Genomic DNA, 253,297 nt, shown 5'->3' with positions numbered 1-253,297 from the left:
ACGGCTTTGATCATGTAACATCCCCACTTGGAAGACCAGAGTGAGTCCCAGGGGTCTCCTATGTCAGATCTCAGTTTCTAACCATGAGCATCAAGGCCCTCCCCGATGGCCCCCCATCTTGCCCGCCCTGTCTCACCGGCCTTCTATCCAAAATCTTCCAGTGCAAAACTTCCGGTCAGATTATGCAGAGCTTTACAGCCTCTCCCTCCCCTACCCCACCACTTCGTCATTCCACAAGTATTTATTGAGCATCTACAAGGTTCCAGGCACTGAACTACGGGCTGCAAATACAAAAACGAACCAAAGAAATCATCCTGCCCTTAAAGACTTTACAGTCAAGTGAGAACAGAAACAAGGAAATTTTCTGGCTCCAGTTTGTCACTAAAACAACATAGTTCACATCTAAATCTGAGCACAGTTATGTAAAATAAATTAATAAGCAGATCGTGCACAGATAAAAGACTGAAATGAAATGTACCAAAATAGTTATGGGATAACTGTTTCCTTCCTTCTTTCCTTTTTTTTGTTTTTGTCCTGGGGGGGAGGGGAATGGAGTCTGGCTCTATCACCCAGGCTGGAGTACAATGGGTGATCTTGACTCACTGCAACCTCCGCCTCCCGGGCTCAAGTGATTCTCCTGCCTCAGCCTCTGAGTAGCTGGGATTACAGGCGCCCACCACCACGCCTGGCTAATTTTTGTATTTTTTTTTCAGTAGAGACAGGATTTTGCCATGTTGGCCAGGCTGGTCTCGAATTTCTGACCTCGGGTGATCCGCCAGCCTCGGCCTCCCAAAGTGCTGGGATTACAGGCACTAACCACCATGTCCGGCCTGCTTCTTTACTTCTTTTAGGTAATTTCTAAAAATTTTGACCAGGTATTAATTTTTATGATTAAAAGCAAACTGTTCTGTGTCATTTCTTATTTTTTCTGATTAAAAAAAAATGTTATTTTTTAAAGAAAAATTTGAAACTACAAAATATATTAATAAGAAAATAATAAATTCACAATCCCAATATAGTGCATAAAATATCAGCATTTTATTTGATTAGTACCTAAGCATTATCGTATCTTTTTATAAAATTGGACTCATGTTATATACAATATGTCATAACATTTCTACTTAACGTATTATAAATAATTTTCCATGGCATTGAAGTGTTCTACAGCATCATTTTTCATATTTTCATAATATTAAACACGAAGGAGCTATAATTGGTTTAATCAATTCTTGTACATACATCATTGTGCATATCCCTAAAGTGGAAGAAAATTGTGGAAATTGAAAATAGGCTTTTGACTCATTAGGACCTGGATGCAAATCCTGTCTGTACCACTTGCTGGATGTAACTTTAACCACATTTACTAAATTTTTCTAGATCTCATGTTCCTCACACATAGATAAGGTGACAGTAATATCTTCCTTATGGAGTTATTGTGAGAGCAAAATTATATACATAAATTGTTTTGGTCATGCCTGGCACATAGCAATTGATAGCCTTGATTATTTTCTTAGAATACATTTCTAGAAGGAGAACTTTCGGGCGAAAGTGTTTAACCATTTTGAAATTTCTTGAGGTATACTGCACTATAGAAAGAGTGTATAAATTTCACTGAAAAGAGGGAGTCAGGAAGAAGTTTTTTAAAAAATTAAACTTGTTTTGAGCCTTGTGTACCCAATGCAATAATGGGCTCATTCAGTAAAACAGACGTGAAACAGTACCTTCTCTAATCTACAATTGTTATAACCTGGCTGTTCACCAGCCTTCTCTCTACCGGCTTTAGTGCCCCCTGCTTCTAAAAGTGTCTTAGTCAGTTGAGTCTTCCCAGATTCTCTACAGCTTACTCCAGGAAGACTCTCCTTAAGACCCTTCTCTACTGAAGACTTTGGGTGCTGCTTCACTTTGCACTGTTCGAGGTTTCTGCAATCTCTGTAACATGCTCATGCTAACTCCTTCATCAGACTGCAAACTCCTGAAGTCCAAGAACCAAGGCTATGTTATAAAAATGAAATTGCTTTTGATTCTTTGGCTAACCAATTGCTGTTTGGGTGGAATGAATTGTCCCCATATCAGAACTGTTCAGGAAGATCTAAGACCTGGAAAAGTCACACATACAGAATCTACTTTATAAGTGAGAAAATCTGGACTCTGGGAGCGGACATGCCCTTTCCAAGAGCACACATCAAGCAATGGAGCCTTGTTCCTGCCTCTCCACCTTCCTGCTATCACCTCCAGCTGCCTCCCACCAGTTTTCATGTTTTATTGCTCAATCTAAGCCCTGTGTTATCCGCTACACTATCTCAATTTGAAAAATCTTGCCCTTGACTCTTGCTTTCGTGCAGCCTACTGCCCTACTGTCAGTCCAGACCATTTCTGCATTTGGACATCACACTCCCACCCACCACTCTTCCTTGAACTGGGGGAGGTAACAGAATCTGCGCCCACCCCGGCATTCCTGCACATCCTGAACATGAAAGCAGTTGTGAAACAGCGGAATCCTCCCCGATTTATTTCTTTTTACCTTACATCCCTTCCACTTTGATGTCAGTAGAATATTTGAAAGAAAAGAATCTAACGTGACCTACTACCCTGGAATGCCAAGAAAAACAGTTACCAGGGCGATGGAGCTCAGGGAGCAGCTGGTGGACACGAATGAATGGGGCAAAAATGGTTTGTTTTCTGAACTCGTTCCACCTCAGGGTTGACCAGCATGTCTTTTGCTGGAGACCGCCCAGAGCTCCCCACTTACTGAACCTCAGTGACCCACAATCCACTCCTAAAAGGGAGAGCCTCCTTTCTTTCTCTCAGTTCCCTCAGGCTCTTAGCAGGACTCAGTGAGAGCCCCAGAAATTTCCCAGAAGTAAAGTGGATTTAAAAACACTTAAAATTATAAGGATGGGTGGTGGAGTCAGGTAGGAAGAAATGAGTAGAGTTGGAAGGAGGATCTGCCCTCTTCCTATGCCACCCACAGAGTGATGCTAAATTGCCTTAGGAGGGTAGTGAAGGTCACATGGAGCTCAGTTCTATCCTGCCCAGACCCCCAGAGCCTGTGACGACCAACATCTCCCCAGTTGTAGTGATTGTCACAACTGGGTCCTTTTGTACAGCAGGATGGTACATCAATATGGGGGGTGAAGATAAATGTGGGCTTTGGAAAGTGCATCAGAATTTGACCCTTATTATGGCCAAGAAGGCCAATCTTAATGTGGCCCTTCCTCCCCTCCCTCTCTTCCTCTTGCAGCAGGCAGTGGTCACTGATACTTTCTGGTCTACAAGCTACTTTCTGCCACAGGACATTTACACTTGCTGTTACCCCTGTCTATATGGCATACTGAACTTAGCACCACAAGTATGTACCAACCAACCTGCATAAAATATGATGGACCTGTTACTGGTATTACCTGTCCTGCCTGTGGGCATTACTACACACACACACACACACACACACACACACACACACGCACCCCTCACATCTCTGAGTGGATTTGTTATATCTTAGCATTACTAGCCCCTTATCTTCATTCAAGTCTCTGATTGGCTGACTCCTTGGCTGACTCCTCCTCAGAAAAATCTTTCCTGGCTACTCTCTAAAATAGCAATCTCCCTCCCCCAGTCTATGCATCCTCTCTCTCCTTACCTTGAATCGTTTTCTTTATCATATAATCTGCCTAAAGTAGAATTACTTACTTATAAGTTTGTTTTCTCTTCTATTCCTTCCCCAGATTCTAAACTCCATGAGAGCAGAAAATTATTTTACTCATTGATGAATCCCAAAGCCCAGAACAAAACCTGACGTATAGTAGGCACTGAACATGATACGCATTTATAACCAGTCACTAAAAGAACTTCCAGGAGTGCTTTTGACTCATAAGGAAGAATTTTATGTAAACTGGGAGAGGTTTAATAGCTGGATCTGTCTTTCCTCTTCCCACTGAGTTCTTTGATTTTATTTTAATGGGTCAGAGTTTCAGAGGACTTGGTGCCTGAGTGGTTTCTACAGAGCTAGGGCACCCCCAAAAGCCAGCGCTCCTCCAGTATAAATGATGGAGGTGTTTCCAGAGGAAGTCATCTGAGAGAGGAGCTCTTTGCAAATGACTGCTCAGGGACCCAGGACGTACACTGACAATGTGCCCCACCTCTGCACCCAAGTCAAAAGCATATTTTGAACGGTGATATATCTTTTGTAAGTCAAACCCCAAATTCCGTTGTTTACAGAGGAAGTACAATTGCTGACAAGCATAAGCCATTTAGAAATATGACAGGAGTTACGAGCCCTGAAAGAAAGGACAGTCCTCGAACTGGAAGTTTTGACCATGGAATTTCATTCTCTTCGCTCATTTATGTATGCTGACATGTTTCTTTTCAGCATTTGACTATAAAAAAGGCAAATGACTCAGAAGGGAAAGGAATTTATACAACAGCTAACTGTCCCTTAGTAGCCACTGTGTGCTGTGAAAGATGAGGTTCTAGTCTTGGTGTGGTAATATCTCTTTATGCCACCAGGACAGTAATAAGTCCTTTCATATAACGTGGACATGACTAGTGTTCACCATGATTTCTGATTCTCTTCTCCTTCTGAGCACATATCCCTCAATGTAAGATGTAACCTTGTGAATTGCTTTGGCCAGTGCAATGTGAGTGGAATGACGTTTGTCGATTCTGGTGGAGAATATTTTAGAGCCAGCACGAGTCTCCATGCTGTCTTTTCCTGTCACTATGAACCTGAAGCCTGATATTGAGGTGACAGTGGAGATACTGCAGTTTGGGCCTCAGAGTGTCTACCACCAACAGAGTCCTCCCTTCGAACTCCCCCTTCAACCTGAAGTGAGCCTTGTTTTATGCACTGGGATTTTGGGGTTGTTTGTTATAGCAGAAGCTCAGCCTGTCCTGAGTATAGCATCCCTATAATAAATCAGGTTCTTTTCCCATACATTAAGTCATGTGATGACCACTGCAACCCTGTGAGTTTCATTGCACAGATGACGAAACTGAAGCTCAGATTCAAAACCTGATTCCAAAGCTGATTTAATGGATTCCAAAGCTGATTACCTTCCCACTATACTATGTTGTCTTCTACTCTGAAGAAGATTCAACCTTTATGTTTCTCTGGATCATTTGGGGCCCACGGTCCTTGTTCGGCAACTGTGGCTTATTAGGGTTTGAGTTGTTGTGGTCTACAGCCTCTCCGGCCTTATGATTCAATGAAGTAATTGGAGAAATAAGCAAACACTTATTTTCACCCTAAAAAACAAGTTAGAGAACAGGCACACCATGAACACGTGGAAGGGCAGAGCATGCGCAGCTGCATGAGGTTGGGAGGGCGCGAGAGAGCCTGGGGCTGGGCAGTGCAGTCCATGTCCAGGGAAGCCTGACAGTCAGCAATGGGAATGTGAGGTTGGACTGGGTCCTGGAAGACTTGGGTTCCAGGCCTGCCTCGGCCAGCCTTGGTGACTCACCTTTCTGGGCCCACCTCCCAGCTGTGGAATAAGCATTTTGGATTCCAATCCTGCCTGCACATTAGCATCACCTGGGGAGCTTTAAAAAGACAAATCTCCACCCAGCCTCAGAGATTCTGATTCAGCAGATCCAGGGTAGCACACAGGCCTCTGTAGTTTTAAACAACTTTTAAAAGGACACTGATGCACAGGCAGATTTGGGCGTCACCACACTAGACCGTTCTAGATGCCCTTTCTGTTGTTTTGGTGCCTGACATGCACCCTTACGACACGTCTGTTTTTGCCAAAGGTGTTTTAGCTATCCCTGGAGTCCACCCAGACCTCTGGGGAAACTTGTCTAAGGCCTGTGCCAGAACTCCAGTAGCCACTCAAAGTCAGAGATTCCAGAGGGACCGTGGGATTCCACGGGGCTTCAAATCCACTTCCCAAGCTATGCCATTGTGAGGAAAGTGAGACGAAGTGTCAAGGGGCTGGGAAAATTAGTCAGCAAAAGGCTTTCCTGAGACAGCATCTAAACTTGCACGGAAGACAGCCCTTCTAGACCAGAGCAGTTTCATCACAAAGCAGGTCCTTGGACATTGCTCCCTATCGAATCCCATCCACCAGGAAATGCTTTCCTGGCCTACACAGAACTAACCAGCCTACGGCAAAGCTTCTTCAGATTTTCCTCTCGATAGACCCCTGCCCCAGGACTTCTCTCCCCTTTAAATCCGGCATCCTGACACTGGCAGCATTCGCTGTGGGCTTGGTTGAAGAAGAAATTGCAGCAATGCCAGGGAATCCGCAGGAAGACCTCCAGCTTCCCCACAGCCTCTTGGCAGAACTCAGGGTGGCCTCTCAGCTGGTGTGCTGCAGCCAGGCTGCTGGGTACTTGCCTGGACCTAGTGCCAGGCCCCACAGCAGAGGGCAAGGTGTGTGGCTGCCTTGGTTCACAAGTACATTCCAGTTTCTAGGAATCTCATGGAATCATGCTGCAAATTAGCTGCCCCACAGCCTCTATCCAGCTAACTCCCCTCCTCTGCCAGTTCTAGCTCTACTTTTTTGGTCCATTCTCTCCCTCTGCCATCATTCTACTTCAGGTCCTTTCTTCCTCTTGCTTGACTCTGATGTGATGGCATCCCAGATAATCTTCCCACCTCTACTCTCTCATCCTCCAACTTACAATATGCAGTTCTGCCAAGATGATCTCCCTAAGCCACAGCTCTCATTCTGCCACTACTAAATTGAAAACAAACAAACAAAAAAACAATTCCCAGTTGTCTCCATCATAATTCAGGTTTTCTGGAAAAAGAGTTTGAGCAGGAGAATTGCATGCAGAAAGTTTCCTGAGGAATGCTCTTGGGAGACAGACCTGTAAGGAAGTAGGGAAGACAGGATAGGCCCCAGAAAGAAGCTGGCCCACCGGTGGTGGTACCTGAGGCCTCTGCTGATTCTGTGGGAGGTTCTGGATTTGGGACGGCCCTGCAGAGTAGTCCCAAATTGAGCCAAGTTTCCAGACATCAGCTACTCACTGGTCACCGTCTACCCCACCCCACAAAGGGGGCATATTTTCAGGTAAGACAGCACCCTACAGCCGAAGGCAGTGCCTAGTAGGAACACAGCTTAGAGATATCAGCAGATGATGCTCCCAGCAGCCAGGGCATGGCTCTGTGGACCCTGAGCAGGGCTCTAAGAAGGGGACCCCATTACCCACTTCTGTTTCCTCAGCTTGGCACACATGCCCACCTCCCACTCTGGTATAAAACCCACCCCTCCCTTCTTTTCTCTTTTGTCTTTCTTTTTTATTATGGTACAAACATATACAAGTTTGCCATCACAACCATTTTTACATGGACAGTTCTGTGGCATTAATTTACAATGTCGTACATCTGTCATCGCTCTCCATTTCCAAAACTGTTTCATCACCCTCAACAGAAACTCTGCAATCATTAAGCAGTGACTCCCACTCCCACTTCCGCCAGCCCTGGTAACCTCTAATCTACTTTCCGCCTCTATGAATTTTCCTATTCTAGATATTTCATATATGTGGGATCATGCAACATTTGTCCCTTTGTGACTGACTTCTTTCAGTGTGACTTTCCAGGTTCACCCATGTTGTGGCATGTGTCAGAACTTCACTCCTTTTGATAGCTGAACAATATTCCATTGTATGGATAAACCCTATTTTGTTTATCCATTTATTTGTTAATGGACATGTGGGCTGTTTTCACCTTTGTATCATAGTCAGTAATGGTGCAATAAACATTAGCATTCAAAATATCTGAGGTCCTGCTTTCAATTCTTTGGAATATACACCAAGAAGTAGAATTATCCACTCCTCTCTTGTAAACACCCAGGTTTCTGTTGAGCAAACCATTCACCAGCCCTGGACCAAGACTCATGATTTTCCCTGCCTCCAGAGACCAGTATATTCTGATCTTTCCACCCAGAACCCCCTTCTTCCCTTCTCTGCATCTCAAAATCTGCTCATTATAAAAAAAGAAATAGAAAAGATGAAGTAAAAAACGAAAATGTACTTCAGCACTACCTCTAATTCCACACTGCTCCCAGAAGTAACCACTGTTAGCAGTATGCATCCTTTATAGCTTCTTTCTATAAAGTTATATAAACCTTACAAATCACCTATGTGGGTATTTTTTGCATAAACAGAATCATACTTTATGCGTTGCCCTGAATCTTAGCATAGAATTACACATAGAATAAATGTTTGCTCTGTATAGGTTGATGAGTATCGAGTTTGTTAAACTTCTCAAAAGGCCCACCCACCTAATGCTGAGCATCAGGGCCAGGTCCGAGGTCAGCAGCTGGTTTGCCTGCTTCTTCTGTTACTGGGTGTGTGCTTTGGTGAGCTCCTTGGGTGCAGAGAAGAGGTGTGAACAAAGCGCTATTTGCCAGCCATGTGGAGGAGGTGGAGGTGGCACCTCCCCAGGGCACCAGAGTCCAATATGTATGTAGACACTCTTTCTGTCTCCAGCACCAGTGTTACACCATTTAGTTCTTTTTGGAGATGGAGAAGGGCCTCTTTGCATTCAGAGTCTGTATTGAAGATTTGGGACAGCCCCAGGCCAGATCCCTAACCCTGGTCTGAGAGGTATCTTTTATCCCTCAACAGACATTTTCAGAATAGACTTAAGCACCAGACAGGGTACCAGGCCCTGGCCATGACCACTTCCAGACTAATCCCAGGAATGGAGCAGAGTGGCAAATGCAAGTACAGGAGTCCGCATCCCACTTGCCTCCTGGCTCCACCTGCCTCAGACAGACCCAGGAAAGAAAACAGTGGCTAAGATACCTGCGGCTGCTGCGATGGAGGCGCTCAAGGTGAGTGGAAAACTTTTCTACTCTTAAGTCCGGCCCTGTTTTATGCTGTAGGAAAATTTTCTATTTCCACCTCTGCCTTTTGTTCTCTCTTCTATCATTTGCCACAGCAGTGTTAGTGCCTGAACGATTACAGTCTCTTTCCCTCTCTCTCTCTCTCTCTGTGTGTGTGTGTGTGTGTATCCTCTCCATATGTTCTGTGTTATCACACCCATTGAAAGATGGAAAGACAAAGGCCCTGAAAAATCATTGAGTAGAAAAGGACACTCCAAAAAATGTTTCTTTGTCTCCAGGAAGCCTGTGTCTAAGTCATGGACAATAGCTGGGTGTTTTCCAGCTTTTAAAGCTCTTCGAGGAAATTGGAACATGACTGATCCCATCCTGGACCAAATTTCAAAAGAGAATTTTGCAGACAAATTAGCTTCCTAGTTGTGTCACCTGAATTACTACTAAACCACACTGTCTCCTTCCATTGACCGCATGGCCGCAAATAAGAGATTTTGCCCTCTCGTCATTACTGAAAAATTTTCAACTTTTCTTCCAATTCATTCCTCATATAGGACTTATTTATATTAGACATTTGACAATGGAATTTTTAAAGGAGAAGTACAAACCACTGTTAAAATGTATATGACGTATTTATTGATTTTTGTTCAATTGTTACTTTAACAAGTTTGCAACTTTTTTTTTCCTTTTTTCTTCTGTGAAGTGGCACTCTGAAAGCCAGCTGATAGACTTCTGAGTCAGCGTTGCTGTTTCTAATTATTGAATATCTAGAAGCCGCTCCAGACAACTGCTCAGCATTACATTCCCACCAGCAAAACCTGAGAGACAGAATTCTTGGTTACAAAATGCTGGAGTTAAGGGTTGAAAGACAACTTCCATTATAACCTCCTGTTTTCACTCACTTAAAATTGCCCAAAAATTGTCCTCTTGCTCCAAATCATTTCATGCTCTGTTTCCACCCCAGGGATGAAATTGCTTGGAAAGTTTGAACAAAAGCGGTTTAGCCAGTTTGGATTCAGGCAACTTGGAGAGAATATCCTTTTTCAACTGAAAAACAAAGAATATGTATCTCTGGCTATGGACAATCCCAAAGCAGCTGTCACCTTATAGCATCGGTTCTCTTGTGTGGGTGGTCAGCTTTATCCAAGAAAGGAAGTGTCTGTGGACGCAGTAGAAATCCAGAATCTCAAGGAAGAAACCAGAAGCAATGACGGTAAGGATTTGTACTTTCTGTTCTACGATTTGGTTGCCGATGGGGAAGGGGGGCAGGAGGAGAGGGACTTACATTACATTATCTGCAGAATAAAGACCATCCTCTTTTCCTGGTATTAACTGTTTTGTTTGCAATAGAATGCAGTGGTTAAAAGTATGGGATTTAAGTTAAGGCATTCCTGAGTACGAGTTTGGATTCTGCCCATGACTAGCTATGTGACACTGAATTAGTAATAAAACATCCCTAGGCGTTGATATCCTCTCCACTAAAATGGGGATCGTGATAGTAGCCACTTCATAGAAGTGCACTGAGGATAAAATAAGGTAATGCATATGAAATGCTTGGCCCAGTGTCTGGAGTACCATGTGCAGGCAATGTAGGTTGCCTGGTAGTAGAGCAATGGTAGTAATAGAGAAATACACAGACATGGCTGCATGTTGAATCTGTCAGTTGTGTTGACATCTAGGTTTTTGCCTTTCTGGATCCATTCCCAATTCTGGTGAGCACACCTCAATTTTCATTTTAGGAAACCACTCCTTCCCAGGTTCAGCCCATGTGATTCAGATGTTGCTATCCCTCCCACCATTGTCACGGGTGCTTCTGGGACCTAATTCCAACCAAGTAGAGCTTGTGAATATCTGCTCCAGGATTTCTGCTGGAACATAGGCAAAGAGAAGATCTCTCCTCCTTTGGCTAGGGTCACTGGCCCGCAAGGATGCCAACTTAGATTTCCTGGAAGTCGCTTTTGGTCAAGCTTACCAAGAATGACTCTAACAGAGAGAAATACAGATCCCAGAGATAGCAAGAGTTCTGAAGGTATCATCCAAGTGCCTGGGCCCTCTGTACCTGGAGCTGGTCCTGTCGTAAGACTTTCAGTTTTGTGAGACATTTTATTTAAATCAGATTGAGTTGAATCTGTATTATTTCCATTAGTCCTCTTCAAAAAAGAAGCTCAAGGCTAAAAGCATCCAGCAGTGAGGCAGAACTCTTCATGATATGTTTGGAAAACATGTATTTTTCCTGCCTCTACTTTGCTGGCAGCTTCAGACAAGTCTCTTTGCCCTCTGGTCTCTAGGACCTCTGTAGTTAGATCAAGCAGAAGTAAGAAGTGGCCGCTGAAGTTGCAACATCCTGAGTATCTATGATTTCGAGGAAATAGAGTATAAGGAAATCACAGTCTATACTTAGGTTTTTGGTGACAGAGGAGAAATTAAGAGTTTGTGGCTAACGATCAGAGTCTGTCTCACTTTAGAGACTAGTTGTGACTTTCAGCTTTACTACTTGCTGTGTGACCATGGGCAAGTGACTCGGCCTCTCTGAGACTCCTCTTCAATTGTAATATAGAGATATTAATATTAGCTAGAGAAAGGAACTTTCCCCTCTTCCTAATCTCACATACTCATTTTAGCCCAAGGATGAAGGGCTTCTGCTTTTCTACTGGACATAAAAGTATTTGAAGAAATCCTTTGGCTTCCCTGTCCACCCTATCACTTGCTTCTCCTCATAGGAGATAGATGACTAGTCCGATTGGTGAGATTAAGAAAAGCAGTCATTTTTTCAGCCATGTTTCTGCCTTGGGCAAGGTGGAGGAGTAAAAGCTTGACCTGTTGCCTGGACCTGCATGTGTTGAAGTTCAGCGAGCCACGTGCTTCCAGGACCCATGGGATGAACCCCTGAACAGGGGCACTGTCACTGCAGGAGGTCCCCATTCTTCAGCTTCTCCACCTGGGAAAGCATGGGTAAGTCAGGTTGGCCCTGCACGGTGAACTTGGACATCTGTAATTCAGGAAGGGAAGAGGGTAGAAAGGCCTGTCATGTTCTCCATTCCAGATCGGTCTCTTACAAAGCAAATGCTTTGGTCCCCACATGGCTCTTTGGGTCTCTTGTTAGGTTAATGAGAAAATAATTCTGGGACCTTTGGACGAAGGAGGTTCCTCCAACAAGACTCCAAAATTGCAAACCATAAAGTGAGAAATGGATGGATTTGACCACATCAAAATTAAAGATTCTGCTCGAGTGAACAGATGGTATTAGATTGGGAGAAACTACTTGTAACATTTCTGTTATAAAACAGCAGAAATTTCTCATGGTTCTGAAGACTGGGAAGTCCAAGATCAAAGGACTAGCAAGTCTGGTTTCTGATAAGGGCCCACTTCCTGGCTCATAGATGGCCAACTTCTGATTGTGTCCTCCTGTGGTGGAAGGACCAAGAGATTTCTCTCAAGTCTCTTTTATAAGGGCATTAATCCCATTCTCTGCCCTTGTAATCACCTATCAAAAGCCCCACCTCCCCCATTGCCTCAGGGGTTAAGATTTCAACATTTGAATTGGGGGAGAGGGGCATAAACATTCAGTTCCTTGCAATATATAGTAAGCACTTGCCTCTTCTAGGCCAGGCCTAAATTGTAATTCTTTTAAGATAAGCAGTAGAACAAACACAAGAAATCTGAATGGCTGATAAGCAAAGAGAGGAGCTCAACCTTTCTAGTAATAAGAGAAAGACAAATCAGATAAAGACTTTGTATGAAGCACAATAACAAAATTAGAAATTTGAACTATGCCAAATGCTAAGAAGGGTGTGTGGAAATGAGACCCTTATGCACTGGTGGGAGTATATAATGTATATATATTGGTGCAAAGGTTTGGAAAACAGTAGGAAACTATAGTGAAACTGAGGATGTGGACACTCTACAATTAGGCAAGTCCTACTCCTGGGTTTACACGCCAGAGACACTCCTGTACAGGTAAGCAAGGAGACTTATGCAAGAATGCCTGTCATGGTAAAGAGCTGTCAGCCATCTACATGTTTACTGAAACACTGTGCTGCAATTAAAAGGAACCAGCCAGAGTTACACAGAGCATTGCTGATGGATGGCAAAGCAGAGTAATGAGAGAAATAAAGAAGAATGGATAAAATGAAACTGATACCAAAAGAGTCGTTCATATACAGTTTTAAAACAACAAAATAATACCATATAATTTCCATGGATGTCATGTGTAGAAATAAACCCGTGGAAGGTGGATTTTCAAGGACCTACTAGAAAAAAAAAATAGGAACTTGGAATCTTTGGGGAAGATTTGGATCTGAGATAGCAGATGACAGGAGAAGAATGAAAAAAAGATGTAACTTGGATGGTCTGTTTTGCCATCAACTGAGATAGACAAATTCAATTCTGCTTACCTGGGATTAGAAACCATCTTTATAAATTATATCTTTTTTTTTTTTTTTTTTTTTTTTTTTTTTTGAGACAGGTTCTCACTCTGTCACCCAGACTGGAGTGCAGTGGAGCAATCACGGCTCACTGCAGCCTTGACCTCCCAGGCTCAAGAGATCCTCCCACCTCAACCTCCCAAGTAGCTGGGAATACAGGTGTGCACCACCACACCTGGCTAATTTTGTTTCTTGTATTTTTTTGTAGAGATGGGGTTTTGCTATCTTGCCCAAACTTATAAATCTATCCTTTAACAGAACACTAAACCCATAGCAGGTGTTCAATTCATAATTTAATAATTTTTTAATCTGTGTGTTTTATCCTTCAGATCTTGGGCTTTCTAAGGAATAGGATTTTATCAGAATTCTCTCTGAAACCATTGCCCAGAGCTTAGGGTAAGCCCCTGCTTTCATGTAAGGTAATGGAGTAGAATGTCAATCCATCTCTAAAAGACATTATTGATTCAATGAGGTAGAAAAAACTTTAGAGATTATCTGGTTAGAATCTTTGATTTTACAGAAGAGAAAGCTGAAGGGCTGAGAGGTTTAGAGACATGCCCAGGTCAGACACTCACCTGCTGCATGATCAGACCCTCTAACTCCCTGTCCCCTGCTCCTTCCACCGGGCCACCTGCCATCAGCATTGCTCCTCCTAAGGGCGCTGCAACTTCAGCTTGCTGTGAATGCCCACATCTGGCTCTGCAAATTTGGGAAGGGCTGATCTGGCACTTTTGTACTCTGCATGACAACCAGGAAAAGAACAACAGAAAATTTCCCTAAAACATCTTCCCATTAAAAGCTCACATTTAGCCAGTCTCAAACATCTCAAATTCTACCTCTGGGAAAGAGGTCTGACTGTCACGTTGCTGTGGAAACACTGTTGTTGTACGCAGTGGTCACCCACTTTGAAGAACCAGTCCTGATGTGGCATTAGCCTTCGGCTTTGTATGTGATGCCGGTGAACTGGCATTTACAGATCTATGTTCGCTTTAGCTAGTGGGGTGGCTGACAGGTGAGAAGGAGGTTGTTCTTTCCCAGCCTGAACCCGACTCCTTTTCATGTATTCTCTATGGGATGCTCCAACCTTTCCCCCCTTGAGATTTCTCTTCTAAGCCCATTTCCCCAGAGTCTGAAGTAAACACTCCACTAAGTGAGTATCTGGCTAAGGGTACCCCTTCCTCTGAGTCTATTTGAGGTTCATTTTTCAAACTGCTCTTTTTGTTTTCAATTTTTAAAATCCCTTCCCTCTCAGGCCTCCTGGAAGCCTTCTCGGGGATGTGATGCCCTGAGCAGACAGCAGAGGGCACCCATGCCTAACAATCTTCCCTCACAAAGTGTGCAGCTGGGAGGAGCGGGTTGCAAGCATCCCTCCCAGCTGCACAACGGGAGATGCCGCCCCGGGGAGGCTGGGCCTAGCCAGTTCCTCTGTGGTCTGTGGTCTGTGGTGAGAGATGGCTGTGTGCGCCAGCACTGTCACAGGAGACATTTCCATGGAGTTTTCTATAGAGAAGGGTGAAAGCTGCTCTTCCTGGCTGGGAAAGTTTGGGTCTCCAGTTCTCTTCATAAACTAACAAACCTCTCATTCAGATCTGCCTTCCCTGCCTGCCTTCGGAGAAAAGGGGTTTGTGCTTTCCATTCCACTCCTCACTTAGCCCCTCCCAGTAACGCCTTAATTAATCCTGTAGCTGCCGCCCCAAGCTTTCTCCTAGTGGAAAGGCACTGATTTGTTGCCTGAAGCCTTGAGATCATTTAGCTCCAAGACCCAGTTCTTCCAGAGCCTGAGTCAGTTTTTTTTTTAATTACAGAAGTGGTGGCAAATTTTCATTCACAGAGGGTAGATTTGGTTTTTAAAAATAATCAAATGCCATTCAGCTCCAAATCTCTTGAACAATGTAGGAGATAAAGGTGGGAATATGAATGTGCCAGCCTGGGGCCTGGTGTATGCTGGATTCCGGATTGATGGGCATGTTACATGAACCTGGACCAGGAGAGATGTTGTAGTGGTTGTTATTTAATGTCCTTACTATAGAATCATGAGATCATGTATCTTAGGTGGCCCTAAACCGGCTCTGAAGACAAATGTAAAAGGGAACTATCCAAGGAAAATATCACTGTAGTAAAACTGAAGGAGATGTTAGCTAAATGTTGGTTTGTTTGTCCAAGTTCCACATTTATTAAAAAACACCTTCCCTTAGTATTTTATGTTTGTTCTTCATGTATACCAATCCCTCAACCTACAAATACTTCATGGGCACAGAATATAAAAAGTTCACTGAGGGCCAGGCGTGGTGGCTCACGCCTGTAATCCGAGCACTTTGGGAGACCGAGGCAGGAGTTCAAGGCCAGTCTGACCGACACTGTGAAATCCCATCTTTACTGAAAATACAAAAATTAGCCAGGCATGGTGGCACACACCTGTAATCCCAGCTACTCGGGAGGCTGAGGCAGGAGAATTGCTTGAACCCAGGAGGCGGAGGTAGCAGTGAGCCAAGATTGCATCACTGCACTCCAGCCTGGGCTAAGACGCCATATCAAAAAAAAAAAAAAAAAAAAAAAAAAGTCACGAGAATATAGGCCTAAAGGTCTTGGAGTTGAGTGGCACTGGTTCTGCATCTGCCATGAGAGTAGCTGAGTCCCTCATGCTACCGCCATGTGTGTCCCAAGACAGGTCATTGAATCTCTAGAGTCTCAGTTTCTCATCTTTAACATGAAGACCTCAGCAGCTCCCCTGCCTAGTGAAACCCCATCTTTACTGAAAATACAAAAATTAGCGAGGCGTGGTGGCACACACCTGTAATCCCAGCTACTCCGGAGGCTGAGGCAGGAAAATTGTTTGAACCCAGGAGGTGGAGGTTGTAGTGAGCCGAGATCGTGCCGCTGCACTCCAGCCTGTGTTACACAGTAAGATTCCATCTCAAAAAAAAAAAAAAAAAAAATTCACTGAGGATATAGGCCCAGAGGTCTTGGAGTTGAGTGGCACTGGCTCTGCATCTGCTGTGAGAGTAGTTGAGTTCCTCATGCTACCACCATATGTGTCCTAAGACAAGTCATTGAATCTCTAGAGTCTCAGTTTCTTATCTTTAACATGGAGACCTCAACAGCTCCCCTGCCTTCTTCTCCAAGGCCAGATTACCACCACAGATCTTTGAGTGTGCTTTGTGAACTTCAAAGTGCTGTAGATGTATCATTGCTTAGGACCCCTTGATCCTTGTGCTTTCTGCTTTTCTCCATTGTAAGTTCCCTGAAGGCAAAGAACATGCCTCAAGTTCTTGGGCCATTGCCCACTGTGCCCATGAAGAGTAACTTGGCAGGCAGTGGAGACCTCATACCTTCTCTTAACATCCTATCCAGGACTGGTTTTCTGGCTCAGGGCTCCAGTGGGGAGGCTCCTGGGCTTACTATGGGAACACACCACTTTCAGTGGGCTGCCATGTACTGGGAATGAAACCAGAGGTGCCAATTACACTAACATGTGTTGAATGGCGACTTTGGGCTGGGCACTCCATTCAGAGATGTTGTGTGTATGCAGTTGAATCAGACATGATCTCCTGCTCACAAGGAGTTTACAAGTAAAGTTGATAGCATATACAACCAGTCAATAATGCAGCGTGCAGTGCTGAATGGGTTCCTAATGGAGACACAGAATAATGATAATGTTACAAAGATGGAGAGATCAGGAAGAGCTTCACATAGATGTGGCCTTTGAACTGGTCTTAACGGATGAGTAGGACTTGGGTAGATACGGCTGGTGAAGGAGTCATGCCAGGCAGAGAGGAATGTCTGAACAAAGACATAGACAGCAGGTCATTTGAGAAATAGCTACATCAGCTGGAGGTGTGTGGGATGTACAGAAGGAGAGAGCTGGGAACTTTTTCTTTGGGGCCTAGCCATGGACAGCCTTGATTGCCCTGATAAAAAGCTGGGGCTTATCTCAGAGGCAGAACTAAATCATAACAACTGATATTGGACAGATGGGCTCAGACAAGCCCTCTAGGCTATTCCAGGGCAGAAGTGAAAATGATGTTTCTAAGTCTGAGATACTGGTAACCAAAGAAGGCAATGTCAAGCTGATGCATGTCTGGGGCCTGGGTTTTTACTAGTGCAGCTGGTATTGCAAAGCCTCTACAGTCAATGAAATCAAACAGAAAAACTTTATTATTTTCCAGCCAGACTTCAAACCAGCTCTGCGAAATTCCTACTCCTTGCCTATTAACAGTACTTCAGGCAAAGCCCAGAATATCTCACTTCAGTAGTTACAAAGTCTGGTCTAACCCAAACTTAGTGGTCAATTCTTCTCTCTGCCTCTACCTTCTTCCCCCTCCTTCTTTTTTTTGGGTCTTCCTTCTCTCTCTCTCTCTCTCTCTCTACCAGGGAATTGGGCCCTGGAGGAAAGATGAGAAGACAGAGAAGTGCTCTTAAGTGCGTGGCGCCGTTGATGCCTTCCATGTGGCAAGTACCAACAGGTGGCTCTTCTTAGTGCACATAGTGAGCTTTTGGGAGGCCCCATGGGGAACTCTGTGCTGCGAGGTAACAGGTATGGACAATGAATGCTCTGCTTGACCCCTTAGTTCCTGCCCACGGCAGTTCAACCCACAGCCTCCTACTGCTGTGGGAGTCCCCTTGCCTTGAGAGGCCACTCTCTTGGCTTGGTACCTTCAGGATATTCTAAAGACAACATCTTTTCAGGGAATTCAGTTGGCCCACAGAAAATACCACATCCTGAACAAACAAAGTACAGGGAGGGGGGCGGTGGGATACAGTGTTCTCCCTTTCCTTCCCCACTTACACCCTCACAATGGGCCCCTGTCCTCAGAGGTCTCTATCAAGAAGAGACATCCATCTCGATGCTCAAGGTAGCTCAGGTCCCTCCCAGCTCTCCCTCCCCACCCTCTGTGGCAAGGTGGGGCAGTGGGTTTCTGCTGCTAGCAAGCATCAGCCAGGATGCCAGGTGCCAGCCTCCCCATTGTGTAGGTGCCCACGCCCACTCAATGAGTTGCTCTTTTCTGCCCCCTTCATTTGCCACGGGAATGGGGATCCCTCCCTCTCGCTGTGTACCCTGAAGGGATAGGGTAAAGCCATGACTCTCCAAACATTTACTCCCCAAACATTCCTTATTCTAAGGACGTCTCTCCTTAAATTCCAATCTTCTATGAATATCAGCTCAAGAAGAGGAATAAGTCACAGAACCAGCTCATCTACCTTCATAAGTCCTTAAGACATGAGGGGACCTCATGGCCTCACCTTGGGGCTTTAGCCAAAATACCAAAACAACAGGAAAGTACTATTTGGTATTTTATTCCATTAGTGACACTTTATAGCAGAGTTTCACAATCTCAGTACTTTTGACATTTTGGGCCAGATAATTCTTTGCTGTGGGGCCATCCTGTGCATTATAGATGTTTAGCAGCATCCCCAGCCTCCATCCAGCGGAACTCCCCTTGTCATGACCATCAAAAGTGTCTTCAGATATTGCCAAATGTCCCTAGGGGTGGGGAGGGACACGCTTGTTTCCTGGTGACACTGCTTTTCTTTTTTTTTTTTGAGACCAAGTTTTACTCTTGTCACCCAGGCCGTAGTGCAATGGCGTGATCTCGGCTCACTGCAACCTCTGCCTCCCAGATTCAACTGATTCTCCTGCCTCAGCCTCCCAAGTAGCTGGGATTACAGGCACCTGCCACCATGGTAGAGATTGGGTTTCACCATGTTGGCCAGGTTGGTCTCAAACTCCTGACCTCAGGTGATCCACCCACCTCTGCCTCCCAAAGTGCTGGGATTACTGGCATAAGCCATCGTGCCTGGCCTGAGACTGCTTAATAGACTAAAGGAAGTCATTGAACGTTTTTGAGCAAGAAAGCAGCATAAAATTATAAACAAATATTTGGTTGATTTCACTAAACGATAGGAAAAGAAATGGCCAAGGCCAAGAAATACTGTGCAAATGACATCTTTTTCACAGTCTTTAATAGTGTACAAAGTGCTGTCATTAAATTATCTCACTTGACTTTGACACCAACCATGTGAGGAAGGGCGGGCCCACACTGCACAGGTGAGTTGTCAGCATGGGGGATGGGGGCTAAGGTGTGGAGAGCTCTCAGGTTAGGTAGGGTGTGGAGAAGGAGTTAGGTGTAGGGCGGGGCTCTTCTGTGAAGTCTGAACTTTCTTTCCAGAGCAGGAATCCCGTAGAAGATATTTGGATGAATAATAATAATGGTTTACTAAAATTAATTGAGAGCTCACCACGTGCTGAACATAGCCCTGTGTATGGTTCATAGATTATCTCATCTGCTTCTCTCAACAGTTCCCTGTGGATAGGTACTATTATTTTTCACAGTTTACAAAGTAGAAAACTAAGGTCTAAAAGATTAAATCACTTTCCCAGGGTTACTCAGTGATCAGATGGGATTTTAATTGAGGCCGGCTGGGCCGACTCTGAGCCTGTGTTTGTAACCATGGCCCCTTCCTGCATGCATTTCCTCCAATCTGACTCATAGGCAAGCTCCACAGTCACCAGCGTCCTGCACTCGCTTGGTGCCTGCAGCTCACACCGGCTTTCCTGTTATCAGCACTGTTTATTAGGAAAATGGGGTGGTTCATTTCCATTTGCCTGCTGAAGATGTGACCTAGAATAAAAGTGTTAAACCAAAACTAGAAACTAGAAATTTTTGATCCCTTTTACAGTCTATTGGATGATCCAAGCCAGGCGGTGGGATAGAATGTTCTGGCAACTTCCTTGAAACTCCAAGATTATGTTTTAATTGCAATCTCACTCTTCAGCAGAAAATAAATTAACATTTTTGCCCATCTTCCATGCCAGTCACAGCACTAAGAGCATTAGCTTATGTAATCCTCACAAGAATCCCCTTTTACAGATTCGGTGATTGAGGCTCAGGGAGGTTTAAGTCCATCATGAATGACAAAGTCAGGACTCAGAACCCAAGTATGTCTTACGTATGTGCTCTTACCCTAGGCTTTATGCATCTTTCACATTTTTGTCCTTATAAGGTGGGTATTATCATCTCACCTTTACAAATAAGAGAAGGAAATAAGAGGCAGAGAAGGTAAGTAACTTTCCCTAAATCCGAGACTACTGCTGGCAGAGCCAGGAGTCAGGCTCTGGCTGCCTAAGCCCAGAGTGACAAGTTCTCACCCCAGAGCTGTGAGCTCAGGCTCTATGAGAACTTGGGAAAAACAAGGCTTCATCCCTCTGTTTTAAGTCAGACTACATAGTACAGGGTGTGGAACACCAAAAACATTCGTCAGCCTTGACCGTGCTGTCCCCTCACACAGCTGATTCCACTTGTAGGTGAGGCATGTGGAATGAGGAAAGTGCTTGCTCTTCGGAGATGTGGGGCCCTGGAAACTTATCATGGCTTCTGTGGAGCCAGGCCTTCAGGAAGGTGAACCTCAATCCGGGTGGGGCTGAACATCCACTCAGTTGCTCTTGCTAGGGTATAAGGAGGACCAGCTCAGGAAGGAGGTGGCTTTTGAGGCCCTGAATCTGATAGGACCAGCCCATGCAACGAAGACAGCCCAGCTCCTGCCGAGCTTCTGTTCAGGCTCAGTGGGGCTCCCTAGCAGCAGTTCGGGAGACACTGCACTTGATGGATGTGCAGCACCCTGCTGGGCCCTGACCAGTCTGTGTTTTGCTGCAGGCAAAAGCTAGGGTTGGCTGGAAAAGGGATCAAAGATTGGAATGGAGCTGAAAGCGGTGGCTCATGCCTGTAATCTCAGCACTTTGGGAGGCCAACACAGGTGGAGGACTTGAGGTCAGGAGTTTGAGACCAGCCTGGCCAGACATGGCGAAATCCTGTCTCTACTAGAAACAAAACACTTAGCCAGGCAGGGTGGCACACACCTGTAGTCCCAGCTACTTGGGAGGCTGCAGCAGGAGAATGGCTCAGGCCTGGGAGGTAGAGGTTGCAGTGAGCCAGGATTGCACCCTGCACTCTAGCCTGGGTGACAGAGCAAGAGTCCGTCTCAAACAAACAAACAAACAAACAAACAAAAGAAAAGGAATGGGACTCAAGTGACCCCCGGTGGTGGGGGGCAGTGAATTTTCCTGGAAGGCCCTTGTTACCTTAAGGCGGTTGAATGTGTCTGGTGAATTATGCTGGCAGAGGGAAGAGATCAAGGAGGTGACAATTAAATTTTAACACCCACTGCCAACTATTTTCATCATAGTTCACAGTAAATGCAGATACACAAGTTGAGGGAAAGAACAGCAGAATTAAGATTTACATTCCATTGCTTAATGTCCAATGCTGACAGATCCCTAAATTTTTCTTAGTCATAAAGCAATGTTAGTTTTTTCACAGTTGTACTGAGGGATGTATTTGGACTGGAGAGTTAACCATGGGGGTTTTGAGGGGACAAGTTATTGATGGGGAATGAGACAAATGTCATCCACATTGTCCTTTAGGGGATTCTTTCTAGTTGTGTGGAACCCAATTCAACAACACAGATTACTTTGTGCTTTGTACACCAGGCCCTGGGTCAGGTTCTGGTGGTATGGAAAAGGTGAAGCAGGACTGCCATGTGCAGCTGTTCAGGCTGCACATTTACATTTACAACCCTAGGGGGTACCACGTAATTCATAGCATACATCGATTTGTGTATCTGTTAAGCCCTGTTCCTGCAGATGGCAGGAATGTGAGTTAAAGACAGTGAGCTATATGCGCTGTGTGTGGTGTCAGACACAGTCTGTACCTTCAAGGAGCTCATTGTCCAGCCAACGGTTGGGATTTAAAAACTATGTAAATCTGGACATCCTAGACTAGAAGGTGCGAGAGCTTTTCTCTCTTTCCCCTTTAAGAACAGGCTGCACAGGGTTAGATAATATTGGAAAACAAACTTGGTGTACTCTAGTCTTTTGACTATTGTTGCTAGCTCATAATATAACAGAAAAACCTATTCCTTTGTTACCACCTCCCACCAACTCCCAGAACCTAAGATCTTCCACCAACTCCCAGGACAGAGAACATCTCTCCTTTGGCCTTATACTAAATTGCCTCCATTTAGAATAAGTCTCTTTCTGCGCATTATTCTTAGGAGAAAAACAAAAACAAACAAACAAAAAACAAGTTAATTTTGAAAGACAGCGTCTCTTCCCAGTCTCCCCAGAATGTGCCCCTGGGCAAAGCTTGCTGTGCAGCAAAGCCCAGCTTAGATTCAGGCATTATGCTCTGGGATTTATGGTCTCAGGACCCCAGCCTCTGATATCCCTTCTCCATGTCTGAGTCGACTTCCCTGTAGCACAATAACACACCCCATGCTCCGGCAGTGCCAATTTCACATATATTATTTTATTACTCATTTGTTTGCTTTCCAGGGCAAATGAAAAAATAATTTAAACCAATTGTATGTACAGAGGCTTGGTTAGTTTTCCCAAGAACTTCCAGTAAGTCCCACAGCCCTGTAGACAGCAAAGCGTATTACCTTTAACATCTATACAAAAGTCCACCTATGAAAGTCTCATGTGTAGAAAGGTTTTCTTTATTATAAGCATCACATTTTGGGACAGGAAGGGGGTCAGGGTGGGAGGTGGAGGAAAGTGCAGGGTGGGGGTCCACACACACCTGCCAGGGGATCATCCTGGGTGGGGAGGCTGTGGCTGGTAGGGCTCAGGTGATCTGCAGCGGGGTCTCCAACATCTCCATGAGGAAGGTGTCAATGGGGGTGTCCCCGATGAGCTTGAAGAAGAAGAGGTGTTCCAGACATTTCAAGCCAATGGAGCGCAGAGCTGGGAGGCGCAGCAGCAGCTTGGCAAACCTGCAGGGAAGCCAAGAAGCATCAGGAACGGGGATGGGCATGCACTGCACACCTGCACCTGCTGGCGGGAGGCTGTCCACTTGGTCTTCTCTACCAATCTGTGATAAAAGAGCTGGAAGGGGAGACAAGGGAATCACAGAATCTCTAAGCCTAGAGAGCTTCAGAAACAGGCTAGAGGGCTCGTCAGCCTTAAAGGCAGAAGTTGTAGCACATGACCCTTCAAGAATCTTGAATTCTGTAGCTATGTCCCAGGACTGCCCTCGGCTCCCCTCACTCACGGTGGGGCAGAGGAAGAACTAGATGACTGTGTCCACTCACGTTGCCAGCCATACTGGCTCCTCACCGTCTCTGTGTCCCTCAGGTACCTGCACAGATCTGCTGAGGCACCTAGAGCCGAGCGTGAGGCACTGAATGTGCTCAGTCCATGGCAGCTGTCACCATTAGATGAACATGTTTGAGAACCTTACTCTAGCCATCATGCCATCAATTTGTTTTAGTTTCCAGCCCCCACAAAAAATATTTTTAAGAATGGGGTCTCACCATGTTGCTCAGGCTGGACCTGAGTACCTAGGTTCAAGCAATCCTCTCGCCTCAGCCTCCTAAGTAGGTGAGACTACCGGCACATGCCTTGGGGTCCACAGTCACCAAATTTTTGTTGCCAATTTGTAACCAATTGTTACCAATTTTTTTTTTTTTTTTTTTTTTTTTTTTTTTTTTTTTTTTTTTTTTTTTTGAGACCGAGTTTCATTCTTGTTACCCAGGCTGGAGTGCAACGGCCCAGTCTCAGCTCACTGCAACCTCTGCCTCCCGGGTTCAAGCAATTCTCCTGTCTCAGCCTCCCAAGTAGCTGCGAATACAGGCTTCCACCACGATACCTGGCTAAATGTTTGTATTTTTAGTAGAGACGGGATTTTGCCATGTTAGCCAGGCTGGTCTCGAATTCCTGACCTCAGGTGATCCACGCACCTCAGCCTGCCAAAGTGCTGGGATTACAGGCGTGAGCCACTGTGCCCGGCCAATTGTTACCAATTTTTATGGTCAACTTCTTAGTCTGTGCTTACCCTTAAATTAGGAAAAGAGGAGATAGAAAATCATAGTCTCTGCCCCCGAGGAGTCTATGGTCTGTTTGGGGAGAGGGTACATGCACACATGCATACACACTGACCCACACATTATCATACACACTCGCACATGCTTCACACCCATGTGCCCACACACACATCCTCACCACTCACACACATGCACACTCACACTCTCTTACACTCTCACATTCCCTCACACACATGCACTCACACACACCCTCACACATACACATGCCCACTCATGTACACTTTCACATGACCTCACAACATGTGCATGCACACACACCTTCACACACATTCATGCACACACACCTTCACACACTTTCATGCACACACACCTTCACACACACTCATGCACACGCAGCTTCACACTCATGCACACGCAGCTTCACACACATGCATACGCACCTTCACACACTCTCATGTATACGCACCTTCACACACACTCATGCACATGCACCTTCACACACTCTCACGCACACGCACCTTCACACACTCTCATGTATATACACCTTCACACACACTCATGCAACGCACCTTCACACACACTCATGCACACGCACCTTCACACACTCTCATGTATATACACCTTCACACACTGTCATGCACACGCACCTTCACACACACTCATGCACACGCACCTTCACACACACTCATGCACATGCACCTTCACACACTCTCATGTATATACACCTTCACACACTGTCATGCACACACACCTTCACACACACTCATGCACACGCACCTTCACACACACTCATGCACACGCACCTTCACACACTGTCATGCACACGCACCTTCACACACACCTTCACACACTCATGCACACGCACCTTCACACACTCTCATGTATATACACCTTCACACACACTCATGCACACTCACCTTCACACACTCTCATGCACACGCACCTTCACACACACTCATGCACACACACCTTCACACACTGTCATGCACACGCACCTTCACATACTGTCATGTATATACACCTTCACACACACTCATGCACACTCACCTTCACACACTGTCATGCACACGCACCTTCACACACACTCATGCACACTCACCTTCACACACACTCATGCACACACACTTTCACACACTGTCATGCACACACACCTTCACACACACTCATGCACACGCACCTTCACACACTGTCATGCACACGCACCTTCACACACACTCATGCACACGCACCTTCACACACATTCATGCACACACACCTTCACACACACTCATGCACACGCACCTTCACAGTCATGCACACGCACCTTCACACACACTCATGCACACACACCTTCACACACTGTCATGCACACACAGCTTCACACACTGTCATGCACATGCACCTTCACACACTGTCATGTATATACACCTTCACACACATGCACACTCACCTTCACACACACATGCACACACACATGCACACACACTCATGCACACGCACCTTCACACACTCTCATGCACACGCAGCTTCACACACACTCATGCACACGCAGCTTCACACACTGTCATGTATACACACCTTCACACATACTTCATGTGTTTGCATACACATCCACACACTCATATGCTCTCGCACTATATTCATGCACATTACACACAATACACATACTTACACATGTGCACACACTTAATCTCACATATCTCATGCCTGTGGTCTCACATACGTACACATGCACACTCATACACACACATGTGCATGCATGCACTCACACATACACACATGCAAACACACTCCACACTCACACTCTAACATGCTCTTACAACATGCACACATGCACACACACACACCCTCACTCACTCATACACACCCTCATACACATTTTTCAATAGCTGAAGACATTTGTTGTGAGGTTCACAAAAGGGAGAAAGAACAGTGTGTGAAGGAATTCATCTCCCATCTGCATGTCCTTTCGGGCACCTCTTTCTGTGACATTTTTCACTCTGTGACATTGTGCCCTCTGTGCACAATGCAATGCCAGCTCATTTTTAATGTTATTAATGCTACTAGATATGAAGTCACTCTACTCACAACTTCCAATAAAAAGCTCAAGGACCAAAATCACATTAGTCACTATGGCCCTAAGTCAGAGATTTCTGGTTCCAGATGAATCTTTACTGAGTGTCACAGTATTATTTCATGAAAAAGTTAAAAATGAGAATTTCAATGTTCCTTGAAAATGTGTATATTTCTATACTCATGCCATATGACATTTTAAAGAAATGTAGCAATACAAGGAAAATAAAGTGGCACCATCTAAAAAAGTAGAAATTGCTTCCCTACATGGAAAAATTAAAGATCTATGCCAATGCCACACATTACTTCAAAAGCCTCCAGTGGTAAAGCCCCTGAAAGCATTTGAGTGGCATCACCATTCAGGAAAGAGGTAGTTAGACAATAAGGAGTCTGAACTCCTGGCTGTGCCTCTGCCATTAAGCTTTACGGAAGTAGGCAAAGGAAACAGCTTCTCCGTAAGTGCAAAGTTAGACTGGGATTAACTCTAAAATTTTTTTTTAACTCTAAAAAGACCAAGACTTTACAGCATCCAAAATTCTAAGTATGCCATTGTACCACCCTCTTTGTTGTGTGACCTGGATTTAGGAACTGAGATCAAATCTAATAGACGAATGTCCCAGCATTCCTTGCCCACTGGTTAGCAGCAAGGGGGATTTATGCCTTTGAAGGTGCCTGCTGTGCGTACAAGAGAGTGTGTGTGTGAGTTCTGTGACCTGTCTTTTGAGCTCTGCTTTCTGATCAGAGCGAAAGCAGAACGTGGCCCCTGTGACATGCACTTCTGAGGTATCTCCACAGAGTGGCAGCAGTCTCCCACTGAGAAATTCGCCTCTACCTGGCTGTGCCAGGATCCCCTTCAACCAGGTTCTGTCGACCAGAGGTGACCAGCCCTCAGCACACCCACATGCCTGGCCAGCGACACCCCTGATATACCTGCTGAGCCAACTATGAACACTTGATCGGGGCAGTCACCCTCAGTCCAAGCTGTGCTGGACAAACCCAGGAGACTATGCAGTGGACCCATCCTCTGCTACCTGTCTGCAGTTCCAGGCTCTGCCCTAGTCCTGGCAACAAATGTTGGCCTCTCTCCCCAGTGCGTGGAGGCAGCCTAGCCCCCTACCAGCCGTCTTCCGGCAGAAGAGTCAAGTTCCAAAATTTTCAAAGTGATATGAATTAGAAACAACCCAAATGTCAATCACAGGGCAATGGCTAAATACATTAGGATATGTTCACACTGTAAAATATTACAAAACCATTGAAAATGATAATTTGTAGTTGTCAATAATTGAATACAATTTCTAGAATGGCTAAGGGAAGAAAATAACACACAAAACTGTATAATTTCATATCTAGAAATGCATACAGGATATGCATAATACATAATAGATACATGAAGATACACAGAAGACATAATAGACACATGAGGATACTGGAAAGAAATATACCAAAATATTTGCAATAAGTTCTTATTATCTGCTTTTTCTTTTCTTTCTTTTTTTTTTTTTTTTTTGATGGAGTTTTGCTCTTGTCGTCCAGGCTGGAGTGCAATGGCACGATCTCGGCTCACCACAACTTCCGCCTCACCGGTTCAAGTGATTCTCCTGCCTCAACCTCCCGAGTAGCTGGGATTATAGGCGCATGCCACCACACTCGGCTAATTTTTGTATTATTAGTAGAGACAGGATTGCTACATGTTGGTCAGGCTGGTCTCGAACAACCGACCTCAGGTGATCCACCAGCCTCGGCCTACCAAAGTGCTGGGATTACAGGCATGAGCCACTGCATATTTTTAAAAAATATTTTTCTAATGGTTTTTTTTTTTTAACCAAAGTATGCATTGCTTTTATAATTAGGAAAAAAAGTGAGTTGGAGATTTTTGTTGGTTTTTAAAGAAAAACAGCAAGTCATAGAGCCAATTTCAGGAAAATGATATGTATAACACTCATTATTTCTAATGCCCTGCACAAAATATGTGCTCAAAAAACGGAAGATTTGATAGAAAGCATCCAGCTCAGGGCTTCAGTTAAGATGACTTGCTCAGGGCTCACACCTGACAGAGGCCAAGCTAATGCTGGCAGTCAGGTCCTGACCCCTTGATCAGGGCTCTCTCAATCTCATCTATAGTGAACTGCTAGATTCACCAAAATCCAATCTTTTCTTCTCTTCCTTGGCATACAACAGGTTACATTCTCCAGCCTCCTTTGTGGCCAGCTGGGCCGCGTGACTTGGAATTAGCCAATGAAAATGAAGGAAAAGTTGAGGGCGCTCTAAGACCCAGGTCTGGCCCATAATGGCCTCGCCTCTCTGCTCCTCCACCTCTTCCCGCTTCTATCATCTGGATGCAAAACACAGTATGGCTCTGGGTCATGGTGGAGACACAGGAAAAAAGGAACCTTGGTCCCTGAGTGATGGCATGCAAGACAACCAGCTCTCTGAACTGACTGCCCACCCAGATTTGTGAGCAAGCAATAGACACTTGTGTTAAACTGGTGGCATCTGGTGGGTCTATTCAGCTTAATCTCACTAATAAACTAGGCCCTGCCTATTCATTGCACCAAAGGGCCAAAACCCACCTACTCGAACTCATCCACAGCCTCCAACAAAAAACACAGCTCAGTCTTTTCTGGACAATTGCTAGATGTCAGCTTATGATCCAGGATAAACAGCTAAGTAGATATTAGACTTCACAGAGGAATAGAAATAATTAATGAGCATTGGGAGCATGTAAAATTAATCCCTCAAACAAAATTAATGTCTTTAAGACAGTCTTTTCAGTTTCATTTCCAATTTCTATGAGATTTGAGGATCATGTTTTCTCATTTTAACTGGCATTAGCAGAGAGGGAAAACTCTCTGGCTTAGCTGTACTTTGGAAAAAACTTTTGAGAATATCTTTTAATAACTCAGAAATACCTATACTGCTAGATGGCCTCAGAGATCTGCTAGACCGACATCCACCTTTCCAAATGAGGAGCCAAGACCCAGACCCAGCACCTTCCCAGATGCCACACACATGGCACCCTGGGTACCAGCAGCCGTGCCTTCTGGCTACCAAAGCCTGTACTTCTTCCTACATGGGGGTTTCTATGGGGGCAGACCAGAAAGCAATGCAGTCACACCTCAAACACAGGTTCTGTGAAATCACACGAACTGGGTTCATATCTCACCTCCCCCATGTGCCAGCATTATGGTCTTCAGCAAGTTACTTAACATTTCTGAGGTTCTGTTTTTTGATAGAAATCGGAGATAATAATTCCCACATTTATTCATTTGTTTGCTATTCATCCTCCATTTAAAGATGTGTGCTATGTGTCGGGCACTGCTTTACATGTGGAGGTTAGAGGAGTGAATGGTGAATAAGACAGATAAAGCCGCTAGCACCATGGAATTAACATTTTTGTGGCTTTCAGCTTGTTATGAAGATTAAATAACATTTGAAAACACCTAAACAGTGCCTGCTGCACTTTAGGGGCTCAATAGTTGAAGAATGGGAGTAGTTGCTGCTGTTACTGCCATTCTGCCAGCACTCTCTCACCTGCCTGGCTGTTCCGGATACTTCTGCTTGGTGTAGGCCTCGAGGGTGGCATAAACCTTCTCTCGCAGAGTCTCCACCTCAGAGGGGTTGGACAGGCCCTTGGCATCTAAAAGAGATGACTGAGTTAGCCTTTGATTACACACCCTCCAGCAGGGGCTGTCCCCATTCCCTCTGGCCACCCTCCCTAGAGTTGCTAGAGACACCCTGGATAGGGACAAGTGTGAAATAAACAAAGCTAGTCATTCGTGCCCCCTTGCTCTTCTTTCCGTGTCCAATTTACCCAAAAAACTCTTAGGGCAAAGATTTTAAACTCCATGAATAGGCAAATGTACCCACCACTGACTCTAAGGAGGAGAGCTTTATTTTATCGAGACCATTCTCGAAATATTACCTGCACACATTTACCGAGTGCCTACTATGTGCTAAGCATGGACTGAGTGATAAGATGGGGCACAAAAGCTGAATTGGCACACGTCCTGTATTGATGAACTAACTGCCTAATTCTGGAGATAAAGCCTCTGTATGAATGATTACATAATTCTGAAGGTTCCTCTTTCTTGACCACAGCAGCGTTTGCTGGAGCTGATTGCCTCCCTCTTGAAAGACTATTTTCCCTCGAGCCTCCAGGACACCACCCTTCTGATTCTCTCCTTATCTCACTGCCTGCTCCTTCTCGGGTTCTTTTGCTGGCTCTTCCTTTTCTCCCTGACCTCTAAATGTTGGCATGCCCCAGGGCTCAGTCCCCAGCCGTCTTCTCTGCTCTATCTTCCCAGATGATCTCATCCCAGTGTCAGGGCCTTAGGCAGAGGCTGACAGCTCTCGGATGCACATGGCTTCTCCCATGAAGTCCAGGCTCATATGAGCAGTTGCTTCCTGGGAAGCCACTCTTGGATATCTACTACCCATCTCCTATTTTAATGTCCAAAGACAAGATCTTGATTCCTACCCACCCACTCTCAGAACTTGCTCCTCATGGAGTTTTCCCCATCTCAATGAAGAGAACTTTATTTTTCCCATTGTTCAGGAAAACAAAACTTAAAAAAAAAAAAAAAAAAAAAAAAAAAAAAAAAACCAGAGTCATATTTAACTCTTTTCTTTCTTTCTCATTCTACATTCAATCATCCATCGGCAAATCACAGTGGCTTTACCTAGAAATATATCTAGAATCTGACCGCTTTTTACCACCCCCTTCACTGCCACCCTGGGCCACCATCATCTTTCATCTTTCCCACTTGCCCCAGGCATGTGCCTGCCACACCCATTCAAAACATTTTTCAAGATGGCTCTAGCTGACACTGAGCTCTCCTGGATTCCTGGCTCCGCGGTCTCTGTCTCAGCTGAGCTGGAGGACCAACAACATGGGAGCACTGGAGGCTGACAGTGGAGAGGGCTGAACACACACATCCCCTGGGGTCCAAGGGTGGTTACCTGGGTTAAAGAGCACAATGGCTCGCAGGCACCCCAGCTCCGACTTGTCCATCTGCATGTCTTTCATTTTGGAAACCAGCTCAGTTAGAACTCTGTTAACAGGAAACAAGAGGGTAATGAGAAAACCATGAGTAACAGGCGAAGAGTCAATAAAATGAATTCAACCAAAATGTTTATATGCCCACCCTGTTTCCAGACGATGTACCAGTTACTAGGGGCACAGAAATGTAAAAGATGCAACCCCTCATTGCAAGGAGATTACAGTTTAATTAAAGAAACAGACATAAAAACAAGCAGCAGCACGACGCCTAGGAATATAACTGCCATGAGCAAAGTCCAGGTGGGCTCCAAAGAGGAAGCAATGAATGCAGGGAAACAGAAAGGCATCATGGAAGTCTTGGAAATTAAAAACACAACAGGCAAAGCAAGGTAAGGGGATTGCAGGTCTAGAAAAGCACAGCAGAGGGCAGCATTCAGTGAACTGGTAAAAAGGTCCGGGCACCACGAAGAGGGATGAGTCATTCCACACACCATGTTGGGCTCTACATGAAACAGGTGTGAAAGGGCAGGGAGGTAGTAGAGACAGCTCAGTGGATGTGCACATGACCAAAGAAGACCGTTTACGATGGAGGTGGAAAGGGGCCACGGGGCCCTGGCATTGGACAGAGAGATTAATTTCAACTTCATTCTCCTCTTTACCAGTTCTCCATCCTCTCACTCTCAAGTCATTAACTACTCATTTTATTCAACTCCTTGTCAGATGGCTTAATTTTCCTTTAGTATCATTTAAGGCACAGAACTTCTGTCAGGGTGTACCTGCCTGACCAAGATGGATTTGCTCCTGCTGCAGGCCTCCTTCTGAGATCATCCAGAGCCCAGCATAAACAGTCCATCTTGCCTGGCTTCTTAAGGACAGATCCTGATCCCTTTCCCATCCTTGGCCCCTAGGATAAACAGTTCACCCTCTCCACCCACAACTTACTAGCTGATGTCAAGATCTGATCTCTCCCTGGGAAACCCATTGGGAGAACAGATTCTCCTATCTGCCTGGCCTCTGACTGGCTCCATCTTATTGTGATCTCAACCTTTCTTTTATTCTCTCCCTCATTCCCCAGGTTTATAGTTTCATGTGCCTAGTGGTCTCTGCATGGTCATGTGCAGCTAACTGGGCTGCCCATCCTTCATCCCGGCACTACCCAGAGGTTCATACCCACATGAGAATTCATGTATACACACATGTGTATACAGACACACACATAATACACACAAATACTGGAAACAGAAGAGAGATACCTGTCAAAGATGGAGCCGACCCCAGCACTATGGGCACTGCTCCGGTGGACATGTAAACCCGTGGCCAGAAGGATGCCATCCTGCACGGAAACTGAGCGATGGGAGAAAGAAGCAATCAGCAATTCATTCCACCCTGCAAGGATAAAGAGGAGGTCTTGAGGTAAAACAGACCACATTCTTTCTTTCTTTATAATCACCCAAGGCATGTACTATTATTCCACATAACACAAGCAGAATTGACAATCTAGAGAGGTTAAGAATTAGTTCAAGATGACACAGCTAATTAGTGAAGAAACAAAGGATAAGACTGGGGTCTCCTGACATGGCTCTGCACATCCCCCACTCTCTCTCAGATGCAACTCAGAATGACAGCTTGAGGACAATGATTCTTTTTTTTTTTAATCAGTCAACAAATGTAGATTGAACATTTAGCAGATAATGGTCACTATGTTAGCTTCCGTGGTGGATAAAGCTAATATACCTTGCAGTTTCTGCCCCCAGGACCTGACAACCTAGTTTTGTTTCTTTGGCATTGTCTAGTAACTCCCAACACAGTCTGTAGCTTTCAGCTGACACTCAGTGAGTGTTCATTATCTAACAGGGATGAATGAGTGGACTAGTTCCCAATGCTCAGCCAATCTTCATGAAATTTCCCTGCTGGATCAGTGACAAATAGGAGATATGGCATATGTCAATGGCCTGCAAGTGTCCCAGAAATAGGAGGCAAGAGAAAACACAGCACATTGAGTCTTAAAATAGGAAGATCGTGGAACCCATCTAGTATAAGCTTGAGCAGACATCTTTAGCTTCTTTATCTCACCTATGAAATGGGAATATCTCTATTTGCCAATTGCATTACAATAATGAGGCACTGCTTCAAATTATCCTCAATAAAAATGATTTAATAGTCTTTTAAAAATGTATGCAAATTATAAAGCCATGGTAAAATTTGCATGGAAAGAGAGTTCCACTCCCTCATTAACAATGCTTCATTTGGGAATGAACAGCCCTGCATAGGGTTATTTCATCATCAGCATGGTACATGGCTTGGACATGTTGCAGCTCCATCAGGTTACTTTTTTTAGGATCCCGGGAGCAATTTCAAAACTGTCCCAGGGAAAAAGGCAGCCAATATGCTTTACCTGCCCGAAGCAAAATGACCTGGTCCTCCAAGGTGAGGTCAGAGAAGTGGGGAATACGCTTGGCCCATTCAACGAGGGTGAAAAGCTGCTTGTCAGCAGCATGACATATGTTGGTAACAGGGTCATTTGTCTGAAAGAGGAACAAAGTACTGTAAGGGACAGGTCCCAGGACTCAAATACACCCCTTTCTCCCATTTCCAGTCCTACCCAAGAAATGGAGCACACATGTGTGTCTAAGAGCACATACCGAGTTCTCCATGTTCATGTCACCATAGGATTCTGTCTTTGGTTCAACAGCAAGTTCAGCTTCTAGAATCCTCTCCACAGGCATGTCTTCATGACCACTACTGGCACATTCTGCCTCACTCTCGGCTCGCTCCCGGCTCCTCTGTCTTTCTTCTTGCACAGCTGACATGCAGCAGGACATGCAGAGGTTACCATAATGCCCAGGACAACAGTGGGAAAGTTTGTTACCCACCTAAGCCTCAATTTACTCATCTGTGAAAGGGGATCCTGAATTGGGGATATTGTAATGTTGACAGATGAAACAAGGAAAGCAAAGCTGTTTGCTTATGCCTATGCAGAATGAGGGGTTCTTTAGTGCATATTCTTTCCAATGCATTATGGTGATCACACTAAGAAGTACGCATTTTAAGCTTTAATAAACTCTAATGATATCCTCTCTTTTAATGGGCCACCCTCTCCTTGCTATCCCTGCAGATCCCCACATTCTTGCTCTACCTGCTGCCTCTGAAAAATTGTGAGCATGAAATAGTTAAGTAGCAAGCACATTACTTTAAAAACTCCCTCTGTCAGATCCTATGCATCATCCTTGGCATTCACGTCCCATTAGGTCTGCCCCTAGTGCACCAGCTTGAACACAACATCACCTGATCCGACTTGTCAGGGAAGATTTTCAGGGAGCCAGCTGTGGGTATTTAGTAAGTGAAGGGGTGGAGGGATGTCACCTAGATGACATTTCAGAATCAGTGGCTGATTTTGGAGGTGGGGGAGGGTACATAGGCAAAGGTGTAGGCTGGAACTATCTCAGTCTCTCCAAAGCTTAGGGTTTTCATCAAGGTTCAGGGAAACTCTCAGAACCCTCCATGTCTATACATTAGGATGGAAAGCAGACTGCTGCCCCATCCAATTCTATGCTCTTCATCAGGAGAAAAGTCTCTGTTGGGTTAGTTTCCATCATCTAGAAGGCTGTAGTTTCCATCTTATTCACAGCAGCAATAAACAGAATTCAATATTAGAACACATTTTTTACATCCCAAGAGTCAGGAAAATTACCCTTTAAGCAGATGACTAGCCTGAAACTCCATGACAGCTACTCCACTAGCAGCTCCTATTTCTGTTTCTCTCCCTTCCTCCCCACAGTCCACTTGCAAGAGTGCCTCCTACTCTCTGAGGAGATAACAAGCCCCAGAGGCTGCAGAATGGACTGGAACCGCGATGCTGAACATCTCGTTTGTCATGCAAGCCATATCAGTCTTTCAGGATAGGTCAGAGAAGTGTATGACTGCAAAAATACAACTTATACTCCCAAGCTTAGTGGAGATACGCCACAAAGCTTCAAGACAAGAATGGTACTGTGTGGTTGAGAGAGAGGCAAAAAGGGTAGAAAGAAGAAAAGGAATAAGGGAAAGAGACAACAAAACAGTGAGAAAAAGAGGAAACAGAAGGGAGAGAGAACAGAGAGGAGAAAATAGGGAAAAGAAGAGCAAAAAAAACGTGTGCCTTAGAGTCAAAGAAACCCTTTTCACATATAACTCTACCCCTTCCTTGCTAAATGGCATTGGCCATATGACTGAGCCTGGTAAGCCCCAATTCCCTTATCTGTGAAGCAGGGATTAACTGAGATAGTTAAAGCTGGCACTTAGGTAAGGTTGGTACTCTTCAGTAGTTAACTGAAATAATATCATAGGGATGAACGAAGCAATTATAAAAACTCAATACAAATAGTTATTTCCTCTTTGCCTTTGTGTCTTTTTACCCCCTTGGGCTCATCTCTCCATCTCCCTTTTTGGCCTCTTCCTCTCTCTCCTGTTGTTCTTCCTCTTTCTGTCTCATCCTTACTTTCTGCTCACTCTGTCAGCCTTCATTCACTGGCAATATGTAGAAACTATAATATGTATTTTTTATTATATTTGGATTTACTGGGAAATGTTGAATGCTTCTTGTATTAATTTTTTAAAGGTAGGTTATGAGCTTCTATTTGTCTTGACTTTAAAAGATGAGGGAAAGCAAACTAAGTTAAGTTTCATTCGTGGTCCTCAGTCAGTGTCTTCTACAGATTTGTAACACTCGAGGAAAATAACCTTCAAGCTTCAAAGGAAATATCCTTGGTGTCAGGGCGTTCGATTCTAATTCTAGTTTTGCCATTAACTGAGCAAACCCTTTGCTATTCACTTTTCCTCTTTGCGCCTTAAATCTTCCTGTCATAAATGAGGAGTCACATATTGTTATTGGGGTGTAGCTTCTACATGTCAGACATTCTGAGCTCCTATTACGACACACATCAGGGTACACCCAGGGAACCCTGGATGATCAAAAGTAGAACCAAACTCCTGCCTTAGGAAAGGATTTTAACCATTCATCCAACATGTGTTTATTTGGCACCCATTACAATAGCCAACATTTATGAAGCTCTTTCTCTGTGTCAGGAATTGTGCTCAACATTTTAAATAGATTAAATTTCATTTAATCCTCACAATAACCCTCTGACATATTACGAGCCACAGAGAAACTGGTAACATATCTGAGGGCATGTGGTAGGCCATGGTGGAACCAGCACATACACCCACAATGGCTCCTCCTGGGCCCATCTCTAACCTCTCAGTACTGCCACCAAAGTACTAGGCTAGGTCTAGTAATAAAGACCACACAGGGCTCACAAGGATGCCAATGCTGCCCACGAACAGCCTCAAAGGTAATCCATTCTCCAGTCTTAAAACTACATGTATATGATGATAAATCATGGAAATAGACATTCCAGAATTCCTGAGGTGGCCCACGAATCAGAGGGTCCCAGTCCTATACAGGATCTGCCATGTGCTTGCTGTGTGAGCTTGTGCGGGTCCCTAGGCTCTCTGAACCTCTGATTTGTCCTTTAGGAAATGGACGTGTTACATTAGAGAATAGAAAATGTCCACTCTGGCTTTCACATTATGTATCCTAAAAGGGCAACAGGTCCTGGCCCCTGGTCCCACGCAGGTAAACTCTGTGCCCACCCCAATTCCATCTCTTTATCTGTGTGATTTCCATGGTCTCTCTCTTATCTGCTCCAGGATGTTATTATTCTTGTCCTCAAGAAAGTGTCCAAACGGAACCCCAAATTCTGTAAATCAAGACCAGAAATGATGGCGGTGAAGGACAGGCTATCCAGTAGCCTTTTGAATGTGGCCCCTTATATAGCAAGAGGAGGAACTGATTCACCTCTTTGCCTTCTCTTTCTCAGGGTAAATGGTGCCAATCTCTTTAGAAAGTTCCCTAACAGCTCATTTCCCTCTCCTAATTTTTACTACTCAGCTTTTCACTATTCTTTCTGTTTCTCCACAGTCTTTTAAAAAATGCAGGAGCAAAAACTGGGTCAAATTTTCTATTAAAGTACCCAAACCATACAAGAAGGAGTGCCCAGTCTCTTACAGTTCACATGTCCCTGTTTTCCTTCCTTTTTAAAAAAACAGTTAATCACATTTCCCAACATTTCACCTATTGACCACTCTGTCCCTAACTGAGCTGGAGATATTCAGCCTGCATTTCCAGAAATGGATTAGACTAACTCTAGAGAAATAGAAATGATGGTTTCTCTGACTGAGACCATTCACTTTCTTTTAATTCAATATCATGTGCTTGATGAAAACTTATTTTTCCAAGTCAACTGGAAACTTATCTCAAGTGTTTTAGGAGGAAAAAATGACCCTGCAGCCACTGGGCTCTTGTTAATGGGAGAAATACTTGTAGTCATTAGTTTCATTTTGATAATTATGGTGGGGGAAGCTCCAAGGAGTATCAATTCTATCTTGCTGGAAAAAAAGATGTTCTTCACCAGCAGGTATTTCATATCGTATGTTCCAATCTGTAACATCATTGATCCCACTGCCACAGCAAGTATGACGTAAGCACAGAGTAGGCACTCAGCTAATACTCAATGAATAAATGAATGAGTCATTTTTAGGAGCTCCTGCACTTCTAAAACTTTTGATTTCAGCATTCAGTTTAAACTGTTCATTCAACAATTAAATGGCTACAGTGTATTAATCACTGGTGATAAAGCAGTCGGGGGGGGGGGGGAGGGGGGAGAATCGGACAAAGTCCCCACCTTCATGGATACAGACAGTAAACAAGATAAGTACAAGTGTTAGATAGTGATAAGTGCTGTGTAAAAGAGACAAGGAAGGGTTGGTGGTGGCTGGTGCAATTTTAGATGGTATAGCCAGGCAAGGCTTTACCAAGAAAGTGAGAATTCAGTAAAGATCCGAAGGATGAGAAGCGAGCCATGCAGATACCTGGAAAAAAAAAAATCACTCTAGACAGACAGCAAGTGCAAAGGCCCTGAGGTAGGCACATCCCTGGAATATTTGAGGACCACCAAAGAGACCAGGATGGCTGAGGCTGGGAGACAACATCCCATGTTGTCTCCAGACCATGTACAATCTTAAGTCATGACAAAGATTTTTGCCTTTTTTTCTGGGTGAGAAGGAAAGACACTGGAGGATTTTGGTGAAGGAATACCTGGACCCAATCTATTTCTTCAAAGCCTCGCTCTAGTTACTGTGCTAAGAAGAGACTGTAGAAGGACAAAGATGGAAAGAGGGAGATGTCTTAGGATGCTATGTAGATCACCGCAAAAGATATGGGTAGCTTGGATTGAGGGTTTAGTGGTAAAAGTAGTGAGACATGGAAAGATTCTGGACATATTTTGAGGAAGAGACAAGATTTCCTCACCCATTACATGTGGTGTGTGAAAAAAGAGGGGAGTTAATGGTTTTTGTTCTGAGCAACTGGAAAATAAGTGGCCATTTCCTGAAAGGGGAAGACTGTGTGAGGAACAGGCTGGGGTGTGAGGCAGATTATCAGGAGCTGAGATTTGGGTCTCTCACTTTTGAGGTTGCTGTTAGATGTCACGGCGAGGGCTGTCCTCAGTTCCTTCACAACCTGGTAGGGAATGAGACACAGACTAGCGCCGATCTGAGAGTCAGAGACCTGGGGTCAATTCGTTGCCTGCCTTTGGCACCTCAGAAAACTCCGTTCACCTCTCTGAGCCTGTTTTCTCATCTGGTGGATGGTTACAGTTAATTAGGTCACCCTGTAAGGCCACCTCTAGCATTTTGACATGTTAAGATTCCAATAATTTGTTTGCTTGTGGGTGACATTCACTTTTAGCAGGGACACAAAGAGCCCCTCTTCACTGACCCTTTCAGTAAGATGCCCTCTGCTCACAGAAAAGAAGTTCCTCAAGAATGAGGAGCATGCTGGGCCGGACTGGCTGAACTCCTTGTTCTTATTTCCTAAAGAGAGGCAGGACCTTCTTACTCTAAAATCTATTAAGATTCACCACTATCCCCATGTCCCTGCTTGAGCTCGCTAGTTAATTAACTGCCCACTTCAATTTATCTGTGCTACCTAATGGAAACACTTTTCCATCTACTAACGGAACACAAAGCACCTTCTGAGGTTTTTCCTCTGATACTAGAATACCCAGCTAGACCACACGAAAAATTAAAAGATGTGATGTTTTCAACACACAATGGTGGTCTCTCTGAATGGGAAGGCCAGGACTATCAAACCTGTGTAATGCCAGTAATGCCAAAAGATGACGGAATATACCAATATCAAAGAATTGATAGAAGACCCGGGTAAAAAAAAGCTCAGTGAGTGAAATCAAACCTGCCGTTTTCCCTAGAGAGAGACCTAGGATTAAGCGAGAAAAATCACCTCCACCCTGAAGGTCAGTCTGACAATCCATTGGTAGAACAGAGCATAGGGACCCTGAAACCTTGGCTCTGACACTTGCTGCCTGGTTATTGGAAGAAAAAAGGAGATGGTCCAGTTTGGGGATCACCATCTGGGCTCCAGAAGAGGATGGGTAAAGGTGGAGGAGGAAGATGCCTCTTGCCCTCTCTGCTCTGGAGAGACGCATTTCCTAGGACAAGGGCACATTCAATTGCAATACACGAGAAGTCATGGTACCCAAAGTTATCCTAACTGCCAATTCAGACTTCTCTTTAGAGCCCTGTGGGGAAGAAGTTTGAAGGGGAAATTAGGGTGACTTTGGGCACCATGACTTCTCGTGTATTACGGTTGAATATCCCCTTGCCCTAGGAAATACCTCTCTCCAGACACGAGTATTAGAATTGAATGTGTCTCACCTTCCCTCTTCATGCCCATGACAAGGCACTTCTGATAGCGACAGTACTGGCAGCGGTTGCGCTGACGCTTGTCAATGAGGCAGTCTTTATTATCCCGACACGTGTAGATGAGATCCTTCCTTATCGTCCTCTTGAAGAACCCTTTGCAGCCTTCACAACTGTACACCCCATAGTGCTTTCCTGGTTACAAGAAAAGAACATTCCATAGATTGTTCTTGTGTTTATTTGGATCTTTCATTCAAAAGAACCTCTTGGCTCTTCCCCAGAGAAACAGGCACATCACTTGGGCACTGGGACAGAAAGCAAATAATAACTAGCAGAGAATGCAGGTTTAATCACAGGAACTAAACTCAGACAGAGCAAATATACCTTTCCTTGTCTCTTTCCTCTGCATTGCTAATTCCAGATAGAATTATTAGAAAATTCCTAAAGCTAAGGCTTTCTTTACGTTTATTTTATGAAGGCAACTCTTGAGTTTAGTTAAGCAAATGTTCTGCTTCCATTCAAAATATTAGTGTAAATAATAAATAAAAATATATATGCTTGTCACATATTACCTAGCAGGAAAAGAATCCAAACTTAACTAATATTTCCTATAATTGAGACCCAAGTTCTTAGGAAATCCATTTACATTTATTATCCTTTACCATAAACTATGAACAGAATTCTGCGTTATGAATTTTTAAGTGCTATTGCCTGTTGAGGAAATTAATTGCTATTTGATCTTTATTTCATCATGCGACAACCAAGCTATGACATAAAGATCTGATAGAAGCTGATTTTGCAGCCAGGCATGGTGGCTCACGCCTGTAATCCCAGCACTTTGGGAGGCCAAGACGGGCAGATCACTTGAAGTCAGGAGTTTTGAGACCAGCCTGGCTAACATGGTAGAACCTCGTCTCTATCAAAAATATATATATATATACACATATATATATATATGTATACACACACACACACACACACACATATATATATACACAAAAATTAGCCTGGCATGGCGGCGCATGCCTGTGGTCTCAGCTACTCCAGAGGCTAAGGTATGAGAATCACTTCAACCCAGGAGGCAGAGGTTACAGCGAGCCAAGATCATGCCCCTGCACTCCAGCCTGAGTGACAGAGCAAGATCCTGTCTCCAAAAAAAAAAAAAAAAAAAAAAAAAAAAGGTGATTTTGCTTAATCCAGACTAATTTGTTGCATATTTTACTGCCCTTATTACCACACATGTGGTTTTCAATTACCCCAGGCAGGGCCAGCTAATTTCTGTCAGGAGGGCCACCAAGCCCATCCTCACACAGGCATCATGAATCAATCACAATCCTTTTTCTAGGTAAAAGTCTTCTCTATACTATGCACCAGGCATTATGCTTGATTGATTGAAATTACGGAACTTCAAAAATATAAGGAAACAAATCATTCAAAACATATTTATGTCTGATTCTTGAATGTAATATGTGATGTCACTGAGCTGCAGAAGTGACATGACTTTCTAATTGTTTTACTTAGGTTTCCAGCACCTCAGGAGCTTGCAGTTCAGAGGAAGCCACTCTAAGATGAAATGGTGGTTAGAGATAGCCTGCCTGAAGAAAAGCCAATCTGTGCCTCATTAGTTGACCGCACTACAGGCTGGCTTTTCACATTGCTGAACTCACAGCAATGATAAATACGGTATTTTATCTTGGGCCCAGAAAACCCAGTGCTCTCAGCTCTGAAATATTTGTCTTAGAGAAATATGGGACCAATTTTTCAACTGTGTGACATAGTCACTCCCATGGCTTTTCAATATTTAAATGAACCTCATAGACTTTCAACTAGAATAAGCATAGCAGAGTAAACACTCTGTCGGACTGTGGCTGGTGTGCTGTTATGGCAATGGCCATATGGCAATGGCCAAGTCTGCATGATTTGGGAAGTATTTTCTGAGAGCAAGAAAACATCAGTCATTCAGCTAGGTAAGTTCTAGGTGCCTGGAACTTTCAACGGAGTGACATTCTGTAGTGACTTTGGTGACATTAAGAGGATAAGGCAATATTCAGTTAGCCATCATGGACAGCTATAGAAAAGAAAATAACCCCCTCCTCTTATTATTCTTCAAATAATCAAATCAGAGATTCAGATGTGTTCAAAATTGGTGGGAAGAGAAATATGGGGCAGGAAGAATGGAGAGGAAAGAAGCAAGGAAAGAAATAACTGAGAAAAGGAGAAGAGAATCAAAGATAAGTTGGTGAAAACACATTTATTCCTGCCTGTAAAAACATATTGAAAACCTAGAATGTTATAGCAGGAGACATGCTAAAATATTAAAGGGTTTATCTTTCTTGGGGACATTATGGGTATTTTTTTTTACTTTTTCTTTAGTTTTCTAGTTTGTTCAAATCCTCTACATTAGGACATTATTTTTACAATTGCTTATTTGGGAGGGATTTTTCTTAATACTTTTTTTTTTTTTTCAGACGAGGTCTCATTCTGTGGCCCAGGCTGGAGTAGCGTGATCACGGCTCACTGCAGGCTTGACTTCCCAGGCTCAAGCCATCCTCCCACCTCAACCTCCCAAGTAGCTGGGACTACACCAAAGCACTGGGATTATAGGTGTGAGCCACCACACCCGGCAGAAATACTTGATAATCACAACAGCTTCTGTCGCTCAGATACATGTGTAATAGTGTGACTCCAGAGAAGGGTTTCTGACATGCTTCCTGTAAATCTCATCCTCAAAAAATAAAGCCATACTTTAAATTCATCAGAACGGCAACCTATGAACCCAGTGACAGAAATGTACAGGCGGGTCCCCAGTTAGCCCATCCTAAAGGGCCATTTTCCTTTCATTGGGTACAAAGTATCCAGGCAGGCAGTGAGCAACCCCTTTTCTGTGGCAGTTTTCGGAGGCTGTCTGCTTCTGCATGTACCTGAGGATCTGTCTCCACAGATGGCACAGATGTGTTTAACCAGAGATCCGGGGCTGGTGGATGGGTAGTTCATGTTTCCAATCCCGGGAAGCCCTGGTAAGGGCTTGATGTCCTCTGAACTGCTGACGCTGTTGACCACATTTAGCTGCAAGAGAAAAAAATACTGTAAAGCACAGAGCCAGAGTAAACTCAATCCCCAAGGCCTAAGGCAACAAGGGCACACTCAAGAAAAAACAAGTTCTATTTCAAGAAACAGTTTCCAAGTACAGAGTATTTGAAACTGGCTATCTGTGAGATGAACTTAAGGGAGGGGTAAAAGTGCCATAGGGGAACAGAATTATTTCAAGAAGCCAAAACCTAAACCAAAAATCACAACACATCTCCATTAGTCTCTCTGCTTTCATTCATTTTACTCGTATGTTTTATTTGAGCTAGAAATCCACGCCAAATTACACACCCAGGACAATGTCAACTGTGTATTTTTAAATTGTTATCAACTATTGACTGCCTATTCAGCCATGCTGCAAGAGGAGGTATGGCCCTCAGGCTAAAGACTTACACTCTAAGAGAGCCAAGCAAAAGAATGCAAATTCATTCATTAGTCAATCAACAGACATTCCCTGGGCACTCAGCATGCCAGACACTGTGCCAGGCTCTGGAGTACAAAGGCAAAGAAAAATACACACCCAGAAGGAGTTCACAGTAAAATGAAAAAGGACATGTGTAGTGGTCATCTCTGCAAGCACACTGAAGATGCTAACTCAAATACATCCCTTATTTTAAGTGAATATCAGTTCCCCACCACCATCCCTATAGCTCCCAGTGTTCTTGGGAAGATTCCTAAGAAACTGCAGCTAAGTGTCTTATATTCACCAAAGAAAGCAAGTTGAATAAATTTGAGCCAGTCATCCCATCAGTGATAGAAACCCAGAAGGTATATCTCTCAATCCTCAAAAATGTACAATGTCATCAAGGAGTCAGAACATGCACCAAAAAAATAAGAACACTTACAAGCAAGTCCAAACGAAGGTGGCGCAGGATATGCATGTGTGTAAGTGTCCAATAGAGGTAAACGTTTAGGGGTTAGGAACCACTGACTTTCCATAGTTTGTCTGAATTTTGAATCATATTGCCTAACCAGAGTGACAATAATTCTCAAACTGAATCAAAGTATGATTTTCCTCTCTATTCAAGGCCTTTGGGACAGAAAAAAGGTTCAATAAAACAGAAACTCCAATAGAGCCTGAGCTAGGTTCCTTTTAAATTCACTAGCTTTTTCAATTCACTAAGCAAATATTTATTGAGCGCAGGAGGCAAACAGAGGCTCTCAGTTAACGTTATGAGGGATACAAAAAATAAAAGACACAGCCTTTGGTGCTTTGTTTTGAAATCAACATCACTATTAATTTTTTAAACTTAATTTGCACAATAAATGACAACACATAAGTGATAGAAGAATTCTCTCTCTTCTTGCACTGCCCCTTTTTTTATACAAGGCTATGAGAAGACATGTGGAGCTTGTAACCAGCATTTTGCTTTGTTTTCATGTAGTACACTGGTTTTCAATCCTGGGGGCTTTGAAAAAAAAAGTGAAGGTTCTCAATCCTGGGGGCTTTGAAAAAAACATGGACCCCATGTCTTGAGATTCTGATTCCATGAGTCTGAGAGGTAGGGCCTTGTCTCTGGCATTTCTTTCTTTTTCTTTTCTTTTTTTTTTTTTTTTTTTTCCTTTTTTTGAGACAGAGTTTCGCTCTGTTGCCCAGGTTGGAGTGCAGTGGCGCCATCTCGGCTCACTGCAAACTCCACCTCCCTGGTTCAAGCAATTCCTCTGCCTCAGCCTCCCAAGTAGCTGGGATTACAGGTGCGTGCCACCACACCTGGCTAATTTTTCTTGTATTTTTAGTAGAGACAGGGTTTCACCATGTTGGCCAGACTGGTCTCGAACTCCTGACTTCAGGCAATCTGCCCGCCTTGGCCTTCCAAAGTGCTGGGATTACAGGGGAGAGCCACCGCACATGGCCGGCTCTGGCATTTCTTAATTTCACCAGATGACATTAATGTGCATCCAGGGTTAAGAACCACTGCTGTAGCATGACTTCTAGGCAATAACTTTCCTCAAGTGCCTCAAAGAAACAGAGATTAGCACTTGGATCTGACTCATGAAATGGGAGAACTTTAGGTCAGATGAGCCCACAGAGAGAACCCTCTAGCTGACCATGGCTCTGTCCCCAAGTACTCAGATGGACAAGAAAAGTCATGGGAATAAGGAAGATCTATCACCTGAGGCTCAAGGGGACCTCACCTTTCCTTCTCCTCCTACCCCCAACTCCAGCAGGGCCAGTTCCATAACCACCAGCCTGCAGCAACCACAGAGCGTAATGATTGCCATTGCTACCATCTGTGGAAAGCTTGCTCACTGCTGATTAATTATGTTAATACTCACAACAACCCTAAGAGGTCTTCCTATTTACAGATAAGCACATGAGCCTTAAAGTGGGCTTATTCATTTGTTTATTCAGGAACAATATGGAGATCCAAAACGGAGTGAGATGCAGGCACTGCCTCAAGGAACTGGCCATTAATGAGATTAAAAGTCAGTTTGGATCATTTAGGAAGGAAAGATCACACGCTGTTGAGATCAGGGAAGGCTTTATGAAGGAAGTGGCATTTGAGCTGGGATGTGACAGCCTTCAAGAATGGATAGGATTTGGATGGGCTAGTGATGGGCAGAAGGCTTTGAGAGCAGCGGCCTAGAGGGAATCGCAGGTGTTTGTGGAGCAAACATGTCCAGTGGATGGATGGGAGATAATGCTGAGAAGTGGGCTATGACAGAACCTAGAAGCTGAATTGTCTGGCTAGGAGAATGGATTTAGTTTGGGAAGCAATAAGCAGCCACTAGAGGCTTGGAGCAGAGAAATAATTACATGAAACTATCTCAATAATATAGTAAATGAGGTAGAGCATGAGGAAAGATTGAAGGAGACATCCAAGGCTGTTGCACCTGCCCAGATACCAGGTTAGGTACCTTACCGGGTCTGACTGCTTGGAGCCAGAACCCCAGGATCCTGGATCCTAGATCATCATTCCCATTCACCACATTGTCTGCCTTGGGTGACAGGTGATCCTCAATCCTCACCTTCCCTAGCAGCTTCCTTCCCCACCTCCTTGGTCAGGAGCCCCTGAAGGAGCAGACTTGCTTTGGGGCACTTTCTCCCCAGTCTGAGCCAGCAGTCCCTCTCCAACACTCCTCCTCTTCATGAGTGGATAGTGCCAGGAGGGGCAGTGAGCCAGGTGGGTTGATATTTTCTCTGCCCATCTCTCTGGCTGGCTTGGGGTTTGTTTGGGGCTCAGAGCAATGGCAGATGAGATCAAAGGCAGCCATCAGAGCATAAACCCATTAGCTGCCTGGTCCCCAAGTCCCCCAATCCCAGCTGTCTTGTTCCATTAGAAACAGTCTACTGAAATAAGCACTTTAGAGCTGGGATTCACCAGGCAACTCCTATCTGCTCCTGCACGCAAGCCGGCTGCTCCCTGAGAACAGAAAAGAAACATACTTGTCTGCCGGATTGTCTTCCCTTTTGCAGACTCAGCCAGGAACCAATTCATTCTGCATGCTTCTGGAGCCATCCTTGAACACTGAGTCCTGCATTTCTGAGCTCTGTTCAGCCCAAATCCTTCCACCAAAGGTTAGGCTGCAGGCAGGCGCTCCTGTTACAGGGAGCAGAACCCTTATAGTCGCACAGCCTTAATTTAGTTAGGGCCTTCATCATGAGGAGTAATAAGCCTGAACCTCCAACATGGGTTTGGTCTAAACCTGCCACTTCCTAATCAGTTCACTTCATTTAGCAAAGACTCTATTTCCCCATTTCTAGGTAAGTGTGTGTGTCGCTGGGGGGCTTCAAGTCTTTTGTCCCTGGCTCAACCAGATCTGTTTTTATCTTAGGTGTATATTGGGCTTCCAAATATGCTTTCATCCGAAGAAGACTTGATGACTTAATTTTTTTAAATCATCAGATGAGATGAACTTTAAGGTCTATTCCAGCTCTAACATTTGCAATTTTTATTTATTTTCTATAAAAATGCAAACAGACTTAAGAGGATAATAATTCAGTTACCAATGAATACCTAAGCAGAAATTAGCAGTGATAGAGCCCAGGTCAGGCTGCAGAGTTCAGGAAGGGAGAAAAAGACAGTAGTATCGCAAAGATCTGTGAGGCCCGTTCTGGAGTCCAGCCAGCAGACATCATGCTGACAAAGATGTAGTATCAAACACATACACACACACACACACAAACACACTCAGAAAAATGTTTCCTATATCACATTATCTAAAAAGTACATAAATATCTTCCCAATTATATATTGATGTCTTTAGAAATTGCATCACTCCACTTAGATGCTCCCCAGGGCAGGGATTGAATCTCATACACATTTTTGGTATCTCCAATGCCCAGTACTGGGCCTGGTTCAATAAATGCTTGTTGAAATAAACTTCTCTAGAACCTTTCAGAAACACAGGACACCTGAATGACCTAAGTGTATAATACTATCACCTGGGAATAATCCTGATAATACCAACTTACTGCTATAGAGCACTGCACATGTGGAGAAGTGATTTTTAAATCCACATCTTCTTTGACAGGCCTAAAAAGATCCCTGTAGGGTAATCAGGGCAAGTATTTGTCACTCCACGATAAAGAAAAGGAAACTGAAACAGAAACAAGTTAAAGTGGTTTGCAAAAGATTACACAATTTCTGCCTTCATCGTACCAGTTTCGATCTCTTTACTCCTTAAGCTCAAAAATCCAACAACTGCAAAAAGAGAAGCACAAACAACGAAATGACAGAGCACAGAGTAGGACACTGGCCCTGCCTTCTGCTCCCACCCCTAGACAGTTCCTCCTCCCTGCACCTCCGAATCGTACTTACGCGAGACCCAGGTCACAGAACAAACATGCTTCCATCATGAATCCCTCTCAGACCAGTCCTGGGTGAGGAAGGCAGGATGCATAGGAATAATCTACCCAGACAATCCAGAGTCCAGCTCACTGTAGCTAACACCAAGGCCTTTTGTCTAGTGTCATCTCGTTAACTGGGCAAAGCTTTGCTGCAGTGTGGTTCCGGAGTCCAAGCCCAGAACACTGCTCAGGGTCTCAGGCTGCTGAGATTCCCCGGCACTTGGCAAGCTTAATATAGCTCCCCACAGCCAAACTTGGCCTTGGCCTCTGCACACAGCCCAGTTGGCCAGGACCGAAGCTTCCATCTGACCTTTCAACCCCAATCCCTCTGTACAGACATATGGTCCAGGAATAGCGGCCCTGCTACTCACAGGATGAAGATGAATTGACTGGCCAGGTTTGGCTCAATCAAACTTGAGTGTGGTGGCTAAAAGTGGCCTCAGAGGGATGGTGCCTTGCCCAATTCCTACCCACAGGATCTGTCTACCACCTCACCCTATTTTATTTCTTTTTAGATATTATGATTTTTATTTGAAACTATCTTGTTTATTCCTTAGGATTTTGTGTGTCCTGCCTGCTATTTTGTAATTGCCATGAGAGTAAAGACCTTGGCCACCTTATTCCATGCTTATCCCTAAAACCTAGGACAATATCAATTAGTACCTGATGCACAGTAGGTCCGCATAAATAGTTATTGGGATGAATGTCAATGCCCTTTGCAAAACTGTACTTTCATCCCAAAACTTCAATGTACTTTCTGTCTTTAACTACCAGATTTTACTCGCCTTCCTGGACTCTGTTCACAGGAAAGAAAGGGAATAAACAAACTTCATACATTATGAAGCATAGGGTATCAATGGCCCTGCTGATTACAGTGACTGTGGGTGGCATAAATACATGTAAACCCCCACTGCTTCTTCATCCCCACTCCTCCGAGCAGTTTTATACTCTCACTGGGGTCAAGGAATATATATTGAGCAGTTTATAGGTCCTTCTCTTTGCTCCCTTCAGGTCTGCCCCTGCGTCTATGACAGCACACAGGCAGCACCGAAGTGCAATGGATCTGCATAATGTGGCCACCTCTCCCACAAGATTCCCTGGGAGCACTGATTATCCATCTTTTAATCCTTGGCAGCCAACAGGAAGATCTTGGGGTCATTGTGCAAGTCAGCATATATCACAGCATTAGGACAACGCAGGATCATGAACACAGGGTTGCAGGCCAGGGGACAGGTTCTCATTTTGGCTCTGTTTTTGACTGGCTGTGTGAGGCCGGACAAGTCACTTGGGCTCCCCAAGTCTTGCTACTTCATTTGTGGAATAAAGGGTTTGGACAGAATGAGTGATCCTCATTTGAGCAGGAGTGGGGCAGTTAGGATCCCTGTGGGGCTTTTGTTATCTGCACAAGGGCCAAAATATGGGATGAGGGAGAAATGTGCACTCTGAAAAATGTCCTAAAGGTGAGAACCATAAGATTAGAAACTGGGGTGAAGATGACTGGCCAAATTAGACCCAAGAAAGTAGTTTATCTGGCCTGAAGAATGCATTAAAAGTCTTTGAATTTGAACAGCTTTGAGGGAGCAGGGCAGTTCTCCACAGTCCACACCCACCCCATTGACTTACACACCCCTCATTCCCTCACCTGTGTTACCTGGCTGGCCCCAGCTCCTGGAATCCCTACACTAGCTTATCTCTAAGGCAGTTTCCTAATTATCTCATCCATGGAGCAATACATTTTTGAAGTCCTTACTGGCTCTATGCTATAACTCCACAAGAATTTGCTTTCAGACGCCTAGAATATGAGGTGTCTCAGAGGAGACTCCAGGCGTGGTTACTGAAGTTCTCTCTGGAGTAGCAGAAAATGCTGACGTAAAAGGAGCCCTGCCTCCTCTTCAAAACTATATTCGAAGGAGACTTTGGGACTGCGTTAGTCAGTGATCTCCAAAGAAACAGACTGTATAGGAGGCACGTGTGTGTGTGTGTGTGTGTGTGTGTATGTATGTATTTTAAATTTTATCATAAGCAATTGTCCCACATGATTTTGGAGGCTGATAAGTCCCAAGATCCACAGGGTGAGTCAGCAAGCTGGAGACCCAAAAAAGCTCATGGCACACTCCAAAGGCCAGCAGGCTTGAGACCCAGGAAGAGCAAATGCTTCAGTTCAAGTTCAGAGACAGGAAAAAAATGATGTCACAGTTCAAAGGTCATAGGCAGGAAAGTTCTCTCTTACTCAGAGGAGGGTGAGCTTTTTTGTTCTATTCAGATCTCCAACTAATTGGATGATGGCCACTCACATTAGAGAAGGCAAACTCCTTTACTCAGTCTACCTATTTAAATGTTCATCTCATCCAAAAGTACACTCTCAGAAACACCCAGAACAATGTTTAACCAAATATGAGGGCATCCTATGTCACAGTCAAGTTGACACGTAAAGGATCTGCCAGTTCTGCCTCTAGGTGTGCTGGTAGTTGGGGCAGCAGGAACCCTGGCTATTATACAGGGAGAGAAGAAGGTATGGCAGATGGGATTATTGTTCTTAATACTTCACTCCTTTTCATTCTTCATATTCTTTGCATCGTGTCTCTGCAGTACCTCCCAGTAGTATAGACACAGCCTTCTTCCTGACCCATCAATGTTGGAATCTGTCATATTTTGTTTTGTTTGGTTTTGTTCTTTTGAAATGGAGTCTCACTCTGTTGCCCAGGCTGAAATGCAGTGGTGCAGTGGCACGATCTCAGCTCACTGCAACCTCCGCCTCCCAGGTTCAAGTTATTCCCCTGCCTCAGCCTCCCGAGTAGCTGGGATTACAGGCGTCTGCCACCATGCCCGGCTAATTTTTTGTATTTTTAGAAGAGACACGGTTTCACTTTATTAGCCAGGATGGTCTTGACCTCCTGACCTCGTGATCCACCTACCTCGGCCTCTCAAAGTGCTGGAATTACAGGCATGAGCCACCGCCCCTGGCCTGAATCAGTCATTTGGTTTTCTTACGCTGATGGAATATCAGTGGGCATGATTTGAGCAGAAACTTCACTGTGCTTTCTGGGTTGGGTTTGGACTTTCGCACTTCTATGACACACCATGAGAAAAGCATGCCCCAGGTAGCTGCTACTCCTACTGAAACCTGAGTGGGCTATAGCTGAGCCTACTCACTCACCATCTAAAGCAGAGCCATCTGTCCTAGTCTAAGGTAGACATATGAGTGAGAAGATAAGTGTTTGGGAATTTTTTGTTATGCAGCATTATTGCAGCAATAGCCAACCATTACAAGAGGGGAAGGATGATGACCTTAGTGTGGTATTGCTAGAAGGAAGTAAAGACATCTGGTCATCCTATAGGTTCTGCATGGTAGCAACCTACCATGTACCATGCAAATACCTCTTCTCCTCCATCATAGCAGAAGGCACTCAAAATTAAGGTAAAGTTTCCTTCCCGACTTCCCATAGTCTCAGAGACAGCAAGTAACACAGTCTGCCTTGTTCTCAATTTATCCATTGCCATACCTGTCTATTTCTCCTCTCTGTTGTAAGCTCCTGAAAAGCAATGGCAATATCCTGATCATTTCTGCATTGCCTTTAACAAGAGCACATGGCACTTCAGTGACTCAATAAGTGCTCATGATTGAATTGAGAAGAATGAAAGAAGTCCACTCTGCTGATGACACAAACAACTCTGAGAGATGTTGAAATCACAGCCAGGGCTGAACTACTAAAACCACAAGGCAGGCTCTCTTTGGGTCACAGTCTCCTGGACCATGAGGAGTTGTCAGTTCTTCAGGACCACTCAGCCTGAGGACACATGCAATGAAGGCCCTGCCTGAAGGATGTCTGCAGAGACCATCCAACCCCTTCGCCAAGCACACATTATGCACCTGCTGAGTGCTGGTTCTGCTCCAGGAGCAGCCTGGGGAGACCATGTAAGATGGCTGGAAAGGCCTTGGAGAGGAAGAACACCTACCTGAGAGCTGGGTGGGGCAACCAGGTTGATTCCTGGAGGTGCTGCCAGTGCTCCTGAGGGTGGGCCCATGGCAGAGGTGATGACTCGATACGGAGAGCCCAGGGCATTGAGGGGGGTCCCCACTGCACTCAGAGTCCGTGGGGCACTCACTGGGGTGTCCGTGTAGCTGGGGTGGCTGTCCATTGGCTTCCCTGTGGACAAGGCTGCTGACGGGCTCATGGATGTAGAGCCAGTGTGGCCAGGGGAGCCTGTAAAGAGAAGAAGAATATAGGTGGTGGGAGGTTGGGGGGCATCGAAATGGGCCCTGGGGGACAGAGGCTCAGCCCCACCTTTCTTTCCTGTATCTTGCCCCTCCTTTTAGCCACGTCTACACATCTGTGAGCCCTAGGTGCTCTCCCCTACACTACCCTGGTGGTATAAAGACAAGCGAGGGACACAGAGGGGAGAGGGCCTGGCCTAGGACAGAAATAAGCATGGATGTTCTCTGGGGCCCAGCTTGGAATCCACTCTGGGTGATGCTGGATCCACAGCCAGTGCAACAAGGGGCACAGCCCACAAGCTCCTGGCCTGAGTGACTGTGGCCTGGGCCGGCCAGCCAGCCAGGGAAGGTGAGTCTATACCAAACCTCAGATGGGGAGAGCGAGTAGGTTCCCAGGCTGCGCCAGAATTCCCTGCCTAGAACTCATATTGCTCTGAGAATTGGGGCAGGGCTGAGATTCATTCATGTATATGCAACAAACATTTATTAGGGTGCCAGGTGCTAGGGATTCAGAGCTGAAGAGCACACAGTCGTTGACGTCAGGGGTCACATTGCATAATAATGATGGGGAAGGCAGTGGCTGTTGTCACACCCCTAGTTTCCTATATCTATTGAAGCTTTATGTACATGATGTTCTTGTCCTGTCCTTCTCTATAGCACAGGGTTAATTAGCACTCAGGGGAGAAGATTTGGAATGGCTAGGCATGGCCTTATGGCCACAGAGGCCCAGGAAACACAGGAAGGCAAGTGCAGACCAGACTGCTGAGACCATTTCTGCCTCCAAGAATAGAATGCTGCAACCAAAAGTGTCTGTAGAACAGGGTCTGGGTAAGGAGATCATCAGTGCCACTTTCTTCCAATAAACTGAACCCACATTCCCCTGTAGTCAGTAGCAAACTCGAGATGAAACAGGAGAGTGCCCTCCTGTCATCTTGGGAGCCCCGCATGGAACATTCTCTCCAGAAGAGAGGAGTTATAAACTTTAGGATCTGCGGCAGCAAAGCAGAGACTAGAAAACACCACGGGGAAGCCCACCGTGGATCACATCATTAGATCCCTGTGCAGCTAGCATGCAAGAACAGATGCGAGGAAGCCATGTGCACAGTAGCGGCACGCGGCACATCCATGGCACCCACGCTGTCCACATGGACAGAAAGGGAGAGGATTAAGTGCTCAGTAAGCACAGCCTGCTGGAGAAGCTACCCCATTCTCAGATGGCCGCTGTGGGTCAGACACCTTGCCAAGCAGATGTGATAAGGAGTGGAGAAAGTCATATGCCTAACTTTATGTGGCTCACTATTCATTCAACAAATACTTCTTGAGTGCCTACTATGTACAAGGCATTGTCCTAAGCCTTTGGGCAACATCAGTGGGTGCTAAGTGTAGTGTTAGGAGTAGGATGCTGGGAAAAACTGGCTTCCTTCAAGTTCTGGAGGAGAGCAGGAAGTGTCAGAAATATAACTGTGAACCCATTCTTAAACATAAATATCCCACTGGAAAAAATGTCAACTTGCAGTTTCTCTTGGACCTTCTGCTAGCTTAGTTAAGGGCTACTTGTAGAAGGAAGTTACTCCAAGGAAGCTGTGACCCTCGTTCCACCTACGGAGCTTTGGTGTATCAGGGACGATTGCCTCATAAACAGGTAAGTCCCAACACCCCATGTCCTAAGTACCACAATCAAGGAGGAAATACATGCTGCAGGCCCACAGGGGAGGGACAAAGTGGCTAAAACGAATAACTCAGATATTTATTATTTGTCCTCAATAGCATCAAGCAATTTCCATAACGTTATCCTGACAATAAGCATATGAAGATCATTTTAGCCTTTTGCAGATGAGAAAACTTAGGCTCCATCTAACCCCATACCATTCCCCGTTCCAGGGTGACTTACCTCTGCCTCCACTGTCTAGAAGCTCTTATTCAACCTTCAAGGTCTAACTCAAGTGCCACCTCCTCCAGGAAGCTTTTCCTGGTGTTCCTGGTCTGGTTTGCTGCCCTTTTTTGTTTCCTAAAACTGTCTGTCCTTACTCGTATCTTAGCATTTGTTATACTATATCGCCATATTTGTTTATTTCCCTGTCTTTCCCACTAAACAAAAAGGAAAACACCATGTCCAGTTTTGTCTCTCCATCTCTATCAGATTACCTGGCACTGCCCAGGTAGTTAGTTGCAAAGCCTCGATTCAAATTGCCAATCTGAAACGCACGCTGTCCTCTGTGTTTATTGTCAAGGACAGCAAAGATGATTGGAGAGCCATCTGCACCAAGAGTACAAGATGACTCAATTATGAAGTGATCTCAAGCTGAAAGTTCATCTGAAGGAGAGAAAAGAGGGCAGCACTCAAGAACTTAAAGCCAAGAAAACCAAGAGACTCTTTTCAGATGGCCACTCATTGGAAAGAGCAGTTTTAGACTCTTCTGAGGCCCTGGGGGCTGTGACATTTAACAAGCCAATGTATACCTTGAGTCTGTTACTAGGATAAAGTGTGACAGGAGAGTTAGGAGCCAGCCCTGACTCAATGGGTGAGGAGCCATGAACTCCACTGGGAAGACAGCTGTCCTTCCCCCATGACCAAGCTACCTGAAGGAAATTGACTTTCCCTTCTTGCTTAGGCTTGCCAAAAACAGACCAGACCACCCTGCAACTTTCCTTTTTATTCTGCTTTAAACAGATCTGAGAGAGACTGCGCCTTCTATTTCTTTATCCCCAGGGTCAAGAACCAAAGCCTGACATCAGGCCTAGACTGAGGGGACAGGCAAGAGCAAGAGTTTGCTTCACACTCATCAATTCAAGAGTTCCAGGGTGTGGTCCCTCTGCCACCAGTGACAAAGGACATTTTAAGTGGTATGTCAGCAAACTTAAAATAAAATTAATAGTTTTATATTTATGTTTTCTGTTTCCTTTCGTTTATAGGGAGGGACTGAGCTCTCGTTTTTTGTTATAAAATTATCTTCCTAAAGATAGCTATTTAAGCTTTCTTAAAAACAGTAAATTGATTTAAGAAAAACTCTAAGTACAGAGGATATATAAAATATCATGAAAATAGTATGCAAAGGAATGATGTTTAAGAAACATCAACCTGCACAAAAATATACAAATACAGACTTTGAAGAACTCATGAGTTGTTTCAAAAATAAAATGAGATAATGATGTGAAAGTGATTTGAAATTTAAAGTACATTTTTGTTGTTATCATTATTAAAAAGAAGTAAGGCGCCGGGCGCAGTGGCTCAAGCCTGTAATCCCAGCGCTTTGGGAGGCCGAGATGGGCGGATCACGAGGTCAGGAGATCGAGACCATCCTGGCTAACACCGTGAAACCCCGTCTCTACTAAAAATACAAAAAACTAGCCGGGCGAGGTGGCAGGCGCCTGTAGTCCCAGCTACTCGGGAGGCTGAGGCAGGAGAATGGTGTGAACCCGGGAGGCGGAGCTTGCAGTGAGCTGAGATCCGGCCTCTGCACTCCAGCCCGGGCGACAGAAGTGAGACTCCAAAGGCAACTTGACTACTTGGTGCAGTGGTGAGAATGGTACATTACTGAGATACAATGAAATAATGAGTTAAAGTATGGCTATCAATGGCCTTTAAAATGTGATTTATTTCTGTTGAGTCAATGACCCAGAAGAGGTGGGCTATTTTATAACTACATTGTAAAAAATAAAATAGAATTTTAAAAGGCAAATACATCTTAGACAAATGCATTTTAGTTCTTTGCCTCTCACAATGGCCCAGCAGTTCTTAGAAATAAATAGCTTTGCTTTTAGACAAGTTGGAAAACAATAACTTTTATGACAAAAGTGTTTCTCAGTGGAAAATTCATCTATTCTCTCAAATAGACACTGATGCATACCTGTCTGTGATGTCTTTGTCAGCCTCTCTCATTCCTTTTTTTTTTTTTTCCCCACAGCCCCATGGAAACTATAGCTAATACCAATAGGCACCACAAGTTTTCCAGATACCTGATTATGTCTTATTTCTTTTCCCTCCCCACCGAGAGCCTTCTGGTTAAGCTATGAACTAGGCAGAAAACGGACAGGTTTCCCTTCAGCACCAGCTGCAAGTAGGCAGGCTCCTGTTTGAAGGATGAGTGGTGTTTATTGCAAATTGATCCAGGGTAGACGCTGTCTAGCCCTCAGCCTAGGATAAGTCTAGTCCAAATCTGAAGGCAAGGTTTTCCCTAATGCTCCCTTTTGGTCCTTGCAATGATTTAAATGCATGTGTCCTTCCAAACTTTGTGTTGGAATTTAAACCATAAGAGAGTAGTAACAGGTGGGGCCTTTTGGAGGTAAGTAGGCCATGAAGGCTCCACCTTCGCAAATGGGATTAATGCCCTTATAAGACAGGACTTCAGTGAACTGCCTGATGCTTTCATCTCTTCTGCATCAGAGGATGCACCATTTGTCCATTTTTCCATCCCTTCCATCATGTGAGGCACCATCTTTGGAAGCAGAGAGGGGCCCTCACCAGACACGAACCCACTCGCATCTTGATCCTGAACTTCCAAGTCTCCAGAACTGTGAGCAATAAATTCCTATTATTGATAAATTACCTAGTCTGAGGTATCTTGTAGCACAAGATACCAACAGCACAAACGGCCTGATCCAGTCTCTCAGCCCAATTCACTCTGTGACGTGACCCCTGGCCCTGGCATCCCATCAACCTTGCTCCCTGCCTTCCCCTGTGCCTTCTTGATCTTCCAGCCACCTATGCCAGATGCCTGGAAAATGCACCAAGTCTGTAGGCTGCAGAGTTCATTCTCTTTGCTCAGGCAATGATTTTATTTACAAAATAACTTATCTAATGAAAAAGCGCTAGCGGAGTTCCTCAAAAGGTTTTCTTCTCTCCTGGTAACATACCCAGGAATAGCATTGCATCCTCCTGGGTCTCATTTCCCCCAGTAAGGAGCTGGCACTCAGTGACCTGTAAGATCCCTTCCAGCACTAATGTTTCATGAGCATTGGGTGGGACCTGGCTCATTGGCACTGAAAAGAAAGAAGTGCAGGTGTTGGTGGTCTGGAATGGTCTGAGTCTGGACCAGGTGCTGAGGGGTACCCGTCACCATCAACTGGACCATGTTAGGCCTTCAAACCATTTGGCATTCCAATTAAAGGTGCTAAGAATGTCACCAGGAGCCGAAACTGAGAAGGGAATCTGTAGAGTGCATAACTCTACAATGACTCCAAAAGTCCCTGTGTTCATTGATGGCAATATGGTTTCAGGGATGCAGGACTAAGGAGGAGACAAGAGCTCCGAAGTCAAAGAGTTCTAGGTTGAGGTTCTGCCACTTTCCAGCGATGTAAATTTGAGCAAGGAACATGACCTCTATAAACTGCAGTTTCCTCATTCATAAATTGAGACAAATAGGCCTAACTCAGAGGACTGCTGAGAGCTCCTGAGATTATGAAGTCATTAATTTTTTGTTAATTAATATATATAACTAGGTATAAAGTTTATCAACAGAAATTATTTGCATAAGAAAGCAATGTCCCTGATGTTTACCAGAACCCCAAAGCAATGTCCCTGATGTTTACCAGAACCCCAATCTCTAAACAATGAATTGCATTGTGTGTGTGTGTGTGTGTGCGTGTGTGTGTGTGTGTGTGAGAGAGAGAGAGAGAGACTTACTGAGAAAGGGGACACAAAAGCCAGGGTACTTAGAACTACAGAATTCTTACCAAGGTAAGGAAGTTGCTTAGCAACCTCATCCTCAGCCAATAAAAGCAAAATGTCAAGCATGCAGTTTTTCTGACTGGCCAGACAAGGTAGCAAATGGCTTGGTGTTTCCACCCCTTTGCTGCTGTGCCAGGAAGGGTAGAGAGTTTGCTCTCCCATTAGCAACCCTCTTCAGGTTGGAATGGAAACTTGTAATGAATCATTGATAATGGCTAATGCCCACCCATGGGGAAAGGGACAGAGCTAAAGACTTGGCATTTTTCAGAGTCAGGAGTCTCCATATGAAGTCACGGGAGCACCATGGGGCCCTGTCCCACTCTGATCTCTCCCACGGTGGAAGTGTCACACACCAAAGCCTGCCTCTGTTCCTCCAAGGGAGGGATATGGTGTGAAAGCCCAGCAATCACAGGATTCTCAGACACGTGGCTTATTTTTCTTTGTCTGTAGCAAATTTACTCATATATCCTTTCCCGGCTTGACTCTTAACACAGACATGCTGCTGAGCAAGGTCAGCAGGAGATTGCCAGGCACAGGCACTTCAACCAACAACTGACTGTCACCGCCTCTGTTGTGTAACAATAACAATAACTAATATTTACTGAGCAACTGCCACAAGCCAGACATGGTTCTAAACACTTTATACATGTTGAGCATCTCTAATCTAGAAATCCCAAATCCAAAATGTTTCAAAATTCAAAACTTTTTCAGCACTGACATGACTCTCAAAAGAAACTCTCAAAAGAAACGTTCATTGGAGTATTTGGGATTTTTGGATTAGGAGTGCAAAACCAGTAAGTATATAATGTAAAGATCCCAAAATCAAAAAAAGATTCAAAATCTGAAATATTTTGATTCACAAGCATTTCCAATAAGGGATACTCAGCTTGGAGTGGCTAATATTTATTAGGCACCTACTATGTGCCATGCACCCTTCCAAGGGCATGGCATGCATCATCTTGTTTAATATTCTCAAGAGCCCTTGGAAATAAGGTACTATTAGTATCCTCATCCCCATTTTACTGACAGGAAAGTGGAGCCACGAGGAGATTAAGCAAACTGCCAAGACCTCCTAGCTGGCAAAAAGCAGGGCCAGGATCCAAATCCAGGCAGTCTCGTGCCAGGGCTGCTGTGCTGAACTCCTGCACTGTGCTTGCCACTTGCCAGGGTAGAAGAGAGATAGTGGAAGGTAAGCCCAGACAAGCCCCAAATGGGTGGACTATGTGTAAGAACAACTAAGATACTCAATTCTTACCCTATGCTCTTTACAACTTACTTATGGATCATAATGCATTCTTTTCCTTTAGAACACACATAATTGCAGCAAATGAACAAAATGACTAGTAGTGGGGGGCAGGGGACTGGGCCCTCAAAGGTGCTAATAAAACAAGGATTAAAATATTTTCCCAGGTGGACCTCAACTTATTTTAATATGTGGAACCCGATTTTGCATTCTGGAGTAGAGGTTGGCAAACTTTTTCTTTCAAGGGTCCGACAGTGAGCATTTCAGTCTTGCTGGCTGTACCGTCTCTGTGACAACTACTCACAATATCCTTTGTAGTGTGAAAGCAGCCACAGTCAATGTGTAAGCTAACGCACACAGATATGGCTGCATTCCAATAAGCTTGCAGACCTCTAGGGGATCATTCTGGAGAAGTTCTATTACCATTACCGTTTCTGATTGCTCTTCAGTTAGTAGTGATCCCCAACACCTTAGCACCACACTGCTCTTCCTCCAGCTTCCCTGTCACCAAGCTGGACTGACTGTCAAAGCTACACAGAGGGGCCAGCAGATCATCGAGTTCAACCCCTCAGTTACAAGTAAGGACACTGGGGAAAGCAGGTACGGCTTGCCCAGGACCTGTGGCTGTTTGTGGTCTTCAAACTGAGTTCCCTTGAGTCCCCTTGGAGCCACCCGGGGTGGCAGGAAGGGGAGTAGAGGGGCCTGAGCCACAGTGAGTCCTCCTCCTCCCACCCTTTGGTAAAATAGCTCAATGCTACCAACCACAAGGGTTAATCTTCCACAGTGTGAGGGTTAAATAAAATCAAGCCTGGAAAATTATAAACACATAATAAAAGTTAGTTCCCTTTTCTACAGAAAATCTGGAGACTATGGCACTAAATTTAGCTAGAATTTGGTATGTACCTTTTTCTTAGAGGAGATTTGCCTGTTCTTAAAGTGTCAGATGGCACACTATGAGATGCTGACAAAGTAAATAAGACATGGATTCTGCCTCGGAGGGAGCACCATTTTCAGAAAATTATGTTTTCACAAATCATCCCAGGGCAGGCACTCATGAGGTCAGACAGAAAGGGAGCCATGACCTGGGACTTCCAACTCCTATCATTTTCAGGAGACCCTCGCCCCAGGCGGTGACCTCGAGACGTCGTGACCCCCTCCATTTCCTCAAATGCAAATGGAACAACCTGGAGTTCCTTGCCCTCTTTTATCAGCTACTGTAACCAGAAGGGGGCAGAAGTGGGGGACAGCGAGAGTTTCAAGGTTAAAGGTCAATCCCAAACTCCTGTTGGGATTTCAGAATTAACATCCAAACTTGAAAAGTGGAGAGGCCTGTTATCATCTTTAATTCAAAAGGCATTTAAAAAGATGTCAGAGGTATGGGAAACAAAGTGCTTAATGAGTATTTTGAAGTGTTTCTTCTAGGCTGGTTGCCTGGGTTTCATTTCTGTGACTCAACATCTCCTTTGTTCCTCCTTTTCATTTTATTGGTCACTAGTGTCATGGGGAAGCAGCTTCCTGGAGGGTTCAGGGCTCACAGTATCTGTGTTTTCACAGCCCCAGCGATGTGGAGAGCAGAGGTTGGAGAGGAGGGGAAGAACGTCCTAGACTGATGGAGAATGCCAGTCAGTCAGCCAGCCAGCATGCCTGGCTAAGCATCTGCTTGTACATGGGTTGTGTAAGACGCCAAGAGCGTGAAGCCCATTCCCTGCCCTGGCAGAATGTATTAACTAGTGACAAGCTCTGACGCCTTCAAAACATTTGGAGATTAATTATTTCTGCAAATTTTTCTTAGGGCTGAGTTTAAGTGAATGGATTCAAAGAATTCAGAGATTTAGAACCTGAGAACAGATAACGTTCTGAATATTACCCAGTGGTAACATGGGACTAGGAATATAGTTCGCTGTATTTTAAGATGACTGCCATCTTTAGAAGACAATCTATAGAGATTGCCTCTTTCAGATAGAGCAAGCCTATCTGAACAAGAAATCCAGAGAGAGAAACGGACAGAGGTCATGGATTCAAGAACTGGGTGTGCACATAATTGATGTTCAAGGACTTTAGGAACGAGGGGAGAACTGGGGGCACCCTCATTGGCATCTTCTTCAAACACTCATTGACATCTACCTTCATGGACTAACTGGTACATGATGTACCAGTATAAGGAATTGGCTTAAAGGGACAGCCAGCCGGTCCTCGTTAGCAGGATCCCCTGGAGCCTCTCATTTGTTAGGGATGGCATAATATCCATCTGTACCAGCAAGGTCTATAATTTGGTGCTGGCTGGGAAAGGTGGTGTGCAAGCAAAATGTCATTAATTATATGCAGAAATGCTCACAGAAATTCTGCTAGACTAGACTCAAATTCTAGGTCTATAACAATTTGCAGCAAGCCCTCAAAAGGGCCACTTTATCATTCTGAACCTCAGTTTCCTAATCTGTCTAATGGGAATAATTTCTGCCTTACAGACTACACTGTCAGTTTGAAGTTTGAATAAAATAGACGGTGGCCTCCAGGAGGGGCCCCTCTATCTGTAGTGCTGAGATTCACTCAGCTCTGACTGAGTATCCCTAATCCAAGCATCTAAAATCTGAAATGCTTCACAATCCAGAACTTTTTGAATACCAGGATGATGCTCAAAGGAAATGCTCGTTGGAGCATTTTGGATTTCAGATTTCTGGATTATAGATGCTCAATTGGGAAGTATAATGCAAACATTCCAAAATAAAAAGAAATTCCCAAATCCAAAACACTTCTGGTGTTAAGCATTTTGGATGAAGGATACTTAACTTGTATCAACTCATTTCAAACTACAATACCACTTTAAGGTTGGTAGTTTTATTTTCCCCATTATATGGGGATTAAGCACAGGGCTTGGCACAGAATAGGCACTCAACGAATATTTTTTGACTGATAACCCAGTGATTGGTGTGGAAATAGATAGCACATATTTATAAAGAGTTTTGGGAATATAAGACATTATGTAGCAGATGGAATAACCTTGGGTCCAGGAGCCAGAAGACCTGCTGTTTCTGCCTGTGTGCCCTTGGGCAAGTCTCTCAACCTCTCTTCTATAAAATGAGGTGGTTCTTCAAGTTCTAAAAGTCTGGTTTCTAAACAAAAGCAACCAACATGGTCATATTAATTTACAACATAATTAATTGAGACTGGTGACTAAATTGGTCACGGTATAAGCTAGTTTGTGTTTGTTCATTCACAAAATAATAATAAAAAATGTTTGTTGAGCAAATAAGATGGTAGAAATGTTGAGCCTATTTAAGATACATACGTTTTCAAGCAATTTAAAAAGCATGGTAGGAGCACATTAGCGTATTAACGGGGTGTTAATTACAAAAGAATCTTTTAAAGCAGGTTTTCTAAAATCCCCACTGAGTAACCATTAGCTTGTGGTACTTGAAACACAAACTATTCACGTGTGTTACTTAGAAGTAATAAAATTGTAATTTAAAAGTAATCTGCCAACTTGTCACGAATTTAGACTGATTTTTCTCTCAATTGATCCAAATGAGTGAGGTTTTGCTATAATTATATATAATGCTGGTAATAATGAGGCTGATTATCAATCTTTCCCTGCTTTTCACTACCTCCATCATTACAGATTTTAGGGGAGGGAGGCGGGCATGAAGGGAGGTGGGAGGAGTGGGAGGGAGGGGAAGAGGGGGGTGGAGGAGAGGGAGAGAGGCAGGGATGCCACTCTCTCCTTCCCCCTTCCTTCAAGTACTAGAAGCAACCCCAGCTCCCACCCTGAGCAGTTCATCAGCCCTTCTCTGGGGGCTGCTTGAATCTAGAGGAACTGCCCTGTGTGGCTTCGAAAGGCTAGTCAGCTGGTCCGAACTGGGGTTTCGTGAAGCATGCACCAGCGTCAACCCATCCGCTAATGCATACTTTCATTCTCACATTCCCACTGAGAGGCTGAGAGGGCTGAGCCTCCAGGGGCAGAAGGAGGGCCTCTTCTACATGCTCTCCACTCCCCAACATGTTCCGTGATTTTCCCCACTGAGGAAGCCAGGAAGGGCTTTTGTAGCAGAGAAGGTGTCCTTCCCATCAGAAGAAAGTTTCCCTCTGCTCCCCATTCACTGGAAATTTAATGTCTAACATCTTGTTTTCTACATCTGTTAAAATGTAAAGCTTTGACCAGTGAAACAAGTATAAAATACCTTCCCATTCCATCTCAGGGTATTGTGCAGCCTACATGTTTATGTGAAAGTCCCTTTGAAAATGCTCATAATAATTAAAATATAAGAAATGCATATTAGCTAATCCCTGGTGTCTGAGTGGCTCTTTTGTGGAAAGAGGAGGGAGAAGAAGATTAGGCTGGGCTGGGAGCCCTGAGGACGGGAACCCAAACTGGGAGTTGAATTGTGAGGAGCTGGAGTCAAACTGTGGAGTGTTCTAGTGAGAAAGGCCCAGGGTCAAAATCCTGGGAGAGGCCAAGTATTAAATTGGGAAGGGGTGGGAAGGGCTGTGCTGGGTAACTGCTATAAGAATTTACAGAGTAGTACAATATAGTACACGGTAGGGCTGGGATTAAAATCTGGATCTGCTGCTTTTCCTCATATTCGAATGACACTTGTATCATTTATTAACCAAGTTCCCTTTGGCAAGTTATTAATTTCTCTGTCCCCCAGTTTTTGCATCTGTATAATGGGGATAATAAAACTACCAACCTTAAAGTGGTGTTGTAGTTATGAAATGAGTTGATACAGGTTAAGTATCTCTTATCCAAAATGCTTAACACCAGAAGTGTTTTGGATTTAGAATTTTTTTTTTATTTTGGAATGTTTGCATTATACTTAGCAATTGAGCATCTATAATCGAGAAATCTGAAATCCAAAATGCTCCAATGAACATTTCCTTTGAGCATCATCTTGGCATTCAAAAAGTTCTGGATTTTGAAGCATTTCAGATTTTAGATGCTTGGATTAGGGATACTCAACCTGTATTTTCACTTTCTTCTGAGGATCACTGAGCCAGGACTGAGTCAATCTCATGAGAGGCATCGAAGCCCGTGCATTCTAGAAAATTCACTTCATTCCCTGGGCCTTTGTGTCTTCTACTTTTAAAAAGAGGAGAAAACACCAGCTTCCTCTGGGAGCCTCTGGCACACTTGCCATCCAATGCTGGTGGCTAAGTTCTCTGCAGACCTAGAAGCTTCATAATGAGGGGAGGGAAGAGGTGGGGCATTTAGATTACTCTTTGCACAATTTCTTCCCCCAGTTGCTATTCAGCTCTCTATATCTTGGTGAGATTGTAAATGTTTTAGAAAATAGTTTATACTAAATATGTTCCTTCCTAAATCTCATAAACAGTTACTACTTTCCACATAAACCTTAACCACTTACGCCCATGATAGGTTCCAATTAGCCACCCACATATCTGTGGAGGGGAAAAATATGTTCTAGCATACACACACACATGCACACGCACACATACAAGCACATCCAACTCAATCCCTTCTCTATGGCTATTTTCAGGTGAAAAAGCAATTATTCCACATGAATGGCCAGGGTCATTTGGACAGGTCTTTTGTAAATCAGTATGTCCCCAAGAGAAGCCACCAATTAATTCTACAGAGATCACTGTTGCTCTTCAGTGTCTCTTAACCTGCCGTGCAGCTTATTCCTCAATGGCCAGCCCATTGGGTCTGCAACAACCAGTCAGTGCTGAGGCTGCATTTCTGAGGTCGGATTGGGGCACCAGGAGCTCCCTGGGGGTGTGCTGCTGCCCCTGGCTTTGCAGAACAAATGTGTCACTCACAGAAGCTGTGAGAGGCAGCTCAGCAGTGTGAACTCTGGGAGCTAGTCTGCCTGGGTTCAAATCCCTGGCTGTGTCATTTTCTAGCTATGAGACCTTAAGCAAGTTATTTCACTTCTTAATGCCTCTGTTTCTTCATCTCTAAAAGGAGTATGAGAACAATGGTAACAGTACCCACTCCTAGGGTTGTTACGAGGATTACATGAGCCGAGGCTGGTAAAGTGCTTACAATGGTAGCGAGCATTAGTGTTACGGTGTGTTTGTTAAATGAAATGAGAGAAGTCCTCTCTCTCCCTGATCTCCTTCTCACCCTGAGGATTACTGCACAATTGGATGGGGGGATTACAGGCTTTGTTTTGCCATCTTCTAAGAGGCAGCAACTGTCTCATCCCAGAAAAACAAACCTATTACTGAGCAGCTGGCAAACCCTGGACTTGGCAGAGAAGGAGAAGAGAAGGGTCTCTCTTCATCACATGGTAGGGCCCAAAGCTGGGGGATTGGGCACCTTTGTGGAGCCACTGTCACCTAGGTAGCCACCACACTTTGGCCAGTCTGAGGAATCTCTTGTTCACTGATCAGATGATGCTCTGACATCTGGTAAGCGTGGTCCCAGACACAAATCTCCGGTGTTATTTCCAAAAGGTGACTTTCCTTCCTGGAGATTCTTATACAAATCATGGGGACCCTCTGTAATTCCATGTGCTAATATGTAAAAGGGCAGGCGGTTATACACCAAATATTTTAATAAGTGCAGTGCAACTTGCTGCATTGGGGCAGGGGAAGTTAGAGGCCGAAGGTGACGTCCACTCTGATCCTGCAATTTCCCCTATGCCTGCTGGTGAGTCCTCCTCTATCCCTCTCCCTCATCACAGAAAGTTCTCAAACAGACCTCCCTGCAGATGGGGGTGGAGTCCTTTGGCTCAGCATTTAGGCCTCCTCTTAAACTGGTGCATGCCAACAAAATGGAAAACGTCGACAGAACTAAACAAAATAATTGTTCTCCTCCCTCAAGAATGACAAGGAAAAGTAGCGTTAGAGGAGACATGTAGACAACCTACATGACCCTTTCCCCTCAAGTTCCCTATGCTGTACTGAACTATTTCCTTCCATAGCTGAACCACTGTGTTTCCTTCTATCTGAAATCTAATTACACTGAATACCAGAGCCCCCACAATTATGAAAATCTATGCCAGCAAAATGTGAGGGTCTTTGTGGATTTAATTTTATTTTCCCAGATTCCATATTTATTATTTTACAATAATGTCTGATTTTTAACTATGTTGTGTGTTAGTCCCTGAGCAAGATAGAGGGGAAGAAAATATTGTATTCGGTAGCAAATATATGGACAACACTGTAGCAGCTGTTTTTCACATGCTAGCTCATTTAATTTTCACAATACTCTAAGGATGAGACTATAAATCCCATTTTAGAGATAAAGGTGCTAAGGCTCAGAGAGGTTCACTAGCTTGCCTAGGGTCACACAGCTAATAAGTGAAAAAGTGGGAACCAAACTCAGTACAATACCTCTTCCTGCCCCCTCCTCCTCGTGCTCTTTTCACTACATTAAAGCAATAATACAAATTTGAGTAAGGGGGTTTTGTGGAAATGTTCTGCAGCTCAGCCCCATGTAAACTTGGACTAGTCCCTGCCTTCCTTTGAGCCTCATTTTACACATCTATAAAATGGGAACCTAAGATGCTGTCTCAGGTCCTTAGGATGCTAACATTCCAAGATTCCAGCCCCCATGGAATTTTAACTAGATCTTCTTTCTCTGGCTCTTACTTTAGTTCTCTCCCTAAATATTTCTAGCTTCAACTCTTTTATTCACCCAACTGTCTACAAGGGTCTCTTTGGCATTAATGAAGACATAGTCTCACAGACCTTGGGGGGCCCACGAATCTGGCTGAAAATGAGTATGCACCTCTCACAAATGAACTAAGATGTAAAGGAAAAAGCAATTCTCAGCTCTGAATGGGACTGAGGTGGGAATTGAGGAGGCTTTTCACATCTGGAGCCCAAACATAGACTAGAGATCAAATGCCCAGGACACAGCATTAGCCACTGCTCTCACTCTGTCATCAGACTGGCCCAAAGAACTTGAACATCACCTCGGGAGCATTTCCATGGCCCTCACCTCAAGTCCAAGTACAACCTACCCAGGCGTTTGCTATTACACACACCATGCAGTATTATAATGTGTCTGTGTAACAAGCCTGCCCCAGTCCCAAAGGGCAGAGACTGTGTCTCATTCACATTTGTGTTCCCAATGCCCAGCACCATGCCTGCTTCATAAAAACTACCCTGAATGAATGTGCAAACTCCCAGGTCTAATACCTGGTGACAGAGATAGCTTCTACCTTGCAGTGTTTTACCATGCCTCCCAGAGGGTTCTGCCCAGCTGAGTTAGGCAAGCTTTACTCCCAAGGCTTCCGATGAATTGGTCCACGGAGGAAGTCTGGAGAGCAGGAACTTTTCAATTCTCAAGACCTTATAAGAATTTCTGCTTTGTCTTGCCTGCCAGAATCTTCCTTTGGCTCCCAGCAACATAAGCTACATGCCTCCAACTGACAAGCAAGAGGCCAGTTGATCAGCTGTTGCTTCCATTTACTCAGAGCTGGGCGGCTGTACTGTTTCTGTCACTGAATCAAGGGATCCTTGGGACGGATGTGCTAGGGCGTTAAGGCAGCCTGAGGACCTAGTCTCCGGAAGCTTCTGTGAAGTGTGACTGGGCTGCCCTGCCTGGCACGGTGACTTGAATCTTCAGTTTGCCAATTCTCTAAGAGCCCCAACCCCCCATCCCCAGATCTCTACCCCCAGAGTGGAAGTGATTGCAGCAACCCTTGCAATAGAATTGGGGGCAGCAGCAGGGGAGGAGAGAAGAGGCTATTAGCAAATCAAAAGGAAAGAAAACAGGGAAAGGAAAACACAGTAGCAAATTAAAACACTATGTTTTCTTTTTAAAAATCCAATTACAGGGAAATCTGCTTTTGGGTGAAACAATCATGCCCTTGTTGCAAAGTATCCCAGGAACCCTCAAGATAGGCAAAACCTTTTTAATCACATTTTTTTCTCATTACAAGTTGGCTAATAGGAACATCATAGTAATTCCCCGTTAACTCTTCCACTTTTCACACCCACACAAACACACTGGGTTATAACAATGCTCTTGTTCTATCTTTGTCTCAGACACATTCTCAAGCATGTTGGTTTACTCTCTCCTTAGAATATCCCCATATCCTCATTCTGGTATGCAAATGTATCCTCACCTACCGACCATTCTCGCCTCCTCTCCTCTCTCATGCACGCGTGCACACACACGCACAGAAACGCTATATACACACTATATACGCATATAAACATATATGTTCTCCTTTTAATTCAATACTAATCCAGTCATTCGTATTTCCCAATTTCTTCTCAGTCTCTCATACAAGTCCAAGCAGTGAAGCCCAAGGGAGATACTTACCTCCATAGCCTGCGGGAAACTTCATGAAGTGAGAATAATTTCCATACATGTTTACTCTTCAGTTCATGTTCCTCTCCTGTGCGGCTTCTAAATAGTACAGCCTCTCCCGGCTCCCAGGCACAGCCTGGCTTTCTTCAACTTGGGTTAACAAGAGTGGTCATCGCTTCCTAGCAGCCCGGGGAGCACAGGCTGGGCCAGCCCTCTGGGATTAGTCAGGAATCTGCCTCTAGATCGGAGAGTCCACATAGTGCGTTTGAGACGGCTGTGGCGGCAGCAGCTGGTGCCTGTCAGTAATCACGCATAATGCTGCCGCCGCCGCCGCCGCCACCGCTACTCTTGCCACCGCCGTCGCTACTGCTTGAGATCCTGTTGCTAGTTTGATTAACTCAGGGTTGGGCTGCTGCGTGCGACTTTTCCAGCTCCCGGCGCGTCCCCAGAGGTCCCTGCCGGGTGGCACGATCTATTATCTAGGAAGCCAATCGATGTATGACCGCCCGGTGTAGGTCAGGAGAGAAGGGGGGAGACGGCAGGGGATGGAAGACTCTTTAGGTGCCTGTTTCTTGACTTGCATCCACAAAAATCAATGGGGTTTTATTAAAATGTATTTTCTCATTCGAGCTTCTATCTGTCCAATGTACTTGGTATTTGATCTGTGAAAGGAGGAGGGGGTAGGGTTCAATTGAGAACAGGGCCCTTTCAGAAGCCCAAGGTTAGAAAAGCGTGATACTCAATCTCCAGCTACGGAAAACTAAAATAGAGCAGCCCTTAAGTTGAGGTGGGCCTCTCCTGCTTGGGTGGCCTGAAGCATTTATCTGTGCTCTAACAACGGGAGGTTGACAAGTGCAGCTGGAGCCAGAGCTCACTCAGGTGGAAAACTTACAGGTAGGGAGGAGGGGTTGGCTTGATGTGAAGGTCTTTCTCTGCATTTATTTTATATACCATTGTTATCCTGCCACCTGTTCAAAAACACCACGGGGTCCTCACTGACCCAGAGCCTGTCTTGTGTGGAACTGACCGAGATCAAAGAATCTAAGCATCTCCTTGACGTTTGGGTCTGTCATAGAGCTTTCATGACAAGTCACCACTCAGCCTATACTTGAACACCTCCAATAATGGGGAGCTCACCACTTTCTCATTCCATCTCTAGACAGTTTTCACCACAAGAAAGTTTCTTATAGAGATAAAATCTGCTCTTTTTCCCTATAGCTTCTGCCCACAGGTGCTAGACTGCTCCCAGGGGCCACACAAGAGAAGCCTGAAAGACAAAAAATGTCTTTCACAGTAGGATCCTCTGCAAATTCTGAGATTGATCTGCTGTGCCCATAATCCCCCTTTCCCTCAGCATCTCTGGCTCTTTCAGTAATTCTATGTATCAGCAAGTGTTCATGTCTATTACCAACCTATCCCTTTTCTAATAATGTACTTCAATTTACATAGATACCCTCACAGTGAGGAAGGGGGTTGGCCAGACTTGGATGCAATCCTCTGGATAAGGTCCAAACCTTTTCCTCATGGTATATGTGTTGGCAGGGTGATGGGATGCTGTCAACATACTCACTGAAGGTCCGTTTCATGGGCTGAGCTCTGATGGGCTGGAAAAAAGATAAGAGATTTTCTCCTGATGCAGCACAAGACATAGAGAGCCAGAGAGGTAAGTCAAATCAGAGTCCCATAGAAAAAAAATCAAGATTCAAATGCTAGGAGAAGCCAAAACAAAAACATAAAATAAAAGGCCAGAGGTGGGAACAAAGTCACGATGACAAAGGAGGAGGCCAAAATGGGGAATCAGAGCAAAAGCACGTCAGAAAGGAGGAAGAAAGATCCAGGCCATCACTGTAAAGAGCTTTGGAGAGCCCAGAGCTGCCTTGACTGTTGCTGGGATGAGAGTCCAGTGGACATAAGTAATGTAGAATACAGGAGGACCATTTGCTCACTTGCATTAGCTGGGCAGGTCTGCATGTTAATTCATGTAGAACCAACTTCATAAAAATCTCCCCCACCCCTACCTCCTCCAAGTTGTGTTCTCTTATATACATTCTTCATCTCATCCTCTGGCAATTGGTTTTGGGACCTACATGAAATGCTTCCTATATTCCTCTGAAGTTAAAACTTTTTGGCTTCCTTCATCATCCCAAATCTTTTGGGATCCTGCTTCTGTTGTACAAAGTATTTCTTATTCATACCCCTATTCCATGACTTCTGAAAATCTGATGAACTGCTTTTTCATATTTTATTCAACTCATTGATAAAAATGTTGACATGGACATAGCAAAGACAACATCTTATATCACTAAAAAGTCCATTCATTAGTGCCTTACACACTTTGCTCTGCTACTCACTAGTTATATGGCCTTGAAAGGCTATATGTACAGTAAAAGCACCAACTCACAAGCCAACCTTGCTGGGTAAAAATCCCTGTTCCAGTGCTTACAGTCTCATAATACTGGCAAATGACTAAATCTCCCTGAGCTTCAGTTACCTTATAGGGCTACCTTGAGGATTAAATGAGTCAATACATGTTAAGCACTTGAAATATGCCAGATAATCTAAATGCTCGATACATGTAATCTAATTTGATGCAAATGATGGGGAGGAGGAGGAGGTCAAGGAGGAAGAGGATGTAACCCTAAGCCACTCGCTTTGTGGCTCCTATACTTTTTCTCATTTGTAAAATGATGAAGCAGAGCTACCTGGGTTCCAATATCACCGTCAACTTTAAAACTGAATGCAGACTAATCCATCACCCATTCCATAATTGTCCAGTTTCTCCACACTGGTATCTGAAGCAAGTGTCTTGTAATCTACAGTTTTCTATTGTATGCATGTCAGAAAAGGAAATGAGTTACTTAAACTGGTTTTTTGGTGAACCTGTGTTTGCCAGGGTTTTTCCAAGTACTCAAGTATTCAAAAACCATTCTTTAAAAACCAGTCTACAGACTTGTCCAAGGTCATTGTCAAGATGATCTGTTGGTTAATCCACCAACAGATAGACTATTTCTTCACCTTTTTCTAAGTTCAGTACATTGTCTATTTCTTTTCCTTACAGAAGAAAAACCAAATCCTAACCTGGCATGGAAAAGTCTCACTGTTTGTGGGGTGTCTCAGCCTATCATGTGAGCTCTAGGTAGAGGAAAGTGCTTTGGGGCAGTAATCACAAGGCCTGGGATACACACTTTCTGGGAAAAACATCCATGCTGCCAGCCTTACTAAGGTTTCTGGTTTTAGTTTTGATTTTGTGAATGATATGTGACAAGAGTTGGGCACGCGCTCATTTTTACACTGCAAAGTTCTATACAATGGCTTTGTAAAACAAATGCAAAGAATTATTATTTTCCTGATTTTCTTTCTTCCCTTTCTCTGAGAGTTCCTTTGGATCTGGCTGTTTTGCCCACTGTAGGGGTACAGTATGTTCATTCCAACTTCTAGTTTGATATAGTTTGGATGTTTTTCCTATCCAAAACTCATGTTGAAATGTGATCCCTAATGTTGGAGATGGAGCCTAGTGGGAGGTATTAGATCATGGGGTGAATCCCTCATGAATGTCTTAGTGCCATCCTTTTGGTGCTGAGTGAGTTCTTGCTCAGTTAGCTCACAGGAGATCTGGTTGTTTAAGAGTTTGGGACCTCCCCCTCCACTCTCTTGACCCCTCTCTCACCACGTGACACACGGGCTCTCCCTTTGCCTTCCACCATCACTTAAGCAAGTCACTTTGTGGCTCCTGTCCTTTTTCTCATTTGTAAAATGATGGAGCAGAGCTACATGGGTTCCAATATCACCTTCAACTTTAAAACTGAATGCAGACTGATCCATCACCCATTCCATAATCGTCCATTTTCTCCATAGTGGTATCTGAAGCAAGTGTCTTATAATCTACAATTGAAAAGCCTCCTGGGCTTCACCAGGAGCTGAACAGACACTGACCCCATGCTTTTCTTTAACAGCTTGCAGAACTGTGAGCCAATTAAACCTTTTCTCTCTATAAATAACCCAGCCTCAGGTATTTCTTTATGACAACACTAAAAGGACTAACACATAGTTCATTGTTCATGCCCATTTACCTATTCTCATCTCTTAAATTCTTACCTATCATTCAAGTTCCAGCCCAGTTCCCACCATGACCACACTTATCCAAAAAGATGTCTCCCTAAACTAGTCTGACAAAACTTATTGTCCAGTGTGTTCAGGTGACACTTAGTGTGTACGGCCTTGTGGCATCCCCAGTGAAATGGCAAGGAATGGTTATTTATCTTTTGTCTGAATATGTCTTATCTTCATAACATTAACTCTTCAAATATAGTCATAATGTATTATGTGTCTTTGTTTTCTCATCTAAGTGCTAAAACACACAATAGGTGCTCAACAAATATTTTTGTATCAAAAATGCTTTACACAATTAAATATGTCAAAAACAATATACCAAAGAGTACCCCAGTATGCTTTTCTTATGATACCTTCCATATGGCTTAATATCCCATAACAAACCATAAGCTCTGCTATAAGATCAAGAAATATGAATGTGGTTTTTTCTTTTTAACCCACTTTTTTTTCTTGGCACCATTGTGTCTTCCTTAAGACCATTATTGATATAACAACGTTATCCTAAGTGGTTGGTATTTCTAACCTAAGCCCTTCCCAAACAACTCCACTGACTTCGGTCACTATAGTGTCTCCAGCTGTTACTGAATTCTCATTAGGATGTCAAGTGAAAGACCAAATGCTCAATGTCTATAGTAGGAATTAGCTAATTCATTCACAAGAATTCTTGGCCTACTTCTTGTCAAGGCTAATTATCTAGTCCTCTTAAATAATATGTTCTACTTTTACTAAAGCCACTAGTGCCTTTGAGTAAACAAAAAGAGCTTGGATTTTGACTAGTATGTGTGACTGTTTGACACAAATTGGGCCAATAATATCTTATATTCACCCTGGTAATCAAAGTATATAGCTTTACATCTCCTCTTGTTTTTTCTTTTGTCCCATGGTGATATAAAATAGTATTTTGCAGCAAATATAAATGAAAAACCAAACTCATCCGTTTGACAATGACCAATAAACATTAGCTGTAGAATTTAAATGCAAATATCTCCATACTAATATTATGTATTAATATTTTTATATTTTTGTAATACCTTACCTACATAATAGTACATTAAGTTTCAATGTGCTATCCCCAATCCTGGACTTAAATAGGGCAGGCTTTGTTACCCCAGTTTTATAAATGGGCAATTTGAGACTAAGACTATGAAATCAGATAATGAACGACAGTTACTCTAACAAATTGGATTTTGGAGCTAGTCTCACAACTAGGTAGTGAAAGAAATGGGTATAAAAGCCAGGTCCCCAACTCTGCCATCTAGTAAATGTGTCTTTCGTGAAATCACAATCCTTCTCTCATTAATGATGTGTTTCCTATCTATGTTTGTGTTAATGGGGATGGGGTTTCTCCTATACATAGTTTTTTTTTTTTTTTTTTTTTTTTTTTTTTTTTTGTCTTTGCTGTTAATCACTTATTCACTTATCATTCAGTTAGCACTTACTGAGAGCTTATTATCTGACAACCAGTGGGGATATACTAAAGGGAAAGATAGAAATAGTCCCTGACCTCATGGAACTTATGCATCCCAACAGAGGACATGGATATTAAACAAATAGTCACAGACACATATATACCAGCATAAACCATGATAAGCGCTATGAAGGAAAACAACTGGATGAGATGAAAGATTGCAGCAGGGGAATCTCATTTAAATTGGAAGGTCAGAGCAGACTTCTTTGAGAAAATGGTAGTTACACTCAGATCTAAAGGATGAGTATGATCCAATCTGGGGAAGAAAGCAGGAGGATGAGGAGAGGGTGGACCAGAAAGAGAGAACAATTGGTCTAACAGCCCTGAGGAGGGAGTGAAGTCAGTGCGTCCAAGAAGCTGGGGGGTAAGAATGTTCAGATCTCCCATGTTAGATGGTCTGGCCATCTAACATGAGCCATCCAACATGGTTGGGCCATCTAATACGGGAGATCTGAACCATCTAACACGGGAGGTTTAACCATGGTCTGGCCATTAACATGGGGGCTCTGAACATTCTTACCCTCTGCCCCCGCCCCCCCAGTGAGTTCCATTGTTTCGTTGTCTCACTCATGATTCTTTGCTTGACATGCCCGTGTCAATTTTGAGCTCTGTGCTGCCAGAAAACCATCCTTTCTGGCTTTGCCTCACCTTCACTTGCTGGTCAGATCAATGACTCGCCATTTTTCTGATACCCCCAGCAACTCATCATTCTTGTGTCTCTCAATATGTTCCTTCTTGTATGATTATCATGACTGCACCTGAAAAACCCTCTTACTAGATGACTAGCAACTGAGTCTGAGTCATTTTTGTAGCTCTTAAAGCCTTTAACACCAGAACCTAACTCATAGTAGAAACCCAGTAAATGCATGATGAATGAAAGAATAAAAGTTTGTTGATTATGCTGAGATGTCCTCATGTCAACTCCAGGGCACTGGGCATGAGGAAGTCAGTGTTCCCATTCCTAGGTTCCAATAGTTTTTAACAGCCCAATTTTCATTTTCATGAGCTCCTTTTCCTGGAAGCAGACTCCTATGTGGACAGGTTCAGTGCTGGCACTAGTGCGGTACATCAGTCTTGATGACTAAGACTCACTGACGATGGAAATGAGGCACCTAAATCAGAAAGATTGATGATTAGCTTTAAATTAGGACAGTTTCATCTATGATCCAAAACAGGGCCGTTTCCAAAAGGCCTATCCAAAAGCACAAATTAAATCTAAAATGTGTCATACGCGGCTTAGGAACCAACTATAAGTTTGTATCATAGCTAGTTACTGAAGTCACTGGTGAAACCAACTGACCGAATTTGCCTTAAGGAAATGATTCCCAAATTTGTCTGCAAGTTGAAATCATCCAGGAAGTTTAAAAAATTACTCATACCCGTGTTCACCTCCAGAGATTATTCAATTAATGTGGGATTGTGGTCTGGGTTTTGGAACTACCAAAAGAACCCCAGTAATTCCAATGTGCAGATGAGTTTGTGAACCATTGACTTGCAGCAAGAGAACATTCTCATAACAAGCTAAGAAAAACTCATCAGCAGAAAATGAGAAATTGTTTCCCTGGATAATTCCAAGGAACTAATAAGATCCACTTTTCCCATCTGCTAATACACACAATTGGGGCTTATGAACCCAAGAAGCTCTTGCTTAGTGGGAGATATGGTGGCTACGGCCATCTGCTGTGCAGACGTAGAATATACTGACTTGAGATTTCCTAGCACTGTGTCCTTAGCATAGCACGCTCCCACAACACTGCCTCTGCTGTCAAAATCTTGCTCATTAAAGGCCAGTCCCTCTATCAAGTCTTCCCTTACAAGTAGTTAATACTTCCACTGTCCTCTCAAAATCTTTACATCTTCATTACAGCATGAATTTAATTTCCCTTGGTATCAAAACTAATTGTTAAACTGGAATCTTCTTTTGAGTTCAGGGACAATCTTTTATTCATCTTTATATTGTCAAAGAATGTAGCATTTTGCTTTGTACACAGTAAGTGCCTAATAAATGCTTATTGAATTACAACATTGTAATTGTTGTAATGCTGAGATTACAACGATGAACAGGGCAGATGCTATCTCTGCTCTTATGGAGCTATAAGCTATGAGTTAAGAGTAACATAATTACCCTTAACTCCAAACTAGGTAACCCCGGTTACAAAATTTTCAAGGTAGAAGGAACCACTGCATAGATGCCGCCATCTCTCGGTTCCCAGACAAATGATGATCACAAAACCTTTTCTGTCATAAACAACTCAACCACAGCTGCAATGCCCATGGGAGCTCTCAGAATACAGAACAACTGTGACCACACTGAGAGAATAGGGCTGAGACCAGGGGAAAACATCTGGTCCCCTCTAGAGAGGAGACAGCAGTGCAAATATGGGACACTCTAATCTAGACTGGGTCCAGATCCAAGGATTCCCAGCCAAAGAAGTAGATGTCAGCATTAGAGCTCAGTTAAGTCTGTTCAAGTCCCTGAGAGAGAGAGGAGGAAATTTTAAAATACAGCCCAGCCTCTGAGACCAAGTCATTGCCGTTTGGATTTTGTTGAACGGACATGTATTAAGAACCACTGTGTACTGGCTACTGGCTACATGTATTCATGTATTCAGGTGTAGATTTGGAGGCTGCAACCCAATCACACACAGGCAAAGCAGTCTATTTTCAGATGCCACTTACTCGTGGGGAGAGGCTCTAAATATACCATCCAGTGACTGCAGGAGGCCGATCATCATTGCTGGCAGCTGAGCAGGGTGGGGCAGACAGCGACGTCAGGAGCCTCACCATTAACCTCAGCACAACTCAAAGGCCCCCACCACTTGTAGAGCTATATTTACACAAGGGCAAATGTCCATTATTTGACTTGGTTTTCATTTAAGAGCCCCTGAGAATGGGTTTTGTATGGCAGGAAAAGCACTATGTGACCCCCTCCAAAGATTCACTGAGCAAAGCATGTAGATGTCACAAGGTAGGCCTTAGACAAAACCGACCTTGTTCTGTTCTGAGGCATTTACGTCATAAGAAGGTCTTGCAATTATATAAACTAAATAATGAAATTGTCTACATGTATAACACCTGATAATTTATAATATGCTTTTGTAGCCCATTCATAAATGGGTATAAAACATTGTTAAAGCAGAATTCAAGAAGGCTACAATCAGAAATGATATTGGATATTAGGACATGAGAATTTATCTTGCCATAATGATTTCCTCTGTAGCAGGGAAGGCCTTTTGAGTAGGTGTTCAATAGAGACATAGTTTTCTTTCTGCTGAACACCAAACACTGCATAATCCCTTCTGTAACCACCCCTATTTCCAGGCAGCTAATACCAAAAGGCCAGAAGGCATTTAGTTTTGGAAGGAATTGAGAGAAAGCCACACCAACCGCCAGCATTTGGATAACTCTGTCCAGTAGTGAGAATGAATAGACATAGCTGTAGGTAGAGAAATAACTGATTGGGGACAAGGTTGGTAGGGGGTGCAGGTAGAGAAGGACATAGAATGTTTAGCAATATCAGAGTTTGAGAAAGTTCTGTGTTTAGTGTATCATATTAGCCTTTGAAGAGGGACTAGACCCAGTTTGGCTGGTATCAACCATGTAGTATCATCCATGGGAGGCAGAAGAAGATGGGTTCTGAGACATTCCACCTGCAGCAGGGTGGCTCCAAGTCTCCAGGCACCAACTACATCAGACTCACCTGGAAGGTGGCTAAACACACAGACTTCTGGGGCCTGCTCCCACTCTCTGAATCAGAATCTGGGGCTTGAGTATGCCTGGACGTAAGTCCATTCAACAAGCTCCACAAGTGATTCCCACCCGTGAGCGTGCTGTGAGAATCACAGCCTTAGAGAATGGTATCTGCAGAAAGCCAGGTGTGGACTTGGTATGCCACATGACAAGTCAGAGATTATTTGTTGATGCCTTCCGGTTACTCTGAAGAGTCGATATTAATGCCATTTTAGTCCAATTTCCTAAGTCACAGTTATTAGTAGTGGAGTCAAGATTAGAAACAATTCTTTGGCAGAGAGGAAGGCTTTTCTGGCTGCCTGTGACCTCACCCACAAGCAGCTGTTAAGAATGCTACGCTATTTCTGAAATGGCCCAAACATCAGCAACTCATGTGGTGGAATTTTAGACACATCAGCAGGCTGGGACACAGACATTTAGGGGCCAGAGCCCTTCTGACGCCTAATCAAAGTCTCTGTGTGAGGCTGATGTTGCACCCCCTCTCCCCTCCACAGGAGGCCACTTGGTCCTGCTCAGACACCTGTGGGCCAGATCCTTGACCGGCCTCAGCCAGCCAAGACTGAAAGGGTGTGAAATCAGAAACGGAGATGGCAATGGTGATGGAGGAGACTTCTCCTTGACAGCCTGGCAGACGAAGAGAGCTTCCAAAGACATCAGGCCACCAAAAGCAAAAGCAAAAGGGGAGGAAATTCAATAAGTAGTTCTTGAACAGCCATGGCTTCCTGACAGTTTGAGGGACGGGGATGTGCTCTCTCCATACTTCAGTGAGGGATCAGTCCTGCCTGGTAATTAAGAAAAGCAATAGTGAACAGTGCTAAAAATGAATCATCCGTGTCCTGTGAAAGAGTGGACTCTTTTATAGAATAGAGGACTATTTTAAAACTTCGATTTATTGACCGGTTTGTCCGTGGTAAACCAGGAAGATGCAGTGAGGGAGGTGGAGGGGCTGCCACCCTTCCTTCCTACCTCTCCCACCCATCCCATCCTGTGCACTTCTGACAGATTAATCTTCCTAATGCACAGCTCTGATGGGACTCCTAGTACCTTTTTTTTTTTTTTTTTTTTTTTTTTTTTCCTTTTTAAGAAATGGGGTCTTGCTCTATCACCCAGGCTGGAGTGCAGTGGTGTGATGATAGCTCACCACAGCCTTGCACTCCCGGGCTCTTGCAATCCACATACAGTGGCATGTGCCTGTGGCGAACTACTCCACCTCAGCCTCTGGGGTAGCTGAGGTACAAGCACATGCCACTATGCTGGGCTCTTAAGCCAAAGACTTTTAATGGCTTCTCCTTTGCCCACAGAGATATCTACACTGGGTTTCATCTCATTTCTCCATGCCCTTTGGCCCTCACTTGACTGAGCACATTTCAGTGTCTAGAAAAGTGCACATGTACTCTTTCCCATACACGCTTTGCATATTCCTTGTTCCCGGGTTTTGTTCAAACTGCTTTCCTATCCCAGAATAGCATCTTCCCCACTACCCACCCCATTGGATGAATTCCATCTTATCCTTCTCTGGGTATCTTAAATGCTTCTCTCCCTAATCCTTCCTAACTAGGTAGCCGCTGCCTCTTTCTATCTTGCTTTCCATCTCTCTCTCCTCTGTGTATCCCTGTGCATCTCTTTCTCTGTCTCTCTGTCTCTCCCTGCTCTTGAGCTCTCATCCCCACCCCCCAGCCTCCAGCACCATGTACCTCTATTTCCGATCTGCAACTAGCTACTAAGCTGTGAAACCTTTGAATGTTCTCAATGTGACGCATACTCATAGACTGATATCGCTTAACATGCTGCTACTAAAAACTCATTCCTCATGCCTTTTGCTTTTGCATTTTAGCTGATGTCCTCCACACCAAGGGCTTGGCATAATTATAATGAGACAGGGAGCCCAGTTCCCTTCTTGGGAGCCAGGCATGTCTTCCCACCAATCTGGATCAAAGTCTCCTCTGTAGGAAACTTTCCCAGCTCTGCCCCACATCCTCCCATCCTGGCCAAAGTTGGCACCTATGTTTCCACACAGGTTTCTTACTGTACGTGCATTCTTCTTCTCCAGCACATAGCACAGTTATAATTAAATAACTGTCTAACCAGTAGTTTAACACCTGCCTTCCTCCACAATAGGAAGCTCCATGGGGACAAGGCCATACCTCTTTTACTCATCATTTAATTCCCAGTGCCTGGAATGTATTAATAGTTGATAGGCAATAAATATTTGGTGAATAAATGAATAGCATTTATCACACTCTGCATTCAATTATAGCTTTGTGTGCACAGTGTATGTCTCATCCACTCTTCACTGTCTTTAGGAATATAGGTGATACAGGACACCCTTTATATTCTTCCAACACTTTCAACAGTGCCTTGTCCACATTAGGTGCTCAAACAAATAGTTGTTAAACCTATTCCTCTAATGGGTAAGTAATCTAAGGCATGTGTTGGTGAGTCAGTGGCATCGCATTTGATTCAAAAGAAAACACATTTATTCCAATAAATCAACAGATAATTACTAAGCACTCTTTTTGTAAAAAGTATAGGGTTCTTTGTCTGTCTATCTGTCTGCCTATCTATCTGTTCATCTGTTTGGTGGTCTAGGATTAAAGAAGTGGTTGTAGAGACAGTGCAGGGTCTGGTTTTGAGTCCCAGCTTTGCCCCTGAGTGTCTATACGATCTTGAGTAGTTAGGGCCCTCTAAATGTCAGTTTCCAGTTTCTTTAGCCTTTAAAACAAACATAAAATTTTTAGTTAACAGGGAAATTGTGAGGATTGAAAGAAGGGGTGTATCTGAAAGCCTTTTGTAAAACATGAAGTGTAGTAACATGCATAATTATTGTGAGTGCATGATGAAAAGGAAAAGGCGACGAAGTGAAATATGGCTGTGAGGAGTCTCAGTCCCTATCTAAGCAGTGAGGTGTGGGCCAGGAGTGCAGCATGAGGTCCAAGCTCTCTGAATCTGCCTGTCCTGACCCCCTGATAAATCTCTAAGCCTCCAAGACACAGGTTCATCATCTTGTCAAATGGGCTCCAAGGCTCCTGGCTTCCTGGGAGGAACCGCCTTACTAATAAAGAGATTGTCTTAATAATGTGAAGTACCCGGGTGCTATGGTAACGGGCATTACATGATCTGGAGAAGAGGAGCAGCTTTTGATAAGAATAGGGAGCCTGCAGATGGGAAAAGCGGGTGGAGGTGCACACAGGATGGGAGTGGAGGAAAACGCAAATGTGGATAGATAGAGTCAGCACCAGAGGGAATGGACAAACAATACTGTTGGTTCCTGTCTCTCAGAGCGGCCTCTCCTGCCTGGGCCCTACTATCTGAGGGATTTCTTGAACATTTCCAGATTTTTTGGTGCTACTGCAATTTTAGATCCCCATGTACTTAAGCTGAGAGCTCCCATGGCTTTTTAAACACATAAGCACATGCGAAGTCTGGATAAAACCAGGTTGTGATTTTAAAAAAATTAGAAACCCAAGTTTTTTGTATTCACCAATGGATTATTTTAACGAGTTCTCTCATAACTGTTTGAAACAGCCTTGTGATCGAAGATGCTTTCCATAAGTCCTACAATGTGAAGAACCAGAAAATTTGTGCACTATGAAGATGTCAATGCCAATGCCAATGTCCATGCCATAAAACTTCATAACCTTATTAAATACCACTGGTCCATCTGAGGACATGCTGCACAGCTTAGAAGGGTGTTAGTGCAATGAAAAGCACCTTGGATGGGGCAAAGGAAAAAAATATCATGCCAATTGAGTCCTTCTATGTTTCAGACACTGGACTGGGCACTTATGCACATTAGTTTCTGCCAGAGAGTCTGATAGGACCCAGCTTGCCACCAGCCAGCTGTGAGAGCTTTGGGTTTTGTTTTTTTTTTTTTTTTTAAGAGAAGCACATCTGTTCACAGACACTTTTTTATGATCCTGTTATTAAAAGATCTTCCTCCTCACGTGGTCATTAAATGTCTTCTAGTTAACCTTTGCTTTGGTTTTTACCTCCTGCTATTTCCTCACTTCTAACTGAGGTCCTGAGCCAATCACAGTAATGAAGACAGTTTAGTTCCTTCTTGGTTTTATATTTTGGCTTAAGCTCTTTTGGTAAATATTAGTTGCCTCAGAGGCAAGTTGGGTGTGACTATTTTGTGTGTTTATTTCATAGATGTTTCTACTGCTGCCAGGACTAAAGGAGGTAGGTATAAAAAAGAAGAGTGATTTAGATTAGGAAACTGAAAGAGCTTCCTGGCTTTCAGACTGTAGGGTCCATAGGAAGGTAGTACCCTGGGAGGTTATATATATCCTCTTTCTGTGAATTTTTAAAGGAAAACTAGACTCTTCTTTTCCTTCATTAGTGTAAGAACAAATATGCCTGCAGATAAAAAAGAGAACTGCCCATCATTCCTTTCAACATTTTATCTAAGTGTCATGTAACTTTGGATTTTTCAAAAATATTCTTTAGTCTGGAAAAAAATATAACAGAATTTGAATAATGTTGAACTTTAGGCCACACAATCTTGAAGTGATTTTTATTTTCTTTTGCAGTATTCAATATTTTAACAAATTATCTATGACCATGTATTACATTTACAATGAGAAAAATAATCAAAATATTTTTAAATCTTAAACAAAAATATTCTTTAATCTTTTGACTTGTTTCATTTTGCCATTGGTATTTCACAAGTCACAGCACATTTCCTCCATACATTCTATTTCATATAGCGAGCAGTTGACAAATAATCAAACAAACAAAAAAAATAGCCTGGAATCCTCACCTCCCTGAAAAGGCCATGAGATTGAAGCCAAATATTCTCAAAAAGTCCAAAGACAACAAATGTTAGCAAGGGTGTGGAGAAAGGGAACTTCTGTGTACCACTGGTGGGAATGTAGATTGGCACAGCCATTATAAAAAACATTATGGAACTTTCTAAAGAAATTAGAAATAGAACTACCATGTGGCCTAACAATTCCTCTTCCAGAAATATGCTCAAAGGAAGTGAAATCATTGCCTCATAAAGATGTCTGCACCATCATGTTCACTGAAACCAAGCCATATTCACAATAATATATTCACAATAGCCAAGATATGGAAACAACCTAAGCGTCCTTTGATAGAAAAAAGGGATAAAAAACTGTGGTACATATATACAATGGAATACTATTCAGCCCTAAAAAAGAATGAGCTCTCGTCTTTTGCCACAACATGAATGCCCCTGGAGGCCATTATGCTAAGTGAAATAAGCCAGACAGAGAAAGAAAAATAATGCATGACCTCACTCATATGTGAAATCTAAAAAAAAAAAAAAAAAAAAAAATTCAAATATACAGAGATAACAAAACAGTGGTTACCAGAAGTGAGGTGCAAGTAGGGGAGATGGGGGAGATATTACAGATATGTAGGATGACACACCTAGAGATCTAGTGTGCAACATGAGGAGTATAGGTAATAAAATTGAACTGCATATAGGACTCATGCTAAATAAGTAGATTTTAGTTGATCTGGCCACAAAAAAAATGGATTACTATGTGAGATGATGAATATAGTAATTTGCTTTACTATAGAAACATTTTACTATCTCTATGTATCCTATAACATCATGTTCTGTGCCTTAAACATACACAACAAAATGTATTAAAAATAAAAAAGGCTGGAGCACAAAACTAACATTTTATGAGCATCCCTGGACACAGCCCCTCAGAGGCCCACTCGCCTGAATTACATGAGACATCTCATCCCAACAATGAATCAAACCCTTCAGTGGCCCCGCCTCCTCCTCATCTCTTCTATACTCCCTCCTTCCCCAATCATTTAATTATCTGCTCTTCATGTCCCTCAAAAGTCACTGAAAAGACATACCATCAAGATTTTTGGATTATTATGGCCTGTCTTGGTCTTCCTCTATCCTGCTAATTTTCTAACCTCTATAAAGTGTATGCCCAGTGAAATTAGAAGACCTGGGTTCAAATCCTGACTCAGTTATTTACAACACATAGGAGATCTTATTAGTCCATTTTCATGCTGCTGATAAAGATACCCGAGACTGGGCAATTTACAAAATAAAGAGATTTCATGAACTTACAGTTCCATGTGGCTAGGGAGGCCTCACAATCATGGCGGAAGGCAAGGAGGAGCAAGTCACATCTTACATGGATGGCAGCAGGCAGAGAGGGCTTGTGCAGGGAAACTCCCATTTTTAAAGCCATCAGATCTCATGAGACTTATTCACTATCACAAGAATAGCACAGGAAAGACCCACCCCTAGGGTCCAATTACCTCCCACCAGGTTCCTCCCATGACATATGGGAATTGTGGGAGTTACAATTCAGGATGAGATAGGGACATAGCCAAACCATATCAGAAATATACTTATCCTCTCTGAGCTTTCATGCTGTCATCTATGAAATGTGGATGATAACTGTAAAAATCAGATTTAAGGCATACAAAACTACATGACACTGTGATCAATACATAGTAGGTGCTCAATAAATATAAGGAAGGTCTATAGCTATTCTTATTTTGAGAGGACAGTTCAACCCTAAAACCAGTCCCTGGAGTTAACCAAGACATCCACTGGATCCTTTTGATTTTTCCCAAGCAGAACCTTCAGCAGCTTAATCCCCAAGGGATCAGGCTGATAGGGATAACTTATACAAGCCATGGCTGTCAACAGTCTGCGGTCATCTGGACCTGTCATCAGTCTTAACAACAGCAGGGGGTGCTAAGCATTGAGCCAGCTCTACATGCTGTGGAGCAGTAGAATGGTTCTCTTTGTTAAGGATTCATATTTTCCAATAGGTTCAATAAATATGGTTTAATGAACTACCATTTGCCAGGTACTGTGCTGGCCCAGAGGATGAAAGAAGTTGAAAAAATGGTTCCTGCTCTCTGGAGTGCACAGTCTAATGAATAATTTTGATATGGAAATCTGTGTTATGTGACACTGTTCTTTAGTAGCTGCCCTCCCTTCCCTTTCCCAGCTACCCTTGAAGGAGTTGTTTAGGCAACCCTCATGCCCACCTTCTACTTCCTTCTCAACCCACACAGCCTGGCCTCTATGTCTTTCACTCTAATAGGACCACTCTTTCCAAGGTCATAAAAAAATCCCTTTGTTTCAAACTTGAATAAATCTTATCTATGTTTATTTACTAGCGTGACATCACTCAACACAACTGACCATTCCCTTCCCTTCCTGAAGTAGGCTCATTTGGCCTTCCTGGCACAAGTCTCTTTAGATCCAAGTGTCAAGGGGCCCACTAGACATTGACATTTGGATATCTCATAATCATCTCACACCTAACATTACCCAACTAAACTCACGATGTTTCCTGCAGACCTGGTTTTCCCAGGGTCTGCTAGCCCCAGATGGTATCTCGACCCAACCAGGTTACTCAGGCCAGAAATCTAAGAGTCATTCATGAAGCCACTTCCCCCTAGCTCCTTATTTCTCATCCACCATTTGATCCTGTCACTTTTCTCTACCTCTGATGTATTCACCTTATTCTATCATCATCTTTTGCCTAGACTTCTGTAGAAACTTCCTAACTTCTTTCCCTGCTTCTACTGCTAAGACCTCCATTCCATTAGCCATAAAATAACCAGAACAGTATTTACAAATCATAAATTTGATCATATTACTCCCATGCTTAAAGCCCTTTAATGATTTATCATTGCACTGAGAAATAAATTCTCTTCCTGTAACTTAATCTTCAAGGTTCCCATGACCCAGACCCTGGCTATTTTTTTTTTAACTCTAACCTCATATACTCTTGCCCTGATCACTGCATCTTAGCCAAACAAGCCTCCTTTCAGTGCCTAGAACACACCATCCTCTCTCCTGCTCTAGAGCCTTTGAATATGCTATGCTTTCTGATTAGAAGGCTGTTACACCCACTCTTCAGGCAACTCCAAGCCACCTTAAACCTCCGTGTAAATGTCACCTCCTTAGAAAAGTTATCCCAAAGCTGCTATACTCCCTCACAAAGCCCTGTTATTTCTCTTCATAATTTTTATCAGAGTTTTGTATTTGTTGATTCTGTTATGTATATGATGTGTGTATTCCGAAGATTATAAATAGCATGAGGGCAGAACCTTTGTGACCTTCGTTGTCTTCTATTTAGTAAAGAAGCCTGGTAAGAAAACAGGACTATACACCCACAAAGCAAATTTGTGCTGGCTTCAGAAATTAATCAATTTACTCTTTCATTCAAAAAATATAAATAAACTTCCAAGGATCACTAGGTATTTGAGAAAAATCACCATCACAAATAAATATAGATTAACAAATAAAACACTGACTGCAGGGGAAACCAAATAGAAGTGAACTTTTAAAATAATTCTAACTAGTGTCCTCAGAGAGAGCCAAAAGAAATATTACATCCATAAAACAAAAATTGGTGCTGTAAAAATAAAACATTCAAAGAGCAAAACAGAGTTATTGCACATTGAAGATGCAGCTGCTAAAGAAAAAGATCAATAGAATAACTGGATTACAAATTCAAGAAAATCCTCCAGACCCACAGATTAAAAGGACATAGAGATGGAAAATATCAGAGAAAAGTTAAGCAACATAGAGAATCAATGCCGTAGATTGATTCAATGAGAGTTCCTGAAAATGAGTGCAGAGTAAATGGAAGGGAGAAAATAATTTTAAAAAGAAAGAAAAACAAGCAAATGCCTGGAGCTTACAAAAAAAAATACAAACTGGGTCCACATTTAAATATATCCCCTGGTAAATAGAAATACTAAGGATAAAAAATATCCTAAAAGTTTCTAAGAGAGGAAAAAATTAAGTTGATCACCTATAAAGCAACAAGTATCAGACCATCATTACTAAAACTATATGCTAGAAGTCAATGATCAGAGAAAAAATCATCTTAAATCTAGAATTCTAGCCAAACCAATCAAGGAGGTGGGAGTAGATGAGTTTTTAGAAATGCGAAGACCCAGAAAGTTAACCTCTAATGCACCCTTGTGTAAAGATCATTTGAAAGCATACTCTAACCAAATGAAACAGACATCTAAGAGGAGAACTTGGGATCCAAAAACAGTGAGAGTAAACCAGAGGGAAATGAATTGATATCCTGGAGTGGCAGTTCTCTGGAGGGCCACCTAGAAAGTAACCAAGAAAATTAGAAAAGAGAACAGAGCTGTTTGAGGAAAACGTCTTCAAGAGTCAAGAAAATTTCCTATAGCAAGTAACTGGAATAAGAAGCTAGATGACCGTACTGATAAGGTGAAATAATAGCATTATTTTGTAAGCAAGAAAAAAGAAAAACAGTTAAAAACACCAGGAAAATTAACAAAGAGCTATAAAAGAAAATCATGGTCTAAATATACAAAAATGAAACTGTAACAGGATTCTGAGCATGAGTAGAGTGTATAAAAACAGAACACACATGACATTGATTCTGAGAGCATCCCCCTCTCGAATAAAAGAGATTTAACAACATAGAACTGCATCCCCTCTGTGTGTCTAATCGCACTACTTGGTTCGGAAGAGAATACTAATTACATAATCATAATGTAAATACTGATTGATTTCCAACTTATAAAATCAACATATAAACAAAACACAAAGACTTAATGGTCATTACAGAACAGAATTTAAATACTGTCAACCTAAACAATGTAAAAGTGACAGAACAGCTAACAGGTTGTGGAGAAAGGGTGATTTTCTTATCTCACAGTGCAGAACTAGGAAATACTGTCTAAAGTTGAGATATCGAGAAAGATAGTCTTTCAAAATATAAATTAAATATATTATTTAAAATCACATAGGTAGGCAACAAAAGAAAGCAAAAGCAAAATCAGGAGGCTACTATAAATGGTTAAATTCTTTCTCTTCTACAGTAAAAAATAAATGAACACTGTTTAAAGTTGAAAAACCAAGAAAAAGCAATATAATCATTTAGGAAAGTTTGGACATAACCACCAAAGAGCTAGAAACAGAAATGGTTAAACCTAGAGACAGGTGAGGGGGGAAAGGAAATTTTAAATCTTGTTTTATATTGCTCTATATGGCTCAGGTACTTATGACTCTGTGCATATATTACTCTAATTAACTAAATAGTGAGTGAAGAATATGCAAATGTAAATAAACAGAAGTTCTGGGCCAAGGGACTCAGCCACAGAGCTCTCTGAGAGGAAGGATGTTTGAACAGAAAAGCCGTAGGGTAAGGAGCAACCTCCAGGAGCTCCCTCCCATGAGCACCCTTCCAGGTGTTATGGAGCATAGGCCTAAAGGGCTGTAGTTGGCCACAGGCTCAAGATGAGCCCATCATTTTTAGTGCTCTAAACTAGAGACTCTGCAGCAAGGCGAGCTGGGTGAAGGTCATATGGCTTAGTGGTCAAAATCAGACTTTGCAACACTTGGCCTTATCTGGACTGTCACTTACTAGCTGTGTGACCTCAGGCAAGTGAGGAAAATAATTATACCCATCCTTAAGAGGTCTGATGTGGCTTAAATGAGCTCGTTTGTGTTAAGCACGTAGCACAAAGCATAAGATGAGTGTTAGCTATTATTACCATTATAAAGAAATACACATTGCAGCTTAAGGGGGAGCCTAAGGACAACAATGAATGTGTTGGCGATTCTGTTCAGTGATGATTCCCCATAGCTTTTCCCCTCCTTAACTATTAGAGAGACAACTTGATTTTAGTTTGGGAAAAGAGAATGCCACTTTGGGGAACCACAACTATTAATACTAATACTACTAATGAATGCTAACATTTATTGAGCATTGACCACATGCCAGGAAGTGTGCAAAACATTTTACATAGATTATCTCATTCCATCCTCCCCACCGTCAGGTGAGACAGGCTTTATTATCTCCATTTTGTAGAAGAGAAAATGGAGGATTTATTATGTTGAACCATGTGAAAATGCTGTTATTCAACCATTTTTTTTTTAACCTATGAACAAACAGCAATTTGGAATAATTTAATTTTAGAAGCAAGTAGCCCAAGTCAGTTCTTAGCAGAACCAAGTATCAAGCCTGTGTCCTGATGTATTTCATGCTGTTGAAAACACTTCTGCAAGGATGACTGGGGAGGGCACCCAGGACAATGAACTAAGCCGTATGGAAGAAGAGAAGATACAGGAAACACAGGGAAAGTAACTTGGACTTTTTTGTGTCATGTGAAAGAGGCATTAGGCCAGGCACGGTGGCTCACGCCTGTAATCCCAGCACTTTGGGAGGCCAAGGTGAGTGGATCACCTGAGGTCAAGAGTTCGAGACCAGCCTGACTAATATGGTGAAACCCCGTCTCTACTAAAAATACAAAAATTAGCCAGGCATGGTGGCAGGCACCTGTAATTCCAGTTACTCGGGAGGCTGAGACAGGAGAATAGCTAGAATCCGGGAGGTGAAGGTTGCAGTGAGCCGAGATCACGCCATATTCCATTCCAGCCTGGGCAACAAAGCAATACTCCATCTTAAAAAAGAAAAAGGAAAGAAAAGAAAGAGGCATTAAAATCATTCTAAAATATTCTAATAGAGCCACAAGGTTGAATCCAAGTTTGTAGGGCCTGATGCTGATTCAATTTGACGGCTCCTCTTTTCCAAAAAAATTAATAAGTACATATATAAAATTGAATATTTTCTGAATCATCTCTTTATGTCATCTTATATGTCCTTAGTCACTATGGGTGCCCTCCTTAGAAACGGCAAGGCTGTAGGCAGCCTTGCAGATGGGTTTTTATGAAATGCATCAGGAAGCAGAGAGTGAAGGCATTGGAGGCTGCACGCTTGTCAGAGTTATGGAGAGCATTCCTGCATTGCCCCACGCAGAGACAGGGGCAAACCCCATTCCATCCGGCAGCCTGGACCTGCTACAGCTGAGATGGTGGGCCTCAGGGGGACTCTGTTGTTTTAATATGCAGTGCATCTCTCTGGAAAAGTCAGTGCCTGATGAAAGTTCCCTTTACTCATCAGTGGGTTCAATCAGTGTTTTCTTACCCTAACCCCATCTTACCTGCCTCACCTCCCTTTCCCCACACCCTCCTTCTTCTTTCATCACCTCTCAATACATCTCTGCTCCCCGAACACTTAAGCAGAGACTCAGGCTTCCTCTTCTTATTACTTTCAGAAAATTCCGTAGGTGGAAAGAAATTTAATCGGTAATAATAATGCTTTCTATTTTTAGAGCTTCTGCCTTCTGAGCAACCCGAAGAATGCCACAATTATAACGAAATCGGTTAAAGGGTTGAAAGGGTCTTCTAAAGGTCTTCTAGGAAAGTCTCCTGCAGTGAGGCAAAACTTTCCTGAAACCCACTTTGGGCAGGTGGTAGCCTCTCTTAATCTGACCCTAGAATCAAACTCAGCTCCATGCCTGGTACTCTCCATCTCCAGGAACTCTCTCCACCCCAGGCAGGCCCCTTCTTTGCATCCCCTGCATTAATTCTTCTCTCCCTGAAATGAGTGCAACAAACTCCTAATGTTCTCCCAGCCGTTAGCCTCTTCTCTAACAACCTCCACCTACCAATACAATGAACTTTCTCAGACACAGCTCTGATCAGACTTGGAATGCATAGATGGATATGCAAAGTGTCATGGGGACACAAAGGGGATGGAGCTTAAGGGAAAGTGTCACAAGTTGAGATTCCAAAGATAATAGAAGGTCACCAAAAAGGGTAGCAGGGAGGAGATATGGCAGGCAAAGGGTACAGCCAATACAAAGGATTGAGTCCTAAAGAACATGGATGTTTGAGGCACAGTAAGTAATACACAGTGGAGTGAGTGGGGAGGGAAGCAGAGAGAAGCCAGCGGAAGAGAGCGTGGAAAGGAGTCTGGGGCCAGACTGGAAGCCAAATCTCTTTTCTGGTGGCAGTAGAATAGTGGGGTGGTGGGAGCCACCGTGGAGCCTTGGGCAGAGTTCAGCTGAAAGACCCTGATCCCAAGCAGCACAGACATGTATCAGAGAGGAAAGCACTAAAGGAAAACATAATGATATTGCTGTTTCACCCATTACCTGGGCTCCAGATTCCTTAAACTGTCTACCCCACACCCATATACATACACACACATTTGCACATCTTTCCCTTTCTAGAATGTAAATGATCCTAGTTACCTATTGCAGTTTCTGAACTGCAAGGTAGTAAAGAGAGTCTTAGATCTGGAGTTAAAGGGCCTGGTTTCAAACCTGTTCATATGCATTTGGCCTCACTGCTGTGCTTCATCTTCTTTCGCACTAAAATGCAGTAGCGACACCTCCTTCCTGGAGTGGGTGAGACTATTGTGGGAAATAGATATGAAATACATAGGACAGGTCCTGGTACATAGGAAGTCTTCAGTCAATGCAACTTTAATGCAAATTTTGTTTTCTTTGAGATCCTCTCTACAATACCCCATGAGTTCCATGCCCCCTAAGCCTTTAGGTAGAAACTATCTTTGACAGGCAAGGGACATGTGTAGGCTCTAGTTAACTGCACTGCCGACGCTGCTCCAGTGAGGCTTTGCTTGGATTTTTCTGGCCTGGAGTTGAGATAGGGCTAACACGTACAGAGAACTAGGCTAATGGGGAACTCTGGGAGATGTGTTCATGCGTGCGTGTGTGTGTGTGTGTGCGCACACACACATATGCTTATGTAGGTAGTGCTCACGCTGAAGGGAGGAGGGAAAGAGGGTTGGATAGAGCAAATGAATGCAAAAAAGTGGAGCAAAATCCAGCTGTGCAAAGGAGGGTTAAAGCAGATGAAAGGCTGGAGAGGGGATCAGGGCCCAGCTTGCACAGTCCTCATTGTCGCCTGGGTAGGCGCACATGGAGAGTGCAGAAGGGGACTGCCCACACTCTCTCTGTGGAATCTCCCCGTTGGGCCACTCAGGTCCAAATGGACTCCTTCCCTCAGTGCACTCTCTCCAAGCTGAAGACATTCCCCAGGGCTTGGGGCTGGGGGTTGGGCGGAAGGGAGGATAACTCCACCAGCATTCAGCCACCCGCCAATAGCTTCCAGGGCTTCCTCTGAGGAAAGGCTCTCTGAGCACATGCTTTTCCGTGACATCACTGTCAGTGACCTTTGGGGGCCAGTAGGGTGGAGTCCGAGGGGAAGGGGACAGGCCACAATTCTTTGGTCACCACAAAGGTTGGGATTGTGAGCCTCCCAGAGCTGGAGAGCCGCCTCAATGAGGACAATGTCTCTTGCTGGATTGGGAATGGCTTCCCTGCCCGAGGAGACTGCAGGACTATAGTGGACCTGTTGTTTTTGCTTTTTTTTCTATATTAAAAAGCACATTGTTGAGCACAGAGGCCGTGTGTGTGTGTGTGTGTGTGTGTGTGTAGAAGTGTAAAGAGTCTTGGAAAATTGAATTTTGCTTTTAGAACAAGAGATGATGATGTGGAGCAGAAAACTTAGAGCCTAGCCTGTAGAAAAAAAAAATGCATTTTTGCTTTTTGGAAGCCTGGAGAATGAAGGAAGGAAGGAGTGGAGAAAGGAGAGGAGGAGGGGAAGACTTTTGCTGGTATTTCAATGAGAACACCAAGTAGCATTGAAAGAGATCAATATACCCAATGAGTCCAAAGCTGATTACAGTCAAGCAAACACAGTCAACTGCCCTGTGTTCACTTAAAGTAATAGCCTTAAACACTTGGAGGAAGTAACTCAATTACCTTATTGATCTGGGATTTCAGCCACCTCCCCCATCATACAACACACATGAACACCACCACAGACCCATACATATTATTTTGTTTTGTTTTGTTTTGTTTTGTTTTAAAAACTAATGTGACTGGCATGACCTGCTCCATCAGCTTGGAAAATAAATAAAATGATATCTGTTTTTCATATGCACATTAATCACTCAAGTCGCCACCTGCCCAAAATGAAGGATGGCCAGTCTCACCTCTCTTGGGATCTCCTCCCCCAAAACTAAAGAGCCCCAGGTGCTCACTCAGCCCAAATTGGTTAGTACAAGGAAATAATTGAGAAATCTGATCGGTTCAGCAGCCCCTCCTCCCGCACTCCCATTTCCTGCTGTCATCTCTTGTAGCCCCTGCCATATAGGGCTGCTGATGAAACCACACAGCCCCACACAGATTGATATCTTGTCACTGCTGGGCCCATGCCTGGCTAGCCTAGACCCCTACGTAGATAGCAGTGTGGGAGGATTATCCTGCTGCATTAGTGTTCACTCACACACTCATCTATTTACACTCATGTGAGCTCTGGCTGTTCCAAAGCTGGGTCCTCAAAATAGGGGGGGCCTCCAATGACAGCCAGAAGCAGCCCTCCCTGGAGATTTCCCCACACCGGAGCCTCCTGAGGCATTCTCCTACTAACAGACCTCAGCCAGGGCCATCAAAATCATCACAACTTATGCTACTGACTTGCAAAAGCTCAGCAGCGACTGGAAAGTGTCTGAGATCCTATTGAATCCAATGTCCTTGTTTTACCTATGAGGAAAATGAGGCCCAGCAGACTCAAGTGACACATGCAGAGCCACACTGTGACCCTGGAGAATGCTACCTTCCCAGGGATGGGGGTGAGGTGCCAGTGAGGCCAGCAACTCTTGGTTCCACACCTGGAAAACATCAGGAGGTATATGTGGAAAGGTGGCCCTTCAGTTACCCCACCCCCATTCTCCCCAGTGCCACAGTTGGGCAAATGCCTGGCCACAGAGAAGTCCCATATGTCAGCCTCTGCACCGAATGCCCCACAACCCAGGAACCCTTAGTTCTGGGCAAAGTGGGACCATTGGTTACCCTAGACTCTGCTCTAGTGATTAGCCTTCCCTTGTGCTGTATTTTCAAACTCTCCCTCTCAACTGGCTCTTCTCTATCAGCTCGAACCTTTCCCACATTTAAATTGTAAAAGTCCCTTAATTTAACATTTCTCTCTCCAACCCCCTCACCTCACCATTCTCCTCCACTCTGCTTTTGCCTTTCCCTCCTCTCTTCTCTTCTGTCCTTTCCCATTTTTCTTCTCTCAGTTGTAAAATAAACAGTCCTGCATGTGCACCCATGCACACACACACACGCACACACACACACACGTTCATCTCCCTTGTGCAGTATACTGGGTGAGAAAGGTCGCAGCTCTACTAGCTTCCTTGGTGGCCACATGGCAGTGTGCTGAATCTGGACAGACTCCAGGAGTGGCAAGCCCTGATGCTACCTAAGTACTGGGAAGGCAAGGACTGGGTGGCAGGAAGGAGGGCAAGGCCAGGCTAGTCTTCCAGAAATGCCCCAGCCCCTGCAGCTCCCCTGCCTGTTAGGTGGAAATAGCTGAGATTCATCCTTACGACCTGGGGATTCCAGGCATCCAGCTGCGGAGGCAGAGGAAACCCCAAACCAGCTCAGTTGGTATGAGCAGCATTCGTTCTGCTGCTTCAGATGAAAAGGTCACCAGCACTTGTCCCCACCCTCCACCCCCACCACCTGTCTTCCTCTTTCTGAAGAAAAGGTTTTTATGTTGTAGAAGCTCCTTCTTGACATGTGCACGCTCCACCCTTCATGCCCTCACCGGAGCTTTCTGAGTGGTATACAGGAGACCCTTTATCTTCCTGACACCCAGGCTGACAATGTGCTATATACTGTGGAAAGAGAAGGGAACACTACCGAAAATTATTGAACACCTACTAAGTGCCAGGCATTGTTCTAGGAGGTATGGACATAGTGGTGATTAAGACTGAGGTGTTCCCTGCTCTCATGGAGCTGACATTCTAATGGGAAAACAAAATATACATGTACACATACATAGTAATTATAGATTGTAGAAGTGCTAGGAAGGAAATTAACAGGGCATTATGGTACATGATAACACAAGGGACTTCCTTGGGGGTAGAAGGAATTTCTCAGATGCTTTCTGAATAAAAAGCATCTAAGCTAAGACTTCAACAGTGGAACCGGGGACACAATTTGGGATGGAATTTAAAGGCATGCTCATAAAACCCTATAATGTCTGTGTTATCATCGTCCACAATTTATGTGTCAAGGAATCAAGGATCTGAGAGATAAGGTCATGCGCCCAGTGGCATGGTTTAAGCCAATGTGATCAATACTAAGACTAGGCTTTCTTTCTTACCTTCCCTTGCTTGGGGAATCTATACTTGCATTCTGAATACTAAAAAGCATCTGGGGGCCAGGCATGGTGGCTCACACCTATAATCCAGCATTTGGAAGGCTGAGGCGGGTGGATCACTTGAGGTCAGAAGTTCAAGAACAGCCTGGCCAACATGGTGAAAGCCCGTCTCTACTAAAAATACAAAAATTAGCCAGGCATGGTGGCAGGTGCCTCTAGTCCCAGCTACTTGGGAGGCTGAGGCGGGAGAATCACTTGAATCAGGGAGGTGGAGGTTGCAGAGAGCCGAGATCGCGCCATTACGCTCCAGCCTGGGCAACAGAGTGAGACTCCATCTCAAAAAAAAAAAAGCACAGAGAAAGGCTAGCTGGAGGAGGGGCAGTGAGAGCATAAGGGATGGGGATGACCCAGCAGATTCTGGGCAGGGAAGTGACTTACTGAAGGTTCCTGAGCAAGGGAGTCACAGAACGAAAGCAATGCTTTCAAAATTATAATAGCAATTCCTTGCTTGCATGTAACATCTAGATCAATGTTTCTGATCATTCCACATATATTATCTCACTTGATTCTCACAACCACCCACTGAGGGAGAAAGTTATCATTGCATTTTATAGCCGAGGAAATGGACGACAGAAGTTAAGTGACTTGCCTAAGGTCACGCATGTCAGGGAAGGAGTTGAGACTGGAACCCAGTCCATCCATCTATGCAAAGGGGAATGCAGTACCATGAGAAGGGCACAGATTTGGAAACCAGACAGATCTTCATTTTAGTGCCACTCCTGCTGGTGACTAATAAGCCTGGGACAGGTTATTTAACCTCTCTGAGTCTGTTTTCTAATTTTCAAATCAGTGATGATGAATCTTAGAGAGATGCAGGTTTGTTGTGAGGTGTAAAGACTGGTGGCTCCTGGCACAGAAAAGAATCCTACAAATATTAATTTTCTTCCTCTTGTTCCACTGCTCCCCACTCAGGTCCTGAACAAACTAAGGAATTGGCCCAACATCCCCCTACCTCCCAATGGTGCTGATGAAGCTCTGGGGCAAGTGGTTCACTCTCACAACCAAGCAGCACTGATCTGGCTTTTGCAAAACCACAGCCCCATCCCAGGTATACAGTGGCTGTGCTGGTGGGCCGACACTCAGCTACCCAGCACATCCCCATCTGAGAACAGGCGGCCGTGGGAGAGAACGCTGAGTTGTGGAGAGATGGGTGATTTGTGAAGCCACACAGCACACTCCACCCTTTCTTGATAGAGCAGGCCTGGCTGGCGGGGCATGGTGGCTCACGCCTATAACCCCAGCACTTTGGGAGGCCGAGGCGGGCGGATCATGAGGTTTTTCTGTTTTTAAACAAACAAAATAGAATTTAATAAAACAGCCCACACACAAATACTTGTTAGAAATCTTACCCTTGACTTATCGCTTGGAATAAAAACAATTTCTTATCCTGGCAATGCTCTTTATTCTTTCGAAAACATTTTCATATACATTATTTCACTTGTTCCTCAGAACACCAAAAGGGAGACAGTGCAGGCTTAACCATTCCCTTTGAACAGATGAAAACTCCATGGCCTAGCAGCTGGAGTGAGGGGGACCCCGAGCTCCCAACCTCCTGCCCATGGTTCTCTCCCACTGCTGGAGGCTCAGTTCAGAGTCCGGAGTCCATTCATTGGCAAGCTCAGCTCTAACATCTGAAATCCTCCCCATCCCTCTCAGCTACGGAAACATCAGAGATGCCCACGTGGGGTGGAGATGGCAGTTTTGAAAAGAGACAGCTAACCCTGGGCACATCCTGCAGGTGTGCTAAACTCCCCACTCAGAACAAACAGGGGTCCCTAAGCCCTCACCTGCCCAGGAGCCCTTCCTTCCTGCTCCAATCTCCCATTCCAATCCTCTCTTAACTTGGGACACTCCGAGACACAGAAGACCCATTTGGAGTCAGATCCCCTGAGGTCCTTGGTAGGTCTAGCCATAACTTCAGCTCGAGGATTTAGGCAAGTCAGTTCACTCCGAGAACCTAACTCAGAGATCCCACAGGAAGGCCAGGCTGCTAACCCAGGCCACGGATTGACTCCTAGGTACAGCAGACCTGCTCCACCCAGCAGTATGGAGGGGCCAAGGACAAAACAGCAAGCAAATATTTAGCAGCAACCACTAAGTGCTCCAGGCACTTAGAGTACATCCATGAACAGGCCTGACCAAGTCCCCTGCCTTCATTTGGCTTATGCTTTAGTGAGGCGAGACAGAAAACAGAGACCAAGTACATTAAAAGGTCCATAGATGATGAGTGCTGCGTGAGAAAAGAGGCACAGGGTAGTGGAGCTGGAGTGTGCTGGGGGGAAGGTGGGGAGCTGTGCAGGTTACTATTTTAAATAGGATTGTCAAAACCTTCATTGAGAGGTTGACATTTGAGCAAAAATTTGAAGGAGTGAGGGAGTTGGCATATGGATATCTGGAGGAAAGGCATTCCAAGCAGAGAGCCAGCCAGAGCAAAAGCCCTAAGGAACAGGGAGGAGGCCACTACGGCTGGAACAGAGGACTCAAGGGGGAAAGTTGCAGGAGATGAAGTCAGAGAGGGAACAGAAACCAGGTCGTGAGGTCACAGGGGATCCTGTAGAACATTGTAAGGTCCTTAGCTTTTACTCTGAGTGAAATGGGGACATGTGCAGGTTTCAAACAGAGGACTAAGATGATCTAAGTTTTAGTAGGATCAGTTGGCTGCCCTCTTGTGAACAGGCTGTAAAGTAGGGTCAAGGGTAAAAGCAAAGAGACCAGCCAACAGGCTGCTGCAGTGTTCCAGGTGTGGGGACCATAGTGTCTGAACTTAGGGGCAGCAATGTGGTGGCGAGGAGTGGTCAGTTCTGGCTATATTATAAAAGGAGAGCCAATGGGATTTCCTGAAAGGTGGGCTGTGAGAGAGGGAAGGGAGAGGGGGACAAGGAAAGAGGATCCAAGTCAGCTCTGAGGAACTGGGCCTGAGCAACTGAAAAATGGAGATGCCGTCCACTGAATGGGGAAGGCTAGAGGGAGCAGGTGGGTGTGGAAAATCAGGAGTTCAGGTTGGATGTGTTGAGCTTAAGATGGCAGGTGATGGCTAAGTGAACCACCTGTTGAGGTGGCAGCCACTGAAGCCAGCTGCCATATGCTTGCTGATAACTGCCAGGCCAGAAAGGCAGTGCCTGTCTCCACTGCCCAGTCCCCAGAGTGGACAGCGCATGAGGGAGGCTTGCTTCCCCACCTCATTTTGTAATCACTGGGAACCCAGCCGTGCAGGCCTCAGTCCCTGGCCCACTTTCTATCCCCACGGTGGCTCTGAGGGCTCTCTGGCTGATGGAAGCATTACAGAACAAGTCTAAAGATGTCTGGGAAACTCCAAGGATAGGCCAAGTTCTTAATCTGCTCCTTGGATCGAACCCCCACCCAGGGAAGCCTGCTCCAGGCCTTATGACAATAAAAACTTCAGACTCAGCCAACACTAACTGAGCACCTACTGCATGCCAGGCACCCTGTGGGGCACTTTCACTTGTATCTCCCATTCGATTCTCATCACAACTATAGATATTGTTATCCCCTTCTGAAGACAAGGCAACTAAGACTCAGAAAGATTCAAACTTGCCCAATGTCACAGAAACAGTAAGAAGAGAGACTGATATTTGAACCAGTCTTTTGATTCCAACCCCCCTGGTGTTACCTCACATAATCCTTTATAATTACTCATGCTTCAAGGTTCAGCTCATGCCATACCTGCTCAGTGGAATCTCTATCCATCCCCAGGTCAAATCTTCCCTGTTGCTTCATGCTGTGTATGCCTCTTCCATGGAACCTCTGACTTTGCTGGAACTGTTGTGACCTCTGTGTGTGTTCCTTCCCACTGGGTTACAGCTTTCTTGAGAACAGAAGCCACATCTTTTTATCATTACTCTGATACTCTCTCATAATCTTCCTGCCCCATAAATCAGTGCGTTTAATATGTTTATTAAAGCTATGATATTTAACACTTTTTGCATGTTCACATAGAACATTATATTTGGGTCTCACCCAGTTTGATAAGTATGAGCCACATGGGTTCCATTAGCCTCACTTATGGTTGAGAATATATACACTCAGAGAGACTGGAGAATTTGTCAAAGGCCATACAGCTAGATGGTGTGTTGGGAACAACATTCCAAGCTTGTAACACCCAATGCAGTGCCCATTGCATGGTTGGATCAAGTTCTTGATGTACTGCTTGTATCCAGTCCCTTTCCATTGAAGCCTGCTCCAAGCCCTATGGCAGTAAAAATTTCAGACTCCTCCAGTACTAATTGAGTACCTACTACGTACCAGGCGCTCTGTGGGGACACTGGCCTAAAGCCCCCTAATGCCTTTTGGCAGATCCTAAGCATTGGCTGGAGCCTTCGAGGTGTGTCATCTCCTCCTTTTTCTATTTCCTTGGCTTCTCTTCCTTTGTCTCCTCATTACCATATTCCCCTCTTCATCTCTGGCTTTCACCATGATGTCCTTTTCCTGCCCAGAGCTCCTAACCCTGAGCAAGGGGAGGTAAGCTCTGACCCAGAGAGTGGCTCCGGGGAGACAGGCCCCTGTAACACATCTGGAATACAGGGTCAGAGTTGAGGCTTCTTGTTTTGTTGGTGGTGGTGTTGAATTTTTTTCCCTAGGATATAGATCCTGAAGAGGCTTCTTGTTTTAATCATCTTGCATTCACCTTGTTGGTGTGAAGGGAATCCCCACCCTAGGTCATGGGATGGCAGAACAAATGACACTGGCACTGAACGGATGAGATTGACAGTTTATCAGTCGCATATGCTCACTGCCCAGGAGAGGAAGATACCATATGCTCCGCAGGACCACCCGGGAGTTGCACTAGGGAACAAGCAGGGGCTTTGTAGTATCGAGAGGGTGGAGTGCTTCTCAGTTCCCACAGGAGGAGGTGATTGGCTTGTTTGAAAAACTCCACAGACTGCCAGGGAACTGAAAACGGCTACTCAGGGGTAAGCAGAAACTGTGCCCGGTCCCTTTGAAAAGGAGAGTTGTTTGACCAGAAGATGTTAGCTGCAGGAGTGCAGTAGAGAGGAGACCTTGCAGTTAGGTCATTTGAAGCCTTCCCAGTTGCACTAGATATCAAGGCAGCACATAATATTAGGCCTTACCAAGCTATCTTACCTTCACCAAGCTATCTTTATTTTTTAATACATTTGTATTTTGGAATTATTTTTAACTTACAAAAAATTACAAATATAGTTCAGAAAGTTCCTGTATATACTTTGCTCAATTTCCCTTAATGCTAACATCTTATATAACCGTGGCACCTTTATCACAACTGGAAATTAGCATTGATATACTACTACTATCAAATTACCAACATTATTTGGATTTTACGTGTTTTCCCACTGATGTTCTTTCTTTTTTCCAGGAATTGCCTAGGGTACCACATTGCATTTAGTCATCTTGTTTCCTTAGTTTCTGCTGGTCTGGGATAGTCTTTAGGTCTTTGTTTTTTATGACCTTGATACTTCTGAGGAGTACTGGTCAGATATTTTGTAGAATATCTCCCAATGTGAGTCTGTTGGATGGATCTGCATACTTAGACTGAGGTTATGGGTTTTTAAAAATAATACCACAGAGGTGTGATGCTTCTCGTCATCATAGCAGGGGTGTATGACATCATTAGTGATGTTAATCCCATTGCTTGTTTAAGATGATGTCTCCCAGAGCACTCCATAAAGCTACTATTTGTCCCTTTTGGTATTTTACTCTTTGAAAATGAATCACTAAGTCCAGCCTACACTTGGGGAAGAGGATTTAAGCTTCACTTTCTGAAGGAGGAATGGTCTACATATATTATTGAAAACTCTTCTATAAAAAATAGTTGTCCCTTCCTCCGTTGTTTATTTATTTATTATTCAATCACTTATTTAAGCCTGCATGGACTAGTGAAGGTGTAACATATATATATAGTTGTTGTTGTTATAATATAAGCCTTTATTTATACTTTATAATACAATCATTTATTTTATTGCTTAAATTCTTCCAGCTCTGGGTGGGAATGTAAATTAGTACAACTACTATAGAATACAGTATGGAGATTCCTTGAAGAACTAAAAGTAGAACTACCATTCAATTAAGCAATCCTGCTTTGGGTATCAACCCAAAGGAAAATAAGTCATCATGTGAAAAAGACACATACACGTGCATGTTTAAAGCAGCACAATTCACGATTGCAAAGATATGGAACCAACGTAAGTACCCATCAACCAATGAATGAATAAAGAATATGTGGTATGTATACACCAAGGAACACTACTCAGCCATAAAAAGGAATGAAGTAGTGTCTTTTGCAGCAACTACTCTAAGTGAAGTAACTCAAGAATGAGAAACCAAATTTCGTATGTCCTCACTTACAAGTGGGAGCTAAGCTATGAGGATGCAAAGGCCTAAGAATTATATAACGGATTTTGGGGACTTGTGGGGGAAGGTTGAGAGGGGGTGAGGAACAGTGTACACACTGCTTGGGTGACAAGTGCACTAACATCTAAGAAATCACCACTAAAGAACTTATCCATGTAACTAAAAACCACCTGTACCTCTAAAACTACTGAAATAACATTAATTTTTTTTTAATTCTTCCAACTCTGGCCATTGGTAATTCCTCCAGGTTGGCTTCTGTGTCCTTTTGATGTACCTTAATTTTTTTGTTTCCTTAGAACTTCTTTGCTTTCCTTAGGGGTTCTAAAACTATAAGATCCTCCAGGTTTATCTTGTATTTTTTCCTGCTCCCCCTAAAATCTGCCATTTCTCCAAAGGACCCTAAGTTTCTTTTATCAGAGAACAATAATTAGAAACCAAAATCTGGCTTCTAGGCATGCTCATTGCTACTGGGGTATCCTGCATTTAGGGCCTCTCAGCAGACAGAGGTAGGAAATACATTCATGTGTACTAACCTACATATACACATATCCTTTTGTTTGTTTGTTTGTTTGTTTGAGACAGTGTCTTGCTCTGTCGCCAGGCTGGAGTACAGTGGTGCAATCTCGGCTCACTGCAACCTCCACCGCCCGGGTTCAAGCGATTCTCCTGCCTCAGCCTCCCAAGTAGCTGGGACTACAGGCACCTGCCACCATGCCTGGCTATTTTTTGTATTTTTAGTAGAGACAAGGTTTTTCCATGTTGGCCAGGATGGTCTCAATCTCCTGACCTCATGATCCGCCCGCCTCAGCCATCCCAAAGTGCTGGGATTACAGGCATAAGCCACCGTGCCCAGCCCATATACACATATCTATATGTCCTATTTCTATCTGCCTACATACACTAAAATCCGTATGAGTTTATACTGATACCTCTGACTCTGATTCAGCAGCACAGGATTGAGTCTAGCTTTCCCATCTTGTTTATTTGTAACTTGTTACCAGTCTACCATTTCTGTTTGCCTTTATTCTCCTTAATCTTCTACTAGTGTTCATTTTAACTTGATTTCAGCTGTAAAAATCCTTTAGGGTTGGGCAGAGTTTCTTAAACTTGAGTGAACATCAGAATCCCCGAGGGCTGGTTGAAATGAGGATTGCTGGGCCCAACCTCAGAACTTCGGATTCAATAGGTCTAGGCTGGAGCCAAGTTATTTGCATTTCTAACGTGTTTCCAGGTGATGCTGCTGGTCTGGAGATCTCACTTGGAGAACCTCTGATCTACAGAAACTCTGGACTAAGAGGCAAACCCCTCCTCAGTACTCTCATAGTCCTTTGTACATATTTCCAATATCTCAGTCTATAAGAATGATTCGGTTGCATTTCTACTCCCCAGTAGACTATGAGCTCCTTGCAGGCCAGGATTGTGATTTTCTCATCTCTAGTGCCCGAACCTGGCAAAATGTATGGCACACAATAGGTTCATATTAAATATTTGTTGAATGAATAAGTACAAGTTTCACACGTGTGCCCCATCTTTATTTCTTATTTCTGCTAAGTGGAAAGGAGTGCAGGAAAGGCCAGAGATGAAAAACTGAGATCCATTAGATCTCCTTATTGCCCTCCTCTTCCTCTGATGGCAGGGAAAGGAGAGAAAGAGAGCAAGCAAAATTAGGATGGGGTCAGAGCCCACTGCCCCCACCTGTTTAAGAAAACTTGAAGGCATTAACTTCAATGAAACTTCAGGGACTTTAATACCAGAGAAGGTATCTAAGAGCATATTTCTAACTTTAAAGCCACAAGAAGGAAATAAATATATATACATATATATTTATATATATATTTTAAGGTTCATATGGATGATTTTTATTACATATCAGAATTAACCTATTCTTTCCATAGAAATGAAAGTGAGAGTCAATGGGTAACTATATTATATACCAATTTATTTTTGTCACAATTTTTAAAATTATACTAAGTCCTGGAATACACGTGCAGAACGTGCAGGTTTGTTACATAGGTATACACGTGCCATGGTGGTTTGCTGTACCCATCAACTCATCATCTACATTAGGTATTTCTCCTAAAACTATCCCTCCCCTAGCCCCCCACCCCCCAACAGGCCCCAGTGTGTGTTGTTCACCTCCCTGTGTCTGTGTGTCCTCATTGTTCAACTCCCACTTAGGAGTGAGAACATGTGATGTTTGGTTTTCTGTTCCCGTGTTAGTTTGCTGAGAGTGATGGTTTCCAGCTTCATCTATGTCCCTGCAAAGGACATGCACTCATCCTTTTTATGACTGCATAGTATTAAATGGTGTACATGTGCCACAATAAATAAATGTGATAAAATCATATCTAGTTAATATGGTGGTACATTTTACCTAAGCATTTATGTCTATAAAATGAATTTATGTGATTATCTGCTTTACATTTTAGTATCAAAAGAAGTTATATATATATTTTAAAATAAGCTATACCTATGACTAAGCCTAGTGTCTGAAATGGTATCACCAGAGTCACTGGTAACACCTGTACGAGTGTCACACTGTGACTCCAGGTTTACATACCTCAGGGGACTCCTCAAGTTTCTTTAAAGCTAACTACAAGCCTATACCTCTCGGAGAATAATATTTTTCTTAAAAGCTTCATTGCTTTCTTCAAAAAGTGTTTGAGCATGACTATGTGTAAAGCATTGGCCATGGAGGATACAGTATGATCCCTGTTCATGAGACGCTAACATTCTAGATATTAGATAATACTCTAGATTCAACAAGGAAAGTAATCACACCTTAAGAAAGAAATGCAGGCCAGCACAATGGTGCACACCTGTAATTCCAGCACTTTGGGAGGCCATGGCGGGTGGATTGCTTGAGCCCTGGAGTTTGAGACCAGCCTGGGCAACATGGTGAAAAGCTGTTCCTACTAAAAATACAAAAAGTTAGCCAGGTATGGTGGCACAATCCTGTAATCCTAGCTACTCAGGAGCCTGAGGCAGGAGAATCACTTGAACTGGGAAGGCAGAGGTTGCAGTGAGCTGGGATCCCTCCAGCTGCATTCCAGCCTGGGTGACAGAGTGAGAAGAAAGAAAGGAAAGGAAGGAAGGAAGGAAGAAGGAAGGAAGGAAGGAAGGAAGGAAGGAAGGAAGGAAGGAAGGAAGGAAAAAGGAAGGAAGGAAGGAAGGAAGGAAGGAAGGAAGGAAGGAAGGAAGGAAGGAAGGAAGGAAAAAGGAAGGAAGGAAGGAAGGAAGGAAGGAAGGAAGGAAGGAAGGAAGGAAGGAAGGAAGGCAGGCAGGCAGGCAGGGAGGGAGGGAGGGAGGGAGGAAGAAAGAAAGGAGAGAAGGAGAGAAAGAGAGAGGGGGGAGGAAGGAAGGAAAGAAGGAAGGGAGGAAGGAAGGAAGGAAGGAAGGAAGGAAGGAAGGAAGGAAGGAAGGAAGGAAGGAAGAGAGAGAGGAGGGAGGAAGGAAGGAAAGAAGGAAAGAAAGAAGGAAGGGACAATTCTCCGAGTATATGAAAGGGGACTATGATGTAACCGTTACTTTGATAAATATCAATGTTAGGAGAGGTCCGACATTGACTGACAAAGACCTAATGTCTCCAGATACCTGTGTTAAGTCCTAAGAAGAACGGGGAGGGGAAGTAAGGGAGGGGAAAGGAAGTGACTTGGGGAATGAGCAATAAAAGAGAGAAGAGAGTTTGGACCCAAGATGCCTCTGGCTATGGTTATTTCTTGTGTTCCAAACAGCTGGCTGTGTGTTTGGAGTTCTGGATGACTCACCATGTAGGAGGAGTGCTGGTGGAAGAAAGGAGAAAACCACAGAGGAGGGAAACCCCATTCAGCATCCTTGGGGTGTGACTGTGGCACTCTGTCTCAAGGCCCCACACAGGCCAGCTAACAGCTTGGGCTTCAGTGCTTGGAAGCCATTTAGGGGTGATTTTAAGAATCTTCCAGAAACCCAGGGGCTCACCCACAAGGAAAGGAACTTTATTCAGCTTCCTGGCTTATAAACCTAAGCAACCATGGGTGAAGAATCCCTGCAAAGAAAGAAGAAATATATACTTGTCAAAAGGGAGATGTTCGCTTGAGTCTTCCTACCAGGAAAAGAAGAAGAAGTAGGGGGAAGGAAGAAGACTAGCCTTGAGCATAGAATTTCATACATTACAAACGGGGCTGTACTGTAAAACCCACACAGCCCTGTGATTTAAGCTCCTGCTGTAGTCTCAGTGAGTTCCTGGGTTTTATGGACTGAATTGTATCCCCCTGCCTAAATTCCTATATTGAATCTTAACCCCCAGTACCTTGGAATGTGACTATAGAGATAGGGCCTTTAAAGAGATGATGAAGCTCAAATGAGGCTGTTGGGGTGGGCCCTAATCCAATGTGACTGGTGTCCTTATAAAAAGAAGAGATGAGAACACACAAAGAGGCACCAGGAACGAGAGTGCACAGAGAGAGGACCCCATGAAGAGGCAGCAAGAGGGCTGCCATCTGTAAGCCAAGCAGAGAGGCCACAGAGGAAACCAACTCTGCTGGCACCTCGAGCTTGGACTCCCAGCCTCCACAACTGTGAGGAAATTAATTTCTCTTGTTTAAGCTGCCCATTGTGATACTTTATTATGGTAACCCTAGCAGACAAAACACTGAGGAAAGAGCCCCCACACAATTTGAATGTGGTGTCCCGAGAGGGCCTCAACACATGCCCGCTAAATCACTGCTGTTTCGTTCCTACATCACAACCTGACCTCAGACCATTACTACAAGACACTAACATTTGAGTTTTCCCACCTGCCAGACACTATATTAGGCTGCTTTCTCACATATTAGCTCATTTAATTGTTAATGCAAACCTGAGGCTCAAAAGAGATTAAGTAGTTTCCCCAAGTGTATTCATCCATTCTCACAGTGCTGTAAAGAACTATTTGAGATTGGGTATAAAGAAAAGAGGTTTAATTGATTCACAGTTCTGTAGGCTGTACAGGAAATGTAGCTGGGAGGCCTCAGAAAACTTAATCATGGTGGTAAGCGAACAAGAAGCAAGCATGTCTTACCATGGCAGAACAGGAAAGAGAGAAAGAGGGGAGGTGCTACACACTTTCAAACAACCAGATCTTGTAAGAACTCAATCCCAGCACTTTGGGAGGCTGAGGTGGGCGGATCACAAACTCAAGAGATCAAGACCATCCTGGCCAAGATGGTGAAACCCCATTTCTACTAAAAATACAAAAAAATTAGCTGGGCGTGGTGGCATGCTCATGTAGTCTCAGCTACTCGGGAGGCTGAGGCAGGAGAATTGCTTGAACCTAGGAGGCAGTATTTTACAGTGAGCTGAGATCAAGCCACTGCACCCCAGCCTGGCGACAGAGCGAGACTCTGTCTCAAAAAAAAAAAAAAAAAAAAAAAAAAAACCAGAAAGGAAAAAGAACTATATCACAAGACAGCACTAGGGGGATGGTGCTAAACCATTAGAAACCACCCCCATGATCCAATCACCTCCCACCAGGCCAATTCAACATGAGATTTGTGTGGGGACAAACAGCCAAACCATGTCACCAAGATCACCAAGGTAGAGCATGCAGGACCAGGGGTAGAAGCCCAGGCCCTCTGGTTCCAGGTCTGTGGTTCCTCCACCACACCAGGCCAGGGGTCTCCATGGGAGTTGTTAAAGACCAGAGATGTTAAGGACCGCATGCCAATCTCACTTTCGAAACTCAGCTCAGTCCTCCCAGCAACATAGTCACTGGGGTTTGTAAGTCCTGTGACATAGAGAGGAAAAATATGTATTCAGTCCTAATTCTATCTTAACTGGACCTTTCAAGTCCAATTCTTAACTGACCACCAACACTACTTACTAGCTAGTTATGAGGCATATATAACTCCAAAGATATTATTAAGGAATCACTTAAGAAAGTATTATTGCTTTCTGGATAATAGGCCACTTGGTTCTATTCAGCTCAGTTTGCTGAGGACAACTCTATCTGGAGCTCCTTGTCAATATCTATTTTTAATGGGATATATTTATCATTGGATGTATTTATAACCTCCTTTTCATGGGCACTTGTTTTCTTTCCAGAATCACACAGGCATTTTAATAGATTGGCTATGGCAGTAGAGAAGTGACTAGAAACAGTTTGGGCCTGATTGTCTGTGAAACCTGAGAATCCTCACTCCTCCAGTGCTGGTGCCTGCGACACTTTGGGAAGACAGCAACTTCACCACTGCACGCTGGTTCTGATTTCTATAAAAGACATACATCTTTCCTGGAAGGGACAGAGGACATCAGGGTGATCAAAAGTTTTAGTACATACTGAGAGGAAATTTCCATGGAAATTCCTATGATTTAATTCAGTTTGGCAAACATTTATTGTCCATCCATTGCATGCTAAGCACAGATTCATTGACTGAGGTATGTTAATTTTAGCAAAATTATTGAACATAAGCATCAGAGCTGGAAGAAATCTTAAGAGATCATGTAGTCTGATACTGTCACTTTAGAGATGAAGAGCCTGAAGTCCAGACAGGGGAAGTGGCTTGTCCAAGGTCAAACCATTGGTTCCTGGCAGGTAAGGAGCAAGAATCTTTCTGAATCCTAGCCTAGCAGTTCCAATATACTCTGCAGCAGTCAGACCCTTATCAGAGTATCACGTCCAACTTAGTTCACCACATTGTGAAAACCATGTACACATCTGGAAGAGATCCATAAAAAAATAACCAAAATTGCCACAGGATGGAAAATAGATTTTTTAATTAAGTAGCAAAGATTCCAGCTGGATATGAGGAAGCACTTTTTGGCTACCAGGGTTATGAAATATCAAAATGAGCAAATCAAAGCACATCCAGAAATTTTCAAAGGACAAAAGATAAGCATCTATTTTTGATTGTTGGAGGGTCACCTACCCCCAGACAGGGCACTGGAACAAATAATCTCTCAATTTTACCCAGCTCTATTAGAATTCACTTATGATTCTATGTGCCTTCTATAAGGTTTCTGCCAAACTGCTGTTACGGCATCATCGATCTTATCATTTGCTGAAATTTCCTCTTAAAACCATTTCTTTGCCCTCTTGTTTTTTTTTGTTTTGTTTTGTTTTTGTTTTTGTTTGTTTTGTTTCTTTTTATTTTTTTGCTTATTTCAAAACGCCTTTGCAATTTCCTGAAGCAGAATCTGGGATGTCTGAATTGTAAGATTTGGGGATTTTTAAAAAAAAATTTCCAGAAGTGACTTGCTAAGAGATTAGACCCCTGACAGTAACCACAGGTCTAGGCCAGCAAAAGGTCAAGTCCAGAGTGAAGCTGGCTGACAGATACCATAGATCTAGACAGGCAGGGGCCTGGAGATCAAAGCAGCATTATCAGCCACAGCAGAACTCTGACCTTAGAGCAGAATGGCCATTTGCTTTCAATACTTTTTATGTAATCTCCTAAATATAGGTCACTTGAAGTTTAAGAGAGACGTCAGAAGCAGAATGGTGTCAGAGGCTTGACAACCGTAGGGTTAGAGATGCTAGGACTACCTCGCAATAGGTCATCGCTGTTCATCTCCCCTTGACTGCGAGGCCACATTAACACCCCCAAAGTTGCCCTGAGTACATCCAGAAAGAAAGTTTGAAGCATTTAAGGGGCATCCAACACAATAATGAGATATCCTTCTACATATCGGAAATGAGATAATGCTAAACCCCCACGTTATAAAGGGATCGGTCTCTACTCCTTTGTAATGTCTTTGAAGATATCTCTTTAAAAGGCAACTCTGCAATGCCCCTAAATAAATGCCAGCAACACCTCCGTCCCTCACTCAGACCCTCTTCAGTCCCTCTTCCCTACTCCTTCTGGGACCCATCTCAGTCTCTGTGTCTCACTGAGGTTGAACAACAACCAAATACATATTACTAGAGAATCGGTCTCCCAACGTGTTGTTTCTCCCTCACAAACACTAGAATAGGCCAACTAGCCTGCCCCTTGAACCTGTAACTATTGCTCTGTTGCAAATGAATCTTCATAGCTGTCAAATGTCAGAGTGACAGACCCTCACATCTCTGCTAAAGGTCACTTGCTAAAAGTCAAGGCTGAAAGGATGTACATCATGACAGAGACAAAGAGGAGCATATTAACCTCTTAGGCTTCCATATGTTCTTGGACACTTGCCTCCTCCTGGGCTTTGGTTTAACTTTCTGTGTTCAAAGATTTTTGCAAAAGTACCGGATGTTAGAAAAGCAAATCAAACCTACCAAAAATCCCCAGATGCTAAATCCATTTGTTTCAAGGCTCCCCCAAAAGCTGTTGGGGAACTCACATGAAAACAGGTTCCTGTTCCAAGGAGTTGTGAGGTTTAATTCATTTCATCGGACTCAAGGCTCATCCTGAAACCCCACATCCTGTTGATGTCACTTACTTTTGTGCCAGAAGAGAGAAGATAGTTTAGACTTGATGAATTTTCCTTCCCTCGCAGCCTGTGCTGTGCTTAGTTTCTGCTTATGTTCACACCAGAAAAAATGTTAAGAAAAAAGCTACTAGATTTTCCCTCATTCCTCCCCCACTATACCCCAGCAAAAATTCTTTCTATATGAAGAATGTGTGTACAAGCATGCACATGTATGTTTACACACACACATACACACACACACGCACAACTCACAAATACTTGGCAGATACTCAAATCCTTCTCTTTGAAAGCAATTGAGCCACCTTCAAGAGGCTCCAGAGAGCTGACTCCACAACCACCAGGTAAACCATGTTACTATTTACCTCTACGTGTTTTCCTGAATCTCCATGAAACCAGTCTCCTTGAGGGCAGGGATTCTGTCTTTATTTTGAGATTCCTAACAGCTGGCCCTGTGTCTACACAATGATAGTCACCCAATAAATTGTTTTTTGAATGAATGGAAATATTTTCTTTATTCTGGAGACCATCCCTAGCTACTTTCCTAAGTATCTTCAGGAGCATCTTTACCTCCATGGTGCCCAAGTCACACCTCTATATCTAGGAAAATGAAAACAGAAATTTCTAACATTAGGATGTTGTGTGACTAGCTAGTATCAAAGCCAAATTCTTATCTAGCACTGTTATGCCATATCTCCAGTTTGAGTGTGCCATCTCTTTCCTGCAGGGACCTAGACTCATACATTCACCCGGGGCTCCTTCTAGCTGACCCAAAGTAAACAAACAAAAAAGTTTCCAGGAGATGTTTTCAATTACATCTGCCTTGCATATAGTAACTGTTCAATAAATATTAGATTAAATCATAAAATTATATTGTCAATAACCTCTATCACCTCCAACTATAGGTAAGTAAATTATTTTTTCTGAATTTTAAAAGTTTGGGTTAGAACATGAGAGATTTTAAGAAATAAGAATCTTATTTTAAGTTGACAAGTCATTTCTTATTAGATCCATGGTTCTCAACATCAGCTGCATAATAAAAAAGTATTATGCCTGAGGTACTTTTATAATAGTAATCTCTCAGCCCATCCCCCCAAATTCTGATTTAATTAGTCTGAAGTGGATTCCAGGCACTGGCAATTTTTTTATAGCTCCCCAGGTGATTCTAAAGGGCATCTAGGGTTGCAAATCACCGTTCTTGGCAGAACCCAGCTTCTCCTTCCCAGGGGTGATAAATCTCTGCTTTAGCCATAATGAGGTTGCAAGGTGAAGAGAAGAGTGTATGGATTATTGGGAGGAAAAATACCCAAAGAAGTATTTTAAAAATATTTCCCTCTTAAACATAAATTTGTTGAATATGTAAAATGAAATAAAAATGAGCAATAAGGTCACAGCAAAAAGTTCCCAGCTCAGAGCCCTGTTTTATAGTCAGGTGCAATGGTTCTCAACCAAGCTGCCTGTGAGACTCAGCTGAGGAACATTTGAAAATATTAGGGCTCTGGGCCCACTCCAGACCAATTCTATCAGAATCTCTGGGGTGGAGCCCAGGCATCAATGTAGTTTTCTTAAATCCCCAGGTGAGTCTAATGTGGTCAAGGTTGAGGACCATTCGTCTGGATAAGACAATTTTTCTAAACATCTTGAAATTTGGATCATAGATTGTTCCATTTTTTAACACAAGAAGACATTTTAATTTTTATATGTGGACCTGAACACCATGAAGTTTTGTCCATAAAATGTGATTAAACGGTATTTTTGGTAAGCCTGGCTATGAATTTTAGTTGGAATGTGGCAAACCGAGTGAGTTGGACAAAAAATAGTAAGTTTCCATGGATGGTTGCAGACATGCAATGTAGACATTTAGTTGATAACCAAATATCTTGTAGGGTAATGTTGGCACATGCCTGGATATGCCCTTCACCCAAAATGATGGCTCTCTTGGACGCATGGCTCCCACACGAAGTGAGTTCTGTAAAAAAAAATGTTTCTCTGGTAGAAACGTATCACCAGCTAAAGATTCGTAGAGAGGGTCGAGCATAGTGGCTCATGCCTGTAATCCCAGCACTTTGGGAGGCTGAGGCAGGTGGATCGCTTGAGGTCAGGAGTTCAAGACCAACCTGGCCAACATGGTAAAATCCTGTCTCTACTAAAAATACAAAAATTAGCTGGGCATGGTGGTGCACGTCTGCAATCCCAGCTACTTGGGAGGCTGAGGCAAGAGAATCACTTGATCCCAGGAGCTGGAGGTTGCAGTGAGCTGAGATCACACCACTGCACTCCAGCCTGGGTGACAGAGTGAGACTCCATCTCAAAAAAAAAAAAAAGTAGAGAGTATTTCCCACTTTCCCATTAACAAAGTGAATCAAAGTGGTGTGCAAGGTTTCCAGAGGAAAAACAGAATTCAAGCATGCTAGGCCAACAATGGAGAAGCAGCAAAGGAGCCACTGTTTGACTCAGAGGCCCAAGCATAATAAACATGTAGACTGCTCTGAAGATCATGCAGAAAGCATCAGTGTATTGGCCACTGAATCACTGTTTTCCTTAAAATGAATTCCATTTCTTAAAATTATTTTGTAAACTAACATTTTCAAGTATACTTTTAATTTATGGCAAAACCACAAAAAAGAGAAGCAACTTAGTGTGACATAAGAGCACTAATTAAGAGTCAGGTTTTGACACTAGCTACGTGACTTGGGCAACATATTTTATCTCAATATCTGAGTTTCTATTTCTTCATTTGTAAAATGAGTCTAGTTTGATTCTTCTCAACCTTGGCTGATCAGCAGAATCCCTAAGGAGGTGTTAAAACATACCACTTTCTGGGTATCTCTCCCAGATAGTATGATTTAATTGGTCTGGAATGGGGCCCAGGCATCAGTATTTCTAAAATATTTCCAAGTGAATCCAATGTGGATACAAGCTGAGAAGCACTGCACTGGATGAGCTCGATGCTCCTTTCAGCTCTCATCTTCCTTTGGGCTTGGGAGTCTTGGCTTTTGGGAGTGTCTTAGCCATTAGAAGACTTAGTAACCAATGATGGATACATCCCACAACACTCAAGGCTAGTACTTGGCCTCTTAAGAGAGTCACCATTTTTGTTTTTAAAAATGACTATACATATCAATCAAGCTAAAAAATCTAAAGCAGCTTTAAAAATAGGTTTCTAAATATGCTGTGCCTCTGACATTTTGTACTGTCCTGAGAAGATATTCAATAGCCCTTCCCATAGTGTCACCAAAAGCTTTCTTGATTCCACTTCAACCCTTCCCAATGTCTTTCGGGCATTTAGGCCTTGGGCCTGCATTTGTTTCACAGTTGGACTCGAAGTGCTGATTCCTATTTCAGTTTGGATTTGCTGCCAGGTCTCCCAGCCCAAGTTCAGTTTCCCATGGGTTGGCTGAACCATCAGTGTAAAACAGCAAGATAACATCCCAGAGCTGGAGCTCCTCCAGCCATGTTATGTCAGGAGAACCGATTCCATGTTGGCCTCACAGGGTCACTGTGTTCTCACAGCCAGGAAGCCATCCTGGAAGCACATGGATGGATGACTCCGGCATTTCATTTCAACGCCATCCAGTCTCTCATTCCAGCTGTCGAGAGCAAACCAAAGGGAGAAAAAAAAAAAAAAAAAAAAAAAAAAGTCCAAAGAAGCACTAGTTCAAGGCCAGTTTCAGAAATCAAGTGTTTAAATAAAAGTTATGATCCAGAGTGAAATTCTGGACTCTGATAAATTACAAAATTAAAACCAGAATAAAGGTAGGTAGCTCTAAACACTCTGGTCAGTAAGTTTCTGAGTTGATTGACTGAACAATCCAGTTAATTGCTTCCACCTGCACTTCCTTTTGGCTATGGAGACAGTTTCTCTATATTAAAACTTAGAAACAATTGCCTTCCCACCTGAAGGTTAAAATGACAATGTAAAACTATATCTGGCAAAAAGTTTGATCTTTGGATCAAGGGATTAGATTGGTTTTAGTCAGGTAAATTTAATAGCCTAGAGAAAACTATTTTCAAATTACTGCAATCTTTGTAAACCCAAGATTTTCTCAGTGTATGAAAGAGTTAGCAGGGCCACCCAGGTCTTTATATGGAGTTGGCCTGGAGTTTCCGCTTACCCACATAATCCTCATTTTCAAGATTAAAAATCATAGTAATAAGAAGGTTTCTTGAGTTTTGTCATTATTCATCATTAAATTCGTCTAGATCCTTCATGCCAGAAGTAGAAACAAGATAGAAACCGAGTGCTTAGGAAAAGGTCAGGACAGATTTAAACATGGTCCACTCAACAGGTCAGCCTGTTGAGTTAACCTGCTCTTAGGCTACTATGCCAGCTGTCACCCACCACGTCCTTACCCTGGTCCCACTCATCGCCATGTCCAAGGAAAATGTCCAAAGGAAATCTCCAACCCTACAGAATAGTGAACGAGTACCCAGTTACCTTTAGGATTAACCTACACTGATAACACAGAATGTGGAATTCCCCTAGAAATACTGAGGCCAAGAATAGGCACCAGATCTCATTTGAGGAACACAGGCTGATGATTTTCCAAACTATTCGAGTGTTGGATGCCCACAGACACTGCGCTATCTGCACCATAAGGCTGTATAGCTCACTGGTGAAGAACACAGGACTTACGAGACTAATCTTGGTTCCATTCCCAAGTTCTACATTCACTTGCAGGGAGATCTTAGACAAGTTACACAAATTCTTGGGCCTCAGTTTCTTCCTCTGAAAATGGAATATGGGGATTGAGGCAATGCACAACTGAAAAACAAGAGGGTCTCAAGAAATTATAGTTATCTTGACTATCCTTTATAATTACCTAGAATGATGAAACTATAACTGAATCCATTATGGTAAGGATTCTCAGAGCCATATTTTGTGGATTGGCTTCAGTTTTCAGTGAGTGCTTTTCACACTTTTAATTGTACACCAGAGCAGGGAATGTGGTACAAAGCACTGGCATTGGCAAAGGCTAACATAGATATTGCTTGGGAAATGAGTAGGAGGCATAGCTGTCAATGGCTCTTCAGCCTGATTCATATTAACCAGGGCAAGGCCAAGGTGGCTCCATTAAACACCTTCACTAAGGATATTTTCCAAGGAAACACTTTTATAAGTTTCAGATACAAGCTAAAAGTGACATTGGGTTAAGGAAACATCTTAAACAGGTTTTCTTTTTTTGGAGATTGCTTTAGCAGTTAGATTGAATTTATGCTTGGCACATCAGCTCTTTGTATATGAGAGCAAGAGCCTCTAACATGTTAGAATGGATTAAGAAAGGTTATACTCAAGTATTTTAAAGTTTTTTTAAAACACTCTATTGGTGATATGTGTAAACCTCATAAGCTTTTGTTCCCTAGGCAGAACAAAGATGAATTCCAGTTCCTGACCAAATTAGCACTTACATTCATCATAAAATGGGGGTAGTAGTGTCACTTTCCTTAAAGGACTGAGCTGAGGTTTGTAAAGCATTTAACAAAGCATTCAGCACAGTGTAAATGCTCACAGTCAAGGTTAACTGTTGTTGTCGTGGTTGTGGGTTTGTTGCTGCTGTTATTCCATCATTCAACAGACCTGTGCCAGACACAGTGAATTCCAAGAAGAATACACCAGTGGTCCAGTCCCTCAAGACGCACAAAGCCTCCGGGGAGGCTGGATGTGCAAATGTGTTCTCATACAAAGCAGTAACTTCTTTAAGGTCTGAAAAAAGCTCTATAAGTACCCAGAGGGGAGCCGAGGATTACCTTCACAGAGGAGATCATCTTTTATACGGGAACAAGTGGGAATTTGCCTAGCAAGTGAAAGGGTTTGCAAGGCAGAGAAAATAGCACATGCAGAAGCTTGAGTTAATGAAAAGTCATAGTGAGCTTTGAGGAACAGTGGTGAGTCCTGGGTTACTAAAGTAGAGGTCACCCGAGGAGTGCCAAGAGAAGTGCTGGAGAGTTGCTGGGAGCCCGAGTGTGAAAGATCTTACAGAGTAAGCTGAGGATTTGGCACTGATCCCACTAGCCACAGGCGTCAACAGATTTCATGGGGGAAATAATGTGATTTGATTTATATTTTATTAAGATAAGTTTGGTGCCAACAGGGAAAGACAGAAACTGGAGTTTAAAAACACAGGAGGTGAGGCCTCCGGAGTGGAACAGCAGAAAGCCACTCACTGCTTGGTGGGGGGTAACAGCCCCACTCACTTCACTGAACCCTCTATGCAGTGGCTGTGCTCAGAGTTGATTGGCTGCCACTGGGGCCTCGTGGGTCCCTGCAGTCCATCTGAAGAGGAGAAGACCTGAGGGATGAGAAACAGGACTTTAGCTGGCTGCTCAGTGCAGACACTATGCTGAAGAGACCTGCAGTGTTTCCAAACAATGCCAGAAATTAGTTCTTCTTTTCACCCATAAGAAAAATCCTTCATCTGTCCCAGAAATCCCATTAAAGTGGACATATTGATGGATAAGAACTGAAGATGGTACATGAGGACTCCTAGGTTATGTCCCCAACCTTCCATTCAAGTCCCTCACCTTAATTCGTATATTTTGTTTCATTTTTGAAATATGCTTGGGGAATTATGTTTGGAAGATGAACTTCAGAAGAGGAGCCATATTAAGCATAAAAAACAGGATGACCAACTATCCTAGTTTGTCCAACACTGTTCTAGTTTTAGCATTGAAAGTCCACCATCCCAGAAAACTGAACCCCCCCTGCCCTCCCCCACCATCATCTCAGGCAAACCAGGATGGTTGGTCACCCAAAAGGGCTACTATAAACACTGTACTATGGAAAAAGACTGTGATTCAACATTTATGAAATTCATAACTGATAGATATGACTTTTACTTGGGGAAAACTAGGCAATGAATTTTTCTCTATGTAATTTTAGGGTGCCAGACATAAGAACTCAACTTTCTTCCGCTAATAAAGCTGACATGTTTACTTATAAAAGATAGGAAACAGGAAACTAATAACAATAATAATAGTGACGGTTAACATATTGGGCATGCACTGTATTCCAGGCACTGTTCTAAGTGCTTTACATAAATAAGTCATTTAATCTTCGCAATAGCCTTACTATATTCATCCCCATTTTACAGATGAGCAAATGGAGGCACAGAGATCATATACATAATAAATGTACATGGTGGAATTTGGATTTGAACTCAGGCTGCCTAGGTCCAAAGTCCATACTTTCAAATATTTCCTATATATAATGTATAATAACTCATTTATTACGCCCCCACTATGTACCAATCATTTTACTGAGTGTGCATTCTATAAAGTACCTCATTTAACCCTCACAATAGTCTGTCTGGTACCAGATAGGTCATTCATTCATTTATTATTTGTTGAGCTTACGCTTGTTTAAGAATCATAATATTGTATTTTTGTAGGTGAAGGAGGATAGGGGTTTGGACTAAAGTAGTAGCAGTGAAAATGGATAGGGGAGGTAAGATTCAAGAAAATTTTCTGAAGTAAAAATGTCAGAATATAATGATTAGTTGAACACAGGGAATGAGGGAAAATAAATTGTTTAGGATAACCCTGGGATTTTGACCTGAGGGACTGGATGGGTGGTAGTCTACCAATCAAAATCAAAACTACAAGAAGATCTACCTTGAGAGGTGCTGAACGTTTGTGTCCCCCTAAAATTCATATGTTGATATCCTAACCCCCAGTGTGATGATATTAGAAGGTGGGGCCTTTGAAAAGTGATTAGGTCAGGGGGCAGAGCCTTCATGAATGGAATTAGTGCCCTTATTAAAAAAGAAAAAAAAAATCTTTGCCCTTTCTGCCACATGAGGACACAGTGAGAAGACAGTCATTCATACACCAGGAAGCAAGTCTCACCAGACACCAAATTTCCCAGCACTTTGATCTAAGACCTCCCAGCCTCCAGAAAAGTAAGAAATAAATTTCTATTGTTTATAAGCTATCCAGCCTATGATAATTTGTCATAGATGCTCACAGGGACTAAGACAAGAGAGAAGTTAACGAGTTCATGCTGAAATGTATTAAGTTGCAGCTACTAAAGAGCATACCAGTTGATATGACCAGAAAGCCTGGAAACTTGTATCTGCAGTTCAGTAGCAATGGTTGGAAGCCAGTATCCTAGACTTGGTGATTAGGGTCACAGGTGTAAGGAAGATTGTCCAGAGAAGATGACAAATGATAAAGCCCTAGGGAATGTCAACATTTTAGGGAGAGCAGAGGAGAGCCTGCCAAGGAAGCTGGGAAGACTTGAGAAGAGGTGGGAGGAGAACCAGGAAACAAGTGGTTGCCTGGAAACCAAGGGAGGAGCAGGTGATGGTCAACAGGGCCAGTGCTGCAGAGAGGACAAACAGGAAGAGGGCTGAAGACAGATCATTATGACCAGGGTCTGATTTGGGATGGAGGGCACCAGATCAGAACATGACCAGATAGCAGCAAGTCATCCCACTCCTGACCTTAGCCCCCTGACATTCCCTCAGCCAGGAATAAAATCAACCCCAATGCTGAGGGCAAGACTAAGTCTGCCCCCTGGGGAGTTGGGTACTCCAGCTTCTGAGCCTGAAAGTTAAAGGAGCAGGGTAGGGGCCAGGCAGAGAGGCCACTGCTGTTTACACATTCATTTCCAGGCGCTCCTTCAGGCTATAAGACCAGCTCTAAAAAGCCACAGAAACAAAACACAAAGCAAAAGAAAACAATTTAAAAACAAAACAACGAAACCAAAAATAAAAATAAAACCACACACACACACACACACACACACACACTTCCTTTTATAGCAGGAAAAAAAAGAAAAAATAATTCTACCTAATGAAATTTTCTGGACAGGTTTATGGCTGCCTGTTTATGGCTGCCTGACCTCCAACCCCGGGCTGGAGAATAACTGAGTTTTATTAAACATCAGCAAAATATGAATGAAGAGAGGGACAACCTTTCCAAGGGTCTCATTTCATTTCCAAGCCCAAATAGCTCACAGTTGACCTTGAAACTATGGAACATCATTTTCCCTTCAAGATGATAGAGAAAAGACAAAGTCGTGACAGGGTTCTGAATGGGAACCATTACATTCATGTGAAGCAGCTCTGTTTTTAATACCCCCTCGGGAGAAAACATAGAAAGTTATGAGCTGAGCTAAGGAAAGATGCGTGAATGCAAATCTGACCCTCATTCAACTCTAGACAATTCAGCTGGAGAAAAAATCATGTTATCTGAAGTCAGATGTTTGACCTTCTTATGTGAATTGCCATTATTTATCTCCACTCCCTAAGTGGTATTGCCTGGGTCCATTCTTATGCTCTGAAACCAGGCTCCACATCTAAATCTGTGTGATCATCCAAGCATTACAAGGTCTCCCCACTAGTCTACCACACTTCATTTTTCAAGTAGCAGGAGGATTGAGCAGAGCATTTCTGTGGGGAGAGACCCAAACAGGCCGCCCCCAAACTGCTTCCTTCAGGCTGATAAGCCCCCATCGTAAATTATGCCACAACTGGAGGCTTCAGCCTCTTGCCATTAGCTTGCCTTTCTTTTGGAAAGATACCAGTTCTGTCCCCTGAAATAAATCCTTTATTTTCAGGGTCCTAGAGGATTCCAAGGATCAGGAAAAGGAGCAAGAGAAGCCCCTCAGTTCCAGGGCAAATCATCCCACGCTGCTGTTTCCAAGCCTCAAGCTAACATCTCATTCTGGCTGCGCTCCCTTCTGGATCTCAGCAGCAGTTCTACCACAGGATGATGTGGTATTTCCAGTCTTCCACTTCACCATCCCCCACACCCGCTTTCCAGCTGTTGTCAAAGCAACAGGAGAATTCACTGGGAGATTCAATGAGGAGAGATGGTCAGGTGGGAGGGGTGGGACAGGAGGAAAACATACTGAGATAAGAAAAGCACTTGGTCCTCAGAGAACACATTCCTGGAATGCTGGGCTGCATGTCCATGGCACATGCTTTCACACTGACTCCTGGATCTAAGTCTGAGCTTTAGAATTCATTTTCTTTGGCCTCAAAAGGTTCTCAGACCTGGAGCAAGATAAAGAGAGGGAGACGCAAGGCTCTTGGGTTCATCTTCAGAACACCAGTTTGCACACTGTAGCCTACGTGCCTGCATGGGTCCAAAGATACACATTGACTGGAAAGACCTTGACCCAGCCTGCTCCAGCTCTATCCTATCCTTCTAGTCAATGACCCTGCTAAAAGCAAGGAAAGTGGCTGCCTGAACCCTGAGGCTATTAAGGCCTAGACTGGACCCGTGAGCGCCTGAGCTTAAATCCCAGCCCTTTCCAATTCCAAACATTTTTCCCCAGATAAATCACTTTTTCTGGTCATGTCATCAACTACTTGTGCATTATTTAATGGATCAGCCATATGGATGAGTCAGTTTGGCTGTGGGGGCTGCCAAAAGTAAAACCCCAGTTGATTTGGTGGGTTTCTTAAAAATCTTATTGACAGCAATTTAATTCAGTCAAGCTGTATTTCATCCTGGGACAGTTTCAAACCTTGGAAGAAGGGGAATCACCATGTCAACTATCTCGACTGGAAACTGGGTTCTGAGGCTGTGATGATGCATGTGTCTATAGCAACTCTGGGGAAAATAGTCCATTTAAAAGTTGCAACAGTGACCTCCAAACTTTGGGAGGGGTTATAACATCACATAGCCATTTGGTTCTGTACGGACTCTATCTCCAAACATACAAATTAAAGTTGAGCATGCCGGTGCCTGGGCACGCCGTGGGGCCTGGTCAGAGGCAGGTGCCCAGCCTGGCCTGACCCCACGTACTCCCCACCCTCTGCACTCTGATGAGTGGGTGCCAACCCCATCCCAGCCAGGATGATGGTGAAGTATTTCCTGGGCCAGATTGTGCTCTGGAGGTCATGGGACCAAGTGTTTGCTGCCTAATGACAGCGGTACACAAATCCCTACAGCAAGCACAGTACACGGGGTGGTGACCCTTGAGCAGAAGCTCGTGCCCTGGCAACCTGACCAAGACCAGCAGACACCCCGCTGGGCTGAGCCACTGTTTCCTGCCAGTGCCGCTCGCTCAGTGTCCATCCTGGAACACTGTACTGTGAAGCCACAGAATCAGACATGACCACCTCACCTGGAACATCAACCACATCTGGCTGTGGTTGTGGAGGAACCATACACTTACTCTGACAGCAGTGCCTGGACCCAAATCCACTGGAAAGCCTGGGTCTCCTTTAGCTTATTTAACCATCTCCAGAGCTGTTCAGGAATTTGGTCTCACCCAATTCAAAACCAACGTGATTAAGACTGGGAAGGGTTTTGAATACATCTTGGCCAAGCTGCACAGTATGGCCCCTTCCAAAACACTTATTGAGACAGCTAAAGGAGCCAAGGAGAAGGCAAAGGAGACAGCACTGGAAGCTACAGAGAAGGCCAAGGACCCAGCCAGCCAGGGATCCCCCAAACAGCAGCTGCAGTTAGTGTAGCCAGCCCATCATGCTGCAGTACCCCAGACAGCTCGGACAACTTTCTCTGCCCTCTCCCCATTGTATGTTATCATTAAAACTCAACTTCTAGCCCCCAAAAAGAAATGTTTAAAAATACTTAAAGTAAATTGTAAATGATTTTTATTTTGAGATGTCTGTGGGAATTTCATTATAACCTTGCATTCTCTTAGACACTTAAGGTTTCTCCCACAAAATTCAGCAAGGAATCAACCTTCTGCCCCTTAGGTCAAGAAATAGTCTTACCAATGCTAAGAAGGAGAGCAAAGTTTTTCCAAAGTTAAGGCTCCCTCTAGGGCAACGTATATGACGTGTTCAGATAAGGCTTTGAGCATTAGTTCTTGCCCTATCCCAGCACCTCAGCCTATACCTGCTCCTCAGAGAAGGCTGCATTAGAAAGCTTCATGGGGTTCTCATGGAAAGAGGGTGGCTAGGGAGAGAAACTCCCCACCTTCTTCCATGACACCATGTCTGCCAATAATAACGGCGAAAATTTATTGAACTTTCACTATGTGCTAGGCACTATTCTAACTGTACTCCCTAATCTAATCCTTATAAAAACTCTCTAAAGGTGGTACTATCATTATCTCTACTTTACAGGTGGGGAAATTGAGACACAAAGAAATCAAGCAACTTATCTAGAGTCATACAAGAAATAAGTAACAGTGCCAGGATTCTAGCAAAGGAAGTCTGACTGCGGGGTTCATCTCTTAACTGCTATATCCCAGCAGCTCTGGAACCTGAGCAGGAAGAAGCATCTGGAAGGCTTGGTAAAATACAGATTGCTGGGCCTTGCTCCCAGAGTTTCTGATTCAGTAGTCCTGGGTGGGACCCGAGGATTTATTTTTCTAGCACATTCCAGGGTGACGCTGATGATATTGGACCACACATTTGAGAATCACTGTCTATGCTATTCTATCTCTGGAGAAAATTATTGATAGAACTCCTTCTTCTTCCCCACACACTTCTCCATTCCAGATACAAAGCTCCATGAGAGATGAGTTATACTGAGTAATCTCATAAGATCAGCTAGCCAGTCTTTCAGGAGGGCTCAACTATTTCTCAGATATCATTGTGTCAAGACCCATTGGGCTTCCAGGAGCAGAATCCCAGCCTTCTGGGTGGGGCCTCTCTGGGTCACTGACTGGAGATGCAGTCCATGGGAAATTAGGGTCCAGGCTGGCACCTCTTCATTTTTCTATCTGAACTCACTCCTTTGTTGATAACACATTGTTTCTAAACATAAGAGTGTTATTAAGCAACAGCCAGGCCAAGATGGGGGGATTGCTAGAGGCCAGGATTTCGAGACCACCATGGGCAACTGGGCAACAAGTTCCCATCTCTACAAAAAAAAAAAAAAATCAAAACATTAGCCAAGTGTGATGGCACACACCTGTGGTCCTAGCTACTCAGTAGCCTGAGGCGGGAGGAACGCTTGAGCCCACGAGGTTGAAACTGCAGTGAGCCAAGATCAGCCACTGCACTCCAACCAATCTGGGCAACAGAGGGAGCCTCTGTCTCTAAAAAAAATAAGAAGACGCAAGAGTAAATCTCATTTGTTTGCTAAAACTTTCTTTTAGATGTTTTTAAAGTTAGTATATCTTCCCAGGTTAATTGATTGATTGATTGATTGATTGAGTGATTGAGACAGAGTTGCACCCTTGTTGCCCAGGCTAGAGTGCAGTGGTGTGTTCTCGGCTCACTGCAACCTCTGTCTCCCAGGTTCAAGCAATTCTCCTGCTTCAGCCTCCCGAGTAGCTGGAATTACAGGTGCCTGCCACCATGCCTGGCTAATTTTTGTATTTTTAGTAGAGATGAGGTTGCACCATGTTGGCCAGGCTGGCATCGAACTCCTGACCTCAGATGATCCACCCACCTTGGCCTCCCAAAGTGCTGGGATTACAGGCGTTAGCCACCATGCCCAGCCTCCCCAGGTTAACTTATAAGCTCATTCATTTATTCATTCGCTTCAGAGTCACTTCAGAAATATGTGTAGAACAACGAAATATACATATGTGGGTGGGGAAATCATAGCACAGACAAAACACAAACTGAGCAATTCTGTAAGATGAAGCCAGGATAAAGTTAGTACACGAAGATGCAAACCATAAGACAAAGTCAAAGAAGGAGAAACACCAGGTGTGAAGATTTACAGTTTCTTAGAAGCTCTTTGACACACGGAGATCTAAAAAATATTTCTGTCATTAAAAGGCATACTGCATGATGTGGTCTACAATGTTCTCCACAGCATCCCCAAGTTAAATACAAAAATATATATATATCTGTTTCATAATACATTTATTAGAGTAGCCCTCAAAGCACACTCTAGGCTATAATATTCCGCAAAATATAGACCCTTCAGGGAGCTACATGTCAAGGCAACTGCCTTACCTACAGTAGGTTGCAATAAATATTTGAGAAGTAAAAACACTTTCAGTACTTGGATCACTATTCATGCTTCAAAGTGCGTGTATGAAGCACTGCAACCACACTTCTGTCCAAATGCCTTGAAATTCTGGTACTTTTGCCACCAAACTTCCACCCAACTTACCTAGCTAACTTGAACTTCATTTCCTAGTGCTCAAAGACTATTAGTACATCCTCATAGTGAAAGTTATCATATCGTCTCTTTTTTAAAAAGTCCAGTTTTTCTCAAAAGATGACTCTTAAAGGTGTATCATTAAGCACTCTCATCAAATCACCCATTCATTAGTTTTGGTCTGTGACATCCTCTACTCTGACATTTTTCTGTGCCATTTGTAGCACAATGAAAACCACTTAAACCAATTATCAGAGGCTGAGATTCTAATCCTGTCCCTATTCCTTGGTGGCTGTGTGGCTTCACTTCTCTCAGTCTTGTTTTTCTCATTTGTTAAATGAGAAGAAAACTCACCACCTAAAAACTCATTTAAGAAATGAATAAAAGACCAGAATAAACAAATGTTGACTCTTATAATTATGAATTAAAGTTACAAGAATGACCTTAACTAGTGGTCATTGACTTGTTTTCCCCTAGAAGTACTAATGCATTACTGCTTCTAGGGGAAAATTACTACTATTTCCCCCTAGAAGCAGTGATGCAATCATCAGCGTGTGTGATCCTTCACCTGAGGCTACTAGGGCAGTGGTGATGAAGACAGAGAGATTCCCACTGTGAAGCATACTGGATGGATAGGAGTACTTCGTCACGGCTCAGCCAACGTTGCTCAGATCCAGAGAATGAATTCAACAAGCCCGTCTATATCAGTCACTGCATCACGGGGATCTGGTGGACAGCAGGAGCCAGCATCTAAAGAAAACAGGGCTGGAGAATAAAGAGACGTAAGAACAAAAGCAGTGAGTTGAAACAGGACAATAGGGGACAGGCTGAGGAAACTTCTGGAGTGGCAAGTCAATATCCACAACTGGACCTGTTTAGATGGACAGGAAGGGATCACACAGATACTCTCTCACCCAGCTCACCTTACCAGTCATGGTACATACTTGCAAGCCTGCCATGAAACTAGAAGAACAGGGAGGCCAGCCCAGTTTTCAAACTCAGACTCACCAAACTGGTGTCCTTCCTGAGGCTCTCAACCTCAGAGTTAAAGAATTTGTTTCTAGCAGTGGTTAATGTGTGAAAGTTTGTAAACGTCTTATTTATATATGTGCTTTAATTACTTATATAAATTAGAACGGAGTTGAGTTTGTCTGAGTGATAACTCCTCTCCTACTGGTATTCCAATGGTTTCTTTGAATTAAACAGAAAGAGTGGGAAAACAGCCAGTGGTCTGGGAATTGCACATAATCTGAGGATTAACCATGGGTGTGACATGACATTAGGGAACTTAACCAGTTATAGAAGGAAATGGTTGGAAACCAGTGCGGGGGCCAAGAAAACTGAGTAGCTTCATGGATATAACACAAGAGATGACATGGAATAGCTGTTGAAGTCCTGCTATGTATTTCAGAGAATCTGGGGAGGTACAAAGACCCCAGTGCTCTATGCTCACAATGGCAACAGAAGGAAGAATCGAGCTAATTACAGATGGTCCTGCATAGCCCTAGACTAATAATGATCCATCGATTCTGATCATAAATCTTTTTCTCCCTAAAAGAACTCTAATAATTTTATAGTCTGGCTTCACTCATTTGGAATTTTTTTAACAGTCATATTCAGATGCTAATTGCAGGAATAGAGAGGTACTTCAACCAATTCTTTTTTTAAGTGATTCATTTACAATTTATATATTCACAACTTGTGGTAGCCAGCCTCCAAGGTGCCTCCCAGTGATCCCGCTTTCCTGGGTATTCATGCCCTAGTATAGTCCTTTCCTATATCCTACCAGCGTTGGTCTGTGTGACAAATAAAAGACGGCATAAGTGATGATGTCTGCCTTCCTACACTAGGTCATAAAAGATACTGCTTCTTTTACCTTGCCCTCTTGGACCACTTGTTCCGAGAGAAGTTAGCTGCCATGTTGTGAGAAGCTCTCTATAAGCAGCCCTAGAGAGAGTTCCACCTGAAGAGGAATTGAGGCACCCATTTTTCAGCCTCGCAAGTGTACCATGTTGGAAGCAGATCCTCCAGTGCCAGTCAAGCTTGCAAATGACTGAGGCCTCGTGAGAGTTCCCTAGCCAGAAACTCTCAGCTAACCCACTTCCAGAAACCATGTATGATCATAAATGTGTGTTGTTGTCTTCGGTCATTTAATCTGGGATAATTGTTATGGGCAATAGAAAGCGAATATATAACTCATGTGCTAATTACAAACTACTATTATCAGTCATTCAAACCAGAAACCTAAGGACAATTATTTTCTACAACTTAGGAAATATTTAATAAAAATTTGTTGTGAATTCCCCATAAATAGCCCAAATAAATTTCAAGTTTTGTTGTATTTATGTGAATCTGCTCTGACTTTGACCAACTGGTATATTTCTTATTTGGGATTAGAGTCTGTTCTCCATTGGTGGCCTACCAGAGACAAGTCATTGGGAAGTTAGTCTACTGAATATTTGGGTATATTTTGTGATGATATCTAGGCTGTTATTTGGGACATGAATTAATAAGTTATTTGTGATTATTTAAAAAGCCACAGAGTCTCATCAAAGGAATTTATTTTCCTCTCATGAATTTGGCAAAAAGTTTTTATGGTAGCAGGAGGGAATGAGCAGCAAAGGTAATCTCTGGGTATTTTTACCACATCTAAAATAGATCAAAAGGTTTCAGGATGATTCTTCCTGTCTAGCAGAAGTTAGACAGAAAATATAAACCTCAAATTATTATCTCTCACCACGGGAAAGGTGTGAACAAGAAGCAGTGCCAAAAGAAACTTGTTCTGCTTAGGCCAGTACATCATCCTGAGAGACTACAGTCCCTGTTTCCTAGGGCTTCATGACTTAGTTGGATCTGTGAGTTCTGAGAACATCTGACATAGCAACATCTGGGAGGCAAGAGAAAAAACATATTCCAAAGCAAAATATGAACTCTGTTTAGATTGGTCCTATCCTGAATTACATGTTCCCCTTTAATCAGTGCAAATAAGCAAAAGTTAGCAATATTTGCAAAGGTCTTAGTTATGGCTTATTTTCCTCCAGAAAGAATTGTACCCACCAATTACTGACTGGGAAATCAAAGAAACCAAACTGTAATCAAGATTGTTACCCAAAGACCAAAGAAAAGTAGGCTATCCGGAGGATATTTCCCAAATATTTCAGCATAGGTTTTTCCCATATAGTGCTACAGGCCCTTATTATCTAATGAGAATTTCTTTATTTTTCATCCCTCCACCCCCAGGAAGCCCCTTCTGATACCTAGACTGTAAAGAACTCTACTCTCTGCTCTCCCTCCACACAATAAGAATTTTGAAGGCTTGGTTCTGTTTAACTCGTTTTAGGGCCTCGGCACCTAGCACAGAGCCTGGCACATGGGAACAAATTATATGTGTTTATCTAAAGTACGTTGAACTCATGATTTTCCTATCATAACATTCTGCTCTTTCTCTGGCAGTGCTTATTTGACAATTCCCTTTGATGTATTTTCTCTTCCCATTCCCTTTTACAGCTGTCATTCTGAAGGTTTATGTTTTACTGTTTGGATCAGCAGCAGGCAAAAAAAAAAAAAAAAGTACAAAAATCTCTCCACATTTTTTCCCAGTCTGTGAGAATCTTACCACCCAAAACAATACCATGTAACTTTACACCCACTGGGATGCCTATACGCAAAAGAACAAAACCAAAACAGATCATAACAAGTGTTGGTGAGGATGTGGAGAAATTGGAAACCTGATACATTGCTGGCGGGGATGTAAAATAGTGCGGCCACTGTGGAAAACAGTTTGGCAGTTTCTCGCAAAGTTAATCATAAAAGTACCAAATTACCCAACAATTCTGCTCCTAGGTATATACCCAAGAGAATAAAAAATAGGTCTTCAAACAAAAACTTGTACACAAGTCTTCAAAGCAGTACTACGCACTATAGCCAAAGCTGGAAACAATTCAAATGTACGTTAACTCATGAATGAGTAACAATATGCTGTATCTCCACACAATGGAATATTATTTGGTCATAAAAAGGAATGCAGCTGTAATATATACTATAACATAGATGAGACTTGAAGGCAGTATGTTAAGTGAAGGAAGCCAGTTACAAAAGACTAACTGTTATAAAGTTTCATTTATATGAAATGTCCAGAAAAGGCAAATCTATAGAGACAGAAAATAGATTACTAGTTTCTTAGATCCTGGGGGAGGGTGAAAGGATAGGTAATTGATAGCTAAAGGATGAAGATTTTCTCTTTGTGATGATGAAAATGTCCTAAAATTGACGGTGTTGATGGTTGCACATACCTGTCAATATACCAAAAACTATTGAATTGCACATTCTAAATGGGTGAATTATATGGTATGTGAATTATTATTATTATTATTATTATTATTATTATTTTGAGATAAGGTCTTGTTCTGTCCCCCAGGCTAGGGTGCAGTGGCACAATCTCCACTCACTGCAGCCTCAGCCTCCCGAGCTCAAGTAATCCTCCCATCTCAGCCTCCTGAGTAGTTGGGACCACAGGTGTGTGCCCTTATGACTGGCTAATTTTTTTTTTTTAAGAGAAGGGGTTTTACCATGTTGCCCAGGCTGGTCTCAAACTCCTGAGTTCAGGCAATCTGAGCCACTACACCTGGCCTTGGTATGTGAAGTATATCTCAAATAAAACTGTTTTTAAAAGAAACTACCATGGGCCAAATGTGGTGGCTCATGCCTGTAATCCCAGAACTTTGGGAGGCCGAGGTGGGTGAATCACTTGAAGTCAGGTGTTCAAAGCCAGCCTGGCCAACATGGCGAAACCTCATCTCTACTAAAAATACAAAAACATTAGCCAGGCATGGTGGTGCACACCTGTAGCCCCAGCTACTCGGCAGGCTGAGGCAGGAGAATTGCTTGAACCCAGGAGGCGGAGGTTGCAATGAGCCAAGATTGCACCACTGCACTCCAGCCTGGGCAACAGAGATTGTCTTAAAACACACACACACACACACACACACACTACCATATAGCACGAGGGAATTTTGGTGTTGGAATTGTTCTGTATCCTGTTTGTAGTAGTAGTTACAAGACTATGCATGTGTTAAAATACATAGAACTTTGCACTCCCAAAAAGTAAATTTTACTGTATGTTTTTAAACATAAAATAAAATAATAAACCTATTATGTGCCCCTTTATTTGGAATTATAAACTGGGATCCATGGTCAACTTCAATTGAGACTGGTGCAGCTAATTAAAAATTTCTGTGTATGTGCAAAGAGAGCACTTAGACCCAAAGAACCAAGCGTAAATCTATTTCCTTAGCTGCATTCTGCAGCTGAAATCCAGATAAACACAGAGAGATTATCTATGTAATCCTGTCTCCACTTCGTGCTTAAAGCAGAGTTGTTGAATCAGTGGTCCAAGCTTTCATTCCAAGCCCCAGTAACCCCTGATGATTTTTCTGAATTCTCCATTGTACATGTACCAGATATTGAACTTGATCTGTCTCTGCAGAATAACTCAGCAACAGAAAAAAATATATATATACAACCCTTCAACTCCAAACCTTCAAAAGATTCCCCAAGACTTGCAAATGTGAAGTACTGTGGGATACTGCATATTTGCCATCAGGAGCTCTGCATTCTGGCTTTTGGTCAGGGTGAGGAGAGTTTCAGGAGGAACAAGTCCAGAAATGGTGAAAAAAGAGACAAGATGTGGAAAGTGCTCTAGTGTCATAAGGAGAAAGCAGAAGACTCCAGAGACACCTGCTGTGAAAGATCGGAGACCTTCCCAAACTGGAGAAGGCCTGGAACAGGAGCAGAAGCAAGAAACCTCTTGGGTTCAGCAGTTCCTAGGCCGTGGGTGGTCAGGGCGACACTCGAGAGCCCAGAGAATTTTAAGGCCATCACTAACCACATGTAAACAAAGTGATACTTGTAGATGTTCTCTATAATTAAGGTCCTTCTGCAACATGGTGTTCAGAGTGCATTCATAGGTTCAAGTTGGGTGGGCTCCCTATTCAGCAGGTTGTGTTTTACCAGCAGCTGAATGGGATTTAATGTTAGGTTAAAAGACATTACCAAAATAGTAATAAAATTTAGATCCTCCATGCTAAGATCAATGCTTACTCTTGAGTTATAGGAAACTTGTACAAAAACCACACCTGCCACCTATACTCTTCTATTTTCTTGGTTCTGCCTACCTTATAATCATCTCTTATCTACCACCACCTCTAGCCCTAAAGCTCCTAATACTCCACTAACCTGTCCCTCTGAGGATGGGCTCATTGATATATTTGCTGCAAAATCGCTTTGTTTTGTAGCCGCCCTTTTTCCCATGGGTAATGCATATATCTGAACCTACCCCTCATACTCATTCACTTGGAGACTAATTTGAAAGATCTGATTCCCAGAAATCTGCTTTAATATGAATCCTATAAAACTTTCATATGACTTTCTGTGTGTCAGTCAAAATTTTTTTAGCTCTCACTGCAATAACCTCTCAACAGTGGAGATAGAATGAGGATAAAAGATACATGAACAAATCATTGCTAAAACATTTTGAGAGTTTTCATCTGAACTAACTTTGAGAGTTAGTTTAAAAACACACCAGGAAACCAGACCTGATACACAGACCTTCTATAACACGCTAGCCCTCATGTTAGTATTTAGTCCTTATTGGGTGAGACCATGCTGCTCCCCTCTACTGATGGTTAGACTCTTCTACTGATGGGAAGGAGAATACTTTCCCATGGATTCTATGTCAGAACTCTCCCACAATGTATTGAGTCATCTGGGACAGTTCATTTAGTGTCTCTGGGCTTCAGTCTCCTCATCTCTAAAATATAGAGAGGCAGGTAGGGTGGGGGGAACTAAACTGGGTCATCATTAACATCCCTTCCAGTTCTAACATTCTGTGACTATTTCACTGGTGATAGGGAAATCTGCTGAGTCAATATCTGCTGAGTCATTCTGTCTCAGCCTTTGAATTCATATTCCATTGCTCTGATTGAAAAATGATAAACTCTGTGGTAGGGATGCATGTCCCTGGAATGTACAAGTAACCAGAGGCACAAAGGTCCCTAAGAACAGGGACCGCCTGTATTAACTGGGATTAGGTCTAGCAGCATATAATGGAATGCCCAAAATAACTGAGACTTAAACACAAAAAAGTTGTTCTCCTACAAAAAAAAAAAAAAAAAAAAAAAAAAAAAAAAAAAAAAAAAAAAAAACAACACACAGAAAAACAAAAAAAAAAACGAAGAAGAAGAAGGCAATATATGATTGATACAGAGACTAAGATTCCTTCTAACCTTCTGTTCCACCACCCTGAGTGCATGGCTTTCACACTTACAGCGCTGGATGACTACTGAACCTCCAGACACCACATTCAAATTCCAGGCAGCCGGAAAGATAAACGGAAAAAAAGGCTAAACAGGCACACTTTCAGCAGAGTCAGCTCCCTTTAAAGAGCCTTCCTGGAGATCTGTATAAAGTTTGCACTTGGATTTCAATGACCAAAATGTAGTCACAAGGCTACAGATAGGTGCAAGGGAATCTACGAAATGTAGTTTTTAAGCGGGCACATTGCTGCCCTCAGTGATGTAGGAGTTCTGTTGATTGGGAACAAGAGAATGAATGCTGAGTAGACAACCTGCAGTATCAGCCACACCACTTTCATGTTTTCTGGAGTACCTGCACCGTCCCTGGAAGGAGCTCATTCAATGCTGTTGATTTGATCTGACTGTCAGCAGCAGGAGATCTGATCTAGAAGTGGCTTTTCTTTCTGCTGGCATAAACAAGCATCCTCTAGTCCAGTCCTCAGAACAGAGCCTGCGCATATAAGCCTGGCTTTTCCAGTCTTTGAAATTACAAATTGGTCAAAACATTGATGTTCTCTCTTGGAAACCAGAGCTATGTGTGAAAATTAAAAGAAGTTACTTCAATGTTCTAAGCTACTAAGACTTCTTGGCTAAATTAGAAATGAAAACTCACTGTGTCATTCTCTGTCCTCAGACTCACCCAGTGATTCTCCCACCTACAGATTCACACAGACCGATGGAAAGTAATTTCTTTTCTTCTTTTCTACTTTTTAAGTTACTATTATTAGTAGTCGTATTAGTATTAGTATTATTTTATAGAGATGAGGTCTTGATATGTTACCCACGCTGGTCTTGAGCTCCTGGCCTCAAGTGATTCTCCCACCTCAGCTTCCCAAACTGCTGGGATTATGGGTGTGCACAATGATGTCTGACCTAATAGAAAGTGACTTCATCTGAAGAAGTGTAGAATAAGGGATGAGTACCTGGTGTGCCTCAACTGTGCTACTGACCCTTTCTCTCCTAAAGGCAGGCTCCACATACATATTCCCTCAGGAAAAGAAAGCATTCATGGACTAAGTTCTTCTTATCCAATCCCTGTATTTGTAAGCGTTCCTTGCCCATAAGAAAAGGACAATGAGATACAAAGTGAATTATGTAACTTGCCTAATTTTAGAGGCAGAGGTAGGGTAAAACTTGGTTCTCAGCTCCCAGTCCACTGCTCAAATCAATACAACCAAAACTATATTGAAAAAATATGTATCTATTATTGAGAACCAAATGTTTAAAATTATGAAGCATTTTCAATTGCTATCTGCACTGATTTGGTTATCCAGAATTTTGATTCTTGATTTTATCTTGCTCAACCTGTGTCTTGCCTAGGTCTCTGTAACAGTCATCAGTTTAATTCAATATTTACAGAAAGTTTACTCAGTGATTAGTGATATGTTATGAGGGAGATACAAAAATATCATAAGATATGGCCTTATAATTCTATTGTATTGTTAAGATCTATGACCATGAATTCATGAGGTTAATTTTCAAATAAATAAACCAACTGTCTATCTATGTGAGTGGTACATCTTCTTAGGAAGCATTTAGCCCAATGATGTGTTGTTGCTCAAAATATTTTTAGAATTCATATTTGGGAATTATTTTCAGCAGGTGAACCAAATTATCTTAAATGTCCTCGATGGCTATTCACTGTTTTGCTTTGAGAGTGGATTTTATTTGGGGGAGAAAGGTGAAGTCATTCAGACCTGAATCTGACAAAGCAGATTTGAGTGGTTTGGTTTCCGGGTAACATTCAGTCAGCCCAGGGTGTCCTTCTTCCAGGCCTCTTTTTCCACATTAGAATGACAGTGGTTCTCAAACTTGAGTGTGCCTCAGAATCACTTGGAAGACTTCTTAAAACACAGATTTCTGGGCTCCAATTTCTGATTCATCAGTTATGGTGGAGAGGCCCAATATTTTATTTTTTTAATTTAATTTTATTTCATTTCAATAGTTTTTGGGGAGCAGGTGGTTTTGGTTACATGGATAAGTTCTTTAGTGGTGATTTCTGAGATTTTGGTGCACCCATCAACTGGGCAGTGTACACTGTACCCAATGTGTGGTTTTTTACCCTTCATTCCCCTCCAACCCTTCCCCACAAATCTCCAAAGTCCATTATATCATTCTTATGAGGCCTGGGATTTTATATCTTAAATGAGCTCCCAAGTCAGGCTAATGTTACTGGTTAGGGAACCACACTTTAAGAACCACTGCTTTAAGACAGTCATTTTAGGTTTTTCATTGCATATAGCTGCACTTAATCTTTTCAGATACAGATCACTCCTCCTCTCAAGGAGCTTCCTTCTTGCCTCTTATGCTGTGTCCTGGGTACTTCTTGGTCTTGCACATTCCAATTAGGCAACTAGACGTGTGCCCAAAGCCCCTACCACAGAAGTGATCACTTTTACCCACAGCCACAGAGGATGGTACTAAAGCTTATGACTGAAAGCACTCACGGGCATTTCTATAATTAAAACTTGAGCCTTGCCCAGTGCTCAGGAGTGTTACAGAAGGTTAAAGCCTGAAGGGGTGTTAATTATCATCTAGTTCAATTTCCTCTACCTCCTCTCCCCTCATTTTAGGGCTGAGGAAACCAGGGCCCAGAGATGCTAAGTCCAGTGTCCAAAATCACCCAATAAATTACAGAAGAGTTCCATGAGAAAGCGTCACAGTCACCTCCCAGCTTCAGAAGACAGGGTCGTGATCTTACCCAGTCAAAGCCAAATGCAACATGAGGTAGGTGTAATATGATGTATGTATCCCCCAAATAACAAATAATACAAATCTGACTGCATGTTTCTACCCTAAACAGTCCAGCAGTTTGGGGTCCATAAAAAAAGTATAGTATTTTACCAATGTGGATTTTACTCCTGTCATAAAGCTATGTTGTTAAGATATACATAACCAAATACTCATTTATGCATGCAGTGGAGTGTGCCAGAGTCTGAGTCCTACATTCAGTTGACTCTGTTAGTATGTGACCAAAGCTGCCATCTCCTGAGTGCAGAAGACAGCTACAGCAATCCTGAAGAGAAACACGGCTTTGCCACTAAAATAAACCAAACAACTAGTCAATATGTCTTAATCTCACAGCCTAGGTCTGGCTTACCTATGGACCATAGATATGGCCAATCTCATTTGAACTGCCATTGAGAAAACCTAGCCTTAGGAAAGTTAAAACTTGTAATGATACCAATTCCTTGGAGTGGTAGATTGGCAGCAATCAGAAAATCATTAAAACTTGGCTACAGAACACTGTGAAATATGCTAGGTAGGTGCTGTGGTTTGAATGTATGTCTCTCTCCAAAATTCATATGTAGAACTTAAATTTCATTGTGATGGTATTAAGAGGTGGGGACTTTAGGAGAGGATTAAATCATGAAGATGGAGCTCTCATGGGTGCGATTAGTGACGTTATAAAAGGGCTGCAAGGAACTAACTAGGCCCTCTTGGCCCTTCCACCTTTCCATTGTGCTAGAAAACAGGCTTCCAGAGGACACAGCAATAAGGCACCATCTTGGAAGCAAAGACCAGACCCCCACCAGACATCAAACATTTCTCTTCTTTATAAATTCCCTAAGTCTCAGATATGTTGTCATAGAAGCACTAATTAACTAATACAGTAGGTGAGCTACTTAAAAGAGCAATTTTTAAAAAGTCAAAAAGAGAAAATAGCTAGTCTTAAAATGCTATAGAGCTTAAGTCATTATTTCTCACTCTTTTTAGACACCACAGAAGATCTAACTCTTAACCCAGACCTATTCAAAGATAGATGCTGTGAAATACAGATCAATGGCTCAAAAGCTTCTGAAAGTGATCAAGTAGAATATTTTTATTTTTAAATGTAAAATATCACCCCTGCCTTGTTGCGAAAAAGTGGGATGGAGGAAGTAACATCACTATTCATCCCCTCTATGGTGAAATATTCCTTATCCTTAAGATGTAGTAGTCCACTCAATCTCCAATGATACACCTGTTTGTAGGAGATGATAGGGAGGTGAAGTGAAGGGCAGCTAGAATGCACATCGTCCAACATTCTTTCTTGTAAACATTCACGATGGTTACATGGGATCAGAGAAATGGTCAAGAAACCATAGGGGTTGATTTGGTTGACACCTAACAGTGTCTTAAGCATCAACGCAGTCAACATGTGTCCCAGTTTCTTTCAAATTGATACCAATTGGTGGAATAACACTGACATTTTGGAAGCAACATTCAAGGAAGAGGCTGCTGTGAAGGATGAGTTGGAGAGCAGCAGACAGAAAGACTGGAGGTTTGGGGAAAGTAGAAGCTGGGGAAGCTTGATTTCTCTGTCTCACTCCCTGGAATTGCCTGGATTTCCGATGGTGAACCAGGTTTGCAAACCCAGCCATAGGCCCCCAACACCCTACTCCATTTGCTCTGCCTGGCAGTATTCTTCCTTGCCATCCCTACCCCTGAAGCCCTCTTTTTGGCCCCCAGAATCCTGCTAGAAACTCTCCTCTAGAAAACCATCCTGACCAATCTACCTCCAGCAAATTTTTTGGCTGTACCTCCAGCAAACTTTTAGATATATTTCCTTAGAGTGGGTCCAGTGCATTCTTGAATGTAAGCATCTTACTCTCCCCTGTTTTGAGTCTATCAAAAGTTGAGCTTTTACTTCCCTTATGGACTTTGTCCTCATCACTTTCCCTGTTCTTCCAGCTTCTCCCCTTAGCTAACTGTTTAGGTTCTGGGAAAAGGCTGCCAATCTGCACTTCCTCACTGCCCCTGCAAGTTAGGGCTGAGTTGGTCTCAGATGCTGCTTTCTTGCAGGCTGAGAGAGCTTGAAAATAGAGGTCTGGGAAAGGTCTGGAAAAGAGTCCTAAAAAACTCACAAGGGCAGGCATGCATGGTCGCTATGGTTACGTGGCAGCTTGGTTGTCTAGTGACCTCCTCCCAATAAGGCAACACTTCTCTGTGAAGCACAAAGAGAAGATGTTTAAACCCAATTCACCCCAAGAACTGGGGGAGCAGTGACTTAGTCACATCGTCTGCTTGTCACAATGTCAACAGCAAAGTTAGGGGTCACCGGGGCTGTGAGGAGAACACACAAGGAAAGCTACTTTGTGAATATTTAAGATTAGAATGAGATTAAACAGCCAAGCCAATGTGCCCTGCACTCTCTGAATTTTGTTCTGTTTTGCTTAAACTAACGCCACATCTGTCAGTGTGGTTCTTGCCATGCCTGGCAGCCAAGTACATGGGCACACACAGGGCTTGGCAGTGGGGAAACGGGCTGAGACCCAGTCAGAACAGTCTCATCTTTCTACCTGAGCCTCAAACTATGGTTTTCCAGGCTCCAGATGGTGATCATGATTGTTAAAAAGCAACCATTATCCCTGTTAATGAGGATAATAAAACTAAACAATTCATGAGCACTGACAACATATGGAACATCCTACAAAACACAGATTTACCCAGCATTATCAGGAAATGACGTTTTCCACATCAGTGAATTTTCTGGAAAATTAGGGCTTACCTCTTTTTTTTAAATCTTCAATTTTTTTATTTCAATAGGTTTTTGGGGAACAGGTGGTATTTGGCCACATGAATAAGTTCTTTAGTGGTGATTTCTAAGATTTTGGTGCACCCATCACTCAAGCAGTGTACCTTGTACCCAAAGTGTAGTCTTTTATCGCTCACCACCGCCTACCATTTCCCCTGAGTCCCCAAAGTCCAATGTATCATTCTTAAGCCTTTGTGTCCTCATAGCTTAGCTTCCACATATGAGTAAGCACAGATGATGTTTGCTTTTCCAGGGCGTACCTCTTCAGCTCTGATATTTTTTTCTGAAGATATTAACTAGTTGGGATGGAAATATGTGTTACATATGTAATACATTCTCCTATCTTGCTAAACAGTGTAACAAATACTACATACACCATTTTTCCTGGATCTCTCCTTATGAACATGGAATGAACCACAGAGCTGGGGAGAGGTCTCCATCCACACCATCTTTGGGTCTTGATTGGGACAGTTAGCCCACTTCGACTTGACCTAGTCAGCTGTATTCAGGTCTCTCTGCACTTGACAGAAAGCTCCTTAAGAAGGAACCAGGCCCTATCCTTCACCTTCATCCCCTACAGCCTTGCCACTCAAAAGATGGCCCTCAGAATAGCAAATCAGCACCACCTAGAAGCTTATCAGAAAAGCAGACCTTCTGGCTCTATCCCAGACCTACTTAATGAATTAGATTCTGAATTTTAACAAGATCCACTGGTGATTCATATGCACATCGAAAGTTGGGAAACATTACCCTCCAGCTGTGCATGCCAGCTTGTCCCTGACCAGTTATATCAGCATCACCCGAAGTTTCCTGTTAGACATAGAACTTGGGGCCCAGTACAGAATCAGAATCTCTGAGACGTGAAACTCAGAAATCTATTGTTATCAAACTCTACAGGTAATTCTGATAAGAGTATCCAGCCCTAGGCCTTGCTCAGGGGAGGTACTCAACAAGTCTTTATTAAATTTAATGGAATTCTTGTATTTGTTTTTTAGGTTATCCTATCTCCTGGATGAGCAAGGTGAAAGGTGGTCATCCTTTTGTCTACGTAGGTACAATTCCCATTTCTGATTTTCTAGCATAGTGACTAAGATCTCTAGCTTTGCTAGTGAAAGAAGCCAGATACACTATGTAGATATTTTATGATTGTATTTACATGAAATGTCCTGAATAGACGAATCTATGGAGACATAAAGTAAACTGGTGGTTGCCAGAGACTGGAGAGAGGGAAGAATGAGGGAGTGACTGCTGATGGGTATGGGGTTTATTTTTGGGGTGATGAAAATGAAATGTGAAATTAGATGGTGGTGATGAGTACACAACCTTGTGAATATACTAAAAACCACTGAATGTACCCTTCAAAAGATAAAGTTACGTGAATTATATCTCAATGTTTAAGAGGTCTCAGGTTTTCGAATCAGGCCACCTGTATTCAAATCCTGGTCTTGCCACATAGAGGCTGTGTAATATTGGGCATGTTAATTAACATCTTTGAGACCCAGTTACTTTGTCTCTAAAGAGAATAACAATGTGCCTATGCCAGAGGTTTGTTATGAGATTTAAATAAGATAATCTTTGTAAAAAGTGGCAGGTGCTGGCCAGCCATGGTGGCTCATGCCTATAATCCCAGCACTTTGGGAGGATGAGGCAGGCAGATCACGTGAGGTCAGGAGTTCAAGACCAGGCTGGCCAACATGGTGAAACCCCATCACTACTAAAAATACAAAAAATTAGCTGGGCGTGGTGGTGGGCACCTCTAATCCCAGCTTCTCGGGAAGCTGAGGCAGGAGAATCTCTTGGACCTGGGAGGCAGAGGTTGCAGTGAGCCGAGATCACACCATTGCACTCCAGCCTAGCCAACAAGAGCAAAACTCCATCTCAAAAAAAAAAAAAAAAAAAAAAAAAAAAGTGACAGGTGTTGGAGCTCAAGACACACCACCCCAAAATATGACTGCAGGAGACCAAAATACACCACCCCAAAATAGACCTTTTTGGCATATCATTTTGAGCAGGTTATTTTGGGAAATTGCAGACACAAGAGTAGCTCTGAAAAGTTGCCCTTTTGTAAAGGAAATTTACATTTATAAAGGAAATTTTTATTAGTAAAGATGTCTGTACCAAGAAGAGAGTTACTCCAAGATAACTCTTATCACCTGAGAAACTTTTATCTTCATAACAAGACAATCTTTGTTCGCCATGCATTTCCTCCCCTCATTCTTTCGTAACCAGTATGCACACTCCACAGAAATCCCAAATCCTTATCCTTTTATGTAGCTCACCATGTCATTATAAGCCTCAATCACCTGACCATTTCTTTAAGTCATATTTTTGTGGGACTCCCATGCGTACACTATTAAAATGGCTTTTCTCCTGCTAATCTGTTTTATGTCCATTTAGTTGGTAGGCCAGCAAAGAACCTAGAAGAATAGAGGAAAGCAATTCTCTTCCTACACTGGTACATCACAAGTGCTAATACATTTTTCCTGCTGTAGGGGTGAAAAAACATGTAATGCCTTTTTGATCACCCATCACAAGGATTACAACCAACGCTCCTATAATAAAGGACAAATTAATGAGAGGCAAGCGTTACAAATTTATTTAAAACCAAAATGTTATGTGACACAGGAGACTTCAGAAATGAAGACCTAAGAGCTGGGCATGGTGGTGCCTGCCTGTAGTCCCAGCTACTCAGGAGGCTGAGGTGGGAGGATAGCTTGAGCCCAGGAGTTTGAGTCCAGCCTGGGCAACATGGAAAGACCCTATCTCTTAAAACAAAAAAGAAGGAAATGAAGAACCAACAACCCAGGCAAAAATATTGATTTTTCATGCTTAGTTTCAATGAAGAATGGATAGCTGTGTAAAAATGTGACTGGACAAAGGGGTATGAACTAATAGTAGTAGACAGGGTGTTGGGAGAGGGAGCACGAAGGCCTATCCAGATTCTTCTTGGCCTGTGTAACACTCTTTCCTCCATGCATAGGACAGAACATCTGTCACATAAGGGGAAGAAGATCAGAGAGTGAACTTTTTAGGTTTATGGCTTGCTTTGGGGAGAGAAGTTTTAGTTTCTGTGACCCGCTTTAGGGGAGAGGAATTCTATGACTCACTTCCAGAAAGAAAGACAGGTGGGAGACAGGTCACAAAGACCTTGCTTCTGAGACCCTTCCAATCTTTTTCAGTTCTAAGTATGTAGCACACCAAAGAACCATATTTTGGAGTATCGTGTTCTGACCTTCAAACTGCTCATTTTGAATCCAACAATTCTTAAACTTTAAAATGTACAAGAATCACCTGGTGAACTTCACAAAATGAATGCCCTTGGATTTTCAGATTTGTAAGTCTAGAGAGTGGCTTCAGAATCAACATTTTTAATATGCTCACCATTCTGATTACACATGGTGCCTGGAGATGACACCATGAGAAATAGTATTCTAAACTCTTGTCAACTGGAAAAATAAACAATATTTTTAAATGATTTGTTTCCCACTTAGAATGTATAAACTGGAAAGAACATTGCTTCTACCCTTACACCCCCCAAAATTTTGGATAATCTACAAATTTGCTTTTCTTGAACCTATCAGAGAGCTGAGGTTGCAAGGGAAACTAGCAAACCCAGAATCTAAGGAAACATGGACATCTCCAAAGGGAGACAACACAAGCACTTGATTACCAGAGGCAGAGGCCATTGGTCCCAGATAAGGATAATTCAATGAAAATTTTTAGCAAATTGCTAAGGGCTGAGTTTAGGCTAGCAAGAGACTATTAGACCCCTGGGGACCCAGACAAAGGAGAATTTACCCCTTCTTGCAGGCTTTTAGCCACAGACCTTACTGGGTACACACAAAAAAGATCGGGAGCAGGACAAGAGACTTCAGATAGCATCCCATGTGCTGCAAGCCTGGGAGAAAGTAACAGCTGCCCCCACAGTAAATGCATAAAGCCACACTTGGATTTTTGTCCCTGATCTCTCCCCTACAGAACAAAAGCCTTAAAATGTTGGTGGAAGGCAACAATCCCTGTCACTCTTAGGGCACTGATAAAGAAACCATTGCGCCTGGGAGAAGGAGAGAGGTGGGGGCAAACTCTCCAGCTATAGGAGGAAGCAAATGTATGTTTCGGGCCCAGACCTACAGCTAACGGTAAAAGAGGACCACTGAGAAAGCCCTACCCCCAAGACTCAGAGACACAATGCCTGCCTATACCCGAAAGACTTCTTTATAAAATAATTTCAAATTTGATTTTAGATTTAGGGGGTACATATGTAGGTTTGTTATACATGAGTATATTGCGTGATGCTGAGGTCTGGAGTATGAATATTTCTGTCACCTAGGTAGTGAGCACGGCACCCAACAGGTAGTTTTTTACCCCTTATTCCCTTCCTCCTCTTCCCTTTCAGTAGTTCCCAGTATCTATTCTTGACATCTTTTTTTTTTTTTTTTCTGAGACAGAGTCTTGTCTGTCGCCCAGGCTGGAGTGCAGTGGCACAATCTTGGCTCACTGCAACCTCTGCCCCCCGCGTTCAAGTGATTCTCCTGCCTCTGCCTCCCAAGTAACTGGGACTACAGGCACACACCATCACGCCTGGCAAACTTTTGTGTTTTTAGTACAGACGAAGTTTCACCATATTGGCCAGGCTGTTTTTGAACTCCTGACCTTGCAATCTGCCTGCCTTAGCCTCCCAAAGTGCTGGGATTACAGGTGTGAGCCACCGTGCTCAGCCCTGTTGCCATCTTTATGTCTGTGAATATCTAATGTAAAGCTGCTACTTATAAGTGAGAACATGCAATATTTGGTTTTGTGGTCCTGTTGCTAATTTGCTTAGGAGCATAGCCTCCAGCTGCATCCATGTTGTTGCAAATAATACGATCTTTTTCATTTTTATGATTGCATAGTATTCCATGTTGTATAGGTACCATGTTTTCTTTATCCAGTCCAATGCTGATGGGCACCTAGGTTGATTCCATGTTTTTGCTATTATGAATAGTGCTGCACTAAACATACAAGTACTGTAGAAGGATTTATTTTCCTTTAGGTATATACCCACCAATGGGATTGGTGAGTCAAATGGTAGTTCTGTTTTAAGTTCTTTGAGAAATCTTCAAACTAGTTTCCACAGTGGCTGAACTAATTTACATTTTCACTAACAGTATATAACCATTCCCTTTTCTCCACAGCCTTGCCAGTATCTGTTATTTTTTTACTTTTTAATAATGGCTATTCTGATGGATGATATTTCATTGTTGTTTTGGCATTTTCATTTCTCTGATGATTGGTGATGTGAAACATTTTTCACGTTTGTTGGCTGCTTGTATGTCTTCTGAGAAGTGTCTGTTCATGTCCTTTGCCCACTTTTAATGAGGTTATATGTTTTTTGCTTGTTGAATTGTTTAAGTTCCTTACAGATTTTGGACATTAGACCCTTGTTGGATACATTGTTGCAAATATTTTCCCCCATTATGTGGGCTATCTGTTTACCCTCTTCATAGTTTCTTTTGCTATGCAGAAGCTGTTTAGTTTAATTGTCCCATTTGTCTTTTTTTTTATTTTGCAATTGCTTTTGAGGAGTTACTCATAAATTCCTTGTCAAGTCTAATGTCCAGAAGATTATTTCCTAGGTTTTCCTCTAGGATTTTTATAGTTTGAAGTTTTAGATTTAAATCTTTAATCCATCTTGAATTAATTTTTGTATGTATAAAGCCACACTTGGAAACATAGGGTTCCAATTTCATTCTTCTGCATATGGCTAGCTGGTTATACCAGCACCATTTATTGATTGGCAGTGCTTTTCCCATTGGTTATTTTTGCCAACCTTGTCAAAGATCAGATGGTTGTAAGTGTGTGGCATTGTTTCTGAGTTCTCTATTCTATTCCACTGGTTTATGTGTCTGTTTTTACCAGTGCCATGCTGTTTCATTTACTATAGCCTGATGACACAGTTTGAAGTCAGTTAATGTGATATCTCTGGCTTTGTTCTTCTTGCTTTGAATTGCTTTGGCTATTCAGGCTCTTTTGTGATTCCATATGAATTTTAAAATAGTTTTTTTATAATTCTGTGAAAAATCAATTAGTAGTTTGATAAGAACAGCATTGAATATAGATTGTTTGGGGCAGTGTGGCCATTTTAACAATATTAATTCTTCTAATCCATGAGCATGAAATGTTTTTCCATTTGTTTGTATTATCTCTGATTTTTTTCAGCAGTGTTTTATTGTGTGTGTGTGTGTGTGTGTGTGTATGGCTATTGTAAATGGGATTACATTCTTGATTTGGCTCTCAGTTTGAACGTTATTGGTGTATAAAAATGCTACTAATTTTTTACATTGATTTTGTATCCTAAAACTTTACTGAAGTTGTTTATTAGGTCTAGGAACCTTTTGGTAAAGTCTTGAAGTTTTATAGGTATAGAATCATATTGTCACAAAGAGAGATAATTTGACTTCTTTTCCTGTTTGGAAGCCTTTTATTTCTTTCTCTTGACCGATTGCTTTGGTTAGGACTTCCTACAACTGAGGCTTATTTAGAACAACAGAATGCTTCCCCCATACCCTACCACCGGCCTAACAAGAATCTAGTAACAAATAATAGTAGTCTACTACTGAGAGAGATGCAAAAGCAGGGAGAGAGACCCTCACTGCGCACAATGCAAAGGGAAGACCTAAAGCTGAGTATAGAGCAGACATTGGAAAAAACCTTCTGGCAAACCAGCCCCCACCCTAAACACAAGATATGGAGCAATATTGAAACTGTGTTATACCGAGGGTAACCATATCAACAAAAAAAATCCCAAACTGGTTCAACTCTTGAGAGGATTGACTCATCTCCCACATTAAATGCCAAGAATAAGGAAAAGCAAGCCCAGTTCCAGGTCTAACAACTATAGTCATATATTACTTAACAGTGGGGATACATTCTGGAAAGTGTGTTGTTAGGCAATTTCATTGTTGTCCAAACATCACAGAGTGTACTTACAGAAACATGGATGTAGCCTACTACACACCCAGGCTATGCCATATGGTATAGCCTATGGCTCCTAGGCTACAAATCTGTATAGCATGTTACTGTACTGAAGACTGTAAGCAATTGTAATACAAATGTAAGTAGTTGTATATCTAAACGTATTTAAGCACAAAGCAAAGTAAACATACAATATTATAAATTCATGGAACCACTGTTGTATATGTGGTTTGTCATTGACCAAAATATCGTATGTGTCACATGACTCTATTTAATTCAGCCTCTACTAAACTACAAAAGATGTCTGGCATTCATCACAAAATTAGAAGGTATACAAAGAAACAAGAAAAACAAAAACACTGTCAAGAGGAATAACAATCAACAGAACCAGATTCAGATATGACACATGGCAGAACTATCTAAAGGGGAATTAAACATAACTATGATTATTATGTTAAAATACTCCAAATGAAAAAGTGATGACAAGTATGAGATGGGTAATTTCTGCAGAGAGATGAAAACTGTAGAAAGAATCTAATGGGAATGATAGAAATAAAAAATACAACAGCAGCTATAAAGAATGATTTCAATTGACTCATCAGTAGACTTGAAACAGACAAGGAAAGAATAAGTGAAACTCAAGCCAATAGAAATTACCCAAATTTACCATAAGCAGTGGCTAATGCCTATAATTCCAACACTTTAGGAGGCTGAAGCAGGAGGATTGTTTGAGCCCAGGAGTTTGAGACCAAACTGGGCAAGATAGTGAGACTCCATCTCTACAAAAAATTTAAAAGTTAGCATGGGTGTAGTGGTGTGTGCCTGTAGTCCCTGCTACTAGGAAGGCTGAGGTGAGAGAAGCCCAGGAGGTAGAGGCTGTGGTGAGACATGATCATTCCTCTGCACTCCAGCCTGGGTGGCAGAGCAAGACTCTATCTAACAACAACAACAACAAATTACCCAAATTGAAACCCAAAGGAAAAAAGAGTAGGCAAAACAACAACAACAAAAACAGAACAGAGCACCCAAGAGTTGTGTGACAATTTAAGTCTAATATGAATGTAATTGAAATCGCAGAAGAAAAGAACACAAAGCAAAAGTTTGGATAATGTATTTAAATTTATCTTCATTTACTTCATTTTCAGTGCTCTCCATTTCTTTGAGTAGATTCAAGATTCTGTCTGGTATCATGTTTGTCTGCCCAAAGAACTTCCTTTAACAGTTCTTGTAGCTCAGGTTTGCTGGAAGTAAATTCTTCCAGTTTTTGTTTGCCTAAGATCTGTATTTTTTCCTCATTTTTGAAAAATGGTTTTGCTGGATATGGAATTCTGGGTTGACAATTTTTTTCTTTCAACTGTAAGAATGCCACTCCACTGTCTTCTGGCTTGCACAGTTTCTAGTAAGAAGTCTGCTGTAATTGTTGTCTTTGTTCATCTAAATGCAATGTGTCTTTTACTTGTAGCTATCTTTCAGAATATCCCTTGTCTTCCATTTTCAGTGATTTGAATTACATATGTAGATGTGTGTATTTTGCTATTTATCCTACTTGATGATTTCTGAGTTTTCTGGATCTGTAATTTGGTGTCTTAATTTTGGACCTAACTTTGCCAAACATTAGGGTGTAATTATTTAGCTGAGAACTAAAGAATGAGATCTTAGTCAGAAAAAGAAAGGGTAAGCGATGTTTCAGAGAAGAGGGTCCAAGAGACAAAAGAAATGGCATGATTAGTAGCCTACAGGTAAGGAGAGATCCTCACACTTTAGGCAAATTAAAAAGACTGTTATAATTAAGCGAAAAGAGTGAATGCAAAGGTGCAATAGATAAAATTGACAGACAGGATTCATTTTGGAAGACTGTGTAACCACATTAAGCACTCGTTATTATGATAAACAGTGAAGGTTTTTAAGCAGTAGAGTGACATAATCAGATTCAAATTCTTAAATCCTAATTCATAATAATCACTCTGCCTGCTACGTAGGGAGTAGGTTGTGCGCAATGTCTTAGAAGCCAAGACAAATTTTTGGATAGAGTCTTAAGCTATGGACTCTTCTCTTCCATATTCCTTTACCTATTATATACCTCCTAGTCTCCCTGGAAAACTTACCTATGCTATGGTCCATTCCTTTGGATCTTGCTAAATGTTTATAAATATCCTTCACACAGCTGAACTGTGTTCTCCAGACTCCCTTGCTGTTAGATGTGGCCACGTGCCTGAGTTCTGGCCAATATGAATAAGAAATAAACTTGTATTATTCTATATCACTAAGATTTAGGAGTATACAGTTACAGCAGCTCACCTACTCTCACAAATACACCTAGTAACTACCTAACTAACAAGTAAACTAAAGTTCACATGACTAGTGAATTCCTTGGATTAATATATTATTACGTGAAAATGTTATACCTTATAGGGGTACTAGGAATTTCATAAATAGGTTAAGAAAACCTAAGTAAAACTTTGTGTATTCTCCAACTCACACAACATCAAGGGCCACACACTATTTTACCAGTCTGCCCTTAGGAAGTTTCTAACAATAATCCTTGGGATTTATCCTCTTAATTATGCATGGTATGGTACAATGGAAAGTTCCTTATATTTGCAATAGGGAGACTAGTATTATTCTTTCTGAAATGTTACTGACCAGCCATGTAGCCTTAGAAAAAAGTCTTTTTTATTTTTTAGACATGAAGTCTCACTCTGTCACTCGGGCTGGAGCACAGTGGTATGATCATAGCTTACTGCAGCCTTGAACTCCTGGACTCAAGTGATACTCCCACCTCAGCCTCCCAAGTAGCTGAGACTACAGCCATGCACCACCTTGCCCAGCTAATTTGCTTTTAGTTTTTTAGAGATGAAGGTCTCACTATGTTGTCCTGGGCTAAGGCAGTTCCCCCACCTCAGCCACCCAAGTAGCTGGGATCACAGGCACAAGCCACCACACCCAGCAATTTCTTATTACTTTAGTGTCCTTTTTTTTTTTTTTTTTTTTTAATCTGTGAAAGAGGGAATAATAACACCAATTTTCATGGGTAAAGGATTATACCATGAGGATTCAACAAGGCAATATCTGTATGGTAAATTGCTATAATTTTACTAACTATTTTCTCTTCCCTGTATCTACACCCTTTGCCAGGTGAAATTTCTCTATCAAAAGAAATGGAGTACATTTCCCGACACCTTGGCACTGAATTCATGTGACTTGCTTTGGCCATTATATGAGACCTTGCATGGTTTGTTTGCTTTCTTGTGCCTCTTCTATCTTTTCTTTCATTACCATGAGAACATGCCAAGGTTAGCTTCACGAAAGATAAAAGACACATGGATCAGAGCTGAGTCCCCCAGGTCATCTGATAGCTCAGATCAATTGACAGCCCCAAATCCCCAAATGTGTGAATAAGCCTAGCCAAAATCAGCAGAGTCATGTAGCAAACCTCTAGACTTATGAGCAACAAATCCATATTGTTATATGCCCCTGTGATTTCATAGTTGTTTGTTATACAACATTATTTTGACAACAGATAATCAATAGTCTGGGAGATTAGGCTCCCACAAACTGTAAAGTATTACACAAATATAAACTATTAAAGCTTAGAGATGGTGGAAAAATATGTATGTATCCAAGGGCTCCCTGGTCTATATTAGAGCCTATGCAAAATCTCATTAAATCCTGTTTCAGAGAGTCAGGGGATCCCAGTTCGATTTGGACAGGACATTAGAGAAGGTCCAGTCATATCATTTTACTTGTGTATGAGAACTTTTCTCTTCTCAGTAACATAGATTCTCTTTTGTCTGTACCAACAGACTTGTTCCTTCTAGCACTTCTATGTTCTAACAGTTATAAAAGACATCACTTAAATCCTGCTGTCTCTCTAGCAATCCCTGTGCACACAACCCAGGAGGCTGGGTCTGGTTCCATCCCTCTCAATTGGCCACTTCTCTGTGTTGACATCTGTCAGTTATGCTCTGATCATGCTGCAATTTGCAATTTTTCCAGATGCTTTCAACATGCGGCCACTTTGGCAAGCTAAAAGCTGCTAATGCTGCATCATTTATCACATTTTCCCATATATTACATTAATCTTAAAGACCCAGCTTAATGCACACAAGGACATCCTCCCTGAGTACGGAAGAGCCAGTCTACTAGTTTCATAAAATAAGCATCCTCCCAGATCGCCAAAGGAATAAAAAGCCACAAGAATAAATTGGAAGAGAAACGAGGCAAGCTGTTTTGTATTTTCTAAAGGAAGGAGGAAATTATTTAGCCTGATTTCTCTTTCAGGCATCTCACACATTGTTATTGCTGAACAAATACTTATTATTCTCTGAACAATGAGGTAATCCGAGTTGGACCTTTTCTTCCCTAAAAGGAATAAGGAGTCTTTGCAGGTCCCATTTCTGCATCCTGGATGGTATCTTCACCTTAGCTGCTGAAGGATCCTTTTTTCTCTAACCTAGAAGAAGGCAGGAGGCAGAGTGCCTGTCTAGAAAAGTGACAAATCAGACATGACATACATATAGACCCATTACTTCTGTCATATTTCTCCTCTTAACTTTTCTCAGCAATTAAGGTTTCCATGAGCCTCCCACTCCTTTTCAAATCCTGCTCGTGAGGCAGTTGTAATTAAATCTCCTTGATTTCCCTGTGCTGCTTCTTCGTAAAATAACTTTATCTTAGAAAAGTTTCCCTTCTAAATTTCCCCAAACACTCTTTCCTAACTAGGGCTGTGATGGGAAAAAAATCTTTTCCTTCTTTTCTTCTAAGTCTAAATTCAAGTCAAGCACTACCTCTTCCAGGAAGCCTTCCCTGATGGCCTAACCCAGCCTCATTTCCAGGCTCTTTCTCTGGACTCCCATAGTTTCTTATACATGCCTCTACTATAATGTTTACCACACTGTCTTGTAATCATCAGTGTCCTATTGTGTCCTACACTCAGCTCGTGCAAAGAGGACAGGCCATGCCTCACGGACTTTGCATCCATGGAGCCAGTTTTGCCAGTAGAATACGAGAGGAGAAGCACTGACCAGTTACTTATCCACCCTCATGGCAACTATTTTGTTTCCCTTGAGAGAGCTGTCAATGTGCTAAGCTTAATTAGGACACAGCCTTTGTTCCTACCTTGTTAGCATCACAAAGAGAATAAGATGTCATGATTTACCTGGTGATGAGTTTCATGGAATCTTCTGAAATCATCAAATAACCTATCAAGTAATCTTTGAGCGCCTGACATGGGGCCAGATTTGTCATGAGGCCCCATCATATCCTTGTCCCGAACAAGAAATGTGCACAGTGGGAAGGAAGCAGTAACAAGGATATAAAACTAGGTTTCAGAGCATAAGAAATACATTATCTCGTTAGAGATTTAAACATATGTGTGTAAAACATTAACTTTACATCACAGTATATGAGTTATTTAGGTCACATAGACAATCATAGCTAGTTAAAGAATTCAGGCCGGGCGCGGTGGCTCACGCCTGTAATCCCAGCACTTTGGGAGGCCAAGGCGGGTGGATCACGAGGTCAGAAGATCGAGACTATCCTTGCTAACACGGTGAATCCCCATCTCTATTAAAAATACACAACTTAGCCGGGCTTGGTGGCGGGCGCCTGTAGTCCCAGTTACGCGGCGGAGTCTGAGGCAGGAGAATGGCGTGAATCTGGGAGGCGGAGCTTGCAGTGAGCCGAGATTGCGCCACTGCACTCCAGCCTGGACCACAGAGCGAGACTCCATCTCAAATAAATAAGTAAATAAATAAATAAATAGAATTCAGAGAGGGAGAAATTACTGGAAAAGGTGGAACGATTTTCAAGGCAGCTTTGCAAAAGCAGCGAGTGTTGGACCTTGAAGGAGGGTAAGATCCCAGCAGAGGGAAGAGAAGCAGGCGCCGCACTTGCCAGGAACAGCATAAACAAAGGGGCAGAGCAGGATCTGCACAGTCCGTCTAGATGTAAAGAATAATGAGTAGACTCGCCCGGCTAGGATGAAGGCCCTGTGATGAGAATAATGGGAAATTAGGTTCTAAAGCCAGGCCAAATTATCTTCATTTTGCTTCCCCAATAAAAAGAACTGCCCGAATCACCAACTTCTAAGAGGCCCCATCATATCCTTGTCCTGAACAGGAAATGTGCACTTAAGCAGGGAATGTGCAGTATTACCAGAACTCAGCCACCACCAATTACTCCTTAAGAGCACCATGTTAACTCCTCGCTAGCCAAGGCAGTTTCTCACACGGATGAAGCCGTCTATGCTTTATTTCCACCAACCAGTTTAAAGTGTACACCCACTACGTGGTACTAAAGTAATTACTAAGTAATCCATGTACTAAACTCCCTAAATCACTCAAAAATGAAGAAGATAGAATTCTTAACCTCAAGGAATATCTTTTCTTCTTATTTTTCTTCTGTCACAGTTCTCTGCTCTTCTATTTCTTAGAGACAGTATCCATTTAGGAGTTCCATCAAACCTTCTGTAGCCCTTCCTTGCTGAACACATCTTAATCATGCTGGTAGATTCAAAAAGAGAAGAGAGACAAGCCAGTAAATAATTTGGCTTCTAAGGGGAAGTCCTTAAATTTTCAGCGCCTTCTTTATAATGTTAGATCTTCAGCCATTCTCCCGTCAGTGGTTAAGAATTGCCTCTAACTTTCAGAAAACATCTTCTGCATCTCCGTCTGATGAGAAACAAGACTTCTCTCCTTGTCTAAACGATGAATTGAAGCCATGGCCAGGCCAAGAGAGTACAGTCCAACTCACCCTTCTGGACCCAGGCGTGACTTGGTCCAGCCTCTGAGCAGGTCCCCAAGACAGCACAGGATGCCTGGAAAATCCTCCCTCTCACTGTGCCAAGCCATGTGTCTCCTTTTATTTAAAAACTTCCTGAAATCCCACCCTCTGGGTGCTCCCCGATGACTTCAGAGAAGAATAATGAAGTCCTTCCCTTCCTCAGATCCTGTCTCCCCATGAAAGGCTTTTGGCCACTTTCCTGATCACACCCCCAACCCCAATCAGGCTTTGCATTCTTCTTTGCTCCACACTCCTAAATATATGTGCCCTTGAAGTGTACTCACTATAAATAGCCTACATTTTAACTCCTCTGTGATACTGTAAACCCTTTCTGGCAGTCCAAGAAGTCTTGAGCTTGTTAGGATCTAGGGAACTAGCCTTGTTTGGGGTTGTTGTTGTCAATGAACTGAGACAGGACTACATCAAACAAGCATTTGTTCGCACAGTATTTCCTCACTTAGCCATATGAATGATAGCAACTGTAAAAACCAATATTTCTATAGCATTTATAAAATGCTTTCAGATCCACGATTTTATTTTATTTTTCTTCAACATAACCCTGTGAAGTACCATTTGCATAATCCTCTCTTAATAAGGAAATAGAAGTTAAAGGAGATTTAAAAACTTGCCTTTGGTCAAGCAATAAATGTGGCCAGGAAAACTATTTGGGAATAATTCCATGTAGATGCTGCACCTGACACCATAAATAAATCTCAGATGGATTAAATGGTTAAACATAAAAAAAAAAACTATTAAGAAGAAAGATAGCTAAAGATTTGCCTGATCACTAGATGAAGAAAGGTATTCTACACATAAAAGCAACGGAGGCCGGGTGCAATGTCTTACACTGGTAATCCCAGCACTACTGTGGGAGGCCAAGGAAGGAGCATCACTTGAGCCTAGGAGTTTGAGACCAGCCTGGACAACATAGCAAGACCCTGTCTCTACAAGAAAAAAAAATTAGCCAGGTGTGGTGGCACATGCCTATAGTCCCAGCTATTTGAGAGGCTGAGACAGGAGGATTACTTGAGCCCAGGAGACGGAGGCTGAAGTGAGCCATGATCACATCACTACACTCCAGCCTTAGTGACAGAACTAGACCCTGTCCCTCCCCACACACACACACACAAAGCTATGGAAAAAATCCCAAAAGAAAAACATTCTGCTCTTGGCTGCCACCATGTAAGATGTGTTTTTGCTCCTCATTCACCATCTGCATAATCGTGAGGCCTCCCCAGCCATGTGGAACTATTAGTCAATTAAACTTCTTTCCTTTATAAATTAAAAAAGAAAAGATCAGGTCACGCACGGTGGCTCACCAGCCACCACTCTGGGACTCCCAGCACTTTGGGAAGCCGAGGCAGACGTTATCATGAGGTCAGGAGATCAAGACCATCCTGGCTAACATGGTGAAACCCCGTCTCTACTAAAAATACAAAAAATTAGCCGGGTGTGGTGGCAGGCACCTGCAATCCCAGCTACTCGGAAGGCTGAGGCAGGAGAATGGCATGAACCCAGGAGGTGGAGCTTGCAGTGAGCCGAGATTGTGCCACTGCACTCCAGCCTGGGCGACAGAGCGAGACTCTGTCTCACAAAAAAAAAAAAGAAAGAAAGAAAGAAAAGATCAGTCTACATAAAAGATATAAAACACGTGTCACAAAACCAAATAGAAAGCCAAAACAGTCTGAGGGAGAATTGCCTGAGAAAGGAGTGCCTTCTCAACTATAGATTTCGGGCAAATATATTTTTTTAAATCCCTGTAAATTAAAAGATATTTTAAAAAGGGCAGACAACTTGTAGAAAAGTAAACACAATTAGCTAGTAAATTTATTTTTAAGGTTCAACTTTAGTAAAAATCAAAGATGTACAAAATAACACAATAAAACACTGTTTTTGCCTGTCAATGTAATTGTAATGGCAATACACAATGCAGGTGATGGTGCAATGAAATGTACACAAGCATTACACTGATAAAAGGATATACAGATATAATCCTCCTAGAGCAATTAATAACTACTTACCAAGACCCTAAAAATATTCAGACATGTTGATCTAGTAATTCCACTCTGGGAACCTATTTCATGGAAACAATCAGGGATATTGTAGAAAATTTATGTATGTTAATATTCATCAGCAATATTTAAATCATAATTTGCAAAATCAACATTCTATTATATGTAAATAATGAAAATACTAAGCAATGTTAGTAAAAAATAATGTACATAAAGAATTATAATGAAAGAACAAATATATTTACCATATATAAAAGAATATGCTATATAATCTATTGCAATATCTTATATGATACATAATACATATAACATATATTAAATGATATATTTATCATATTATTAAACACAGTGTGTATATATAATTATTAAATACAATGTGTGTATGTGTATATATACATATATATTAAATACACATATATTACACATAATATATACACATATATTACACATAATAGATACATATATTAAATACATATATAGTATACATATATTAAATACGATGTGTGTGTATATGTTCTAAATATATTTATTTAAATATATATTTATTTAAATATATATTTTAAATATATACACACATCGTATTTAATAATTATATATACGCACATATTGTGTTTGTATTATATATACATATATGTGTATATGCACACATTGTATTTGTATTATACACACATACAAAATGTGTATGTATATGGTATATGTATATACACACACATATACACACACACATATATATACACACACACACATACACATTGTATTTAATAATATGATCTTAATTATATAACTGTATGTATGAACAGGCAGGTTCTCCAGGATGTAGACAATAAGGAGTTAGGAAAGCAAAAGATTTTATTAGGAAGTAATACCTGTGAAAGACAAAGAGAAACAGCAGAATTGCATGGAAGGCCCCTCAAACTATAGTGTAGATGTGGAAAATCGGTGCCAGCCCAAGAAGTAGCAACAAAGCAAAGATTGCCCTTTAGAAGAGCCCTATACTAGGAGAAGTAGCCAGGCTTTGTGGCACAAGCTGGCCCAGTCACCTGCTGGGACCACCACTAAAACAGTGGGACCTTGGCTCGAATGCTGAGGCCAGTCTTGAAGGAGCTAACAGCTGGAGTCAAGGTGTCTCTGGAAGGGGGAGCTGAGTGGTCCACAATTGTATCTACATACAATAAAGGCTGGGAATGCACCAAATGTAAATAGTGATAATGGAATTGTGCATTATCCTTATTTTCCTCTTTATACTTTTCTATATTTTTCATGTTTTTGCAGAAAGCATAATAATCAGAAAAAAGTATTATATTCAGAAAAATAGGATTTTTTAATTTTAAATTGAGGACTATCTAGGGATTTGTGTTCCTTAGTCTCTCTTACTTCCATCTTCACACATCCTTTGAGAGTGGTAGTCCTAATGTATTCATGTTAATAGTTTGCTTAGAGACATTTGTGTTAGGACATTATTTCTAGAAAAAGACAAAGCTTTAAATTACACACACATACACAGAGTACTGCTTTTGGTTTGCTTTCTGCAATCTTGTTTTTCTTCAAGTTTTATAAGGAAGTTTCCAGTTTCTCTCTCATTGTTGGACTACATTGGAGAGAAAGAGAAAGAGTATGGGTGGGCAAAGATTGGAGTTTGCACTTACTGCCTGCTACATGTAGGGCAAGAGTAGGAGTTTTACAAAAAACAAGGTCCAGAGTCAAGTACGTAGCCACACATCTAGTAAAAGGTGGAGACAGGACTCACTCCAGTCAGTCTGGTCTCAAATCTTTTCTCATTCATCTACCCCTAGTGCCTTCAATCAAGAAATATCCATATCCTGCAGCTCAGCAAATTTGGCAAAGCTGATCATCAGAAACGCCATTGCACGCAATGTGGAGTTCTGCCAAGAGTGGGCAGAAAGTCAAGAGACTTGTGTTCTAACCCTGGCTGTGTTCAAGGTGTCAGATGACTTTGGACAATTTGTTTTCTTGCCCGTGGAAGCAGTGGCTGGGACTGGAGGTTTCAAAAGGGCTTTCCTGCCCTTAACCTCTGACTCTCGCAATATTTATTTGGGCATTACATATGCAATTAATATATTCATTTAGATATGCATATAATGCTCTCAGCAAGCCAGTGCTATTGCCATGCCACATCTAAATAACGCATGAACTCATTCTGCTTCTATAGAAAACTGAGATCTTTAAATAGTTCCCTGCTATTGCCTAACCCAGAACTACTGATAAAGACAACTGCATTCACTGTAGCATTATTTACCAGCCAAAGACTGGCAACAATTCAAACACCAGTGGATAGAGGACTAATTAAATAAACTATGGCATGTCGTTGCAATGGAATACTATGCAGACATATGAAAGATTTAGGGGACTTAGCCAATACTATCTAGGCTGGGATTCTGGGACACACATTCTCATATTTCCCTCCTCCCTGATTGACTGTCCCGTCTCAGTCACCTGTGTCGGACCTTCTTCCTCTTCCCAACTTCTAAATGTGAAAAGGACCCAGGAATCAGTCCCTGGCCTTCTTCTGTCTATATTCTCTCTCTACATTCAATCCCAAAGTTTAAAATAGTGTCTGATGATACCCAAACGTCTATCTCCAACTCTAGCTTAAGCCATGCCCTCTAAACTAAACATCTCATTGCTTTCTGAATATTGTATTCATTAATATTTGAGTGCCTATTAAGGGCCAGGCACTGACTGTTCTAGGCACTGAAATTACAGCAGTGGAAAAACAAGACAAAATCTCAGCCCTCCTTAACATTCCAGCAGCAATACCAGAAAATAAACAAGGGAATGGTAATTATATTCTGTAATGCCAGGTAGTGGTAAGTGCTGTGTGGAAAAATAAAAACAGTAAGAGGACAGAAGTGATGGGAGCTCTTTGAGATGGGATGACCAGGGAGGGCCAACCTGGGGAGGTGACATACAGGAGTGACTCATGCCAAGGACAGGGTGGACGAGCCTTCCAGGTGAAGAGAACAACACGGACAAAGGTACCAGGATGGGGATGTGTTGGCACATTACAGAAAAAGGAAGGAGGCCAGTGTAGCTAAGGAGAGTGAGAGACGGGAGTCGGGGGAGAGGACATCACAGCAGCTGACAGGGGATGACCCCATGAGGTGCTGTGACCATGGCAAGGAGTGTAATTAATGAATATGTGTGCCGATATAGAACAATCTCTAAGATGTATTGTTCCATGAAACAGCAAAGTGCAGCTGCTGCTTAGACTCCTTCTAGAAGGACACACAAGAAATTGGAAAAGGTGGTTGCCTCTGGGAATGGATACCAACGGGGAGACAGTAACAGAGAAACCTATTTTTCAGTGATAATTTTTTGTACTGTTTCAATTATCCCCAGGGACATGAATTATTTTTTCAATTTATAAAAATCTCCTTCTGTCTGGTCACCACTGGTGGTATTCTAACTGGCCCAGTGGACTACGCCACATTTGCCTTATCAACAGAACTCCTCAGCCTCATCTATTGCCTCCCAGGGTCCTTAAGCTTTTCAAGTTCACTTCGTTGTCTGAATGGAGATCACTGCCTCCTGTAGGTTTCTTCTTGTTTCATTTTGATTGCAGGAGGGAGGTTCCTCACCTCCAAGATCAAAGACCAGAGTCTGTCCTTCTCCTGACCTCTTGGCTCTTCTGTGGAAGGATACTTCTCCACTCCCCTCCCAAGGAAGCTAAGAGCTTTGCTGTCCCCAGGTTACAGTGTCCCCTCCTCTCCCAGTGGCTCCTGGTTGTTCTAGACCTTAGGCAGCCAATTCCAGGGTGCACCAGTCGCATTAGTTTGGACAATACAATTTTTAAAGGACAGCCAGAATGTGCAAGAGGCGAAGGAGCTGTTTCCCATGCCACTGTTTGTCCCTGGCCTGGCCCCTGCAAAACTTGAGACCCAAAGCCATAGCTGTCTTGATTCACAGATGAGGAAACAAGCTTACGGAGTGCAATACTTGTCCAAAGTTGCACAGTGAGTTTATGAAAGAATTAGGACTTTGGGAGGCCGAGACGGGCGGATCACAAGGTCAGGAGATCGAGACCATCCTGGCTAACACGGTGAAACCCCGTCTCTACTAAAAAATACAAAAAACTAGCCGGGCGAGGTGGCGGGCACCTATAGTCCCATCTACTCAGGAGGCTGAGGCAGGAGAATGGCGTAAACCCGGGAGGTGGAGCTTGCAGTGAGCTGAGATCCGGCCACTGCACTCCAGCCTGGGCGACAGAGCAAGACTCCGTCTCAAAAAAAAAAAAAAAAAAGAATTAGGACTAAAATTCAGGTCCCCAGATCTCCAGTTCCAGGCTCTTTCCAGCTAGATCGCCCACCCCAATCCTAAGTCCAACCCAATTAGCCTTTCGCACAACTCCATGCTTGACTTTTGGAAGGAGCTGAAGCAAGAAGAGGGACGAGGAGGAGAGAATGAGTTCCCAGCCAAGGCAGCTTCCAGAGCCTCTGAAGGGGCACTAGTCTCTCATGGATTTGGCAAGTGCTAGAGGCCAGCTCATGAACACTCCTGGTTTCTTTTAGGGGCACCCTAGTAATCTCCTTGGACCTCCTTTGCAGACCCCAACACACACATGATTTCCCTCCCATGCTCAAAAAAAAAAAAAATCAGTCAGGTGTACTTTAAGTTGCCTGCAGAAACCTCATACAAAAAGAGGAAAAAAAAAAAGGACGGGGGGTTGGTAATTTCTTTTTTCTTTTTTTTTTTGTATTGAAACAGGGGTCTCCCTAGGTTGCCCTGGTTGGTCTCGAACCCCTGAGCTCAAGGGTTCCAACCGCCTCAGCCTCCCAAAGTGCTGGGATTACAAGCCACCGCACCCAGCTGGGGGTTGGTAATTGTAAAAGCAAAGATCAAATGATCAAAAAAGCAATGCTTCTCTTTGGTAATGCATGATCTTAAAGAGGAATGTTTAAAAAAACACCAAGGACATGAGATCCCATTTTTAATGAATTTATTCATCCAAGGTTACATACTCACACACACTCACCTGTCCTAGTCAGAATGCACAACAAGATCTGAGAATAACAGGTCTGATAGTAGAGAACCAAGAGGAAGCTTTAGGAGTAGCCTTCCTATAACACTCCCAAGAAAGTTCATTGTTTAGAGTTTTTATCCAGTGCAGGGGATGACAGTGTCATACAATCCAGCATTGTGTGCAGAGACATTACCTGCATCACGTGTGCTTTGTCTGGCAATGCTGCAGGTCTGTATCCACACAGCTATGTTCCAGCCTCATTCACATGGAGGGTCCTGAACATACATAGACTTTGACTGCTTCATGCAGAAACCTCACCAGTTGCTCTTGCTGTGCTTAGAACCACAGATATCTGAGCAGCTTCTGAGGATGACCTTAGCCAAGCAGCTCCTTTGAAATTATGGGACTGGCTCTAACCTCTGACAGTACTCAGTTACTAATAGCAAACCACATTCTAACTTACCAGCAAATCAGTAATTCTTACTGCAATTGCTATTCCTTTAGGGGAATGTATATTATTATATTATTTTGGATTGCTATTTTATTAATAATTCATAACCATAAAATAAAATGAAAATAATAGCTACTATATTTTATTGAACACTTTTCTGTATGCTAGGTGCCCTTTTAATCAAATGGCCTGAATATCTCATTTAATGTTCAAAGCAATCTTAGTAATAAATTATGATAATCCCCAGGTAACAAAACTGAAGGGATGTTTGATAAGTTGCTACTTGTACAGCTGATAAGTCAGGTCCACCTGACTCTAACATTCATGTTTTAACCACCAAGTTACATGATCTCCCGTTCCTGAGTATTTACAGCATTTCTAATATGCTGCAGGCATCATAAAGAAAGTGATTCTGTTGTAGACTCTAACCCGGAGCTTTCTGCTAGTTAACCGAAGGGGCAGAAATAAACACTAGATTTATCCTCACACTACTGCTGCCATGTATGTGAAGAAAATCCTCCTTCGATAGGAAACTGTGGAACTTTTATATGCACAGCTACAGTTGAGATCTGGGTTAGGTAATTCATTCCCCTAAAAAAATCTTTATTACACCATAATGCACACTATTAACTGGCAATATGTCATTAATGTAATTTCTTTCAGTAAGATTGAATTAGGACCTACTATGAGCTATTCATTACATGAAAATACAAATAAATAAAACAAGATGAGGTCCCCGGACCCCAAGGAACTCACAGAAATTTGTATTTGTGATTAGAATTGCCATGAAAGTACAAAGTCCAAGAAAGCTTAGAGTAATTCTGTCTAGAGGAATCCAAGGGGGCTTGGCATTTGAACTAGATAGGAATTTAAACTGGGTCTTGAAGGATGAGCAGGAACTTCAAGGCCAACAGAGTGCATGAAAGAGAACTTCAAAGGGAAAATACCATAGAGAGGCTTGGGATACCACTGTCAGTGCCAGCAGAACCAACAAGCACCTGTGTTACCACCTAGGTGGTAACAAATGAGATTAAGAAGGACAGCTGGGTCCAGATCATAACAGGCCTAGTAACTCACGTGTTAAGAAGATGGAACACCATCTGCACACAGGAAAACGGTGAGCCATTAAAAGTTTCTGAGCACAGGAGTAGAGCAGTCAAAAAGCTTTCCTGGTGAAGAAAGATCCCTCTGGAGCCCAAGTGGCTAACAGATTAATAGGTATCTGGGTCTGGGTAGATTTGGTGGCTCTGAATATTTCATTAAATGAATTTCCTAAACACAGAAAGTAAGATACATTTTCATGTGTTTCTCTCTCTCTCTCTTTCTCTCTATGGCAACTAATTGTAATTACCTCAGAACTCTGAGCTCAAGAAGATATCTCCTCTGTTTACCTTCAGAAAGAACAAGGCAAGGGTTTACTCTGAGTATTAAATGTGCATTTTTATAGGTTTAGAGCTTAATTAAATAGCGTTGAAATCCATATGCAGGTTATTGAAAGCGTAAGTACCTGAAATGATAGGGCAAAAATACTTAGAAAGTTGCCATGTTAAAGCATTGTTATTAAAACAACAGAAAATGTCTGTTAAAAAACAATTTACTGCACCCTGGGCTCTGTCAACTGCAGCTAAATCCATGTCTCTTGGGTTCTTAGAGCATCTTTCTCCACTACAAAGAAAGTCAAGGAAGGAAATATGATCCAGTCCACCCCAGATACCTCCACACCTCCCCATTCCCCACCACATATGTAGGCAGTGCCTACCACCCAACACTAACATCATAACCCAGTTCTACCATTGTGGTGTACGTGACTCCAAACGTTCTTTAAAAGTCAACCCCAAAAAAAACCACATTAAATTAGGGTAATCACCTGGGACAGCAGGGCAGTTGAAAAAGGAAGCAGTGCCACTAGTCAAACACAAGGGGCAAACCCTCGTGATATACATCAGCATATATATTCAGTTGGTCATCTATTCATTGAACGATGAGAGAGCACCTGATATATGCCCAGCACTGGCCCGCGTATTGTGAATGCTAAGAGAAATCAGAAACAGCCTTTGTCCTCCATGAACTCCATCTATCTCTTGACATTTACTACAATTCTATAACTGCATCATTCAGAGGAGGAAACTGATGCTTAGAGACACTAATTCACTTCAAGATCAAAGATCCCATCCAGGGGGAATTTGGAGTGAGACAAAAGGACCAAAGTGAGAATTAGGTGAGGACTGAGCCTCTGACTCCAAGCACAAACTCAGGAGGGCACATGTCATAAAAGAAATCCTGGAGTCTGGGGGCCAAATTTACACAAGGGGACTGCAAGCGAGAGGACAAAACACGACCTAGGCAAGAAGCAGTGTGGACTATTGTGTTCCCCCAAAGGCCATCTTAGCACTAAAAACATGAAAAAGAGATTAATTTAATATCCATAGTAAAAATATTCAAGAGGCAGAGTATATAGTGATAAAGTGTGCCGCCTCTGGAGACACAAAGTCTTGGGTTCAAATCCTAGCTCTCCACCTTTATAACTGTGGACAAGTTATGGGCAAGTTAATAACTGTGGGCTGGTTAGTGAAGTTTGCATGGGCTGATAACCTTACCGCAAGGAACTCTTGTGAGAATTACGTAAGAGACAACATATGCAAAATGCTTAGTGTAGTGCCTGGCACTCAGTGAGAATCAATAAAAGTGAGCTATGATGCATCAAACTCAATAAGCCCCAAAATGAAATCATTATCTGTTCTCAAAAACCTGTTTATTCTGTGCCTGAATTCTCTATTGGCATGATTTCCACCCACTCACCAAAATCAGGAGCCATTCTCAGTTCCATTTCTCAAACCACCACCCTTCCACCTTCCTCTACTATAATCATCATCACACCTAACATTTCTGGTACCTTTCTAAGTTTGAAGATGCTAAGCCAAGCACTTTAGAAGATGACCTTCTTTAATTGAGCAGAAGAAAACCCTTATGAGGAAGATACTGTCATTATCGTTATTTTGCATTTGGGGAAGGTGTAACTTAGAGACATTATGAAACTTTCCTAAGGTTCCACAGCTATTAAGTGAGAGCAGAAAGATTTTATAGACAGTCTGAGTCAAAACCCATGCACTTAAACACTACACTCTATAGCCTCCCAACCAACAGGTTGCTCACTAAGCCCCACAGGCTCCACTTTCCAATTCCTCTTGGCTCTACCCCGTCACCACCCCTGGGTCACATCCTGCTCTGCTAAAGCACAAGCACACAGTGGGTTGTATTTTGGAACAATCGTGGAGAGCTTTGAATGTCAGGCTGATGGGGAATTTGACCAAGGAGGAGTGTCTGAACCTGAGAAAGAGTGTTGCTGAGCAAGGGGCAGCCCCGTCAGCGAGGGTGGACTGGAAACACAGAGGCCGGGGAGGAGACCAGTGCATCAGACTAGATGTGAGGTACAGAGGGCCTGAAGCAAGGGAGTGGGAGTGGAACAAAAAGAAAGGCTGGATGCGACAGACATTACCTCACCAGGCACAAATACTCTCGAGGCTGGAACTCGGTTTAATAATTCTGTTACTAGGGCAACAGCAAAAGAACCTATCTCAGAGAGAACCCATCGTAGCCTGTTTCTGCGCAGAAGAGTGGTGGCTCTAAGCTGGGAAAACAGCGTTGAAGGCAAGTGGCCAAGTGATGCAGCAAGACCTGTGGATCAAGACTTCACATAGGCATTTTTTAGACCTATCACCCTCTACAGTTTGGGGAGTAGAGACATTTGAAACAGCCTTTCCAAGAAGGAAGATAGCAAGATCTAGGGAGCTGAAGCTACTGAAGCCCCATGACAGATTAGCAATACTGCCTCTGATTTTTATTTTATTTTTCTTTGAGCCAGGGCCTCAGTCCATCACCCAGGCTGGAGTGCAGTAGAACAGTCACAGCTCATTGCAGCCTCAACTTCCCGGGCTCAGGTGATTCTCCCACCTCAGCCTCTGGAGTAGCTGGGACTACAGTTGTGTGCCACACACTTGACTAATTTTGTATCTTTTGTGGAGATGGGGTTTTGCCATGTTCCCCAGGCTGGTCTAGAATTCCTGGGCTCAAGCAATCCATCCATCTCAGCCTCTCAAAGTGCTGGGATTACAGGCGTGAGCCACTGCACCCAGCTGCCTCTGATATTTAGACTAATCTAAGGACACCAGAAAGAGGTAGGGGAGGGATGCCTTTGCCACATCTGTCATCATGGTAAAGAGTTCAAATGGCAGCATGTCTGGCAACAGAAGTGAAAGCATAGATCCAAAAGCTGACCACTCAGCTATCTGCTTTTCTTTAATTTGGTATCACTGGAACTATGGCCAGGTCTTAAAGGTAACTTTCTCAGTGTGTCCAGGAAGTGAAGTGCTAGGAAGAGCTTACCTGTGGAAGTGGATTCATGAGCTCTAGGTGGGAAGTACTGATGCTCTTCAAGGCCCACAGGAGAGCAAGCCTTCTTCCTACGAATCCCCTTGCTCCCGCTCCATTCGTCCTTTTGTCCTTTCAGGAATATTGTGATGAGATAGCCCTCATTGCATCATTCCATTCATCTCTTTGTCAGCCACCCAGCCAGAAAAGAAATTCCTTTCAAAAACATTAGGAAATCTATGTTCTATCCAGCTGCATTCTCACCAGCCTAGGTACCTAGATATTGACTCATTTTCTGAGTAAGCTTAGGCAAATTGTTTTTCCACTTAATGTCCTTACCTGGAAAAAGAAAATATATATATATATCTATATATATGTATATCTATGTGTATATGTGTGTATATATGTGTGTGTGTATATATAAAATATATACATTAACCTTAATCTCAAAGGTTAATATAAGAACTTAAAGCCTGAAACATGTCATAAGCCTTCTGAAAGACAAGGAAACCCAAAGCATAAATAGACCATATTAAAAACAATAGTTTGATCTGGTCTGAAGTCAAGGCACCATTTAGTGTTAGAGAGGGACAATGCATTCCATGGAGTTGATGAAAACAATAATGATCATTTTGAGGCACCGGTGCTGTACTACAGCTCAGTAGTTAGGGCTTGTGCCCAGTAGTAACACTTCCTGTTCCAATACAGCCTTTGTCACTCACCAGCTCTGTGACTGCGGGCGAGTGGCACCTCTTGGAGCTTCTGTTTCTTCATTCATAAGATGAGGGTCATGCAATATGACTCATTGGGTTGCTGGGAGGATCACATTCTTGACACAGGGTAAATAGTAAACGGTGGTTATCATGTTTCCTTAAATCACAGGCAATCTCTGTAACAACACTGGAGAAGCAATATTCATCATCTCTATTTTACCAAAGAGAAAACCAATGCCCATAGAAGCTCAAGTGTGTGCCCAAAGCCACCCACTGAGGAATCTTCTCACTACAAAGCTCACACTGTACCACAGTTTTCTCTCCCATACTGAAATCTACAAGGCACCTATAAAGGGTCCATATTCTCGTCCCAAATCAATGGGCTTAGACAGCTGCCATTATTGGCAGTTACAAATCAAGTTTCAAGAGTAAGGACTGCTGCACATAAGCTTAGCCATGGGCAACAGTTTATTGATTTGCTATAAGCTGAAAACATGATCCAATTCTGCCCCTAAAAAGGGTATACAATTTACAGGCTTCCCCTTGGATCCTCTGGACAATGAATCCTGCAGAAGTGTAGAATGTGGATGAAACCTAGAAATCAAAGATATCCCTGGGGAATGCAACAAACGGGAGTGATTTCCTCTGGCCCTCTGGCCTTTACTGTGTTAGGGTCTGATCTCCTGAGTGGAGACTCCAGCAGCCTGAAGGGAAAAGACAAAAATAGTTTCTACCAGCTGGCACGGGAAACAGAACCAAGACTCATGAATAGACAGATACATACATATTTAGCCCTTAGGCCTCAGCCCTCCCGGCATGTTTTGGAACTCTTTTTCCACTTTCAGGCTGAACTTCTTGTCCCCAGGCACCACAACTGCTGAGAGATGACTTTGCTGAAGAGGGCCCAGGCAGTGTCAAAAGTCTGGAGTGAACTGGATACCATAAGTGGCTCCTACACCAAAGTCCTTGAGACTGTGACATTCTTTAGACCTGAACCCACAACATTCCCTGCCTGGGGAGCAGTTTAACAAAGTACTGACTTGTGTGCCCCTACGTTGCTAACTCCATGTAAGTCCTAAGATGAGCACATTGGCAGTTTCAATGGAATAAAATGGCACGTGCACTTCCTTCTGCTATTTTTCTCCTGAGAAAATAAAAGCATGCCAAAATTAAATATCCCTTACCACTTGCACCCAGACAGCTGAGTGGACTATTTACTAGCTAACGTTCATGGGCTGCTTTGTAATCGCTTGACTCTTAGTTGCTTGGGCTTTGACACTTCAATCATCTGTTCTCTCCCTTCACAACCGAAGCTTGATGGAATTTTAAAACTGGGAAAGCCTTTGGAGAGCGTCCTGTCTTGTTTTACAGAAAGAAAATCAGGGCCTTGAGAGGTCGCAAAGTCATACTGCCTGAGCATCTCAATTGTGTTCACTTTGCCCTATGTCACCCAGCCTCCTCTTTGTATGGTATCAGGGGCTGTGCCCACCCACGCTTTGGATCACCAGAGAGCTGTTTGGAGGCATGCTGGCATCTGAGAGGGATCATTAAGCTGGGAAGACAGTGCCTCCATCAGACACAGCTAAAAATAGGAGCCTGCCTGAGAGCAGAGTCAGCTAGCGCGATTGTATGAGATAAGAGGGGCCTCTCCAAGTGCTCACTTGATACTTCACCTGTCCTCCTGGAAGGATGGGCACACCAGCTATCCAAGGGGCAGGGGCAGGCTAATAAAACAGCCACACACAAAGGGCAACCATGCTGCAGCTGAAGCTGCATGAGCTGCTCGCTGGGTAGAGAGATTTCCCTTTTTACAGCTACATGATAAGTGGGACTATATGGTGTGATGAGAAGGAGTAGGAAGGCGGCCAGGCACAGTGGCTCATGCCTGTAATCCCAACATTTTGGGAGGCCAAGGTGGGCAGATTACAAGGTCAGGAGTTTGAGACCAGCCTGGCCCACATGGTGAAACCCTGTCTCTACTAAAAATACAAAAAAATTAGCTAGGCATGGTGGCGGGGGCCTGTAATTCCAGCTACTTGGGAGGCCGAGCAAGAAGAATCACTTGAACCTGGGAGGCAGAGATTGCAGTGAGCTAAGATCGTGCCATTGCACTCCAGCCTCTACCGGTTTGCTGGGTGATGCCTGAAACCTTTCCATTACAAAGGAATTTGGAAGTCCTAAAGACACTTGGAAATTATCTACTTCATTTCCCTCAATATGTAGATGACAGAAATAAAGCCAAGAGAAATTAAGCACCTCAACCAAGGGCAAACAGCCTAGTATAGGACTTCCCAACGCAGCATTTCTGAAATAATAGTTTCACAAGTTGTTCTTTGAAAACAAAATTTCTTTAAGGTTCTGCAATCAGGTAATTTACGCAATGCTACATTCTCTATTATCCTTTGTCTAGTCTACTTCTTCTTTATTGAACATATATTTATTCAGTCTCAAAATGAGGTACACACTTTAGAGATGTGGTCTAACCTGGCAAAGCTGAAACTAACCCATGAGTGTCCAGACTTCAGGACCAAAAAAATACAGCTACCCCAAACAAAAAGAATCTTCCCTGAGGTTAAACCACTCATAGTGCTTTGTGAAAATGGTAATACGCCAGAGCCAGGCATAGCTGGCTGGTGTCAGTCAATCACCTTTAGCATGACATATTTACCTAAGGCTTTTCTAAGGAGAGCACTTGTAACCATACAGCCAAACAGGTAGGCGTAATCCTGAGGCTACTATCTTGAGAAAGCTCGTGTGGATAAGGAGGCTGGAAATGAAGTAGGGCAACCTGGAGATGGGGCTGTCTGAGGGCAAGAAGTCAGAAAGAGGGAGAACGGCATCAAAGAAAAGGTGAAACATCAGCAAAATCACTCCATGAGCTTTGGTGAGTGAATCAGTGATCATTTCTCATCGAAGGGAAGCAGACACCAAACACAGCCCTTCCAGACAAAGCATCCCTACCACACTCCACCAGCAAAACACACCCTTGCCACAGCTCCCAGAGTAGTCACTTTGGAAATTAATTCTTTTCTATAGACTTCGTATGCCAGATTTCTCTCCTCGGCAATCACGTAAGATCTAGGAAGGAACTTATTTTTTTAATAGAATTTGTTTTAATTATGAGGAGAGGGTGTCTGCCCTATCAATTAAGTCATGCTTCAATTAGTACAGCTATCATTTGGGTCATTACTTTAAGTACTTGAAATGTCTACTTAAATAAGGTCACTTTCAATTTGGTAAACACGCCTAAGTCATCATATTAATTCACAGCCAGTCACCCAAGGAATGCTGAGTAAGTAAACAATCAAGCATTAGCTAACTAGCCACAAATCCATTTGACTTTATTAATTTCTCTTGGCAAAGAAGCAAAAGAAGGAAACAAAACATCAGAAACATTCTCACATCGTTCATTCACTACACATTTATTATACACCAGGTGCCAGGCACTCTGCTTAGGTTTCAATATGTTATTAATATTCACAACTCAGTATATATGAATGTTTTTAAAAAACGAAATCCAATTTTCCCAAAAATAAAAGTTTCAACTCCTCAGATGTTTTATCTTATTTCTGTCTGATATGCCTTCCTCCACAGGGTGTGTGATACATCCCTACTCTTCAGCTTCCAGGTTTTCTATCCCTCGCTCCAAAAGACTCCCATCACCTGACAAGTAATTAATGAATATAAACTCACACTAGAAGTACTAGAGAGGCACTCACTATTTTAAAAGTCCTAGGAGAATACGAGTGGTAAAAAAAATAGTTCTATTGTTGCACTCAGATTTTTTTTATACATACATTTGGGTTTTGTGTTAGGAGTAGTAGCTTATACTTGTTCAAAAACTTTTTAAAATACACACATGCATACATATCTATATATACATTCATATATATATATTCAAAATGCAGACAGAGATGTATACATCCTAGGAATAAAGTCTGAAAAGAGTACCACTTTATCAGAGGAATTCCCTTTGCCTCATTTCAAAAGAAACAACCCCTTTTCCATCTTCTTCTGGCAACACTGAAAAACTGGCACCCATCCAAATGACCCACCCAAGAAAAGACCCACGCTGAGAACTGACCTCAAGCAAGTCCCTCTGCTCATCCCTAAGAAAAGGAGTTGGCCTGGAGATGTCCTGTGTTCCCTCCATGGCCTGCAGATTAGGGGGTCCAGTGTCACCTAATCTTCCACTACAGCTCCATGGGGAGGGGGTACAGATACTATGCACACCCACACACTGAACCCAGCCGGGTCCCCAACGCACGCATGCTGCAGGCTCCTACCCATGAGGCCCCAACTCCCCCAGGGAGTTCCAGCTGGCTTACCAAGATACATAAAACACCCCCACACCACCCAGAAGTAGAGGTGAGGAATCTCTTTCCCTCAGCCAGGCAGTCTCCGGAGGCTGCTGACATCACAAAGGTGTCCACTGGCAACCTCATTGTCATGTGGCTCTCCCCTGGCTCCCCTTCACTTGCAAATGCAGGGAAAGGGTGAGACCTTTCAAAGCTGCCAAGTGGGCAAGCTTCCAGCAGCAGTCTGGGAGCGAGAGGCAGAGCCACCAAGCTGGGTGGCAGGGCATTGAGCCTCGCGTTTCAATTTCTGTTCAGTCCTCCTGTAATGGAAAATTGCTCTGCACAAAGCTAAAGTGTTACAGTTCTTTCCAGCGCCCCTCCCCCGCCCCACCCTCCACCGGCAGCCTTCGGATCAGAGGGACAGAGCCCGCAGGAAGGTGGAAGGAGGGTGGTTGTGGCTTCTTACTATGTCCCTTGCTTCAGGCCCTGGCCCTGGGTGGTTACTCTTTTCCTTTGGAATGGGGCTGGTATCAGGGTCAAAGTGTCCAAATAATTGTCTGTGTCAAGCCCAAGAAGTAATCTGCACAGCGAAGCAGTTAACCGAATACCCCCTTGACATACCCCTGAACACCCGGAGGCTGTTCCTGAACGAGAACAGAATCACTAGTTTGCCAGCAATGCATCTAGGACTCCTCAGTGACCTTGTTTATTTGGACTGTCAGAAAAACTGGATTCGAGAGGTGATGGATTATACCTTCATCGGGGTCTTCAAACTCATCTACCTTGACCTCAGCTCCAACAACCTAACCTCGATCTCCCCATTCACTTTCTCGGTCCTCAGCAACCTGGTGCAGCTGAACATTGCCAACAACCCTCACCTGTTATCGCTTCACAAGTTCACCTTTGCCAACACCACCTCTTTGAGGTACCTGGACCTCAGAAATACCGGCTTGCAGACCCTGGACAGTGCTGCCTTCCACCACCTCCCTGTTCTGGAGACCCTGTTTCTGAGTGGAAACCCCTGGAAGTGCAACTGCTCTTTCCTGGACTTCGCCATCTTCTTAATAGTGTCCCATATGGACCCCTCAGGTGAGGGCTTGATTGGGTGTGGGGAAGAGGATGTGATTGAAGTGGCTCCAGAAAAGGTGAACTCAAAAGATGGTCAGAATGGGAGAAAAAGTTGGGTGAAGCTGATTGAATGCATTCTTATTACTCTGCAGGACCCACCCTTGGGTTGACTGGAGTAGCAATAAGAAAAAGTTCTGAAATAGGAATTCAAAGAGCTGAGTTCTGGTCCCATACTAGCACTTACCAGTTGGCTACCCTTGAAAATATCACCATTTCTCTGAGCCTCAGTTTTCTAATCCATAAAGTGGGGATAATAATATTACCTAAGGTACAGAGTTGCATCAAATATATGATGTGTGTAGAAATGATAAAGTAATTGCAAAGTGACAAGGTAATATAGGGACACTGTATTCTGTTGGTAAACTGTTTTAATCTGTTTAATTCAGCAACTGAATTTTTCCAGGATCAAAACGTAAATTCAGTCATTCATAAGCAGTATTCAACAGGAGTATGATATATATAGAAGGGAAAGTTTAATATACAGATGGAAGGAGGGGCACATGAGCTACCCAGACAGTGAGAGAGGGAGGGAAGAAGGAAGACAGGGCTTTGATAGCTGCTTTGTTTTGAAGATGTTGGCCTCCTACGGAAGGAGAGAATGGCATGAATCAATGGAGAAAGGGTCCCAGTGCTCACTGTGTCAAGCAAAGAGATTCTAGTCTTACAAGTAGATGCTCAACTCTTACCTACGAGATTTCCAAGCTCCTTGCCACCACTCTACCCGCTGTCCTCACCCGGCCTGCCATGGCGCCTGTGCTTCATTCCTTCTTTATCTTAGGGACTTTACTGTCTCATCCTTACCCTCCAATTCTTCTCTCCACCAATAATAGCACTTTTACCCAGGAAAGTCAGAGCTTCAGAAAAACGAGAAATAACCCCTCACAGAAAGTCTAGAGCCACTGATGTAATCCGACAAAATTGGACTCTGGGTAGAAAATCAAATCCTGTCAAAACCATGTCTTTTCTCCCTTCCCTGGGTGTTTGCCTTTGAAAATGTTTTCATAGCTGCAGGTTCATAAGATTCCTGCTAAAGGTTCCACCATGAAGTCCTGCCCAGGTGGCAATAGGCTAGGAATAATCCTGGCCAGAATGACAGACTTCAAGGAGAAGTGGGGGAGAGAGAACCAAGTGGTGACAGCAAGTGAAAAACATGCCCTCCTGCCCTCCCAATAGGTGTGTCCCAAAAAGTCCTCCTGGCAGAATCTGGACTGGGATGAGGCAAGCAGGGCTTTTAGGAGGCAAAATTTAAGGAGGCACTGAGAGCAAGTGCACTGAGAATGAGACATTGTGAGTCAGTGCCTCCTTAAATGTTGTGCCTTAGACACCTGACCCTACTGCCAGATACCTCATCTTGAGTTGTTAGAATAAATCAAAACAAACTAACTTTGTCAGACCCTCTTCCAACAGGACTAGAAGGCAGAAGCAGTTATCGGGTAGGTGGCCTTGCCTTTCTATAACACCATCTCTAGGAGCCAGAGATAATGTTTTCTACTTTTCTCCAAAACTGTGATAGTGTCTAGAAAGCACTATCAAAGATGTTCAATATTAATCATCCTCATGCATGACCTGTGGTCCATAAAGGGATTCTCCCTGTCCATGTTCCTGTAAATTAGCCTGTGGAAGGGTGTCATCTTCTCTTGCCCTCCCCACCGTACATGCACTTTTCCTTGAGTAGAGCCTGTCAGGTTGCAAGTGGGACCTCCCACCCCAGATGACAAGAGTGACATAGCTTGGCTTCCACCTCAGCACCTAAGCCTACCATTTCAACTCCCACTCCATCTCCCTTCATCAAATTTCTGCTTGCACACTTGTATCTTCTCAGAATTTTCAGGCTGACCACTTTGGACTCCTTGACTCTTCAGTTCAATCCACAGTTGAATGGGATTATAAAGTAGATCTTTTTCACTGCTTATTTTCCAAGACATCACAAAGGAGTGTCTATCTTGTCAAGCTTATAAGCTCCTCATGAATGAAGAGTCTGTTTCGTGAGGTAGAGAAAACTTTCATCCCCCAGTTGTGGGACCCCACACATGCACCCACCACTGCTAATTTGCTCATCTCCCTCCATTTTTCCACACATGGTACCTCATTTTCTTTAGTGTGAGTGTCACACCAACACTTAAACTTGTGCCCTCAGCCTGTGGAAGAGACTAGGATTGATATTTTTAACCCTATCCTTGGATGAGAAAAGAGACTGACCCGCCCAAAATCACACAGTTGATGAATGGCAAGAAAGTGATTTGAATCCCTTGATTTCAAATGCAGGTGTTTTTCCACAAGACTATACTATCTCATAAATCCTCAAATTACATAACTATCATCCTGTAAGTGAGTTTAGTTATAAATATAAGTCATATTATAAACATATGGCTACAGCATCTAAATTTCAGCTTTATTTTCTATCTGGCTGCCACTTGGAACTGACTCAAGATCATTTTCATTGGATAATAAGCACTAACCATCATAAAGTCGTTGATATGCCTGTACTTCCCTTGCAAACCCAGGTTTCACCCCAGTCTACCCCAACTCCAAAAGGGTAAATCTAACCTTAGCATTTGCTCTCGTTTGGGCCTTAATCAGTCTGGTTCTCCCTTCCCATACACACACGCAATCACAAATATGCACACAAACACACATGAAAACACAAATACATACACACACATATGCAAACACAAAGGTTTGTATATACCATGTATACATATGTTCATACCATATATACATACATACTTACATACCCGCACATATATACCATTTATACATACATACCTACTTACATACCCAGCAGCATATTACATACACATACATAAATGTACAGGTTCACACCCACATACATGAACAGATACATGCATACCCATAAAGTTGAACACCCATACAGTAAAACTCATTGGCTGCTTCTCTTGCCCTCTAGCCAAACTTCAATGTAAGGAAAGGTATTTAATTCTTTTGACTTTCACAGGATGATTCATGGTCTCTGCTAGGTGGAAATATCTTTGCTATTGGCAAACATTCTTAGTGAAGTCTCAAACTTAAGCCCACCTATTTATACCACATTTGTTATCAAAATGGTGATCTTTGACATATTCTAGCATGGAGCCCATGTGTCTCTCCGCATATATCCATGTTTCAGGAAATAGGAAGATTTCTATGGAATAAGCTGAGTAATCTGGTTGTTTATAGAACAGAATCTACTTCACAAACAGGCTCATTTTAGACCCAAGGAAATACTGAACCTTAGCCCTGGGAAATTTTCACTGCAGTGTAATATTAAGGACAATATGAGAGTGCACATATATTCCTTGAAAAGCAATGCAGTGAAGTAAAGGACTTCCATGCTACAATTCAGTTCATCCATTCATCTATTTAAATACTTACTGAGTGCCTACTATGTGCCAAACAAGTGCTCATGAAGGTAACTAACCAAGAAACCTGAGGCTGCATATGGAGACTCACGTAACTCTGGGTCATCTGCACCATATCTGTGCCATAGTTTAGTTGGGCATAACAGAACAAAACAGGGCATGACAAATGAGGCCAGCATGTGCCTACTGGGGTGACAGGCACTTGGGGCAGCCACTTGTCCTCCAGGTGATGAAGGACAGCCACCCTCAGGCAGCAGAGCCCAGTGTTAAGAGCTCAGGTTCTGGAATAAAATCAATGGGTTATAATCCTAGCCCTCATGCTGACTAGCTGCAGGATATAAGATAAGTTACTTAACTTCTCTGAACTTTAATCTCCTCATCTTGAAGACAAGGATAATAATAGAACCAACATTCCTAGGGATGTCATAAAATGAAATGAGAACATTTATGAAGTGCCATTAGCATTTAAGCTTGACACACTACAAGCAATCAAAAAACAAATGGTTGGTAGATGTACAGAGAGAGTAGAATAGCAGAAAGCAGTCAAGTGTTCCCCTAGATAAGCAGTGGACTTCAGGAAGGCTCAGCATATGTGGTGTTAAAGGACAATGCACCCTGTCTACAAACATGACTATAGAGATGCAGGCAGGAATATAGATAGGATGTGGGAAGGTGGGCAGCTGCTTCTAAGACTCTAACTCAAACAAAAATGGGGCAAAGAGAATCCTGGAGGGACAGGACAAGTCTATGTCACATTCTGAGTTGGGTATTATTAGGTAAGTTAAGAACATGGGTGTTCAGACCCTAGTCAACAAAAGCAAAAGCTCAAATCAAGGCTTTGTCTCAGCCTGGGCCATGAGACTTGGGGCTGGACCAGCAGCAGCAGGGTGCCTGTTCCGGAGTCACCCGAATCTAGAACCAAAGCTCTACCTAAAGACAAGCTCCACTTCCAGAGGCAGGTGTGGATGTGTAGGCAACATTCTGGGGATGTTAGAAGTAGGCAACTTTCTCTAGCCTCAGGAGAAAGACGTCACCTACATGGTATAACTGAGTAATAAATACTTTTGCCCCAGTGTGTCCCTATCCACTTCCTATCACTAATCTGAAATTAGCCACTAGAGGTTCATCCTTTTGGGTCCCAAGCATGTGTCATGATCTTGAAGAACCTGCAAAAATACATGAACTCCTGGGAAGAATAACACAAGTGTCCTTAAGCCTTTATCAGCTCTCATAGCAGCAGGAGTTAATTCTTGGGAATTTGATTAGCTAAGATTAATTCTGCAGTAGTGGAGAACCTTGAAGGAACAGAAGTGCAAGAAGGAAGTGCAGAGGTCTTAAAATAAAAGACATGAGGGCAATATCATATACTTCTGTGTCACATTTTTGCTAAGGACATCCCCTATAGAGGGGTTGTAGAGAAGCCAAGTGTTTCATTCACTTTATTTTATCATAAGGCTGGACTGAACAAGAATATCAAAACTTTCTCAAGTTGGCAAGAGATTTGGCACTATAATCAAAGTTCTGAATCAAAAGAAACTCTCCAGTGGCATACTCACCAGATGTACTGGAAAGTATTCAGTTATCAAAGAGTTAATGCAGCAGAAATGGAGGTGTGTTGTAATGTGTCCCTTGCCAGGGTGCTCTACTGAGCCCTGATCAATACAGACTGAAAACAGACCCACACGTTCCATTTCCTTTCTGGCCCAGGTTAGCAAGTGGGAGGACTAACTCCTGGCCAGAACTGTTATTTTCCAGTCATTAATGATACTTGAAGGTGAGAGTGGTCATTGAGTTCTTCCCAGGATATTTGATTTCCCTCAGGGGATAGGGTCGAATGGCTTTTCAGGATGCTCTCAAAAATTCACTCAAACTCTAAGCTCTGAAACATACAAAACCTGGCCTCATACATCCCATTCCCCTCTACCTGCAAAGTCTGCTCTAATGCTATCCAACAGAAGTTTCTGCAACAGGGTAAATAGTCTACATACATGGTGCCCAATACAGTAGTCTCTAGCCGCATGTGGCCATTGAGCTCTTGAAATTTGACTAGAACAAATGAACTGAATTTATTTTATTTTATTTTATTTTATTTTATTTCAATACATTTAAATAGCAACCTAAGGCTAGTGGCTACCATACTGGTCAGGGTAGCCTTTTAACATAGGATGTTTAAGCTACAACTTTAGAATCCAGAGTCACAGGTAAGTGGCTATGGAGAAAAGCCCAGCACAGAGATATCCTGACATCCAAGTTCAATGTTTTTCCCTGATGCCACGATATTACTTTGCTGTCAGGCACATCATGATCCATTTAACTCTGAAACATTTATTGTATATTCATTATGTCCCAACATCGCATTATAATGCTGGAGTGGCTGTTTCACAGGGAAAAAAGTCATAATTTTTGTCTTGAATAAGATAATCTAGGATATGAGACAGAAAATAGAATTAAAAGCCAGGAGGCCCTGTCCTGATCCCAGAAATGCCACTATGTGATATGGGGAAAGTCACTTTCCTTCTTCAAGAGTCACTTTTCTTGTCCTTAAAATAAAGGATTTGGGTTAGATATCCTCAAAGGCCTCTTATAGCTGGTAGCCTATGGACCTAAATAAAAAGACAAGTGCACAGCAGGTGAGGGGAGAACAGTGCTCAGCAGGCAGGGTTCCAGGGGAGCAAGTGCACAGTGGCAAGTGCTGAGGTGTAGGTGTTCCCAGTGATGAGAGCTACATCACATAATTAGGAAGCTCAATTAAGAAGTAGATGCCTCTAACTCCTGCACTCTCCCACCTCCTATATTAAGCACCCTCAACTTCACTAAAACAATGCCTCCACCCCAAGGAACTCATTGCCCCAAACTTTCCTCCCAGGCCAGACCTGCTCGAACAGTGCTTCTCAAACTCTAACGAGCACAAGAATCCCAGGTCCTATGCCCTGAGGTTCTGATTCAGTCAACTCTTCATGCCAGTGGTCCTTAGGCCACTTTTCAGAAACCCTAGAACAGTGGCTTATGTTCTGGACCTTCCGTGGCTGTTCCAATTAGTAAATGAATCAATTTGCACTGAGATGCTAATGCCTAGTGTTTTGAAATATCCCCTCAGGGAACACTTGCAATTTGACAGGGAACAACCAGAAACAGTGAGAATTTAGAAAGTGACAGGCTACCAGGGGCCAGAGTGGGGCGGTTTGAGGACAGAGAGTCCCCTCTGTGTCAGCTCTGATAGCCTTAGCCAGTCCTAAATGAGCCTGATGGTGGGGCCCATACATCAGAGGAGCTTGAGCAAGGGTGCTGCAGAGGCAGTGGACAAAGCCACTCAGGGCCATCTGCAGGGAGCAGATGGGTTGAGTCATGTGCTGCTTCAGGTCCAAGTCATTTTGAGGGCGTTTTGAGCAGAGAACATCTTAGTTTCATGATGAGGTTATATCATCCTGTATTCAAGACTGCTGTAATGGGATAATGGCCCCATTTCAACCTCCCAAGTACAAAGTCATCCACAACTGTGCCCAAACTTAGATTTCCAGAATGAATTCAGGTCCTCACGTTATTCCACTATCAATGCTTACCCATGTCCTCCATCAGGGAAATTAAAATAAAGATCAAAGGCAAAAAAGAAAAAAAAGAAATAAATAAAGGCTGGGCAACCAGTAGTTCCAAGGCTTCCAAGGCTGTTGAAAGCCAGAAGAGCAGCCTCCCGAGGGCAAGGAGGGGTCTGAGAGGCGTGTAACTGAGTCAGTGATCCCTAAGCCACCCAGAAAACCTGAGAAGGGATAGGAGCAGCAAGCATGGGACATTTAGGAACCCCTGGGTGATGCTGACACACTCCCTGACGCAGGCCAATTGGGATCCCTGAGAGTAGGTGATCGAAGGTTACTCCAAGCTCAGAAATGCCAGATCTCTACACCTGGCCCCTCAGGTCACCCAGCATCACTCAGGACTCTGGAAAACAGCAGTGCAAGTCTGGCCAAAGCAGCCAACCTCAGTTTCCTCATCTTTAAAGGTGAAGAGCTCCTCATCCTGCAGGTAATCCTGCAAAGGAAGGATGTGGCTAGAGAAAAGGATGGGGGCCCAGCTAGGAAGGGCCTTGAATGGTTTTTTGGGGAACATGCAATATATCCTAAGAAGTCTTGGGAGGCAAGCGAGCTGGAGGTAGGGATAGGAAGGAAGCTCCTGTAGGCGTTCAAGCCGGACAGTATGGCAGCCTATTGCAACAGTGAGGAGGAAAGGGGTAGATATTTGAGAAGGAATCATTTAGAAGGCAGAAGCAACAGGATTTGGGACTGAACTAGCTCCTCTCATAGTTTCTTGTGCACCCTTTGTAACTTCTGGCACAATTCTAATTAATAAATGTGTATTCGTTTAACATTTGTCTTCCCTGATAGACTGGAAGCTGTATGAGAGCAGATCCGAATCTTCGGAAACAAGCACAGGCCTGACACAGAGAAAATGCTCGACTAGTGTTTCCCAAGTGAATGAATGAGATACAGAAAATATAGGAAAGGGAAAAATCAATGGTAGCTCCCAAGACTCTGGCTTGGACAGTGTGGGGGCTTTGCTGACATAAACACACTTGGAGGAGGGCAGTGAGGAAGTCAGGGGAGAAGCCAAGTCCCGTCTTGACCTTACTGAGTGAGAAGTCCCTATAAAACACTAGGCATTTGGATGTTCTCACTTGAAATTCAGAATAGAGAACAGGGTATAAAATATACATATATTTGGGGATCATCAACTCATTAGTGATCATTGAAACCTAACAGAAGATAAGATTAATCAGGAAAAAGAGTTTCAAATGAGGATAAGGGCCAAGTACAGAAGCTTTGGGGAATGCAACATACCAAAGGGTCAAGTAAGGAAGAGCAACCCATGTAGAACAGCAGGACACCCCAGATAAAGGAAATTAGAACGGGATAAATTCATGGAAGCCAAAGACTTCCAAATAGTGGGAGCAGGTCGGATAAGGACAGAAAACTGCCCATCAGATTTAGCACTGGAGATCCCTGATGTCTTAGGCAGTTCCACTGGCATGATGGGAGTGAACACCTACCCATGATGGGCTATGAACTGAACATCAAAGATAAGAAGGAGTAAACCATGTAAACTACTCTTCTAGAAAGCATGGCTGTGGACTGAAGGGAATAGGGTGCTAGTTGGAGAGAAAACAAATGAAGAAGGAGGATTTTTAGGAGAAAAGAGATCCAACCATGTATTTATCTGCTGATGGAAAGATTCGATGCAGAGAAGAAGGACAAAGATATAGGAGAGAGGGGAAGTCATTTGTGGGGTAAAGTCCCCAAGGGGACAGGAGTGGATGGATGGTCTCCAGAACCAAATGGAGGGGTAATCCTTGAAAGGGGAGTGGCACCTCCTCTGCCCGCTGGGACTGCAGAGAAGGAGGCAAGGGTAAACATAGATGGGGGTGAGTGTGATGATGGGGGACGAATACAATTGAGGGACCCAATTGGTGCCTGTATTTCTCTTTCAGTGAGGTAAAAAACAAAGAATGACTATATATCTATAAAGTACAGTTTCATGTAATGTTTTCTATGATGTTTCCATAACACCAATCCAATTAGGTGACTATAAAATATCCATTGTCCTTGAGATGTTCACATCCTAGTTGAGCAGGCAACACTAAGGTGGGCTCTGGATGCAGGTCACCTGGCTTTTCATCCTGCTTCTGTCATTTGCCAACTACTTGACTGTGGGCAACAGTCTCCATCCAACCCAAGTTCTCATCTGCAAAATGCAGATAAAATAGTGCCTATTACCTCAAGTTATGATAATTAAATGAAAAAACCCACATGAAGATTTTAGAACTGCACACAGTAAATGTTCAATTAATGCTAGCTGTCGTTGTTACAAATTCTTTGCCTAGTGATGATTCTGATTGTCACATGAGATGTGAAGAAGGCGTAGAGCAGTGTGGGTTTGCAGAAACAGGGTGAGCAGAGGCAAGGAGTTCAACATAGGAGTGCTGGAGCTCTTGAGGGGAGTGTTAACGCTTCCAAGATGATGTCATTAAAAACACCTAATCTGCTGCATGGTCCATATGCAATGATAGTTGGTGTTTTGTGTTTTGTTTTTTGTTTTTTGTTTTTTTTTGGAGGCAGACTCTTGCTGCTCTGTCACCTAGGCTGGAGTGCAGTGGTGCAATCCCAGCTCACTGCAGCCTCGACTTACCGAGCTGGGGTGATCCTCAGCATCTCCAGGAGCTGGGACTATAAGCATGTGCCACCATGCTTAGCTAACGTTTTTATTTTTAGTAGAGATGGATTTTACCATATTGGCCAGGCTGGTCTGACCTCAAGTGATCCGCCTACCTTGGCCTTCCAAAGTGCTGGGAGGCATGAGCCACCGCACCTGGCCAATGATAGCTTTTTTGATCACATAGGTGAATTTGGCCTTCTCCTCAACCCAAATAAGAGAATAACTAAAAACCTGATGCATCCAATTAAAACATAGTTAGACTGGAATTAAAGTCATGTTAGACAAACCCTTGTAATTTTCAACGCATTTTCTTCTAACAGTCAAGATGTTTTGGTCACAGCATTTGGCTGAGGTGAGGCACAGGCATAGTTATCCCTATTTGACATTTACAAAGGGGTGAGGAGCCCAGACTGGGATCTGAGTGCATGCATTCACTGACAGTTACTGAGCACCAATCAGATGCCAGCGCCTTGGCCAGGTACGGGGCATACTGGTGTGAACAGAAACAAACATGCTCTCATGAAGCTTACATTCTAGTGGGAGAAGAAGACAATAAATAAATTGACATATGACATAATGTCAAATAACAACAAGTGCCATGGAGGAAAATAAGAGAGGGGAAGAGAAGTGTGTGCCTGAGATTGAGGACAAGGCGGATACTTCAGGCTCAGGGGGCCCGCAAAGGTGATTTTGAGCAGAGAACTGAAATAAAGTGAGAGAGAAGCCATGGAAATATTACATGGGGAGGAAGAAGCTCTTTCTAGACCAAGGGGAGAACGAACACAAAGGCGTTGGGCTGGAATGAGTTTGACATATTAGAAAGGGAATATGGCTGGAGCAGAGTGAAGGAAAAGGAGAAAGGGAAGAATGAGATAGAAAATTACTAAGGCCAGGTCACATAGGGTAGATAGGACATGGAGAGGGTTTTTATTTTATTCTAAGTGTGATGGTAAGTCATGGAAGGATTTTGAGCAGGGAAGTGACATGATCTGTAATTACAAATTGCTCCCACTGCTGTCTCCAGACAGAGACTGTAGGAAAAAGCAAGGACACACATTCAGAGGCCAACACAGTTCAGGCAAAAGAGGACACTGGCTGGGACCAGGGCAATGGTCCAGGTAATGAGAAGAGGTAAGAATCGGGACACATTTTGAAGGTAGGACTAGCAGGGTTTCCTTATGATCCGAACGTGGAATGTGAAAGAGGAAGCAAACAGTTTCTGCCTGGTGTTTCTGCCTGGTGGACTGGTGAATGGTGGTGCCCTTCGGCTCCTGGGGTTTCATAATGGTTTGTTATCCATGAGGACAACTGTCTGCCCTCTGGATTTTTCTGAGCAGATGGGTAGTTCTTAAGCAGGCTCAGCTTTAGGCCAAACTGAGAAGAAACTAGAAGAAAAAAAATTTAATTTTTAACTTCCAAGAAGAACCTGATCCCAGCCCTCAGCCTCATCATGTAGCTTGATCCCCTCACCCCACCAAAAGGTGGTAGCAGGGGACTACCCCTGAGTAGGGATTAAGTCATTTGCTTCTTTTTCAGAAAACATTACACTTTGAGTGTTATTTTATTGGTGAAATGAAAGGTTTCATCTCCCACTGACAGAGTTCTGGGTACTGACAAGCCCATGAGACGCAATTATGAGAAAAAGAAAGCTTCTTGCCTCTGAATCATGCCCACATGCAACCAGTTATACACAAGACCAGTTCTGTAACCTAAAACACCTATAAAGCACAGGCATCATCAGGTTGAACTTGCTGAACATCAAGGTCTCGTCTACATGTTCCATGAGTCTATGAATCACTTTTAACCTTTAAAAATCTGCAGACTGTATACACAAGGGGGGGGAATTGTGAATACCCGATAAGAATTGTACTTTGCGCAAACCCATATAACACAAATCCTTAAGGTTTTAAGGTGCCTAGGATGGATTAGACCAGGAGTCAGCACATGCTTTCCAGAAAGGGTCAACAGTAAATATTCTAGGCTTTGTGGGTGTTCATTGCACCTACTCAACATTGCCATTAAGGTGAAGGCAGCATTAGAAAATATGTAAAAGGATGGGAAAACTGTGTTCCAATAAAACTTTGTTTACAAAACAGCAGGCTGGATTTGGCCCACAGGTTGTAGTTTGCTGACCCCTGGCTTACGCCATCATTAGATGACAGCTGGGCAATGAGTAAGTGGAGCTCCACAAAGGCAAAGGTAGAAGCCAGTGCCAGGGCTTGAAATTCTCATAGGTTTGTGCATGAGGATCTGAGAAGGGGGCCTTGCTGGCCAGTTGGCTTTGGTGTTCCTGAGCAGCCATATTGCCCAACCTAGGTTTCTTTCTAGGGAATCATCTCCTCTGGGCACCCGTAGTACAACGGAATATATAATAGTGATCTCTTCAAATTCTATTTGGGGAACCAGTCCTAAACAACAGGACAAAGACATCAGACTTTTAAAAGTACTATAGGAGATCAGACCAATAATCCACGCTTGCATTCGACATACATTTATCGAGCACCTACTGCGTGCCAGAGACTAAGGATGCAAGGGTTCAGAAAAAGGGTCTCTGCTCTCAAACAGTTCTCAAAAAGTAATTTGGAAATAATAATAATTACCTTTTGATATCATGTCTGCAGCAGTTTGTCCTCATACTCTTACTGTTGTTTCCTCCTCTTTGGTCTCACAGGATAGAGGAGGTGCCCTTCCCAATTCAAGGCTTATACCTCCATTTGGTCCTAAAGAGCATCCATTCCTGCCTCCTTGGAGCTTCACTTAGCGCACTGAACCTTCCCCAGACTCTCACAGGGATTGCTACTCACCCAGTGTAGAGTGTCTGAGGCAGTTCAAGGTCAGCTGACCCACGTATGGTATTCTACCACTCAGGTTCCCTTTCCTCCACTGGAGCATTATGTCAGGGACAGCGAGCCCAAGGGGTTTGAATAGCAATCAATTCATTCAACAAACACACCCTGAGTTCTAGCATCCTGATAAACATCAGTGAACAAAACAGACAAAAAATCCTTATCCTCATAGTATCTGTAATCTAATGAGTGGAGCCAGACAAATGAATAGGTGGCAAATCAATTTCCTTGATAAAAACATAATTTACCTTGCAAAAAAAAAAAAAATAGAAGGCAAAGCACTGTACATCTAGTGATATTTGGGTGGACTGGGGCCTAAAAGAAAACATGGGGGAATTAGGCTTTTCTCTAGGTCCAGGGTAGAAGTTGACAAAGTGCTTGACAAGGTGCTTAAGCTGATAGAAACATAATTTACTCACTGAGAGGTAATTGCAGTAGCTTCAGATTCCACCCTCTTGCTTTCCATTGCCACCGCCTAGATGCTCACCCCTCCAGTCAGTCCAGAAGGTTCCTGAGCAAGCTGCCACAGGGGCTCAGAGCAAACTGCCCATGGCCTGGCTTCTTTGGGGGCACCAAGTCACTGGGAACCTGCAGCAGGGCCCTGGGCAGAACTGGGGTCCCCCCGGAAGACAGAGAAAAGAAGCAGTTCCTCTTATAACCGGAGGGTTCAAGACTATTTTCTGAAAGGGAGGTCTCCTGGGCTGCTACACTAATAGGTGTGGTTCCAGGCCCCAGACACTGTTGTTGTTCCATGCATCTGATTCTGACAAAGAGGTTTTCTGCCTTTGAGCAAGATACTGTGTACAGAAATAAACCACGTGGTGGTTTATATTTCCTTAGAAACTATTTGAGATAAGAAGTTCAATATTAACGACATCTGTAGTTAATGCCCTGGGCCACTGGAGTGAGGCTGAGTAAAGTGGTGTCATAAAGCTGGGTCACCTGTCTATAAAATGAATGGAACCTCCTGGAGTTGTGCAGTGCACAGCATGTACAACAGTACTTGCTGACGCCCTGTGTGAGAGGCAAGGAAATCAAGAAAGCCAGAGAAGGAAGAATTGATGTATAGTTTATTTATTCCATAGCATGGGAATAGTTAAAACTGCCCTGTGGGGTGATCAAGAGTAGAGCTTAGAGTTTAATTTTGTAAAGCATCTCTAGCACGTGTCAGGCACTCCAGGATCAGTAGATGGGTATAAAACCTCTAACGTCACCATACTAGAATAGGAAAAGAAGGTATGGTTCATAAGCTAAAGAAAAGGAAGTTAAATGATTTAAAAAAAAAAAAAAAAAGGAAGCAACAAAGGGTTAGAAAAAGGACATGATATAAGGAGACAAATAAAAAAAGATACTAGATATAAATCCAAATATATCAGTAATTACATTAAATGTCAATGGGCTTATTAAAATACAAAATTTGCTAGCTTGGATGAAAAACAAAACCCAGCTACATACTGCTTACAAAAATATACCTTACATATAAGAACATAGAAAGATAAAAGTAAAAGGACGGAAGAAGATACACAATGCAAACACTAACCAAAAGAATTTCAGTGCAGCCATAGTAATGTTAAAAAAGTAAACTTTAAGGCAAGAAGCATTACTGGAGATAATGAGAGATATTGTTCAATGTTAGAAGGGTAATTCTACCAGGAAGACGTAACAATTACAACTTTGTATGCACCTAATAACACAGCTTTAAAATTTGTAAAGGGAAGGCCAGGTGTGGTAGCTCACACCTGTAATCCCAGCACTTTGGGAGGCTGAGGCAGGTGGATCACCTAAGGTCAGAAGTTCAAGACCAGCCTGGGCAACATAGGGGAACCCCATCTCTACTAAAAATACAAATATTAGCTGGGTGTGGTGGCACGTGCCTGTAATCTCAGCTACTTAGGAGGCTGAGGCAGGAGAATCACTTGAACCTGGGAGGCAGAGGTTGCAGTGAGCCAAGATCGCACCACTACACTCCAGCCTGGGCAACAAGAGTGAAACTCTGTCTCAAAAAAAACTGTGAAACAAAACTTGAAAGAACTATATGGAGTGGACCAGTGCACAGTAAAAACTGGAAATTTTACATAGTTACAGGCACTAGTAGACAATAGTCTAATAATAACTAAGAGACAATAGATGTTTATAAATAAAAGGTCAATCAGGGTATAGAAGATCAGTACACCACCACAACCTAACTGACATGCATAGAACAATGTACTCAACAAAGAATACAATAAGTCCTCACTTAATATCCATAGGTTCTTGGAAACTGCCACTTCAAGCAAAATGACATATAACAAAACCAATTCTACCATAGGCTAATTGATATAAGCAAGAGTTAAGTTTCTAAAGCTTATTTCTAGTCACAAAAACATCACCAAACTTCTAAACAAAGATCAAAAAATACTTCTGATATTTAGCATTGAAATATGAAACATACATACATTTAAGAAAGATTCATACACACAAGTAAGATAATATTTGCCTCATTATTTCAGTTCAGAGCTGTGAGTGGCTGGAGCCTATCTTGGCAGCTCAGGGTGTAAGGTGGGAAGCAGCCCTGGCCAGGACGCCATTCCACTGGGGGCCACACATACACACACTCACACATACTCAGACTGGCCCAATCTAGACACGCCAGTTCACCTAATATGCACGTCTTTGAGATGTGGGCAGAAACCAGGGCACCTGGAGAAAACCTGTCCAGACACGGGGAGCGTGCACACACCGCACACAAACAGTGGCCCTGGCTGGGAATATTTTTTTTCTCATTAATATTGTAACAAAATGACAGAGAATGAAACAACGTTATTAGAGGTTCTACTGTATAATATTTTTGTAGCACATGGAAAATGTACTAAAATTGACCTCACATTCAGCTGTATAGCAAATTCTCAAGAAATTTTGAAGGATCAAAATTACAGAGTGTTTTTATAGAATTAAACCAGAACAGTAGGATTAACCTAGAATCTCATAATTTAAAAAAATACCAGAACATCCCTCAATTTTACAAATTACACAATTTGGTCAATGAATGATAGCTCTTATTAACCAGAACAATAATGATCAGACACGGTTTATACCTTTAAGAGCTGAAAGTCTACCTAGTAGGGGAGAAAGGATGCACATCGTAGATAACCATAATGCAAGATAGAATGTGATAGGTACTTAAGAATGACACACGGGAATGCTAGGGATGAGTTCACAAGTGGGAACAATCACATGTCCTCCAAGCTCTGAGGACGGGGTGGTTGAGGAAGGTCTCCTTGGAATAGATGCATTTAAGTGAGATCTTAAAAGATGGGAAGAATATGATCCTGCAAAACTAGTAGTATGCGGCAAAAGGAGCAGTGTAACAAAGTAACTACAGATGAGGGCAAGGGTGAGGTGTAATCAAGGCATAGTATGTAGTTTAATTTGATTGGAGCAAAGGTTACCAGCAGTGCTGAGAAGCAAGGAGAGAAGGGGAGAAGGGGTAGATGCTGAGGGGCTCTGAATGCCAGGCCAAATGGTCTGGGTGTTATTTTGAGGTTCACAGGAGGTCAGAGGAGGGTTTTGAGCCGGTGTGACTGGGAAGAGCTGTACTTGGGGAAGGCAATTTGGCAGAAGTGTGTGAAATGGCCCTGAGCTGGGAAAGGGAAACAATGGAGATAGGGAGCCGGGGAGGGGAGAGCCCAAATCTTGGCAGTCACTGCGACTGGGAAGAGGGGGAGATAATTCAACGGGAGAGAAACCCAGGCCTCCCTCCCAACAAAGCCACCCACATCCCTCACTTAGCAGCCTAACAATGCATTAAAATCACTGCCTAATTGCTCCTTTCAAAGTTAATGCTCCAAAATGGGGAAACGTGTGTGATGTTTAGTCTCATCCCTGCCGCCCAAGCTGCAATTTGAAAGCCCAATCTTTTTAAAAATAGAATGAGATAAACCCCCCTAGACACATCCCAGACCCTCCGAATCCCATGTTTTCCTTTCTCAAATACAACTTTCTTTGAAGATTCATGTGTCTCCCACAGTTTGGGCAGGTGACCTGAGCTCTCCCTCGATAGAATTCTTGGAGAGCTTCCAGGTGCCTCCCCAGCTCACAGGAGCCCCATGCTCAGGCCTTCTGGGCAAAGCTACAGAGGTCCTCAAGCCAGGCTGACTAGAAAGAAGTACAGAGGCATAATTGCATTCCTGCGACTTCAGCCCTCAACTCCTTTCCCTCTACTTGAGCGCTCTCGTGGGGCAGGTTTGCCCTGAGGGCTACCATCCCATACTCAGTCTAGAGAGAGGCTTCTTCCTCTCCCTTCCTCTGTAATCATTACAAACAGTGGATATGACGCAGTTCCTGCACTGGCTTCCCCTCTTGTGTCTACAACTTTTTCTGAGCTTGAGTCCTAAACAGCATTACACACTTCAGGCCATCTTCCTGAACAAAACAAAACGACTTTGCTGTAGGCGCATTGATACAGAAGCAAGAGGCAGGTAGTGGTGTCCAGGTGAAGAGGACAGCTCTTTCCAGCCACCCATAATCCCAAACGCCTTCTCCCCAGCCAACTTACTTCTGTACTTTTTCTTTGAATGCTGCTTCCAGCCCCCATTAGGATTTCCCTAACTGAACCTGATTTTCCTAACATCCTGGGTCACCAAGGATAGTGATGTTTTCACTAGTGGGGCAGTTCCTGCCCTGAAGTTTAGAGGAAACTCCTCTCCACAATAGCTCCTGTTTGCAAATCCCACTTAAGCAAAACAAGCTCACACTGTCTTTCTGTCTTCTACCTAGATTCTGCAGTTATCTACAACCTTCAGGTTATGGGATCTCCTGAGTCTCAGTTTCCTTATTTGTAAGGCAAGGAAAATAATATTATGTGCATCAAGGTTATTATTAGAATTAAATGAGATATTTGTAATTCACTTAGTGCATAGTAAGCACTTAGCAAATACTGGCTGCTATTATAATATTGATTGTGGTTGTCTCAAGCTCTGGCCTCAGTGCTGAGCTGGAGCTCAATGATCTAGTGTGTGCTGGATACATTCACCTGAGCATCTCATACAAGCACTCAGCCTCAGCATGGCAGAGTATGTGGAGTTAGAAAAATGCAGGGGCAGTGATAGGGCTCCAAGGATTCCGTGCTCGAGGCACAATCACCTGTGCCTTCTTACCTATGTCAGTACGTTCTCTCAACTACCCTGAGAAGTGTCATTCTTTGCCTGGTAAGATGAGGAAATGGAATTCAGAGAAAGAATCCAGTATCCTGCTGAAGTTTACAAAATTAGCAAGTAACAGAGTCTGGATTAGAAGCCTGGCCTGTCTAGCTCCAGAGCCCACTTTTCTTTCTCTTATATAGTGAAGGCCATGGCGTTACATATGGGGAGGTGCTCAGAGAAGTAGCCAGGAAGCTGAGTCAGCTGCTAAGAATGACTGAAGACTCATGTCGATTACATAATCAGCCAGTGATGGCCAACATCACCTCTGAGAAGCAGAACTGCTTTCCCTATTGGCAACCTGGGCTCCCCTGACTTGTTCAGGGGCGGGGGGGTAGAGAAGTGTTGAGCGGGTAGAACACACAGTAAACATTTCAAGAGAATCTCATCCCTTCCTAGAGTTGAGTGGCTTGCAATGCTCTTGGCGGGTGCTGGTGGTCCCAGGTTGGACTCAGCTACTGCTAAAGAGAAAGGGACAAGGTGAAGGGAAAGTTGGGATGGACACAAGGGAGGGGCAAGAGGGAGGTAACTGGTAAAGAACAGAGAGATGTCAACACTTCATGACAATCCTGCCTAACCTTTCAACCTCCCCACCCCTGTTGTGGCCTCTCCTTCCTTGAGCATCCTTAAGAAGCATTTTCATGGCCTGAATGCAGCAAAGCCTGGGGACAAGGAACAGTCCAGGCCCAGTACTTCTCAAACTCCAATGTGCAACAGATACCCTGAAGGTCTTGTTGAGATGCAGATTCGGATTCAGGAGGTCACAGGTGGGCCCTGAGATTCTGCATTTCTAACAAGGTCCAGGTGATGTCGATGCTGCTGGCCCACAGACCACACTTGGAGCAGTGAGGGTCCAGATGGCCCCTCCAGATCTCCTTTGGCCTTAGGACCCTGGGAGTCACGCTGTTTCAGCACCCTGCCTGCTGTGTTTTTCTTCTTAGATGATCTAAATGCCACATGTGTGGAGCCCACAGAGCTGACAGGGTGGCCCATCACCCGGGTGGGGAACCCACTCCGGTACATGTGCATCACGCACCTGGACCACAAAGACTACTTCTTCCTGCTGCTCATCGGCTTCGGCATCTTCGCCGCAGGAACTGTGGCTGCCTGGCTCACAGGTGTGTGTGCTGTGCTCTACCAGAACACCCGCCGCAAGTCAAGCGAAGAGGACGAGGACGAGGCCGGGACTAGGGTGGAAGTCAGCAGGCGGATTTTTCCAACCCAGACGAGCTCGGTCCAGGAGTTCCCTCAACTTATTTAGTTGCCAGAGACCACTATCTTATGTGCCTCCCCCAGGCTCCCTGCTTTCTCTCTTGCCCTCCCCATCCCACCACCTTGGAGCTGTCATAGAGATTGAAACCTACTAGTAAAATAAATAAAATCTCTGCTAGCCATTTCACAGATTGGTCCCTTCCCACTTTACCAGCCCGAGGATGACTCCTTGAGCCCAGCAGGATGGGGTAGAACAAATCTAGAAACATTGTTGGATGCATCTAAATACCAAGAAAGCCTACCCCAAAAGTAAGCCAACTCGTGTTTAATAAGTACCTACTATGTCCCCAAACTAAGTGCTGGAGGGATGGATACAAGGAATACAAGATTTAAGATCTCTCTTAAAGAGCAAACAATTTAAGTGGAAGTGAAGATTAATGTTTATCAAATGGAGAAACATGTAAGACAATGATAAGAACTAACATCAATGGAATGTGTCCATGGACCATCTTCACACTCCACCTCGTAGTTATCACAGCAATCCTATAATATTGATATTATTTTACCATGAAAATTTGAGACCTGAACAAGTTAAACAACTGGCTGAGGTCACACAACTGGTAAGTAGCACAGCTTCCCAAAGTCCATGTTCTTTCCTTTACATGAAATATAAATATTTAGCAGCATAACCAAGGGTTCATCATATAAGCCTGGCCACATAGAGGTGGCCACCACCCAGTGGGTCCATCCCAAGTGCCCAGCCTTGTGCCCAACTTTATACACATTTCCCCCTGGACTAATGTGCCTGACAACAAGGTCAGATGGTCATTGTTACTGTTATTTTCCTGAGGTATGGAGAGATGAAGTCACCAGCTCAAGATCACATAGATGGTAAGAGCAGAGCAACTGATGGACCCATGCCAAAGTCCATGCCCTGTGCACTATGAGCTACTGTTTGTCACGAAGTACTAAACAGAATAGCCAAGTGTACACAAGCATGTCCTGCACTCAGGCCTGGGAAAGGGAGTGAAGAGAGGGTCAGCTCAACCCAGGTCCCAAAACCCATTCCAGGTTTTCCTTTTTGCTCTACTCAGATCAAACTATACTCATGTTCAAGACTCAGATCAAACCCCCACCCATGAAACTAGCTGTCTCTAAACTCCCAACCAGATCTGTTTTTACATCTGCACTTCCACTGTGAATTGCATGTGACTCTAATCACCACTTGCCCTCCAGTTTATTTGGTGCAATGCTTAAGAGCATGGGTCCAGACTCAGGAGCTGGATCTCTATCCCCAGTTCTGCACTTAACACTGTGTGAACTTGGGCTTCCTAGTTATAATGACCTTGAGAGCAGAGACCACTTGCCTTCAGTATTCTCTATGGACACAGCATATAGGGTGATAACTTACACAAAATAAATGTTTATTACGCATTCTATTTAAATCCCAACCCACCAATCATTCCTACTTTGTTATCCTGAACTAAGAGTGACCATGGGCAAGTTACTTAACTTTTGTGTGCCTCAGTTTCTTCATCTGTAAGTGGCAATCACTGCAGTACTTATATAGGGATATTGTGAGAATACAATGAATATCAATTTTAATAAGAACTTATTTTAATACACTTTTTATGATGGAATAACTTTGGACTAAACTACAGAGGTAGCACAGAGTTCCCATATACCTGTCACCCAGTTCCCCCTAACGTTATCTCACATTACAGTGGTACATTTATCAAAGCTGAAAAACTTATACTGGAACACTACTATTAACTAAATTCCAGACTTTACTGGTATTTCACTAGTTGTTTTTTGTTTTTTGTTTTTTGTTTTCTACAATGCCCTTTTCTCTGTTCCAAGACCCAATCTAGGATACCCTATTTGCAATTGGGGTATTTTTAATGTAATAACACATCTAACATTTATTGGGCCCTTCTATATGTTAAGCATTGCTCTAAGTGCATATACATACACACAAACACATACACATATACACACAAACACGTGCATCTCAACTAATTGAATCATCACAACAATCCCATGCAGTAGGCATTATTCCCATCAGATCCTGAAACTGAGGCTTAAGAAGATAAGTAACTTGCTAAACATCACACATCTAGTACAACCAGAAGTGAAACCAGCTCTGTCTGACTATAGACTGTTTCCTCCAAATCACTAATCGATATTGTCTCTCAGGAATTTAAACTACTAAGAAAGTCTTAGCAAAAGAAATCTGAATTGCAGCTTTTCACAATAGCTTCTCCCCCAAGATTTTGCCTGGATCTTCCAGCAATAACTCATTCCACAAAAATGATCTGAGCACCTACTCTGACGAGGCCTGAGAAGATCACAGTGAATGGGGCAAAGTCGTGAAGCTCAGGGAGCTTCCAGTTCACTTTGGTGGAGAAACAAGAAAACAGGCCATTTCAAGGCAGAGTGGTAAGTGAAGGGCCGGCACAGTATTCTAAGGACCCAGAGGAAGGGCGCCTCAACCAGGAGGCAGTAGCGTGTCCTGGAGGGCTTCTCAGAGCAAGAGGCATCTACGCTGAGGCTTGAAAGTTGAGTTGAGATTCACTAGGCAAAGTAGTAAAGTGGATGTGGGTGACAAAAAGACATCCTAAGCAAAAAGAACTGCATATACAAAGGCCTGGAAGTGAGGAAGAGCCTGGCATGCCATTATAACTGGAATATAGAATATAAGGGAAGGAAGAACAGAGAAATAATGTTAGAGAGAGAAGCAAGATCAGATCCTGAAGGGCCTTTTATATCCCTGTGGTGGTCAGGATTATGATAGCCTATGCTACAATAACAAATTAACCCCAAAGTTTCATTGGCTTACCACAACAAAGACTAATTTGTCACTCATGTAGAGTCCTATGTGGGTAGGGAGCCCTCCCACCCTGTAGCTCCAGCACCTAGAACATGGCCTCAGAGGTCCACTCCAGAAGAGAAAAGAGAGGCCATAGGCACACAGCTTGTAACTGCTGGGCCTGGAAATGACACGTGTCACTTCCACTCACATTTCACATGGTCCCAACCTTACTGCAGAGAAACGTAGTCTGTGTGCCAGGAATGCTATGAAAAACAAGAAATTGTCTCTGCCCCACCAGGATAAGGTATGGAACTTGCTCCTGAAGTAAGCATGAGAGTTGTAAGCATGAGAACCACCGAGTCTAGTTAACCTGTGTTTGAGAAAACTCACTCTGGCTATAAGGTGAAGAAGAGACCAGAGGGAGGCATGATGGGAAATGGGGAGACTAGCAGTACTGTAGTATTCTAGCGAGGCTTGAGGGTGACAGACCAAAGGCAGTGGCTGTGGGAACAAACAGAAATGAATGAATGTGTGAGGTTATGTCAGAGGTAGAGTTGACAGAATTTCATGAGTAATTGGATATGGGAGGTTGGGGAAGAATTAATGGAGGGAGGATTCAGAGAAAGAAGGAGTTAAGGAGAGGGCCCAAATTTCTGATTTGGACAGCCAGGTACCTGGCAGCATCAGTCACCAAGGTGGAGAGAACCACCACACGGCATACTGGATGCAAAAACGTGCTGGGCAGTAAAATATGGGGAAGGAATATGGGAAGGAAGGAGGGTTAAATCCTCATTGTCTCAGTGGAAAGTCAATAGCTGGTACCTAACACTGAAAAATCAAATAGGAGCAATAAAAGCATACCTTTTAGACATATCAAAAGAATCAGCAAAAAGAGTTCCAGGTGCCTGCCTCTGGAGAGGAAAAAACACTAGGACAAAAAAAAATGGAAGACTGCTGTTTAATAAAAAAACTGTAGTACAACTGCTACTCTTTAAACTATGTGCATGTATATCTGATAAAAATGAATTTTTTTAAAGGAAAGACCAGCTGGTCCTAGGATGTTTCTCCTTTCCTCTGAGAGGAGTCTTTTGTCTTTAACCACCTTAAATGGTGAGGCGTCCATCGTGATTACAAAGGGTAGGGTACTCGTCAATGGGACACTCATACCACCTGCCGCATTTCCCCATTTGCAACAGGCCCCTACACTTAATTCTCAGAAAAATCAGGGAGGGCTTTTTAGGGGAGACTATGCTTGACCTACATCTTGAAAAATCATAGAATTTCACACAGGAAGGAGCATTTCAAATGGATGGTAAGGGTGTGAGTATGGAGGTATGGCAAACAGATGTGTTCGGGGAAGAGTTGTAGTTGTGTTTGGAGCCTAGAAGAGAAATGAAGGTGACTAGAAGATGAAGACAAATGAAGGTGACTAGAAAATGGAGACAGAAGACCAATCAGGGAGCTGACAAAAGTGGTCAATGTTTCTCCAAAGAAGGCTCACGGACCCGCATCAAGATTCTGAGGATCTCTCATTCCTTCAGATTCTCAGGAAGGATGGGCAGTATCCCGCATTTTAATAAGTTCACTAGGTGAATTTCATACACACCAAAATATGAGAAACACAAGTCAAGCAAGAGGACAAAGTCCTGAAATAAGGTCATGACAGTGTGAATAGGAGGAGGAAATGGTCGTCCGACCCAGGGTCTCTTGGGTCCAGAGCTAGCCTTGGCCAACAAATTAGGTAAAGTGGCTCTTCTGCCTGCAAAGAAATGCAGATAGGGGAGAAGCAGCAATGCCCTACAGCTCCTGCTCACCTTTGACTTTCATTCCTGCCTCAGTGCAAGTCCTCCCACTAAATATGATATAGGGAAAAAGTATTGATTTCGAGTCTCAGCTTTTCCACTGTGTATGTAATCTGAAAAAAATCACTTCATTGCTTGGGTCTCAGTTTCCCCAACTATAAAATGAAGTGGTTAGACTAGATTACCTCAAAGGTCACCTCTAAATCTAAGCTTCTAAAAACAACTCTGGATAATATCCAGAACATACAGAGAGCTCCTACAAATCAAAAAGAAAAGCACAGAACTCCAATAGAAAAAAAAAAAAATGGCTAAGAATATGAACAGGCAATGGATAGAAGGAAAAAAAAAAAAACTAGCAAGCATATAAAGAGATGCTGACGCTCATCAGTAATCAGAGAATGCAAATGAAAACAATAGATGTCACTGTGTCCCTATTAGATTTGCAAAGCTTTGAAATCTGGATGCTGCATATTGAGCTGCAGGAACCCGCATGCCTTGCTGAAGGGACTCTAAATGGGTGCAGCCAGCCTAGAGAGTCATCTGGCACTATTAAGTGAAATTCAGTGTCTGTCTACCCTGGGACCCAGCAAGCCCAATTGTTCCTGCGTGTTTCTCCACAGAAATGATCATACAAGTGCACAAGGGAACACATACAAAGACATCCATAGCAGTATTATTTGTAATGGCAGGGGTTGGAAGAGTGACTAGGGAAAATTTATGGATTACTATAGGACAGTTAGAAATAAATAACTAGGAGCTGGGTGCGGTGGCTCATGCCTGTAATCCCAGCACTTTGGGAGGCCGAGGTGGGCGGATCACGAGGTCAGGAAATCGAGACCAACGTGGCTAACATGGTAAAACCCCGTCTCTACTAAAAAATACAAAAAAAAAAATTAGCCGGGCGTGGTGGCAGACGCCTGTAGTCCCAGCTACTCAGGAGGCTGAGGCAGGAGAATAGCATGAACCCAAGAGGCAGAGCTTGCAGTATCCAAGATCATGCCAATGCACTCCAGCCTGGGTGACAGAGCGAGACTCCATCTCAAAATAAATAAATAAATAGGCATACATCTAGCAACAAGATGAATACAGCTGAGTAGGGAAAAAAGAATAAATATAATGAGAACAGTCTACAACACTCAGCGTCCTGAAATGGCTCCCTATCACAATAAGAGCCAAAGTCTTCACAATGTCCCACCAGGCCCTAAATGATATGCCTCCACCCCTACTCCCACCACCTCTTTACCTCACTGATGTCATCCTCTATCACTACCCCGTTGCTCACTCTGCCCAGCCTCACTGGCTTCCCTGCTGCCATGAAATGATATGGGGCATTGATGCTGCCACAGAGCCTTTGCACTGGCTCTTCCCTCTGCCTGGGCTTGTAACCCTTCAAAGTCCCCTATACATGCATTCACACTCCTTCCCCCTTACCCTGCTCAATGTTTAACTTAGACAATAATCAACTGTAATAACTAAATTGTATCCTAGTCTAAAAGGCAATAAGTACTGTCTTCTCACCCCCACCTTCACCTCTAGAATATAAGCTCCCTGAGGATGGGCATTTTTGCTTATTTTGTTCACTGATGTCTCCTAAGGATAAGAGCAAAACCTGTCACAAAAGAGGCACTATTTTAAATACACTTTTAAACACATTATATGAATGTACATGCAGAAAATGATGAGTGGGAATTGGCGGTAAAGAGGATTAAACAAAATAAGAGAGGAGCCTAGCCTGGAACAAGGATGATAACACACCATTAAGGGAGGATTCTGAGTAACTCAACCTTCTGTACCTGAGGTTAACAAAAGGGGAGGAGGGAAGCAGTGTCTGGTCACCTCTCCTGAGCCCATCTGTTGAAGTTTCTCTTTTTGCCGAGTCTTTGCCAAGCCCATCTACACAGCAGCTGTTTCTGAGATTGCAAGGTCGTTCCTGGACTGAGGATACCTCACAAGCAACCCTTCCGTGTACAACCTCACACACCTCCCTACATTTCCTCAACACCGGCCCACCTGAGGAAGAAAGGACTGGGCTCCGCATAGAACACTACCTAATAAATTTAGACTGATTTCTAACTCACAAATCACTTCACGACTTTGAAAGATATTACTGTCCCCATTGTATGGGTTAAAAAAACTAAGGCTTAGAAAGATTCATGGTTGTCCTGTTTCACTGGCTAGTCCCCAGCAGAACTGAGATGTTCAGCAACCCAGGTCTTCCTGACACCACGTTTCACGTTTTCTCTACCAACTTACTCTTCCTCTAGGTACACATAAAAAGACTTCCACATTAAGGAAATTAGCAAAATAAGCTTTTCCAGATCTGATTTTGCATGACCCTGTTCTCAGCTCTTTCCTGTTTCTAAGTAACTGCTCTCCATCTGTAGGCTAGGATGCAAATTCAAAACCTGTGGATTTGACACAGTCTGTCTAAAAGCTAATGTTAGAAAATAAGGCCAAACAAATCATCTATTACTATTAAGACTTTAAAAGGATTATCCGTTCTTTGCAAGGAGCCAGATGGTGAAGATCGCACACTGTCAATCAGCTCTGGCAATAATAGTTCTGATACTACTGAGGAGTACAGAGGAACCACTAAGAATGTGGGGAATTCTCAATGCAACACTCAGTGTTTGACAAGAATCAGATGATGAAAGGGTTAGGGCTGGTTGATGTTTTAAGCAGGCCGACTATTTAGGCCAAGAGATTAACATTTAAGAACAACAGCCAGGAGTGGTGGCTCATGCCTGTAATCCCAGCACTTTGAGAGGTCGAGATGGGTGGATCGCCTGAGGTCAGGAGTTCGAGACCAGCCTGACCAACATGGTGAAACCCTGTCTCTACTAAAATTACAAAATTAGCCAGGTGTGGTGGTGCATGCCTATAATCCCAGCTAATAGGGAGGCTGAGGCAGGAGACTCACTTGAATGTGTGAGGCGGAGATTACAGTGAGCTGAGATGGCGCCACCGCACTCCAGCCTGGGCAACAAGAGCGAAACTCCATATCAAAAAAAAAAAAAAAGAACAACAGGCTCAGGTACATAACTTAGAGTTTACTTGCATGCCACTCCTCGGACTCACTTAAGTGACTCTGGGCTCATTCTCATTCAGCAAAATGGATCAGGACTGGCATACTCATGGCTTCTAGTTCTTCTTTACCTCCACTTAACTTGGCACAGTGCAGTATGCATGGCAGGGGCTTCATAAAGCTCCCTGAATTACAAGCTCACTGAAACTCATACTGCAACAACTTAACATGAAAGCGCTGAAACCTTGCAAGTCTCCTACTAAGAAAGCCTCTCAGGGATTACCAGTTTCCAATGAAAATCTCCTTAGGCTGATCTAGTCTTAACTCCTCACCCTGCCCAATAAACAAGTAAAAAGAAATACAATATAATGATAAGTATTATTGACATGGTTAGACATTTCCTAGTGAGTGACATGAGCCTTGAACACATTATAATCTCTGTTATTCTCCTTTTCCCTCAAATTAAAATGGGGATTAAACTCTCCTTGTGGTTCTAAAAGTTAGAGACTCTTTATGCAAAGGACTTTAATATAATTACTGGCACAAATTAGGTCTTCAAAAAAAATTGGTAGCTTCGGGGAGAGAATGAGCCACCTTAGCACCCCACACACAAGAATGCTCTTTTTCAGATGGACTCATAGCACTCGTGTTTTGTTCTTGCTTGACACCACCAGCTGCATAATCATAAGCAAACCATTCCATCTCTCTAGCCTTCAATTTTAATTTTTTTATTAAGTAAAAATAAAGGTTGTGGGCTAGAGCTCTGATATTCCTCCTACCTCCATTTTTTTTTTTCTTTTTTAAGATGGAGTTTTGCTCTTATTGCCCATGCTGGAGTATAATGGCATGATCTCAGCTCACTGCAACCTCCACTTCCTGGGTTCAAGCAATTCTCCTGCCTCAGCCTCCTGAGTAGCTGGGATTACAGGCACCCGTCACCATGCCTGGCTAATTTTTGTATTTTTAGTACGGATGAGGTTTCACCATCTTGGCCAGACTGGTCTTGAACTCCTGACCTCGTGATCCACTCACCTCCACATCCCAAAGTGCTGGGATTACAGGCGTGAGCCACCATGCCCAGCCGCCTCCAATTTTTTATGCTTGTTATTACTGGGTTTCATTTAAAAGAAGTCCTCAAGTGGGGAATCTTGTTTTATCTAAGCCTGGGTTTTGCACAATTTTTTTGAGATCAAAAGAATGTTTAAAAATTGTTTGGAAAATGAGATGGTACCCTACTCTAAGACTTTGCACCCCAGGCAGAGGGTCATATAAGCAAATAGTAACATTACAAGATGGATTCTACATGCATAAGTATATGTATAGACTTTTTTAGACCACAGAAGAGCAAAGAGCTCTCTCAGCCTGAAGAAGTTAAGGAGCGTTTCAGCAAGGAGACATCTGAGCTGGGATTTCAAGGATGGAGATCAGGAAAAAACATTGCAACTGAGGAAAGGATGTGCAGAGTCCCGAAGGTAGGTGACAGCATGACATATTCAAGGATTTGAAAGAAGACAGCATTGAAGCTACAATATAAGCAATAAGAAGAGGAGTGCAAAATAAAATGGGAGAGACAGGAAAAGCCCAAATCAGCAGGGCCATGGAAAGGGTTTTGGTCTTTATCCTAAAAGCTACTGAAAGTCATTGAAGAGTTTTAAGCCAAAAGAAGATATGACCAAGTTTGAATTTAAATAAAAAGACTGACTAGAAAGGGAAAAGAAAGGATGTAAAAAGACAATTAGGGGGCATTGCAATTGCCAGGTGAAAGAGGATCATGGTTTGGTGGTAGCAGTGAGGATGGGAAGAAGTGGCTGATCACAGAGTCCCCAAGGAGGTAAAGAGAAGAGAATCTGTAGATTGATTGGATGGGAGAGTAAGGGAGAAGGAGATACTAAGAACGGATTCTAAGTGTTTGCCAAGAACAACTGGCTGGATGGCCTGGTCCTTGAGGGTACACTTACAGTGACCAGAGTTAAGTCTTACGATACTGACATTTATGTGGAAATCAAAGCAGAACTGTCGAGCAGGCAGTAGGCTATACGGATCTGGGACTCTGAGGCATCTGTGCTGAGAATGTGGAAATAAGAATCATCAGAGAGTACTTAACTGAAGCCATGGTTATGTATAAGATCACCTGTAGAAAAGCATAGAAGAAGAGAAAGGGGCCTACGAAAGCCTTGAGAATGCCAACAGTAAAGAAGGATGAATCACAAGTGGCTGAGAATAAGAGGTTGGAAGAGAAACAGGAAATCTTTCCTCAGATATTGACAAATTATCTTTCATTAGCTCTGCTTTAAGTAAGAAAAACTGAATAAGGAGACAAACTTCCATAGCCAAAGGGAAAGATAAAAATGAAAAGGCTCAAATATTCCATATATGCAATGATCAATACTTGTATTATCAAGAATTGCCTCTATTAAAATTCTTACTTGCTACAGATTGCACTATTCATTTACAAAGCTCCTACCATGTTTCCCTTTAGATGAAGTACACTTACCTACCAAGGGACTCTGAGCTTGACCATATGATCATCAATGTGAGCAGATGTGATACACACCATGGCCAAGCAGAGACTTTAAATACACTAACATGGATTGGCTCCAGTCCTCTTGAGTTTCTGCCCTCCACCATAAGAACAGCATATTCCTTCAACCAGGGTCTTGCAATAAAAAGATACAAAGAGCAGAACCCAACCCAGCAAAGTCCAGCAAAGCCCTCATGTAACATAAGCAATACATAATGAATGTGATTTTTAAAAAGTTTTATAGAGTCGAGGTCTCATTCTGTTGCCCAGACTGGAATGCAGTAACCCAGTCATGGTTCACTGCAGCCTTGAACTCCTGGGGTCAAGTGATCCTCTTGTCTCAGCCTTCCAAGTAACTGAGACTATAGGTGTGTGCCACCATGCCCAGCTATTTTTTCTTAATTTTTCTAGAGACAGGGGTCTCACTGTGTTGCCTAGGCTGTTCTCAAAATCCTGGCTTCAAGCAATTCTCCCACCTTGGCCTCCCACAGTGCTGGGATTATAGGCATGAGCCACCACACCTGGCCTGAATGTCATTTTTAGCAGCTGAGCTTTGGGGGCTGTTTGTTACTGCAGCAAATGCTGACTAATATACTTGTCCACAGTGAGATATCTTTGACACTAAATCTACTTATTTTAAACTCCAGTCCAAAGAAGAAATAGTACTATTTGTCTAGACTGTATTATATACGTGGCACTAATAAGTGGTTTATAAACATTATCTCATCTTAATCCTCATGACAATCATTTTCACCATTTTACAGGCTCAGATAAGTTAAATACATTTGTCAGGATCACAAAGCTAGCAAATAAATAATGGAAATGGAACAAAAATTCATCTAACTGATTCCAAAGCCCATGCATTCTCTATATTGCCATATTAATGAATCTCCTAGAAATCAAAACCTAAGTCTCCCACACAGGAAACAAGACATGTTAATAAATTGACAGTTGTGCTACCGTTGAGCAAGCCAAGAGCAACCAGCAGGAGAATATTTACAGCTCCGGATCCGAAGCTCATATTGCCACAAGCTCCACCTTCCTCTCACAAACTATCACAGCTGAGAACATGGGAGCTTTTTGGCTTGAAATTTGGTGAAATGTGGTGCTCAAGTCAGGTCACACTAAAACATTGGAAACAAAGGTTTCATTTTTACCTCAATCTCTATAGCCAGGTGACTTTTTGTAACAGCTCACTATGATCACCCCTTATGAATTCAGCTTGCACCTGATCCTTGGTAACAGGAGTCATCACTACCTTTCTGAATCTTGAGGCAAAGTTAAAACTTTAACATGTTAAGGAACAAGGAGAAGCAAGATATAGTAATCACTTATCAATGTCCATTTGTCCACTGAGGACTTACATGTCCTGCTTGGAATTTAGGGCTGCCTTACAGATCCCCTTATGAGACATTGTGGGGTCAACGGATGTGATGAGAAATAGTGAAAAAGCATAAGCTTTGAAGTCAAACAAATCTGGGTTTAAATCCTGCTCTGCCTCTTACCCACTTTGTGATCCTAGGAACTCGACTTTATTTCTCTGAACATCAGTTTTCTTGGTGTAAAATTCGGGTGATAGTAGCTAATTCAATTAGCTGTGTGGAGATAAAATGAACTGGAATATTCTCTTCTTCTCTACTGTGGATCATCAGCTTCTGTCTTGGGCTGTAAGGAGACTCTTTGGCCAGGACTAGGGCCCTAAGATCTCCTCTCAAGTTCCTCCCCTCCCCTTTAATGACATGCACAATGCTGTATAATCATCATCGCAGGCACCAACAAGGTCAGGCAGTAAATTGTGAACACCCACTCTATCCCAACATTTTTCTAACTCTAATGCTTACAACATTGAAGCAAAACAAATTGTATTACATTCCTTTTAGAGGTCAGCAAACTGAGAGGTTAAGTGGCTTGCCATGGCTCAGACCTGGTCCTCCTGACCCCCAGACCCACGCCTTTCCTACTTGGCACAGCGTCCCCTACTCTTAGCTGCTCAGCCAGTTGTCTCTCTCCATTGATTTCAATGAGACCTCTGAGGAAAAAACAAGTGTCCCTGGCAGGACCACACAAACTCACAAGAAGGTATTGATTGTAAGACTTGTACACCAAAAATTAAGTCATTGCTCAGAAAAATTAAAGGAAACCTATATTAAGGGAGAAACATTTCATTCACGTACTGGAAGCTCAATATTGTTAAGGTAGCAATAATTCCCCCAAATTGATCTATAATAAAATCCCCAGCAGGTTTTTTTTTTTTTTTTTTTTTTTTTTGCAGAAATTGAAAAGCTGATTCTAATACTTACATAGAAACACAAAGGACTCAGAGTAGCCAGCACAATTTGGAAATAAAAAGAAAGTTGGAAGACTTATAATTAATTGCAAAATGTATCATAAAGCTACAGTAATCAACACAGTGTAGTACTGACTATAAAGATAAACATATAAATCATTGGAATAAAATTGAGAGTCCAGAAATAATCCCTTATATTTATGGTGAATTGATTTTCAACAAAGGCACCAAGACAATTCAAAGGGCAAAGGATAATCTTTGCAAAAAATAGTATTGGAACAAATGGATATCTACACACAAAAAGATTAATGTACATCCCCTGCTCTCACCATATAGAAAAATTAACTCAAAATTAATCACATACTTAAATGTGAGAGCTAAAGCTATAAAAGTTTTAGAAGAAAATCTAAAATCCCCTAAAGTCTAGGAGAAAGTCTTCTTGATCTTGGGTAGGCAAATATTTCTTAGATAGGACACTAAAAGTATGACTCAAAAAGGAAAAAAAAAAAATCACATGTGGACTTCATCAAACTTAATCACTTTGAGCTTCAAAAGACACCATTAAGAAAATGAAAGAACAAGCCACTAAGAAAATATTTGCAAATCATGTATCTAAAAACATACTTATCCGGAATTTGTAAAGAAAAAAAAAAAAACTCTTACAACTAAATAATAAGACAAGAAACCAATTTGAAAATGAATAAAAGATTTGAAGAGATATTTAGACAGAGGAGATATATGAATGACAAATAATCCCATGAAATAATGCCGACATTATTGATTATTAAGGAAATGTAAATTAAAATCAGAAGATACCACCCATTAGAATCAGAAAGCAGACAATAATAAGAGTTGGTGAGGATGTAGAGAAGTTGGAAACCTTATGCATTATAGTGAGAATACAAAATACTATGGCCACTTTGGGAAACAATTTGGCTGTTTCTGAAATATAAATGTACCATACAACCTAGTGAGTTCACCCCTAGCTATTTATCCAAGAGAAATGACAGCATATGTACACACAAAAACTTGTACACAATGTTCATAGCAGCATTATTTACAATAGCGAAAAAGTAGGAATAATCCAAATGCACACCAACTGTCAAATAAATAAATAAAATGTGACATATCCACACAATGAACAATTCAGGGAAAAAAATATGATACATGCTACGACATGAATGGCCTCAGGAATATTAAAGAAGCCAGACACAAAATACTACATATCGTATGATTTCATTTATATGAAACATACAATAACAACAGAACTATAGAAACTGAATGCAGATTCCTGGTTGCCTGGATCTGGGGCTGGAAGCAGGAACTAACTGCAAATAGGTTCAAGGGATTTCTGGGGAATGATGGAAATATTCTAAAACTGGATTGGGGTAATGGTTGCACAGCTCTGCAAATTTATGAAACCTCATTGAATTGTTCACTTAAAACAGGTGAAGTTTATGGTATGCAAATTATACCTCAATAAATCTGTTTTTTAAAAGGTCTTAATGACTCCTTTGCAAAATATCAAAAACAAGGCAAAGGAGGCAACCTGATAAATCTCCTTTCCAGCCTTTCTCCTTTGTGTCCTCTGACGCAAAGATCTGCTTTGTGTCCTCTAGGACACCTGAGTTCCTATCTCTCCACAGTAAGAACTGTCTCCCCCAGCAGCCTACAGCAGCTGTACTGGACTTCTCTGCCTAGAGACTTAGCAGCCCCAATTCAGGCTTCTGGCAGCAAAGCTCACCTTGCAGAAATACTATAAGAGTTATAAATACTTTACGTCCTTAGAGAGCTCTGTCAGTTCTCTGCTATGGCACTAGCGACCTAGGGCAAAGAAACTTCTATTCCTAGGTATACTGAGTGTCAGTAAGCAAGGCTGCAAGGCATTCTGGCATCATAACCTCTTTAATGGCATGGTTTGGCCCCTTAAGACATCCATGCTGTATTAAAAGCTAATTCCTACAAGCTAATTGCAGCCAACACCCCAGAAAAATAGACTGGATACAGGCAATTCAAACCAAAGTCCATTTATCAGGCATAGGGGTTAGGGAACCTGACTTCAGAACAGGGAAAGGTTCTTAACCTCGGCTGCGTAATTAAACTATCTGGTAAGTTTTTAAAAAAATACTATATCAGGTGTAGTATTTTCTAGTAAGTCTTAACCGCCACAGAGATTTGGATTTAACTGGCCCATGTGGCTTAATATCTGTGTTGTTTTTAATTTCCTCAGGCAATTCTCCTGCTCATCCAGGGCTGCAAATCACCAGCTTTAGGAGACGGGTTTCTTCCACCTATTCTCTACCAGTGACTCACTCAAAGCCTAAAATGCGCTATTCCTTAAATAAGGACTTTCCTCCCCATCTAGTAAGAGCAACAGGATAAAGATGGCTGAATGTCAGACAACAGGATGTTACCATTTGCAGTGTAGATGCTGCCAATTTATCTCAATTTATCCCAAATGACTTTATGTTGAGTATATTGATTTATATGTCCTTAATCCTGACACCTGAAAGAAGGGCTAATACTAATAACATAACTGATAGTGGAGAGGCCAAAAGAAAAAAAAAATAGTCTTTATTTTCAGTACTCAAGGACTTTTCTCCACAATAGGGAGAAAGAATAAAATTAATTAGCATTCAGTACAGTAGTAACACATTAAATATTAAAGGAAATAAGCAAGCATGAACCTCAGACATCAGCAATCATGAGAATTTGGGACAGAGTTCCTTGCTGGCTTGAGTGGACAGGAAAAGCTTTGTGGAGGGGGCACAGTTCTATCTGGGCCTTGTAGGACCAATAGAATATGAATTGGGAAAGTGAAGGAACAAAAAAAATCAGCCAATAACAATCATTGCAATAGCCATTTACTATACTCCAGGTGTGCTCTCATTTCGAGCATCCTTTTCTTTAAACCACATAACCACATTATGATCCTCATTTTACAGATTAGAAAATTGGAGATTAGAGAGCTTTAAAAAATTGCCATGGTGGCTCGTGCCTGTAATCCCAGCTACTTGGCAGGCTGAGGCAGGAGAATCTCTTGAACCAGAGAGTCAGAGGTTATGATGAGCTGAGATTACGCCACTGCACTCCAGCCTGGGTGACAGAGAAAGACTGTCAAAAAAAAAAAAAAATTGCCCAAGTTCACAGTCAGCAAGCAGAATTCAAACCCATGGAGCCTGACTTCAGAATTCAAGTAGACAGGCCAAGGCAGAAAGACAGACAGGAATCTCCTGTTTGTGTGATGTTGTGCAAAGATTCCAGCCTGCTAAGAAGGTTGGGTTCTTGTCACTAAAAGCCCAGAAGAGAAGACACAACTACCTAACTAGGACAAGGTCGGATCATCCATACAGCTCTACCCAGATATTAAGCCAACTGCAATAAGGAGAGCTGAATCAACAGTGAACCAAAAAGGGATTTCCTTTTTTAGAAACACAAGATGATAAAAGCATCAAATAGGTGAGCACGACTAGGAAAGCACAGGTCCGGAGGTTCCCAAGGGGTGAAGTTTCACCAGAGGCTGTGAAAACGCTGAGAGCTGAGACTGGAAAAGAGTCACCAGGCATGAGTGTATGTTCCACCCATCAAGGACTCTCTAGGATGGTGTGAAGGGCAGAAGAGCAAGAAAAGGCAGAGGCTGTGTGGAGGACATTCACAGGAAGTCCACAGGACAGCACAGAATATTGAGGCATGAATAGTAGTTGTGAGTGATTTCCTCAAGTCATTGGAACCAACTGACAGAAGCTTTGATTATTTTGACTTTTCCCAATACTGCAATCTGAGAACAAGCAAAACACCAAGAAAGAAATAAAGGCAAAAAGAAGGAAGGGAAAAAGAGAGGAAAGGAGGAAGGGAAGGAGGGAGAGAGTGCAAGGCAGGAGAGAAGAAAGGGAGGAAGGGAGGGAGAACCAAATTCATGTAAGAAATTCATTAAGAGTGATGTTAAGTGTGAACCACGTACCACGTCAGGGTCCTCATCTGTAAAATCCTCACAGGATGGTTAGGCAGGTGATCAGGTAGGAACAATGGGTTTCTCTCAGCTGCCTTTTATTTGCTGACTTTTGAGAAGGGACATCTTATTCAGGCACAGTCACATGTGCCTGTAGCCCTAGCTACTTGGGAGGCCAAGGCAGGAGGATAGCTTGAGTCCAGGAGTTCAAGGCTACAGTGCGCTATAACTGTGCCTATGAATAGCCACTGCTTAGGCAACATAGTGAAACCCCATCTCTAAAAGAAAAAAAAAAAAAGACTAGACATCTTAAACAGATTCTTCAAATCCTAACCCTAGTTAGACACCAGACATTGAATGCCTCTCCTAGCCTCCACTAATGGAGAAAAAATGCCCTCAAGTGTTTCATCTATTTCATCTTACTCATTCCTCAGAACATTCTGCTGACATCAACAGCCTCCAGGCCTTTACACATGCATGTCTGTCTTTATGAAATACACACACACACATGCACACACATCTCTACACCTTGCTTATTCTATAAATCCATATCCATCCTTCAACTTCTTGCTCAAGGATCACTTCTATTTTAAAATTTCCCAGACACCACAGCGTGCCCCAACTCACCCATTCTCACTGCAGTGACTGCTCCCAGAACCTGAACAAACCACAAGTCTGTTCCTGCCGCACTACGATGACTGATCTTCTGGTTTCTCTCCAACAACCATGGGTTCCCCAAAAGGCAATACTTTGTAACCCTAGCACTTACTATCATGCCTAATGTCTAGCAAGTACACACAATTTGTTGAGTTAATGTATTCCACATGTAGCTTATTCTCTGAGAAAACATCAAATGGCAGATGACACTGATGCAGCAGGGGGGCCCTGGGATGGGGAACCACGGTGGCTTCCCTGCAGGTTTCGGCAGTGGCATTCGGGGCGGGGTCGCTGCCCTGGACCAGGCCAGGCTGAGGCCACGGAGCTCTCAGAGGCAAGGCCAAGGTTAAGGTGTGGATGCCTATCACCAAGCTGGGCCGCCTGGTCAAGGACATGAAGATCAAGTCCCTGGAGGAGATCTATCTCTTCTCCCTGCTCATCAAGGAATCTGAGATCATTGACTTTTTCCTGGGGGGCCTCTCTCAAGGACGAGGTTTTGAAGATTATGCCAGTGCAGAAGCAGACCCGCTCCAGCCCAGCACACCAGGTTCAAGGAGTTTGTTGCCATCGCTGACTACAATGGTCATGTCGGTCTGGGTGTTAAGTGCTCCAAGGAGGTGGCCACTGCCATCCACAGGGTCATCATCCTGGCCAAGCTCTCCATTGTCCCTGTGTGCAGAGGCTACTGGGGGAACAAGATAGGCAAGCCCTACACCCTCCCTTGCAAGGTGACAGTCCGCTGCGGCTCTGTGCTAGTGCGCCTCATCCGCGCGCCCAGGGGCACTGGTATCGTCTCGGCTCCTATGCCCAAGAAGCTGCTCATGATGGCTGGTATCCATGACTGCTACACCTCAGCCAGGGGCTGCATTGCCACCCTGAGCAACTTCGCCAAGGCCATCTTTGATGCCTTCTCTAAGACCTACAGCTACCTGACCCCCGACCTCTGGAAGGCGGCTGTATTCACCAAGTCTCCCTAGCAAGAATTCCCTGACCACCTCGCCAAGACCCACACCAGAGTGTCTGTGCAGAGGACCCAGGCTCCAGCTGTGGCTACAACATAGGGTTTTTATACAAGAAAAAGAAAGTGAATTAAACCTGTAAAATATATATATATATTTTCCACCTGTAAAATATAAAATTATGACACTGATTTTTAAAGTGTTATGTAACTTACTCATACCGTTGTTTTCAAAAGCCAGTTTAAGCAAGAGGTGAAAACAAAATAATCACACTAGTTTGGTCTTCTTTTTTAATCTGAATCAGAATTACTTGGCTTTATCCCCTACCTAATCCATTCGGTTTGGCTCTGAATTGTAGAATCCACCTCATAAGTGGAAGATTTGCCACCATCAAGAATATTAAGAAGACTCCCTCTGACTTCAGAGGCAATTCAAGTCAGTGCAATGAACACTAAGCTAAGTACTCAAATTCTGCAAAAAGAATCCTTCTAAAAACACAGCCTCTCTGATGGAACTAGAGCTCTCCTCCAAAGGTGCTAACTTCTTGTTTGGCTGACAGGCTCTTCCCCAGACCGACTCTTGGTGTGTGTGTTTTTATCATAATTCTAACACCAAGAGTAAGAGCCCCATTTCTAACCACGGGTGCTACCCAAGCTTACCTCGCTGCCCCAAGCCAGAAGTTCCCCCTTTATGGATCACTGCCCATGCCCTTCCCCATGCCTGAGTTTACTTTTACATTCAAGCCATCAATGTTCATTTCTCAAAATTCTACTCAATTAATAGCTACCATTTACTGAGTGGCTCTATGTGCAGATACCCTATTAGAGGTTTTATAGACACTCTAGAATCTTAAATCCCAAAAAACCTATGATCAAGTATTATAAGTATCCTCATACACAAGTAACTGAGCAAGTTGATGGAACTAGGTATGACTCCAAAGCTCATGTTAATTGTGGAGGTATACGTCTTCCACTAGCTCATTAAATATTCACTTAATACTCTATGGACATAGTGTTATTATCTCATTTTACAGATGAGGAAACCAAAGTATAACAAGGTCATAAGACTTCTCAGACTAGTTCCAAATTATTTAAGCCCCTCCAGTTACTCATATCTCTTTAGGTCTGTGCTGGCAACTGTCTTGCCAACATAGACAAAATTGCAGTCAACCAGGAAGAGGCCGGGCTGAGAGGTGAAGACAGATGGACCCTCGAGACACAATCAAGCCTTACTAATATATCTATAGGCTTCTCAGTCACATGAGGAATTAAATTGCCATTTTTACTTTAGTTTGACTTGGCTATAGTCTGAGTGTTTATGTTGAAATCCTAATCTTTAAGGTGATGGTATTAGGAGGTAGGACCTTTGGAGAGGTGAATAGGTCATGGGATGGAGCCCTCATTAATAGGATTAGTGCCTTTATAAAAGAGGTCTGATCTGCCATGTGAAGACACAACAAATAGGTGCCATCTGTGAACCATAAAATAAGCCCTTACTGGACACCAATCTGCCATCACCTTGATCTTGGACTTCCCAGCCTCCATAACAGGGAGAAATAAATTTCTGTTGTTTATAAGCCACCTGGTCTATGGTATTTTGTTATAGCAGTTTCGATTAAAATAACTTCACTTTTTAACTGTTGCTTACAACCCAAAGAGATCTATTTAAGACAAAAATGAACACCTGCAAGGTGAAACAATAAAATAATGTGGATGACTTTTTAAAAACTCACATACCAAGGTTTGTTCATCCAAATGACAGCAGTGCCTTTTGAAGTAGTTATCTTAAGGAAAATGAAGTTGCAAGTAAGTAGGCAACCAGAGGAAATGCTACGAAAAAAATGTCCCCAAATTATGGTATTGATCAAGCACTGGCCAGTATTTTGGAATGAATAATGTACTTGATTTTGCAAGCCTAGTTACTTCATGTTGTCACAGCGAGTAGCTCAAGAGACAGAAAGAAAAGTGCTTGCTTCCACTCCTATTCAAACTACAGGCTCTTGATCTGTTAGCCTATTCTGAACATTGGTATAAAATTAATGAATAATCAGCTTCCTTTCCCTGAACTAATAGCCTGAAGCTTGCAGATAAAGTATCAAATCTCAACAAAATCAAATATAAAGTCCCCAGATGTTCAGATAAGTCATATGCCAGGATCTACCTTTGGCCCCAGATTTTCCTGTTCTCAGCCTTGACTCAGCTGAGACTCAGTGGCTTCTCTCCTGGGACAAGATCAACGGTTCAGCCAAGGCAGCACATTTCTATACCCAGTTCATGACCCATGGCCACCGCTGCTGTCCAGACTATTATACAGTGGAATCAAGTCACAAGACCATGCTTACCACAAGCTTTGAAATACGAGAATATGAGGAAACGAACAAAAAAAAAAACCCTCCCTTTAGAGCTGTGCTGTTTCTCTTCCTGTGAATAAAAGGATATTCATGGTCATTACTCAATTACAGAAGGATCAGATTAGCACCAACAAGAATTTTCTAAGTATAAGGAGAAAAGAACCTGTGAAGTGAGGAGTCTCACAATGCAAACCTGAGACTTTAACTCAGGCCTGAGTGTGGCTTCCAACAACAGAGCTGAGCAAGAAGAGAGAAACTTCTCTTTGCTTATTCCTCAGAGTTCTCTCTGGCATTGTTGAGTTTTTGTTTAATACATTGTTGACCTCTCTTTCCCTGCCTAAGTGCATGTGAGAAAGTGAAAACTTGGATTAACATATTACATGTTAATGAGCCCATGTAACACACATAAAGCTGGACCAGTTGCAGAGAAGCATTAAATCTAAAGAAAGAACAAGTTAGCCTTCAAAGAGATCTGAAAAGCAACTGAAATTGTTACTGCAATTTCTTTAAAAGGCACCAAGGGAGCATTCCTTTCATAATAAAAATAAAACTTCTCAAGACCCTCTTTCTCCATCCTCTTCCTACTCTCTCGTGAGAACAGACGTGCTACCAACTTCATGTCTCACACTCCCCCAAACACCCAAAAACTAGCTCTCAAATCTCAGCCTTCATTTGCTGTCATCCCCTTCCTGTTTCCCTTTCTGGAATATTCTTCTCTCCCTCCAGTACCTCTCTGCCCTAACCAATGTAGCTCAATCATTCAATTCTCCCTTCTCATTATCAGATACCACATAACAAAAGCAGTTGCCCATCCAAGAAACCTACTTTCTTTTAGAAGGCAGGAGGAATGGAAAGATTCTGAATGTGCATATGTTAATTTTTTTGTCTTTGTCACATTTGCTCACCAAGATAAGGACTTAAATATATGGAAAGAGGCTGAGATCTGAAGTCAGATGACCTGGATTGTCTCAGTCACTGCGTGTGACTTTGAGGCAATTAAGCTAAGCTTTCTGGCCTCTGTTCCTTTATGTGTAAGACGAGGTCACAGTATTGCCTTATTTACAAGGGTATGGTGATGATTAAATGAAAAAACAAGTTTTGCCATAAGAATAACAAACCACAAAGTGCTTTATGTACATGATTTCCAATCCCACTGGCTTTAATTCTTCACATTGCTTAGAATATTATATATACATCATTCAATGTCATTATAGAAAGTTTAATCAGCTACTTGGAGATACAGTTTGTTAAGTTTGTCACTCTTCACAATCTTGACTAAATTCTTAAAGGTTGGTTACCTTTGCTTGTGCAGTGAGTCACCTGATTCTACCAACCCATTTTGGCATACTCCATAAATTGGAATCCAGAGTCTTTAGACAATCAATTATAAATTTAAATTCCTAATTCTCAACTCCAGACTTTATATAAAATGTTTAAACTCCAGGTGCCATATAAAATTTATAAAATTTCTGACCATAGCACAAAAGGTGTTTCTGACTTGAGCCCCCCTTTTAAAAAGAGAGTCCCATCTAATTTCTTATTCTATAAATCAAGACCCCTGTCACCTTCAAGTTTCTAATGAACAGCAGGTAAAGGCATCAGACACAGGTTAAAAGAGGACAGGAAATAAATGGAGCAAATCAGAAGGGAAAAGCATGTAGAACTCAAAACCAAAGAAACAAAGAATTAAGGAAAAGCACTAGAGTGCTTACACAAAAATACCAAAACCATTCCTTCTGAAATAGAATATGAAAAAATTGTGAGCACATGTGAATTTACTGATTTGCAGTGAAAATGATTCCAAATCAATCCCTTTAGATTCCATGTAGGAAGGTGTAATTGTGAATAAGTCGAGATTGGGTAAAAGGGGGTATAAGGAGAGCGAGGATGAAAGCACAAAGTGATATTCAAGCTAACAGAGGGTAGCACCCATAGCTAGGACCTTCTTAATCTTTGAGCTTCTCATTTGGGATATGGGTAGCTATGGCCCAGGCATGAAAAAAATAAACAGCCCCTGCAGCACCTGCTCAAGAAATGCAGCAGATGGCGGATGTCTTTTCCTCCCCTCCCCCAGGATGGGCTGTGCTTCACCTTTTGATGAAGATGTGGCATTTACCTTGGTCCACAACTGCCTATTGGCTAACCCATCACTGAGTAGAGGGAAAAAGACAGACAAGAAAGGCTAGCTATAAGCATCTGGGAAGGATATACTATCTTCATTAAAGAAGACCAAGAGAAATTAAATTTGTTGTTGATTATCTGCCTGGCATAGAAACTAGCAAACAGAGCAATTCAATGGTCTGTTTTTAGCCCAAAGGATCAATTTAGCTCTGCCCAAGTAGGTAAGAGGCTAAGAACGCCAACTGTCCATGTGCTCAAATTATAAAATTTAAATTTGACATTGAAACCTAAATAAACACAATGCCATAAGACATTTTCCATTGATGTTTCCTTTGAGTTCCACTGCATTTTGCTTAACAAGCAGCTCATCCACATGTGGCTAGAGAAGAAAATACCTCAAAGGCCAGAGAAGGCCAAAGAGACCCATGCAGGATAGAAGGCTCAGCCATGGAAACTCCATACTCCAGATTGAATTTCACAAGCAGGACAGACAGGCACCACCAAACTGGGTCCAGTGTCCTGGCTATGGCTTCTAATTCCCTAATCTGGTTCTATCTGTGAGTCAAGGGAAAATCTAGAAATAGTATACAGTCACCAAACATGAAGACATTTCCAAGAGATCCAGGATTCCATTCCAAAGAAAAGCACCTTTTCCTTTCACCTTACTATCTACCCACCTTCAAAGGCACATTCTAAACATTGCCTCTGCAGTGGGTGGCAACATTAAACATTTCAAAAATAACCAAACTGGATGTTGCGATACTCCAGAGAACTGCAGATTTTTCCCCAAATAAGAAAATGTAGCTCCTTAGAGCATATCTGAGGAACCAAATATCTGCTTAAACCCTTCTGTCACAGACACTGACACTACCCAAAATGAACTTTTCTTAAACATTAACTATAGGTCTTTACCATCTTGCTGAGATGTCAGGGCACTAGAAAGTCTCTGTCTAAAGAGAAAATTAAGAAAGAAATAGCCCACAGTTTCTGACAGTGACACCAACCATCCATTGAAATGCTCTCTTTGCCAGATCTATCCATTCATTCGATAAATAAATATTCAATAAAAACACCTACATATAGAACACCCATGTGGCAAGCAAAGTGAGGAATAAAAAAGTAGCTTAAAAATAGACCTTGCCTTCAAAAACTAAGACATATATAACCCTCCCCACCCCCCCAAAAAAATAAGGTAGAAAGCATTAATTGCCCTAAGGGGGGTATAAAATGCCACACTCATGTGAGTTCAGAGAGGCTGAAATTATTTCTGATGGAAAGAGTCTAGAAAAATTTCACAGAGGAAAGAGTATTTGAGATGACCTTTGAAGGGTAGGCAGGATTTGAACCTGAAAGATGAAAGCAAAATGCATCCAGGTGGAAAGGATGTTCTAAGCAATGAATCTAAGGAAGCAAACACAGGAAACAACACATTTGTTTCAGTCTGGCTGGAGAATAGGCTGCAAGGCACATAATTTGGGGAGGGGGGTAGAATAATAAGTGAGAGCCATTTTATAGATGACTTTCAATAGGAATTTGGAATTTACGCCATAAACAAGAGCCACCGAAGGTTTCTGAGCTGGGGAGTGGCGTGGCAAGGGTGAGGCTTCAGAAGGATTAATTGGGCAAGGCAGATTAGAGGAGAATGTGAGCAGAGGCAAGAAGACTAATCAGGATAGAAATACAATGGTGTGGGTATAAAGCAAAGAACTGCGGTGTCAGAGAAGGCATGGAGAGGAGGAGGTAGATGAGAGAAACATTGTGAGGTTAGGGTCAACATGATTTGCTCATTGGTGCTCATGTGGAAGAAGGACATGAAAGATCATCCTGATGGGTATATTCTGGATGTCTGAAAAGATAATAATATTATCAACAGAAAAGGAACTCAGAAAGTGAAGATGCCTGTAGAAATCCCAAATGCTTCTGTTTGGTTATCCACTGGAAATGTGGGCCCGGTGCCAGGAAGTCACAGAAGTATCTTTGGAAGAGCATAGATACTGTTCAGTCCCAGTTACTTTATCTCTGTGATATTTGCCATTGTTGACCCTCTCCTCCTTGAAATTTTCCACTTGGGTTTCTAAACAGTATCCATTCCTCATTTTCCTCTTCCCTCTATGGCAACTCTTTCCATCTCCACAAGCTCTTCTTCTCCTATTTGTCCCACAAATGGTTGTATTCTCCAGAGCTGCAGCCTCAGTCATTTACTGCTCTCATTGTACGCCCTGTCCCTGAAGTCTCATCTATACCTGTTGCTGCAGTTACCACTTCCATGTGGATGGCTCCTGGAGAAAGCAATGGCTAAGAATGCAGATGCTAGTATCAGCCTTGGTTCACATCCCAGCTCTACCTCTGGCTGGCCATGTGACTTTGGACAAGTCATGTACCTTGATCTTCCTCATCTGTAAAATGTGGTTGTGGAATTGTTAAGAGGATTTAACATGAGGATTAAAACGAAATCTGGCATGCTGGAAGTCCTCAGTAAATGGTAATTATTATTGAATAAAATCTGTAACTGGAAATCTAGATCTCTCTCTCTCTTGATAGCCAGTTCTATATAGTCAGTTGTCACCTGGGCAGGATCCCTCAAAGTCCTGAAGTAAACTCATTGTCTTTCTCACCTCCCACAACCCTGCCCCTCTGTATTCCCAACATTCATTCTATCATCCAAATTAGAAGCCTGGGAATCATCCCACATTTGTCCCACTCCTTTACCCCCACATCCATCTGTCATCAAATCCTATAAGATACAATGCCAAACTACTAAACATGGCATGAAAGCCTCATCATTATCTCACTCCTGCTTTTTGTCCAAACTCATTTCCCACTACTCTCCCATTCCCCAATGCACTCATACCCCGTAGCTCTGCTTCATATCAACGTACTTGCCGTTCCTCACAAATACCAAGCCACCTAATATGAAGGTCTTTGCACATTTCTTTCGAATAGCCTTCCTCCAACTTCCCATACCCAATTCAGATCATTATAATCTGCCTTTAAAGACAGCTTGTGTCACCTCCCTGTGAAGGCTTTCTTGACTACCAGTGGGCAGGTAGGTAGCCTCTCTATTTCTATAACAAAGTGTATTTCCCTATCATGGTACTTACAACATTAGAATTACTGATTTGCTTGTCTCTCTTCTCCAGTAAATTATAAGGACTTACAAGTAAGGACCGTGCTTCATTCATTGTTCAACTCTCCTTCCTCTGCCCTCCCTCTAGCACAATACATAGCACATGGAAGGTACTTAATTTTTTTTTTTTTTTTTTTTTTTTTTTTTGAGACAGAGTTTTGCTCTTGTGGCCCAGGCTGGAGTACGGTCACATGATCTCAGCTCACCACAACCTCCGCCTCCCAGGTTCAAGTGATTCTCCTGCCTCAGCCTCCCGAGTAGCTGGGATTACAGGCATGTGCTACCAGGCCTGGCTAATTTTTTTTTTTTTTTTTTTTTTTTTTTTTTTTTTTTTTTGTATTTTTAGTGGAGATGGGTTTCTCCATGTTGGCCAGGCTGGTCTCAAACTCCCAACCTCAGGTGATCCGCCCACCACAGCCTCCTCCCAAAGTGCTGGGATTATAGGCGTGAGCCACCACGCCCAGCATTTTTTTTTTTTTGAGACAGGTTCTTGCTCTGTCACCCAGGCTGGAGTGCAGTGGTGTGATCACAGTTCACTGCAGCCTTGACTTCTTGGGCTCAAGTGATCCTCCCATCTCAACTTCCCAAATTACTGGAATTATAGGCTTGAGCCACCTCACATGGCTAGGTTTTTTGTTTGTTTGTTTCTGGTTTTTGAGACAGGGTCTCACTCTGTGACCCAGGCTGGAGAGCAGTGGTGCAATCTCAGCTCACTGCAGCCTTAACCTTCCAGGCGTAAGCAGTCCTCCCACCTCAGCCTCCGTAGTAGCTAGTACTACAGGTTCTCACCACCATGCCCAGCTAATTTTATATTTTCTAGAGACAAGGTCTCACTGTGTTGCCCAGGCTGGTCTTGAATTCCTAGACTCAAACAATCGTCCTGCCTCAGCCTCCCAAAGTGCTGGGATTACAGATGTGAGCCACTGTGCCTGGCCAATTTTTTTTTTTTTTTTTTTGTATTTTTAGTAAAGACAGGGTTTCTCCATGTTGACCAGGCTGGTCTCGAACTCCTGACCTCAGGTGATTCACCCACATCGGCCTCCCAAAGTGATGGGATTACAAGTGTGAGCCACAGCATCCAGCCCAATTTTTTTAATATATAAATAAACGACTGAATACAGAGAAACCAAGATAATCCTAGTGGTTTCCTGCTCTCTTTTTTGTTAGCATGAATAGTCATAGAATTCATGTAGCTTGACTTCAAAAGTTTTTCTGGTTTAGTCCATCCTCTGGAATAATAACTAATAGTTTCTATCCTATTTTCTAAGATACATGTCTTTTAAAGCTAATGGGATATTGAACACAATCTCCTGCTGGGGTGTTAAATAAAATAAACTAAAGCTTTGTTTTATTTTGTCTTTGGCGTCTTTCCTACATTCTCCAAATGTTCTCTAGTTAATCACTTGATCCACACCAAATAAGTCAAATGAACTCACCTGATGAAATGCAAAGGAAAGTCTGTAAGAACTTTAAGTTTGCAAATATAATTAGACTCTCTTTAATTCAAATAGTTGAATAATGCGATTCCCTAAGATTGTCATTCAGAATACCAACTCTCATTGCACTGAGGGGAAAGAAGATGCATAGAAACTCCAGGTGACAAAATATTTAAAAACACAGAAATTTTTTTTCAAATGTATCCAATTTAAAGATGACACGTCTTACTAAGGGGGATGAGAGCAAGAAAACCACTCCCAGTTATTACAGTGAACCTGCCAGAAGACCAGTCTTTGATGCCTATCAGCAGTCTCTGTCTATAGAAGCTGTTCCAGCTTTCATCCAGCCTTCTGGGTCCACTTCTCCACTCTGATTCCTCACATCTTGACCCCTGGGGATCTCCTACTGGAAAGTATTCTTTCCTGCCATCACCCTCCTAGGCCCCTACCAGGGACCCAGCCCCAGTGGGGCTTAATAGGCACCTTGACATGGTAGTCTGGTGCCCTAGACTTTTTCTTTTTTAATTGAGGCAGAGTCTCACTATGTTGCCCAGGTTGGTCTCCAACTCCTGGGCTCAAGCATTCTTCCTGCCTCAGCCTCCTGAGTAGCTGGGATTACAAGCCACGTACCACCACGCCCAGCCAGTTACCCTAGACTTTTTGACGAAAAGAAAAAGTTTTCCAGGTTAAGAAAATGAACTATAGATAATTACAATTGTAGCACCAAAAACGAAACTGGCTGACAGTCCAGCAGCTCAGAGATCAGTGACTTAGACAATGCTGCCACCTATCGATCAAAAATAGAAATACTGCTGATCTTTTCACCAAATTTAGAGCGACTTAATGGAACATTTCATATGAGTTTGGAATAGGTGGTCACTGAATTGTTATTACCGTCATTACTGGTGCCTCAACAATAAGTTTTTTATAGTCATAACACAATCACAACTAAATCCTATGAGCAGAGGCTGCGGCAGAAACTGAGGATGTAGAGTAGGAAGGTAGAGTAGTGAATGTGAAGGAGTAAGTACTCTAGTACTTTTCCTTAATTCTGGGAATGTGGAGTAGGAAATCAGTTCAAATCCTGAAAGAGGGAATAGAGGGAGTAAAGGCTGAGAAAAGCTCCCTTATTAGAAAAACAGATGGATTAAGAGGAAATAGCACCAGGAGACTGAGCATCTCCCATACGCCACACTCTGACTCAATGAGGTACATGCACATAAGGAATCTAATTTAATCCCCACTAAAACTCTGCAAGACTGGCATTTTTGTCTCCATTATTGGGCCCCTATTGTTAGAGTGTAGCCAAAAAGGCTGCATATTTGCATAAGCTCACAGCTCAGACCCAGCAGGGCTGGTTTGAACTCAAGTCTATCTGCCCTGCCACAGAAGTCCATTCTCATTCTAACAGGCCAAAACCACCTATTCTCACTTTTCAAATTTTTTAAGGCAAATATTAAGTATATAAGATTGTTCCAATTACAATCTCCTGCTGGGGTGTTAAATAAAGGAAACCAAAGCTTTAGGGGATGCGTATGCTGGGAGATGTGGTGCCACGGATTCTCTTGATCCAGTAGGGGCTCCTTCTTTCCTTTCTCCTTCCTGCCCCATTTTCCTCTCCCCTCTAAAATCCTCTGCCTAACTATAGATACAATGCAGTAGCAGTTCAACAGCCACTCTCTACATGTGGCCATTGGTACTTGAAATTAGGCTAGTCCAAACTGATACGCACTGTACATGTAAAATGCACACTGGATTTCTGGGACTTCATATAAAAATTTTAAAATCCCATTAATTATTTTTATATTGATTACACAGTGACATGACACTATTTTGGCTATATTCAGTTAAATAAAGTATGTCATTAAAATTAATTTCATCTGTTTTTATTTTTAACGGGACTGCTAGAAAATTTGAAATTACATGTCTGGATGGCACTGTATGTCAACTGGATAGCGCCGGTTTAAAGACATGCAAACATGATTTTGTAAAGAAAGGCATTTCATACATTAATTAGAATAAGATCACAGGCATGAAACCAAAATCTATTTCCTGCTCAGTTGATAGGCAGAAAACTGCCATCTGAGGTTCAATTAAGACAACTATAATTATTAACTGGGAGCTTCTCATCATGAGCAAACTAATGAAGACTGATTTTCTCGGGTTGTATGCCTTATGAGTGACTGATTTGTTCACTAATTATCCCAAAGTTTTTTATCCTGCAGATTACATTAATAATAGTGTGACTTATATACTAGAAGAATATGCCCTATCAGGCTCAGCAGTAACTTCACATTTCTTATATTAGAGAAAGCTGAGCTATTACTATTCTCCTCAGAAGCATGTTCCTAAGACACTGCAGAATCTTCTCACCCCTACCTAGTTCAATGTCTTTAAAGCAGATGGAAATGCCATTGTGAGCTAAAGGCTAGTCACATCCTAGGATTAAACCAATTCACCTTGAAGGTTTATTTTCAGGCTAACCAGGGCTCCTTACACGTTTTTCTTATCGAAAACAACTCTGGAAAAAATGGACTTAGAGAAATCTACAGGTCAATGGACTCCTAAAGACAAGATACAGTCAAAGTTTCTAACCAGGAATTAAAATATCAGGCTTACTCCCTATGTTGACAAACAATTGGTCCAAACCATATGGAGTTGCTCCTTCTACAGAGCCCTCAGCACAGTGGTACCTAAGACTAGACTTCATGAGCAAGGTTCTTGGGCAGGCAGAGTGCATCCCGGGATGGCAGAAGACGTTCTGCCTGTCCAAGAATTTCAAAGAGCCTCCATCTGCCCTTTGGAGTCAGACTCTATGTCCATCACGATGCCGAGTTTCCAGACAGAAGGAGAATGAACTAATTAATTTCTCAAGTTCACCTTCAAAACCAGACTCTGATCCCCCACTTTCAGCATAAGGGAACAGACCCAACAACTTAAATCGAAGTAAAATAAAAAATAACCCCGGTCTGAGGTTTCCTAGGAACCCATTTGAACAGTGTGCAATACAAACTCAACAGATATCTTCTGCCAGCTCTTTTCAATTTTCTCTGCTATGTGTGATATTTTCCATGGATGGGACCAGAGATGTTTGGTTGTAAATGATTGTCAGATGTTTAAACAATTTTGTTGCTGAAGCATGATAATTTCCAGAAGCCCCTTTTCTGTACACGGTATCTTTTGCTAAGACCCACCACAAAGAAAATGAGTTGTACAAGAAGAATGGCAGAAGATCTGGAAATTAACCAAAACAATGGACCATAACATGCCTCAAACAAAACAAAAAAAATCATTAATAAGAAACAGGCCAGTTTCTAAGGGTCATGGAAAGAGTACATGTTGGGTTCCCAGCAGCTGGCTATGTTTCAAAGTCAGTAACCTCCAACTTGTCAGGGAAGATTGTGGTTAATGCTGTGAAAGACATGTGCTGAAAGATTTTTAGTTGCCCTTAAATTCCTGAATTTCTAGTCAGGATATCTATACACATGTGCAAAACAGAAAAGTCTGGTAAAGTCTAAGTATGTCCTGCTGAAAGTGTATAAAATCTTAACTTATAAAACCAATACATTAGGTAATCACTTATATCAAAAAAGGATTAACTCAAAAATATTTTTAAACAAAATTTCCCTATTCACATGGTAGGTTGAATCATATGAAACTGTAAATACTTGACTCCTTTTGACCCAAAAATCCCCAAATTCTGGCAATCCAAGCTATACATTTCATTAACAACATTGGTGCTAAAAATGTAAAGAAAGTATTAGGAATCCCTACAAAAGGTTGCAGAAATAAAATTTAAAAAAATATGTTTCTCAAATTACAAAGTCAACGGGAAATTATTTTGTTCAATGTTTTCTACTTTTAGCTGTATAATTTTTTTTAGTGACATACCTGTAGCCTCTTTTAATCTGAATACTGAATACCACAGGATATAATCAGTGATAACTAAGAATTCTTCTTCTTCTTCCTTTTTTTTTTTTTTTTTTTTTTTTTTTTTTTTTTTTGAGACAGGGCCTCACTCTGTAGCCCAGGCTGGACTGCAGCGGCAGGCACAATCTCGGGTCACTACAACCTCCACCTTCTGGATTCAAGTGATTCACGTCTCAGCCTCCCTGGGAGCTGGGATAACAAGCGTGTGCCACCACGCCTGGCAATTTTTGTATTTTTTGGTAGAGATGGGGTTTCTCCTGAACTAAGAATTTCGGTAATAAATTTGGCAATGCCTAAAATAATAGTAATATACTTCACGTTTGTATATTTTTGTATATTTCTTTTTTTTTTTTTTTTTTTTAGACGGAGTCTCACTCTGTTGCCCAGGCTGGAGTGCAGTGGCCGGATCTCGGCTCACTGCAAGTTCTGCCTCCCGGGTTTATGTCATTCTCCTGCCTCAGCCTCCCGAGTAGCTGGGACTACAGGCGCCCGCTACATCGCCCGGCTAGTTTTTTTGTATTTTTTAGTAGAGACGGGGTTTCACCGTGTTAGCCAGGATGGTCTCGATCTCCTGACCTCGTGATCCGCCCGCCTGGGCCTCCCAAAGTGCTGGGATTACAGGCTTGAGCCACCGCGCCCGGCCGATTTTTGTATATTTCAAAGTAGCTTTAAATAAAATGACTCTATTAAGCCATTTCTCCAAATCCTTTGTGTGAAAATGAGACAAAGATGGAAGAGACAAAGAAAGAAGGAAAGATGGGCTAATTTTAATTATCAGAATTTAGACATCCAAATGCATAAGAAAACCAGTGCATTCTTTAACAGTCATATTTTTTCTTATTCTTTTTAAATTCCAAAACGGGGTGCCCAGCTAGATCAGTTGATAGAGCATGAGACTCTTAATCTCAGGGTCGTGTGTTCGAGCCCTACGTTGGATGTTGTGCTTCCCAGCATTTTGGGAGGCCCAAATGGGCAGAACACTTGAGCTCAGGAACTCGAGACCAGCCTGGCCAACATGGCAAAACCCCATCTCCACAAAAAAATACAAATATGAGCCAGGTGTGGTGGCACATGCCTGTAGTCCCAGCTACTTGGGAGGCTGAGGTGGGAGGATCACTTGAGCCTAGGAGATGGAGGCTGCAGTGAGCCGAGAGTGCCACTGCACTCCGGCCTGGGTGACAGAGTGAGACCTTGTCTCAAAAATAAAAAATAAAAAAAACAGAAAAGAAACGAAAGAAAATGGCACCAACCAGCTTACTGATCTACTTAGTTGCAAATGCTTTTTGACTATTTGCTAAAATGTCTACATACATGCATACATAAAAATAAAATAAAAACAACTCGGGAAAGGGAAATATTTTTACACTGAGGATATCCAAGAATGCCAGGTACATTCTCCCACTCTCCCTTTTTGTCTGCTTGTTACCCACTTCCTCCAGCAGTACCCTCCACCTTCTGACAGAAAACCCGGTCTCTTCTCTGTAAACCAAGGTGGTTCAAAATGAGATGGTGGGAATGTCCCTTACAGCGGCCAGCCCCAATCCCACCGGGAGTAACTTCGACATATTCCTTTACTCTTTCTGTGTCTTTTAACATATCTGAAAACAGAAAGTAGGTAAACTGCACCTACTTTTCAGAAGGTGGCAGGGATTCGTGGTGTAATCTCTCTACGTGGGCGGAAACACACTGTAGGCACCCAAATAACAAAATGTAAATGTCTAGCAAGTATATAAAAAACCAGCAGGAAAGGTTTTTTTGTTTGTTTGTTTTTTCATATAAAACGCCAGAAGTAGGGAAGTGACGGAAACGCTGATTGCCGACCTTTTCAGAGTTTTCTTATTTTAAACAATTACACTAACTCATAAAATAAAAGTATTTCTTGTGCTCCTGTCAAACCAAGTGGGTTTTTACTTTAAGGGTGAATAATAATAATGCTTTGGGGATGACGAATAAAACTTAGAGCTTCCCGTGGCTGGCCGAGGTGGAGCCATCGGGACTATCCCACTTCTCCTCGTTGATCTGGAAGGCTTTCTGAAGGAACTGGGGTTTGTATCCCTGGCAAGCCCGGGACCCGCCTGGGGCTCAGCCTGCTGCCAGGCGGCCTCAGCAGCACAGCGCTTCAGCTGTTGCTACGGCAACAAGCCGCCCTGAGCATAGGCCAAAGTTCCTGCAGGGGCGAGGACGCCTCCGAAGCGCGGAGAGTCGGCCCAATGAGTTCCGCCCTCTCTAGCGCGCTTTTCGTGATCCACCAATCAGGCGCTGCAACATAAGCTCGAGCTGAGTGGTCAGCTTCCCTGGGAGGGCGGGGTTAGGGTACAGAAACTGGACGGAGTAGGGGGCTGTATTTCCCCTGGCCTGTGAAGTAGATGTTAGTGACTAAAGCTCAATCTTCCAGTTAAGGGAGGAGCGGAGACTTTTAAGTCGAGTGTTCCTGTGGGGCCAAGAGGATGGTTTCAGAGGAATCCCAGGAAGTGAGAGTGCTGGGATATGCGACGGGCCCACGGAGCCCTCCCCTGCGTGTCTGAGATCACACCCTGCTGGGTACCCTGCTTCATGTGCTGAAGAAGGTGACTGGATCACGACTCCAGAGTTTGCTTCTGAGATCGAAAAACAAAACAACCCAATAATAATAATAATGACAGCCCTGGGTGGGGACAGTTGCAACAGGTCCTTGGAGAAAGTCAGTAATTGTGCAGGTTCAGGGAAGGCGTGGGTATGTTGGTGAAGTAAGGTTCAGAGTGGAAGAAGAAAATGCTGCTTCTGGGGAAGAGAATACTGTCAGAAGGAAGGAAAGAAAGGAGGGAGTGGGAGGTTAGGGGAAATGAAGGGAGAGGAGAAGGGGGAGGAGGGAAGGTGAGGTGAGGTGACTGGTATTCTGCCAACCCCGTTCTGCACACTAGTGAGACCTAGCAAGGACTAGAGTTTCAGGGGGAAAACACGAGAGTAATGAAAGATAACAGAGAGGAAAGAAAAAAGAAATAATTGAAAAGTTTGAAAGAAGAAAGACAACAGCTGAACCAATGAGGGGGGAAATTAGAAGGAAATGAAAATTCTGTAAGCTTCTCTTTCATGGATAAAATGACTATATTTTCTGGTCCATTATCAGGATACAAGATGGAAAAAAAAAAAGCTATTGGGGAAAGTGGCTGGTTTAAATTAGTCCTGCCCCTGCAAATCCAAGCTGCGTGTTTGTTAGTCTTATGGCTGATTTAACTCATAGGCCCAGAAGAGAAAGGATAGAAGGATGCCTGAATAACCAGCAAAGAATTTGCATCCAATCAGCACTCAGAGCATGTATGCTACTTTCTTCAGAAACCTTCAGGAGTCATAGACTATGGTCAGTTCTTCGTCAGAATTATTTTAGATATACTTCAGTTGTTTTTTCGTCAAATGCACATAAAACGGAATTGTTCTTCTTAGCTGTGCAGACCTTGTCTATTTTCTGAAAGGAAAAACAATGTTAATTTTTAAAGCCCTACATACATGACATCTTTGTACTTTTCAAATCATTGTGTTACCCCCTTCCCTTCTCTTCTGATAATGCCTGGCTGAATCTCTCCTATTCTCACAATGGCTTTGCCTCCATTCTGCTGAAGTTACTTCCCATTGCTCACATTATTATACTGTTTTTACTTCACTTCCAAGCTTGTTTCTGACTACAGAAACGGTGCTGTAATTCTGAGTTCCCTATATATAGAGTTGCTTTTCCAGGAACATTATTAATAAAAGGAAAGGTGTTCATTTTCCATTATGGAAGTATACCAATGTTATGTTGTGCTTTGATGACCCGGGCTCTGACTTATAAAACCAGTGTTACTATAATTTTCACATCTTTGAGCAGCTCTGCCCAGTCAGTTCTCCATAGGTCCCTCGGGAGGTTTCCTTGTTTTATTTTTGAAACTTAGCTGGAATCTATCTTCATTAGGAGTCTAGCATCTTGTTCTCCATAGAGCTTTGAAATGGTATAGCAGAGAGAAGGGTACTAGAAACAGCAGGCTGACTGTCTTTACTTTTCTAACAATTCAAAAGAAAGTTTTTGGCTTCTACTGTTTCCTGACTCTTCCTTTCCTCTTTTCATATAGCTGGTCTACTTTACTGGTATTTCAAGTCACCCTAGCTGTTAGAATTTAGGTGAATTATATTTCAGGCTTTCAAGCCATTTAAGGGGACAAGGAAGATTGTTAACATCTGGACCTCAGATCCACTGGCCTTAAGAGCTCAATATCACTCCCCACGATGTAGGCAGGTTGGTGTATGTTTTTCTCTGATATTACCTTGTAGCCATCTAAATGGCTCTCTGCATGTTAAGCCTTGGGGAGGCAAGACTGAAATAGGGTTCACCTTCCCTAACTCCTACTCTTCCATCATTTTTTTAAAATATCACAGTATCCTGGACATTCTCATTCATTGCTGAATCAGTATAGTCTGAGTGTTTGGAAAAGAGGCAGTGGGAGGAGAACAAAGACAAGTGGAAAAAGCTGAAGTGAAAGCCTTTTCTCAAAAGCTCCTAGTCAGGAGAAATGACACTGTAGGGCAGACAACTCTAGAAATAGTAGGATGCACAGAAGAAGGGCCAGAGTTCCCAGACATATGTGAACTCGACGTTGTAAATAGAACAAGGGTATAAAGAAGACAGAGCACTCTAGTGGTTGCTGGCACAAACTCCTGGGTTCTGATTTCCACTGTGGTGATTACTGTGTGGTGACCCTAAACAAGTTACTCAACCTCAGCTTCCTTGTCTGTAAAAGGGGAATACTAATGGCACCAACTTCACAGGGTTATTGTGACAATTGAATCGATTGATCATATAAAGTGCTTGGAATAGCATCTGGCATTTGCAAGTGCTGAATAGGTATTGACTAATATTATTCTAGAGCCATAATCCCAAACCCACAGCAGCTTGCCACCACAGGAGCGTCTCTGACACAACCATTCTTTGAGCAAGGAGAGTAGGGCATTCTTTCTCATAGTTATTTGCTCCTTTATTGCTATAGGCTCTACTTGGAGTCCAGGACATTAATTAAGCAAACAAGCTTTTGCTTAGAATTCAGTAAAAGCATCATAATCCATTTTCATTTCTACTTTAATACAAGGGTCAATATGAATTGTCATCCATTGATAGCGGAAATTCTCTACAATAGTTTATTAGTGTGTTAGCAACACAGTGGAAAAAGAAATATACGAGAACCTTGACTGCTTTCCACCTCTTTCTCTCGTAACTCTCAGTATTCCACAATCAATTCCTTCCACACTACCAAGGAGAGTTCAAAGAAATCAGTGTCCTGAGATCCGCCACTAAAATTAAGCATTGCTATGGGTGCAACTCAAGTGACGTTGACTTTCCAGGATATAGGAGCAATTAGAAATATAAAGTGAATAAGAGAAGGTGGAGTATTTGATGAGAAGTGATAAGATGGCCACAAGGTGGCACAGGATGACAACCACAGAGCACTCCCTTCCTCCCAAGTGACTCCATTTTGCCTAAGGGCTCTGTCTCTGCTGCCCTACCCTCTTACAACTTAGCGCCCTTAAAAGCTGTCTTTGCAGACATCCTCACGCCTTTCTTCTCGCACATTCTGTAGTCAGTGGTCCTCTTTCCCTTGTCCCTCTTTTCTTTCAACAGGTCTCAATTCTCGTTATTTCAGCATGGATTCCCTTTACTCCCAGGTGATCCTGCTTGCTGGTCTTGTACTCAGCAATTCCTCCTTCAGAAAAGTGAGCTCGGCAGGGAATGGTGGCTCATGCCTGTAATCCCAGCACTGTGGGAGGCCAAGGCGGGCAGATCACGAGGTCAAGAGATTGAGACCATCTCAGCCAACATGGTGAAACCCCGTCTCTACTAAAAACACAAAAATTAGCCGGGCGTGGTGGCAGGCACCTGTAATCCCAGCTACTTGGGAGACTGAGGCAGGAGAATCACTTGAACCCAGGAGGCAGAAGTTGCAGTAAACCAAGATCACACCACTGCACTCCAGCCTGGGAAACAGAGTGAGACTTGGGTTCAAAAAAACAACTAAGTAAATAAATAAAGTAGAAAAGTGAGCTCCTCCACTGTATCTCCAAGTCACAAATTCACTGGAATCTAAGTGAGGCATGCAGCAGAGTCCACTGGTTTAGCCATTTCACCAGTCAAGTTGGGATCCAACAGGGCTGAGTAATAGAAGGCTATTGATTGACTCTATGTAATCTTCAAGAGTTTCCTGAGTAGTGTCAGTTTGAGTTTTTTAGATGATATGATCTTCTATAGAGGAAACAGATTAGGGCATTAAACTTGAGAAAGTAGTGTCTGACTGGATGTTAGTTAAGGAATTATTATCCAAAGACAAGTGGCCTAGGAGTCAGTAGACTGACCTGGATTTTAATCCCACCCCTAGCACATAGCTTGTATGTTCAGGCCAGTTACTTAATTCTGTGAGTGGCATCCTTTTGTCCATAAAATGAGGGTAATATCCATCTTGTAGGATTGTAACATGTAAAATATCTACTTCAATAAATGTTGGTTTCCCCTTTTTCCCTCATATGCAAAATGAAGGGTACTAGGCTAGGTGTTGTGGCTCACACCTATAATTCCAGCACTTTGGGAGGCCAAGGCTGGAGGATAGATTGAGCCCAGGAGTTGGGGATGAACCTGGGCAACAAAGTGAGACCCCCACCACTGCAAAAAATACAAAATCAAAAATTAGCTGGATGTGGTGACATGCACCTGTGCCTGTGGTCCCAGCTATTCGGGAGGCTGAAGCAGGAGGATTGCCTGAGCCCAGGAAGTTCAGGCTGCAGTGAGCCAAAATCATGCCATTGCACTCCAGCCTGGGCAACCGAGTGAGACCCTGTCTCAAAAATAGGTGGGGGAGGAGGGACTGGACTATATCTTTAAGTCTCTTCCAATGTTAATATTCTATGTTCTATATCTTATTATAATGATGACTCTCATAAATTAATGGAAGTCTGGCAGCAAGTGAATAATAAAGTGTCTCCTGATTTTAGGGGAAAAGGACTAAATTGGATTGCTTTACACTTCTGTGAGTATTCTCTACAACTCCTTCCTCTCCAGACCTTTTGAAGAGGCAGAACAGTTCCCTGTCCCTCAATCAAAGGCTACATACAAATAGGGAGTGGACTGGGCATAGTGGCTCATGCCTGTAATCCCAAAACTGTGGGAGGCCAAGGCGGGCTGATAACTTGAAATCAGGAGTTCGAGACCAGCCTGGCCAACATGATGAAACCCCATATCTATTAAAAATACAAAAATTAGCTGGGTGTGGTGATATGCACCTGTATTCCCAGCTACTTGGGAGGCTGAGGCACGAGAATCACGTGAACCCAGGAGGCAGAGGTTGCAGTGAGCCAAGATCACGCCACTTTACTCTAGCCTGGGCAACAAACGGAGACTCTGTCTTTAAAAAAGTAATAATAATAGGGAGTGACCTCAGCCAGAGACATGGCTGCTTCAGAGTGGGAAGGGCTCAGCAACCTCCCAAAGCACAGGGTCCCAGCAGAAAGGCTAACCTGTGATCTTTCCCTCAGGAGTGGCTTCCTTCCAATGCCACATCACCACCTCTTAGAGCCCAAGACACCACAAATGTCAGTGTCCAGGATGCTCTGGGTAGAAGTTAATGATGACATGAGTCAGCTCTTTCTGCAAACCCTGATGCCTAAGCCTTGTTGCTCCAAATCTGGAAGAGACACTGCATAATCTGTGGAAATTCACTGCAGTTATTGGCTTCATCTCCCCATAATCAACCTCAAAATATCCCTCAGTCCTAGGAACTTCCTAGCTGGAGTTTGGTCTCCAGAATAGCTATGGGATATCATAACAACTATGAAGGAATAGAATCATTTTGTGACTTTAACCTATTAGCCTTCTAGTACTGGCCTTAAACAGAGAGATAGGTTTAAAAAACAAAGCCCGTGACTCAAGTTAAGGACTCCAGAGCCTGGAAACTCTCTCAGGATTCATACCGCAGTTGTTTTTTCAGGACTTAATGTTAGGAACATGGGTTCTCTATACTGGGGGAGTATTATACAGTGAATTGTGTCTCCACAAAATTCATATCCTGAAGTCCTAACCTCAGAATGTGATTGTATTTGGAGTGAGGGCCTCTATAATATAGTTAAGGTAAAATGAGGTCATATGGATGGGCCCTAATCCAATATGACTGGTGTCTTTTAAGGAGAAGAGATTAGGACACAGATATACCAAAGGTAGATCATGTAAAGATACCAGAAGCGAATGGCCATCTACAAGCCAAAAAAAAACAAAAAACACAAACAAACAAACAAAAATGGTCTTTGAAGATACCAACCCTGCCAACACCTTAATCTCAGCCTCCAGAATTATGAGAAAATTAATTTCTGTTGTTTAAGCCACCCAGCTGGGGTACTTTGCTATGTAATTCCAGAAAACGAGTATCAGGAGAGTTATTAAGACATGTCTCATATTTCTGCCCCTTCCTAATGCCTCTAACCAGATTGTATCTGCTTCCCTGTGTCTACTTGCTGGCTTGGAACTTATTAAGATTGGACCCTTCCTGGAAGAAATTTGCTGATGGGGGCAGAAGGACACTCAGAATTGAAACTGTGTGAGCTTTAGTGCCTGGGATCCTTACTTGCCCATACTTAATTCAAACACTCAATGGATATTTATTATGTCCTAGGGCTATAAGAATGTAAGAAAAAGACCCCTAAGCCTAGGGAAGAAAGCTTCAAAGAGATGGTCATTTAGACTATTTTTAAAGGATGAGAGGAATTGTTGGAGAAGACTGGCATGGGAGAAGAGAATTGAAGCAGAGGGAACAGCATGTACAAAGGTACAAAGATGTGAAACAGAATGACCCGCTGGAGGAACTACATCCTACTGACTAGAATATAGTGTCCATGTGGGCCTGTGGCACAAGGAGAGATAAGAACCAAATCCAGTTGGAAAATACAACCTGGGAGGCAGCTGTGGGGTGTGGAGGAGCCTCGGGTAATTCTCCAGTATCTAAAGCATGCCCAGGTAGAGTGGTTTCAGCTGTCAGAGAGTGCCCTCAGGTAAAGAATAGCAGCAGCTGCTGGCAGTTGGAAATTGTAATCCATGGAAATGGTTGTAGCTGAGAGGTGGGTGATTGCCCCCAGCATCTGCTAGATCAACCATACATGTATGTGAGCCATTTGGTTTTCTCTAGTAGGTCTTGATTTAAGTTCCTGAACTCTGCCCACCACCACAAGTAGCCGTGACTTCTTGGCAAGACTCCAAACCCCTCTGTACCTTCACTTTTTAGATAAGTTGTTTAAAGATGCTGTGCCTCCTTGGGAATTTCGTTGATTTCCATGTTCCCTTCTGCCTGTTCAGCCTCTGCCAACCACTGTCCTGGGCTCTCTGGCAGTCTGTGCCTTCCTGGTTCTTGTAGGTTACTGGTTGCTTACTGTTTGCAGCACTATACCTGTTCTTGAACCCCAACTATTGACCCTGTCCTAGGTTTAGTTTACTAATATGGTCTAAATTCTAGTACAGTGATAACTTGAAGAAGCTCAGGCCTAACTTACTAACCATAATATCTTACTGTTTTGGAACTGAGCTTTTCCCAAAGAGTACCTCCAGTGTCTTCACTCCATCAGGATCAGTCAGTCCTTCTACCCTCACAAAACTATCCGTAGCCCTAAAGGACCACTGATCATGGCAAGTTAAGGCAATTCTCAATAAGGAAGAACAATGACAAAGTATTAGAAGAGGTTAAGTTAAAACTTTGTATTGCTGAATTTGAAATAGAGAAGTATCAATACTAACTTGTAAGGTATTTTATCTTTAAAAAATTCCCTTGCTCTGTCCACTGAAAAGCCAAGAAATAATGATCAACCTAGTATCAATGAATATCTCTAGTGCCAATATCGTGATTCTGAAATCTATTTTCCATTAAAAGAAATCATGGCTGATTCCAGATCTAGGGCAGGAAAGGTACAAGATGAGTCTGGAACATCTCATAATAGAAAGGAAGGAAGGAAGCTACACATGATCATTAGGTGTAGGGTCCAGCCCTTACGGGGCTTAGCGGATGTTCTCCCCGTGTGCAGAGATGAGAGATTGTAAGAAATAAAGACACCAGACAAAGAGATAAAGAGAAAACAGCTGGGCCCGGGGGCCCACTATCACCAAGATGCGAAGACCGGTAGTGGCCCCGAATGGCTGGGCGCGCTAATATTTATTGCATACAAGACAAGGGGGGCAGGGTAAGGAGGGTGAGTCGCCCAAGTGACTAATAAGGTCAAGCAAGTCACGTGATCATGGGACAGTGGGCCCTTACCTTTTAGGTAGCGGAAGCAGAGAGGGAAGACAGTATATGTCAGCGTTTTCTTCTATGCACTTACATGAAAGATCAAAGACTTTAATACTTTCACTATTTCTTCTACTGCTATCTACTATGAACTTCAAAGAGGAACCAGGAGTATGGAAGGAACATGAAAGTGGACAAGACGCGTGACCATTGAAGCACAGCACCACAGGGAGGGGTTTAGGCCTCCGGATGACTGCGGGCAGGCCTGGATAATATCCAGCGTCCCACAAGAAGCTGGTGGAACAGAGTGTTCCCTGACTCCTCCGAGGAAAGGAAGACTCCCTTTCGCAGTCTGCTAAGTAAGGGTGCCTTCCCAGGCACTGGCGTTACTGCTTGACCAAGAAGCCCTCAAGCGGCGCTTATGTGGGCGTGACAGAGGGCTCACCTCTTGCCTTCTAGGTCACTTCTCACAATGTCCCTTCAGTACCTGACCCTATAGCCACTGGTTATTCCTAGGTTATATTAGTAATACAACAAACAGTAATATTAAAACCTAATGATTAATAATGTTTATATAATGATTGATAATTGTCCATAATCATCTCTATATCTAATTTGTATTTTTTTTTTATTCTAACTATTTTCTTTATTATACTGCTACAGTTTGTGCCTTCAGTGTCCTGCCTCGGCACCTGGGTAATCCTTCGCCCACAATTAGGGCCATGTTAAAGGAACTCAGGAGTCACTTATTAGCAAAGACAGAATAATTGGAGCACAAGCATCAAGAAGAATAAAAACTGAAATCATTTGAAATGCACCAAATTATGTTTAAATCCATGGGTTTAAAATGTTACTTTTTTAAAAACTCTATTTGATCACCTATGGAGTATGATAAGGAAGCAACTTAACTATTTTGAGAACTTTTAAATAAAGGGAAAGAACCAGACACTTGTTCTGCCTTTCGTATATGAACCGAATCATTCGGTAGCCAAATAGTCAGGGGAGGGGTCTTTTAACATACATATTAAAGCTAATAAATTAAGAAAGAGTGGTTGAATTAGAATATCATTTGAAACCCTTAATATGTTAATAGAACTAGGCAATTAGCATCAATGGCTGCTAACATACACACTCACACACACACACATCACGCACACATACATGACATTATGTGCCATCTGGCAAAAGGACACAACACAATATCATCTCCAAAGTAGTCTTGTCAAAAAAGATCAAACCTATCTAATCAAAGCTCTAAATCCAACTACTAATTTACAGAAAATACAAATGAGAGGGAACATGCTAAACTACATCATACAATGTAATTAACAAAATCCAAACTATGGGAATCTATTAATGAAGCAATTTAGTTTATTCAGCAAATAAAGTGCAAGGTGAAAGAAGAATATGGTGAATTGTAGATTAAAAGACATTTAAAAGACATCATTTTTTAAACATAAAATAGTGTTTAGGGATGCACACTGGAGTGAGAAGCATTTTTAAAAAGCAAAGAAGCCTAGTGCATTATAAGAATTACTAAAGGACTGGAAGAGTCTGGGTTTTTACTTTGTAATATTTCTAAAACTAAGTCCCTTGAATGCAAATCCCTCCCAAAAAATAGGAGGGATTTTTTTTTTTTTTTTTTTTTTTGAGAAGGAGTTTTGCTCTTGTTGCCCAGGCTGGAGTCCAATGGTGCAATCTTAATTCACTGCAACCTCTGCCTCCCGAGTTCAAGGGATTATCTTGCCTCAGCCTCCTGAGTATCTGGGATTACAGGCACCTGCCACCACACCAGGCTAATTTTTATATTTTTAGTAGAGTAGCTTGGATTACAGGCACCTGCCACCACACCCAGCGAATTTTTTATATTTTTAGTAGAGATGGGGTTTCACCATGTTGGCCAGGCTGGTCTTGAACTCCTGACCTTCAGGTGATCCACCCATCTCGGCCTCCCAAAGTGCTAAGATTACAGGCATGAGCCACTGTGCCCGGCCACAAGGGATCTTGACAAAAGAGATTTTAACAATGACAACACAAGCAAATTTCAACATTTATAACATGGCCTAGTAATTTGTTTTTTAAATTTAATTTAAAGTGATCATTGTAAAATATGCCTCTTATATCATGACTCAGTATACATGTATGTAGTCTAGCTCAGGATTTTCCAAACTATAGGTCTAAAACAAATTTAGTGGGTTGTTATCAGCATTAAAAAATATCAAATAGGCAGCTTAGGAGGCTGAGGTGTACAGATTGCTTTGAGTTTAGGAGTTCAAGACCAGCCTGGGCAACATAGCAAAACTCCATATCTACAAAAAATATAAAAATTATCCAGGCCTAGAGGTCTATGGCTATAGTCCCAGCTACTCGAGAGGCTGAGGCTGGAGGATTGGTTGAGCCCAGGAAGGAGAGGCTGTAGTGAGAGGCTGCACTCTAGCCTGGGTGACAGAGTGAGATCCTGTTTCAAAAAAAAAAAAAAAAAAATCAAATAGGATGAATAAGTACTGAGGACTTAATGAACAATATAGTGACTACAGTTAATAACAATGTATTGCATACTTGAAATGTGCTAGGTGAGTATATCTCCAGCGTCCTCGCCACAAAAAATAAATGGTAACTGTGTGAGGAGAGGGATATGTTAATAAGCTTGATTGTGGGAGTCATTTCATAATACATACATACATATAACATCACATCATACAGCCTAAATATATGCAATTTTAATTTGTCAATCAGACCCTTCCAGCTCATAAAGCTAAAAAAAAAAATCAAATCAGAAAGAATTAAAGGGAAAATTGAGAGCCAGATAGGCATGGTGGCCCAAGCCAGCACTTTGGGACACTGAGTTGGGAGGATCGCTTGAGCCCAGGAGTTTGAGACCACCCTGGGCAACATAATGAGACCTCCTCTCTATAAAAAAAGTAAATAAAACAAAATTAGCTGGGTGTGGTGGTACATGCCCGTAGTCCCAGCTACTCAGGAGGCTGAGGTGGGAGGATCACCTGAGTCCAGGGAGGTTGAGTCTACAGTGAGCCAAGAATGCACCACTGCACTCCAGTCTGGGCAACAAAGCAAGACCGTCTCAAAAAATAAAAAATAATCATGCCTGTAGTTCCAGCTACTAGGGAGGCTGAGGTGGGAGGATTGCTTGAGCCCAGGAGGTCGAGGCTGCCGTGAGCTGTGTTTGCGCCATTGCACTCCAGCCTGGGCAAGATTGAGACCCTGTCTCAAAAAATAAAAATAAACATAAAAATATGGCCAGATTTACACCTGTAATCCCAGCACTTTGGGAGCACGAGGCAGGCAGATCCCTGGCACCCAGAAGTTTGAGACCCCATATTTACAAAAAAATATAAAAATTAGCAAGGCGTGATGTTGCCCTTCTGTAGTCCCAGCTATTTGGGAAGCTGAGGTGGGAGGATCCCTTGACCCTGGGAGATTGAGGTTGCAGTGAACCAAGATCATGCCACTGCATTCCAGCCTGGGTGATGGCATGAGATCCTGTCTCAAAAAAAAAAAAAAAAGAAAAGAAAAGAAAAGAAAAGAAAAGAAAAAGAAAAATATATACATATATAATAACAGTAAAAAATAAAGAAAATTGAGTCCATCTCATGTGATTAAAGGAAGTATTATTTTATGGAAATAATGGAAGTATTATTTAAAGTATTATTATTTAAAGGAAGTATTATTATTTTCCAATGTATATATGAATGTGTGAATTTTTATGAATGTATATACTGGCTTGCAACATGAAATCAGTTTCTTACTGTGATACAATGCCCCCCCACCCGCAATTGGAAAATGTAGCCCTCACTGATTTCACGAATTGAGCTTCATTAGTCTTGATTACATGTATGACTGCGAAGTTGGGACCTGGAGCAAAAAACAGCCTGGATCAGAGCAGGGTAGACCTGCCGCGCTGCAGACCGCTCTTCTTGAAACACAGTCAGTTGTACCTTTCCCAGCTTGTCTACATTGCAACCTCTGGTGTAAAAACTGTTATGAAAACTAGATACTGTTGCTGGATGGGAAGAGTTTCAAGTTTTAAAGTCTGCTTTCAGAAGGGGCGTCCCGTGGACATTCAATATACATGCGAAAATAGCATGAGCTCCTTTCATCTGGCTAACTCTTCACCTCAGGACATGTTTGTACCGGAAGATGCACGTTTTCCTCGAGAGTCCTGCAAGGCACCCAGACTCTCTTTTAATTCAACTCTCCCTTGGTGCTGTCATTCTGAAGTCCTCAGACTGACATGTCAGAAAATGTTTTTCGCAATTCTTGGCTGTATTTTTAAATGTATATTTATGGCAGGTAGCAGAGGCTTAGAATTCAAGACATACAAAAGTGGGAAGCCTCCTCTTTCACTCCTGTCTTGGCATCACTCAGTTTCCTCTCCAGAGACAATAAACATTACTAGTTTTTTGTTTGGTTTTTGTTTCGTTTTGCTCAGGACACAAATTCTAAGTGCCAACCACCACCATAATTTGCTAGAGTGCCTGGAGACCCACTGCACTCTAAAAGCATCTTTATAGAGCATTTAATACTTGTATTGTCCTTATTTGTTTTGTGTGTGTGGTTTTCTTGGTTTGCTTGTTTTTTTTCAGGAAACAACATTCCTGAAAACTGGTTTTGCAACCTTTGCACTTTCACCACCTGAAGGATGAAAATTTGGAGAAAGAGTTGGAGCTGTATAGATTAGGAGGGAGCTGCTAGAGTGTCTGGAGACCCACTGCACTCTAAAAGCATCTTTATAGAGCATTTATTACTTGTATTGTCCTTATTTGTTTTGTGTGTGTGGTTTTCTTGGTTTGCTTGTTTTTTGTTTTTGAGACAGGGTCTTGCTCTGTTGCCCAAGCTAGAGTGCAGTGGCCCAATCTTGGCTCACTACATCCTCGACCTTCTGGGCTCAGACGATTCTCCTGCCTCTTGGCTCACTGCATCCTCGACCTTCTGGGCTCAGATGATTCTCCTGCCACTTGGCTCACTGCATCCTCCACCCTCTGGGCTGAGATGATTCTCCTGCCTCAGCCTCCCTCCGGGGTAACTGGGACTATGCCCGTCACGCCACCCAACTAATTTTTTTTTTTTTTGGTAGAGAGGGGGTTTCGCCATGTTACTCAGGCTGGTCTCAAACTCCTGGGCTCAAACAATCCTCCTGCCTCAGCCTCCCAAAGTGCTAGAACTACAGGTATGAGCCATGGCACCCAGTCTGTTATTCATTTACATGTCTCTCTCCTCTCCTGAACTGTAAGTCGCTTGAAGACAGTGTGGGTGCTACCTCTGGCCCTATGACAGCACCACCTTCTTCTGACCCTCATAACTGAACAAATCTTTGGAGAGTTGACTGTGTTCTTAGAACAGAGAACAGATGTTATCAACCTTGATATGTAAAAGTAAAAACATAGTTGAAAAATATTGAGAAAGGGAAAGGAGAAGGAAGGGGAGAATAAACTGTAAGCATAAAGGACAAAAGTAGAAGAGTCAAGGGATGGTGCCTCGAGCCCATGGAAAAAGCAATAGAGGGCAGGGCGCAGTGGCTCACTCCTGTAATCCCAGCACTTTTGGAGGCAGAGGCGGGTGGATCACCTGAGGTCAGGAGTTCAAGACCAACCTCGTCAATATGGCGAAACCTCGTTTCTACTAAAAATACAAAAAATCAGCCAGGCATCATGGCAGGCACCTGTAATCCCAGCTGTTCAGGAGGCTCAGGCAGGAGAATCGCTTGAACCCAGGAGGCGGAGGTTGCAGTGAGCTGAGATCATGCCATTGCACTGCAGCCTGGGCAACAAGAGTGAAACCCCATCTCAAAAAAAAAAAGAAAGAAAGAAAGAAAAAAGAAAAACACAGTAGAGGCATGAGTAATTGACAGTGCATGGGCAATCATGGAAGAAGAGAGGAAGGTGATGTAACTGCATAGGCCGGGGTAGGTGTGGGTACAGGGCAGCAAACACCAACTATCATAGCATACGGGCAAAATAGAATGTCTAAAGATGACATATCAAGAAGTAGTATGCAGAGGACATATACAAGTAAGGAGGAAACCACCAGAAAAATCAAACACAGAAAGAAATAAAATGTAGTTGCTCCGGTATACCAGGAGTATGTAAGACTGAGGAGTGTTGTTTTGCTGTGCTACCTGATTTATTCACAGTTGTGCCTGATCTATATTAATGAAAATTTTAGAAATATGAGAGGGATGATTGTGATGCATCTTTTATCCATTCAAAATAGTAAATATAAAGTATACTGTATTATTTAAAGGCCTTCGTCTTTTTAGAAAACGGAGCCATTTCTTGGGGATATAAGACAGTCAGAAATTTACTACGCCAGTTCTCCTTCCTATCTGAAGTAGGCCACTGTTCATCTCCTTTTTATAGCCACTAAACACCAGCTTGATTGCACTGTAACCCCTTAAACAAAGAATAACTAATCAGCTAGTTGCTAGATATACTACTATTTTGAATGAAACTAGACTTTGCCCCAAGATATTGGCACTAATATATATTGCTTGCTTAACTTTCGATTGCTATGTTTATACAGATCATTTCTTCCCATTAAGAATCCACAAGAGGCCGGGCGCGGTGGCTCAAGCCTGTAATCCCAGCACTTTGGGAGGCCGAGACGGGCGGATCACGAGGTCAGGAGATCAAGACCATCCTGGCTAAAACGGTGAAACCCCGTCTCTACTAAAAAATACAAAAAGAAACTAGCCGGGCGAGGTGGTGGGCACCTGTAGTCCCAGCTACTTGGGAGGCTGAGGCAGGAGAATAGCGTAAACCCGGGAGGCAGAGCTTGCAATGAGCTGAGATGGCGCCACTGCACTCCACCCTGGGCCACAGAGTGAGACTCCGTCTCAAAAAAAGAATAACAAAACAAAGAATCCACAAGAAGATTATACCTATGTACCCCTGGTCCCAACAATCCATTATCCTGTGCACCAGATGGCCACACATTAATCCGTCTCCCACAGCCCCTTGCTAAGGTGTGCTTCTAGCGCTCGCATTCTTTGGGCCTACATATGGCTTTGACTTTCTGATTGAGGAAAAAAAAAAAGTTTTTGCTTTTTTAAATCCAAGCAGTGAGTAAAACGTAAAACAGTTCCTATAGAAAAAATCGACATCAGTAAAACAAAGTGGAGATCCCAAAATTAAACCAAATGCCTAGAGCATTTAAGTTCACAGTAAAGGCTACATTTTAAACAAAGAGGATAAGCATGAATTCATTGGCAAATTGTTAAGGGGAAAGGCTAGATTCCTCCTGCATTCTGTACTTTTCATGCCTCAAAAACTTAAACATACACCAGGTGTGGGAACTCAGGCCTCGTAATCCCAGCACTTTAGGAGGCTAAGGATTGCTTGAGCCCAGGAGCAACATAGCCATACCCCATCTTTAAAAAAAATTTTTTTTAATGAGTCAAGTGTGGTGGTGTGTGCCTGTAGTCCTAGCTACTCTGGAGGCTAAGGCAGGAGGATCACTTGAGTCCAGGAATTTGAGGCTGCAGTGAGTAAGCTATAATACATCACCACATTACAGCTTGGGCAACAGAGTGAGACCCTGTCTCTAAAAAGACCCAAAGATTTAAACTTAAATTATCAAAGATTTAACATATATTAAGGAGTTGAACATAAAATAAGCCATACAATTTCAAAAAGAAAGCATGAGTGAAGATGAAAAGCCTTACTAAGAAGGATGTAAAATCTAAAGATCATAAAGTAAAAAACTGGTAAATGTGAATACACAAAATTTTTTCAGTATGAAATAAAAGTAGCCTAAACAAAGTCTAAAAACCAGTGTCAAATTTTAAAAAGATATTTGCAGTATATATGATAGCAAAAGGCTAATTTCCTTAATTTATAAAAAGCCTGTCTAAGTTAATAAGAAGAAAATGACAACCCAATATAAAAATGGACAAAAGATAAGAACTGGCAGTTTTCAAAAAAAGTTATAGTCATGAAAAATAAATAAACTTAGATAAGTACAAATCAAGACAAAACGTGAAATATCTGTGAGATTAGCAAACATTTTAAAAGTTTGATGCTAGCCAATGTTGTTGACGACATGAGGAAGTAGGCTTTGGGGAATATACACTGATTGAATCTTGGGGAAGAGCATTTGGCCGTGGTTATCATATTTACAGCACCTTTGGCCCAGCTTTCCCACTAAAAGGGAGATATACTATGGATAGATTTACAGAAGTTTGCCAGGCAGTCATAAAAAAGGACGAGATTGGCCGGGCGCGGTGGCTCAAGCCTGTAATCCCAGCACTTAGGGAGGCCGAGATGGGCGGATCACGAGGTCAGGAGATCGAGACCATCCTGGCTAACACGGTGAAACCCCGTCTCTACTAAAAATACAAAAAACTAGCCGGGCGAGGTGGCGGGCGCCTGTAGTCCCAGCTACTTGGGAGGCTGAGGCAGGAGAATGGCGTGAACCCGGGAGGCGGAGCTTGCAGTGAGCTGAGATCCGGCCACTGCACTCCAGCCTGGGCCACAGAGCAAGACTCCGTCTCAAAAAAAAAAAAAAAAAAAAAAAAAAGGACGAGATTATGTCCTTTGCAGCAACACGGATAGAGCTGAAGGCCATTATCCTAAGTGAACTAATAATGCAGGAATAGAAAATCAAATACCACACGTTCTCACTTGTAAGCAGGAGCTAAACAATAGGTACACATGGACGTAAAGATGGAAATAATAGACACTGAGGATTCCAAAAGCGGGGAGGGGAAGGGAAGAGAGGGTTGAGAAATTTCCTTTTGGATACGATGTTCCCTATTTGGGTCATGGGTACCCTAGAAGCCCACCAGTATGCAATATATTCATGTAATAAATACGCACATGTACTCCCCGAATCTAAAATACAATTTTAAAACAATTTAAGTTTGCCAAGATAATCTATGAGGTCAGTTTCATTACAGTTTTTGTAACTGCAAAAACTTTTAAGACAGAAAAAACTCTAAACTGACCATTAGCAGGAAACTTATAAAAATATATATTTTTTATTTCAATAGGTTTTGGGAGAACAGGTGGTGTTTGGTTACATGAAAATGTACTTTAGTGGTGATTTCTGGGGTTTTAGTGCACCCATCACCTGAGCAGTGTACACTGTACCCAATGTGTAATCTTTTATCCCTCACCCCGCTCCTATGCTTCCCCTCAGGTCCCCAAAGTCAATTGTATTACATTATTCTTATGCCTTTGTGGCCTCCTAGCTTAGCTCCCACTTGTAAGTGAGAACATACGATGTTTGGTTTTTCATTTCTGAGTTACTTCACTTAGAATAATGATCAGCAACTCCATCCAGGTTGCTGCGAATGCCATTATTTTATTCCTTTTTATGGTTGAGTAGTATTCCATGGTATATATATACCACATTTTCTTTATTCACTTGTTGGTTGATGGGTATTTGGGCTGGTTTCATATTTTTGCAATTGTGAATTGTGCTGCTTTAAACATGCATGTTCAAGTGTCTTTTTCATAAAATGACTTCTATTCTTCTGGGTAGATACCCAGTAGTGAGATTGCTGGATCAAATAATAGATCTACTTTTAATTCTTTTAAAAAAATCTCCACACTGTTTTCCACAGTGGTTGTACTAGTTTATATTCCCACCAGTAGCATAAAAGTGTTGCCTGTTCACCATATCCACACTAACATCTTTTTTTTTATTTTTTAAATTATGGCCATTCTTGCAGGAGTAAGATAATATCACATTGTGGCTTTGGTTTGCATTTTCCTGATAATTAGTGATGGTGAGCATTTTTTCATGTTTGTTGGCCATTTGTATATAAAATAAATTTGTATGTAATTATTTTGAGAATTGTGTGTTCATGTCCTTTAGCCCACTTTTGGAAGAAATTGTTTTTCTTTTTCTTGCTAATTTGTTTGAGTTTCTTGTAGATTCTGGATATTAGTCCTCTGTCAGATTAATAAATCATGAAGATTTTATCCTACTCTATGGGTTGTCTGTTTACTCTGCTAATTTTTTTTCTGTGCAGAAGCTTTTTAGTTTAATTAAGTTCCATCTATTTATCTTTGTTTGAATTGCATTGCTTTTGGGTTCTTGGTGATGAAGTCTTTTTGCCTAAGCCAATGTCTAGAAGGGTTTTTCTGATGTTATCTTCTAGAATCTTTATGGTTTCAGGTCTTAGATTTCAAGTCTTTGATTCATCTTGAGTTGGTTTTGTATAAGGTGAGAGATGAGGATCCAGTTTCATTCTTCTACATGTGGCTTGCCAGTTATCCCAGCACCATTTGTTGAATAGGGGGTCCTTTCCCCATTTTATGTTTTTGTCTGCTTTGTCGAAGATCAGTTGACTGTGTTTGGCTTTATTTCTGGGTTCTCTATTCTGTTTCCTTGGTCTATGTGCCTAGTTTCATACAAGTACCATGCTGTTTTGGTGACTATAGCCTTATAGTATAGTTTGAAGTCAGGTAATGTGATGCCTCCAGATTTGTTCTTTTTGCTTAGTCTTACTTTGGCTATGCAGGCTCTTTTTTGGGTCCATAAAAATTTTAGGATTTTTTTTTCTAGTTCTGTGAAGAATGATGGTCACTGTTAGTATATAGCAGTGCTACTGATTTGTGTACATTGATTTTGTATCCCGAAACTTTACTGAATTCATTTATCCGTTCCAGAAACTTTTTGGATGAGTCTTTAGGGTTTTCTAAGTATGTAATCATATCAATAGCAAACGACAGTTTGACATTCTCTTTACCAATTTAGATGCCCTTTTTTTCTTTTTCTTGTCTGATTGCTCTGGCTAGGACTTCCAGTATTACATTAAATAGAAGTAGTGAAAGTGGGCATCCTTGTCTTGTTCCAGTTCTCAGGAGGAATGCTTTCAACTTTTCTCCACTCAGTATAATGTTAGCTGTGGGTCTGTCAGAGATGGCCTTTATTACGTTAAGGTGTGTCCCTTCTATGCCAATTTTGTTGACAGTTTTAATCATAAAGGGATGCTGGATTTTGTCAAATGCTTTTTCTGCATTTATTGAGATGATCATGTGATTTTTATTTTTAATTCTGTTTATGTGGTGTATCACATTTATTGACTTGCATATGTTAAACCATCCCTGCATCCCTGATAGGAAACCCTTTTTTTTATTATGGATTATCTTTTAGATATGCTGTTGGATCCAGTTAGCTGGTATTTTGTTGAGGATTTTTGCATCTAGGCTCATCAGGGATATTGGTCTATAGTTTTCTTTTTTGATTATGTCCTTTGCTGGTTTTGGTATAATATTAAGGTAATACTGGCTTCATAGAATAATTTAGGGAAGATTCCCTCTGTCTTTTGCAACAGTGTCAATAGGATTGGTACCGATTCTTCTTTGAATATCTGATAGAATTCAGCTGTGAATTTATCTGATCCAGGACTTTTTTTGTTGGTAATTTTATTACCATTTCAATCTTGCTGCATGTTATTAATCTGTTAAGAGTTTCTATTTCTTCCTGATATAATCTAGGGGGGTTGTATATTTCCAAGCATGTAGTGCTGGCTTGGTAATGGTGAATTCTCTCAGCATTTGTTTGTCTGAAAAAGACTTTATCTTTCTTTCATTTCTGAATCTTAGTTTCACTGGATACAAAATTCTTGACTGATCATTGTTTTCTTTAAGGAGGCTAAAGATAGGACCCTAATCCCTTCTAGCTTGTCGAGTTTCTGCTGCGAAATCTGCTGTTAATCTGATATATTTTCCTTTATAGGTAACCTGATGCTTTTGTCTTACAGCCATTAAGATTCTTTTTTTTTTTTTTTTTTTTTTTTTTGAGACAGAGTCTCGCTCTATTGCCCAGGCTGGAGTGCAGTGGCCGGATCTCAGCTCACTGCAAGCTCCGCCTCCCGGGTTTACACCATTCTCCTACCTCAGCCTCCCGAGTAGCTGGGACTACAGGCGCCCACCACCACGCCCAGCTAGTTTTTTATATTTTTAGTAGAGACAGGGTTTCACCGTGTTAGCCAGGATGGTCTCCATCTCCTGACCTCGTGATCCGCCCATCTCGGCCCCCCAAAGTGCTGGGATTACAGGCTTGAGCCACCGCGCCCGGCTTCCATTAATATTCTTAATCTTGACTTCAGATAACCTGGTGGCTATATGCCTAGGTGATGATCTTTCTGTGATAAATTTCCTGGTGTTCTTTGAGCTTCTTGTATTAGGATGTCTAGATCTCTAGCAAGGCCAGGGAAGTTTTCCTTGATTATTTCCTAAAATAAGTTTTTCAAACTTCTAGATTTCTCTTCTAACTTGGGAACACTAATCATTCTCAGGTTTAGTCATTTAACATAATCTCAAACTTCTTGGAGGCTTTGATCATTTTTTTAAATTCTTTTTTCTTTTTCTTTGTTGGACTGGGTTAATTCAAAAGACTGTCTTTGAGCTCTTTCTTCTACTTGTTCAATTCTATTATTGTAACTTTCCAGTGTATTTTGCATTTCTCTAAATGTGCCTTTCATTTTCAGAAGTTGTGATTGTTGTTTATTTATGCTATCTATTTTTCTGGTGATGTTTTCTGTCCATATCCTGTGATATGGTTTGTCTCTGTGTCCCCACCCAAATCTCATCTCAAATTATAATCCCCACATGTCAAGGAAAGGACCTGGTGGGAGGTGATTGGAGCATGGGGGTGGTTTCCTCCTTGCTTTTCTCATGATAGTGAGGGAGTTCTCACGAGATTTTGTTGTTTGATAAGTGTCTGGCATTTCTTTTGTGTGTTCTATCTCTACTGCCACCTTGTGAAGAAGGTGCTTGCTTCTCCCTTGCCTTCTGCCATGATTGTAAGTTTCCTGAGGCCTCCCTAGCCATATGTAACTGTGCCAATTAAACCTCTTTTATTTATAAATTACCCAGTCTCTGTAGTATCTTGATAGCAGTGTGAAAATGGACTAACACAACCAGTATTTTTTAAAACTTTTCTTTGTTTTTCACCTTTCTCTGGTGCCTCCTTGAGTAGCTTAATAATTGACCTTCTGAATTCTTTTTCTGGCAATTCAGAGATTTCTTCTTAGTTTGGATTCATTGCTGGTGAGCTAGTGTGATCTTTTGGGGGTGTTAAAGAACCTTGTTTTGTCATATTACCAGAATTGTTTTTCTGCTTCCTTTTCATTTGGGTAGACTATGACAGAAGAAAGATATGGGGCTCAAGGTCTGCTTTCAAATTCCTTTTTCCTATGGGGTGCTCCCTTGAAGTGGTGCTCTCCCCCTTCCCCTAGGGATGGGGCCTCCTGAGAGCTGCACTGCAGTGACTGTTGTTGCACTTCTGGGTCTAGCCACCCAGTGGAGCTACCAGGCTCCAGGCTGGTACTGGGGAGTGTCTACAAAAAATCTTGTGATGTGATCCATATTCAGGTGTCTCAGTTGTGGACACCAGCACCAGTGGAGTTGACAGGGGAGTAAAATGCACTCTATGAGGGTCGTTGGTTATAGTTTTGTTTAGTACATTGGTTTTCTCAAATGCTGGTTGTGCTAGCAGTGAAGTTATCATGTGGACAGACACAGGACCTCCAGTTAGCCAGGGTGTATTAGGTGGTGAAATTAGCTATTATTTTCTCCTTTCTCGGAGCAGCGTTGTTCTTTTATGAGTTGCCGTATTGGCCTGAGTTAGTTGTCCATCAGCCAGGAGGTGGCGCTTTCAAGAAAGCATCAGCTGCGGTAGCATCGGGGGATACAAACTCGACCTAAGGTCTCTTGGATAAACATTCAGGTTTCTCAGGTGATGGGCGAGGCCATAGAGCTCCCAAGAGATTACCTCTTTTGTCTTTGGCTACCAGGGCACGTAGAGAAAGACCTTCAAGTGGGGCAGCGCTGGGCATGTCTGAGCTCAGAGTCTCCTTGGGCAGGGTTTGCTGCCGCCCCCGCTGAGTGGATGGGGTGTAGTTCTCAGGCCAATGGAATTACGTTCTCAAAAAGATTATGGCTGCCTCTGCTGCTTTGTACAGGTCACCAGGGAAGTGGAGGAGAGCCAGTAGTGACAGACCTCATCCAGCTCCCACCCAGCCAGCAAGGCCAGTCTCACTCCCATTGTGCCCCACAACAGCACCAAGTTTATATCCAGGCAGCCGATAAGCAGGGTTGAGATCTTGCCCAGGCTACAAGCCTTCCAGCTGAGAAAGTAAGCAAGGCTTTCAGGCTTCTCCATCTCCCCACCCACCACAGCGGCTTCTGTGCTCATAGCTGCACTTCCCATTCACCCCCCAACCCCTGGATTCTATCCTGGAAAATTTGCACTTAGTCGAATTTATTACAAAATCCATCTGGAAGTTTTCTTCTCCCTGAGGTCCTTACCCAATTTCACTGGCAGCCCTCCCCAGGACCTCTGTGAGATCAAGTCCCAGATGACTTCCCTGGGGACCGGTAGTGCCTACAGGTCTCTTCCCGCTGCTTCTTCTACTTTTATATTTTTCTCAGATCTCTAAGTTTGTTTCAGCTCTAGGTAACGTTAAATCCTTCTCCCATGATAGGGATTTTCAGTTTCCCCAGTGAGAATGTGTATTCAGAGGGGGACTTTCTCTCTCTCACACTTCGGGCACTCACAGTTTTTCAGCTGTCTCATGGAGTTTGCAGCAGCAAGCTACAAGGGGTCAGTGATCTCTTTCAGTTTTCCTGGTACGTTCCTAAGGTAGTTCTTGAAGCGAAAGTTTATGATGTTGTAACCACCCACCGGGTTCACCTTGCTTGCTGCCTAGACAGAACCGATGTATTAAGACAGGGGAATTGCAATGGACAAAGAGTAATTCATGCAGAGGGAGCTGTGCGGGAGACCGGAGTTTCATTATTACTCAAATCAGTCTCCCTGAGCATTCGGGGATCAGAGTTTTTAAAGATGATTTGGTGGGTAGGGGCTTGGTAAGTGAGGAGTGCTGATTGGTCAGGTTAGAAATGGAATCACATGGGGTCGAAGATAGGTTTTCTGAATGTATTCTGTTCCTGAGTGGGATGGCAGAACTGATTGGGCCAGATTACTGGTCTGGGCGGTGTCAGCTGATCCATTGAGTTCAGGGTCTGCAAAATATCTTAAGCAATGATGTTAGGTTTCACAACAGTGATGTTACCCCCAGGAGCAATTTGGGGAGGTTTGGACTCTTGGAGCCAGAGGCTGCATGACCCCTAAACTGTAATTTCTAATCTTGTAACTAATTTGTTAGTCCTGCAAAGGCAGACTGGACCCCAGGTAAGAAGGGGGTCTTTTCAGGAAAGGGGTATTATCAATTTTGTTTCAGAGTCAAACCATGAACTGACTTCCTTCCCCAAGTTGGTTCAGCCTATGCCCAGGAATGGACAAGAACAGCTGAAGGGTTAGAAGCAAGATAGAGTCAGTCAGAACTAATTTGTTTCACTGTCATAATTTCTTCAGTTATAATTTTGCAAATAAGGTTTCAGTGTGAGTCTTCTCACACTTTCTTCTCTGTTCAAGTGGGAGCTGCAAATCAGTCCTGACTCCTACCCGTCATTTTTTCTTTTTTTCTTTATTTTATTTATTTATTTATTTATTTATTTTTGAGATGGAGTTTCGGTCTTGTTGCTCAGGCTGGAGTACAATGGCGGGATCTTGGCTCACTGCCACCTCAGCCTCCCGGGTTCAAGTGATTCTCCTGCCTCAGCCTCCTGAGTAGCTGGGATTACAGGCATGCATCACCACACCTGGCTAATTTATTGTATTTTTCTTTTTTTTTTGTTAGTAGAGACGGGGTTTCGCCATGTTGGCCAGGCTGGTCTCGAACTCCTGACCTCAGATGATCCACCCGCCTCGGCCTCCCAAAGTGCTAGGATTACAGGCGTGAGCCACTATGCCAGGTCCATTTTTTCTAACGTAAAAAATAATTTAAACAGGCATGGTGGTTATGCTTGTAATCCCAGCACTTTGGGAGGCCAAAGTGGGAGGATCACTTGAGACCAGGAGTTCGAGACCAGCCTAGGCAACACAGCACAGACCCCCTTCTGTACAAAAAAAATTTAAAAATGAGCCAGGCATGGTGGTATGCACCTGTAGTCCCAGCAACTCAGGAGGCTGAAATGGGAGGATCCCTTGAACCCAGAAGTTGAAGGATGCAGTGGACTATGATCATGCCACTGTATTCCAGCCTTGGTGACAGAGCATGATCCTGTCTCTAAAAAATAGAAAATCTAAAAACTAATTAAATAACATGACAACACCAATTGTTGGTAAGGTTGCTGAGCAATGGGAAGTCTCCTCCATTGCTTGCTGTGTAGAGGGGGGTTGATGAGTACCAATCTTTAGAAACAGTTTGATACCACCTAGGAAGTTGACATACATATGACCTAACAAACCCAGGCCTAAGAATACACCTTTTTTTTTTTTTTTTTCCACTCTTGTTTCCCAGGCTGGAGTGCAATGGTGCAATCTTGGCTCACTTCAACCTCTCCCTTCTGGGTTCAAGCAATTCTCCTGCCTCAGTCTCCCAAGTAACTGGGATTACAGGCACCCATCACCACATCTGGCTAATTTTTGTATTTTTAGTAGAGACGGGATTTCACCATGTTGGCCAGGCTGGTCTCGAACTCCTGAACTCAGATGATCCACTCGCCTCGGCCTCGCAAAGTGCTGGGATTACAGGTGTAATTACACCATGCGCGGCCAGAATATGTCTTTGAGAAATGGTGTACATTGTGTTAATTGTGCTCACTCAAAGGAAAAAAGAACGGTGCACACCAGCACCAAAATACATCTATAAGTATGTATGTTCATAAAAGCATTTTCCGCAATAGGCCCAAACTGGAAACAACCCAAATGTCCACCAATATTAGAACTGATTTTTCCAAGTGTGATTTAGTCCTATAATGGAATACTTTAGAGTAATGAAAATGAATAAACTCAGCTATGTGCCACAATTTGGATGACTCCCATAAATATAACATTGAGCAAAAGAAGAAACAACAAAATTCATAAAGTATGACTTCATTCAAATAGTGTTCATAAATAGGAAAATAGACTATCTTATTTGGAAATGTATCCACAGATGATAAAATTTTTTTAAATGCAAATAAACTGTTACAAAAGTCAGGATGAATGACTTCTAATAGGTAGGGAGGCGGCAGTAATTAAGTATGTGAAAGGAAAATAAATCTTGGGACCCCCAAATCACTAAACTAAAGGGAAAAGTCAAGCTGAGAACTGCTTAGGGAAAAACCTGCCTCCCATTCTATTCCAAGTCATCCCCCTGCTCACTGAGACAAATGCATATCTGATTGCTTCCTTTGGAAAGGCTAATCAGAAACTCAAAAAAATGCAACCCTTTTTCTCTTATCTACCTATGACCTGGAAGCCCCCTCCCTGCTTAGAGTTGTCCCACGATTCTAGACTGAACCAATATACATCTTACATATATTGATTGATGTGTCACATCTCTCTAAATTATATAAAACCAAGCTATACCCTGACCACCTTAGGCACATATCGTCAGAACGTCCTGAGGCTGTGTCAGGGTTGTGCATCCTTAATTTTGGCAAAATAAACTTCCTAAATTGACTGAGACCTATCTCAGATATTTGGGGTTCACAAGTAGGAGCCCCCACTTTTGCCCTTTGGGTGGTAGCAATGTTTTGTTTCTTGACCTAGGCAGTACTGAAATGATTGTGTGTGTGTGTGTGTGTGTGTTTTAGCACTTTAGGTACATTATATAGCACAATAAAAGAAGAATAAAAGAAATAGGGCCAGATGCCATGGTTCACATTTGCAATCGCAGCACTTTGGGAGGCTGAGGCGGGCAGATCACTTGAGGTCAGGAGTTTGTGACCAGCTGGCCAACATGGTGAAACCCCGTCTCTACTAAAAATACAAAAATTAGCTGGACGTGGTGGCAGGTGCCTGTAGTCCCAGCTATTTGGAGGCTAAAGCACAAGAACCACGTGAACCTGGGAGTCAGAGGTTGCAGTGAGCCAAGATTGTGCCACTGCACTCCAGCCTGGGAGACAGAGTGATACTCTATTAAAAAAAAGGTAAAAAGATATATTTCTTAAATTAGAATATAAATAAAGCACAGCCATACTTGACTTAGAAAAATAATAGAGCACAGGCAGTCATTGTGCTCTTTTAATTTTTTAATTTACAGCTTTTAACCTGAAGTGCTTAAACAGGAAGGTCCTAGAGAGCTTTTTATCTGAACAGCTGTGTGAAGTGTTTGGCCCTGCAATCTTTTCCCTTGCCATCCATGCGTTTTGCTCTGGGACCACGGAATTTGACAGGAGAATGTCAGTGGATGGGCAGGGTCAGAGCTGAGGAGACACTGGACATAAGGTGTGCTCATAACACTACCTGAGCAAACAGCTCAGCATGAGAGGAGGCCGAAGTGAGCTAAGACTCCACTCATTCACAAAGGTGAAGCCAAATCAAACAGCTTGGCAAATCACAGCAGCTTGCTCAGATACTTGTTCTTTCCTTTATTAAACAAATATTTATTGGACACTTATCGGATGTTAAATTTGCCATAGGCCCTGGGAATATAAAGGTGAAGTTTTTTTCCTGGAGGGATATTACTTTATAACGGAGGAATGACACAGTAAGTGAATACATTATAACAAAAGGTTAGATAGTAAGTGGTCTGAAGAGAAATAAAGTAAGGCAAGGAGATAGTGACCAGTTGCTTGCCTATTTTAGATGGACTGATCAGGAAAGACCTCTCTGAGATGGTGGCATTTGGGCAGAGATTTGCATGAAGAGAGGCAACAGAGATGCAAGCACGAAGGCCCTGAGGTCAGAGCAAGCTTGGTGTGTTCAAGGATCAGCTAGAGATCCACTGTGGCCAGAGCAAAGTAATGAAGGGAAGGTGAAATTCAAGAGACCAGCAGTGGTCAAATCCAGTAGGATCTTGTGAGCTATGGATTTTATTCTCTGTGTGCCACTGGAGTGTCAGCCAGGCTCTAACTTGCTTGATCATGTTGAGAACTGTTATCAGCTCTCTGAGCTTTCCAGGTGTTTGATGCAGACTCATTGTCTCCTGAAGTACTTTGGAAAGTTCTTTGGAGGCACCTCCCTATGCACTACATCTTCCCCCAACTGGAGATATCTCACCTGTATCTCCCTTGGTGTAGGTTAGTACTCCTGACTGCTCCCTTCTCCCAGAGCTTCTCAGTATCCCTCCTGCCTCTTTCACCTGAGCTCACCTCTCCATGCAGTGCTCCCTCAATCTCTCTGTTCTTTCCCTTTCTCTCTCTCTTTCTCGCGCGCGTGGGCATTTCTGCATGTGTACACACTCTCTCACTCACCATCCTTATCTGGGTCACAGCAATTGTTCAGCATCCTCTATCAGCAGATGGAGATGGCTCCCTATTCAGCACCTTCGCCTCTCTCCTCCACTAGCACAGAGAGCCAGCCCCAGCCTCTAAACATGGGTCCCCTGCATCCACCAACTGCAAAAGACATTTAACCAGTTCACAGAGAGACTAAAAAGCCCCTTTCCTTGGGCCAATGTTTCTCAGCTCAACAATATTGACATTTGGGGCATTTATTTTGTTATTGCAGGGGACTATCACATGCATTTGAGGATGTTTAGCAGCACTGTGGTCTGAATGTTGGTGTCTGCCCAAAATTCGTAGGTTGGAACCTAATACCCAATGTTTAGTACTAAGAGTGGGGTCTTTGGGAAGTGATTAGGTCGTGAGGGCTCTACCCTTATGAATGGGATTCATGCCCTTATAAAAGAGGCTTCAGGGAGCATGCTTGTCCCTTTCACCACATGAGAATGCAGCAGCAAGGCACCAACTCTGAGGCATAGAGCAGTCCTCACCAGACACCAAACCTGCCAGCACCTTGATCTCGGACTTTCCAGCCTCCAGAACTGTGAACAGTAAATTTCTGGTTTTTAGAAATTGCCCATTTCGGCCGGGCACGGTGGCTCACGCCTGTAATCCCAGCACTTTGGGAGGCCGAGGCGGGTGGATCATGAGGTCAGGAGATCGAGACCATCCTGGCTAACATGGTGAAACCCCGTCTCTACTAAAAATACAAAAAATTAGCCGGGCATGGTGGCGGGAGCCTGTAGTCCCAGTTACTCAGGAGGCTGAGGCAGGAGAATGGTGTGAACCCGGGAGGCGGAGCTTACAGGGAGCCAAGATCGCGCCACTGCACTCCAGCCTGGGCGACAGAGCGAGACTCTGTCTCAAAAAAAAAAAAAAAAAAAAAAGAAATTACCCATTTCAAGATATTTTGTTGCAGCAGCCCAAACAGACTAAGACAAGCAGGATTTCTAGCCACTAGCCAATAGATGCCAGCAGCAGCTCCCAAGCTGGGACAACCCAAAATGTCTCCAGACATTGCCAACTGTCCCCTGTGAGGCAAAAAATCACCTTAAGGGACAAGCCACTTCAGCCTTGGGCTGAAAGTGAGGGAAATCCTGCTTCCCTGTGGGAATGGGGTAGGGAGCTCAAAGCTCAAGGCAACAGCTTCCTCCTCATCAATCTCTCATTCCACCTTGGGCTTTCCAACATCTTTTATACCCTCACGTGGCAAAGGCTCAAGGGTTGCAATACCCGCTTTCAAAAGCCCTTTTTCCAATACTAGAACAGACCCCTGCCATCTCCGTGGGAAACATGAGAGTATTTGGAACCTGGAGTTCTGGCACCTCAATCAAAACTGAGACATAAATTATCCCATTCTCTCATCCTATTATGCTATCATTTTTTGTGAAAGAGAAACAGGGGCATACATACATATCACACATGTATTTGCTAGTACAGTCTCTGCATAGAGCATCTTTGGGAAGACTTACAAGAGTCTTGAATGATAATATTTGTTTTTTTTTCTGAGGTATTTTTTTCTAGGTGGCTGGACAAGCAAAGATAGACTTTTCACTTTTATAACTTTTGAATTTGAAACCATTTTACCTTTAAAAGATAAAAAGAGCCAATAATTCAAAAAAATAAAAGAAAGAAGGAAAGAAACCCCAGTTTTAGGACCTTGTAAGGAGGGGCAGGATTGCATACGAAAAAAGCCCATATGGGCTTTATTTATTATTAGAAGGCAAGAAGGTCCAGCTGCTCTGTGGCCCAAGACTGTCCTGGGGTAAAAACTGAAGCAGATAAAAACAATTCGTGTAATTGTTATACAGATACCTCAGGTCTGTGAGATTCTGCCTCTGAAGAATCGATTTAAAAACTGATTATTCCTACCTGACAGCTACAAAATCAATGTCCTCCCTCCCTCCTTCCCTTCCTTTCTTGCTTCCTTCCCTCCTTCCCTCCCTCCTTCACCTCCTTCCCTCTCTCCCTGCCTCTCTCTCTTTCCCTCCCTCCCTCCCTTCATTCCTTCCTTCCTTTCTCTCTCTCTGTCTCTCTCTCTCTCTCTTTAAGTGTTCAAATGCTCACTATGTGCCAAGCACTGTCCCAGGACCTGAGGATACAGCAGTGACCAAAACAAAACCCCTGGCCTTCACACATTCTAATGCAGGAAGAGGACAGAAAATGCAGAATAAGTAAATTACACAGTGAGTTAGAGAGTGAGAAACGCTAAATAGAAAAATAAAATAAGAAGAAGAATAAAAAATAAGAAGGTGACTGTTGAACAAACTCCTGAAGGTGCTGAGGATTTTCGGACTTGCACACAGGGCCTCATACTCAGAAGAGACCTACACTTGGTTTGATTCTTTGCTGTCACCATCTTGACATTCCTAATGATTTTTTAACAAGAAGCCCCACATTTTCACTATACACTGGGTCCTGCATATTCTGTAGCCAGCCCTGATTTCTGATAACTCAGGGATGAGCCTTTCAGGCAAAAGGAACAGCGTGAACATACCTGTTGGTGGGGTTAGGACAGTAACGCGGGTGATGTGCACACAGCATAAGGCCATCCTCAGGCTGGGCTTCCCTGGGGGAGATGCAAAACAAGCTGTGAAAACAGGAGTGATCCTACATATGTTTTAAAAGGACCACTCTGGATTTGTCTTGAGAATAGGCTCCAGGTGGGGAAGAATGAAATCAAGGAAATCAATTAAGACGCTGATGAAATAATCCAAATGAGACCTGGCTCAGCCCCAGGTGTTGAGTGAAGGCAATGAGAGGTGGTCAAATTCTGGATGCAATCAGAAGGCATAGTTGACAGGATTTGCCAGATTCTTCTATAGGCTGAGAGAGTAAAAGAAGAGTCAAGGATGGCTCTAATGTTGGCCTGAGCAACTGATAGGCGCGAGTTGCTATTTTGAAATGCTGAAGACCGTGAGAGAAGGAAGTTTTTCAGCGAAGATGAGAAATTTATTTTTGAATTTTTAAGTTTAAGATAAACTATTTCACCTCTAAGAGGAGATGTCCAATAAGTAATTGAGTATCTGTGTCATGAGTTTGTGGGGGAAGTCTGTATTGACAATATGTATATAGGGGTCATTAGCTCACACAGATGATATCTAAAGTCATGGCAGTAAATGAATCATCATGCAAGTGTGTAGACAGAAAAGAAGGTCAAGGTCTGAGTTCTGAGATACACCATAGTAGAGGATGAACATGGGGGGGACCAGCAAGGGAAGGCTCCAAAGGTATGCTTTATATAGAAAAGTTACCGTCCTAATGTAGACTAATTGAGAACATTTTTTGATATATTGAAAAATAAGAGACATACAGCACTACAAACGCATACAGTTTTGACATCAGCCCAGGCTTTGGTCAGAGCCCCCAATTCGAACAACTCATTAGCAGATCTTGTAACTGGCTAGCAGAAGAGCAATGAAGCCCAAGCCATGAAAATTGTGACGATATGATGATGATGATGATGATGATGATGATTAATTTTTTTATAACAGAGAGAAAGGCTAGACTTATGGGGTGACCAACAATGCTGGTTTATCCAAGAAGGGGATTCCCAGGACACAGGGCTGTCAGTGCTAAACCAGGTAAGGCATAGGCAAACTGGAATGAGTTGGTCAATCCAATTTAATGTCAGTCCTTCACTCAAATCTAGCCCTCTCGGTTAATTAACTTGTATTTTCTCATCCATAAAAGTAGGAGTGACACAGAGTTGTTATTAAAATAAAATAAAGGGGCCGGGCGCGGTGGCTCAAGCCTGTAATCCCAGCACTTTGGGAGGCCGAGACGGGCGGATCACGAGGTCAGGAGATCGAGACCATCCTGGCTAACACGGTGAAACCCCGTCTCTACTAAAATACAAAAAAAACTAGCCGGGCGAGGTGGCGGTCACCTGTAGTCCCAGCCACTCGGGAGGCTGAGGCAGGAGAATGGCGTGAACCCGGGAGGCGGGGCTTGCAGTGAGCTGAGATCCAGCCACTACACTCCAGCCTGGGCGACAGAGCGAGACTCTGTCTCAAAAATAAAATAAAATAAAATAAAGTAAGAAAATTGCCCATCAGAATGCCTGACACTTAGTAGGTGCTCAATAAATTATGGCTATTATTAGAAGAAAAGTACTCTGTGTACCTCAGTACACCCTATGGACGCCATTGGATTATGGCAAGCAAAATATTGGCCTGGCACAGTGGCTCACACTGGTAATCCCAGCATAGGCTAGGAGGCCAAGGCAGGCAGATCACTGGAGGTCAGGAGTTCGAGACCAGCCTGGCCAACATGGTGAAACCCCGTCTCTACTAAAAATACAAAAATTAGCCAGGCATGGTAGCATGTGCCTGTAGTTCCAGCTACTCAGCAGCCTGAGGCAAGAGAATCGCTTGAACCCAGGAGGCAGAGGTTGCAGTGAGCCGAGATGATGGCGCCACTGTACTCCAGCTTGGGCAACAGAGTGAGACTCCATCTCAAAAACAAAAAAATTAGAGTTCACAATTATGATCTTGAGTTACTAAAGAACATTAAACTATGACTGTTATATTCCTGTATAGCAATATTATCCATTAAGATGTGTGGGAGTCATGATATTAGGCATGAAATAAGGAGAGGAAGCTCAACACAATATTTGGTCCTACTGTAAATAGTATTTACACTGCAATAATATCTACACTAGTTATTGAATTACAAGTTATAGAATTGAATTATAGATAAATTATGGAGAAATTAACAATAGTTTCAGAACATCATGTAAATATTATTAATCTGTATATTGTGAAAGTACAGCTATAGTTGACAGAGGTAGCAAAGTGGAAATGGGATAAAGAAGGACAAAAACAGTAGAAGCATCAAGAGCCAACATGGGGAATTAAGAAATGCAGTCTCTTGTTTGCGGAATAAGAAGTTGAAGTTGAATTGTGTTGCTTAAAGACGCCCTAATTCCAAGTGGAGAAACTGAGAAGGGTAATAGAACCATTTTGGAGGGTGGGAAAATCAGATGAGAGAGACAGAGAGAGAGAGAGAGAGAGAAAGGGGAGAAAGGGAGGGAGAGGGAGGGATGGAGAGACATCACATCTCCCTCCCTTTCTCTCTCCTTGTCTCTCTCTCATCTGATTTTAAACATATGCATTAATTCCATTTATGAAATTGTAAAAATAAAAACAGAAAGGATGTGAAAATGACTGCCAATTCAAAATAATTAAAAGAAAGAATATTTGGATGCATAAAGGCATTCGGCTTTTCAGAAAACGGAGTTATTACATACCCATTCCTTGAGTATGTAAGAATACCAAGATCTTAATCCACCCAGTTTCCCTTTCACTATGAAGCTGAACCACTCTTTATAGACACTGAAAATTGGATTCCCATACCTCAATTGCACTTTATTTACATAAAGAGTAGGTACTCAATCAACCCCTAAGTACACCACCATTTTTTATGAAATCAGGCTTCCACCTGGGATAATAGCTCTAAGATATTCATTGCCTAACTTTCAAAGTTGTGCATTGTTCTATATACCGGGTGTTCCTGTCCAACTTGGCTTCCATAAGAACTTCAATCAAATTAACAGACCACATTCAAATTTGTCAGTTGTCCTAATAATAGCTATTATAGGTTCAGGATCATATATAATGTGTAGTTGTCATCTCTCTTTAGTTTCCTTCAACCTGGACCAGTTCCTGAGTCTTACCTTATTTTTATGATCTTGATATTTTTAAAAAGAGCAAGTTACTCACTTTGTAGAAAGTCCATCAATTTGGGTTTGTTTAGCACTTCTTCATAATTACATTTAAGTTATACAATTTTTGGCAGAAATACCCCAAAAGTGATGCTATGTTCTAATGCCATCCTATTAGGATATACACAATATCCATTTATGCTGTGATGTTTTAACTTTTATAAGATAGTGTCTGACTCCTCTATTGTAAAATTAACTATTAAGTATTTCGTATTAATATATAGTCTGTGAAGATAACTTTGGTATTATGTAAATATTCTCTTCCTTATCAAATGTTCACCTACTAGTTTTAGGATCCACTGATGAGTCTTTCTTGAATCAGTTTTTACTATAATGATTGCAAAATGATCCTAGCTCTATCATTTCTTCCATGCCTATTAGTTGGCATCTCACTACAAGGTAGAGTTTTCCGTGCTGCCCCAGTTATTTATTTATTCATGCATTTATTCGTATCAGCATGGACTTGTGGATTTCTATTTTATTCAGTGGATTGTATCTGTTATTAGCATTATTTGTTTTGATGCTTAAATTATCCCAGATTTGGTCAGCGGAAACTTCATTAAGTTGGTTTCTGTGTTCTTATGAATAAA

The 253,297-nt window shown here is 42.7% G+C and overlaps 2 protein-coding genes and 1 pseudogene across 4 annotated transcripts; 2 read left to right on the top strand and 1 right to left on the bottom strand.

Annotated features, from left to right (window-relative positions):
• Positions 1-22,486: 22,486 nt before the first annotated feature.
• Positions 22,487-158,407, bottom strand: RXRG (retinoid X receptor gamma). 3 transcript variants are annotated; one of them, XM_073011831.1, is made up of 12 exons: positions 158,282-158,407; positions 123,722-123,918; positions 88,688-88,811; positions 51,667-51,914; positions 42,752-42,896; positions 39,846-40,025; positions 33,716-33,876; positions 33,469-33,598; positions 32,327-32,459; positions 31,034-31,125; positions 29,606-29,711; positions 22,487-22,972 (listed from the first exon to the last, which is right to left on the bottom strand). In XM_073011831.1, exons 3-12 carry the CDS (start codon positions 88,809-88,811, stop codon positions 22,825-22,827), a joined length of 1,467 nt encoding a protein of 488 aa, XP_072867932.1. In that variant the 5' UTR covers positions 123,722-123,918; positions 158,282-158,407; the 3' UTR covers positions 22,487-22,824. The 3 variants fall into 3 exon arrangements, with proteins under 3 accessions (XP_072867932.1, XP_007987890.1, XP_037841944.1); XM_007989699.3 differs by lacking the exons at positions 88,688-88,811; positions 123,722-123,918; positions 158,282-158,407 and adding an exon at positions 68,075-68,699; XM_037986016.2 differs by lacking the exons at positions 51,667-51,914; positions 88,688-88,811; positions 123,722-123,918; positions 158,282-158,407 and adding an exon at positions 47,681-47,915.
• An 8,346-nt stretch (positions 158,408-166,753) lies between these two features.
• Positions 166,754-186,688, top strand: LRRC52 (leucine rich repeat containing 52). Its single transcript, XM_007989697.2, has 2 exons — positions 166,754-167,672; positions 186,236-186,688. Exons 1-2 carry the CDS (start codon positions 167,051-167,053, stop codon positions 186,553-186,555), a joined length of 942 nt encoding a protein of 313 aa, XP_007987888.1. The 5' UTR covers positions 166,754-167,050; the 3' UTR covers positions 186,556-186,688.
• Positions 186,689-203,817: 17,129 nt separating this feature from the next.
• LOC119619743 (small ribosomal subunit protein uS5 pseudogene) lies at positions 203,818-204,620 on the top strand (annotated as a pseudogene).
• Positions 204,621-253,297: the final 48,677 nt, after the last annotated feature.

Source organism: Chlorocebus sabaeus, chromosome 25 (genome assembly GCF_047675955.1).
Source record: "Chlorocebus sabaeus isolate Y175 chromosome 25, mChlSab1.0.hap1, whole genome shotgun sequence".
Taxonomy (NCBI): domain Eukaryota; kingdom Metazoa; phylum Chordata; class Mammalia; order Primates; family Cercopithecidae; genus Chlorocebus; species Chlorocebus sabaeus.
Note: the sequence above shows the minus strand (reverse complement) of the source record. Positions and strands in the feature narration are given on the sequence as shown.

Coding starts and splice junctions, on each gene's coding strand:
- RXRG (XM_073011831.1), bottom strand. CDS start 88,811: ATGGAGTATTGCTTTGTTGCCCAGGCTGGAATGGAATATGGCGTGATC. Junction 40,026..42,751: donor CTGTGGAGACAGATCCTCAG/GTACATGCAGAA, acceptor TCTTGTAACCAG/GAAAGCACTATGGGGTGTAC. Junction 29,712..31,033: donor CATTGTGCTCTTTAACCCAG/GTAACCACCCTT, acceptor CATCTCTTTTAG/ATGCCAAGGGCCTGTCCAAC.
- LRRC52 (XM_007989697.2), top strand. CDS start 167,051: ATGTCCCTTGCTTCAGGCCCTGGCCCTGGGTGGTTACTCTTTTCCTTT. Junction 167,673..186,235: donor GTCCCATATGGACCCCTCAG/GTGAGGGCTTGA, acceptor TTTTCTTCTTAG/ATGATCTAAATGCCACATGT.